This window comes from Copadichromis virginalis, linkage group LG20, assembly GCF_057382275.1.
Source record: "Copadichromis virginalis isolate Kocher_CV1m ecotype Utaka linkage group LG20, C_Virginalis_male_GT1.1, whole genome shotgun sequence".
Lineage (NCBI taxonomy): Eukaryota > Metazoa > Chordata > Actinopteri > Cichliformes > Cichlidae > Copadichromis > Copadichromis virginalis.
Window position 1 is genome coordinate 21,982,437 of NC_140637.1, and position 235,682 is coordinate 22,218,118.

Sequence of the window (235,682 nt, forward strand, 5' to 3'; positions counted from 1 at the left end):
GATGTTACTTTAACAAGCAGGTGGGCCAGGTCATCTTAACATTGTTAGATCCAGGGTTGAGAGTAGTCATACGGCAGGGGTAAGCCCAGTGCTACTCCCTGCCAAATCCAGGTATTCTGATCATATCTCTTTGATTACTGCCTACTCTTTTGAGAAAAATAAAAGCGCATCTCCTTCAGCACAAACCTGGTCAGTGCCTCGGTATCACATGGAAATGGGGTCAAAATTCTCAACCAAGAGTTAGGGTGAATTGTTTATCCTTTTTGCTTGCGGTCATTTGTTGTAGTTTGCAACAAGTTGCACACACTTTCCCTGAGTAATTCTTCTTTAGTACATTTCTCATGCTTCTCCAGATTTGATAATCTTATGGGATGTACTTTGGTCATCAGGGAGCAATATATTTTTTTGGTCTTTGACAAGCTGAAAGACAAAGGGATGACCACAACGCTTGAGGTTTTCTTTCTTGACTCCTTCGTGGCCAAAGAGCTCTATGTTTTTCCCAGCATGCATACTGTAATCTTTCTCCAGGTTGTCCTTAGCATACTCCAATTAACGACTTGACTAAGTCATTCACTAGTGTCTTGGCGGTTGCTCTGGGGTCTTTTCGACTAGTTCACCCACTAGTTTTATTTCACGAGTCTTTGAATTCTTTTGGTTTTTACCTCTGCCAGGGTTGTTCTACATTGTTTGGTCCTCTTTGAATATCCTGATGATGCTCTTTTCTCCAGTTCTTGACACTTGGAAATGCTCTGATAACTTTTTATATCCTCCTCCTGCTTTGTGAGCATCAAGAATTCTTTTCTGAAATCTAAAATAGTTTTTGGCTTGATTCTTTCTCAAGTAACAGCTCAAACAAATACAAAGATACGTTTTTCAGGGCTGGCAAGTTTTTGTTTTTAGTAAATAATTTTGTTATTGTGTGCAAATAGAAATAATTTATGATTGCAAAGAAGACTAGTAAGTTTAAAAATGCTCTGTTAATAATCCAAATAAAAAAGCACTTGGGAAGGGGGGAGGGAATTATCTGGTGAAATAGTGAAATACTGGCCATTAAAAAAAAGAAGTATATATTAATACATCAGGCATTAGCCAGTAAAAAGGTGGCACCTCTGCCACCTGAGACATCTCTTACAACAGACTGCAAGCTGTCCTTGATGTTGAAGGGTACATATAGACCCACTGAACAGTATTCTGATTCTTTCATAACTGCTTCAGTTCTTTGTCTAATAGATCATAGCATCACACAGCTGCTGCAGAAGATTTGTCACCTGTGACGCAAATCTCCAGTTTACTCAAATCCCAGAGATGCTCTATTTAATTGATATCTGGTAACTGTGGAGGCCATTTCAGTACAGCGAGCTTGTCATGTTCAAGAAATCCGTTTGAGAAGATTTGAGAAGATTTGAAACATGGTGTATTGTCCTGCTGGAACAGCCATCACAAGTCAGCAACAATACTCAGGTAAGCTCTTATACACTGTTCTGCATACCTTGCTTATAATGAATGATTATTTGGGTTACTGTTACCTTCCTATCAGCTCGAAGCAGTCTGCCAATTCTCCTTTCACCTCTGGCATGAACAGATTACTTTTTTTGTTAGACCATTCTCTGTAAACCCTAGAGATGGCTGTGCAGGATAAACCCAGCAAATCAGCAGTTTCTGAAATGCTGAACACCAGCATCTGGCACATTCAAAGTCATGTAAATCACCTTTTCCTCCCCATTTTAATGGACAGTTAGAAATTCAGTGAGCTGTCTTGACTATGTTTACATGCATAAATGAACTGAGTCACTGCCATGACATTGGGTGACTAGATATTTGCCTTAACAAACAGTTGAACATGTGTACCTAAGTGGCCAGTGAGTGCACAATGTTAAGAAAACCTTTTTCTCAGCATCTCACTATTTGCTTTATTTTTGTTGTAGTTATTGTCATCATCATCACTGCAATGCTTTACAGTTTAATTTGAATCCAGATAATTTGAAATGTTTTTCTTTCTTTCTTCCTGGCCACACTTGTGGCCTACACACCTTGCATCTCCCAGTGTAAACTTGAAAAATTTAACAGTCTGACATTTCCCCTACCTACCTAACAACAGTAAACTTTATACAATGGAGTATGAGGGTCGCATTAAGAAAATATATATACATTGTTGATCATTTTGAGAAAATAGTCAAAATTTTGAGAATGAAATTGAAAATTCAAAATACTATTTGGAGACAAAGGTCGAAACGGTATTTCAAGAAAAAAGTCAAAATGTGGAGATTTTTGTTGTTTCAACACAAACTGACACGCCTGCTATTCCCTCTACAGAATGTCCTGTTTAGGTGAGTTAATGAAACAAGCTGATCAGTTTTTTGTGACACAACCTACATCCTCTTTATTGCACGAGGGTGTAACCATCGGCAGCCTTGTATCTGTCCATTACAAGCCATTTCATGTTGTACAAATTGTTGCAAATCACTCTTAACCTCCGATCCTTTTGTCACCCAGCTGAAAAGAAACACTCTGAAATCACAAACACTTGCAATGCTTTTATTTAAACCAAACCTCTGCGGAGAGGGAGATCATGCAATGTCACCAGCAGATCTGACGGGGAAAACCTTACATTTATACTCGGTGGCCACACCCCTAATGGTCATTTACAGCATCCAACACAGCTTTCCTAAATGACCATATGTGGATATACGTATGTGTGTCTGCGTGTGACACCAATGCTCAAGCCCCTATCAAACAGGATGTGTGGGGATATGCCGTACCCTCTCTGCACCTCAGGGAGAAGGGTAACAAACTTCCTCTCTCTTTCCTAGCTGTTCCATACATTCCTAGCATCCCCCAACTGTGGCTTCCTATTTCCTTTTATGACAGGCAGACCCCCACTGTCAATAAATTCCTCTCTCTCTACACAATTACACACACACTCAGGCCTATAGCTAAACCAACTTAAAACACACACACACATTCACAAATCCTTTCCTATTCCTCTGATCTACAGCTGGACCCCCTCATCTAAGCAAACTTAAGCACATTTTATTCTAATCATTGTTTTCTTGTGCTCACAAAATACAGTCTTGCAAGTTTGTGTGTTTTTCTGTCTGACCAGATACAGCATTCTGCACCTTTTCTCCATATTTTCAGCCTCCTTATACATTTGCCATTTGTCGAAATTTAGACTTTATTCTCAAAATAATCAAGATTATTTTTTAACGCGGCCCTAATACTCCATCGCACACACTTTCAGCACATATTGATGTGCTAAAACAGAAATTATTTCTGTCCTTGTTTTTAAAACCTAATCTGAACTCCGATGGTACAGCAACTGTGTTTGCCAGGTTGCCTTGAAATAACAACTGTAATCTTCACATTTTGACTTTTTTCTTAAAACCGTATTATGACAAATAATATCGAAATTGTTTTTCTTAATATGGCTCTAACACTAATATTAAAACAGACTTTACATTGATATCCAGCAGATGGCATCAGGACCAGATCCGGGTAACATAGGCCATTCTAGCCATTCATTTGTCTAAATTAGGCAGTCATGTGGTCATTTGAAACTTACGGTTCCTCTGAGGACGTTTCGGGAATCCACAAACAGCCTTCTCTTCTAACTACATAGATAAAAATGTTTATGAGCAAAATATCAAAATGTTTTTTTTCATAATAGCATGATAACAGTTATATGGAATGATACATTTAGCCTACAATTAACGATGCACTACTAGACGGGGCACACAGTGACACAAATTAAACAAAATTAAACAAACCCTGAATGGAGACACGTGACCAACAGCGAGGAATGGATGCTTTTATTCAGAAGAGAAACAAAGTGTGAATTATCAGTAAATCAAATCAAATCAAATAAATAAGAAAATGTGGAATAGGAATACTCAGCATTGTTATTATTTCCTTAACTGTTGTCAACAAGTATTGAAGAGCAGGCTGGGAAGCAACGAAGTACAAATACTTCCTTACTGTACTTAGGTAGAATTTTCAGGTATAAGTAGCCAACTTTACCTGGTAATTTACTTTTCTGACTAGTGATGGGATTTCCGGCTCTTTTTAGAGAACCGGCTCTTTCAGCTCGGCTCACTAAAAAGAGTCGTCACTTTCGGTTGTTTTGTTGCTTTAATTAATTTATTATTAACAATAATATAAAATTATGCACAAAAGGAATTACTAATGTAAAAAAAAAAAGAAGTGGTTTTATTTATATATGTTTTTATATAAATATATGCGGTGGCCCCTAGAGACAAAGCACGTACAAACTTCAAAACATGTACAAACTCCAAAACACATTTCTAGCGTTAACTGAACTTCAAAACACAGCTACTAGATCACTTAAATTACACAATTGAAAGCATGTGTGTATTGTTTGTGTATTTATACACAAGCACTCATATATATTCAAATAATTAAAAAAAAAAAAAAGTTAATTTACCTGTTACTACCACACACCAAATCCGGTTGTTGGTACTTGCTGGCTTGAGTAGCCACTAGGTAACAAAGCTCAACACTGCGCCCAGCATCCTGGAGCACTTCTGTTGTATTTTGTACGTGTTTTGAGTTTTTATGTGCTTCTGAGTTTTTACGTATTTTGGAGTTTGTACGTGCTTCGGAGTTTGTACGCGTTTTGGAGTTTTTACATGTTTTGCAGTTTTTACGTGTTTTGTCTCTAGGGGCCACCGTAAATATACTTTTATTTATTCACCCCACATAAAATGTAATAAATAAATCATATAATACAAAAACCAACTATTCACATTTCAACTTTTAACTATTTAAATTTTCAGCTTTTTCCTTTTAAACAAATTTAAAGTGAAACAACACAAAACACTGCAAACCACAACACAATTAAATATAAATTAAAATATGAAAACAAAAAGAACAGGCATATTCTCTGTCATTTGGACCTGCATGAATAAACTTTCTGAATCCTTTATCAGCAACTGAAAATAGTTGTGGATGATTACTATACCTTTCTAATGTGATGTTGTTGTCCCTGGTTCTCTTTCCTCTCTTTCCCTCCTGCTCTGTTCCTGTGCTACTGCGAGTGTAACTACCGCCCCTCCCCCCTCTTCCCAGCTCAAAGCACAAGGCTCGCTGCGGAGTGACAGAAAAAAAGTGCGAGAGAGAGAGAGAGAGAGAGTGAGAGAAAGAAAAAAAAACATGGCTCCCAATAAGGAGCTGGCTCCTGTCATTCACGTCAAAGATTCGGCTCTAAAAGCCATTTCGTTCACAACCAACACATCACTATTTCTGACAGCTTTTTACTTTTACTCCCTACATTTTAACACAAATATCTGTATTTTCTACTCCTTACATTTTTAAAACAGGCTTGTTCAGCACTACATTTATGCCATTTATACTGTGGAGTTAAAGTGGGCAGGGACAAGTGAAGGTGTCCGTGTATTGTAGTCAGCATCTAGCTAGCGCTACAGAAGAGGAATGAGCATAAAGGGAGTAAACGTTTTGCAACAACATTTCTGTCAGCTCAACAAACATGAGCAAACATTTTTCTCAGAATTCTGAGCAAAACCTGTCTTAATGCATCCATTTCTGCACAGTGTGTTTGGGTGTTTTTTGTCATATGTAGATCATAACGTCTTAGGATTCTTGATCTCCAGAAGAAGATTTCTCCATTATGCTTGTATTAGACCAATGTGGTCAATGTTGAAAAGTGCAGCAGGGTTGGCAGAATACATTTGTATGTACTCTGTCAATCTTCATGGCATAAACCTCAATACATATCTGGGACCTTTCTGAGTGGATCTTACACATTTTCTCTTTTCCTGCATGGGTGTGACACGCTGATACTGATTTATGCCAACTTTGATTTTCTTTCTATGGACGATAACTGACAACATATACAAACAAAAATACAGAGGTTCGGCTGGATTAAGGTGATTTTGTTGCTGAATGGTTTTTGCGCTTGTCCCCCCTTGGTTTACTCTAGTGAACTTTAAGTCACTCACACTGAGGTGCATCCATGCTAAAAATGTTACATGTCAATTGCACATGTTACTATAAGTGTGCATGCAATTATTTTCCTGCACCCCTGTACCCACGTTGTGGGTGCATGAAACAGATCAGCTTGTAACCTGAGATGCGTCAGGCTGACTGGCCAAGCACAGAGAAACCAGCCTGGTCAGTTGATGAATTCATCTCTTTTGAAATACCTTAAAAAAACATTTAAAAACTGGTAACTGTTGTTTCTACCAGTACTAGATGTAAGAATTGTACAAATGAATTTATTGGACACAAGATTAAATTGTTATCTCATTTGCCAATATGCCTGTCACAGTCATCAAGATGAAAAATAATTGATAGTCTTTGTAGAATATCATATTAATTAAGGTATATTTCATTTCAAAACTAGAGCTATATTTTTTCCTATGATTGTGGCTTTCACTGAACATTTCTTTTCATGCATATCAGACTCTCTTAATATCAGTTTAGAGAACTTGAAAAACAATTTTAATGGAGCTGAGTAAATGTTTTATTTCATGCTGGTTGACATCAAAAGACTATGCTACTACTGGCACCCAGGAGGCTGCCACCACAGGGAATGGTTTAAGTGGAGTTAAATGCTTTCAGATAAATTTGTAAAACATGCCTGCTCCAGAGACTTCCTCAAGTGTACAGTATAAAGAAGCATAAACATTTAACACAGGAGGATTTGTCATTTGGGGTTACCAAATTGCCAAAATTGCTGTTGAGTACGATTCCATTGAATATGTTAAACATTGTAGAGTGCTGTATAATCTAAATAAAAAGATAAACAGATGAAGGAACACGAGGATTGTTTGATTTATCACAGTGCCTCTGCTATGTTCTGCCAAACACTTTTAACCCACGTGGTCCAGACACAATCAGTTGCTCTTTATTTTGTATTTTGAAAGGGACTCATTGAACATGGAACATAACCCCACCGTTAGTGGCACAAAATCAGGCTGTGTTACTGGCAAGAGCTCCTGTTGTGGGTGTCTGGAATATTAAACTGGGCCGCCTGGTACTCTGTAAGACCATGAGCTCAGCAGACATGAGCACACTGTTTGGCCATGATTTGTTAGAGACTTCAGCAGACAGTGAGGAGCTCTGTCTCCTAGATGAACATAGAGCTTTGGAGCGGTGTTGTGCCAGTCGGTTCAAAGACGAGCAACAAACAAAGCTGAAAGTACGGAGATTAAACTGCATAGCAGCAGAGGGTGAATGACAGCTTTACTTAACCACTCTGTGTGTGAGAGTTCCAGCACTTACGCAACTGTGTACTGTATGATCACGTTAGCATTTTGGTTATTTAGTTCTGTTCCAAGCCTCACACGGATTAGTGATCATATTTTTGGCAACATCATTTAAGAGGAATTATCTAATATGGGCTTTGTCATTAAGTGTGCGAGTAGGAAGAGACAGAAGGAGCCCAATTATGTGTTTATATGTGAAGTTGTGAGGATGAGTGGATGTGCACAGCATATTACTTTATGTCTTGTCTAAAAAATAAGCAGGCTTAAAGGTTTCACTAGTAGTTAAACATAATCATGACGGACACTACAAGATGCTGTGCAGGTTTTATACATGACCTCTTTAATCTTACTCACAAACACACCCACATCGAGGCTCTGCAGGCACGTGGCCATTACCTACATGCATCTTGTTAACTGTCCACAATTTTGGAAGATTTTAGACATCCTGGACATTTGTGTGATAATCATGGTTACAGTGTAGGTTGGAAACCTCTGTTCATGAGGATAAAAATATATACTCCCTGACTGGATAACAATTGTTGATAGAGGTTGCTGGGAAAATGATTGCTAAGCCCTCGTCATTTAGGCCTACAGAACGTGCAGTGACCCCTGAGAACTAGGGACAAATGTTTGTCCCTCAGCTGATTGGCAGAAACCTCCTTGTGATTGCTTTGATTGTTAACATATTGCTGTGGTTTGAATGGAAGTGACAGACTTGCCTACAAACACTGTCCAGCTTATCTATGAGCTGTAATAAAACTGTGAAAAGTCTGACACATACAAATGGAGACCTTTTTCCTACAAAGTGAGAGTTGCACCTTTGCAAATATGTTGGCTGCAGTGCTGAGATACTTCTTTTACTTTGACGATGAACCTTCTTCAATTTTGGTTTGTGCAGCACTTTTTCAACTTGTACTACCGCTCAGCTAGTAGTTAGCAAGTGTTTGAAGACAAACATGAAAAACTGCAGGCAACCAGGCCACTCTGTCAGCAAACAAATCAATCACTAGGATGTTTTTGGTGCAGGACCTTTGGAAGTGATTTCATCCAGTTTCATTACAGTCAGCATCCTCCAGGAACCACTGCCAGCATGTGTTGGTATGGTACACTTTTCTTCATAGCATGGAGGCCTGGATCAATTACATGTAAAAAAAAAAAACAAAACAAAACACTGCCACCATCATGCAAAAGACTTATATTGCATAAAGGTCAGGATCGTACGTATGTATATTGGATGTATATTGGATTGGTGCATCCCAAGCTCATGGTGGACTCAGTATCTGCAAGGTGCAGCAAGGACCTGTGGATCCACAAGCCCAAAACGTCACCCCTCCACCACCGTGCTTCACACTTGACATAAGGTGTTTGTGTCAAACATGGCACTGTGAATTATTAACAAATATTTCTACTTTGATCTTGTATCCAAAGGAACTTGTTCTTGTGCTTTAATCAACTTAGCAAACCTAAGCTATACTGCTATGTTTTTTAATGCATTTCTGGAGCTCATTAGATGGCAGAGTAAAGAGAGAAAGGAAAGCACGGAGCGAGAGTGTGGGGGAAGACGTGCAGCAAAAGATCAGATCAGAATTGAACCTGAGCCACTGCATTCAGCCTTGCGACATGGTGTTACACCCCGGCCTAGGCAACCGGCGTGCAACGTATGAAAATAGAAATAAGAAAAAAAAAACACACGAGAAAAAAAACTAAAGCTCTCCACCAAAATCCCAAAACGAAGGTGTCTCAAACGAAAATATTAACAAACCCATTCACAGCTATTTACAACAGACTATTTATTTACAACAAAACACCAAACTATTTACAACACGGGGGGAGATCGCGACCATGACCAACTGACACACAGGGCTTAAATACATAGAAGGAGCAATCAGGGAATGGACCACAGGAGGGAAACACAGCTGGGGCAAATTAGACCTGACGAGACAAGGAAACGTAAACTGAACACACTAAGATAACAACAGACCTTCAAAATAAAACAGGAAACACATGACAGTCACGCAAAAACAAAACACTGACAACACCGAAACGTAACATTTCCCCCCACCCAAAAATCAAACATGTAACCCCAAGTGAAATGTTTGATCAAAAGCGGATGAAGGCTGGTGGAGGCTGGAGCGGTCCCACGGACCCTCCAGCAGACGACGAAGGCTGGAGCGGTCCCTCGGACCCTCCAGCGAAGGCGGATGAAGGCTGACGAAGTTGATGAAGGCTGGAGCGGTCCCACTGACCCTCCAGCGATGACGATGAAGGCTGGAGTGGTCCCACGGACCCTCCAGCAGACGACGAAGGCTGGAGCGGTCCCTCGGACCCTCCAGCGAAGGCGGATGAAGGCCGGAGCGGTCCCTCGGACCCTCCAGCGAAGGCGAATGAAGGCTGGAGCGGTCCCTCGGACCCTCCAGCGAAGGCGAATGAAAGCTGGAGCGGTCCCACCGACCCTCCAGCGAAGGCGAATGAAGGCTGGAGCGGTCCCACGGACCCTCCAGCAGACGACAAAGGCTGGGGCGGTCCTCGGACCCCCCAGCAAAGGCAATCCCGGACGAGCCCCCATATGTTACACCCCGGCCTAGGCAACCGGCGTGCAACGTATGAAAATAGAAATAAGAAAAAAAAACACACGAGAAAAAAACTAAAGCTCTCCACCAAAATCCCAAAATGAAGGTGTCTCAAACGAAAATATTAACAAACCCATTCACAGCTATTTACAACAGACTATTTATTTACAACAAAACACCAAACTATTTACAACACGGGGGGAGATCGCGACCATGACCAACTGACACACAGGGCTTAAATACATAGAAGGAGCAATCAGGGAATGGACCACAGGAGGGAAACACAGCTGGGGCAAATTAGACCTGACGAGACAAGGAAACGTAAACTGAACACACTAAGATAACAACAGACCTTCAAAATAAAACAGGAAACACATGACAGTCACGCAAAAACAAAACACTGACAACACCGAAACGTAACAATGGTAACCTGCTTGTGAGCTAAATTGTTGCCCCTTCCTTTTTTTTTTTCTTTCTCTCTCTCTTTTTTTTGCTCCTGGCAACCTTTTGTGGAAGCTTGTGGAACCTTTTTTTTTTTTTTTAAATCGTACTGTCATGAACTTTAATATTTAAAAAGCTAACTGAGGTCTGAGGAGTCTGAGATGTGAAATTGGGTTTTTTGCGACTTCTCTGAGCCTTGCACTGTCTGACCTTGAGGTGAATTTGCTGGTTAGTCCACTCTGGGGAAGACTGGCACTTATCTATATTATCATTTTTCACCTGTGAATAATCTTTCTCACTGTAGAGTGATGGACTTCAAACTGTTTGGAAACGGCCTCAAAACCCTTCCCAGATTGATAGGATTGCTTCTCTACAAGAATTCTCTCTACAATACTTCTTGATGTCTTTCCTCCTTGGGATTGTATCAACACACAACTGAATGCTCACCAGTGGTCACCAGAGGTGGGAAGAAAGTAAGGTAACAAAGCACAAATACTTTGTTACTGTACGTAAGTAGAATTTTCAGGTATCTGTACTTTACTTAACTTTCTACTTTTACTCCTTACATTTGTAAACAAATATCTGTACTTTCTACTCCTTACATGTTCAAAACTGGCTCTGCTTTATGTTTAATGGTATATTTTATAGTATTTATACTCAGGGGTTAAAGTAGTTCAGGTGCCCTTAAGTTATGTTTGCGGTACTTCAGCATCTAGCTATTGTTAAAAAAGAGGAAGAAGAAAGAAGGGAATGATGGTTTTTTTTAAGTGTCAGATAATTTCAAATGCAACATTTCCATCAGCTTAAATAATTATCAGCAAAACACACAAACTGTTTGTGTGGAGTTTGTAACACTGTGTGTTGTTAGCTACAGGTCTATCTGTTGTATTTCACAGAGAGAGAAAAGAAAGAGAACTTCACACTGAGACTGAGAAAGATATAGCAAGACAGGCAGTACAGGAGAGGAGGATATATTTAAAGGCAAGGACTAAGATAAGATAAGATAACCTTTATTAGTCCCACACGTGGGAAATTTGTTTTGTCACAGCAGGAAGTGGACAGTGCAAAAGTTATGAGGCAAAAATTAGAATACAATAAGAATAAATACAGTACACAACTGTACAGAATAGAATAAAATAAAATACTATATACAGTAGAATAAAATAAAATAAATATACAATAAGATAAAAATAGAATACAAATACAAATACTATATACAACTGAGTAAAAATACAACGATGACAGAAAGGATTATTGCACTTGGTATTATTGCATATGTATGGATGTGTGTGCTTGATCAGTTAAAGTCTTTATTATGGAGTCTGACAGCAGTGGGGAGGAAAGACCTGCGAAATCTCTCCGTCCCACACCGTGGGTGCCGCAGTCTCCCACTGAAGGAGCTGCTCAGTGCTGTCACAGTCTGCTGCATGGGGTGGGAGATGTTGTCCATCAGGGATGACAGCTTAGCCACCGTTCTCCTGTCACTCACCACCTCCACTGGGTCCAGAGGGCATCCTAGAACAGAGCTGGCCCTTCGGATCACCCTGTTCAGTCTCTTCCTGTCCCCAGCAGAGATGCTGCCGCCCCAGCAGACTAGGGCTGAACGATATATCGCATTTGCGATAATATCGCGACATGATCAAGTGCAATTTTCTAACCGCAAAGGCTGCGATTATACTGCGATTATATTATACAATTCATGGGCTGCATCCTCCTGAGGCCGCATTTGTAGACCGATTACGTCACAGCGACGCGCCGAAGGCTGTCCAAATTACTACCATATCCCAGAATTCATAGCGCGGCCCAGCCAAACTCCAGTTTCCAGCAATGGCGGCCGCTACTAAGTTTTAAAATTACTCATACTAATCTTTCTGGGTCACAAAATAAACTTTTAACATATTTTCAGGCGAGAAAGTAGTTGTGTAAACATCAAATATCTGCTCGGTTTATCAAGATATCCCATATTTGCAAAAGTGCTTCGACGTTTTCAGAGGCGTCTGCTACCCACCAGCTCGACAGCTAGCCGGGAGCTCGAGGGTTACTGATGCGGCCGAGAACGGCACAACTCCCGGCACATCATTTTCAGATCACCGCGGAGTTTCGCTGCTCGGGTTAAACGTAATATATAAGTCACTTAGACAACCTAAAAATGTTATTGTTGGGCTTTTTTCAGTGTTTTGTTTGTTCGTGAGTAAATCGGTTTGGCTGAGATTAAAGTTATTAGATTAGATAAAATAAAACTTTATTAATCCCCCGGGTGGGTTCCTCCTTGGTTTTCACACAGCTGACTAAACGTCAAACAGAAAACTTATTAAACAGAAGTATGAGACAGTCGAGAATTTACACCAGTGTCTGGTTATATTTTAGATAGCAAGAAGCAGACGGCCGAGTTTATTAAACTCCACCGAGACAGCGGTGACGCTAATCAGAACTAGACCGTCCAATTTCACGCCTTTAAATTTTAAAGGCGTGTTTGTGTGTGTGTTTATACAATTGCTATTATGTTTGCACTTTATGTGTAATGTTACTGACTGCAGAGATCAGTAAGATGTGTGTATTTTTTATTTATTAGTTTTATTTATTTAATATTATTTTTTAATTGAATGACTGTCTAGTAGTTCACAGATGTCGAAAAACTGAGTGTGGTAAAGCCACTGATTTTTTTTATGTATATTTCTGCAATCTGCACATTGTACTGACTTTCATTTTAATGTTTACACCAGGGTTCCTTGTCAGCACTTTATGCTCAGATGTTTGTAAGCTAAAAATAAACTATTGTGTATGTTCAAATATACTGTTGTGATTGAAGAAGTTAAATAAAAATGTCAGTCATCAATTCATGCATCACCTCATGTCATCATAACAGAGGTCTGTCTTCCAGGAAAGAACAGTTTAAAATTAATGTAATATAGTATTGGCCATACTATATGATGTATTGCTTGTCTTTGTTTAATAATACAGAAGACAAATACCTTAAAAAATAATCGCATATCGCATCGCAATCGCAATATTGGGGCAAAAAATCGCAATTAGATTATTTTCCATAATCGTTCAGCCCTACAGCAGACCACACCATAAAAGATAGCAGAAGCCACAACAGAGTCATAGAAGGTCTTCAGGAGTGGGCCCTCCACTCCAAACGACCTGAGTCTCCGCAGCAGGTACAGCCTGCTCTGCCCTTTCCTGTAGAGGGCGTCTGAGTTATGAGTCCAGTCCAGTCTATTGTTCAGATGAACACCAAGGTACCTGTAGCTGTCCACAGCCTCAATGTCCATACCTTGGATGTTCAGTGGTTGCAGTGGAGAATGCTTGTGCCTGCGGAAGTCTACCACCAGTTCCTTGGTTTTACTGGCGTTGATCTGGAGGTAGTTCAGCTGGCACCAGTCCACAAAGTCTTGGGTCAGACCTCTGTACTCCTTGTCGTCCCCATCAGTGATGAGGCCGACTATTGCAGAGTCATCAGAGAACTTCTGCAGGAAGCACTGGGTGGAATTGTGGGAGAAGTCTGCAGTGTAGATGGTGAAGAGGAACGGAGCCAGAACCGTTCCCTGTGGGGCCCCCGTACTGCAGACGACCCTGTCCGACACACAGCCCTGAGTCCTCACATACTGTGGTCGGTCGGTGAGGTAGTCCAAAATCCAGGTAGTGAGGTGATGGTCCACTCCAGAGTTCACCAGCTTGTCCTTTAGAACCGAGGGAAGAATGGTGTTGAAGGCACTGGAGAAATCAAAGAACATGATTCTCTACTCAGTGGTGCTTGACAAACTGAAATTTTAATCACATATTAGATCTGTATGTAAAGTGTTTTGATAAATTGTGTATTTTCATGTTTTCAAAATATCCTGCAAAACAAACTAAACTATAATAACTTTGTGTTATTCAAATGTTGCATGAAAATACTGGGTGGCTTAGTGCAAGATAAACATTTTAGTTTGCAGTGTTGTGGTGAATTGACAGTAAAGCACTGTGTTGGACTGATGCACAGTGGATGTGGTGCTCATGGTCAGATTTAGATCACATTAAGTGTAGCAGAGATCAATTTGCATTTAAGCTGATGATGCTTAGATTAATTCCCTGGATTCCAACTTTATATCAATTAGATAAAGATAGTATAAACTATGTAGTGTCGATGTAGGAAATGAAAATAAGCCAAGATGTCTGTGAAACAGCTGCTGACATTTTGTTGAATTCGTTTGTGTAATTCTGTCACTTGATCGGGTCATCTGATCAGCTCATAATAGAAATTATTGTGAGCTGTGATTCTTTTCCCAATGCGGAGCCACTACACAGATCTTAGGGTTCCCCACCTGCTGCACCCCTGACTGTACTCATTTTACCATTTAGGTGTGGAGGCAACGTCAGCATCTACAATGTAAGCGACAGAAAACAGTTCTTTTCACTGCTTGTGTCCTACATAATGGAGCTGAGTACATTCATTAAAATTACAATTTAGATTTGAATAATATTTATATTCTCGTGTATTAATATTATTTTACTGTTATATTAATATAGTTACTTTTGTACAATATAGTTAGTTACCTTTGTAGAAATGTCCTTCAAGGAGCTACTTTTTACTTTCTTTTTTAGAGTCCAATTCACTGTACTGTTTAAATTTTAGTCGAGTAAAAACATTGCTTCAGTACTTCAACTTTTACTTGAGTATTTTGTTAACACAGGTATCTGTACTTCTACTTAAGAAAAAAAAGTTTGTACTTTTGCCACCTCTGGTGGTCACACTTGCAGATTGAAATAGCACTGACTGCACTTGTTTTTTGGCAGGTTCTGATTTTCTTTCTAATTCAGTAAAAAGGAGCAGATGTTACAGTCCCTGATAGTGCGTTGCTTTAAATGGAGAAAATCTTGAGGGATGGCTGTTATGAGGAAAGGTAGCCCAGACACTCTACCAGTTTGGGACACATCGTCAGTAGTGGACCTTGGAGTCATATGTGTCGGCCAGTATCACTAGACACCCTCATCCAAGGAGGCTCTGCCAGGGTTGATCAGGCCCTGGTGTGTGTCACTGGTTTATGTTAACTTATTATTTCTCTTCTTCTTTCTTCTGTTTAGTTTCCTACAGTTTAAGAACTATAACTTATAGCAAATACAAACAAATACAGAATTATATTTTCACAAAAAAAATTACTAAAGATGATTTAAAAATGTTACAATTTTCCCCAAACTAAAGCAAGTTACATGATTTTCTCTCAATTAGAAAAAAAAAGTGATCTGCTACTGGGAAGAGGTACAAATACTGAAAATGAGCTGCTATGTGTCTGGTACTTACATCATTTCCCAGCATTTTTATAACTTAACCAGGAAAATACATCAATCCTTTTCTTTTTTCTTTATTCACCTCCATAATGTTTCTTTGTAACTCCTTTGGTTGCTCATACCGAGGCTGCTGGCTACTGGATGGCTCTGAGCTCTGGGTAGCTTTATCTTTATCTTTTTTGCCGTCGTTAGCTTCTTTAAAATGTCTGTGTTCAGTTAAGTGAGGTGATTTTAGTGCCTTATAAGTTTGTTACAAACATTTTCGTGATTCCTGTGAAAGCAGTAAGGATGTACTTACTGTATAAAGTCCAGAAAAACATTAAATATGAATCTGATCCCACTTTGTAGTCAGTCAGCAGACGTAAATACGTGAAGCATTCTGTAAGCGCATTTGTCTTTAGAAGGCAGTCAGAGTGTAGTTTGAAATGAAAACTTCATCCATTCTTGTTAGAAATGATCTTCAAAGGCAGGGAGGATATTTTGAGCACATGTGTGTATGTGTCCATGCAGCTGCTTCCTTTTCATGTTTGAAAATGATTATTATGTGGCTAATCCAGGAAATACACGCCCCTTTTCCGCTTATAGTTTTCAATGCAAACTGCATACTGATTGGTTAACGAAATGTAAATGTCTATTATTTGTTCTCCTTCCATTTCATTATTCTTGATTTTACATTTCACTATGTCCTTTGTCAACAAGCACAAGGATTCAATAATTTAGAAACACTTGCATCGAAGAAGAGTGGGCCATTTGTAGTTACAAATGGCTTTATATTTGATGGAACAAAAAGGATGTTCCACTCTGCATTCAGACAGTAGAAAATGCACAGGGTAACAGAACAGCAGACACATTCACTGAGATATGGCATATACATAATGCAGAAGGCACAGAATACCAGAGAATGTATGATTAATAAGAAACCAGAATACGGGGCAGGAGGTTGGGCAGGAGGAGGCGTAAACAGCAGCAGCTGTGTGTAGCAGGTAGAAGCAAACTGCATAACCAGATCCCGGCCAACAGAAAAAAAGCTAGCACAGTGTGATAATCTTCCTGATAACATACGTAAGCCCCCAATTTATATGACTGCGCAACAAACAATGATTATCATCATGTTTGCGTTAGTTCATTAATCATAAAGTCCTGGAGCTGAAAGTGTTCTTTCTTAATTCCTTATTTTGTGAGGACTCAACGACATTCAGTATTAATTATCTGAAATACTGAAGAAGCTTTAGTTTGATAAATGATCTCAGTAATGAGTCTGTTTTATAACTAAAACTGCATTTATCTTAAGTTGAACACTGGGGATAATATGCTATTGAGGAACCTAAAATCATAGTTTAAATATCTATACTGAGGCTGTTTTTTAAGGCTGAGCAGGAATTAGTTTGATCATGTGTTTGAGTTTTGGAGCACTGTTGCTTTTCCTCACCTCCATTAGATCACCATGTGGGCGAAGCCACCTGATGTTTTTTTTTTTTTTTGCTTTCTCACAGTCATTTTCTCTGCAGGCCAAATGCTATGCCAATCATCAGACCCCCCCATGTAATTCAATAAACAGACCTGAGGCCTTCTGGTGCTGCTGCTTCTATGGGGAAGTCTGTCTAACTAGCGCACTTCAATCAACTCTCAGGCTGTAGCCGGAGCTCCTCAAATATAGCTGTCAGAATTTCCAGCCTTTAGAGATCTGCTGGAGTCTTTAGTAACAGCGAGTTAAAACACAAACTCCTCTTGACAAGAAACGCAAGTTTGATCATTTATAGTGTTTCCTCTGGTATTTAGAACAGTGAAATACTTAAAAAATTTCACAGTTACCTAAAGGAAAATACATCCCCAAAACATTAGATCCATAAATCAAGGTACTAGCTACAAGTCATTTTTTGTAGAGGAGTCAACTTCAGTTGCCAAAGAGATGAAGTGCAAAGCTTTTCTAGCCTTTCCCCACAGGGGTCCAATCCATCATCTGCTGATCTGCCTCTGAGTCTCTATTAGTCCCTCCCTCTCATTAGGGAAATAAAAGCCTTAATTGGAAATTGTGTTAATTCTCTGACATGTTCGAAACTGGATCTCCCCTTCTCTTTCTCTAAATTGGAGACACACTTGACAAATTTGGGGAGGCAGCTCCACTGATGCATATCCTGGTTTAAATGTTTTCAGCTTCGCCCACTTTCCCCTGTTCACGTCACATTATGAGCTCAATGATTAATGCCTTCAAAACTCACAAGCATGCTGGTTCACCAAAATTAATCGGCGGCGCATAAAAAGAATTTTGTTTTGAACAAAGAATAATCATGTTGATGACTAGTACAGCATAGGGGCTCATTGCTTTCGTCATGTAGGAAACACTCAGAAATAATAAATATATACTTAAAAAGATGTGGCTCGCAAAGGGCCTAGTTTATGGTTAGTATTGCTGTCAGGATTGGGGATGTTTCATCAGTCTCGAATGTGATCACTTGAAGCAATATTCTTTTTAAAAAAAATGCTCAGGTGAAACTACAGACTCTAGTTTCTATCATATCACCGCAGCCTGATGAAAAACATGTTTTTATAATGCAGTGAGCAAAGGAGACGGGACCACATTTGAAATGTTGCTGAAATGTTATTCTGTGTTGAGACAGTGGGGACGTAATATTGTCTTTTTATGTTCATCAAGAGGTTATTGAGAACATAACGGTGTATGCGTGTAACAAACAAGAGCAATCCTGAAACAACAGAGGCCATTGAGAATTATATATTTATTTATTTCAAAAAGCCGTTGTAAAGCTCTGTTACAAGTTGTTATTGTCATCATTAATTGATCTTGCTGTCTTTTCAGACACTTATGTGTCTGTGGAATGTATGGCTGGTATAATACCAGATATTTAGCAGTCAGTACTACTGAATTTCTGCTACCTATTACTGGATGCTCTTGCTAACAGTAACAGAAGAATTACACGACTCAACAGAATATCCCAGATACTTTATGTAAACTCTTTTATTAAACATTTAAAATCACTGGCTTGGTGGTGGCAGACTATTTATTTAAAACTGAGTGAAATGTTAGGATGGTTGCCAAGTATCCTCATCAGTGGCGTGCACAGACATTTTGGGGGGCAAGTGCTCCAGGGGGAAAAAAGGGCACTTTTTGCATATGTGGAAAACCTTTTCTTTGTATAATAAAAAAATCGCACAGGTTAAATGCAATTTGACTTTTATTTTCTCCTTTCTCAGCCTCTCTTTCCTAGGCATTATGCTTGCTGAAATTAGTAAATAAATAGACCAAAATGTATGAGAACGAATAAGACTGACTGTGGTCATTACAAGAACAGGGCAGAATGGTCGTTTTCACAGGCAATTGGGAACTGCCTATTTTTCCTTTAGCAAATTAATGTGTTAATGTTGCCAATATGTTACACCAAAAAAAATTAACATGTCTAACCAGTGCTTCTCAAAACTTTTAACACCCCCAACACCGTACCCTTCAAACTACCAATAACAACGTCACTGTTCTGTCACAATCAGGTCACAACACAGTGCGTAAATGTCTGCGAGCATCGCTGAGTCAGTAACAACCAGTTAGGCTAAAGACTGCATCTTTAGACAGTTGGACGGTGTTCTAACTTTCTCACAGGAGACACCTACTAAAGACAGTCAAAGACATTAATTTCAATCTTACCAAAGTAGGACAGTAGTTGACGTTAGTTATGGAAAGGCTAATCCACAAAAACGGAGAAACGTCCATAATTCTATTATTCATAATCATGTCAAGGTTTTAGGTTTTTCTGCAGTTCCATCTCTAAAAAGTGTGATGTCTTCCCGTCACTGACTTCAGTTTGAAAACTTTGTATTTATTCACAGATTTCCGTGAGATCATCCTAAAATTTGTAACGAAAAATGGGCTCAAAAGAGCCCTCTGCCTAACGGCATGTAGCCTATAGCATAACGTGATATTTTCAATAGTGTATGCAAAAAGGTCGGAATTGATGGAGAGTGGGCATGCCTAAATGGTTTAGGTTACATTTTAAATGTGTCGTTTTTTTGTTTATCCATATGGATGGATGGAGGGGTAAGCTGGCAAAGTTTGTCATGTGCAGTTTCTGACAGGCTACTTCACAACAAAACAATTGCAGGTTGGTCTTAGAGGGCAAACAGAATAATTTCACTCGATTCATGGGTTACCTGACTGGTTGGGAAGGGAAAGAGCTGCCGTGTTGTCCGCCGTGGCTCCCAGTCGCTATAGTCAGCCTACTATGCCTACTCCAAGTAGTCCTGTGTCATGCCGCTGCTACACGCCTCACAACAAATGAACTGCAAGCGTGTTCACGTGACACGGTGACAGTGAAAAAGCGACAGGGTTCGGGTGTCTTTGAAGAAGGGGCACAAATCAAGCCATTATTTTCACACCTTTTTAAATCGCGCAGCTTTAAAAAAAAAAAAATCACGTCTTTCAAAAGGGCACTTTTTTGGACTGAGGGCAAAAGGGCAAGTGCTTCAGCACCACCTCGTCTCTATCTGTGCACGCCAGTGATCCTCATATGTTTTTGTACTATACAGTGTATGTATTATTTATTAATGTAATTTCACTACTCTCTTACCAGCACTACAAAAAGCAACAATTAACATTTTGCTTTAATAATTTGGGTTTCAAAAGGTTTCATGAGAGCTGGTTCTGCTGACATCCTTTGCGGCATTACAATGGTAAAATAAATATGTATGAATGCTTTTCAGGTAAAGCCTTCCTTTCATGTCTGACCTGGACTGGACTGGGTGTCTAAAATACTCGCTTTTGATCAAAAAGTGATTATAATAACACTGAATTGTGGTCAATTTTGTTTAAAAAATTAATTATAAAATCACTGAAACACTGATCTCTTGATTAATTAATCTAATAACTCTTTCAGTTCCATTTATTAGTAGTGTTTGTGTTGCTGCTGGTAATGATATTTGTATTGGCCTCAAAATCCAGTTCTGATGTGGCTACTGTTGCCAGACAAGGTAGGGGAAATTGCATTTAAATGCTGGCACATTTGAGTTGGAAGTGTCACAATTCTGGATATCAATTTTGATATTTGTATTCAGCTGCCAGCTTGGCTTACGCATTAGGGGCGTGTACTTTGGAAAATTTGGACAGAGGAACGTTTTTCATTTGTGTTTGGTTCTGTGATTGCCAATACTGGCTGATTCTGGCGCATTGTTCATGAGTAGTCTGGAATAAGTCCAGCAATCAGGCGTGTTTGATTAAGGTCCCTGTTTGACTACCTGGCGTCATGCGAAGTGCGAACACTAGAAAGATTCACCCATCAACAAAGTGGCCCTTTAACGGTGCACCAAAAGCAAAGGAGGAAAAAATAATAATAACAAAAAACAGCACAAGCAGGAATCAATCCTGACCAGGGCGTTTACCTATAGCTGCCACGGTTTAGTTCACAGCTCTAAATTTTGTGCGGCTGTTTAGCATATGAATGATGAGATATGATAAAAGGAGTTTAGAGAGGGCTGATGAATATGTGTGGTTTTGAAGCGGTTCTTGTGTGATCGTGTGCAGATGAGCGCGTGGGAGGCGTCGTGTGTGTGTCTGGAAGTGTTTGCTGATGAGGGTGACATTTGTGCTCACAGTGAGAGGTTTAACCACAAGCATCTGGGACTCTGAACCCTAAAACGTCAAGCCAGGAGAGGTAAGAACCAAGCTCAGCCTGGTAGTTTAGTCCTTTATCCTCCACATGTATGTGTGTCAAAGTGAAGATGCTGCTCTCCGCACACTCCACACAGGATTTCAGCACTCTGCACATACTCTGTGGATTCATCACCTTAGCAACCGGTCGATTGAAAGATGATGAATCATGCCAAAGACTGCTAATTTCTTTGCAGTTGTCAAACATGAACAATGGTAAGAAAGAGTCACAGAAACGTCACGGCAGACAGAATGGTGTGTGTGTGTGTGTGTGTGTGTGTGTGTGTGTGTGTGTGTGTGTGTGTGTGTGTGTGTGTGTGTGTGTGTGTGTGTGAGTGTGTGTGTGTGTGTAAACTTGAAGAACAATCGAAAGAAACAGAAAGGAAGAAGGAAGAGTGGCAAAAAATGAGGCTAATCGGAGGATGGTGATAGAAGTACGAGTTGTGGTGGTGCTTACTGTTTATACTTTTCACTAACCAATAGGCACGTGCAGGATTGATAGCTATACACGAATGTAAATATAGATACAAGCCCCTGACAATTTCAGGTGAGAGCAGATGGTGTTGATGCTGTATGATTTGATTTCCTCCGTGGCTCCAGTGAATGAAGCTGCAACAACACCTCTGACCTCATCCTCTCGATGTTTTATTGAGCCTGGATGCTCTTCCTGACAAATAACAGTCTTTGTTGTCAAGAGGGAGGGTCTGAGAGGTTCATCTGAGAAACATTAGTGCCACACAATAATAGCAGTGATGGTATAAAAGACACCAATTGAACACAGACATGTGTCAGCTGTAATACACTAGGATTCTGGGAATAGCATATTAAAAAGAGGCAGCCCTCAGATACTGCCAGCCTGGTATGCTGCTACTAATTCAGCAACAAGATGCAAATGTGGCTTCAGTTGATTCCTGTAGAATCAATAATAATGCAGTGCATGAACAATTTATGTCGTGCAGTATACTGAAGGCAAACAGCTCCCACTGCTGGTAAAGATGCTGGAGGCTTGTGCTGCGACAGAGACTCGGCTGCTTTTTGTAACGCTTTGAGCTTCAGAGTCTGTTTTCCAGTGGGGTTGGAAATGTGCCACGATGGGTGGTTTACTGACCAAGATGCCGTCACTAAACCACTCACTGCCTAGAAGCAAAAGATGCTCAGACTTCTGGTACGCAAAGTAATCAGCCATGATTTTGACAAATAATTACCTCTTTAGGTTGTTTATCTGCTCTCTTTTCTCCTGCAGAAGATAAATAACATTATTTTATCCCGGCAGAGCGCTCATACATCACTGGTTGCAAATGGTCTTATAACGAATTTGTGGAGCAACCTTGAAAAAATGATCTCATGCAACAACCCTTTGTTTATTTCACTGTTCTGTGTATCGTTTACCACATAGATCTCCATGCCAAAAGAAAATGTAAAAATTAAACACTGATCAGGCAGCAGTCTTGGCAGCATTTACTGATTTTCTCTGTTTTATAAAATGTGTTTATGGTCAAAACTGTTACTCGAATAAAGGAGAAATATTATGTTTTATGCATGTTTTGTTTGTTTTCTGGTGATTTATAGATCTAAAGCAGAATTGCACACGAGAAAACAAAAGTCACTCCTCATTTTGTATCATTTGCTAGGGAAAAATAGACTTATATGGAAAGACAGTACAATTCTAACAAGCTTGACAGCCTGTGATTTTGTGTCCAGTTCTCGTGTAATTTGGCATACCTCAAACCCACTGAGACCATTTCTCATGAGATCTTTGTGAAGGGCCGTCTGCTTCTCTTGGGTGCTGCGTCAGGTCTCTGCTGGATGTTTTTAAAATATCTTAAGGGCATGATTTTCAGACACAGTTCATCTGCTGTAAGTAGTTTTACGTCTTTTGTCCTCCATACATTACTCAAATCTTTAAGGGATGCACTGCACACAGTGCTTTAAATATTCCAAGTTTTTTTCTAATGGATATTTGGGAATAAAATTGTTGGTTAAATTGTTGAATTCAGCTGAAGAAATGGGAATAAATGATGCATTTTTGTGACAGGACCTTTCCCATTTTTATTTAAAGAAAATACTTAATAATACTTTTTAACTGATTCTTGCAGCTCTGCAAGAGATTAATTAGTATTTAAGATGTTTCATCATTACTAAGTCACTAACTCAAAATGAATCTTGACATGCTTGACACCAGCTGATGTTATTTTTGCCGTTACGGGCCTGATGATGTGTAACCCTGTAGTGTGAATGTTTGTGGGAGCTGGAGGTGTGGAATGTGCCATGTCCTGGTCACAGTGTTCCCTCCTCTCTACCGGTCACTCAGCAAGAGAGTTCCTGTGGGCAGAGTGAGAGAGCATCACACTCAGCCCACACATTTGTCCTCCAAAAACCACAGTCATCTTCATAGGCAAAAAAGAAGCGAAACAAATAAGGCTGTGATGCTTTGGGGCATATAGTCAAAGATTTGTAAAAAGTATGTCAGATAAATGCTACTATCAGATGAGACTATAAATGACACTTGAGGGTGGCTCAACACGTCTAAATGCTTCCTTTCTTGAGTTTTAGCCAAGCTTTTTCTCAAAGAAAAAATACATGAGAAATTCATAAATGGACATGTGCAAGAGAACGAACTGGCTTTGTAAGAAATTATTTAGTAAATACTTGCTTACTAAGTAGTTGCGATGATTTTATTTTTCAATGTTGACCTTGACTTCATCCAAGCCATTTCCACTTTACAAATAAGCACAACCCAAGGCAGTAACAGTGCATGCTTCTGTTTCTGGAAGTCATACACTATTTATAAGGAGGCTGATCTTGTGTATTATTCATTAGAGAGGCCCTTGTCTAAGACGTCTGCTGCATAAATTCAAGTTGGATGCTTTTGAATTACCCAATGCTGTCTAGTTGCCCCCTGTCAGTTTAGCAGTTCAGTGAACAAATTGTCCTTTGCCCCTTTTTTTTGTACCTATCAATGTACCCTACAATAATACAACAAATAATGCCAAAAATAACCAAACATTTTAAATTTGGGCCTTTTGCTAATGATTTTCAAGCCAGTTCTTCTTACTTACCTTTGGCATTTTCCCTGTTTCCTTTCTGTAAGAAGCTAGCTGAAAACTTTGGACTACAAAATATGGCTTCTTGACAGGCTGGATAAGAGCCAGAGATTAATAACCAGAGTTGGCAAAAGTACAGACATTCTGTTCTTAAGTAGAAGTACAGGTACTACTGTTAAAAACTACTCCAGTAAAAAGTTCGACTTCAACAACTTCAAAAAGTACCAGCTCTGAAATGCATTCAAAGTAAGAAAGTTAAAGTAGCTCTTTGGAGGACGTTTCTATTTTTGTGCAAAGCTAACTGAACCTTGTGCAATTTTAACACAATGATAAAATAAGATTAGTAGATGGAAATACAAACTTTAGTTTAACTTTTTTATACTAATTATATACGGCTTGAATCTAAAGATTCTGAAAAAAGCTCTATTTTCTGTTGCCTACATTGTGGAGGGTGACTTTTCCTGTAACCAGATGTTTCATAAGTTGTCCTGTCTGATTTTCGTCCTCTACACTGACAGTGCACTGTTTATGCTGTCTTTTTTTTTACAGTTTTTTCTGATTGCTTAAGCACACTTTTTGTAACTATTGGCTAATTTTGCAAAACTCTTCACACAAATAAGAAAACCTGTCACCCAATCATCAAAACATTGTAGTTCTCTTGCAAAAGCAAACACAGCTAGATTAACTCTTCACACCTTCGTAAAAATGGTGTTTCCGTATCAAACAGTACACACAAGCCATCATCTCCTAAGCACACAATGCGCCAACTGCACACTGATGGTATGAATACAAAACACATCTGGCTTTTGCTTTCTCTGTGCACAAGGTAGGCTATGTCAGTTTGAGCTCATACTTCTGTCATAGATCCATAAGCATAGAGGGATCCAAACTTCAAGTACTGGTGTTTATTCAAACACATCAAAACAAACACAAGTGTTTATTTCCAAGTATAGGATTATTTGCAATCGCCATAATGACTATATGGGTTACTTGGTCTGCAGTGAACATGCTTCCTCTGCCCCCAGCATCTGGTCATCTAGCAACTCTGTAAAGTAACAATTTCAGTATTTTTACATCAATGGTATTGGTGTGTTTCTCATTGGCATATGGCAGTGCTACAAATCTTTGTGCGAAGTGACTGTACTAACCGATTCTCATTTCAAGATGTCCTTATGGTACTTGCTACAGTGTAGCAGCTCGAGTTAGGCTGGACCCGTTGGCCAGCTACCCTCAGGGTCATTCCACGGTTGATTACATGGTCCACTATTGTAGCTCTGATGTCATCAGCAATTCTATTTCTTACTCTTCCTACCCTTCCTCTCCCCCCTCCTCGTCTTCCTCTTGCTCCTCCTTGTCCTTGTCGTCCTCTTCATCCTACTTCTTCACCTCCACGTCCTCTTCCTCGGCCTCCTCTACTTCTCACTCTTTCTGCTCCCTCCATTGTACTCCGCACACAGCTTACCTGTATTATAGTGCTTAGGCTGATTGCAAAGTGAACTAATTATCTAAGAAAGTTTTGACATGTGAAAGTGTGCCAGACAGTTGGCAAATTAGTGTTAATGATAGCCATACATGTGTATACTTTTGCTAGGAGTGTGTTGGAAATTTGGTAATTGAGTGTTGTGCAGTGAATTGTGCCTACAGTTTTGCAAAGTGTGTGTTACAAAATTGCAAACTGAGTGCAAAGCAGTTTTTGTGCTTTTAGTTTTGCAAACTCAGTGAGTGGTTTTGCTATAAGTCTGAATAGTTTTAGAGATTGTGCTACAGGAATCACAGTTAGGGTTTAAGCATTCAGAAAAAACTGTAAACGGTATAAAGTTGGTATGAAGGTGGAATTCAGTCAATGAATCTAAGCATATGAATCTGTGCTACACTTGATGTAACCTAACTCTGAGCATTAAACCACACATGAAACCTCCACTAAACTACAGAGTATTTTCATGTAACCTTCAAATAGCAGTTAGTCTACTGCAGTTTGTTTTACAGCATATTTCACAATATGAAAAAACATAGTGTTACATGTACAGGCCCACTATCTAATTTAAAAACACAAGGACTTGCATGTAAACTTTAAATTCCCAGTTTATGAAATCCCACTGAGCATCATAACATTTAAATCTAACCTCTCTTCTCCCTCTCCTCTCCTGTCTTTCTTATTTTTCTCCATCTCTGAATGAAGCTAGCTCTCTTTCTTTTCCTCCCTGTGAAATACAGCATCTGGACCTTTAGCTAGCAACAAACTGTAGACACAAACAGTTTGTGTGTTTGCTGATGTTTGCTGAGCTGATTGAAACATTGCATTTGAAATTACCTGACACTTAAAAAGCGTTACTCCTTTTGCGCTCGCTCTTCTTTTGTAGTGCTAGCTAGATGCTGAAGAACCACAACCGCAACTTATGGACACCTGCAGGAAAAACCCCCAAAACAAAACAACCCTGTCACACTTTTAACCCCTACATTTTGGCACATGTCATCTCTTTTTCTGTGACATTCTCTGGTGATTAATAAACTTTCCTTTCATGTGTTACTGTTTAGGTTTAAATTGGTTTGATATTTAGAGGCCCGCAGTGACGAAATAATAACTCTTCCCAAATGGGTTAAACAGAAAGTAAAAGGCTGTTTTTAAAATGTAAGGAGTAGAAAGTACAGATATTTGTTTAAAAATATAGGGAGTAAGTAAAAAGAAGTCAGAAACAAAACTACTCAAGTAAAGCCCAACTACGGGAGGGCTCAGGGTGATCCAGCTCTAACTATAAGCTTTATCAAAAATGTCATCCCCTGCTTGTCATTCAAAATAAAAACAGGTTTAAGGCTTCACTTTTCAGACCTGGCATCTGTGTCTGTCATTCATGCTGTCTGTGGTGTTGACCTGAAATACAAAATCCCCGTTGGTTTCCTGTTTAATCTATACCAAAGCCATTGCAGTTCAAGATGAAATATGAATAACTTTGAACCTCTACATTGTAACCCTTCCTGCAAATGTCCTCTATCAAAGTATTCTGTGGGCAATATTACAGCAGTCCAGTAAGTAAATACTCATTATACTCATAATGGTTCTTTTGAAAAAAATATCTCTGATGGGAATAATAAAAATAAATATAAGTTATAGAAAAATAATAATATATTTTCATGTATAATTTGAGTGTGAATAGTAACTAAGGTCTTTAGCTTCCAGATACACCAGGCAAACAAAGAAAGATATACATGTACTAGAAAGTGAAAGTTTCCTACTGAGTAAAAGTAATATTATAAGTACATTAACTGAATGGTTAAAGGCAAATTCAAACAAGAGTCAAACTTGGGGAAAAGAATTGTTGTTGGAAGGTTGAACCAGAGGGTTTTGGTTGTTTATCTGGTTCCCCACTGGCCACTAAGAAGTTAGCAGCCGTTCTTTCTGTTGTCCAGAGAGTTAGTCATTACATTATTACATAAAATGTCTGCATGGATATATGTATAAATACACCATAAGGCATGTCAAACAGGAAGCCTGATTTTGGTGACCATACATTTGTGTGCAATTGCATTTTCTTTGACTTCCTGAGGAGGGCAGCAAAACACCTGCATAGTTTAAAACAAGAGACCAGCTCTGCAGCTCTGTCTTGGTCTCCTGCAGGATCTGTGAGCCTTGTCGATAAACTCTAGCTTCTTAGCTCTTCAAACACGAATTCTGTGAAATGTTGGGGAAAAGGTCATGACATTTCTCATGTGTGGCACACAGTACAAAGTGTTACCATGAGTTGAGAGAAAATAGAAGCATTACTTCCTCAGGGGGGGACGATTTGAATACTTTTATTTAACAGAAAGTTGGGAGATTTTGAAGCTTTTTCTTTTAAATCTGATTTGAGTAGTGAAAAAATGTAAATGTATACATTGCTTTTGAATTGCTGCTTTTGGTTGCTCCCTTGTTCACAAGGGATCACCAGTAGGTAGTTCCACTTCCTGATGCCAAAGTCCAAAGTGATTCCCACCTCCTCCAGAGATCAAGTCAGGGGTCTTTTGATTATTAGGCACTAATAGGCCACTATATAACATTTTACAATAACTACTTTAAGTTACTACTGGAAATACTCCATGTGATTTAGGTGATGGAGCTGTCTCTGTAGAGTGTGTAGACACAGGATACTCACTAGCTCAGTTTAGCTGTTTATACAACAATATGTGATTTTTTTTTTTTTTTAGTGTTGCAACTACACTTTTTTTACGCAATCATATTTAGATCACGAATATTCATGCCTCAAGTTTGTTTCATTGAGTCATTTCCTGTGGTATTCTCACATTGGCACTAATTGTGCCATCAAAGAGGTGGCAGGTTAAAGATTATTTAAAGTCCGGTACAAATGTGTCATGCATTTCATTCACACAGAACAGTGGGTAATGTGAAAAATTAGGGGCTACAGTGCATGGCAATGGCTTGTTATTGAACAAACAATTCAAAACCAGAAGATGTATTGTTTGTTGTACACAGTGTGTAATGGTCCCTGGTCTTTGACCCAGTTTTGAGTTTGTTATGGTTTTGCAGTTTATTTTATCAGTTTATTCTGTGATTGGTACCGTTTAGTTTTGGGTCCAGCTTTCTAGAAAACGTGCTCTGATTTTTATCTAAGTCACAAGTGTTGAAAACATAATGCGCCCCAATGCTAATGAAGCGCAATCACTTACAATCAATCATTACCACCGTTATGGAACAAGGATTCACGGTACTGGGGAAAAGAGAGTGGATCCATTGGGTTGATCAGCTGGCCAAACTCATTTGGTATCATTGCCTTAAAAAATGTCTTCATATTAAACCTTCTCAACGTTTTGGAGATTCTATTTAATATTATTCCTCATAAACCTGCTTTGTTTAAGCCCACTGCACAGGTCTCATACTGTTACTGGTCATGAACACCATGCTTCCATCCTTTAAAACTGAATTATTGAGCTTAGGAGGTAATTTCCCATGACTAACTCACACTATGGATGTTTGGATGATGTGTTTTATATGGGACAGAACAACACCGTGTTTGTGGTGTAAGATGGATTTGTTTTAAGACACATGCATCATTCAGTAGAAATACTATCAGTTTTCATTTGATCTTGCTTGCCTTGTACGATGATAAATTTCAGCTCATGTTTGTGAACCTCAAACCTGCAAAAATATTTTTGCTTAAACATATATTATACTTGAGTCACTGAATACAGTTTCCACTGTGTCTTTTTGTCATCATCGAATGAAGAATCCACTTTTGTATCCACATAATAATTTCAGTTATCATCCACCAGAGAGCATAGTTTGCTAAGGAAGCAAAAATTCTGCTGACCATCCTTCAAGATTTGAAGATTCAGTTTCTATTTTTTTTTTTTACATTTTCCCTCAAACCATACTAGAATAAATATACTAGACTTGTTTTGAATCTTTGCTTAATTGGATAGATGTCCTTGTTATTTGTGTGTGTGTGTGTTTTGGAAAGATTACACATTTAACTGACTATTATCCACAGTCCTGCCACCCTAAACAGGATAGTAGAGTCTAGAAATAAGTATTTTATTCCAAAGACCAGCTCAGTATGAGAAGATCTGCAATCTTAATAGGCAAGCTCACAAATTTATATTATATAACACATATTTTCTGTTCTTGAATTTTTTTTGTTGAACAAAATAATTTCGTGTTTCTGTGGTAAACGTAATGAAATCACGTACGATCTGCATGAAATTCAACGCAGCTTAGATTCATTGGTGATTCTAAATTACCTAGAAGTGTGAATGTGAGTGCAAATGGTCGACTGTCTCTCTGTTTTAGCCCTGCCATAGACTGGCGACCTGTCCAGGGTGTATGCTGCTTCTCTCACTATGACAGCTGGGATAGGCTCCAATTGGAATACAGTACCAGAATCGCATAAAGCTAAAATAAAGCAATTTAATCACATGGAAATCCTTTTCTTCTTTTTTTAAATTTCCATTCAAGTAGTTTTTTGAGTGTAGTTGTATCTCCCAGGTCCTGTGTCAAGTCTTTGCTGGAGTTCTTCCTTTTTTTAAGGGCATGCTGCTGTAGCTAGTTTTTTAAGCCTGTGTTTTTTCCTCCTCTTGCCCAGTTTCCTGTTTTGTTTTGTTTTTAGGATGCGCTGCATACCATGTCAAGACATCAAGTTTTGGATTAAGAGTAACTAATAGTTCTTTGGGAATCACTTCACAGTGCAAAAATACAATTTTATGCCTCTCTTGTTACCTTTTATGTAGATTGAGACATTGGAAATGGGACATATTCTTGTTCGAGCCTACTTATTTATTGTTTGAATGAATCCTCAGTGTTTTAGAAATAAGCAAACAAAATTAAAAAAGAAAAGATTCCTCTGAAAATGGTCAAATACAAGAATAAACAGAAAATGAGTGTGAAAGCAGCCAATGTCCAAAGAAAAACTTTGAAAGAGCTGCAGAAAGCCTTGAGAACTATTGCCCTGAAGAACTGCTCAACACTTTTGCCCAGTGATTAATTATCTATGGATTATCTATGGGTTCATACATGTTAACTCTAGTTGTAACCAAGTGGATTTTTTTTACACAAAGCACTTTGTCTTTGCCTCATGTGCAAATTATTATTTATATCTTCTGACCAAGACAGCAGATGAAGAAAAAGGCTTTTTAATTTTCTCATAACGTATCCTTATCTCATATATTACTGTTTTCTAAGTTGTGCTTTTCTGTACTATACTGAATGTAGAGCAGAGGCAGTAATGTTGCTGAGTGGTGGACCATCTTAGCTGTTGGTAAAGAGCTCAGCACTTTCCTAATGGGTGTTGTATTAAAGAGATTTGGGGCTTATGGATGTGTTCCTCTCACAAGCCTGTAATGGATTTAATGTTGCGAGGGTCACTCTCACTCAGTAGGATACTGTGGGACTCAGATGTGATACTTTATTTTTCTTTCCTGGTCTTTTTTTTGTTTGCTTTGATTTTGGGTAGCACATGAAAATGAAACTGTATGAACTTTGAAGTTACTATTACTACTTTAGTGTAAGTTTTGGCATCATAGTAATGCTCTATTATTTTCTCTCTCCAGTGTTTAGCAGTTGTTGCAGGAAACTATGTTGGAAAAAGAAAAAACTATGAAATAAAACGAAATCAGCATCCAGTATTTAATAAAGAGTCTAAAATTAAGCATTCTGCAATGCCTATATTTGTCAATATTATTCAGGAATTTACTAGATGATGGAATTGAATTTGTAAATGGATGTGATTAATATAGAGAGATGCTATCCATTAGCAGCCCTATGCAAATTAATATTGAATGAAAGTTTAATATTTTGGCTAAACGTAAGCACCTTAAATTAACACAGTTAAAATAGATTGCTCCTAAAACTCACAGGAAAAGATGTCCATATTAGTGAAAATCCCCTAAAACTTCCAATTTAGAGCTTTATAACTTTGAGCCATGTGGAGGAGACTTGCAGAGATATTAAGAGACATCTGAACTGAACAGTTTCCCTCAGTTGTAGGTTTAAAGCTGACTGTGCACTAAAAGCTTATTTTCTCGCTAGACACGATGTTGTTAACATGCTTCAAAACATACAGTCACTGGATAGAGCCGTGTTAGACGTGAGCAGGTGTAACCTTAATATCTTGATGAGTGGTCATTAATGTTTGCAGTGGTGGCTGGATTAGTTATTAACTGTGGCCTAAATCAGTTTGTGCTGACAGATTGGGAAAGTGATAATCCAAGGTGTGCCTTTAAAAGCCAGACTGTAGCTACCTGGTTCCATTTGTAGCATTTGTACCATCACTCTCCCAAACAGCCAGAAGAAACACCTCTGAAGGGCTGATCGCAACCACAAGCCGCAACCATGAATGGCACAGAGGGACCCTTTTTCTATGTCCCTATGGTAAACACCACTGGTATTGTCCGGAGTCCTTATGAATACCCTCAGCACTACCTTGTCAGCCCAGCAGCTTATGCTGCTCTGGGTGCCTACATGTTCTTTCTCATCCTTGTTGGATTTCCCATCAACTTCCTTACTCTCTATGTCACCATTGAACACAAGAAGCTGCGAACCCCACTAAACTACATCCTTCTGAACCTTGCGGTGGCTGACCTCTTCATGGTGTTTGGAGGATTCACCACAACGGTTTACACCTCTATGCATGGCTACTTCGTCCTAGGTCGCCTTGGCTGCAATCTGGAAGGATTCTTTGCTACCCTCGGTGGTGAGATTGGTCTCTGGTCACTGGTTGTCCTTGCTATTGAAAGGTGGTTAGTCGTCTGCAAGCCTATTAGCAACTTCCGCTTTGGGGAGAACCACGCTATTATGGGCTTGGCCTTCACCTGGGTAGCGGCCCTTGCTTGCGCTGCACCCCCTCTTGTCGGCTGGTCTCGTTACATCCCTGAGGGCATGCAGTGCTCATGTGGAGTCGACTACTACACACGTGCAGAAGGCTTCAACAACGAGTCGTTTGTTATCTACATGTTTATCTGCCACTTCACAATTCCACTGACTGTTGTGTTTTTCTGCTACGGCCGCCTGCTCTGTGCTGTCAAGGAGGCTGCTGCTGCCCAGCAGGAGTCTGAAACCACCCAGAGGGCTGAAAGGGAAGTCACCCGCATGGTTATTATGATGGTTATTTCCTTCCTGGTATGTTGGCTGCCCTATGCCGGAGTGGCCTGGTATATCTTCACACATCAGGGATCTGAATTTGGACCAGTCTTCATGACCCTCCCAGCCTTCTTTGCCAAGGCCGCTGCCATCTACAACCCTATCATTTACATCTGCATGAACAAGCAGTTCCGCCACTGCATGATCACCACCTTGTGCTGCGGGAAAAATCCCTTTGAAGAAGAGGAGGGAGCATCTTCTACTGCCTCCAAGACCGAGGCTTCCTCTGTGTCCTCCAGCTCTGTGTCTCCTGCATAAAAGGGGCGTCAAGCAACGGCTCCGTGATCCGCCATCCAAGACGAAGACTTCTGCTCCCCCAGGGAAACTACTGAAGGCTAATGTCTACAGAAATAATTTCCTTTTTGTATTTTTACAAACGAATTGATTCAACCTAAAGACAGTTGCAGTAAAGGTCAGCCCATTACAGAGTTGTTCCTGTATGTACAGAATATCCAACTTAACAATCGGTGAGATTTTTTTTTCCTGAGAGGAAAAGGAAAAATGCTAATCTTTCACAGTTGGATCCTAAATGATACTGGCTTATTTTTGAATGTAGAGGCATGTAATCAAGGCAACGTAAAATAAAACGCACTTTGCAAATGACACATCCTGTTTATGTTTTACTTACAGTTTGGGTGGCAAAGTTCATATGATTGTAGTATATTTAATCAAATAAATAAATGTGAACGACCTATTCAGAATGCATTTATGTCTTGAGTCAGTTTAGACTTTAGAGCTGTTATTGCAGTTACTACTGCTCATCTACTGTTAAACTTGATGAAACAGTACACAAAAACTTAGTACTTAGTGTTTACAAGTGGCCTCTATAATCTCATTTCAGTCACAGGTCACCTTGGGCTTAGAACTTGGCCTAATAAAGAGATTACAACATTATAAGATCTTATTATCGGTGAGTATGCATGACACCAGACACAACTTTATCTGATAATAGATATTAATCACATTATGTAAAGGTTGACAAAGATTTATTAGATGACCAAATGAGTCTAACCAAGTGACACCTTCATGCAAATTCAATGGAAACATTACAGGTAGTGTGAAAGGACGAATCAATCAAGACTCTATTACACGTAAACCTAATTAGTATTAATAAGGAGTATTGATATTTAATGGTTTATAAAACTCTCTAATGTTTTAATAGCATAATAGTATATTACATAAACAATAGTATTACACACACACACACAGCGTGGTGCTTGTGCAGTGGAACTGCATGAGCACAATATGAGCACAGGTCTTTTTGCATCACAGATACGTTACTGAACAAGGTGAATTGTGATGCTTGTGCTCTTGGTAACTTGTAGTTGGAGTCCAGAGCAAATTTCCTTCCTCTTTGGGGAGAATGAAACATAAAATAAAGTAATATTAGTCATTATTATTATTATTATTATTAATAATAATAAAACTGAATTTACATTTTTAAAGCCAAATTTGAGCTGGCACACTGGACTTCTCTAAGAAATCAGAAATTACTCAAGCATTTAATTACCAACATTCAATCACTAAAAATATTTTTTCTGTTCAGGACTGCAAGTAATTAACTTTTTTTAAAAACATTGTAAATTCATTGATAACAGCAATGATATTTTAGTATTAAAAATAAAATTTAATTTTTTACAGAAACACTTAAAATATTATTTTGGTTATTTACTGTTACTGTTGTTAAGGGTAACTAAACTGTACACTACCTTGTGGTGTAATACATTTGCTAAACTGGTACACTCATTCCTATATGGCAATGAGTAATTATCCGTTTCACAGTTCCAAATTGTCCAAATGTATTAAAACAGCACCCATAACAGCATGTTAGCTCCTTGTATCCATGCTGCCATGTTATGTTTTTGTTTTGTTTTTTTCCAAGTTACCCATTTGAGTTACAAATTAAAACTAAGACATGAAACCTATGACTGTGGACCTGTTGGACAACTACTTGCCTTTTTCCTGCTTTTCTGCACAGTGTCCAGCATTTACGTAAGTAGACAACCTTCAGACACTGACAATCTGTGTAAACTTCAGTTTTTTACCCCTCAGCCATAAAAGGCTCATGTGGTGTTGTTGTTGTCACCCTCCCAGGCAGACAATGTGGACACCCGAGTTTGTTAATGCGATAACTCGAGAACGAAGTGACGTTTGAGATTCAGATTGATACCATCAGTGCCGCTTCTACGTTTGAATCACAGTGATCTTGATCTTAACGCCAGAGGTTAAGTTTTCTGAAAGTCTTGTGAATGGGATAAGTTGAAAAGGAAATCACCTATACTTTTCAAATTTATACTATAGGTGTTTGTACTAGGAGGCTGATGGGTACCACTGGGTACCCCCAGTATTTTTTACACAGATAAAACTGATCAGAAATTACTAGTGTAGTTGATAAAGAAGAATGAACTCTATGAAGCAATATAACTAACGGCCCACATCGATGACTACTATCTTACATGTTTTTTTTTTGTGTGTGGGAGTCAGTAGACACATTCTCCTCCTCTGAAGAAGGTATTTAAATTTTTTTTAGAGATGTGTGTGATCAACAGATAAGCAGTTTTTAAAACAGTTTGAACTTCAGCAGGTTGTTTTGACCATGTGTGCATTCCTAAACCCATTGAGTTGCTCTCGTGTGTTCACATAAGCGAGCAGTTGTGCAGCTGCACCTAAAGAAGTGGCCAGTGACTGTACAATCACCATTGTTCTTTCTTCCAGTTGCCAGTCTCTACACTTGCACATCAAAACCACGACCAGCTCACCAGCGACGTGATCAAAAAACCTGAACAAACGCAAAAGCTTATCCTGAGATGTGCAGTCAGGCATAAAAAAAGAAATCCTTTTGAATTTGTATGGAAAACTTTATTTGATAATAAAAATAGCATTCACAGACTTCTTTTGATAGCTACATATACATTGTAATCCATCTCAAGGAAAGAAGCTGGATAAGTCCACATCTACTTGTACTTTGACTAATGTTATGTATAGCTTCATGGGTCAAATAAAGCTATGAACAATGTAGTATTTATATATGCATAGTTATATAAAAAAGATTGGCCCATATACATGTACTGCTTTTATCAACACAGAGACAGCATTATGTCTGGAGCACGTTGCAAGAAATAATGCTTGAAGAACACAGACTGCATACAAGTGCTTTATAATACAAAGGCAGGCTAACCATTGAGAGAGATTCAAACCATTAAACAGTTTCTGATTGACCACATACAGTCTTTCATTTTAAAATGTCTTTACATACCTGATCCAGAGTAAATCAACATATTTCCCCACAAATCATCAGGTCCACTTCAGAGATATAAACACAATGTCACATTCCTCACTACTGAGGGTTTTCATAAATTTCTCTTTTGTACAAGAAAAAGGCAACATTTTATTCCTCCACAGGTTCCTTGTAGTTACATTGGAGAAAAAAAAAAAAATCTTTACAGACGATGGCCAACACTTCTCAGATTCGCTTCTTTTTTGTTAAATACAGTACCATGGTGACAATGGTGATTAAACAATGCATTTGTTGTGGTTCTCCCCCCTCCTCCCAATATATTTTTAGTTTGTAAATGAAACATAAAACAGAGAATACACACAAAACAACAGTAAAAAGCAGCAGTCAGATTCCAGTGGCATGACAGCATGGCTCAGCATGGCAGATCAGTTGTCCCCTGTACCGGGAATCTCCATGTTACCGACACACGTAACCACATGGGCTCTGCGCCTCTGTACCCAGGAGGTGGTCGGTGCACAAACGTGCTTGTAATAAACATGAGGACAGGGCTTAAAGTTACTGTGGGATTACAGTGCATGTTCCTTTATCAATTATTCTCACTCAGACCCATCAAATAAAGTGATCACACTACATTTTAATTTACACATGCATCTTGCACAGGGATAATTTACATATTTACTTTTTTTGGCATATCTCAAAAATCATATTTCATGGCAGCTTCGGCTGGTATTATGGCATAATGCAGACTTGTGTAAGGTGAAATTACATTTTTCCACAACAGAGAACATTGTTGCCTGTAGCTGAAAGCGAGTCGAGCTCCTTTCCCATCGCATCAGTACACACAGTTTTTTCCTCAATCCTTCTCCAGGGGGAAATCTAATAATAGCACTGCCAATTTTCACATAATTCGTTAGAGTTTTGGAAGCGTGTATTTAGGCAAAAGAGGTTACACTGCCTCAGCATGCATTTCCAAGTCCGTTGTATACTTTTACCTTGGTCCTTAATAAAAGATCGAATGACTCTTACTGGAGATATGTGCCGAATCAAAAATAAATAGTGAGCAAATGCAAAAATGTCATATATTAATTATCTAATTATCATTCTAGTTTCACCATCAAATCTTAACATTTAGATTTTTGCAAAGTCCATTTTCACAGTTCTCGTGAACCACCAGTGTCTTGTGCTATAGTTTTTTTTTTTTTAAGCAATTCAGGAATGGATAAAGACATCTAAAAACAAGTTGAAAACAAGCTTAGTAGTTACCACAATTGGAAGCATGTTTCATACCTCTGAGGGAACAAATATTTAGAGTCAGCAATGCCTACAAAAAAGCAATATCACTGATTTCATATGCAGGCACATACAATACCTTTACTATAGTACAACAACCTTTGTTATGCTCAAAATAACCAAAACAATGACAAAAACAGTGTGAACTGATAGGATTGTACTCCTGCTGTTTTATGAATCTCTGGATGGGATCACAAGTAGTAAAGTTAATCAAATCAAACCATTCGACCAAATAAAGCACGAGAGTTAGTATCCTTAGAAGTCCAATTCCAGTGTATGGTACATAGTTTGCACAGATAGAGAGAGTGGTGAGGGGGATCTCTGCTCTGCTCTAGATGCTGAGGTCTTTCGGGCTTTCTTTGTACAGCCTTCTCTTGGGCTCAGGGAGCTGGTTCGGGCTGCGGCCTACTGCGTTATTGTTGTGGCCGGTGTTGTTGAAGGCAGCGTTACTGTGTGCAGCGTTGTTCTTCATCATGCTGTAGTAGTCTTTTAGTCTTGGTGCGGCTGCATAGTTCAGCTCATCCCGGCTGTAGGTGCTATCAGGGGAAGAGTCCCGCTCAACTCTGTACAGTCTCTCCATTTTCCCGTTTGTCCGATGTCTCTCCTCTCTCCTCTCCGATGAAGAGTCTCGCAGAAGGTTGCCGTTCTTTGTGGCTCTGTCGTATGTGCGGCCCCTAGCTTGAGAAAAGGAATCCCCTTTGTTGTTGGTGCGCTCCGGGGTGGTAAACTCCCTGACTTGCCCAGTCATCTGCGAGTCCTTGAGGAGCCTCCGCTCATTGTACTTCCGATCGGGGGTGACTGCGAGGAACCCTCCATCATCGTAATCCCTCTCAGGTGTACGGTCGCGATGTGCTCGCTCTGCCCTGCGGTCCATCGATTTGGCCCGCCGGTGATCAGGGGACGAGGCGCGCTTTCGGGTCGGTGAGCGGTCGAGGGAGCCGCGGCGCTGCGGACGAAATCTCCCGTCCAGAGTAGAACTGCTATTTGAGAGCTCTCGCTCCCTCAGTTTCTCGGCAGCTGCAGCTTTTTTCCCCGAGTTGTCCTTCCTCAGAGTCTTTAGGAGTTTAGAGATGCCGCTCTCCGACTCAGACTTCTTGACTTTGCGGCCCCGGCTCTTCTTGTTGCCATTGCTACTGCTGTTGCTGTTGTCAGGAGACTGCTGTCTGGGGGAACTTTGACTGTGATTGTTATTCCAGGTGTGATGATGATGGGGTTTAAATTGCCAGCCTTGGTAGTCCATCTGATTTGACCCATCCCTGTCCCTGTTCCTGTCCATGTCTCGGCCACACACAGCCTCCTCCTGGCGTGATGGTTTGTGAAGGTCTGGTGGATAACTGGACTCCAATGAGGTGTGATATCGGCTTTTGGGTGGCAGCGTTCTCACTTCCGGAGTGTTTTGTGCCCCGGGTGCGGAAGGGTGCCCGTCATTGCTGCCGTCTGCAGGAGGGAAGAAAGAACGGGAAATATCTTTTCAACAAGTATCGGAAAGAAACTTAAAAAAAAAAAGAAAAATCAAAAACGTGAAATTAATTGCGATCAGCAGACATGATTTTCCTTGTTGGCTGATTTGAGCTCTTGCATTGACATGATACAAACAAACAAAAAAAATCAAAGCAGATACTGATGGAAATCATGCATACTGGTATACTTCCATTTGCTGCATTTATTCTTAGAATAAATCCGGCTAATGTAAGCTGATGTGTAACACTTTAACACATCTGCACACAAAAAATGCATTGAAGTTATACATGATTTCAATATGGTTTCGCTATAAGGGCTGCAGGTTAAAACACAAGGTGACTTCGGCAACAACAGCAGGTGCAACACATCAGCAAGTGTAGGGCAGGGGGTTATCGATAACACAGCAGGCACCTAGGAAATCATTCAAAATAAAATGATGAGTTTAATGTACATTAATTGGAGGAACAAAGCAAAAAAAACTGTTTGGCTGAAAGTCTGCCAACCCCCCCCCCCCAAAACAGACAGGTTGCAGGTGGCAGCAGCGTGTGATGACGGGTTGAATTAAATTAGTCCCATTAATAAATGTCTGGTCTGAAGCTGGCACATGGGTAGGGATATCATATGCATACAGAAGTTGAATAACATGGGTTAAATGAGGCTGACAAAGCTTGTATACAATGTCAACAGGTCTTCACGCCAACACGCACACACAATGGGATGCAGGGTGGTATGGGCTGAAAGAAGGGGTGAATATAACTGAAAGGAAAACGGTGACAGGGAGAGTGGAGTGGGACAGACTTTTGGCTACAAACCGTTGTCTGATTTTGGCCCATTAGGTAGAAACAGGGCTCTCCCATCTTGTCATTTCTCATTGTACCAACAGCGAGATGAGGAGCCATCATCGCTGGAGAGAGGAGGAAGAGCCCAGCAACGAGAGACAATCAGAGAGAGAAAGGAGGAGGAGCAGAGAGGAGAAAACAAATAAAACAGACAGGAGGCTGTTTTACAGTACATCTTATTAAGAGAGAGGAAGTTATTTTTTGTCAAAGACAAAAGAATATTGACACAAACTCTTTATAAAGCATCAAAAGAAAACAATCTGAGGGTAAAAGAAAGTGTCAGAAAATTAAAATCCCAGTTGAACCAGCAAATAACAGTAAATTGACAATGAGAAAAAGAATCCTACACAGGAAATCTGTGCAATAGCTCTTTAAGATCAAATATATATTTGAAAGATCAGTTTTGTGGTTGTTACATATTAATCACACTTTGAACATGTCTTCCTGTTAAACATTTATCAGTTAGGTTAGCAGTGCAGCTGAAGATCATTTTTAAGGAATATAAAGTTTTTCTGGTGCACTACAAAGATATGAAACTTTAGTCTGCGGTTCAGCAGTGACAGTGATGAGTTTCAGCGCCACACCATAATGCATTACCTACCATATTCAGGTACAGATCCATCTCCCCGTTTGAGGACGAGCCGTGCCCTCCGACCACCATTCTTGATCAGTTCGATGGCACGTGAGTGCTTCATGTTCTTTGTGCTCTCACCATTAATCTCCAAAATCTCATCTCCCACCTGAAAACAGAGAGGCCATGTTACTGTGGCAACTGGCTAAAGGTAGGGTTTCATCGACACTGCAAAAAAGAAATTTAGTACATGAAAATGTATTTTGACAGAGAATCAAAATAAAACAACCCAGATTCTTACCCTTATCTTGCCATTTCTTACAGCAGCCCCGTCCTCTGCTAGTCTTAACACATATAGGTCCATGTTGTACTCCCGGCCGCCTCTCAAGCTAAAGCCAAAACCTTTACTGTCTCGCTCGAGGTCCACAGAGTAGAACTCTGCATCCTAAAAGATAGAAAAGGGTTGACAAAGAGAAAGTCACAGAGACACCAGAGTGACTAAGTTCAAAGAGTCGAAAGGTGATTTCAAACTTAAGGGCTAATCAAGCCCTGTCCCAGAAAAAACTCAAAGTGTCAATGGCAGTGCAATACCTTCAAATGCATGAATAATTAATGATGCATGAGCCTGTGAGCTGGGTACAGATCACTGAGGGAAGGGCACCGCAAGGGCTGGACCCAAAACTTACCTTACTCATGAAAAAGTTAAGAGTTATGGAATCTTCCAGCGCATGGTAGTGTGTGTATGAGGGGGTATCTGTATGTAATAAGGATTATTTGAATATTTGACACAAAAATATTTATGCCATCCACATGTGGTACATATCTCCCCATGTTTACTTGCGCTTTTCTTCCTCCCTCTTCTGGCCTGAAATGGAATATTGCAGCACATGCTGGCATGTTACTGCCATCTATTGATCAGAAAATAGCGTGGTACCACTGCCTGCTTTTTGTAATGCATCACACATGTGTAGGGGCTCTTCTCATTTTCTTTCTCGTGCAACCTTAAAACCACTATCCACTAATTTTACAGTATGACCTACTTTTCAGCTGACAAGTAGTGGAAATACATTAAGGTGACATTCCACAGAGGAGTGGAAGATTCTATTGCGGCCATAATGATCCTTTTATTTCCCTTTGATAATAACTGTAGCATATCTGCATGTTACTGATAGATTGAAGTAAAATGGTGATGACCTTTAACTATGGATGAAAAATCCATTCTTACCTGTGTGATCAGAGATTGTGTGGGAGGAGGAGGTGGAGCTCCTTTTGACTTTGGGTTATTCCTTGGGTTATAAAAAAAACAACAACAACAACAACCTGTTAATACATGTAATGCATAGATATTGTGCTGTATTTATGGCTTCATCATTCGCCACAACAGTGAAACCACTGTCAGGTGAAGTGAAACATTATCTCATCACAGTGCAATATTCTGCCACCTACATACTGTTACTGCACGCGTGACCCAGTAGATAACTTTCTCTTTACTCAGGGTCTAGGCCCTCTTAAGTCTAATTTTTGCTTCTTTTTTTTCTTTGTTTGCTTTGAATTTCATGATTTGGCTGTGCAAATGATTGGCTCTCGTTCACAGTGGGCGATCGTGGCTCAAGAGTTGGGAGTTCGCCTTGTAATCGGAAGGTTGCCGGTTCGAGCCCCGGCTTGGACAGTCCCGGTCGTTGTGTCCTTGGGCAAGACACTTCACCCGTTGCCTACTGGTGGTGGTCAGAGGGCCCGGTGGCGCCAGTGTCCGGCAGCCTCGCCTCTGTCAGTGCGCCCCAGGGTGGCTGTGGCTACAATGTAGCTCGCCATCACCAGTGTGTGAATGTGTGTGTGAATGGGTGGATGACTGGATATGTAAAGTGCTTTGGGGTCCTTAGGGACTAGTAAAGCGCTATATAAATACAGGCCATTTACCATTTACAGTCTGCCTTTTGTCCCGTGTCTCTGGCAACCCGGGCCCGAGTCTGAATCTGTCAGAGGTTTCTTCCTGTTAAAAGGTTGTTTTGTTTTTTCCTTCCCACTGTCTCCAAGTGCTTGCTGTTTGATTGTTGGGGTTTCTCTCTAATATTTTAGAGTCTTTGCCTTAAGGCAACTGTTGTTGTGATTTGGTGCTATATAAATAAATTTAAATTGAATCAGTAATGAGTTGTTTGCAAAAGTCCGCTTATTGACAATGTCATTTTTGCAGTTTAATTGCCACTGTGCAGAAACTACGTCAATCTTTGTGGAAGAACTTCTATTTTTTTAGCCCCAAATCTACAAGGCTCTGGCTTGACTGTGAATCTAAGTAGTTAATGTGAATTTCTCTGTAATCAGAGCTGCAACAGATGGCAACAGATTTTAAATCTTCAATGATTTATCACAGCTAACTGCTGTATTATCACAAAAGGATTGCTTGTAATTGCCAACGTAACTCCTTTTAACTGCAAACCAGTAGCAGAGTGAGACACTGACTTGTCTTAATATTGCTGTCTTTATGCTCCTAAGTCTGAAGACAGCAAGTAGTTGCAGGCCCAGTCTTTCAATCAACCATTTCAAACAAAGTAGGATCACATTTTGCGCATGTTTACATAAACTTTGGACATGCCACAATCTCCATCCGCTTTTCTTTAGTTTAACAGTAACATTCTAATGATGTTTTGGTGACATAAGACAAGTCTGATTGGTGTGCACTCTTTAAAGATGATTTTTATTCGTGGAAATTAAAAAACAAAACAAAAACAAAAAAACCCCAAAAAAAACCACATCGTCACCTACCGGGAGTCTGCAGACTGAGGTGTGTGTGTGGTGGTGATAGTGGCGATCTTCTCAGCGTTTGTCAGCAGAGAAGCATTGGAAGATTCTGAAAAGAGAAAATACAATAAAGAGATAAACAATAGAAAACAAAGTGACTACTTTTGTTAAATGCATTTGCCTCTAGCTGCGTTTTAAAAAGATACTCTGGAGAACAAAATGTTAGTCTACAAGAGTCCCCTGAACCACCCACAGGCAGTTCTATTCAACCTGATGCTAACTGCCTGTGATGCTGTCATTTGCCATTTACTCATGTACAACACTGGCCCCACTGCACGAAAGAAAAATAGCATTAAAGGAAAAGAAAAAAAGTCAAAGTCAAAGTCAACTTTATTGTCAATTCTGCCACATGTACAGGACATGTATCATTTTGATTTAGTAGTTGTTCCAGGAGGGCAAAAAAAAAATTAATAAGAGCAAGAATGACCGTCTTTTCTTGCTTTTCTGTTGTATCACAAACAGGCAGCACATGTATAAGTTACCCGCACCACTGATAGGAGTACAGCTCTGTCTGCAAGAACATCAGCCTGACTCATTTGTCTTAGACTCCTTACTCACTCATGCCTACTTCCCTCATTACTTAAAGAAATACGACTTCCTTGCAGCCACCTCTCACTTTCTCTGAGGCACAGGGTTTTCTAAAGCCACACTACCAAACTTTGCCTTGTGATTCTTCATGAGTGAGTTGCTGAACATGTGCGCGTGGGAGTTTGTTCCCACCTCTGTCACCTCCCATCTTCATTAAGCTTAATTTTATGTCTCTACGGAGTATGTAGCTGCGTGGCTCTTTGCGATGTCTGCATGAGCTGACCAATGGCTCAGTCTTTAACATGCACTTTGTGTCAGCGCTTGACATATTTTTGCCAAAACGTGGAGCTTTGAGTCACAAACTGCTTGTGCTGCAATATTGTGCAGTTCCGTTTCTTTTTCTAGGCTAAGCTAAAGAGCTTAACACCATCAGGAAGCACTTGATTAAATGTGAGCAGTGTTTTTAATCCGTTAAAAGTGACAACAAATCCAGAAAATAAAATAAACCAGAAACTCGGGGGGGTGGAACGAAACTCGGGAAGTGTTATGGCAATTTCTGGGGGCAACTTCACCTTACTCCTACTCAGTGACTCACTTTCAGGAGACGAGGGTTCACACCCTCGTGAAAAGTGCTCTCGCCTGTGAACAGAGTCAGTGCCCTTTGCTTCCCACCACAACCATGAATAAGTCACATCACAATGCATTATGAAACAGCCATCGTGAGGCCGGAAGCCATTGCACGCCTTACCATCACCGGGGATGATCCTGAGCGAGACTGTGTTCCCGGCTTCCTTGATCAGGTTGACGATGTCAGAGTGCGACTTGTTGGTGATGGAGCAGCCGTTAACGGCCAGTATTCGGTCCCCGACTTTCAGCTTCCCGCAGCGGTCCGCCGGGCTGCCCTCAATGATGCGTCCTATTTTGTGGGGCATGGCCACACAAGCATTTCCAGCTTTTGTGTTAATAAACATGTTTGTTTTGTGTGTACATTTTGCACATCATGATGATTTTTTCGATTGTGTTGATTGGTTGTATCGATTTATAGGTTTGGAAAAAAAAGAAGAGAGAAAGAAAACAGGGAGAAAGAACGAAGAAAGGTTAATTATGCAAATCATTGCGTCCCAGTTCCCCCACAGAAAACCAATAAAGCTGAGGACCTGTTGAAAAATACATATGCACTGTAAAGTATGAGGAGAACAATATAATTTACAGGCTCTTTGGGACAATGCGGGCGATGTGGTAATCAATGCGCAGTGAAGCAGGTGGAGCACCACTCCTGTTAGATATTCAACTAAGTGAGCTTGACCAGCTCCGAAATCAGATGAATTTGGATATGTAGATGTTCAGACTATACTGCAGTTGGAGTTTAGTCAGTGCAAATGCTGCAAGAAATACTTGCAGCAGCAGATTGACAGTTTTCAACACTGCACGCCTCGTTTACACAGAAGCTTTGAACAGACCCAGGGGATCACCAGCTCTTCTCACCCTCCCTCCATGTTTTTCCCTTTATCTCCGCTGCTCACGACACTTTTCCCTCCAGTATTTTTTGCGGCATCCATATTTATTACATCACCTTAGTTTACCCTTCTTGTGTCTCGATTTAAAAAAAATGCAGTTGTATTCTGTCAGTCTATTTAAAAAAGGAAATATGGGACAGGGTGTGTCAAGGATTTAATACCCAATCTGTTAAGCACAACACCAACCCCCAGGTCATGTGGGTAGGAAATGGACTTGTGCAAAGTGATTTATGCATCACTGATGTATGGAAGACAGAATCAGCTGAAATTGCTCTATTTTCTCCACCAGGGCTTTAAAAAAACCCCATCTAGCCTCCTGGAAGAATCCTTGCAGCAATGTCATGCCATGTTTTTATTTTTGTTTGGGCTTTTTTTTAGTAATACACATTCCTCTTTCATATTTCAGCTCGTGTCCCACATGGTTAGAATCCATTAGAGCAGTGAGTGCAGGATGCTACAGCGTGATCCTAGATCAGTGAGTGAAAGTACAAAGTCAATTCATCTCATTCTCCCGAGAGGAATAGTGACAGAGCAGAGAAGGGGGGAGCACAGCGAGGAAGCAGCAAAAACAGGCACCTGAAAAGTAGAAGTAGTCTAGACGTGGTTGTTGACTAGCACCGTCACAGGTGTCATTATAAATAACTCATTAATTCTTGCATCGCATTTTGCAGAGCGACGCCCTCAGCCTGTGGGATCAATGAAATATTCCCCAGGCACTCAGCATGGGTAACGTGTCATCCATTCTTGTGTTATGCCTATGACAGACCACAGTACATCATCATAATGGCTACTACACAGGGGACCTTGCTATGACATTCATGTTTGAAATTCATCACTCAGAGGTTAATACCAAATTTGTTCAAGGACGTCTACAATTCCTCATCAGTGCCTGCCTCACGTTAATACATGTGATTCTGCTCTTTTGCTGCGATACATAAATGGTACGGACAGCTATGGACTGTGCCGAGTATATTTCAATTACATGCTGAATGAATTGGTGAGGGCACCTCCGAGGCATCAATGTGTGATGATGGCGTTTGTGATAAAGCTGCAGCCGGTTCGATCCTGACAGAGTGCACTCGCACACGAAGGGTTCCTTTATCCTTAAGCTTATGATAGTCCGTGACCTCAGTCTGTGGCATTAAGCACCCTCCTGTTAAACACCTCCCCCCTGCTGCGTATAAGCAGGGGAAACTCAGTGATAAAAATATAAAAAAATATGTTAATTCTGCCAGGAGATAGCGTCAATCATTTAACTTTGTAGTGCTTTCATACTTTGTATGGATGTGTTTTGCTGGAGGCAGTTTCATGTACCACCTGTCAGTTTCTTTGGGATGAACTGTTTTGGCTTTAGTTGTAATAAAGAAAACACACACACACACACACACTCTAGAACGTACTAAAGTTTTTTAAAAGTGTTGATGTGTTTTTTTCTTGCCCTCAAAATGCAGTAATTCTGGGTATACACTGTTTTTGTCTCTGAAGCTGGTGATCAGGGGATAATCTATAAACTAAATTGAGCACAAGATGCTGTTCGGTGCTTTTTTTAATTACAGAAGTTTCCATTTATTCCGTCATTTACTCATTATAATCATTTCAGTACATTCTTAATAGTCACTGGCATACACACGTGTGCGTTTGTATATAATCATGACTGGAATTCTGCTTATTTTTGAATTTTTTGCCCATCCTGCTCACAGCCAGAAAGTGAATTAATGACAGAGACATGAGGATAGAAGAAGATGAAAACATCACTTGCACCAATTCAAATTACAAATGCCCGAACAATCAAACTGTTAAATCTGATTAATGTCTAAATTGAACTGTCTGTAGCTTTGAAGACAGAGCCAGGCTATAGTAAACAAAATAATTTCTCTTGTCAGACTGAATTGAAGTTGCTGTCAATCTCAACTAGCTTCAGCTCAGTCTGCCTCACTTACCAAAGGTGGTTCCAGCATCGGGCCTGGAAACTGATGACACGATGACAAAACCGAATCCTTCGTTCTCTCCTCGTTGGATCTCCACATCGTACGGTTGCAGGGAGGCCGGCACTACTGCGCTACCGCTGCCTCCTCCGCCACCACTGCCGATGCCGCTGGTAGATCCACTTCCAGAACTGACAGTGTTGAGTGAGTTCTGGCTCCCCTGGGGGGTCCGCTTGCCCTCTGTTAGACTCGGTGCCTGGGTGCTGCTGTGGTGGGAGGATGCTGGTGATGGAGGGACATCACCTTCCCCTTTTGAAACTTGGGATGAGGGGAGTGAGAATAGACTCTTTAGACTACATTTCAAGCAAGAAGCATGTGATATATTTGCATAAAATACATGTGACTGTGCGTGAGTCATGCATGAATGCACACGCTTAAGTTTTATCTAAAACTTTCCTCACCTCCGTATCCAGGGCTCTTGCGTCTGACAGTGAGATTGACATGACCCTGTTTGGCGGCCTGCTGCATCAGCTGCACCACCAGCTGGTGAGACTTGCCCACTACTGCTGTGCCGTCCACACAGATGAGCTCATCGCCCGACCGCAGGCGACCATCCTCATCTGCTGCCCCGTACTTTACTATATGCCCTATGTAGATCTGCCAAAGGGAAAGCACATTAAATGCATTGCTACAGAGTAATTGCATTAGCTTAGAAAACAAAAGATCATTCAAGACACACCGCACTGAATCCGTGTGATTTATACAGCAGCTTTTCAAAGTTTCCCGTTTCAGTACTTCAAAGTATTTGTGGCTGACACAGGAAAAACCAAAAAGGCCGGTGCAGCCTATTGGGGCGGTGGAGAAACTAGTGTGCTCTAGGCATTGTGTGGGAGAGTACACAGGCCTGCCAGAAACAAGTGCACAAATACCATGCAGCATGTTTGGCACAAACAACAAGTACTAACTCCTGTGGGGCAGACCTGAAACCTGCTGCCATTTTATTTCACTATCTGCCTTCCATTCGTCTTCTCGAAACCTTCTTTAAGACAAATATATGGCACACAACCAGAAGGAATGGTGGATAAGGCCTTTGCTGTTCTTAACAAGCTATCTATACAAATCTCCAGAGAGCAACAGCTCCAGTTAAAGAGAGAGAGTGATGCATTAGGTCTTTCTGCTATTTGGTTTAAAGGCAGACTGAAAGAGGCACAGGAAATGTAAAACACAGCGGAAACTAATGAAGCAAAGAAACTGTTAGGGAACAGAGCATTTAGTAATGGTTGTTGTGGATGGATGTATATGTAAACATAGTATTCTCATTCACAAGCAATTATAATAAACTGATGAGACTTAAAGTGAAGGAAGACTTACAGGCTCCCCAGGCTCATTTCCTCCCAATATGCGAAAGCCAAAGCCTGTATCCTTCCGCCAAAGGAAAATGTCCTGCTCCTGGCAATCTGGCACTGAAACACAAGAGAAACAGTGAGGACTCCATGGACATCAACAACCAAACCCAAACCAAAGATTTGCAGGTTCTGCTCAATTTTTCCTGCTAGAATCTATTTAGACTGATCACTGGATCCTTTTTTCTCTGATCAAATGTTCGCTTGATTATGGCAAATCTGCTGATCAATAAGGCATTTGCATTTCTAACAGTGTCAGAATGAGAGCAGGCTGGATCAACAGCTGCTTGCTCCTGCCTCATGCTCATGTTCAGAGCGCAAACTAGGCTGCAAGGTCTCGGGCTGTCACCTCATCACACTTGCAGACCTGAAATCTAGAACTCAACGCAGAGCCCTATTATTAGCTCTCATTTACAGTCAAGTCTTTCTTGCATGCATTAATTCATAGCATCTGCCTCCCATGCACTATTTCTGTACACACACACACACACACACCTCCCCTCACAGTTGCATGCACGGACAGGGCAGACTGTGGAGGAGGACACAGGCAATTTGGTGTCAGTCTGTTCAACCCACAGGGCCAGTATGTACAGAAGGCACAGGCCATTTCTTCCTGCTCTGCCTGCTGCCTACACGGCTGCCACGCAAGGCCAGCAGTGAACCCATTCGTTTCAGCTTTCTAGGTCCCTCGATAAATTGCCTGGTGTGAATTAAACTGCAGCTGTTGGACTTGTAATTAACCCTCTGCTGACCCGCAACTACAGAGTAGTGATCAAAGCTCGATGTAACTAACAGTGCTGCTTTGTGACGCTTCATCATGCAACAGGTAACATGAATTCCCAAAAGCTCACCTTTCAGCCACACTGCTCTGCCACTGAAACTGTGCTCTTCTGGTGGACGCATGAATGCACCTACTCAAAAATTCAAGTTGGGTTCACTCTTATGTGGCAGCATGCACATGAATAAACATGGAAACACACAGAATCTGGGCCTCTTTTTCATTCGGCGTCTCCCTCTCTTGTTTCATTGTGTCTCCTCTCCTCCCCCACTCAATGGAAAAAAGGCTAGAGCTCCTTCAGTGGTTATCAAACAGATATACCAATCAGCTACAGCTTAAAGCAGACCTCTCCAGGCCCAGTTAATATTTAATCAGCAGCAGTCCTAGATTCTACAGGCAGCCATGATTGTTAATGCACTGCAATACACAGGATGTGGGCAGCTTGCACATCTGGCTGGGAACAGTCACAAATGTGTGACAAGCTAATGCAACAGACTTGCCAGAGACATCACTCTCTCTATTACAATGCAATCTCTGGCAATACTGAGGTTTATTTCACAGCCCATACAAATCCATCCTCCTCTTAAGTATCACCAGTGGTCCAAGTACAGGAGGCGTGAACGATGTAATTCAGCCAGAACGGGCGAGTGGAGTGCTTCTTTTTGAGGATATCCAACACTCCTCTATTTCTTGCAGACTCTTCCATTAGAAACACATAAGTGGTTTGACACCCTTACAGTGTTACCCAATGAATTATGCAAGAGTGGGCCGTGACTGCAAATGATATTGTGGAATTTTATGTGGAGACTGCCCACTTTCTAGTGTTCCAGTTTTGAATTTTCTGTTTTCCCTTCAGTAAACATGGCACAGCACATAACTGTTTGCCTACTAATAACATAAACACTTTCTTTTATAAACTTTAGGGAAAGACTATGGTAGTTGCACATCATCCTTTGGAAAACCAAACCGGGTGCACTCGCATTTCACATCCCAGAGTCTGGGGATAATATCGTGTGTGTGCGACTGACATGCACAAGCGTCACAGCAGCACTCGTCAGCTGCTTTTGTGCGTTTTCAAGGACACTTCTCTCTTGGAGGCACCTTTTGTCACAGGATCAGCTGTGACTGGTAAGCACACAATTGTTGAGCAAACAAACTAAAGGCATTAATGGACACAAATGCGCAGGTAAATGCATTTGCTGATCTACTTTAAACAATCAGAGCCTTGTCCAGGGCGTTTTTTTGCTTCATATGGGTCAGCGTAGTGGGAATCTTTTCTCCTACCTACCTTTACACAGTAGAGCTTTTTACATACCACTAAACTGACATTGCTTACTTACCTTCAATTAAATAATGTTAAATATCATACCATAGAATTTATAGAATAGAAGCCCGCACACAAAGGAAGGAAAACATAAAAAAAAATATGTAGCGAAAAGCCTCAGATCTTTAAGAAGATTATTTTTCCCTTTTCGTTTTCATCTTGAATCTAAGCCATCGCATCTATACTGACAGGCTGGTACTCATTCTTACAGACGGTAAAAAAAGAATAAAGAATAAGTCCTCCTGAATTTTTAAACTCTAAAGTCTGCAAAATTTTCATATTCTTCAATTAAAAATTTAAAAAAAATACTCACGTCGACTCTCATACATGCTCCTGGACTGTGCCCAGATCTTAAAGGGGTCTGGCTTCTTCTGGAGGGTGAGGGTGCCATCTGCGGGATCCTGAGGGGGCAGACCTGGCAGGGGCTGGGTGGGGGCAGCAGGAGTGGGAACCACCGCCTCACTGGGCATGACAGAGGGTGGGTGGCTGGGAGAATCAGTGTGGGTGCTGCGATGACTGCACACACTGTGCTGGGAGCTGCTCTGGCTATCTTTTCTTTCTAGCTGGTGCTGGGTGGACAGAACAGAGAGAGGGAGAGAGAGAGAGAGATTGAGGGGTGTGTATATAAGCGATGGGGGCGGATATAAACATACATGCAGAAGACGGAGATAGAGGGCAGAGAGACGAGAAGAAAGGAAGAGTAGAAAGTGAGTCAATGTTAAGGGTGACATAGAGGACAAACAAGACGACTTAGAAAAAGAGTTGATGGAGGACAAAAAGAGAGAAAAGTATCCAAGGTCATCTTTTTTAGATGCAGCAGAACATCTCCCACTTTGACAAAAAAAAGAAAAATCTCGCCTTGGTTTCCATGGTTGCGAGACAAAGACAGACAGAAATATGAGGGAATTTTAATGAACAAAGATATTGCCTTTTATAAACCCTGTGATTCTTTGTTCATTGCAGAAGGTTCTCTGCATGAAAACAGAATCAAGGTTGGTCTGAGTTGAAACAGGAATGTGTGCCATCTGCTTTGAAAGCAAACTAAAATCTCAGCTGCAGAGAAAATAACCCACTGAAATTGGTGTACAGAGTCGGTCGTTTTAACGGAATTTTTTTTTGTTTTGTTTACTTCACGGTCATAATCACATGACAAAATAAGATGAAACACAGCCATAGTTAATTCTATCTGTTTAAGCATCAATGAAAATAACACCCATAGCACTGAATGCTTGGTTTGAGATAAAGAGAACTACGTTTTTATGGTCTAATAATGCAGTTCTATACCTCAACCTTTTGTTCTGTTCCTGTAAACAGAAAACGTGCATAGATGTTATCATGTTATTATTTGCTGATGTTCTTTTTTAACAGGTTATAACTTTAAAAATGTTCCTACGGATAAAATTACTAATAATAATTCTAATACTGAAAAAGCACAAATGTGACTACTTAATCACTTTTTCTGATATGAATAACAAAAAAAGAAAAGATATAGAAGTCTCCCAGTCTCTCACTTATCACACTATATGAGATGAAGGGTCAAATTCCAGTAATGCACTGCATTACAGCCATGTGAAATTGACTTCTTGTTTGATCACTGCAGACTTGCTTAATGAGTTGAGACAGCACGGTCTCTCTTGCATATGGAAGTTTACTGTGAGCATCTATTTAGATGCTGAACTGGAGGCAAAGCGGTTGTTCTGGGCTGACATGAAGTCGCATGCAGCGTGACATTTCACTGACATAACACAGAGGGAGGGAAAACTGGCTTTTCCTCAGTGGAAAGCTAATCCAAAGTGACAGTCAGGCTAGGCCACTATTGGTCCCACTCAACCCCCTTACAGTGCCCACCCCCTCCTCCATCCGCCACACCATGTGATCTGAGTAGGTGACACCCACAGCTCTGACGAATGCCATTTTGAAACTAATCCTAATCCCAATATCCAGCAAGCTGAGGTGAGGCTTTTAATGTTGATGAAGAGAAACTGCTGCAAGGGTGCAAGGGTTTCTGCTTCTCAAGTGGGAGGAATTGAACCTGCAACTCAACTTGGTGGCTCTCAGGGGGTAAAACAGGGTGACAGTAATTTGAGACTGTACTGATTTGTTATCAGGCTGATGAGTTGCAAAAACAAAGAAACATTTGCTTTTTGGACTCTTGAATACCTGCACTGGCCCACAAAAGACCCCTCACATTGCCCATCCAGTTTTTCTAGTTTCTTTTCTCTTATAAATAACATCTACAAGACACATTACAATCTATCAAAGTCCCCCATCCAGCTTCCCCAGCTCCCTAATTGTTTGATTCCAGTGCACTTTGGAGACATTGCCCCGTTTTCTCTCCGAGTTAGCCTCAGTGCTCCCTTTTTTATCTGTGGGCCATCACAGGCATTCACTGCTGTGGGCCAATCCATTTTTCTCGTTCTCCTCCTTTTTCTCTATCTTTTCTTCATGCTTCTTTCTCCCATTCTCCCTCGTCTGAGGCTGTGTGCCCTCCCCAACAGCTGGTCAATGTTACACTGCTCTGCCTAGGCTATGCTTAATCAGTCACAGGATGGCAGCATGGCAGGAGCGGAGGGATGTAAGGAGAAAGCGAGACAAAAAAACAGATGACAAAAAAGCAGAAAAAAAAAACCCTGAGAGAAGGATGTAGGGAGAGCCAAAGTGTCAGACTGGGAATGAAGTAGAGATATGATGGCAGTAGGAACAATGGGAAGAATTTCTGAAACTGTAAAAGCGGGAGTTAGCTATCATATGTCTGTCTTTTGTTCTTTAAATAGAACTCATTTCACTCAGTGGAAAGCGCAAGGAAATGCACAAACACGAAAGAGTTCATAGTACTCACCACCAGCTTTGGACTCCTCTTGGCTGGCACCACTCCTGCAAAACATCGGCAGAGAGACAGAGAGAGCATTAATGACCTGCGGTGCTCTTGACTTGTCCCCTCTTATTAAAAACTCCCCAGGACAAACGGATGAACCCTTGATTCCTGCTGCAGAGCAGAGCGCAACTGGCCCGGTTCTGTCTCCTCTTCCTCCTCCTCCTCTCTGTTGCTTTCTCTCTGAGCAACACACTGCGCTAGGCTGCTCGCTAATCTAAGTGATCTCCGCCCCCCTACGCTCCACTCCGCGCTCTCACCCGTGCTGCTAGAAGAAGAGCTACTGATCTATCCGCATTAGACAGGCTGACCGCCTGCCGCAGCCTTGTACTGCTGGTACAAGCTACAGGTCCTCATAAGCAGCCACAGTCCTGCCTCCACAGCCTGCACAGCAGCCGTCTCCGGCACGAGAGTAAGGGCTCAGCAGTTTACGAATCATGTCAAAGGAAAGCCCGAGTTTCTGCCTTACTATGCACATCCTCTTTGTAACTACAGAGCCGCTTTCTCTCTTCTCAACTCCACTGTTTAACTCAGTGCTTACAATGAGAAGGTTTCCCTCTCTGCCCTTCTTCTTGTTCCCTCCCCCGTCTCTTCATATGTGCACCATGACTTGTTGTGCCTCTATCCCTCTCTCTCCCTCTCTCTCTCATATATGTGCCAGTTAATACAGTGTTAAGAATCACCAAGACGATCAATCTCATTTGTGCTAATGAAATATTAATACATGGAGCCAGCTGTCAGGAGAGATGTTTCACAGCAGACTAATATACATTCCCACATAATAGCCTTTCCCCACATCCATCACAATCAAACAGTTATTCAGTGGGTATGTTCCTTTACCTCTAAGACCAACCTATCGGCTCAGACTCCACCTGACTGCTTTGACCTACACACAGCTTGTGAATCGCTTTCCAAGAACGCTATTTTCCTGTCTTAAATCACCTTTGCCCGTCTCTTACTACGGCACAGTGCGCCGAGACAAAAATAGACAAATGAATGCATGAACGACGTGAGGCGGGATCGGGACAAGGAGTTGCTGTTGCCACGGCAATCAAGTCCTTCCGTATACAACGATGGCAGTCCGTTTTGTTAAGCATAAGAATTGAGCAGCAGTGCAACATATCTATATTAATTGCAGACCTTTGATCTGTTGCAGACAACTCCTCCATCTATGCTGTCAAGACCAATACAAATATAAAGCAGCTAACGGACCGGCACATGCAGGGATTATTAATGGAAACTTCCAGTGACATGAAAACACGCAACAACATGCAAGCATCCATCTTAGGCTCTTTCTGCTGCATTGGCAAAAAAATCATTAAATGTTAAAACTCTGTTGCTGCAAAGCCCCTCTCTCTACGTGATTCATAATTTATCCCTATTTTCTCTCTCCCTCTCTCTCATATTATAGGGGGGCAGCTACTGGAGCAAGTAGAACATCTCACAACTGCTGACGTGCAGAGGGATGCTTGTTTTTTGGTTTTTTTTCTTGAGCGAGAGAGAGCGTCAGAGTGAATGTGTGGGTGTGTCTAGCCCAGGATGGACATACACAACAAGGTCAGATGTCAATAATAATGGTTTCTTTTTACAGCACTGTGGAGCCAGTGTGGAAGGTTAGTGAAGATCCTTAACTTTTAAACAACCTCTGAAAATCTCCAAGCGGGCAACAACGTCACCATAATCAGCATTAAGGGTATAGAAATTGAACTCAACTATGGCCGTACGGTTGATAAATTTGAGCACGCAACTAAAGGGGAATAGAAATTAGAGGAACAAACTCATATTGACCCCTGCTCTAAATTCACCCACCGAAGTGTGTGCCAGCTAGAACGGTAGCTTTGCATCTTCATGCGTGATGCAGTCTTTAAATCTGCTTAACTTAATCTAGCATTGTGATGTTGATGTGTTGTATACATGGAATTCAAAGTTGATTGGATCTGTTCGAATGTAACATTTACAAGCAGCCGAGGCTCAGCGAAATAAGTATGCTGATTGCATGTTTGTGCACACACGCAGCTCACGAGAAGTATTAATAAATACGTAGAGCGATACACGCTATATGTGATGACGGCACACATTCAAGAAGGTGAGCGGTTATTTATGCAGAGAACACACACACACACACACACACACACACACACACACACTTTACATTAGGCACCTGTTCCATAATCCTGTTGTATTCCGGTAAAACCATGCTCAATATTCCATAAATAAACGTAGTTCTCTTTAAAAGACTCTGAAATGATGATTAAGAACAAAAGGCCAACTTAAAAGGTAAGCATTTATTAATACTGAGACGATCTTTAGACGGAAAGACTAAAATAGCATCCATTAGCATTCATATGGGAAAGGATGTAAACAATCTAGAAGTGGCTTTGAGTATCAGTGTCTAGAAGGCAGATTCCTCTCCTTTTACAGTAGAGAAGTATGCTTGTGACATCACACAGCATTACAGATAAAGACGTTAATGGCATAATTACTGAACGACTCTCAAGCTGCACACAAGTTTTTTTTACTCACTTGCTTTGGATTCCCAGACAGTTAGCTACTCTATTCTCACACTGGCGTAACTGGGCATCACATGCACGTTGTACTGGGAAGTCGACAGGTTAAAGACTGTTTAGTGTCCAATAGTACTTTTGTATTTTTCAATTTTATATTGTCTATGTATATGCGAGAAAATGTGAAAATGGCTTTTCACATTAGAAAGCTGCAATATTACAACAAACCAGTTGACATTTGTGTTCAGTAGACTGAAAGTATGCATGTGAAAGAAAATCCTCTGTATGATGGAGTAGGTTTGACCTGAGATAAGGTTTGCCCCCCCCCATTGTCATGTAGGTAGAAAGTATGCATGCAGGGGGGAGCGTTCTTTTATCTTGGAGTGACAAGCAGTGAAACAGCTTGAGGGTTTTTTTAAACTGAATCTGCAGCACTGTGAGTGGCTCACTATTTCAATGTGCAACTGATGCTGTGGCCTTGGTGGGTCTATGCAGAGCCCACACAGCGTGAAGAGTGCGAATGGTCCTTCCTCCAGGTTTTCTATATACATGGTCAGAGGGTGTACAGCATGAGACAAATCTGTAAATATTTGTCCCTTCACTACATATAAGAATTGTCCCATTATCCAATGGGGTTCTCTCCATTCATCTACCCTAAATGATATTGCCTTCACTTCCTCTTCATCTCTTATTGCATTTTCCTTCTAATGCCTTTATTTCCTCTCCATTTTTATTTCTCCTTTCTTCCGGGTTTTCATTTTCTCTCGTCTTTCTCTCTGTCTCTCAGGGGACAGGAGCTCTGTGCACGATTGTCATGGCAACAACGATGGGAAGACAAGATGGAGTCATAGTTGGCCTGGCCTCCTTTACATAGAAGAATCATGCAGTTGAGAACACCAGATGTTATCTTTAAAGTTTTCTAAGAAAAAAAAAATTAAAATCTATTAAAATGCTAAAAGGTACATCTTGCAATCCACACTTCCTCATTGCACATTAGTCACATGAGAGTGGATTTATTTGTACAGTGGTTTTAGATCAGGGCAGGTAAAGTGATAAACTAGTAGAAATTAGACTCGATTTTAGAAAAATACCCGCCTGCTCGAGAACACTATCCACAACTATGTTTTGGATTTTTAATATCTTCTGCTATGCAGGAGTTTAACATGTACTTCCTTCACCTGTACAGGGTACTTTTGCACGTCTAATTTTAATTGCACACACATTCTGCCTTCCTCTAGATCTAGACTCTTCAAAGTGTAGCCTGTAAGGCCAATAGTGCAGCAAGAGTGTAGTGAGGAAAGAACATTTTAATCATCCATAGTTCATGTCATGTTACTATCTAGCAGCACAGGTGGTGACTAAAGGAGGGTTTTTACTTCACATCTGTTTTAATCTTCACAGCAAAGTGAACCTTCCCATCTCAGAAATACAGCAGACGTTAAAACACTGCAACAACCACATCCCTAATGTTAAAAAAAACAACAACCCTAAAACCTACAATGTCCAAAATAAACCACCATCCACCTACACCTAAAGTTTTTTTGTTTTACATGAAGCATTTTTATTCTGTGAAGCCATTCAGAATATGAAGGCTCTCTAAAAATCAGTCACCAGAACTTTGAAATCCTCTGCTCAAGATGTTCGATAACTACACATTTGGAGGAGCAGCGATTGCCAATGTGGCTCTGCTCATTTCACTGTTACGTCACTGCAGGGAGCATTACAGTTATTGCAAATGCACACCCAATGTGTTCTGTCACAGAGCTTCTGAACTCACTGTGCACATTATCTCACATTAACCACCACCAAACTGCCCTGACACAGTTCAGAGCAATGCTGCCTCAGAGCGACAGGGACAAACGAGTGTACGACTCCAGAAGATGTTTTCTCACTTTGTTGGGCATATGCGATAATAGAGACAACTCAATCTGACTCTTAGAAAAACAAAAAAAAAACAAACAAAAAAAAACCCTTAAACTACGTTCGGTTTTGTTTTGCACATTTTCTCAACCTATGAAGATCTATTTCTAGTTTTGCCACAGAATATTTTGTATTAAAAGAAAAGCAGACTAAAAATTGCAGCCGGCGTGGGAAACAGAAAAATAGCTGTCATATTTGAATGGAAAACAATCCTGGTGATAAATCACTGTGATGTTCTGACCTTGTGATTTGCGCCTTCTCCTAAAACCGGACTCTGCTGACTGAGTCAGACGACGCAGATTGATGAGTCACAGATGAACAGATTAAACTTCTCTTCTAGCTGAAGTCCACCTTGTTCCTCCTCCTCCTCCTCCTCTCCATCTCAAAAACCAATCCCCTCATATATGCTCCCCTTGCTGAACTTTCAGGGCTGTTCAGCAAATCTCACACTCTCTCCTCTAATCCTCCACCTCCAGTTTCTCAAAACATGATCCCCAGTTCTCATATTTCTCATCCTCTGCTTTTCCTCTTATCTCACTCTTTTTACCTCCTATAACTGTTGTTTGGGAACAATTATGTGCTAGCTACTAGCGATCCTTGAAAGGTCACAGCATAAGTCTTAGAAAACAGAACACAAATCTCGATCAGAACAACAGTTACAACCATAAACTATTTTTCATATTTATTGGTTAATCTGTCACGTACACCTACTCATAATTTACCATAATGGCATTTTAAAATCACCTAATCGACAGTTAACGTGATCTAGTTATCGAACGGACAGCTTTTTGATAAATGCCTTCAAAGTTAATTTTCTTTTGATCAACTAAAGGTGGCTTTTTACACTCTTAAACACGTGCAAGCTATACCTGACAATACTGTACGATATCAACTTGGGCATCTCTCATGCTAGTACTAAGGAAAGACTCCTGCTATACTCTTGTCCAGCTTGGCATGGAGGGCAGAACCAGGACTGGTACTTGTTTGAGGCAGGTGTTTTTACATACAGTTCTGTGCAAAAGTCATCTCTCATTTTTATTTTTTTCATTTTGCTTCCAAATGTATCAGACTTTCTAATTTTTAAAGTGGTCTTGAGCAATAGCTCTCCAGGATTTCCCATCCTTGTACCTGACCATTTTCTGAGGAATTTCCTTTTTTTTGGGTAAGCCACTTAATACTGACCTATGAACTATTAAAATATAAAAAGGCACCTAATTGAGGATACTGGGATAAACCAGTATTCGTGTCAAACAACTTAGCAAAGAACCAATGTTAAATTGTGTCTTTAGGCGCGTTAACCTTTTTGCAAAAACACATCATTTGTTACCAATTTTGTATCTAAAATCAACAAACAATCCTGAAGTTAACAGGTCTGATTTTTTGCACAAGAAATTGAGTTATTCCCAAAGAGATATTAATGCAAAGCTTGGCACATGTCTTTAAAAAAAATTAAATACAATTTGAAAAAACAAACAAACACCTATCTACAGCAGATGAACACAATCAAGTATGTCTCTAAAAAACAGGGAAAAAAATTCAGCAAAGATGTGACTCATCATCTTTGCTGGATTTTTCGGCCCCTCACTTGATCCATCTACTGTTTACTCATCAAAAATGGTCTCGGGCTGTCAAGAAGCTTGACTTCTTTAGGAAGGGAAACTGGCTGAGAAGTGCCAAACTACAAATATCTGGACTGAAAAATCAGTGGCAACAGGTATTAATGGCAGGTTTTTTTCCCCACTTTGGTTCAAATCATTGTCAGTAATGGAAGGTCAGAAGCCATGTGTGACCATGTGTAGCCTTTATAGCCATCTGTAAAACATAAGGCAGATCGAACCATGGTTAGGGACTGGATTTCAGACAGTGGTGTCAGAATCTATGGAACTATGGATGCAGGAAAGTATCATCAGATCAGTGCTATCTATCTAAATGGCAACGGCTTAAGTTTCAAACATGATAATGATCCCAAACACACTGCTAATGCAGGAAAAGCATATCTGGGTAGAAGAAAAAACTGATAATGGAACACTATCAGTCATGGATTGGCCTCCTCAGAACCCAGACCTCATTATTTAAAGATTGTGGGATCATCTTGATAGAGAATGGAACAAAAGGCAGCCAACTAACTTCCTAAGAAGAGCTTTGAGTGTCCTTCAAGAAGCCTAGAGAACTATTCCTGAAGACTACTTGAAAGAAACATGCAAAGGCAGATTTATATAATGTGTGCTCAATAGTCACTTGAACAGCTACTCTGATAGTATCATAAGATGGTCTTTAGTGAAATTTGCATTAAACATACTTCAAAGATGTTGCATTGGTCAGCGCACACTGCATGCTTGCAGATGTAAGTCACATTGTAACAGTTTTGTCCTTCTCTCTGAATTTTGCTCGAGGTCATCTTTTGTCATCAAAGCTCTGAACTGGCAGTCTTTGTTTAGAGGCTTTTACGAGGTTTATCTCACAGTTATCAATGTTATTCTCAGACAGCAGCCCTGCGCTAGACTGGCAGCCTATTCAGGGTGTACCCCACCTTTCACCCTATGACAGCTGGGATAGGTTCCAGGTACCCCGTGACCTTGAACTGGATGTCAGCTGTTAATAAAAGGTATTATGCAGCAGCCTGTGGTTGTGTACTTTGTCCTTCATCACCTGGTCACTCACCTGATCCAACAGTAATGGCAGGTTGATATCAAACATAATGGAGATGATCTACGTTGCTGTCAGTCACCAGTGACTGCCTATGGCCTCCTCCTTCCTTTTGCACCTCTCCCTCTCTGCTCTGTCAGGGGGAAATACTGCTCTGCATCCATATTATTCTCTCTCCCACACTGGTCCATAATGATGCTGACATTTAACACAATACAGTGGTGTTATTCCAGCTGCAGTGCACAAGGTCAGCTCATTAGAGGACATAATTGATGTGGGGTGCAACCTGCCACTAATACAGATCTGGGTCAGCCAACATGAATGACAATTTAACAACAATAAGGACTCAACACAAACGAGGGACCTTGAATGTCATTCAGTAGCCACGTGAATACTCTAAACTCTGTCACGCAAAATGATTTGTTGACATTTCAGCGAGAGAAACGTTTAACTCCGGGTCGTTTCAGGTCAAAAGTGCAACATCTCGGAACAAGATTGGCTAGGGAGCAGATTGAGAAATGAAACGGCCACAATCACGTCAACACAACACCCTCCCCCCCCCTCAAAAAAAAACAACCATTATAGCTGAAGCCAGAATCGAAATTGTTCAACAATGACTTTTCAGGATGCTTTCAGGACCAAAGTAATTTCCAGGGTAATTTGGAAATAAAACACATCAAAACAGAAGATGAGAAGTCACACCAATCGCTCAACATGTCAAATAACTAACATCAGGTAGTAAAAGTGAAGGCCCACTCTGATATACAAGTCCCTGACCTAACGTGCTCCTCCCCCCTCTCATTCATTCATCTCAGCTCTTACCCGTCCTCCCACTCCTTCCCACACTCATCTGCTCGTCCACAGTCATTCTAATTCATCCCATCGTCTCTTTACCTCTTCTCATTTCATCCGCTCTGGTCCGTCCAATTTTCATTCTGCCACCCACTCTCCTCCTCACTTGTCTCTGCTGCTTTTTTCCCCCCCTTATTACTCTTAGTGTGCCAACTGCTCAAGCTGTTGTCTGTTCAGCACTATATTCTTTTGTGTATTTGATCTCATAGCCTTTCATGTCAAAACTTGACTACCTGCATCTGTTTCTCCGCCCCTGTTGATATACATTTATAAGACATGTAATACATACCTCTCTGCACCAGCATAGTGACCTCGCTGCCTCTGGGACATTTGCTCAGCAGGTCCACCACCTGGTTGTGACTCATATTTTGGACATTTCTTTTGTTGACCTCCATCAGAATATCTCCCTCCTTTAGGCCACGGCATCGCGGATAGTCCACTATTTGTTTGACCCGCTGACCCCCCCCTGTCAGGCTGTCAGCAATAGTGAAGCCAAAACCTTTGTCTCCCTTCTCCATGTGGATAGTGATGAGCTCGGGCTGGGTGGCTATGGACGAGGCCAAGGTGACCACATCGCTGGTGTAGCCGTGTGAGCCGTTAGACGCCACCTCGGCTGACGGGCTGTGCGGCCGTGGCTCACGCAAGCCGTTAATGGGTCCGGCCTGGTTGGAAGGTGGGTCAAACGTTTCCTGTCCATTGACGATGATAGGCTCTTTGTCCAATATTGCGACCGAGGTCACCAGGCTAGTGTTGGGGTCATCAGGGTCAAAGGGCAGCGGGTACCCACGACATAAAGACAGATCGACCATGGAGCCGATTGGGATGGATTGGAAGATCTTCACAACCTGAGCATGGGTGTAGCCCAGCACAATGGTGTCATTCACACTGACTATGACATCACCTGCACAAAGAAAAATCACAATATTGGTAATGTTGCCGTTTACAGTTAAAACCCCTACCAGGCCAGATTCACATTACACTGTTAGTGATATCTGGCATTAATCACAGCTGTGTGGCGGTTAGACTCAAAGAATAAAGAGATGCATTCAGAAAACGACAACACAACGTTTTTAAAAAGAAAACAGTGCCCTCTGTGGATGGTGGTCATGTACTGCACCTGTCTCCATCTTGCCATCCAAAGCTGCAGGCCCATCCAGCACTAGACTTTTGATCTGTAGAAACTCATCTGGCTCGTCTCCTCCAACCACAGTAAAACCGAAGCCGCGGCAGCTTTTCTTCAGCTTTGTGTTGATAAAGGTTCCTTTCAGCTCTGCTGGGTTTCTTGTAAAGAAAGGTTTCCCCCCTGCAGAGTGGGGCAGAAAAAAACTCTTGTATCAATCTGCATAACATACATTACAGAACACAAATAACTTTTAGGTGGCATGTTGGGAATTTTGTCCTTCAGATTCAGAAGTCACATGAATTTCTGCAGTTAAATATGTGATGACTATAAAAATGAAAGAAAAGGCACAGTTGTAATTTTTAGTGGAAATGAAAACAAAAATGAATGTTTTTGAAATGACTTTCCTGTTTTCACTCAAACAACACTACTGGTCAAACCACACCCACTTCTCCAGTTGGTATTTCTCGGTGTAAAATCATTTTACAACATGTATTCTGAATGAATATGCCCCTAATGTTACTGCAGAATTTTCCCAAAAGTGTTGCATTTATTAGGTTGCTTTGCTTTCACAGCTCTGTTCAGTTCATCCCAAACCAACTTGGTGGGTTTTAAAACTGGACACTGTGTTCGTCTGGCATCCTTTGAATCCTACTTTCTTTACTTTATTATTTTCTTTGGTTTGTATTTGTTTGCAATATACAGTATGCCTTTTTGCAGTACTACTTCCCATCTCACAATAATGCATTGATGGTCGAGGTACACATTTTTCTTCAATGCTTTGTATAATAACAGAAGTTGGGAAATTGGCAAGATTTCTTAATCCCCGACAAAGGAGCTGTTTTCTCGGAAACTGACTGTTCTATGAAATGTACCATTTAAGGCTATTAGGTGGACTGCACAGTATTTTGTACAGGATGTAGTTTTGGGACTCTTAAGAACGCATAATGAAAAAAAAAAAAAAGTAGTAAAAGGCTATTTCTCAGCCAAAGCTAAAAATTCCCTAAACAAAGACACGAAATCAGTTCCAGAAAGCTTTCTGGATTGGTTTATGATCATATTTTTTCAGTTTGTTTTTCTGAAGATTGTGTGCAAAGTCCAATTTTGCTCTATTGTAAACTGTATAGAATCCTTCCAAAAATTCCTGGATTCACATCCAGATCCAAATGGACTCCAAAAATTACCTCCTGAGTAACGCCACCCACAAACAGACAAAGAAAAAGCAAGCTGAAACAACTCTTTTGAAAAAACAAAGAGTAATAATATATAAAGTCTATAAACATAATGATTTACGTTTGACTCCTGTAGGGACAGGAGGTAGAGCTGGTGGGACCTGTGGGTCCCTGTAGGTCTCCAGATGGTTTGGTGCGTAGTTTGCCAGTGGAGCTGCTGCAGAGGAGTGCTCCTCTATCCACTCTGCACAGACACATTTGTATCCAAACGTTAATCCACACACGCGCGACACAGAGGTGTATTTACATGCCACACATGCACACAGAAACACTTAACAGCAAAATACACACAAACACGGAGCTGAAAGGAAGTACTATTCATACTTATCTGTACTTCTACTAGTGTTTTTTTGTCGTGTATATCATACTGTTGATCTCAGCAAATGTTATGCAGCAAAATTATATCCGTTGTCGCAAAAGCGTCATATTACAAACACTTTACACAGTCTGAGTGTTAGTACTGTTAAAACAAATGAAAACAATTAATAGAAATGGATGTTGTTACTCTGTTATTCTTTGACTTACATCATGCAAACTGTGAAATGCAGTTATCACATTTTGTGGGTTGTGGAGCGTGTGAAGAGTAATGTTTTCATGCAGTCAGTGGCACTTTTAAAAATATGCTGAGTTACTTATGAGTGAGTCACTTCTGTTCTCCGATGTTCTTATGGACGTACAGGCAGCTTTTAAATCACAGCAGTTGTGTCTGTGTTGCGTTGCCATTAGACTAGACTGTCTGCCACTGTATTGAATTTTTTGCGTACCTTGAACAGCAGTGACTTAAACTGAGTTGATCATATCTGAGTTTGAATGAATAAATAATAGACAAAGTTTACTTCTGAGATGAAAAAAAAAGAAGAGATACTGGAACCAATTGAATTTGCTCGTGGATTGGCACAGCTAAGAAATAAGAATAGAGCATATGGCTATAAAGGCAGAATACTGTTGCATTAGTATAGCAAGCAGGCCAGTTAATTTGCTGCTAATATACTGCGTTTCAATGCATTTTATTACTGTTAGTGCATCATCGTGAGCCCTTATCCTCATGCATGTATCTTTGCCTCACCTCTTTCAGTCTTTTCACCCTCGACTGCCAACTCAAAGTTTTTGAATCTCTAAAGCAAACATCATTCTTGCCTTTTCATGGTAATGCAGGATAAATGATCAAATACAAAATGGCACTTATGACTATAAATCACATAAATTAAAACCTAAACATCAAAGACAACCCCTGGCTTGGGCCAGTTCTACTTTTGTGAAACGTCCTTATGAGAATCCATTTTTAATCCTTTGGATTTCAGTAACAATAATATATATTTATATTGCCCCCCCCCCCGTTAAAGTCGAATTAATTCAGAGACAAGAAGTCTGGCCAAAGCCCTGGATAGCAGTGGACAAACTATAAGGACATGACACTGACAGACATGAAGAAAGAAAGAAATGGTGCCGTGCCAGGGCAGGAAACGAACCTCGAATATACCGCTCACCTTCTGGAGGCTGCGGCTGTTGCTGCTGCTCAAGGATTTTTCGACGCCGCGCCTCCCCCACCGGGTTCTCATATTGAGTCTTCCTGTTTATATGACTGAGACAGAGGGCGAGAGGGAGAGAGAACAAGATAATAACTTGGAGACTGATTAGTCTCAGATTCACTTAAGCAGAGAAGAGATTTGTAAAAGGGTGTTTCATCTGGAGAAACCCCGTTTGTCTTTGCAAGCTGCCAATAAGGAGATTCACTTACTCTACATAGTACACCCCATACACTGGGTCATCTATCCTCTCCCATCCTGGAGGCAGCTCTGAAATAGAGAAGGTACACAGCATTGAAGACAAAAATTACATTTTAGCAGAGCTCAGTGGGATAGTTTGGTTTGGGTAACACAGTCTTTCAGTCCCACAGTTATAGGAGAAAAACTATTTCACTAGAAAGGACATGCTGCCTTTATCCCAACAATGGATTTTAACATACATGCCAAAAGGGGATGAAATTGTAGTTTTGGTTTTGTCCTGCTGACCACTGAAAAACACTTTTCATCGTCCATGTTAAAACTTCAGCTTTATTACCAGGGGTGCACATAAGTGGTCGCAGGTGCACATTCGCTGTCAAAATAAAAGACACACACCAGATAAGAAGTTGCAACGCGCGTTTGCGTACATAAGATTTTCTGGAGGATGACAGACATTTGTTTCGAACTCTTAAAGATGTCGAAGAAGCAAGCTCCTTTAAGCAGTTACTTTGGTGTTCCTCCACCTCCAAAGAAATGTCAGAAGGAGTCCGAACAGCAAAAGAAGCGCGTATTCTTGGAAAAGTGGTTGCAGAAGGTGAGCTGGCTTCAAACAAATGATGAACGCACAGAGATGTGGTGCAGAATATGCTGTGAAAATCCGCAAACGCGCGTTGCAACTTCTTATCTGGTGCGCGTCTTTTATTTTGACAGCGAATGTGCAGCTGCGGACCACTTATGTGCACCCCTGGTTATTACTTTTTGTAAAACTGTGCTTGGAGCACAAACTCTTCTCTTTTCCCTTTACATCGTAAGGATTTCAATCCATGGGTAATAAAGTATTATTAAATAATAAGCTGGATCTCTCTCCAGCTGCCTGTAACCAATTTTAACATCCTCATTATGGCCAAAACACAATAACTGAGAAAATAACACCAAACAGCTTCAAACAAGACCGCAAAGACATGTGGCTACAAATGTAGTCTGACCATTTAATAAATAACTGAAAAGCATGATGCAGTTATTTTGCTAAGTATTACCATACATTACATCACTACCTCTGTGAACACACCCCTACACATTGTACACAGACCTAACCACATTTCATGACCACGCGCCTATTAAACTGACATGTTCCCATTAAGATGTTGGCATCTCAGATCTCCTATCTCGCTGTATTTGATTTCAGACAAAGACATTACCTCCTTGTGTTCCTGTGGGCTTCTCTGAAGTCCAGTAAACACTTTTATAAGAGTCTAGATTTCACAATCAATAATCACAGACCGTCTGCATCTGAGCAGCCTGGAATAATAAAGGCTCGAAGCCAGACATTCAGAGTCTTGTTTAAGACCGAGCTTGCGTTCCATTGCATGGCTGTTTGTGTTACTTGCAAATGGGATGAGAATCAGCAGCTGAGCAATTTGCCTGCTTGCGAGAAAACTCTGAGTGCATATATGTACCTGTGTCCCCAGTGAAACCTCAGTATAACGGATTACAAATGGTACTAGTGCACTTAGGGCTAATAACTCTTCTTGTTCATGCAGTAAAATATCACGTTTTATTGCATCCGATGCAGATTACATGAGTCAGATCTCCTAAAACAAACAAGAATCTTGGAAAAAAATTCAGGTCCAACAATAGCATACAGTATATTTCACTGTAATGCATGTGATGGATAAATACTGGGATTTCATTACAAGCCTAAAGCCTATAGAGATATATCTAGATAGAAGAGCAAGAAATATAAAACCCAACAGCCAAAAATCGACATGTACTAAGATGCAAGTTATGATGGTACACTGGACGGATTTATTTGCTATCCTTGAACTGACGCCATCTTCACTGCACTATTCTCACGTGGGTGAAATCAGACATTACACAGGCTTTGTAGTTTGGAGCGGGCAGATTAAAGATTGAACATCCATTCTGATGTATTCTTACTAATAGTTCTGCTTGATAATGTTGTGAGATATTCGAGAAAAAAAAACATTTTTTTTTCCACAAAATCCAGTAGAATATATTATGGTCATCATCCCTCGCCACCCATGAGATGAAAATATAACTTTGCATTAGAGCAGGGGTGTCCAACTCCAGTCCTCGAGAGCTACTGTCCTGCACTTTTAGATGCATCCTTGTTCCGACACACCTGTATCAAATGAATAGCTTGTTATCAGGCCGTTGCCAAACTTGATGGCATGCTGAAGAGGTAATCCAACCATTTGATTTAGCTGTGCTGGAGCAGGGATGCATCTAAAAGCTGCAGGACAGTAGCTCTTGAGGACTGGAGTTGGACACCCCTGCACTAGAGCATCATGCATGCTTGTTTTTGCTTTTTTTTTTTTTAAAAAAACAACTCATTTAAACCCTTGCAGCTACCTTTGCTCTAAACTAAATTAATATATCTTCCTTACAGAATTCAGGGCCTTGCATTTGAAACCGATGCCCAATTAAATTTCCTCTTTGAGATGATCAGTTTTGAATGGCATCTTTGAAATAATATAATTTTATTATAGCAAAACATCCTCCATAAAACCTCCAAAAACCTTACCTAGATCACTCTCCAGGTCTTCTGTATGTATCCCTTCTTCTCCAAGGACAAAGCAGGATGAAACAAAGAAGAGAAAATGAAGAGGAAAAAAAAGGGATGATAGCAGATGGAAGGTGGATCATAGATGCAGGAATCCAAAGCAAATAAGGAATGACGTGACCAGTCAGAGAAAGACAAAGAAAAAGGGAAAACCCTTAGAAAAAGACTGACTTGGGCTATAACAACATCTCAAAATGCCCTGAGAAATCTAGTGAGACTTGGGGTGCCATTCTAGATTTCACCACTTGATGGGGTAATTATGCAATTTGTGTTTGGAGTGAGCTGTAAACAAAGTGTCATTTGGAATTAATCAAATGTTTTTTTCTGTTTATTTGAAAATTATGTCAGGTTTTGATGACAGTAGAGCTAACAACAAGACAAATGTAGCACATTCCAATTTCTAACAAATCTTTCAATCAAAACCAAATGAGTGTACTAAAAACAGCACCAGAAATTAACAACAGCATCACAACAATAAACAAGAGGAGCCTCACTTCTGAGACCCCGAGCATCCCCTGCTGTTCCTGAACCACTACACAGGAGTGTGGATGAACGCTTTGATTTAATAAATGAGGAATAGAAGCTTACCATCATCGTCACACTCTTCCAGCGGTCTGGAGGCTCTGTCTCTACACCGAGGATCCAGCCATGATGTGGTCTTTGTATTGTGGCTGAGAGGAAGCAAACAAGAGAACCGAATAATTCAACACAGGCCGTCAGACTGACACAGCAGGGGGACACGAATGCATCAATGAGAATTAGGAAAAACACGTCAGCAAGTTTACAGCGGACAGAAGGTGTGCTGCAAACACAAATGAAAAGAACAGAGAGGCACAGCAAGGAAATAAACAGTAAGCGACCTGACTTTTCCCTCAATTGTTAAACAAGAACATTCTGTAATTCAGTGATAGCAGAAATGAACATACAAGCTCTGAAAATACACAGCCATGTCCTGGTGTTGTGCCTTTGCCGTGCTGCAGAGAGGACAGAGAGGTGGAGGTAGTCAGGTGATCAGGATGTGATCTCCTTTTGAGATCGGGACATGCAGGGATTAACAGGAAAGCAGTAGCACCCAGGGGGCTGGGCAGGTTGGCTGGGAAGGCCTAAAAACCAAATCAAGTGGGAAGACAAGCAACTGGACGAACAAAAGGGATAATAGTGCAGGTAAAATGCAGAAAACACCGACTACAGCGTGAGCCATGGCCAAAAAAAAATGTATAAACAGGCGGCGTCGAGAGTCTGCTGATACATACTCTATGAAGTAAAGTTCCCCGTTCTCAGTATAAGCCATCTCCCAGTTTTCAGGCATTGGTCCCAGCGGGTCTTCTGGAGAGACCTGTGGTTCTGCAAGGGTTTGCTGCCCGCTTTCTGCAGTAGAGGTGGCCGCATTGTTCAGAACACAGGATAGAGCATTGTCACGTGCAGGGTACGGCCGGAGAATGCCGCTGCGGCTCTCATCCTGGTCGTTAGGGTTACCTGTGCACAGCAAAGGAGAGGGAAAGAGACTACGTACTAAGGATCCTGGGTGACGTAACAACAACACAGCACAACAACAGAAAACAAACAAAATAATAATCACATTTCATGCATGCAGGAAAGGAAGAGATTAAAAAAAGCAAACATGCTCAGTCTTTATTCTCTTTAGACCACATCAGGCAACTCTAGCCACACTAAAGTGCTAGCACTTCTCCCTTCTTCTGCTTGGTTCCCGCCCATTTCTAGTGTATTGAAAAGGGTCACAGGAATATGCTAATTTCCTCAGCAACTGTCTCTCAAACTCACTTTGACCCCCACCCGTTTTACCTCTCTGCCCACAGGCCTTTTTCTCCTAAAGCTAGTCAATCCCAACCCCCATTCCCATTCCTTCCCCAGTTTTGGCCAAATATCCTCCACCACTTCCGTGGGCTTTTCAGGGTTGATCAAATGCAAATTCAACACTCTGGCAGCCTAGCAGGGGGACACAGAGAGGGCATAGTTTCACAGGATCAAGTTAAAAAAAACAAAAAAACAAGACACCATGTCTTGCACTCAAAACAGGATAAACCCCCTCAGAAGAAAGAAAATCGTGAAAAACTTTGGCTCATTCTTTAGTTTTTTTGTTTAGGAATTAGTTTATAACAGCAGCTAATCTCTTGACATATGCTGAGAATCAGCAGGCATAAACATGATTTCAATCAGCCACGGGACAAATATTCAGAATTGGTATGTGAGTAAATGTTAGGGGCAATTTAGTGAGAAAGCTTTAAAAAAAATAGTGTAGTTATTGAAACCAGAGCAAGGTGGTGGCAAGGAGAAAATTCTGAACACTGAGTGCAGTTTGTAATCTAAACCTTCCCCCACTACACCCCTCCTCACAGGCAGATGGCAGTGTTTGGAGGCTCACAGAAAAGGAATCAGCATCACAAAGACATGATGTAACCGCCAGACACCCATCACCGTACAGCAGAGGAGAGGATAATAAACATACACACATTATCTCTTTCCTTCTGTGTTCCTAATCTTGGGCACATACATGTTTACCGAGACACGCTTAAACAAACATCCAGTGGAGAAGAAGCAAAGCACACGCGGGGAATGCTACACATGCGGAAACCAAGGAAAGCTGGATTTCCAAACTTTGGGATCGGCAGCGTTGCCCTCACCTGTAAAACTGTTGTTCATTTCCGTGGCCTGGTCGTCATCGTCGTCGTCAGCAGGCACTACGCGGGCGTTTTGCATGTCATTGTAGGACTTCGTGCGTGTTGGGGTGGACTGATGGGAGCCTGCATCACTGAGAATCACTGTCCCAATGATGGGCTGCCTTGGCGGCTTGGGGGTCCCATAATAGTTACCTAGGCAACAAGGAGGACATTAGTATGCTTGAGAGAGATGCAGAAGGAGGGAGAGCGAGAAACAGAGAAAGGAAGACGGGGATAAAAATGAAAGAGTTGGGGACAGGAAGATAAGCAGGAAGAGCATCTATGAAACCTCCTAATCTTACGCTAGGAGGAAAAGACATAAAGCTGGATCACAATGTGACTAGAAATTGCAGAAATAAGAAGCTGGTTGGAAAGCTAAAAGATTTTAGTTTGGATTTGAGGCTTTAAAGCATAGCGATCAAAACTGTGGACCAGCTCAGCACACAGCTTGTTTTAGCCACTTTTTAGCTCCAAAAAATTGTTTTGGGGAAGTGGGAATCAATATTACATCCTTGAGTATGTTTTTAGTATCGTGTGACAAGCTACTTAGTGTTTGATTGTCAAAGATTAAGCAAAATCTAACACAAACAAAGAAACAGCTTGTTCAATATAACGCTGGTCTGATCACAAGGTCTGGGTTTTGTGGGAAACTGAGTCCTCAAAGTACTCTTCAAGTTAGTATATAATGTATATGCTGTATAGTGTTATGTACACCGCATAATGCCAGTGTGAACTCAATAGCCATACATTCAATCAATTAACTACTCTGCAGTTGAAACTGGCCAGGGGAACCAGTTAGCGCAGCTTTGCATTAGAAAAGAAAAACAACTAAACTAGCTCCGTCCATGGGTTACAAAAAAAATAAATAAATAAATCCCCCACCTACAAGCCTATCTGAGATGTAAAAGAAAAAAAAAAAAGCAACTGACCGTAAACAAGAACCACTTCCAGCTATTACCAGAAGCAGTGAATTATTGCTTGCCTGCCTGATAAAAATATACTCATTGTCTTTCTTGCAAAACTCAATAAATCAATACAGTATGTTACACCCCGCAGCCAGTTTGATGAGCTTTGACTTAAGACTGGAAGCAGGGAGAAAAGGGTAACCTGCCCTATCCAGAGACAAACTGCAATTCTGAATTTATGCTCAGCTGAGCTACCCATGTGGATTCTATAGCTTTACATTTTCATGCATGTGACCCGTATGACTCTTCTATCTTTAAACTTAAAAGGAAGACAAGAACATTTGGCAGATGGTCAAGCCATCATTTAAATTTGGTTATATCCCCTCCCTTCATTTCAACTCTTCCACTAAAATCAAATTTTAAAAAAGTGGCATTTTCTAAAGTTATTTCTATAGTTATATTTAGAGACATTTGAACATCTCAAACAGATTTTGCTGAGAATCAATCATCCAATCTTCATCTACTAGCATGGATGGCCACAGCCTCCTGTGGATAGGTATTTGACATTGTCTGCGTGAAAGGAAGAAACGTGCCAACACAGAGCAGAGTCGGTGCCAAGCAGATTAATGTCGTAACATTCCCTCCCAACCAAGCCCATGCACACGCACACACAAATCTGTGTGCATAACACACTGCCTTGTGAACAGGCACGCACGCGCCCACAACAACGCACACAAACACACAGGTTTGTGTTAGTATGAGACTTAGCGCTGCACAGCACCGTCCTAATCAGAGTGAGAGGGCCAGATGTGGAGTGACCTGCTGTCTCCTGATGCATCTCCTCCCATCATGCACTGTATAATCAGAATCAACTGAATGCATGCTTTTGTAGCCTGCCTACATGTAGGAAACACTGATGGCTGCTACGCTCATTGTATCTGTGGAGAATGAGGACACCTGCGCAATCATGAGTCACATGAAGTGCCAGTTATGATCATTATCATCATCATCACCCTCCTCCTCCTCACCTTCATATGTTCCTATTTCCAGTAGCGTGCCACTCTCCTCAAGTTCTAGGAACTCCTCCACAGACAGGAAATTGTAATCCACCCCTGGGACCTCTCCGTCTCTAGGGGGGCGGGTTGTACCTAGGGGTAGGAAAAAAAACAAAATAAGCTGCTGAAGTCAACCCTTATCTTTAGGATAGAATGACAGCAAAATAAGACTTTTCCTCCTTGCGCAACATGTTCAATATACTTCTCTCTCTCAACTGAAAAATCTGTCATTAATGTTAGAAATGCAGCCAGTGCTGCAAGATTCATTCAGCTTTTTGAGATGATGACCAGCCACAGCAAAGTGTTCTGAAATGAAGAGGGTGTGATTGTAATTCAGAGCCATCACTGGCAGCGCAGTGTCTGTTGAGTGGCTGTGAATATTACGTCAGGAAATTAAATCAAGGCTTTGCATCTTGAGCCATCGCTTCGTCTCATGGGAAAGTGCTGCCCGCTAAGATGAAAAAAGGTCACCTTTAGCAATACACTAGTCCTGATAGTGTCATCAATCTCTCAATTTCTTCATGGTGAGTTTGAAATTGTAAAATGGACTGACATAATACTATTAGAGTCGTTTTGCCAAAGGGATCCTAACTAAATTATTATTGATTGTTAAAGCATGCATGCTCACTGCTTGGAAGCTACACTGCATTTTGAGGTGCCGTTCGGTTTAACCGTAGTACAATAAATGCCTTTTAATTTGAGACAAAATAAAGCTGGAGCTTATACCTGAAAGTCAGTATATTCAGAAAGAAATGCTCATTAGAAGTCTGATCATTGTCTTTCTTGCTGGCCCAACTGCCCTGAGCCTGATCTCCTGTTGGAGTTAATGATTAGCGGTTTGCTGTGTTTTGCTTTGTATTGAGAACACTTTATAGGAGGAAGCTGACACCAGACAATGGAGGCAGGGGCCATTGTGTCTTTGACTTTATTGAAGGGAGATGAGATGACGTGCCAGATGGTTGATGGAAGTTGCAACCCATCTGTGATCAGTACAGGAGCATTTACATACACACAGCAGGTACTGCAAAACCCGGCTTAAACAAGAGACTTGAATGTAACACGCAACCCTTGCACCAGTGTGAAGCACTGCAGGCCACATTCAGTTGAACCTCACTGAATTAAGCAGGAGTTCAAACCTGAAAAGAAATCGCTACCTTATAACACAACTGAAGCTATCAGTATAATCCTTCAGAACTGCTTGTTGGATGGTTGAATAGTTTCAGATTAATTAACATTAAAAACAAACTGAATATTCAATCTGATAATGCACTCACTACTAACATTACTACTTACATTTAATCAAGACTGGACATATAATATAGGTGTATGGGCAAAAATACAAATGTTAATCTCTGTCGTCAGGGGATCACTGAATTGCTTTTGAGTTGACGGGTGCAGCAATTGTGCTTCTCACATAGTTTAAAGTCACTGTTCTAGTCGAGCGAGGAGTACAAAAAGACTCTTTCATGTTTATTTTCCTCAGCCCATGCAGTATGCAAGCACGCATCCTATCCCTCAAGGTGCATCCAGCCCACAAACACCCTGTAATAAACAAGTCTTTACCAAGCACTGTTCAGTCCCACACCTGCCCCGCAAAGGAAACGCCGATTCTTTTTTGCTTTCCTTTCTGCCATTTTGAAAATGATACTCGAGATAAATAGATAAGGGAGGAGGAAATTTTATTACACAAGGCTGTCTAAGATTTAAACCATGAGTAAAAATACTCACACGAAGAAAACATGATAAATCATCAAACTGTCTGTATACAGCAGCAATGCACGAGCAAAGTGATGCTTTTTATTCCTCTTAGTGGATCACGATAAGATGAAAGTAACCGTCTCTGGGAGTTTGAGTCATACCACTGGGTGGTCCCATGGTGGAAGATGATGTTTCTGAGGCTCGGTGTGCTCTAATGACACTGTCTGCTGAGCTGGGAATGGAGCTGTTATTCAGGGCTATTCCCCACAGTAGAGAGAGCTCTGATAGGCTGACTAATTCTGATGTGCCCGCAGTATAAAATATTAAAGCTTTTGTTACATCAGCACACCATCATATATAAAACAACATTCTCTTAAAATATTTTTGTCTTTTAAACCCCATGAGTGGAACTGCATCAGTAAAGTAAGGACCACTCTTATTGCTTGCGAGCAATCCATTCCCAAAATGCCATCATATTTGGGTGCATTTAATAAAATCGCAAACATAAATCCCCATGCACCGGATCTCAATCCAAACAAAGTCACCGTGGCTCACTGCTTACTTACACTGTAGTCAATTAAAGCAGAAACTATAAGAAGAATTTTACTGGAAATTTATAGTTTACATTTTTCACACCTAAACTAATTCTGGAATGAAATAAATCAATTAAATAAACAACATCTAACATTTAAAGGATCTTTTTATGACCAGCATCATCACGCTTGGATCTTTTAGTAGCTGAATCACTGGTCAGTGTTATCAGCATTATAAATGAGCAGAATTAACAAGTGGAACGATCTGAGACGGCCGTGTCACAACCAATGTTGCTCCAGGACCATCACTGCAACTGAGGAATCGCAATGATGTGATGTCTTGTTTATAATGGCTCAGGATAAAAAGACTAGTCAAACACTACAGTACGGCTGAAAAGCCTCATCCTTAAACTAGTTGAGTACTATCCCAAATTTTGGGATAAATAAAGTACTTATTACCTTAAAAATAATGTAAAAGTGTCATGTAGAACGCAATCATTTATATCATGTAGTAGGTGCACTGTAAAGGAATAGGTGTATGCAGATAAACCTATTTTTTGCAGAGAAGAAGGTTGTCTTTAAATGGTTAAAATAGCTTTTTAACATCAGATTTAACACGTGGTTAACATTGTGAAGAGGGTCCATTTTAATCCAAGCCACGATCTTTTTCTTTTGCAGTAAACGTCTCACACTACTGTATCTTCTTGTTCCCAAGAGTGAGCCCAACTTGATACTCTTGTAGTGGCTGTAGTTGATTTCTCTACACTACTGTGTGCTGGACAGTGCACTACAGAGGGCAGCACAGTGGTTAGCACTGTTGCCACACAGCAAGAAGGTCCTGAGTTCAATTCCACCATCAGGCGGGGGTCTTTCTGAGTGGAGTTTGCATGTCTTCCCCGTGCTTGCGTGGGTTCTCCCCGGGTACTTCCTCCCACCGTCCAAAGACATGCAGTTAAGGATAGGTTAATTGATTAATCTAAATTGCCCATAGGTGTGAATCTGTGAGTACGAATGGTTGTCTGTGTCTTTATGTGTTAGCCCTGCGACAGACTGGCGAGCTGTCCAGGGCGTACCCCGCCTCTCGCACTATGACAGCTGGGATAGGCTCCAGCACGCCCTGCGACCCTGGAAAGGATAAGCGAATGGATGGATGGATTATTAATCTAGTGACCAGGGAATGGGAGTCAAGTTAACAATTATCTAATGACACAGCTCCACAGTTATGCCTTACAAACTTACACCAGCTTAAGTTACCAGAAAAACAGTCACTTTGCCATTGTCCTTTAATCCTCTGCTCTGAAATTTATGATGATGATGTATTTTTTTATTATTTCCACAGCCATGTGAAAGTCTGTGTCCCTCTCAGTGAATAATAATCAACAAGAAGCAGTCAGTGCTTTGCATGTTTTAATAAAATAAACAAAGGTCGCATTGTTAACGAATACAGTGATGTTTGTTTTGTAAAAATCCAGCAATGAAAAACCTTACAGTACTGTAGTCTACTGTAAAAGTCATATTACAAAGGAAACATTTTATTAATTCCTAAAGGAAAAATGCCAAACATTTCCTGTTCCTGTAAATCCCGTTTCACTATAAAGGAGCTTTACTTATTAATTTCAGTGCCTAATACCTTGATACATTCAGAGATATCTAAATATGACAGTGAAATCCAGTTGACAGTTGACAAATTAATATTGTGTGTTCGTTTACATCGCCATGTTTCCCCTTTGCTATTCCACAGAACAAATTACTTTGCAAAGCTAAGATTTAAAAACTGAGCGTCTGACAGTCTACTTGATGAGGAGATTTGTGCTCTTAAGAATCACTGATGTCTTTCTAGAAAAGTCTATTCCGCCAGATCCATAAACAAAACTAAAGGCATTTTATCAAGTGTAGGAAATAATCCCTGTTGAATAAACAGCAGCACAGACAGCTTCAATGCTTTCACTGTAGGACAGTAGCAGTGATGTCAGACTCAACTCTGAATTATCAGTGTGGTCAGTGTCTATTTTCTCTGTCCAGTTAAACAATGACAGTGCCATGGTGAGTCCTGACCCCAACTCTGATTAACTAACTCTGTCGGCCATCAATGGACTTTGTTGTTTTACTGTGAGAAAACAGCCTGTACAAGCACGGATGGCAAATAAGAAACAAGCACATTTGGAAACGCCTTCACTTTTAACACTAACCTATACAAGTTGAGCCACTATTTGCTCAGAGAACATATGAAAAAGTGTAAATACTCTGTCTTCACCAAGTCTGGTACAGAGGGTGGACATAAACACTAACCCCTTATAAAAAATAAATAAATCAAGGCAGTACAGCAGCACAATCCAAAGCTTAAAACTAAACAAATGGATGGATGAGCTCTCTCGACAAACATTATAAGCTTCACAAACTCATTGCACTATTGCAAGACTATACAGTGGATTAAATTTTTGACTTCACTACTTTTTCCCGTTATCATCATTATTTGTTAATAGTGATACCATACTGGCAGTGCTTATATACATTTTCTAAGCTTTGCTTTTTGTGCTACATAATTATTGTAATTTGCAGCAATAAGCATTAAAAATGGCTTATGTAAAACCTAAATCTAGCACAATGCGTTTTGTGCTACTCATAAACAACACAGTCGTAGCATTATATAACAGTGACGGGCTGAGACTGTTTTTTAGACAGCTTGTTCCCGATAGAGAGGCTTCATGTCAGGCTACACAGGAGCTCCTTCAACAGTAACTCAAACATACTAATCTCACCCAGACTGAAGCTACCACAGGGACTTGCTGCTGACTGTGTGTTCACTACTGTTTGAACATTTGTCTTAAATCCACTCAATGTTAAAAAATATATATGATGACATAGGGTTGGTTTAGTAAATTGCTAACATTGTTAATTCAGTTTTCTTTACATAGCCAATTCACAATAACATTTAAGTCAAGGTGGTTTCTATTGTAAGGTAAAGATGTTACAATATTAGAAAGAAACTCCATCAATCAGTTCTCACTCTTAGTGTAACACAGGCTGCTATTCAGTAGCGAATATTAACTGACTAACAAAGTAAGGATATGCAACAATATTTTTTTTTCCTTGCTCAGGTCAGACACACACACACAGACACGGGAGTTTTCTGCTGAACACACATTATTTCCCAGTATATAATATTATTTTGAGCTAATGTTGAGGGTTTTATGGGTTATGAGACTGTAAATACCTTTGGAATTATGATATATAACATATTTGCATTTCCTCTAATGTCAGTTTTTAATTACAACATTTAACAAAGAAAAAAAAAAACCTTGATATTTCTACTTTTGCAGGCTGGAGCGTGATAAGCAAGGGATTTTTACCCACTTTGAAATTTTTCACAATTCCTTGATTTTTTTTTAAAGAGCAATTCAATGTTAGATTTTTTTTTTTTTAAATAAAACAAAAAGCTTATAATTAATGAGAATATTTTTGATATGTTATTTAGAGCATATATGTATGAAAATCTCCAACATTATGTGTGGCGTTGTCGACTTTTTCAGAACTGTAATGTCTGTAACAGCGCATATCTTGAGTGATGCAACAGCAAATACAAATATTACTTTACCATACTTAATTATTCATAACTTCTGTATATCCCATGCATATGATATTACTGCAGGTACAACGTTAAATTATAGTACAGGCTCGTGGGACGAGTTGAGTAGCATGGTGCAGGCTGCAGTGTCTGTAACAGTAAATGATACACCTCATAGGGCTTATATGCAACACATATGTATAAATGAGATATAATTGGTTAAGACGTATCAAAATGTCTTTTCTATTATCCCCAATTATTGCTGGGTTACTTAATATTCATTCATGTATAAAAACAGAGACATTTTCAAAAACAAAAGAATTTTACATGGGTGAAACGCAACAGTCGTTAATCTTAACCATTCTGTGATTCTTTATTCATCATGAATACTACTTCACAAAATTTTACCGCCTCCTCCCAAAAGGTTTAAATGTCTACCTTGGTCACATATTAGCTGAAGGTGTCTTTGGCTATATCCTAAAGGTACAAAATAGTGAACTGAAGTACTTCAGTTTCAGTTCAGCTCACGGGACAAACCCAAGATTTTAGCGGGAATAACAAACCTTTATCTAAAGCTGCACAGTGAGGGCTGAAATAACAATTATTGGAGGCGTATCCTGTGCAAATAAGCTGGGTATGCCTCGTACAACAAACAGGAACTCCATCAATTGTATTCCGTCACAGATCAGCTTTGTGTAATTTCATCTGCGTTTGAGTTCACAACTTCTGCAGCCTCCTAGCCACTGTTAATGACTTCTTTGAGGAGAGTTTTTCTATCAACACATATATGGGTTTAAATATGCAAATCTCAGCATGGTAGTAGATGCGAGAATATTGAGGTGTTTGAAAATAAATCAAGAGCGGGATACAGAGAAGTAGAAATTCATTGTTGATAAAATTTTTAAAAAAACTTCCAGGATGCTTTCCAGATAAGTATTTGCTTGGCTGGCATGTTTGCTCTGCAGTGAGCAGGAAATTGAGAATGTTGTCAATGTACTCAAACCATTGTAATTTTGCATCATCATTGTCTGCGGTTGAGTCATTGTCATTTTAACACCATTGCACTGTGGGGCTCTAGCAAAAATAGTCGTACTTACTTGCTGTGGGCACCCTTTTTTGGTTCTATTGTGCACTCATGGATAAATTTACACATTCAGAATTCAGGCTGCTAAATATAATAGTGCACATTAAATGAAGCAGACTATACATTCAGTAGGAAGTGATTTTGGACAGAGCACTAAGAGACTACTGCCAAGCAAGCAGCTGATGGTTTTAATGGTTTTTATGTTAACCATTATAGTAGATAAGCACAAAAGACAGCCAATGGGAATTAGAAATCAATGTTGCCACTATCTGGTCAAAAACCAAAACAACTAAATCAGCTGGAGATTTGATTTGATGCTGAAGCTGGATAAGAAGTGACAAGATTACCAAGATTCCAGTTCACGCTGATGGAGACTTGTATTTGTCATAAAAATTAATGCAACAGTTGTTGAAATATTTCACTAAAACCAGACATTTCATTATCATATCGGTGTCAAAGTAGTAGACCGTGCTATGCTACCATGCAGGCCTGACTGCTGCTTTCTAAAGAAGATTCTGCACAAAATACAAAAGATCAGCCAGTTCACCAAGAGTCATGTGATGCAATGTGTTGTGGTTAACAAATCACTGTTTGACTTGCTAGAACAAAACCTTTAAAAAAAATAAAAAATAAGAGTAAAAAAATCCACCACTAGATGTGGGTGGATTACAGATTGCAGTCAACTGAAGTCTGCTTCGCCATCCCTCCCAGTTCAAGTGCATAATCTTAGCTATGGTGGCCACTGTAGAACAAGCAAGTGGCCGCTATTCATCTGCAGCAACTGTAGGCTGTCAGTCTGCTATTTACCTGATGTATTTACTCTGGAGGAGGCTGTAAAACTTTGAAAAAATTCTAATATAAGCGGATGAGTCAGTAAAGGTAATTTCTGTCTGATGATAGTGATACTGAGGCTTGTTGAGGATACTGTGAACTTTTCTATCTGTTATTTTCCACCGTTAGTCAGTGTTAGTTATTTTACTTTAGTATACACTGAAATAAGGTATAGAGCAGAACATTTAAAGCATTAGGTTTCTGTACTGTTTAAAGTGAGGTTTGGATCTTTTTACATCTTTTTTTACATCATATCCATTAGTGATATGGAATAGAATCAAGAAAAATTTGTACCCATGTCACTCACCTATCCACTTCAGTGCACTTTACATTAGTTTGAAATGAATAATTGTAAATGTCACTCTCAGTTTGGAACTGTTTTTAAGAATCTTAGTATCTCACACATTTTCCTAATTCCTTATTTGTTAAACGTTTTTTGTTGCTGTGAATGGTCTGTGCCTAAAGATCAACTCCTCCACTCTTTTTTTTATCTTGGTTTTTCACTTCACGTAAGGTTAATTTGTCTATTTCCCTTGATACTTTTGAAAACGTTTCTGGGTTTTAGTGGGCAGGCAATGGCAAATCACTTCTAGCTGAGGTGTCCACCACAAAAAGTGTATCTTTGCTAGCTCTTTGCAGAGTTTACAAACCAAACACATAACATCCAATCAGTACCTAGCTCTCGCTTAATGTCAATCAGCCGCTCCGGTCTGTTCCCAGAGGGAGAGGACGTACAAGGCTGTTATGACAGAGAGCATCTGCCAAATGGTGGAACAGCACAGAAGAGAATGAGAGAGTGAAGGAGGATGAAGGCAGCACAGATACACAGCACACACACACAACAAAAATAATCACCTAATGGCCACGTGACATCTCTTGCAGAACAAACAACTCACACTTTCTCACTCAAACATACAACCACGCCTCTGGTTTTCCTCACATCTCCACTGTCATGTTGTTTTGGTGTTGTGATGTTGAGTGAATTGCATCTCACTCTCTAAGAAGCTGGATGTGTGCATGTTTGAGTGTGTGACACGCAGAGCATTGCTAAAAGGATAAAAGAGTCCAGGCAAGCCTGTCCTCGCCTCTCCCACATCATTAACATTATCTCTGTGACTGTGCCACTGTAGTGCTGCAACACCTTTCTGTGCAATATCAATGAACTGATTAGATGACTGGCAAAAATGAATTGGTCAGTTCGGATAATCAGTTACAGGTCCTTTAACAAGCAAAAATCACTTAATGCTCAGTCGTTTCTGCCTTTTTGAAGGGAAAAAAATGCTTTATTTACATGTTGCTAAATAATATTTAATATGCTGTTATATGATGTATTTTTATTAACACAGCTGTCAGTTTTCCAGAGCCAAAGGTGATTTCTTTAATCCCAAACAATTAATTAACATTCATAAATCGACTGATAGATTTAATTTACAAATACACAAAACGAAAAGTTGCAAACCCACATTTGAGAGACTTAAGCCGGTAGATTGTTTTGACATTTTCACTTGATTAAATAACATTCTTGTATTTCATTAAAAAATAATTTTAAAAGTAATTTAAATAAATTATCTTAGACTTCAGTTTTTGTTTTTTTTTAATTTTGTAGATAAAGCACAACAAATTGTTCAGTAACACAAAAGTGGTCAGTTGCAGCACTTGAGCATTTAGGAAAGAGACCCACTGCTCACTTAACTCGAAGCAATCTAATGCAGTAATGCTGGATTTGTAAAGCAGATTTTTCCAGTTTGCAGAGTGATTAAATTATTGTGCAATAGACTGGATGGTATTGTTATGCGTTTGTGTTTTAATGACCTTCCTAAATAGGAAGTGAAGTACAACCATAAGAGTGTTGCGTGTCTGCCTACGTTTATCACTGCTGCACTTTGATCTAAATTTAGCTCCGATCTGTATAGGACACCAAATTAACAACAAGAACGCACATGCAGTTTTGAGCACCCACACTGACATATGCACAGAAGAAGCTGTTCTCACACATGCGCTGCAGCTATGAACTTTTCTTGACATTACCCAAGAGGGGAGCTTGGGAGAACTCAAATCAGTATGAAATGCAATCAGTAAGGACATTAAACAGTCTTTAGCTCCCTACTACAAAGTCTCTGTGAAGTCTGAGTGTGCTGATCTGTGCTGATGTGAGAATAAAGCAGGTAATACTCCAATGTATTAACAGCTAGAGTTGTCATCCGGTGCCCATTTTCTGCATGCTGAATCCAGTAGTGACAACCTGGCTGAACAAGTTATCACTTGCTATGAGCAGCTGTGAGCTGTATGTGGCCAGTGTCCCAACCTTTTTCAGCTACATAAGACAAAGATAGAGGGCAGAAGTAGCATGTAAATACATATATATAGTGTATTCAGAATATGGACTATAAATATCAAGCTAGCAAAGCCAGCTTCTGTCCTCACTGGCAGTTCATAAAAAGCTCTGGAGCAAGGGACATGTGTCCCTGAAGTGGCCTGTTTGAGTGCATGCTCTGACCCACATCCTCACTCCTAATACTGGGCCACTCACTCACTGCTACTGAACATGCACCATAAACTGCAGGAGCATCTGAGCTGTGCTATGAAATTAATTACAGACCTTGAAGTTGCACACCTTAGAGGAATGTCCTCACCTTAGAGTAGATGCTCTGAGTACTGGAATAGTTATGTTAAATGGACATCCTCGTGGAGATTCATTCACACGTATAGCAACTGTCTTTGTCTCGGAGCGTATGGTGGTTAAGAGGATGTATGCGATGAAGGCTCACAGCTCAGAAAGACTCAAAATTGTTCAAAAGAGAAACCTCTTCTCTCAGCTAGGTGCCACAAATAGAAGGAAATCGTATTATCAGCAACTATTGGAGTGACTGTGCTGGTCTTAGCATCTCTAGGCCTCTTCCTTGACATGTCTTGGCCACAAATATGATGACTGATTTATTTATATTCCATGACTTCAAGGATTACATTGGCCAAGATTATTATATTTAAGCTTTCTCATGAAGTCATACAGAGAATTGCTTTAGAGAACTTTATTTCTACATTTCACATCAACTTCCACTTCCATTTATCTTAAGTTTGACTTGGATATAATTCAGAGTTTACAGTCTCCAGATTTATTTGAACACTTCTGCACGCTGTAAATGAGCTCCCACCCGAGTGATGAGCGGCAAAACATTTAGAGGCCATTTTATCTAGCTTCAGAGAAAAGCAGATTCTAAGGCCATCTGGCTTCTGAATCTTTTACAATGCACAAGGCTTAACTTTCACCGTTTTGGCAGTGAAAAATCCATATTTTTCATCTTATATCGCTCTACATCATCAACACAAATACTGAGCTACCACCAAACCAGTGAGTGTTTGCACAAAGGTCACAGATAAACATAAAAAAGGTTTGACCAGTGTAAACAGTCTTTTTACGTTACACTGTTAAAAAAAAAAAGAGAAAAAAAAAGAAGAAGAAACATTTTTTTTGCATGCAATTAAGTTGCACAGCAGCCTTTTCTGCTGGCCTGATGAAAGCTATGAGAGTTTGTGCTGCGGGAGAAGCTGTTGTCTGTGGAGGCTGACTAAATATTTCATTCATGTAGCTGAGTGAATGTTTGTATTGTATAAAAGTGGTTCAGGCCTACCAGGGATATCCACATTTAACATAATGCACTATACATGAGTAAAAGGAATAAAGGGGAGATCTGGTTCTAATGTTGCACTTACAAGCTAAAAATAAGGGGGAAAGGAAGTAGAGAATATCTGAAATGGACATTTTTCAAATATTTGATTTAAATTACATATTATAATTATAGTGTTTTATGGGTAGACTATGTCAGCAGCATGGTAAGGTTCTTGTGACCTGATCATCTTCCTTTGTCCAACCTGAAATATTACAAATATTGGATTTCTGACGATAAAAACTCCAAAATGATGATCTGCGATTTTTCCATTAGCATCACCATCTACTGCATAAAGAAATAAAGTATGTTCAGGTTTTCAATTAACTCACCTCAGTAATTGTTGAATGGATTTCTATGGCAACTCACTAATTAGCAAATATTAGCATGGAAGGCTAGTGTTTTAAATCAGTAGTTAACCTAGCAAGCATGTCTTTGGACTAAGGAAGGAATCAAGAGTATCCATGTGCTCACAGGGAGAACATGCTAACCATGCTAACCATTGGATTTAAACCTAGGACAAAAATCTTTTTTTCAGAGGTGACGAAAACGACTTGATGATGAACACTGTAAACACGATCTTGCTTTCACATTAGCATTTTACTCAAAAAACAGAAACAACCACTTGCATGAACTCTTGCTTATGGTGAATATATATGCCTTGGGAGGGGCAAGTTTGTGAAAGGCTATCCATCTCATGGACTGAAGAAAGACAGTTACTAAGATCTGCCTAATGAGGCCGAAGGATCGCATCATCACTGTGCTATTTTTTCAGACAACCCAGCTGGAGTCCGAACAAACAACTGAAGAAAGCCACTGGGGAGGTAATCACAGCAGCCAACATCAGCTCGAGATGGTTCTGGATGGTCGTAGCTAACCTCGTCAGGTATAGGGGTGAAATCCTGCTTACCCCAAGATACCAGGTGAAGATATGGGTGGGTTCCCAATAAAGAGAATAATCTAGTTGCTTCAGCAATTTGTAGGTATAGCAAATAAAATTTGAGGTTTACTTCACCTGTATTTTATATATGAACACAAATGCGTAGAAAAACAAAACAAAACACCAGCACAGTTTATAGATTACTGTAAATCTGCACTAAGTCTAGTAATCAATCAGTAGAAGACCCACCCAAACCCTGAATTTGTAGAATATTTTAGCTGTTTCACCTGAGACTTGGTTTGTGGTACATTACTGAAAGGGCTCCTGTGGGCCATTTGAAGAATTTTTCAAAAGCCGAAAAACAACAACATGTTTATTATTATAACAGTTTAGGATGGGCTGAGGCTGCCAAGCAAAAAAGTGCAGTTTGAAGAGTTTGTCTTCTGCTCATGTGAAGCCATCTGATAAGATTCTGCTTCTCACTGCAAAATCGTTCCTCTTTTGATGTTGTTATTTACATTGGAAGGTGAAATGCAGGATGTCAAGCAAAGTGCGAGAAGCCGACTACGTCCCGTGCTCACGTTGTCCTCTTCTGACCTTTGGGTCAGTATGGTTCAGTTACCTGGGGCCAAGATGACCTCTCTGACTGCAATTACATGACCTCAAACTCTGTTGACTTGCTGAGATCTTTTCTCCCATATATAAAATGTATATATCAGATATCAAAGACAAATTGCCAGTGACAGCGAAATCTTAATGAGTTTGTAAAATGACGCAAAAAAAAAAAAAAAACATTCCTTGTGTGCGCACGCCACTGCCACCACAACAACAATCGCATCCGAACGCACACAAACACACAAATCCAGGTGAAAACCGTCCTGAGTATTAACAATAGGCCAACGGCACTTTGGTGACATCTGATACCCTCAATCGCCTTCCTGCTGTTGATGGTCTGAGGAGCTTCCACTCATTGTCTAGCAGACATAGGCAAACTTGTAGACACACACGGGGACACACGCACACCGTTTCAGCCAAACATCTGCTGTTTTTAACCCCTGCTGGTTGTGAGCGTGAGCATAGCAGGAGGGAGAACACAAAAGAACAGGCACTGACCTGAGAGCGAGATTAACCTGATGGCTGGATTTTAGCAAATTAATGTCAGACCATGCTCTGAGTGTTTCAGTAATGAAAACAGCAGCTGGATTATTTATTTAATTAGAGTCATAATAAAATAAAAGAACAAACTTTATATTCTTAAGAAACCCAATCTTATCATACGTGCTCGTAACAGTCCTGTGTACAGCATCTAAACCACAGCGAGAGCATATTTTGGGGCATTGTTTCCAGAATAAACACACATCTTTGTGTTGATGGGCAAGGTGTGTGTTATGAAAACAGAGGCTGAGAGGTGACGTTAGAAGAAATTACATGAACATCTCAGAGCAGACCGAGCAGAGGCGGGGCAGAGAAAGCAAACAGTCGCGCAGGGAGTTAGCATGGAACTGTCTTGGGCCTCTAAGCCAATTACTGGAGCTGCATTGATTGAGGGAGCACTTTAAGGCCTCATCCACACAAGTAGTCCCTTAATACACTGGTCAGATGATGGAAGCTTCTCAACCGCAAACTATGGTTAGGTGGCCATTTGCATCCATTATGGTGTGAGCTGGACAAGTCTTTAGCAAAGATAATAGGACAAATACATCATATTATAAGATATTTTTCTATTTTACGTTTTAGGAACATAATTTGAACATAAAATTAATTAAAGGATCCAGCCTCATTCTGATGCTTGAAGGCTAGAAGTCTGCTGCTGTTGCTGAGTTGGACAGGTTCTGGACCTGTTTTTTGTAGCCCTGATCAGGACCAAGATGATTTTTATGTCCCCAGTACCATGGCTGCGTTCAATCAGCACTTCTATCCCCCATTAAAGGAAATGCTGGCCCATAATGATTGATGAAGGGGAACAGGGAGAGAATCAATGTAGTGGAGGCCCTCAGATTAATGATTAAGCAAATAGCAATCCCACTCCAGATCCTATCAGCTGCTGGGAGCATGCCATGCTGTAGCAGGTTCGGTTAACTACCAGTGTGCTGGGGATGGTTCAGCAAGGTGCTGCAATGCCTCCTCCTGTCTTATACAAGAAAATAGAGGCAAAAAAGGCAAATTTGAAAAACTATCAAAAACAAATGCGTAGAGTATCTGTGTCACCATGTATGTCAGTACTATTTTTGTAGTAAAACTGTGTGAGTGTATGGATGGCTGTCAGCTAATGGGTCTATGAAATGCCAAAAAAACAAAACGCCCTCAGTAATAATGCAAAAGATTCTTCAGTCTCAGCTTCTCAAATTTGAATATTTCACTCTTCTCTGTTTTACACAACTAAATATGTTTGTGTTCTGGACTGTTTGTCAGACAGAATGCTTACTACAGGGCCTGGAGGACTTGGAAATGACATTTGTCATCTCTAGTTTTTAATATTTTATAAGCTAATATTTATTATGAAAATGGTATTAGGAAAATAACTTGGATAGCCCTGCTATTCAACCTGAACAGTTTCCGATTTATACCTTTGCTTATTTGATTTTTGATCAGATGGTAACATTTTAAATAAAATATGAAACCATCTTCACAACCGATGTGTTTTTCCTTACAACTATTAATGTTTAGATGAGGTTGAACATTTAAGACGTCAAAGACCTTAATGCTGCTTTCATGAAATATGGAAAAAAATCATGCTCTCACAAGAAAGTATTTTACCAGCACAGTGTGTAGCGCTTTTATTTTATTGGGGCTACAATAGAAAGTTTTCAAACAATACCCGGCCCTTTACTTATGAAGAGGCCAGGTTGTGTATCAAAGAGCCTATTTATTTAATTATTATTAAACATAGAAAAGGTTTCTCGCTGTGATTGTTTCAATAAAGGAATGACGGAGTTGCCCATTAAAGAGAAGGAGGCCAGACACACAATGCTGCTGCTGCCCAGCACAACAGGGCATTCTTTCAGCTCGCGCCACAACAGTCCTCACTGCCGAGTCCAGCCACTGCTCTCCTGCTGCTTCCACAGCTCCCTCCTTTTCAATGTGGGGACGAAGAATAAGGACTGAAAATGAATAGTGGGCAAGCATATAAAATCTGAAGCGTTATTAGCTATAAATCTAATGAAATAACATTAAGATTTCAGTTTGGGTTTTTGTGGGGTTTTTCGCCTTCTACTAGAAACCGGTGCAGAAATAAAACCCAAAATTGGAAAGGAAGAAAGGAGCTTTCATTTAAAAGGCAAAGCTGAGAGGAGAACAGATTAGCTAGTGCACAAGAAAGGGTGACTCAAAGAAGGGGAGAAATGGAAAGGTGGATGACAGAAAGAAAAAGATGTAGCTGCAGGAGCCAGGGGCAGGGCAAAATGTCCTCCTATGGTAGTGTGTCAACAGATCAGCGTTTAAAGTGAGCCGCTAATCAAACATCAGCTCAGACTGACAATAATGCATGTGTGTGCGATTAAGAGAGCCGCCGTCATCAAAGACGCACAGCACAACACATCACAGCTTATCAATATCACACCACAAATCTGCATAAGCACCGGTTCCCACAGTCTGTTAAAAATCCACCTGCCTGCATTTCTGCCTCTGTGTATCCATCTATTCTCCCCACCCACATCTCTTTCAACGTAATCCCGGAAGACACGGCATCATTCCCAGGAGAAGTAGTAAATGTCACAGATTACCTCTACGCCGCTGCTTCTGTGCCCGTTCTCTCTGGTTATTCCACAGAAATATTCAAAAAGATAAATCCAAGCAGGATGACTTTGACTAGGATGAATTCTGCTTTTCTTGCTCCATCCAGATCATCCAGCTGTCTGTGAGCAAGTGCTAGCTCCCAGCTTGCAAACTCATTCAGGCAGGCAGCTAGTAGGCAGCTGCCGTTTTTCTTCAAAGCTCCACAAGCAGAGCAAATTAGAGGTCCAGCCCAGCTTAGAGGCTAAGCCAATGTGAGCTATTCACACTCCAGTTCCTGTCTGAGGCCAATGGCTGCAGCCCCACAGCCCCTTGCATACTCCCGCCCACTGCCTGCCCCTCTCTCTCTCTCTCTCTCTCTCTCTCTCTCATCTGCCTTTCTGTTCTACCCTTCTCCAGCTATCTTAGTCATAAATATAGACTCTTGGCATTACCTAACACATGGTCCCTCGTGATATACAGCCAGCTTTGTGCAGGTGCCTTGACTGAGAAAACCTCCCTAAGGTTGAACACTGGGTTAAAGAAGGGAATACAGCACAGAAAGATGAGAGGGGAATACAGTAGAAGAACAATACCACATATATTGCCACATATAGTCTACTAAATGCTTATGTACGGCGTTTGCTGGTTGGATCCGTTTACTATCCTTTGACCAGACTAGTCCGGAGAGGCTTGACTTAATTAGTAACTTTCAGGGATTAAGCTCCTAATGGCTGACCAAAGGAAACCTTTGTAAGCACAGGTCTGTACCTGTGCAGACATGGACTGCTGCCCAGGCATCCTGATCACAAAACCCCAGAGCATCCCTGAGGGAAGAGGACTGCAGCTTTTTGTTCGGATTCACTTGGTCCAACTTCAACATAAGCCCTCATTGTACCACAACTAGAAGTAAAAAAGTAACTTATAATAGCACTGCTGCAGTGAAAAATTAGTGAGAGTTAGAGAAGATCAAAAGCACTCTGATATATGCACACTGAAATGAAACTATAGCAAGCAGATTAGCCTAGTTTAGCTTAATGACTAGGAGCAGGAAGGCTCATTCTAAACAGAGATTATGTCTAACAGTACCATATACTCAGAATAATAAATAAATAAATAAATAAATAAATAAATATTATATATATATATATATATATATATATATATATATATATATATATATATATATATATATATATATATATATATATATATATATATATATATATATATATCCATAGGTCCCTCATCCTATTCATACATGGAACGCCATAACCAAGTGGCCGGCATAGTGTACAGGAACATCTGTGCCGAGTATAACCTGGAAGTCCCGAGGTCAAAATGGGAGATGCCCCCAAGGGTGGTGGAGAATGACCGAGCTAAGATCCTGTGGGACTTCCAGATACAGACGGACAAAATGGTGGTGGCTAACCAACCGGACATAGTGGTGGTAGACAAACAGAAGCAGACGGCCGTAGTGATCGATGTAGCGGTTCCGAATGACAGCAATATCAGGAAGAAGGAACACGAGAAGCTGGAGAAATACCAAGGGCTCAGAGAAGAGCTCGAGAGGATGTGGAGGGTGAAGGTAACGGTGGTCCCCGTGGTAATCGGAGCACTAGGTGCGGTGACTCCCAAGCTAGGCGAGTGGCTCCAGCAGATCCCGGGAACAACATCGGAGATCTCTGTCCAGAAGAGCGCAGTCCTGGGAACAGCTAAGATACTGCGCAGGACCCTCAAGCTCCCAGGCCTCTGGTAGAGGACCCGAGCTTGAAGGATAAACCGCCCGCAGGGGCGTGCTGGGTGTTTTTATATATATATATATATATATATATATATATATATATATATATATATATATATATATATATATATATATATATATATATATATACATATATATATATATATATATATATATGATGAATATAATCACATAAATAATATAAATAACTTGTTTATTGTGTACAAAAATCAATGATTTAAAGGATTTCAAGCCAACCTTGAAATGTAATGTTTTTAAAAATAGTTCTAAAAACACAACCAATTTGCCATATAAAACTGTGCTCATCACTTACATGATGGACAAAATGGACAAATGCACTACTCAATTAACCAGTTACGATATAAAAAAGAAAAGCCCTCAAGGACATTATGAGGTTTGGTCCATTTTTAATATGTCATGTAGTTAATGCACCAGTCGGGCAATAATCTGGGTGCAATTTGACAACAACTATGGCTTTATCATGAGTAAGGGAGTGTTGATCCAAACTCTGATACCGTAATCTGAAGATTGATTTTATCTGATTGTAGAGATTTTGAGCCACAGTCATGGTCACTGCTTGCAGGAACTGGCTAGCTAGAATGTAGACTAGCTGGCCACCACAGCAGATCCAAATCATCACGAGGCAGACAGACAGACAGACACAGACTAGTCTTCATGATCACAACAAAGAATCCTTGTTCAGCCAGTTTATTTACACAATTTAGTTCATTGAACTCAAAAAGTTCAAAAGAGGTGTCATTGTCACACACAACACTAACAGCTAACCAGCTAGCTTGACTGCCAGCTAGTCAAAAATATTCTCTAAACACACAAGCTTTTTTTTCCTTCATGTGAGGCAAAGGGCTCTACTTTTGCTGAAGTACGAGTCTAGTCTGAGCATGCAGGGAGTGCAATCACCCCGAGCTAAACTGAGAGAACTACAGTACATGAATACTTCTACAGTTAAAGAACAAGCTAGTGGTTCAATAATCAGGGCCTGATCACCTTAACTTGACCCGAGTGACTGAGACTAGCCTCTCAACGGTTTTCACATCCTTACTTGAGTATTCACACGATCAAAGCATGGCCGTCTTACATGGATGAGCTTGATGAGGAAAGCAGAATGAGGATTTTAAATAACAATAACATTACTGTGAGCCTCACTTTATATTCATGATCACAGTGGTTCTTCAGCAGTATTGATTAAGTTGATGTAAGACCAGGCTCAGAGTACAGTTTGTTCTTACCTCCAAGTGCAGAAATAAAAAGAGAAACAGAGGTTGTGCTTTGACAATGGTAATTCTGAATAGTGTGCCATAAGAAAAGGGCCTGAAGGAAATTGTCAGTAACAAAACAACATAGGACCATAGCCTCCAGGGCTGACTTTCACCCACTTGCCAATCACAGTGACAAACAAGGAAGAAGATCTGCAGTTCTTTTGTAGATTTGAAAATTGGTTCTGTTATTTACTCTAATAGTAGGAAATGATAGTCTTTTGTGACTGTATCTGCAAAATGTACTAAAAACAAACACCACATGCATTAAACATAAACCTCACAAAGTCCTTGAACACAGAGGCTGCACCTGTCCTCATGCATCATTACTATGCAAAAACACATATTTGCCCAGCTTCCTCAGTGAGCTTAGAAGCCATCATTTTTCCTTCCTCTGCCTTTTCTAGAGAGAATTGTGTGTTAACGCAGCTGATATTTGGTCACGAAAGAAATATGAACCGTGTGTATGTGAAAAGAAGGCAAACAGAAGCTGGGGCCCACTCATCCGTTACAAGAATGAATGGCCATCATTAGCATGAGGCTCCCCAGCAGCACCCTGCAATGCAGCGACACACACAATGGCGAGTGCCACGCTTCCCCCTGCCGTTCCCCCAGAGAAGCCCTTTTGTTTGAGCAGCATCTGGACCTGACCTCCATGTATTCAAGGCTGATGACCCCCCTCTCCATTCCCTCTCAGCTCCTCATATCTTCTCTTCTCTCCTGTAGTAACCCCTTCTTAAAAACCTGCTCTGCCTCTAGAGCAGCCCCCTCCTCCTTCCTCTCGTATACCTTGTCCGTTCATCACATACAGATGCCCCCCCTCCTTCTTCTAGCTAAAGAGAGCAGCCATCTCTTGCTTCTTGAAGAGAAGGTCTGTGTATTAGTGGGCCTTATACAAAGCCTGCAGGGTGAATTAGAAAACCAAAGAGGAAAAAGCACCAGGGCTACTGGCCATCTGTCCCTCTGGGTTGGACGTGCCTGCTCCAAGTGTGCCTGCCCCCCCTCTTTCCCTCACATAATTCCCACCCCTACCCCCACCTTCCCTGATTCCCTTAGCCTATATACACAGCATCAACCACACACACACTACCATGCATACATCACAGGCTTTGGATTGTGGATGATGGTGAGAGCGAAAAAAAAGAAGGAGCGAATAAGGATAGAATAAGGAGCTGCCACTTGCCTGGATGCAGAGAGAGCCCGGAGCCAACAAATCAACCCGTAATCCCTTTCTTTGTGTGAACGGCAAACAGAGAAATTTGTCTCCCACAATGACTTCCCCAAGATCGGCAGTGGAGTGGAAAACAAGGAAGCGAGGGAGTGAAAGATAGCAAGGAGGGGAGGGAGAAAGAGAGAGAGAGAGCAGGAGATGGTGGGTGAGAGCAGTAGAGGCAGGGACACGGTGGGAGCAGCTAGAGTGTGACAGAGAGAGACTGAGGAAGGCAGCAGCCACCGCCGAGCCACAGGAACGCTGACACTCACAGGAGGATTTGATGTGAAGAGAGGAGAACGACAGAGTGAGGGAGCAGAGAGAGAGAGCAACGGAGGGAGGGAGAGATCAGGTGGGGGAGGGAAGATTGGTTCACTCTGTTGCTCAAAACGCTGAGATAACCCTCATCCGCAAGCAGCAGCTGTAGATGTGAGAGAGAAATGAATCCCACGAGAGAGCAACTTGTCTATCAATTGTGACATTTGCTGCACATGATAACAATGGCCATCTGTATCAGCGGGGATATGCGGGAGAAGAGGGTGGGTTGAGGCAGAGGTGCTCTTACTATAAACACACAAACACACACACACAAGCCCAAAAGCAAAAAGAAATACCTCAGATAGTGTCAGCGCTAAAGGCACCTGTTCGAGTCAACCAAGTGGAGTGGGAGCAACACATGTACCCAGGAAAGGGGGAGGAGACACGAGAGACACAGACAAAGGAAGCACAGGGCTGAGAAGTGTGTCCTTTATTTGACTGCTTTTGTTATTCTGCCTTGTCATGCTAAGACTATATTTGCATGTGTGCGTCTGTTTGTGGTAGAGACACTATAAAGGAGGTGGCAGGGATAGTAAGTCACTAAAGAGTGAGCAGACGGAACAGGAAAAGGGAGAAAGGGGGTAAACAATATAAACGTTTCAATGTTATATACACACACACACACACACACACACACACACACACAGTGTTGTGCCCCAAAAAGGGCCACAAGACAATATGTCTGTGTGTCTTTGTGTGTCTTTCCAGCTGCTTACTATATAGCAGCGGGATAGTCTTTGGAACAATAGGTTGGGGTTCGAATCCTGGTCAAACCATGCATCCAGTAAGGAGCTCGAGGCTAGAACCCCAACCCTACCTTGGAAGATGATCAAGAGATGCAACTAAAGTCATACTGGTTCAGTTGTTACCCAGCTTAGCAAGGTATTGGAGAACCATCAAATACTGATGAGAGGTGGGCTAGTGGAACAAGTCACGGACAAGGAGTTAATGGAATGCTACTATCCAAGTCGAGCCAAGCCATATCATGTTACAATGCATGTACTATGGATAAGTGGAAGGCAAACATCCACATTGACCTGGTAGCTCAATGCTATAACGTCAGTGTAAGAAAGCTACTATTGAAGCTGAAGATCCAAAGTACAGAACAATATGAACAGTAGTGAGCAGTGTGGACATAATGAGCTGACCCTGATAGACTGGAGTAGTCTAGTTGAGCTACGTAATGCCCACCTAACTGCTGTAGCAGTAGCATCTGCTGAGCTGAGAATGAACGATGTGGCCCAGTGTTTGAGTTTTATGTATCTTTTGTATTTATTTGTGCCTTAGCTTAGTTCACCTAGTTAATTTCTAGATTGCTGTTTAGTCTTGTTCCTTAGTTGTTTATGTAATCTCCCCCTGTACTAAGTCTCCCTGGTTCATGCGTCATGTCTGCGTGGTTATGTTTAGTTCATGTCATGTCTAATCTCCATGTTTCCTGTTTTACTTTGAAAGTCTGTATTCAATGTCAGTGTTGTATTCATAGTTATGGTTTCCTGTGTCTTCATAGTTTTTTCCTAGTTTTACTTTCCCAGTTTAGTCATAGTTTAGTTTGTCACTGCGTTTCTGCCTTGTCTGCACTCCTTGTCACCAGTCACAATAAAGGCTCGCTTTCAGTTAAGTTTACTCCAGTCTACTCTCGTGTGTTCGCACCTGGGTCCACCGCATGGTCTGCCTCCTCAGACCGTGACAAAGGTAGCCACAAAACCAAGGACAAGACTCCCTGAGCTCACTGACAAAGTCCCAACAGACAAGAATGCGTTCAGATGTGAAACCACCTCCAGCCCTACTATCAGAATCACTGAAACCAATGAGCTCATACACAGTACTATCACAGTAGTCCTACAAACACTGGGGTATAAAATCAATGCATGTAGAGAAAGCCACCATCCCCATCTGTGGAGAAGGTGGTTGGAAATAAAAAAAAAAAATAGCTGGTTAACAAGGGAGCAGACGTCACAAGAAAAAGGTCCTGGATGGATAATATATACAAAACTATATACATATCTAAGGATACCAGCCAAAAACTACCAGCCAAAGGCTAACAGGTCTGGACACCGTTTCAATATTTTCTTCAAACCAAATAAAGGAATTGAAAGAACATCCAATATAAGCAGCGACTGATTAGTAGTGGAAAATATTTTTGAGTGTAAGTGTCACATTATAGTATTGTTTTAAAATGACAAATTAATGATATGCCCAGTGAACGAGCAGTAGGGGATTTTAATCTATAGTAAATGTGTGAAGATATTGACGTCATGTGTCAAAAATTAGTCTGTAACATACTCTGTAATACTCAAAAAATTCAGATAAATGACAGATGTTTATGTCCCCTCAACAACGTACCCAGACAATTCATGAGATATACCTTACCAGTTCTGGGTTTAACCCCCTTTGCTTTCCAAAGTGCCTTCTTTGTGGTATATAACTTGTTGAATATATGTATATTCAACAATTTGCTAGAAACATTCCTTAGAGATTTTAGTCCATATTGACATGACAGCATCAAGTAGTTGCTGCAAACATGTTGGCTGCTCACCCATGATGCAAATTTCCTGTGCAAGATATCTGGTGACAGTGGAGGTCATTTGAGTACAGTGAAATCATTTTCATGTTGAAGAAACCAGTTTGATCTGTCTTGAGCTTTGTGACATTTTCTGCTGGAAGCAACCATTAGAAAATTGGCACACTGTGGCCATAAAGGGTTGGACGGGGTCAGTGACAATCGTCATCCAGGATGTGGTGTTTAAACAATGCTCAGCTGGTACTATGGGGCCCAAAATGTGCCAAGAAAATATCCCAAAACCATTACACCACTATCATCAGCCTGAATTTTTAATACAAGGCAGGTTGGATCCATACTTTCATGGTTAAATTCTGATCCTACCAGCTAGATGCAGAAGTAGAAGTAGACTCATACCAAGCAACATTTTCCAATTTTACATTTTCTTCTGCATACAGAAAGTGCAACAAGTGATTGTGCTACTGTTTGTTTTCCATCAGCTTAAAGCAGTCTGGCCATTCTCTTCTGAGGACAATACAAAATACTGTCGCCTTCTGGATATTTTTATGTTTTTCCAGTGTTTCTCTGCAAGCTCTATGGATGGTCCTGTGGGAAAATTCCAGTGGAGCGAAATATTCAGTCAAGCCCATCTGGCACCAACAATCTTTCAGAACTTAAAATCACCTTTCTTCCTCATTCAGATCTTTGCTTTGAACTACAACAGGTCATCTTGACCACGTCAAAATGCATTAGCTTGCTGCCATGTAATTGGCCGATTACATTATATTCAGCAAAGTGCCATGTCAGTATATATTATATTCGACTGCTATTATGACCGTTTCTCATATTTTTATCGGTCGTTTCAACAACCTTGACGCCAAACCAGCAAAACCAATAGCTTGGTTGATCAGTCTGTGTGTTTAGTAGAGGTGGGAATCACCATACATCCCACGATACGATATTATCACAATACTTAACGCACGATACGATATTATTGCAATTTTTAAAAATATTTTGCAATATTCAGATTCTGTACATAAAGGTAAACTTTATCAATATTCATTTTATCTAATATCAAAGTTTCACACTCAGTCTTTCTCTCATTTCAGTCAGTTTTATTGTTGACAAACTGAACGGTTTGTATTACAGTCTAGTCCAACTTAACTGAATGCAACCATCTGGTACAATTATAGCTATTGTGAACTATGCAATTTATGAAAACTATGCAGCCCCTTCAGCAACTGAAGAATTTGAAAGTAAATTAAAACAAAATATAATTTTACATTAAATAAAAAAGTTTTAAACTTAATTAAAATAAAACATGTCTTAAATTAAAATAAGTAAACTGTCATGTTTATTGCTGCCAAAAAAAGAGTTAAACACATTTGGACAGTGAAGGAATGTCAGGATTCTTGCTCAGAAAAAGGAGCTGAACAACATGGTCTGAAGTCAGAGCATGTTCCATTCCACAAAAACTTTTTTTGTAACAAAATATCGATTTCTGCTGTCCCTGTATCGATACATTATTAGCAAACAAAATATCACGATACTACACAGTATCGATTTTTTTCCCCACCCCTAGTGTTTAGTGCTAATCACATGCTAAATTATTGTTGCAAATCTGGTAGATTACACCAGCTACATATCAGCATTACCAATGTGAACATGTTACTGGCTGTAGTGGCTCCACCAGGCACCCTTCAGTGTTCTTTTTTTTTTATTTATCTTTCACACAAACATAATTAAATAAAAAAATTGGCACATAATCTTGCTTTGATAATACCTTTATTCAAAGCATTTGTTTTCGAATCTGAGTACATAGTGACCAGTTCTGTCTTAGGCTTTTTTATTTATTTGCTAGTAACATTTACCCTAAGTGTTTCCACCATGCTCCAAAAAACTGACCAGCTGGGTTAGAGAGATTTTTATACAATATGAGCAGGAAATGGAAGAGTCCAACAGTGGACTGAAAACAGGGGATATGAAATTGGGAGGGAGACTTGAAAAAATCTATATAGATATATATTAGAAATATGATTATATCTGATATAAGTTAATCTTGATTTGTAAGAAATATTAGTTGACTGATGTTATTTTAAAGTTTTCTAAGTTTGTTCGTTGTTATTGTTTGGCTAAGTGCCCCACCCTTTTCTGTCTAACCTGTGTCTACATTAAATCCGTGTGCCTGAATTGTTAGGTGAAGTTAGATATATAAACCTAATCTCAGCTTGGGTTTTCTTTTGTTGAATTTATTTTGAGTTTTTGGATGTCTTTACACCATTTGGGATTTTGTGGACAGTGTTACAATTTTTCATTTAATTAAAAATGATTAAAAAAAAAATGCTTCTTACATATTTGCCCCATGTGCCTTACTGTTTGGTCCCTGACACTGATATTTAGTCCTGTTAACAGCTAAGTTTAGCTATGTAGAGGTTTGTTCTGTACACATTTGTTAGGAGAGTCTTTAAGGTCAATGACGGATCAGTTAAACACTGTATCACAAGTCATAAAAGCACAATATAAGAGCTCTAAAAACATTGAGAGTCTTTGAGAGAGAGCATACAAGGCACAGTCCTGCCTACATCTCACTCCTCACTGACCTTAGAGACTTAAACCAACCTTCATGATGACAATTCAGTTGCACTGGTACATTTCCTCTCTTGTGGATTTCATCAGTCAGCTATGATAAAAGTGCAGCCTCTTAATAAAAGCGCTCTTGTAAAAATAAAAACCAGTGTGCAATGACCCAAAGATTAATTTCTTGCAGTTAAAGACATCTTAAAAAGTTTTACTAAATCTGCCGACAGTTATCTCTAAAAAGGAAGTGATCTTTGTATCTCTATTTGTATCCACAATTTCTTAGGGAAAAAAAGTTTAAAAAAATAGAAACAAATCCTTGCAATCATTTGGGTCTCTCTTACACCACCTTACAGTAGCATTCTTTTGAAAATCTCTTGTTGTTTAGTTTTCGTTTTGATGTTTATGTCAGCACTGTCCTAGCACACAGGGGCCTCTCCATCATACAATGAACTTCGTAAGAGTCCAACATGCTCATCACATAATCGGACAGGAATCTATTTTCAATATATCAGAACATCATAATCCCAGGGAGGGCACCGGGTGAGGCTCAGAGAGGCAGATTTACCAGTCACATGGCTGAGAGTAAGAGAACGACACCCAGAGATGGGGAGCAAAGAGCGAAAAGGCAAAGAACAAGAGAGTGACCCAGGGAGAGAAAAAAATCCATTAGACTAGAAGCCACATTTTATTAGGAAGCACTGCAATGCAAACACATGCAAACCAACACCAAGTCCCATTTCAGAGAAACAGGAGCGAGTGGTCATGGTGATGCTGATCTCTGTTGTGCCTGTTTAATTAATGTCTGTACATATCATAATCAGATAAAGTTCTCAGGGGGAAACATTAACATACACTTGCAAGCTGAAAACATCTACTGTGCTGCTTTGCTGAAACACTTAAGGCCTCAAGCCTCGTGGCCGACACAATTCAAGCCAAATGCTTTGGAAACACAAACGTGACATGAGTACAGTAGGAAAATGAACTGAGTAAAGCTGGGCTGTGTTACCCAGCCGCACATCCAACTGTTTGTGACGTAAGTGAGCCCAGCTGTGGAGTCTGGCACAGCGCGGAGTGTTTGGCTTGAGCCATGTTTTTTGTATCTTTCACAGTGATGTGAGACAGCTGCAAAAATGGTACTCTGGCGTGGTCAACACAAGTGGCTTTAATGGGCAGTAATGAGAAAAATGACAGCGAGTGTGTTTGAAAAATACATGTTTCCCCTTTCGCTGATTAGAAGCAAAGCTTGTGCGAATTTTAAATGATGACAAGAACATAAAGACTAACAGAATAATTTATATAAAAAAGGAAAGGATTAAATAAAAAAAGATGGTAAACAAGCCATAAAATAAGCCAGTGATGAAGAAATTATGTAAAAAACAAAAACAAAACCCAAACAACAAAAAGTAATACTCACAAGGCACAGCATGACGATACAGGTTGGCTCGGATTGTCTTCTGCAGTTCGTGGTCAGGAGAAGACTTCTGAAACCTCAAGCTCAGATAGTGCTTCAGATCCTTGTTGAGCTTGTGACCTGGAAAACATGGCCAGACAAAAACAGCTCAAATAAATAAACCTAAAAAAAGGACATCTTTTCACCGCTGACATGCTTTCATTCACCCTCAAGTAATGTCATGAAAGGCCACGACATTTCCATTGTTCAAATAGTGACAGAGGACCAGACCTTTCTCAGACAGTAAATAAACAATAACTTGTTACACATACATCTGATTCATAGTGAAGAATACAGTAAATATGTGATAATATTATCACATATTATCACAAGAGAATTAGTGGTGCTTACTATGGGGCTAATGTAAAAAAAGAGTTGGGGCCTTATAAACAGTTTGACTACAGCAGGGAAACACACACATTATGTACTAGGATGGTCCGTTTATTTGGGAAAGGTAGAGACTGAGGGAGGTTTGGGTAATTGTTTATAAGGCTGTCTGATTGGCTGGAATATTCATGCACACTCATCAACCATCCAATCAGGCGTGAGGATGCTGCTGGCTGAGTTTGAACAGAGCTCCGGCGCTCACAATGGGGCCAGATGGTCAGAGCTCGCTCTCACGCCAGGGTCTCATTTAGGACCATTTAATGATCTCCAAATATATCATCCATGTCTGGGAGAGCTGGCACGCAGTTCTTGGGGGAGGTGCCATGGCCTCCTGTCGGGATCAGTTCATAGTAGAGGAGTCTCTCCTTGATCTGTGCTTCCTGATGCCAGGGTCAGTGCCCTTACTGAGGATGTATTGTTTACTTTACAACTGATGGGACTTGGAGGGAATTTAACATTACAGTAACATAAAAAGGGCCAATTGTTCTGTCAACTGGGATCCAGCTGATCCATGAAGTGACTAACTACTGCTGACCTAAGCGATCAGTGTCAGTAGGGTATCTCTAATCTATGAATAAGATCAGTATGATTGTTTCCTGAATTAGTACACCTCCAAGGAGCAGGTCATACAGCACATATTTTTAACCTTCATTTGACAACGACTAAGCAAAATTTAAAAGATAAAAGTTTGTTCAAGTTAATAGAATGGTTAATGGTTTGAGTTCAAATAAGAACTTCATAATGGTAGAGAGCAGTTAGACCTGGAAATGCCATAGCCGTAGAGTTTCAGTGAAGTACTTTTACTAAAACCCTTTAGTTTCAGTAAAGGCTTTTCAGGGTGGAGAAGTCTAAGCCAGGAAGGAGGCAGGAAGGTTTTCCAGTTTTGGAAAAAATTCTATTCAGAAGTAGGAAAAACATTACAAAAAAAGAGACAAAGCAGAATCATCAGAAGGAAAAAAAACCCCAAAACTACTGGTCATCTATCCTGAGGTTTCGTGTAACGTGACATCATCATCTGCCCCTCGTCACATCCACCCGACCACCCTCTACTTGGACACGACCATAAACACTTGAACACTGAAGTAAAACCAATAATGCAAGGCGCAGAGAATTAACAAAAAACATCTAAATCAAACATGAATAAAGAATGAGATTACAGTTGCAAAACAGTTTGTTTACACACAAATTTGAAGCTCTGTGAAAACAATATTAAAATAGAAGTTGAGAATAAGTTTACAGCTAAGATTCAGAAAGAGTGCTGGGCTAATAATACCACAGTGATTCTGCTCCTGGGTGTTTTCTGCCCTAAAACTGGAGACAGTGGCTAAGAGTCTATGTTGTTGTATATTTCAGTTTCTGTGCACACACGTACACACACACACATGCACACACATAGCCCACCGTGTAATTCAGTGCAAGCAAAGCACAGTCAGGTAATTGTTACCTAGCAACCAGCCAGTGCTGACGACCATCATTACGGTCCCTGCTAGGCAAGCAGAAGTCAGATTGTAAGAGGAAAAACAGATACAACAGCATACTCTCTCAGACATGCAAGCACACACACACACACACACACACATGCACACATCTTTTTGAATCACTGCATCCTTTGCTGTTTTCATGTCTGTAGCGATTTGATTTATACAAACAATGCTTCATCTAAAATAAGATGTGTTACACATACATTAGCGGGCGCCTTTACTGTCTTGTCAGTTTTGCTGGCTCAGATGCTTTCCCTGAGATTAGACCGCTGTCGGGAACAACCCCCCCTCCCACGGGTGTTACAGTTAGCAGAGGGTGGGCCGCCTAGGTGTCATGCTCCATCAATGAGAAAGTCATCAAATATTCAATATTTATGAGGATTATAGGCATGTGGATCACAGATTACCACTGCACCACTGTGGCATGCGTATGTGTGTGTGTGTGTGTGCATGCACTTTATATGCCGTTTATTTATATTCTACCTGAATTTTGAATTACAAATGCTGTTGTGCAAAGCAAATGAGCAAATGGTTTGGTGGTGAAGATGCAGCCTTCTGCAAGTTAAACTGTAAAATTAAAAAATATTTCTACCATACCATACCATACCAACTTTATTTCTAAAGCACTTTAACATAAAACCAGAGTTTCACAAAGTGCTGTACATGTTAATAGCATACGTAAAGAAAATTAAAATGAGATACGATAAAATAAATAGATACAATAAATTGAAACATGTTAAAACAAATTGAGTCAACCCCTCTAATCAATGCCAAAGGCTTCAGCGAATAAATATGTTTTAAGAAGACTTTTAAATTCAGAGAGAGAAGAGGCCTGCCTAACATGCAAGGGCAGATCATTCCACAACTTTGGAGCAGCTACAGCAAAAGCACGATCACCTTTAAGTTTATACTTAGTTTTCGGTACCTTAAGGAGCTGCTGATTGGCGGACCTAAGGGAACGGGCAGGTGTATATGGTTGTAGTAGCTCCGAGAGGTAGGGGGGGGCCAGGCCATTAAGAGATTTAAAAGCAAATAAGAGAATTTTAAAAACAATCCTAAAATGTACAGGTAGCCAGTGGAGTGAAATTAAAATAGGGGTAATGTGCTCAAACTTTTTTGTTCCAGTTAAAAGACGTGCTGCAGCATTTTGCACAACCTGCAGGCGCCTAATGGACGCATCACTAACCCCAAAATAAAGTGCGTTACAATAATCCAGCCTAGAAGTAACAAAGGCATGGATTACTGTCTGAAAATGCTGTTTCGATAAGATAGGCTTTATTTTGGCTAATTCCCTCAAATGAAAAAAGCTAGATCTTACAACAGCTCTGACCTGGCTTTCAAGTTTAAGATTTGCCTCTATTTTAACTCCCAGATTAGTGATGACTGGTTTAACATACTGTGCCAGTGAACCAAGATCTATAATAGTGGCCTCAGAAGCGCCACCAAAAACCATCACTTCTGTTTTCTGTTCATTAAAATGTAAAAAGTTCAAAGCCATCCAAGTCCTTATTTCATCAAGGCATCTGAGCAGCGGGTCTACTGAGAAGCCATTTATCTTTTTAAGTGGGAAATAAATCTGGGAGTCATCGGCGTAGCAGTGGAAAGAAATCCCATGTTTCCTGAAAATAGACCCAAGGGGTAGGAGATATAGAGAGAAAAGAAGCGGGCCTAAAACTGAACCCTGTGGAACCCCACATTGAAGAGAAGCAGTAGAGGATACAAACTCCCCTAGTTTCACAGAGAAAGTTCGCTCTGCCAAATAGGATCTGAGCCACTGCAGTGCGGTACTCCGCATACCCACCAACTGCTCTAAACGGGAAATTAAAATATTATGATCCACTGTATCAAAAGCAGCAGTTAAATCTAACAGCACAATAATAACACAGTCACCTGAGTCATTTGCCAAAAACACATCATTAAAAACTCTTAAAAGGGCAGTTTCAGTACTATGTAAAGCTTTAAAACCAGATTGGAAAACTTCTAAAATACCGTGTTCTTCTAGGAAGGACATTAATTGCTTGTAAACTACCTTTTCAAGAATCTTTGAGATAAAAGGCAGTTTGGAAATAGGTCTGTAATTCGCAATAATATCAGGATCAAGAGCAGGTTTTTTGAGTAGAGGCTGAATCACTGCATGTTTGAGATTGACAGGTACAACACCAGAGGACAGACTACTATTTACAATGGATTGTACAGCTGATGCTATAGTGAGAAAAACCTCTTTGAAAAATCGAGGAGGGAGAGCATCATAAGGGGAACCTGAGGGCTTCATGTGAGCAACCAACTCCTGCAGGCAGAGCATGGAAACTGGCTCGAACCTGTCAAAGACAGCAGAACTAGGGACAGGGGTAGAAGGGTCGGGAACGGACTGGGAAGTCTGTGCTTTGACAGATAGCACTTTATCAATAAAAAAGTGTAGGAAGTTTTCACAAATTTCCTGAGAAGACTCGACAGAAGACTGTGGAGCATGAAGGACCATGTCAATAGTCTTAAATAAGACATGAGGCTTACGACAATTTGCCTGAATAATAGTAGCGAAATGTTTCCTCTTAGCATCTTTTACAGTTTTCTGGTAAGAATTCCAGTAATCTTGTAACATTTGGTATGACACCTGAAGTTGATCCTTCTTCCATTTACGTTCAGCTCTCCTGCACTTTCTTCTGGCAGCCCGGGTGTCTTCATTCAGCCAGGGTTCAGATTTGGCTTTAACTTGCTTAAGCTTAAAGGGGGCCACTGAATCTAAAGCAGTTTGGCAGACAGAATAAAACCACGTACTCAGCTCTTCTGTATCATTGCATATGAAATCAGGAAGGCCGCCGTTCTGATTAAAAACAATAGAGAACTGTCCAGCAGAGGAAGGGTTAAAAATACGACAGCTCCTAGCAGCAACAGGAGGAAGATTAACTTTAGTACAAGGAAGGAAAACCTCAAACAGGACAGGCCTATGGTCTGACCATACAACATCACAAACCTCTAAGTTAGAGACAGGTAAATTGTGAGTTAAAACAAGATCCAACGTGTGCCCATATTTTTGTGTAGGCACAGACACAGGTTGCACAAGATCAAAAGAGTCAATAAGATTTAAAAAGTCCTTTGCCATTGGCTTGTCATCTATAAAGATGTTGAACAAATAAGCACTCCTCTCATGGAAAATTCATGGTTTGATTTGATACATATTAGCCGTGTCACAATTTCTGATATATTTTTATTACAGCAAGAAAAAGGGGCCTTGGATTTTTTTTTTCAATTTCTTACCATGTTCAAGGACTTTAACTAAAACACAATTTTTTTCTTGACCTATTTAAAGCGGTTTTCCAGCAGCATGTGACACAAAGCTTTAAAATGCAACAAAAACAACCAGATGTGGTGTAAAAAGTGGAGATAATATCTCAGCGACGACGGCGCTGCAGTGTGCCACAGATTTTTTGAACAATGGACATGGTGAATTGTTCAATTCACCATGAGCTGAATGGAGATCCCTGTATTGTGTACGCTAAGAGCGCTGTATTGTTACTGGGAATGTACTGGACATTCTCATACAGCTACTGCTAATCCACAACTAATCTCTCCTAAACACAGTCTTTATAATGCTGTTGTTCTTTTTTTGTTTTGTTTTTTAAAAAGGCACATACTACTACTGCACTGAACATATACATTTTTGATTTGATACCTTATAACATGGGAAAATGTTAATATCTGTGATGTAATGTGAAAAATACATTTATAGTGTAAAGTCTACAGAGTCACTGAATTCTGCACAGTAATCTGTCATATCCACTTGCACAAGTTCCACTTTGGTGTTGTTTTGGCTGGTTGTGTACCTCTCAATGATTCATAGATAATACAGAGAGAGATCCTGCAGCAGATTGAACTTTCTGGAAGAAAATTATGTGATTAAAAAAATGTGCAGCTTCCTTGAATCTGTGTTTGGTTTCTTCTCCTCCTGTAATAGTGCTGTTATTGAGGTTTTGTCAAAGTGGTGACACCTATTGTTCAGGAGAATACTGCAGCAAGTACCAACACTCTCAGTACTGATGTAACTGGTACAGAGCTGGTTGTGTTGGTGTTTGTGCATAATGCATCCAGTGTGGTGGGTATGAATGGCCCATAAGGAATGGGTGTCTCTTAATCAGGTTAAGAAAAGAAGATATGTAAGCAAGTAAAAACTGCTCTGGTAAAAGAAGAAGTCTAAAAACAAGAACCAAGGGCTTATGGAAGTGGAAAGTCAGAAATCTCGAGTTGCAATTGGAATTTTCAAATGGAACTTCCCAGTCAGAAAGTTGGAGAAACCCTTCCAACCCTGATTTGTCCACAGATCCAGGATGGCAGCAGTGCTAATAAACAGTAGCAAAACTGTGATGCTTGTACTCTTTACTAGGCCTGGTGTGCATTTTTTAAATCTATACATAAGCCACACACAGAGCAGTGACACAGGCTCCATCCATGAATGTGTTGCAGCTGCTACAGGAAAAAAAAAATAGAGGATCACAAGAAATAGAGCGTTCATCCTCTAAATGTTTGTACCAAAGGACATATTTACTTTGTAGTAGTTAATGACTGACTGACTAACATTGCTATCCTTACAGCAAAACTGCTTGGATAGTTAGGAATTTGAGGCGAGACAATGAATTAGTTAAAAGACAATGGTTAAATGCTTTTCCTCAAAGATCATATTTACAATAGTCACAGTTTTATTATGTAAAATATGAATATTTTCTGATCTTATCTTCTGTAATATAAAGTTATTATGGCATATTATCAAATTAATTACATATTATGATGCCTGTCTTACTTTAATAATGAATATCAGACCTTAGTTTTGGTAAACACGGGCAATATAGTAAGTATAAATGTCTTTCACGAACACATGCAGCCCAAAAAATGCCATACCATTTTGTCAGTGAAAATGACAGAGAATCTGTGTCTAAATGATAAGATAGATCCTTTAAGAAGTTGAAGAAGATATTCTTGATTTTCATAACAATCAAATCACTCCATCAGGGAAAAATCTGAGACACCAGAGACATTAGCGCTTTGAGAGATGGTTCTTGGGAGTTAGGATGTTTGTGAAGCTGGCTGGTAAAAGACTGTGTGTGACAGAGATTGGTGCTTTTCAAGTCTGATGAGGCAGAAGAGAGATGTGTGAATATGTAAGGGCCCCTGTCCTGTTCCAGATTGACAGAGAGCGCTGGAGAGAGATGGATTTAACCCAAATAAGAGTGGATTATACACATCCTCCATGCCTCCAGTCAGCATTACATAACCTTAAATCTAGTTATGCATCCCTGTCTCAATTTGGAAATGGAGGTGGAGGCTGGGGGACGCAGCATGTGCACTTAAACATCTAAAGAGATAGAGATTTACACATTCTCACATTTATTGACTTGACTGCGAAAGCAGAGATAAATACACACAAAATGCATCCACGTCGTGATCATGTGATGTTAATTGGAGAGGCTATCATAAGAGCTTGTCTTTAGAAGAGACATTTGAAGAGGATAAAAAGAAAATCTCATGCATTAAAACATGCTGGCCAGATGACAAGAGCACACAAACATATGGCCGTGACTGGCTAAAACATCAGCAGAAGACTGTGCAAAGCAGCTGCAGACTATAGTACCACAGAGCAGCTGTCGTCACTACGAGTCACTGCTACTGCGTGTCAATCAAGCGTGTGGAAATAAACATGCCATTCAAACCACAGGCTTAGGCATCCAAACACCAGCGGTGTTGTGGAGGTGTTTGTGATTGTTTTTTATGTAAAAGTAGTCAGCAGCTTTTGCCATCAGTTTTTAGGAAATATCCACCATATCAGTGTGTTTGCTGTCTGCCTGTGAAGCTCTGCTCAGCTGCTGATTGGGATTCATCTCCCATCCTAAAGCTCAACACTGCCCTCTGTGTCTCCAATCCTCATAGCCTGCAAGCCTGATTCCAGCAGATCCGTTACCATGGCAACACAGAGCCAACCTGCAAATGACATGAGCCATGTGTGGTCATTAGAGGATGCTGCCCTCCAGTGGTGGATCTCAATTATGTGAGTTCTAATAAGAAAACATAAACAAAAAGAAACAAAAAGATGTGGAGATTTTAGACCAGAGTGCTTTCACTTCATTTGTAACTTTGTAATTTTGCTTTACCACATTTCACAGGAAAATGTAATAAAAAAAAAATCCTTTAAAAATACTGTACTACTACTGCTGCTTTTACTTAGTGACCTTAGTTTTGCTTCCACCTCTGCCACAAAGGTGTTTGTAGTAGTAAAAAAAGAGTTGGACAGCACATAAAAACTGTCTGCAACCAAGGTCTGACAAATCATGTGTAACGAAAAAAAAAATCAACACAACTGTTTAATCCCAAGATAAAGACCACACAAGCAGGCGTAGTTTCATGCTGGCCATAGCAGAAAGAATCCCTAAATTACAGCTGCTCTCTGGGAGAATGCTGCACAGTTTATACTCTGCAAGTGGTAATTACCATAAGAAAAGTGTGTATTGTATGATAAGATGGTAATAATGGAAACTTTAAACACTTGTTTTCCACTTTATTTACATTAAAGTAGACTCAAAACAAACATAAACATCCCCAAAGATAACTCTGTAACACCAGCAAGCCTCTGGAGAAACCTCCCTTCTCCAGAGGAAGTTGCAGCTGGCACCGATTAGATGTTAAACGGTAGGCAAGTTGCCCTTATGTGTAAAGCAGGACAGTCAATCATGCAGACGGACACACACACACACACACACACACACACACACACACACACACACACACACACACACACACACTTCTGCCTATTATAAAATGGCACCTGTGGTGATGACAGACGGATTATTGCTTAAGAAAAGGTTTACTTCCAAGCAGAGGGTGTTAGGCAAAGGTGACCGTGTTAAGATATTTGGGTATAAAAATTCCAGGTGCCACCAGTCATTCTTTCAAATTACCTAATATGTTGTCTTTTAAAGAAAGTTTTAATGGCTTTGTTGGCTGGCTGAGCTGCTGAGCATAGTGATTGGAAACAGAGGGAGGCTGGTATGAAACGCAGAGAGCTGCAGAACTGCTAGTGCAAACTTCTGTTGTGTTCAGTCAAAGCCGGCCTAACTGTTTCTAGTCCTAATGGTGCGCTAAGGGCCTGCTGCTGCAGGTTAGCAGTGACAGCACAGAGTAGCACTAACCTTCTCATCTCAGCTATAGTACTAACCAACTGTTTAAACAGTAACTTACAGAAGCTAGCAGACAGTTCATCTAGAGCTCTTCCCCATCATAACACCGTCTACATCAGGATGAGATGAACAAAGAGAAACGTCCTGCAAAACTGCGAAGGCCTCAATAGCTTTTTCGATCACAGCTTAACTGAGAAGGCTCCACTCTGGCTGCGTCCTTCTATCTGTGGCACAAAGTCACGCATGGACCGAAATGCTTTCTGTGAATGTTTCAAGCAATCTCAGGTTGATAACCCTGAGCTTAAACAAAGAAATGGTATTTCCTCCAGGTGACAAATAATATTGTATTTCCTCTGCTGATTCCAAATAATAGCCACAGAGAAGGAACTGGAAATGTTGGTTCTTAAACAGTAAATTCCATTGTTTAAGCAGCTTCCTGTGGGTCTCAGCACATCCCGTCAGTCAACATTAGACTCTCCAGTTACAGATGAGAGCATTTAACTCTACATTATCCAGTAATACAAGGAGGGGCTGTCTGAGAGAGGTTAACATCGGGTGGGATGCAAGAGACAAAACTAATCAAATACTCCTGCTCTCAGTGATGTGCTTCACTTGACTCTCTCGGTGTGATAAAGTAGCTGCAATCTCCAGCTATTACACATCCATTACCCTGCCCAGTTAATGACAGCTGATACAGAAGACTTGATAGTAGTGATATTAAACATGGATCTCACATTTTTGTTCTCATGGGAACTGAATGCATACACACGATTTCTGTCGCTCCTTTATAGCCATATGAACATACAGAGACAGAAAGGAAGTGCTTTTAGGGTCATCTGCACATGTTCACCACTAGCAGCCCTGCAATCAGAGTGCCAGGGATGGAGAGGAAAAAACAACAATCACAGATAGGTCTGCCATACAGCTATGGACTGGTCCTCTGCCATCTCCTCCTATAATTACCTCCATAACCAGCCACACCCAGAACTCCTTTTATGTTACTCCCACTGTAACATCCTGCTTTCAATGGGACCATGGAGAACCCGAGTGTCAGCATCATATTCAGCAAAATAACACCATCTGGGCAGTGACACAATGTTAAAGTGAGAAAACTCAGTCTGTCTTCCTTATATCTGTTTTCATATATATATATTTTGTTGGCCAATTAAAAAGCAAGAGTCACGACTGCACAAAAGTTAAAAGTTACACTAACTTTGCTAACAACAATAAGCAAAAACTGTGTTTGTGTTTTGCTGCATATTTTTTGAATAACACATTTTTTAAATGCAAAAAAAAAAGGGGGGGGGGGAGGACAGAGCGGCTTGAATGGCAATGAAATCATTGTATTTATTAATCTGACAATTATTTTGTCAAACATGAAAAATGACAAACATTAAAAAATGCCTCTCAGAGGGGACTTGGTGCCTCCACAGTGTAGCGTTTACACATTGTTCAGTTCTGGGAGGAGACACGCAAGGATTGCATCAAGAAGGGCACCCAGCATGAAAATATGCCATAACATGTGGCAGCTCCTCGTGAATAAAGAAGCAGCCGAAAGTATTTATGACTTTTTTTCCCCTTTCTCTGCAAAATTTAAAAAAACATAACAAAAAAACCTTCTTATGAAAAGAACAATCAATCGGTACGGTCATCGCAAACAAACTCAACTCTCCTTAACCAAAGAAACACTGTCGCATAACTTGGTCACCTTACTTTGGTGTGGTATGGCAGGTCGTCACAGTTTAGTTAGCCACTCTTTACATGATTCATTTTCACAACTTGATGCCTTCTAACTGTATGCTGTCCTTCTCTGTAGTTCCTAAATGCTAGATTGGAGCATTTCAGGAAGCCAGTCAGACCCATCTGGGCTAAATGTTTGACACTTCTCCTCTATGCAGTATTATTTTGTATTTGTATTATATGAAAAAGTCATTTTTTAAAAAGTTAGCAGCACATAGTTAATAGTAAGCTTTGTTTTTTGTCAAGGTAGTTTAATATGCAGAACCCAGTCCTGACCCAGTTGTCCTGCGTTGTGCTGCTGAGTCAGAGTCAGCAGAGCATGATAGGAGAATGGGTTTGAAGGAAGAGTCACAGTCAAAGACACGCAAAAACACACAAGCGCACACAGCAAAGCGAACAGAGGCAGTATGTTCCACTCCAGTGCGCTGCATCTGTTCATTGCTAAATATAACCAGAGGAACCCAGGCCTACTCTTCCCTTTGCTCTGTGTTACAGGCTGAGCAGGACAAAGGATGAAGAAAGAATGAAAAAAAAACATGCACAAGGAGGCGAATCAAAGGTTTATTCAGCTATGAAAACTAAAAGAAAGACTAGAAACCTGAGGTTTGAGACAAGGGTCGATCTTAAATGATGTGGGCACGATCCAAGATAAACAGCCAAAAATATTTTAACACAGACTAAACACGGACAGATTTTCCTGTCAAATACTGGAACACCAAACTCAACACACTCCAGATGGCAGGATCTCTATTCTTATCCCTCGAGTTCATGTGTAATGTGAAGGAAAAACATTTCTTTGTGCCACGTTTCTAAAAAAAAGAAAAAGAAAAGAAAATGCACACAAAGCAACTATTTTAATACACCATTGTATCTGTTTTCCTCCCATGGGCAACATATGTTAAAAAAAAGATGCTTTGGGCCAGTTGAATCCTCCCTGATGCTGATAGAGAGCATCAGGCTACAGCTGTCGGTATGCAAGCGTGCCATCAGTTCTAACTGGCTGCTTCTGTTAAATGTCATTGCCTGCCTGGTCATGACACACACAAAGGGCCCCTCTGTCATTAATGTCCCCTCTTTCACAGGAGCCAATGACCACGGGCAATGAGACAGGGAAGAGATACGTGTCCCACCTCCTCTTTTAATTCCCCCGCCTGTCGACTGCTGCAGCAGTCTGGAGCACATCACACCAGAGGGATGAACATTTCATCACCAGCCAGTATATGATGAAACACAATAAAACACAAGACAAGAAATTACCACATTAGGCTTGAATTATGGTTTATATGTATTTAGATGAAGGAGTGGAAAATGGGAAGCTTCTCCGCCCAGTGTAATAACCACTAATTTGTACCTTGAGGGCTGTAATTGAAGGGACTGCTTGTGCTGTTGATCCAGCACACAAACAAACCAGTGAAGTTCGCTCGAAGGGGAGAAGAGGAGACGGGACATCCAAAAAACTCTCTGCTATGTTAAACTAAGTAATAATGAATTTACCATATATGAAGCCCTACTTTTACAAAGATACCCTTCCTAACTTAGGGGTTATCCATCAAATATACAGGGCTCTGTATAGCTGAAAAACATGAGGACCCACAGGGAGATTCATTAAATTATAACCGTCATGTGAATTTCCTCACTTTGTAATGCAATGGCTACCAGGATTTTGTGCTGACAGGTGGCAGTATCTCAGAAATGCCAGCTGTGCAAGTTTGTCAGAGGATTTAGCTAATATACTGAAAAAACAGTACTCCCAACCAGAAAGTGAGCAGGAATTACAGGATATAAAGTGGGTTCAATAAACCTTCTTGCAGACCGATAAGGGACAACAAAAAAAAGCAAGAATGTTTCACTTACAGATGAACACACAAACACACATAACACACATCAGACTGATACTTGGGGATCAGCAGCTGAGATAAGATTAAAGCCTGAGTCAGATCTAAAGTCCTTAGATCTGAGCAGCCAGTGTGGTTATTATGATGCTGAAAACCTTCACAGGTGCATTTCAGTCCTGGCTATTCAAAGAGAATCATCCTCAACACACAACACAAGCTCTCTTTCCTTAAAAAGAAGACACAAGAAAACAACGGGAAGACAGACGGGACAGTATGAAAGCATTATGTTTAGAGAAAAGAACTCGAAGAGACAATCAGTCAATCAAACGGTGCAGCAGAGCGTGAACAGAAAAAAAATCGGATGATCTGTTGTAGGATGCTGCCTCCCAAACTCATGCACCGCTTCTGGCTTTTGGTGATGCAATGTGATTTATTGGTTGGTTAAATCTAAGCATCCCCATGGGTGACAATTTAACAGATGGTCCAGAGAACAGAAGAGCTTGTCCCGTTTTGTAAGCGCAGTGTAGAAAACATGCAAAAATGGACAGACTTCAACCCAAAAAGATAAAAAAGACTCTTACAAATAAGAGACAAAATAATGAAGACAAAAAAATTGGAAGATTTACCACATGATGCACAAAAAGATGGCATTTTAAGCAACACAAGAACCTACGTCAAGTAAGGTTTTCTCTGCACATAAACCATCGGTGCTGAACTGCTTCAGACTAAAAGTCAATATATGTCTGTGTATAATGGTAGACTGCAGTCCTTCATACATCACTGACCATCAAACCATCAATTCCCCGACCTTCAGACTATAAGAAATCACAGATTCTCCTTCACAGCTGGACAGCACAAAAAAGGCTGGATCAGAGGGCCTTTAAAGACATGAAGAGGCAGTGTTTGCGGGGTTCATCATGCTGCCGTACCAAGCGAGTGGCGATGTGGACCCGTGAGCCTAAAGATGGGAAGTCTTCTGCAATGGAAATTATTAATATAAAACTTAATATTTCAGCTATTTTTAAAGCTATTTGTTGCTTTTTTCAGTCATATAAGAGAGCAAATCAGTTTTGGACTCACATTAAATAAAACAAGATCTTAACAACATGTGAAAGCGATTAAAGTTGACTTAAAAGTAAGAAAGGGGGGGTCAAAAAACACAATAAAATCATAAGTTTTTCATTTAGAAATTTAACCACATATTACATCAGTCTGTTGAGATCACTACAATGAGATTAAGCACTGCTTCCCAATCACTTCTGCTTCTGTTAAGTTTAACTGCGAATGCTTTAAGTGCTTTAATACGACGTAGTGTTTGATGTGATATAATGTGTCAAGTACTTGTGCTATTGAGCTCTCTTTTAATGAGGCTGCTGGTAATGGGTGACTGCATATCAACACTTATAATATCAACCAAAAGTAGGAGCAGTATTCATGAAGGAATCTGTTTTTTTTTAAAATAGGTTTTCAGATGTTTTCAGATTATATTGAAGAACATTCTTGGGTGTCTTTTGTCATTACTTCCATTGTGGGTGTATTGTAGTCAAGGCTATTGTCACATGAATGTTTAAACCTAATTTGTAATCCCTTCCTTCCCACATACTTTACGTTAATATGACAAGAAGGGCCATGACAATAAGACTGGACCATTTCCAGTGCTTACTCAGGCATATTCAAGTCAGTGGTGTGTTCAAGATATAATACAAGGAAGGATGTGTTTTAATTGTCGCCAAACATAGTTAAGACCTTGTGGCTTTTTAACAGCTTTTCCTGTTGAAAACATGCACGACAAGCTACATATGGATAATGAAGCTGTCATTTTGTGTGGCGTGTGATTCCACTGTGCGGTTATTGCTGACCAGTTTGTTCAGTGTTTCATTTTGAGTGCTGCTTTCATCATTTGCAATGTTTCCAGTTGCATCTTTGATTGTGCAACTCTTTCCTCTTTTCCATGCTTCTCCAAAGACTTTGAGGTTTCTTTTTATAGACAAAAGTTACAACTATTAACTTTGCTAATGTATCTTATGAAACTATGTTCCCAATTAAATCAAAAGATGAAAAAGACTTAAAAGGGAATTAAAGAAAGAACCCTCAGAGTTGAACAACCTGTCTGGTGGAAATCCTCTATGTAAATTGTTACATTTTATATATGTATTCTTATTTCACCATGACAGCTGTGCAAACTTCATCTGCCGCAAAGTCACGCTAGAGACATAGCCTTTGAGTTTGTCGAATTAAAATAAGAAATGTATATATTAACGTGTCAGACATCTTCAACTTACCTAAGAAAGTCTGTTTGTGTTCAGTTTGATAGCAAAGTTATTTTCTGTTTGAATGTCAGGCGACAGCTTTATCTGAGAAAGTCCAGGTTTCATTTTTGTCATAACTGCAGACAGAGAAGGATCTTTAATCACCGAAATCATAACTGTGACACACCCAAGTGCTTCTATTTTTATCGTAGGAATTAAATAAACTCTTCAGTTCAGCTTTGCTATTCTTCACTAAAACTGTTACATGGCATTAAAACAATTGTTAAAGGTAGGGCAAAGCTCGATTTAAACAAAAGTAACTTAAAAATCCATTTTAAATCCACCTGTACGACAAACACTTGATCATTTTTTTAAAAGGGTTGCAAAAAAACATCTGTAATAGCAGAAATAGAAAGGTTAAAACCCTGTATTCATTTAGTCATGCATGCAAACTTTAATAATCAGCACAGAAAATCCTTTGCTTACACCTTACACTACTGAGAGCCACAGTATTATACACTTATTAAACCATACATCTACAGGCCAGTGGACACTCTTTCAAGGATGAGGATGTACACATCCTGGACAGAGAGCAACGAGTGTGAGCAGCGAGTCAGGGAGGCCATTTACGTGAAAAGGGAAAGACCACGTCTGAATCGTGGAGGGGGCTTAAGGGTACATCTTTTGCCATCTTACAATGCTGCGATTGCAGCCATTCCCCAAGTCTCTGTGAATGGTACTCGTGTCCACTGATCAGTGGTCTTTGATCAATGGTCATGAGAATTTCCATGTTAATGATCAAGGAACTGACCTCCCAGCCCATTGTTCATTCAGTGGTGCTAGTTTCATTTATTGTGCAAATGTAATGTTTATAAGATTGGGGAAACCTGCAGTCAGCTGAAGAAGTCACGTGGATGAGTGACGAAATGTTTCCCCCACTGAAAACGCTACGTCTAGATGAACACAATCAACCTTTTGGGATTTAATCATGCAGTATTATATTATATTATACCATATTATATTATATTGTACTTAATTTAAAGACGTGCCAAACTTCTTTTTCTTCCGCCATTCTGCAAATGTACAAGAATTGCTAACTTTAGGACTGAAGAACTAAATGTTCAGTGTATTAAATGTACAATTGGAGGACAGAAATAGATCTTTCTAATCTAGAAAGCTATATGGATTATGCTTTAATTAGTCCTATCCTCTATGCAACCAGCTCAGAACAAAGTATTTCTACTCTCTGTATGCCCAGCTCCCCCATGGGCACACCTCACCCCTGAGCACAGCCAGATGCTGCCAAATTGTGATGAACAGCTGCAGCCCAAGGTCAGTCCTTCCCTTGTACAGGCAGAAGCATGCAAACAGTCCCAGAAGGTGTCATGGATCTGTTTTATCTTAAAAGAACAGCAGGAACCGATATTTAGCTTTTATCATCGTATAATGTCTTCTGCTGAGAGTTTTAAAAATATCCCCCCTCCGTGTCTGCTCCTTATTTTAAAACAGTTATCTGAGGATATTTTGGTCAGACTGTGGCATTTGCAGTGATGTTCAACTGATTAAACGGACTAAGCTACCATATATAACCTCACACAGAAGCTCTATATTGAGAACAGAAGTAAACATAAAAGAGTACAACATTATTTTTCTTCTGCAAACTTAATAAGATTCGAGCCAGCTTCAGGTCAGGTTTATAAAGGCAGTGTAACAAAAGAAGAGACACAGAGTGAGTTACACAAGCTGATGTTCAAAGTAAGTTTAGCTGACAATGACAGCTGGTAAAAGTGCTTCCATCAATTAACTCACTTTGACAAGGAGTCTAAATTTACAATACAGTGCTTCAGAACAGCTGTAAGAAAAACAGCACGTGGTCTGATATCTGGACGCATGCGTCAGATTGTAGTAAATTTGTACAATATTCTCCCTCAGTCCTCTCAGGCCAGAGGACTGAGGGAGAATATTGTAGTGATCATGACCCAAAACATGGACCAATGAAACACTGTGCAAACAGAAACAAATAAAGACAGATAAGAAGCAGACTGACTTTGACCACGATGATTGCACATAAAACGTGTCACAAAGCAGAATGTCTGGTTAATATTTTGAAACCAAACAGTAATACCTGGAATTGACTGACCATTAGCAACTCTGAAGCATGGCTATGTCAAGAAAAACACTTGCCTAACTAATGCAGTCGGCCATATGTTTTTCTTTCATTATTTCTCTGTCACTCTTTCGTGAAGCTACCAAAGATGTGTCCCTGCAGCACAAATCAGATTTATTGTTGTGGCCTTCCTTTCCTTCCTACTGTGACTAACTCAGACCACCACAGACGGAACTGTCTTCAAGCATCACAACAGTAATGAGAATATCAGATGGAGGAAGCCAGTTCCTGCAAAGCTTTGATGTAGATAAGGTGTCCTTCCACCCGTTACAAGTCACAAATATATGACTGGGAATAGAGTGGAAAATGTGAACACTGGGACCCACACACAGATGCACAGAGTTCATAAAGGTGTTTGAACCTTCTTCTCCACCTGTTCAAAGCTGTCAGGGCAATGGTCTGACAGGGCAAAAAGTCAGGGAACAAGATCATGGGAAAAGCAGGCTGGGTCTTCTGCACTTCCAAGATCAAAGTCAGCTCTGCTTACTGACTCCAGTCATTGTGTATTAGGTTGGGTTTAGGTGTAACATCGAGAAGAGAAACCTTTCCTTTGAGTTTACACGCCTGTAAGCCACAACACCCGCGTGACTAAAAACAATGATTACACTTCTGTCTTGTGCTCCAGTGTGCGCTGTAAGCTTCAAATAATGATTAAAACTCAACTGTGTAACACAAAGCAGTATTACAGAGAAAATATTTTTTTTTAATTGAGTTTTGCAGCTGACATTTAATTCGAATTAGCAGCCCTAGGAATGTAAAAATAAGCACTACTATGTCCCTACTATGCCAATATGTATATGTATATGCCATGCATATATGCATTATTTTATTGCAATGTTTTGGATTCAGCGTTATCATAGATGAATTTAGCACTAAGGTGCCCTACTTGTGTCAATTTTATTTCTATAGCACATTTAAACGCAACAAATTTGAGAGAAAACCATAGAAACCAGTTGTTTTGTTTATATAAATATGTGTTATTTGAAATGATGCTGTTCAGAAATTATGCAAAAACAACAGCGAATAAGAAAATTCTCCAGAATAAATCCACATGGTGCCAGCGTGCTCACAAAGTCTTTATTTATGATCCAAATAAGGTAATGTCATTAAAAAAAAGATAACGCAATTTTGATTGTCACTTTAAGAGACTGAGGTTAGCACAAATGTTTGCTAAGCCAAACAAAAGCCTGGACTCTGTGTACCAAAGCAGAATTAACAAGCTCAGCTTGCTGATGATGTTCCAGGAAAAGTATTTCATGTCAAAATTACTCACATGTTACCCAGAAATGATATATCATTGTAATAAAAGTTTGTGCACTGGTGTCAATTAACACAAACTTTCTGTTTTAATTTGTTTCAATAAAACAGGTGTTGATTCTGTGATAGAGAAACAGACATTAGAGGGAATTTCCAAATCGGTTTCCAAGGCAAGTTAACCTCTTACAGCATGAACTCACCAACCCTGTAAATCATTACATTTCAACAAGCAGGGCGGCCAGAGGATGAGTTGTAGAACAACAGCTTAATGTGTGTTACATACAGGAACATGTGCCCTTTCAGATTAAATGTGAACATTAAAGCCAGGATATGAGATGATGGTATAACTTGTTTTATATGCTGCAAAAACCTTAAAAGGTTGGGTTAGCCTCTCAAGCACTCACAAGCAATCCGAGTCCCTGGTGACTGACACACTAGAAGTACTGAAAGGATAAGGAGCAGAACAAAAAGCCTCTCCCTCAGTTCACATAATAAAAATAATGGTACATTTGTAGCAGTGTCTTATTTTACAAACAATCAAATGAGCGCTTTACTGAAATATTTTCATCTCAGCATGATGTTCTGCCCAGCTGATATAGAAACCTAGCTGATGACAGAGGAGCTTGAAGAAAATTAGAATGCTTCACACAGTATATGCAATTTGTTTCTTATATAAGGTGTAATTACTGTGCCTGAAAAACCACAACAAAACCAAAGAAACTTGCTAAAAGTAGAACTGTGATTCACGTGTATAAAAAAAGAGCTCTAATCGTACTTGATTCACTCCAGATGTATGATTGAGGAGCGAAGCTTAAATGTCAATTAATATCCAGTGTATGAGACTCTTGCGGTGAACATGCAGATGTGTGCTTGATTGACTGTAGAGGATCGTGTATGAGCGCCACTGCATGTGTAGGGACTGCCTGAAAGGGAAAATCTAGTGGAAAGACCTTAAAACTTCATCAGTGTGTTTATTTCCCTGGATCACCTGCTTTCAAGCAGCCAATCAGAGCAAAGATAGACTACGTCAGTAGCATTGAGAGGAAAAACCTTTCAGCAGTAATGTAAAATAGGTTGTTCTGACTGGCTACTGCACCAGTTTATTAAAACACACAGTACATAAATCTAAGCACCTCCACTGAAACTGAATCCATCCTGCTCACAGCTTCAGAGCCGTTTGCTGAGTTTGCTGAGTCATAGTCACGTTCTTAACTCAATGAAGTGATGCCTAACAAGGGACTATTTCATACACATGTGCAGCACATAGTTTATTTACCAGTTGATCAGCGCTTTTCGCTCTAAATGAGTATTTTCTTGTGATACTATTTAAAATCTAAAAACCTCTTATTTTGCTACTTGTGTCACCAGGCTGAAAAAGTGAATATTTGTGTGCACTATAATGTTTGCAGGCTATGGCAGGACAAATCAAAGACATTCGTGTGCTGAGTATATTCTTCGGACAGCTCTTCTTCACGAAATTCCCAGAAGACGCACAGCCCTACAGGCAAACGTCAAGGAACAAAAGTTTCTGTAGAAACCAAAAACAATAGATTACTTAAAAGAGCGTATCCATATTACCAAATACCTGCACCACTTCCCTGTTTCAACCCAACTGTACTCAGGAAGAAAAAAGCAATATAAATCCAATCTATCTAAACAGGTCTTATAACACCCACTCTATTTATCAGTGATGATTCAAATTGCAAAATGTCCAGTGCAAACAAGGCTTATTTAGCTTTTTTACACATTTAGTGCATCTGGTATCATGTTTAGTGTATATAATACATTGCTTACACCTGAAGGCCTTTCAACCTTACACCGAATCATACTCTGCTTCCATGGAGCTCAAAAAAAATGACTAAGCACTCCAAGATGTTTATGTGTATCATAAAGAATTGCTGACACTGAAAACACTATTTAAATATTGTAGCTGAACACTACATGTTGATGTTTGCAGGTGCTTATTTAGCCACATGACCAAAAAGGGCCCGTATTTGCCATTTAGCTCTGTTTTTTGATGGTTTCACATACTAGTTATTGTGAAATAAGATTTTATATATATTCAGATAGATAATAGCATATGAGAGGTACTCCAGAAAACAGCACAGTAACAAAGGAGAAAAAAGACAGCAACACAGAGAGAAATAAATAACCTCAGCTGAGTTCAAACTCCTATACTGATCAAGTATTACTGGTAATGTGCATGTCTGTATGCAGATGAAGGTGAAATAATGATCTCAAAAAAGATAATGTCAGTTTTAGATTAAGTAAAACTATCAGAAGCACAGGCGTGGCCTCTAAATGGGGACAAACCACAAACATAGAGTCTGCAGTTGGTCCTGAAATATAAACCATTTGAAATTATGAAGAAATATGTCATTTCTAAGTAACAATAATAGATAAACCAATTTAAAAATAGATATTCAAAATTTGATTTATTTTTTCTGATTCCAAATTTACTTGCACATTTACATGTGTTCACCCTGGTGTTATCATTCGTGTTCTTTATTTTACGACTGGGTTTCATTTTTTCTTGTCTCGAAACTACTAAGACATTATATGTAAACATTTCTGCAACAAAAAACATTTTTCCTTTTAGTTTGGGCTGAAATTTGTCTCTCTTTTTTTTTTTTTTCTCATAATTGTGACTAAAAAGCCTGTAAAAGATTTGCTTAGAGATCGTGGAGTAACACACTGGTGCAGAGAATTTCCATGTTGAAGCTTCAAGTTCACCATCTTGTTTTCTGAGGTCTGAAAAGACCACATTTTTGAGAAAATGAATTGTTAAGCTATCAGCCAGTGTGCTTGGTTCATGATCTATGGATGTATTGTCTGCTAATCAGTTCTAAGCAGCAAATAAAATAAAATGACCAACACTGGAGACGTTTGCTCTTTGTGCATTTGTCCACACTGCAAACCATTTTTCTTTAAACTTTTTTTGATCAAATTAAATTAAAAATCCTCCAAAAGTTGCCGATTTCTTCTTTGGAGTTAACCAACCTAACATGTGGTACTACATCTGACTCACTTTTTATAGCCAACCTCAATTGGCCATTTAATTTATTTATTTTATTGGCTTCATTTCTCAGTCTTTGAAGTTGCTGTTTGAAGAAACAGGAAAGTGATGAGTATTTTTTTTTTGTTAGACATTTAGCTGAATGCATTTTGCAAATCTACATACAGTAACACACTGCCCGCAATGCTTTTTCTGTGTGCAATGATAAGCAAGAGTAAATCAGTGAGCACTTTTTACACCCAGAAGGCTCTTCATGCTTGTTACAGCTTTGCTGTGGAGGAGTATCTCTTCATGAACCTAATGACATGAATTTACCCTTCTTTATCACCACGGCATTCCTTTCAAGCTGAGGTCATTGGAAACAAATGAAGCACATTTTTTATGATGAGAACTGCACAGTCTGAAAAGCTGTCACTTTATCAACCATACACTTGGATATGTTTTTTTCTACACAGCATTTTCTTATGAAAGCTGGTTGTAGATGTCAAAAAGCTCCTGTTATTCCAAGCACTGAAAATAAATTCAGTGATCACAGAAATCACCGAATGGATCTTCACTCAAATTACACTCAAGGTCATATTTGTCATTTTACAAGCACTTTTCAATTTTCAAAGCATAACCTTCATGCACACTACATAATTGTTGCTAATGATCAGCTGAATAGTATTCCCCTCAAACTTGGAAAGTCATTAACATAACAATTCTTGATGCTGATAAATTTTGCATGCTCAAAATGATCCACGAGAAGAACTTCATAAAATATCAAATGATATGATAACTTCAAATCTCACTTTGTCAAAGACTTTGCATATCACTTGCATCTCGCTAGACGGGGATGATCAGAATCTTATTGGTAATGACCATGGAGCGTGAGCCTGTTGGTTGACCCCCCTGTTGGTGGTTAGTACTGTAGGTACCATGCGAGCTTACCAAGCAGGACTGTCAAAATAACTGATACTCAGACACTAGTTTACATTTTACCACTGAGAAGGTTCACCTTCAAACACAAAAAATTTACTGATATGGTCCTGAGACTTATGAAGTGAAACAACATGGCCATACTTTAATATACTGACAGCAGTTCAGCTTAAAATACATTAAATGATTTTTTAAGAAAATATCTGGTTGATTCATTGATAGTGCAATAAGTATTAGTCCTCATGCCAAAATATAACACTAACATCAGTAAATTGCCTTCTGTAAAGTTAAATATCAAAACACAAGCAAAGAATAAGCAAAGCACGAATTATACATCTGACACTGTATGTCAGGTTTTGTATGGTTTGATATATGCAAAAATAATGTACACCCGACAAGCCACTTTTGCAAGGCTAAAGAGTACAAAGAATGAATGTCTTTGCCTGAGAGAGCATCACATGCACAGCACTGGTTTTTTCTTGTAACCCTTCTGGCCTGCACTCCATCCTAACCTCATTGTTACGACACCTGAGGCAAAGTCTGTGAATTGCACAGCCATTTGTTCAAGCTCCTTGTATAGTTCCTTCACTGGTGCGCTGCCTTTATTAACATTCATCAAGTAAAACTGCAGCATATAAACCATAAAAAAGCATACAGTATGAGTCACAAGAAAGTACGGCTATATTTACACTTATTTTGAAGACATCCACAGTAACATTTCTTATAATGTCAAAATCTTATTCTGTGCACACACAAAAAGCATAAGTGTGAAAAGACAGGAACACACAAAACATCTTAGAGGCCTCACTGCTGTCTAAAACAGCTGTCTAAAACAGAGCTCTTAAAGAGAAGGCGATTAAGGAAAGGAAAGGAAAAAGCAGAAGGAACAGAGCCCCTGACAAGCCTTTCAAGGATATACTTACATGCAGTCGGTTGCTTTTAATCAAGACTGACAAAGTCTTCGTCCTTAAAAAATGCAAGGAACTTGCATTCTGGAATAAGCCTGTAAGGGAAGAGCTCTGCGTCTGCAAACACTGTCATGATGCCTGTAAGCCTTTTTAACCACACATAAAAGATAGTGTAACCTTTAAATCCCAGTCAGTTTTAAACATAGAATTTAAAGGCAAGCTACAATTAAATCCAGTTTTGCTAAGTATACTTTCTATTTGTTTCCCCATATAATCTATTTATAACAGATGGATGCAGCCATATCACACATTTATTTGTGAATACAGTTTTGAAGCCAGTCTTCATTTTTAGAGCTAGAAGTAATTATTTGGATAAGAGGCGGGTTGATCCATCATAAGCTAATACTAGTGAGGTAAGTTGAATCCATAAACTGTATGGACTGCACAGACACATACATTTGCTTATTAATTAATTATAAATAGAATATTACACTTATTGTACCAGGTAAACCTAGAAACACACTATTGGTCTGTCTATGTGAGGACCATCAACAACACATCAAATGGCACCAACCGCTCTGAAATCATCACATACAAAAGGCAGGACCCATAGGCTTCACGCTGTACTACTTTACTGACATTTATCAGCATGCGCCTCAGTATGAGGTCCAGTAAAGGTCAATGGTTGTCCCTCAACATCTGAAATAGAAACGGCAAAAACAGCAAAAATGCTTTTTTTGGGACCGTCATAATCGGTCAATGTCAGAAAAGCTTGTTGCAAATGGGAGTTTTAATGCAGTGCTTGTTTAACATAGTGAAGACTAAATCTGACAAGGTAGGTTAGGTTTAGATCGGCAAAGGTATAGTCAAAAATGTAAGTAAGTGACTAAAGAAAACTGTCCCAGCAAGGAGTCAAATTCTTATCTTCTGTTTGAAGGTCATATGATCGCCTCTCGATGTTGACTTGTAGGTTATTCTTCTTCCCCGTGTTGAAAGGAGGTAACTTAACCGTGGTGAGAAAGGGTTCCTGACTATGCATCAGTTTAAAACTAGTCTGGAGAGAGAATGCGTTGTAACAACACAGTCAAGAGGTCGAGTCCAGTGACTCAACATAGCTGACGTGACATCCAGCAGAACCACGAATCATCCAAAGTGGTCACGCCCATCATCAGGCGACTTTTAACCCTTAGTACAAAAAGTTGTGAATTTTATAGAAACTCACAAACTTATGCACTTGAACAGGGGTCTATTTCTGTACTATTGTGTGGACCCAAACTAAAGTTTGCATTTGAATAACTGCAATTTTCTTTTGAGCATCAAAAATCTGAGTGGAAGTAACAGAAATCTGACCAAAAAAGAATGAACTATATCAAATAAGTTTTCATCACTGTCTGAGTATATAATGTTATGAATAAATAAAGTGAATGTCCTCAACCATGTGATGTTTGACTGGCTTTTATCATTTGGTTGTGCCCACTTCTGCTGCAATGGTTTGAAAAGCACCCAGCTAGAAAAGTTGTGCCTGAAGCTATTTATCTAGATGTGCACAACTTCTAAAATTTGCATAACGCAACACTGGATTGGCTCATATTTCATTACAAGAACATTTAAATAAAGAACTGAACAACATATATCTTTAATAGTGTTTTATTGCCACTGAAGAAAATATGAAAATGGAAACATTATGTGTTTAGCATATAGAAATGAGTAAACTCAATCAAAGCAGCCAGGTGTGCTCCCAAATGGGAATTATGATTAACTGGTGAGTCTGGTGATACTAAATGTACACACAGGTAGCTGTTAGTGACTGTTTGTAAGGACAGATGCTTACTATCACAATCGTTTAAGGACTACACAGATAATCTTGTTAATAACTATACCACACTGCATCCAAGGACTGAGCAGGGTGATGACAGAAAGCAAGAGAAGGTCTAAAGGACTAACTAAAAAGGTAAAAAACTTAAAATTTTATGTGTAAAAGTCTAGCCAGTGTCATCAGAGTGTTCCATTAAGAGCTCATCTCCACCTCCCAGGAATGCCTGGCATCTAGCAGACTGGCCTGATTCCCCTCTGTCTGGCTAAGGTTCAACACAAGATCTAAGGGGAGTAAGGGCTACTTGAGATCAGACAGCCTGACACCTGGCCCAGACCCTCTCATGATCATAAACCCCCAGACTCTTGGCTGCTGGAGGGCATCGTGGTTCTCTTAAAAGACAAATAATTCAACTGTTGAGAAGACTGTTCACACCCAAACAGTTTCATTCACTATCACTCTTGTTAGTCTAGTATTACTAAATGACCTGATATAGAACTGTTGCGCTTTTACAGACACTAAAAGATGTCAGGCTATTATAATTGCCTCTATTTAACCAGGAAGTCCCATTGAGAGCAAATCTCCTTTACAAGGGAGACCTGGCCAAGGTAGCAGCCATTCAAGCTCAAAACACAGTGACAACAAAACCTTTCATCACTGAGCTGGATTCAACCGATGATAACAGAGAAGAGCTGCGTAAGTAGGTCACAGTCATAAGATGTCTCAAAGAACTCCTTCTTTGGACTTTAACCTGAAAGTTATGCCACATCAGAAAACTATTTTATTCGCCTGACCTTTGTAAGTATCACTGTTGTTAAAACATCTGAAGTAACCACAGCCCTCTGGAAGGGCTAAAAAGGAAAGTATGGGCCAATTGCCTCGGAGTGTTTTCCTTTATGGTTTACTTTGTTTTTATTTCGGGTTGAATGAGCTGGAGGTTTTCAGAGGGGAGAGGTGCGGAGCAAACATTCAACATGAGGTGAAAGAGGCAGATGGATACAGTTGTTGTAAATACCAAAGGAGTAAAGTTATTGTGATCTGGCAGAGTTAGCAGCTGTAGCTGTGATACTAGACGCTTTGCAGTTTGGTTACTTTGAAGCCTGTTGTACTTATAAGCCACAATTTACATTTACTGGGCACACCCTCTCTGCCTTATAACCATAAAAAGAATTATCAATCCAAAGATAAAGTTTACAGTTATTTACTGTCAATAGTCATTAGACACATATGATAACTATCTTATTTTCCTTTTTAAAATTTTTTTTTTTTACCACTTTGTTCTGGGTAAATAAAGTAAGTAAAAAACAAACTAACTAAAGAAAACCAAAACAAATCACCCTTTTTAAAAATCTTTCTGACCTCTATTGAACAGGTTTTTTAACATGTTATTTGCTGAGTATTCTACAGCTTTTTTTTAAAGCGTCAGGCATCAAGATCTCACAAGTTTAATATTCCACACTCTCTGCAGGAATGCTCAGGTTTATTTCAGGTGTTTTTTTTGTGCATTCCTCTGAGGGAGCGACACACCTGTGGGCACCGTCTACTTGCACATGCTGATTGTGTTTCCACCTACAGTACCGAGGTGATGTGGTCTCGTGTAATACGACCCACAGCTTTCTGGAATGAAAAGCAGAGAGATCTGATCTGTCTCAACGGCCTGTCATCTGGTCTGGGACAACTTGGATCGCTATCCCTTACCGGTTCTGCATGGGAGCCCAGTGGACTGCCAGGCACAATGAAAGCCTTGTGAGCTACTCGGATAATCAAAGACTATCCCCCTCCTTTAATTAAGAGACAAGGAGAATCTGCTGACTAATGCAAGAAACTAATGACAGATGGGCCAAGATATCCTTTATGTCTATGCGTTGAGTGTTTCCATAGGAGTTAAGAATAATTAGAAAACTATTGGATCACTGTGGATATTAAAAATGTCCCATGATGCAAACATGCTCTGATTATGTGTCAAACAAATGCCAGTTCTGCAAACACAGAGCGGCATTAGTGCTGAGCTCTTGTCCCTGAGGTCGAGACTTCAGTTTCAGAGGTGAAACATTCACTGTGGAGCCACTAATGGACATACAGTACAAAGATGCTACACTGACACTACCCACAGTTATATAACACAGTTAATGATTTCCCCAGAGAGGAGGCACTGCAAGCTTTGTTAAACAGTGAATGTTTGGAAAGAGACGCTCGGAATAAAAATATCACAATAAAATCTGATTTATAAATAGTTTTGGGGGGTGGGGTGGGGGGGGGGGTGTTCCGAATATTGCAGCTTCCAAAATAACCTTATCCAATAACAAACAAAGAAACAAGTTCAAGTTTAACTTTGAGGCCTCAGGACTGTCTCACATGTTCTACTCCTTAGAAAATCTAAAATAAATAAACAAATAAAGAGACAAGATTTAGAATTAGTGGCAGCCCTAGAAACAGGAACATTTTAAAGTGTTGGAGTATTATAGGTGGTCTAATCTGTGACGCTCCAAGTCTGACCCAGAGTGGCTTTAGCAATATTAGACAAATGGGGGCAGGATGACTGTCAGGGCAGCTTCATGTCAAATCCAGTGAAGACTCCAGGCTGCTGAGGAGGGATGAGCAGCAGAAGCAGCAGCAGCATCCTCTGCCCTAATTCACTCACATCCCCATTTTGTTACTGTATATGAGCTTTTTGCACCACAGCTGTACAACAGCCACCACTGGCTTTCATCAGCTGCTTTGTATGTGTACATTAGTCACTCTCCCACACACCTGTCATACGCACGCGCGTGCATGCATGTATGCAAACATGCATCACTTTTTTTAAATGGCTGACTTACCTTGGCGCACAGTTTTCAATCTTACGGGACCTTTGCAGCAACTGATCACAGTAAAAATGTCATACAGAGGTAATCCAGACACAGACAGCCCCTCGACTTCCAAGAGCAGTTCTCCTTCGCTAAGTTTGCCGTCCTGATAAAGCACAGCATCCTCTTTAACTTGCCCGATGTATGGAAACTCTCCATTCTCAGCTCCGCCGCGCAGCTCTACATTCAGCTCCCCGTACGCGTCCCGGATGACCGCGCACTCGTTTACTTTGGTGATCCAGTGGTTCTTCCTCTGAATGACTTTTGACATGGTGATTCAGGTCCAAACCAAACCCGTTAGATCCGAGGAACGGTGCAAAAATCATCCGATTCACAGCCCTGAAACTGTCCCAGAAAGAAAACTTTAGTGTGTTTGCGTCCAATCTGGAGAATTTTCACTCTTCTCCTGAGCCAAGACATCCTCCTGCCAGTGCATGTAAATATCACAGTGTCTCAAAATCCAGATGGTTGTTGCTTCTGATGTTGTTTCCCCATCTTTCACAACAGCACACGCTCTGATTCCTCGCAGTGGGATCTAATCCGCTCTCAGATTGTCAGCTTTACATTCAAAGACTCTTCTCCTCATTCATCGTTTAATTCTGCCCCCTTCCTTTAACTATTTGGCACTTTTTAAACTTTCTACTAAGAATAAAAATGTTTATGTTCACCTATCCCGTGAGCAGGTTGAGCTTTTCACACAAACCAGCGGCGCCTTTAAGCAGGTATAACACGACAATTCATCTCATTTGCTCCTGGGGTTGGGGATCGACAACTAGTGGAAGGGGGCGCATGCGTCCAGCTGCTACTCCACGAGGAAAAATCCTACCCGGCCCACACCTACCGGGTCCTAAGCTCCTCCCCGCCTGCCGGCCCGCAAACGGATTACAACGATCTCTGCGTCTAATCCCCCGCGAGATCCAGCCTGTTGTCTTTATTCACAAATAAAGGAAACACACAGTGGGGGCCGATTCTCTCTGAACACGAAAGAGCTGCATGTTTATTAGCGCTCTTGGTTCAAAGTCCAAAACCGGAAGTTATGTAACACATCATGAACCATAAACGGGTAAATTCAGTCACACCTTGGCTGTTAACTGGTGTTTCAATGCAGTACAAACTCAAGTTAAAACTGTACTTTACATTCAGTGGTGTCGCCTTAAGTTGTTAAAGAGTTCTGAAACACGAAAGATCCGCGTATAGTTAAATAAAATCGCCGCAGGAAACCACAAACAAACAACAAAAAGATTAATAAACGGTAAGTAAATGCCTTGACTTAAGAAAAAAAACTACTTGAGTATAATGTTATAGAACAATTATAGTTGGCATAGACTGACATTAACGAGTCACAGAAAAGAAAACTGGAAAAATGTATGATCAGCACAATTCAGTAAAACTTTATACATAGTAAAGAATTTAATGTGTTTTAGCATGTAATATTTAATGTGTTAACCAAACATATAAATCACAATCTGTAAAGTTAAACTAGATTATTAGTGGAGAAAACCAAATCCAGTGTTATTCTACATTTTTTTACTCTACTAAAAAAATACATACAAAATATATAATTTTCAGCACTTATGATCTCAGCGGTAGATACATGTATTACTTTATGTCCCAGACAGCAAGCAGTTGCTGCTTATTAAGAATGTTACCCTTTTGTTGAGTTGGTGGTATAAACACTGTGGCTTGCAGGAATGTGCGAACCTGTGGAGGATGCTGCTTGGTCACCATTTCCAAGAACAATTCATAACATGCATTTTGGAAGTAAAAACCTAAAGTAGCAGTTTCATGAAAATCCTTGAAACAGATTCACAAGAGAGTACCAGAGCAACTTCCACCATGTTCCTGTCAACTTCAAAGAGAGGAAGTCACTCAAAAGAATCAAAGAGAGTTTGGATCTCGCCACCAAACTCAGGCAGACTTAACTGTCTCACAAGCTTGTTGCCTAATCTTTGCAAGTGAAACAAGATATTTAAGTTAATGAGTCTTTTTTTTTATTAACCTCACAAATAATTTTGTCTTTACTGTTGGGGGGAAAGTTTTTTTTTTCATTTTCTGCTTCCTTTGACCAAACAAAATGTGATTTTTGACATTTAAACAGAGTCCCAGTCAATGGACTGCAGTGTCCACATTCACATTACCTAGAGCAATGCTGTGGTTTCTGCAGTTTGGAAAAAAAGAGGAGGGATCAGGTGAGAAACACATGGCACAGCAAGGGAAAAACAGGCTCTCTGTGTTTCCTGCCTCTTCAGATAAAGTACAGTAACTGGCACTCTACCACTGTGAGGGCAGTGGCCTGGATAGCAGTGCATGAAAGGCAGCTTTCCATCCCATTTCATCTTACTGGTGAGTGCTGGGAGTCTTCATGGTGAGGCAACAGTGACACTTTTTACCTCTCCTGTTTATCTCATAAAGTGTTCGTTTCAAATGACCAGGAAAAGGCATCAATCCTTTTCTTTTAAGATCTAAATTTACTTGATTTATAAATGTTTTTACGTGTTTTACTATCATTTCCTCTGTGTGTTGCAAAGTGGGCTCATTTGTGATGGTCACACATCACATGACGTCAGGGCCGGCCCATGGCATAGGCCGTATAGGCAAATGCTAAGGGCGCCGTCCATCAGGGGGCGCCACGCCAGTGCCATAAATGTTGAAAAAAAAAAAAAAGTTGGTACTATTAATTCTAAATACAAAAAATAATCCCACGTTAATTAAAATGCAAAGTAAAGCTTATTTAATAGAAACATTATTTGTTACAACATTACGCCCCCCCTCCCCGTACGATGCGCCCCCTCCCTTCCCGTATCATGGTTCCTTTTGGACGTCACCACATCAAAAAATCAACACAAGATGTCAAAACGGCCAAAACTGTCAGGTGGCCAGGGAAGAAAAAAGAGAAAAGAAGAGGAGGAGAAACGAGAAAAAGACAGAGGTAGGTAACGTTAGCCTACATGAAATTATTTGTCTGAATGTGATAGTAACCTAAATTTTTAGCATTAAGCTAATGTTACATGATTCGCTAATTGCTAATCAATAAATAGCTAGTTAACTGTTTTAACGTCAGTTAATATTGTGGAGAGGGATAAATTGTTATGGAAAATAATAATGTAACGTTAGGTAATTACAGTACTCCCACCTTTCCCACCATTCCTCATTTGTGTTCATCTTTTAAGCAGGTGTTTTTTGTTTACATTGTTATTGCCTTCTGGTTAGCTAACGTTTACCCTGCAGGTAATAGTCACTTTTCCACCCCTGTATATATTATAGTTGTAAGCCTAGTTGTTAAAGTGCACATCATTAATGTTAATTAAGCAATATCACATGAGAGGGAATGCTGTTTTTTAATATGAGCACTAGAGATGGCACGATACCACTTTTTTATGTCCGATACCGATATCATAGATTTGGATATCTGCCGATACCGATATGAATCCGATATAGTGTTTTTTAATCAACAAAACTGTTTTTTAAATATCTTGCTGCATTTTGTATAAGTTCATACTCAAGTTTAAAACAACAACTACACTAAAGCTATTCTGTTATACCTGTATGCAAAAAAAAAATATTTCATAGTTCAGCAATACTGATCAATCTAATAAACTTAAACCTACACCATCCTCCCTATTCTGGTATTTTAAAGAGTACTTAGCATAAATATTAAGCAACCTAACTAATAGGGTTCCAACTCCCAGCAACAACAAAAATAAATAAATAAAAAATAGGGAACCACCCCTCACGCTCCACCTCATGATGCTTAATCGACGTAATCAACCTTAATGTGATGCAGTGTGAAAAAAAATGCACAGAAATCAATTATTTTTCAAGAAATATTAAATAGATTCAACATCTTTCTTCAACAAAATTGCAGACTGCACAGATGGTACCTTCCCAAAGGAAAAAGTACTATAGCTTACTAGGGTATATATATTAGACTTAATAGTTACTATATACAGTAATTAACTTCTATTCATTTTACATCAAATTAAAACTTTGGGTGTCAGATAATTATTTATTAAAAGCTAGACATTTTAAATGAGAATAAGAAAGAAAAGTATGTCTTTGTGCCCCCTTTTCCCTGTTAATGCCCCCCTGGCTAAACTTTGCTAGATCCGCCCCTGCACAGTTACCAGCGTCAGCTACGTAGAAAAAGATCCTCGAGTAGAAAGTAATAATAAATACATTCTAACAACAGCTGATCAAGCTTAAACGTGCTGCTGTTGTTCAGCCGCTGGTTTCCTCTTTCTGGTGCAAAGTGGGCCAAAAACAAAGAAGAGACACGGACTCGCGACAGAAAAGCCGATCAGCTGATCGTTAAGCAGTTTCATGATTGAAGTAGCAGCAGGAGAGGCAGTCGCTTGTTAAGCTTAACGCAGGAATGCTTTACAAACATTCAGAGATGGACTTACACACTTGCTTTACTTCTCTCGGGGATAACTTTGTCGGAGATGAAATGCCGGGTTGCTAGCGAAGCTCCAAATGCTATCCAGACCACCAGGTCCCGCATGCCACAGCCGCTCTATCACGTGATGCATACTGCTCCGACGTGCTAACGTTCTGAGGTGAGTTACGGGTGTTGCAAGTTTTGTGAGGTGCTTTCATGATATTTAATGGATCGGATTACATTTTTTTATTTTTCTCCGATATCCGATCCAGTAATTTAGGTCAGTATCGGACCGATACCGATACGTAATATCGGATCGGTCCATCTCTAATGAGCACTGCTGTGATTCGGTCAAAGATAATCATAACATAACATTCTCATATGATATTATACTGTTACTTTGCATTCTGCTATTCAGCATTTCACTGTAATGATGACAATAAATTGAATCTAATCTAATTTGCATAAGAGTTAACATCATACATATATCTCTTTGGTTTTTCATTTATATTATATCATTTCATTGTATTCCTGGAATCATATGTTTTTATTATTAGACTTTAATACTCAGTGGTGTCACATACTCCTCTCTTCAGACGCACTGTTGAAGTTTCTAAATCCCACCCCTGGGCCATCTACCACATCTACCGTTGCTGCCTCCACTTCAGCAGCACAACCCACCAGTGATGCAGCATCAGCAGCACAACCCAGCCATGATGCAGCAGCATCAAGCGGTCTTCCTGTTGCCTTATTTATATTGTATTTTTAATTTATTTTATCCAACTTGTTGACACGTTTTATTGTGTTTATGTATGTAAAATTTATTGTATTTCATATATTCATTTTTTATTTTTTGTATTCATTTATTTATTCATATCTTTTTTTATCTTGTTAATTATTCTGATTGTGAATTTGCTTTCTTTAAGTAAAAAAAAAAAAAGGTCAAAGACAAAGCTATTCGGTTTCTTGTGAGTACATACACTACACTGCCGATGTAGGGGGGCGCCACCTAAAATCTTGCCTAGGGCGCCAGATTGGTTAGGGCCGGGCCTGCATGACGTTCTCAAAACAAGTGGGCGTGTGGTGGTGAAGTCAGCATAAATAGCTGCAAGTCATGGTGCATGGCACACATCCCTGGCACTGCTGTATTCTGAGTGGAGAGGTGAACTATTTCCTAGATGAAGAACTTCAGTTACATCACCATCTGAAACCTCCACTGCATATATATGTTTGTGGGCCTTGTCTGGAATGAAACAATGTACTGTACATGGTTCATTTGCTGTTTGATCACTTACAAGGTGAAAGAAAAATCAAAGAAATGCTGATTCAAGTTGCCAGTTTTCAAAAAATAAAATAAAGCTTAATGTTTCAGACACTTTTCATACACCCTCAAACCAGCAATCAAACCACATTTTACTGCATTTGTAAAATTTAAATGCCCTGAACACACACACGCAGATATTTTGAGTTATTTTAACTATTTCAACCTGTTCTGGGGGTAAAGTGGAGATTAGATTTAATGAGAGGTGTCAATAATTCATTTTCACACCAGACAATTTGACAGGCCAAAGATAATCAATTAAAAAAAAAAATGTAAAGGGATTTTTTGGGACCATACCATTTTTTGTGTATACCATGATATACATATGACAGTCAAGTAAGTCAAATGGGAAACTCAATAAAATATATTGAGGTAGAATATGAAGTCAGATGACAATGCCAAACCACTCCTGTCTTCCATGTAATGGCAGCTGTGGACATTAACCTTTTTGTTAAATGAAATATGCCAACATTTCAATTCTGGAGTTTTATTAAGGATATTACAAAACTTTATTTACTCTGTTGATTTTTCCCCACACAATTTATTGTTTATGTTGCAGATAAAGTTACCACATATTGTTCCTCATTCAATAAGTTTGTGACTGCATGTTGCAATATTATGCTGATTTATGTCCAACAAATGCATCTGATCCCCTTTCATAATGTTCTTTAATAAGGAGCATTTCTTGTGTAAAGAAACAAGTTCTTGCTTATGAAGGAGCATTATAGTAAGAAGACTTTTAGATTTACTATCTGTAATATTTTTCCAGTGTGACTGCATCTGCCTCTGTCACTCCAATCCTCTGCGTGTTCTCCTTCACTACATCCATGAACTCCATCTCTGTGCTCTTTCTCTTTTCTTTTTTTTCTTCTGTTCAAGATCCTCTGTCCAGTGTATCTTCTATTCTTCTATCCTCTCAAACTTTGCCTTAAAAATGCAAAACATGAGCTGTTCCTGTTCTATACTCATTTCTAACTCTGTCCATCCTGGTCATTCCAAATGAAACTCTGCCACCTCCAGCTCGTCCTCCTGTCTATTGAACAGTGTCACTGTCTCTCAACCATAAATCACACTGCAGCAGGTCTCACTACCTTCTTGTAAACATTTGCTTTCACTATTGCTGCTGTATGCTTCTGTCACAAATCACCCCAGCCACTGTGCCCTGAATGCACTTGCTTCTTCACCTCTCTTGTGCACTATCTGCTATTTGGATGTTTAAGTCCAGGTATTTAAACATGTCCATCTTCACTGCCTCTACTCCTCACATCTTTCCTGTTATACCCACCAACAGAACACGCTAACACTTACACAGTTTACATCTCCAACTGCGTAACTATTTTGCTTTGAATCCTTAGTAGAGGGTAGCTTCAGGTCTCTGAATAACATAATCTGGTTACAAAGTACACAATACATTATTAAAGTCTGACTGATTGCTAACATAACAGGGTGCTTTTGAGGCAAACAGACTTTCAAATTCTGAAGAGGATCAAGTGTGTGCATGTGTGTGTGCATGTGTGTGTGCATGTGTGCGTGCATGCGTGTGTGTGTGTTTGTGTCTGTATGCATGTTTGTGTGTGTGTGTGTGTGTGTGTGTGAGCATACTTTGAATTTGATTAAACTCTATAAAATCTTTGAACCCAAATTAAATAATGTACTTTTTGTAAGGCTTAAATCTGAAATAATGAGCAGTGTTACATAACTTTGCTGGGTTAAAGAATTCCAGCGCTACTGACAGAGAACATTTATCTTTCTTTTTACTGGTGTACTTATTTTATATAATTGTCAGAGACCAAAACATAAAACAAAGGAGAGGTAAGAAACCCTTGACATGTGTGCTTTTTTTTTTTTTTTTTTTTACCAGTTGTACTCGTGAACATTATATGACATGTTAAAAGATGTTAATGTCAAATGAAAGCAAAAGGAAGAAGTATGCATGCCCTAAAGACAGCAATGCATAAAACAAACTCTTCCACACACTCTTGGCAGATAATGGTAAATGGCCTGTATTTATATAGCGCTTTACTAGTCCCTAAGGACCCCAAAGCGCTTTACATATCCAGTCATCCACCCATTCACACACACACATTCACATTCACACACTGGTGATGGCAAGCTACATTGTAGCCACAGCCACCCTGGGGCGCACTGACAGAGGCGAGGCTGCCGGACACTGGCGCCACCGGGCCCTTTGACCATCACCAGTAGGCAACGGGTGAAGTGTCTTGCCCAAGGACACAACGACCAAGACTGTCCAAGCCGGGGCTCGAACCGGCAACCTTCCGATTACAAGGCGAACTCCCAACTCTTGAGGCACGATCGCCCCTAATAATAATAATTAGATAACTCAACTCACAACATTAAAAATTTGAACAAACAGTTTCTTTTATATGAAAAGAAAGTAAAGTAAATCTCTTTGTTAATGACAAAGGCTTGACTGTGAGTGGTACATAAAGTTCACAATCAATACACAGCTGCTAAATGTTAACCAGCAAGTCAAAGATTGTACAGATTTCTTGTGGCCGCCAGGGCGAAAAATCTATCGTATCAAGGAGAGCGCGGCGTGCTAATACGAGGTGTTTCATTGAACCCCCCCATTGTTCGCTTTGTAAAGAATTCTCTTTCTTTAGGTGATCTGTTCAAAGTGCTTTTATGCATTGCACCATAAACACAAGTCCTTCTGCAAGTACATCCTTATTGTGCGAGTGCATTCTTTTACACATTGAATTAAATGTCATTACTTTGAAACTTTACCAATAAAAATATAATATATGAGAGGTAAAAAACTTTTATAGCCAGAAAACATGAGACAAAAGTTTATCTTTAAGTCTTTGTGCAACTTTGCAGGGGGTTATAGCCTACACCAGGAAAGAGGTGGCATACACTGATCCATCACAGAGACAAAGACAATCATTCACACCTACACCCAAGGTCAACTCAGATTTAGCTCTTAACCCTTTCACACATGTGGACAGCTATTCAAAGGCTGTTTGCTTGTATTTGTCTCAGTGTTGATGGTATACTTGCACATAAACCACTACACTGGACACTGATGTGTCCCTCCATACCCTGCCACCCATTTAATGTTACTATAGATGCATGATGTGTTTCATTGAAATTATTGTTATTTAACCCTGTCACGCATGAATTATGACTACCTCAATCAGGATTTTTTAGTATTTTTAAAAAAGTATTTTATTTTATTCATCTTTTCATGCCTAAAGATGAATAAAATACTCAAGAAAAAAATCCTGATTGAGGTAGTCATAATGCATGAAAGTGTTAAGATAAAAGGCATGTCTTTGGTGTGTGTGGGAGGCAGCATTGTTACGGTTTTTTAAATTTGAGTTTATCGGTTTTATTTGAGTTCACTTAGTTTTCAAAGTGGACTTTCTGCTTTCAATGTAGTTTTTGTTATTATTATGAAATGTGTGGTATGGTAAGCCAAAATTTAATAAGATCAGAACAATTATTACAAAACAAAGACCTTAAATTATGTAGAAATCTCACTCTCAATAAAGAATCGTGGTAGCATAAGCCCTTCACAAGGTACTGCTGTCTAAACACAGATGAGAAAAAATCCCATCGACATAGATTTTACAAGTTGGGAGAGAGAAAGAGAGGAAAAAAATCAAATAGGCAGTGGAACTTTTCAAACATTTATATTTTAATCCTATCAGAATATTTTTTCTGTGTTAATTTTTAATTTTAGTTTAATTTGAGCTAACCTTGGTAGATCGAAATTGACATAGACACTAGCTAAACTGAGCAAGTGAAGGTTTAGGTGTTTAAATATCTACTGAAAAATGCTGAAAAACACTGACATACAGTACACTATGTAATAAAATTTTAGCTGATAGCATGCAGTTATCAATGAGTTGCCATTAAACAGTTTGGTTACTTTGCTTATAAGGTTGTTTTTGGTAAAATAAGCAACAAATCTTGTTTTACTCTTTTACTAACTGTCTTTTGTTGCGTAGTGATCTGGAACTCTTCCTAGGTGTCCAAACAATGACCCTTGGGTTTTCATTTCTCTTTGAAAAGGAGGGCAAAGCTTTTGATGTAGCTCTTGGAGCTGAATCTGGTAAGTGTGGTAGGTGTGTAGTTGTAATTATACTGCAGTTTAAAAATGTAACATTTTCAAATTATAGTAAGCAAGCAGAGTATTAAACCAACACCACAACATCCTTTGTGCTAAAAGTTCATAACAGAATAAGCTCATCTCTTGAAACTTACTTGACATGGTTTGTTTCTCCCAGAGGACAGTGAACTCTTTCAGAATGAAAACTGCTCATTCTGAACCTGTTAACAAAAATCCTTGCAAGCTTCAACATGGTGTTTTCTCTGCTCCATGAGCAAAAAAGGTCACAAAAAGGTCACTGCCGTTATCATCTGCATGTGCGTGACAGTGCAGTGCCATTGAAGTGGAACAGGATTAGTCTTGGAACTTTTTAACAGCAACATCCAGCAATTTGAAACACAGGAAAACTGGTGATTGGTCAAATATTCACTTTTTTCTTTTTAAACAAGGGAAATATCTGTCATGTTAGTTGCAAAACAAAAATCCAACTGATTCAAATCTAGTCTCCAACTGTTTGCTGCGGTTACTAGGCAGTGTTAACTTTTCTTCCCTTGCTTTTTTAAAGTAATAATTTCCTCTATGTAAATATACAGAGTTGTATTCATGTGTGTTATAAAGACACCAATTATAGCTGCTTTACATGTTACTGTGGAGGACAACAGTGTGAAATGTGGGCAAGCTGATGCCTTCTTGTGCATGTGAAAGAGATTAGAGCACAGATGAACAGCTGGTCATTGGACTTTGGTGAGATTTATTTCCGCTGCTCATGAAAAAAATGCCCACATGCCCTGGCTGTGCAATGCACACACTGTGCTTCATTTGTGTTGAGCTATATTGCTCTACATTTATGAGTATCTGAGAGCAAATGCATTTAAAAGCTGTATTTTAATGTTGTGAAAGTATTTTAAACAGACAACCTCTGAAAAAAAACTTGAAGTTTGAGCAAAGTCTTTGCTGAAAAGATGAAGTCTATGGTTATTTGAATTTCAAGGTTATATTTGAGGGGCATACTGTTTGTGAAGTGGGAGATCATGGGAAACAGACTCAGGTATACCTGCAAAAGATCAGAGGACCAGAGGGTTTGTTAAATAATGCAAATACCAATTGAATTCTCACATCACAGATGTCTCAGAGGAGACAAGGTTCAAGGTTCTTCCCTTTTAGAGAAGTTGGAGAAGTACATTCAATGTGTCACAGTTACATTTAAAACAAAAGTCTATATCTTATTTTAACATAGCAAAATTGCATGATCAGAACATAGAACACTGTTATTAAAATGCAATTTTCCTCGAGAAGTCTAAAATGGTTTTCATGTCCTGTCAGAACTCCTGCCTGTTTCACTCACTACAAGGTGGGTGTGGGGCCAGCGATGAAAGATGAAGAACTGAGGGCAGAACAACTTAGAATTTGTGATGAAAATGTTGACCTAACATTAAAAAGGTAGAGCATTACTAGGGTTGTACTATAGAAAGTGAGAGTAGGGCTGGAAAAAGACATGATGGCAAAGCGACATGAATTTTTATGCTGTGGATGTTGTACTTTGGCCATCCAACCCCCTCCCTTACATAAGATGCACGCTTGGCTGCGGGCGTAGAAAACAAGGCCTGTCCCCATGCATTGAGCCTTCCCCTTCACTGGCTCTTAACCATGCAGTACACAACAGCAGCAGACAGTGAGCAATATTGAATTATTCAGGCACAGAGAACATTGCAGCAGCGGAGGGAAGAAGCTCGTGTTGCCTTTAGTCTGGGAAACAGAGCAAAGAGATTTTAAAAAGACAAAGTTGGTTATTTATGCAAATTCTAATCTAGTGCACTGTTTGTTGTGAAATTGTTTATTCTGCACGTGTGGACACCTGTGACACAAGGTAAATGAATGTTGAATGTTAGAAAGCACTTAGGCATAGAAAAAAGCGCATGTATGAAAGTGTGTGTTTATTGGTGAATGAGTATAAAGCATTTTGAGTCCTCAAGCAGAGTAGAAAACCTCTATGTAGGAATCAGTTCAGTCCTTTTGTCCTGTAGCAGGCTATGTCTTCAAGGGTCTTTCATGTCATGAAATACAGTATATACCAGTTTGACTGTAAGGATAAAATGTTAGCTTCCAGGCAAAACAAATGTTTAAATCTAATATTTCCCAATCTCTTCATCTTGTTCCCTAGAAAGTACGGTATGTGGAAAGTAAGTCCACTGTGGAGTGCAGCAGTCAGTGGAAATATTAGATTTAAACTGGAGTTTCTCTCAGCAAAACACGTTATCCTTGTAGGAAAAGAGCAGACATCTGTGTGATCACAGAAAATATCTTTAATTGTAGAATCTGCTGCAGGATAAAAGATTGAAAAGTGAACTTTCAAATGTTGAAAGAAAAACTGTCACGGTTTGCCAAGGCAGGCCGTGTGGATTAATAACGGACCCAAGAAGCAGACTGCTTAAGTGGAGGGTGAGCTTTATTTACAACCGGAGAAGTACAACAAAAAGGGGTGGCGAGAAACAGAACGGTAAAAACTCTAAACTGGGAAAACTAAACTAAACACAAAACCAGAGCACGAACGAGGGTACCTTGCAGGGAGAATGACCAGGAAGCCAGAGGAATAAACACAGAATGGCGGAGGGGAAATAATGCAGACGAACCAGCAACTACTAAGACAGAAAACACAACTTAAATACACTCAGAGAACACAGGGAGATTACACACTGGTGGGAAACACAGCTGGGAGTGATTAACATGACGAGACTAGGGAGGCAAACTGAAACACTCACATAAGACACAGACCTTCACAATAAAACAGGAACTTACACATGAAAGGACACAAACTAAGAAACGCGGACTAGATACAGGAACACACGGGCAGAACAGAGTAAACACTAACCAGAGGAAGAACAGAACCAAAATCACGAAGAGAAAACACAAAACGCTGGGTCAAAAGGACCCAGGATCATGACAAAAACAGAGAATGCAGAAGTCACAAAATATTATAGTAAACACTGAAACTGGACTGATGGATTGACAAAATTATATGAATATTTTGTATTGTTTCTGCCCACATTGGTCTGAAAAAGTATCTTTTAATAATGCAAATGTTAATGCATCAATTTTAATAATGACTTTTTTTTATGTGATTTTAACTGTAGTAACATGTCAAATGCAGGTGTTTTAGCTTGTTTAGGCACATAAAACATGACTTCACAAAAATAGCAAATCCACATAAGACAGGCAATCATTTTATTGAATCTAATTCTAACATTTTATAACAACGTCAGATACTGGATAAGTAAATATTGGATTTTTTTTGCTTGACCCACATACAGTTTTCATAGAGCTGTTAACTCTTTTTCCCCACTTTATTCCTTTTTCTATTCTTACCAGCCTCTAAATACTGTAGAGCCATGCTACGTCCATTTGCAGCTTCGGTGTCGTCGCTTATTTTTGTGATTTGCACTTCATGTCAAACAAACAAATGATGGATGCGTAACATGAAGGGGGATTTTTATGTGCACAGAAAGGTTAGATCCTGGTTTATTTTTTATTTTATTTTTTCAAAACAACAGCTAAACATTTTACCTTTCTTGGAAAAGTTAATACATCTGAGTAATCATTAAAATATAGCTATTGGCAAAATCTGATGCAGGATAAAAAAAATATGTATTTTGCACATTACCATAAAAACTGTGTAAGGAGTGTGTATGTGAGCAAACCATGGAGCTACATACAGCCTGCAAAGGTTACTCAATACAACATGTCAAAGCTGAGCAAATTCAGTAAATAGTGACCCTATTGTAGAAATAATATTTGCTAATAAGGTTGTCATAAAAGAAAACATACAGTTTCTGCTGCAGTCAAAGGAAAAAAACAAACTCCACACTTTTTAAGATCTTTTAAGGCTGTTTATCTGCCAGTGCGTCATTGTGTAATGATAATCTACTTTTATTGTTAACTTCAGCAAGATTCTGAATACAGGCCATGAGGTTTCCAAAGATAAGTTAACTTACATCACTGGCATGCTCACAGACACATTTCCTGCCTCCAGACTAACACGTAACCACATATCCCAGTCTAATGCACTTTATTACCAACCACGAGATTCTCATCCCCCTCAGATCTCATGCTTGACTTAAAAATATTTCACCAAACAAGATAATATGACTTTCTTCCACCTCTACTCACAGATCAAAATAGGCAGCAGACAATCCGACTCAGCTGCTGGCACAGACCACAAATTATGATGTATTTTTCAAGAACAGTGAGCAGTTTAGACCTGATATTCTTTCATAGAAGAATTCCAGTGTTTTACTTTGTCGGCTATTTTTATGGTGGCTAAGCTAATCGGGTATTAACTTGAGGTTGTTCTCCTTTGAAAAGAAAAGCAAGCTCTGGAGTTCTGGAAGGAGGAAGTTAGTGAAGCTGTTTAGGCAAAATCAGATTTACTGTTTGATCAGCTGTGTGACTGCCTGTCTCAAAGGAGTGTGACACAATCTTTGAAAGAGAGGAGGCCATGTTCAGCTCATGGCATACAATGAAGAATCAGTTGGTATGGATGTGTCTTTTTTATGTTAAATAACATTAGCTGTCTAGCTTGCTCTGTTTATGATGCATCTGTTAATCCTCCAAAGAATTTAAGCATCAGCTTTGTTTTAGGTATCGTAATCAAAGTTATGATTAAACAACAGTTTGTCTGATTTAAATAATATGGTAAGCTTCAGAGAAACCATAACATTTCATACTATGTTTTAATTTCCTGTGATTAATTATGTTGTGTGAAATATAAGTTAACAGTATTTTTTACTTTTATGGCACTGATAATCTACGTAATGAGAACTGATAGCATTTTTTAAAGTAAAAGTCTTCCTAGGAGTTAACATCCAAGCAAATTCACTCCAAAGTCAGACTGTGCAGAGAAACTGCAAAAACTCAAGAGCAATAGACACCACAGGTGTTAGTTAGAGTGTTAAATTTAAAGGTTCACTGCAGTACAGTTAGAAAAAGACTGAACAAGCATGTCTTGTTTGGAAGAGGTGCCAGGAGAAAGCCTCTTCTCAATAAAAAGAACATGGCAGCACAGCTTGGATTTGCAAAGTTGCATCTGAATAAACTGCAAAACATCCGGAACAATGTCCCTGGGACAGACAGGACCAAAGTGGAGATATCTGGAAAAACCACACACTGTCATGATTTCTTCTCCCTTCTCCCTGCGTCTCTTTCTCTCTCACTCATTTTTTCTCCATAGCTTCTCTCTCTAGCCCCCTTTCTTTCGCTGCTTCTCTTTTTTTTTACACTGAGGTTGTGGGCTGGCTCTCCTCGATGGACAGCCTACAGGGAGAAGATCCTTTCTTCCTGGGCTCTCACCTTCACACCTGTTCTGTAGTCGTTCATCATGGTATTTAGGACCGGCTTATGCAGGTACTCCCCACCGGATCGTTAGCACCTTTGTGGATGGTAATTGTGTTTCACTGTGTCTTCATCTACAGTAGCCCTTGTGTTATGGACTTTTCAACCCTGTTTTCTTGTCTGTTCCATAGTAACCTGTCTGAAGTCCAAATTACTGCAGAGGTTCCATGAATTCCATGAAAACCCACTCATCAAAATAAAAACATAATAAATAATAAAATATAATACAATTGGAGCACCAGATAGAAATTTGAAAAAAAAGAAAAGAGAGAAAGTACAGAGATGAGCCACAATTTATGGACTGATTATATGAAAATTAATTTAAATCCACTCATCTGAACTTTCCAGTTTGCCTCCTTACCTGTAAGGAAAAATACTTACCTGTAACTCATCTGCATGCCTACCCTTGAATCCCTCTTCATCTTCATGGATTCCCGTCAGCCTGCCAGCTGCTCTTCTGAGTCACCTACTTTCCAACTTAGTCTTTATAGAACTGTAGTCTTTTAAGCCAATATATTCTATAAAATCATAAAAACCAAAAGTTGTTTCTGCATATAAAGAAATGTAATGTGAGCATTCTATAGTGAGTGTTGGTAGGCTGGGTTTATTACATTTGGGCAGAGCTAGGCCCTTGTCTTTGCTCCCAGTCTCTTTGCAAAGCTGAGCTGGCAGCTAGCTCCTAAGCCACCCTTCCCTTCTTTTTATTTTTCTCCCAAGAAGCCAGACTTTCTTCTAATACAATGAAGTGGCCTTGAGCAATAGTTCTCCTGTTTCTCCAGTTTTCTGAAGTTCTTTCAAAGTTTTTATTTGGATATTGGCTGCTTTTTCACTGATTTTCAGTCCAGTCTTTGTGTCTATAAAGTTTCATAAATGAGAGTAGCTACAATAATGGGTACAAAGCATTTGTTCCAACAAAGTGATTCCCTAATAGATAATTAGCTTAGGTTAGCTTAACTTATATCATATATCAGGATGCCGTGCCTAACTTCCATGTATTTTACAGAAAAAGAGACGCTACTTTTATGTAGACTCGCTACTTACAATGTAATTGTTTCTTCTTTTCTCTAAAATATATTAACTTATGCAGTACTAAAAATTATTTACAGAATAAATTTACTTACAGTATAAGTATTTATTTGCTTCCTGTAAAAACCAATGTAATTATATTTAATTAAAGGGAATTATGCCCTCAGTCACGGGCTGTATTAAAGGGAGTTACCAAATAAACTCTTGAACATAGTTGAAGGCATGTCAAAATGAACATATTAGTTTAGCCCAACTGATTGTTAAAAATGGAGCAAAGACTTAAGGCAGTCTGAGAGTGCTTTACTCTGGTCTGATGTCACAGTTTTATCTATCCAGCACTGTGTTTCTGGATGAGTAATGACAGTCACAGTAGCAGCAGAGGAAAAAAACAAAAAACAGGCACACAAGACAGATAACAACAATCAGACTGATACAATAAGAGATTTCCATTGTTCTCCTTCAGAGATGAGTCAGCCCATTATTGTTAACGCCACACAGAGGATGTTTGGTGAGTGCAAGGATATGTGTGCTTGTTGTCCAGGAAGTCACAAAGCTAAGCAATTAGAGGAGGATGTCTTTTTTAAATGAGGATATCCTGTACACACAATCCTGCTGTGATTGCAGTAACCACAACATCTTTCAGCTTGCTATTCTGTAAAAATGTAATGGATTTGGCAGATACTGCATTTAATGCTTGTTATTATATTAAGAATTAAAAATGGCACTTATTTAAAAAGAGTGAAAGAGCATAAGAATTGGGGAACTTGTTAAACGTTTGTTTATGAGGTTTGTGCTCTGTCATTTACGATTTTGTTTTGAGTCTTTCAAGATTGTCTTTGTGTGGTCTGTATACTTTTACCTTTACATTTTTTGTATCCATGTTGCCATTTGTGAGTTTGTTTTCTACTTGATTACATGTTACTACTACTGATTGATGTAGAATGTAAGCCATACTATACAACCTATTAGTCAATCAGTGTATTTCCGGTGTGGTGGTTTAATAAAATATGTTTATCTGTTATGCCTCTATTTTACATCAAGCATATGATGTCTAAATGAAAACCTTTTGTATGGTGTTGAATGAGGATTTATTTGTTGAACTAGTTTTAGCATCCAGGCCTGCAGAGGGCCCTAACAATACAAAATGTGACATCATAAAGCATCACCGTGTGAAATCACACGTAGAAGACCAGTGAATTAAACATGTTGGATGAGTAACTTCTCACTAGTAGTAAGAGTTTCATTAGGAGATGTATTAGCAGTAGCTGTAGTGGTAGGAGTAGAGTGGTAGCAGTGGTGAGGAAGTATCTATCTATGCACTCCACTACCACCAATTAACATACGTTGGAGTAATTCAGATGTACAGTATGAGCCAAGCAAGTACCAACCAGAGCTGTTTAACTATAATTAAGGTACTGTGTGACTGCTGTTATTAAATATTCATTGATCCAGGTGGATGGGCACACTGTGTTGAGTCGCAAACGCTGAGCAGCAAAACAAGTGCAGTTGCCATGGTTTCTGGTGTGTTCTCCAGCTGTTTTATCCTAACAGTGCACCTGCTTCCTAATAGAGCTCTCTGGGAATTGCAGTTAATGTTGATAGAGCGCAAAACTTTTTTTTTTCCACAATATCTTTTCATATCTCGTCATCTAACTCCAGTGAGCTTGAAAATAACCTTTTTAGACAAGCCTTCTTTTAATTTATTTAAGTAGTTTTTGGGATTATTTTTCCCATTTACTGATGTACATTGTTAAGTTTGTTATGTTCTTCTCTTTGGGTTTCAGTTGTGATGATTTTCATTTCCTGCTTTACTTTGATAGTCATTTGTCTCTAGTCTCATGTTTAGTTTTGCTTCTTCCCTCCTGTCTTGATTGTCATCACCAGCTGTTTCCAGCTGTTTCCAGCTGTTTCCGCTTCCCTTGTTAGTGGGCACTGTCTTCCTGTGTATATATTGTCCTCTACTTCTCCCTTGTTGTGTTGTACTTTTCCTCTGTGTTTTCCCTGGGCTCCTTGTACTTTGGATGTTATACCTCAGTTTTGTTTTTGTTTTTGTCTTTTGGGTGTTTTGTTTGTTTGTTTGTTTGTTTTACTTTTCCAGACAAATAAATGTCTCACTTGTTGTTTTTTAACCTTGTTTTGCTGTATCTTGCATTCAAGTCCAAGCATTCTGCACTCCACATTTGTTTCTTGGGACAGGTTGCTAGTAATACTAGTTGTTTTTTTTTCTAATAAGTCGTCTGTTAACACTGTGCATCCCTTGAGTTATACCATTCTATGCTTAAATTATAAATGTATTATAAATATTTTAGAATGGAAAAGCTTGAATATAAAGAACAGGGATTTTCAGACATCATGTCAATTCTTTTGGAGGTAGCTTGTCCCAGTGCAGCTTAAAGATGAGTCTGGACAGTCTTTATCTTGAAGTGTAAGGATGAAGACACACGTGCATATCCTACAAACAGTCTCACGGAGATTAATAAGTAATGTTTTTCTTCTGAGTTGCATGTGATCAAAGAACAGGAAGAACTCCTGAGAGTTGTCCTAGTGGATTTTTCAGTCAATTGCTGCCCTCTGCTGGTCGGAAATCAAGCAGCAAAAAGGTCTAAAAAAAAAAACCCTGCTCCTTAGTGAAAATTCAAGCACCAATTCAGGACGATAACTCCAACTATCAATATATAAAATAAAAACAAAATGTGTAAGATCAAATGTAATCATACAACCAAGCTTTTGAGGATGGCTATCAATCTGTTGTACATAAAACATGATTTTACTGCCACCTTTGATCTCAATTTCGACACTTTTTACCTCCTGATGTGAAGACTGCCCCACATATTTTCATACATATTGTCTCCAGATGGAATCACAGACTCATCATTCCTAATTTGAAGTTCATGGATTTCAAATGATGAAAACATAACTGGGTATAAAATCTGTGAAACCAAATTGTTGTTCGCTGCTCTTTTGTAGCTAATTATATGAACTAACTAATTAGAAAAAGTGACATGTCGCATTTATATGCATGCCAGATGGGCAGAATGTTGCATTTTTGTGGCTTTGGCAGTCAGGCTTATTTGTTTGAGTGATAACTTCCTTGAGTCTCGTTTCCTGCTAACAACCACTGCTCTGCTTCTTATCATTCTTATTATGAGAGATAACACAGTCCCTACGCAACCCTGCTATAGCTTCTCGCACGAATTCTGCCTCTGATATGCATCTGTCAGCAGGAACACATTTGAGGTTTGCTCAGTTGCACCTTTTTCAACAGCTTTTATTATACGGTTCTGAGTAGTTCTGCATGACCAAAGTCTAAATTTTGGCTTGAAGTGAAGGCCTACAAGGAAATATTAATGACATACAAAAAACAAATATAAAACTGATATAAATTGTTATGCAGGAGATAATCTTACATTTCCCATGTGCACCAGTGGAGTAGCCTAAGTGAAGAGGTGGGAGGCCATGCAGCAGTGACGCATGGGTCTCCCTAGGCAGTGTGGGAAAGAAACTTATGGGTATCCATTTAACCTAGCAGGTCAAGAGTCAGGTGTCTGTGAGATTGCCAAAGTGCACTATCAAAACCTGCTTGTAAGGCCTAATGGTATTAAAGAATAAACAGGCATGGGCCTCCTAAGTAATATGTGTCTTAAAAATGTAAAAACTGATGGTAATACTTGTCCATATCCTCCTCTTTATTCATTTTTATTTTTTTAAAACAAGCCTCTGGTAAAACTGGTAAATGGATAATAGTTTGGTAATACTTTCACCACAGCAGCTCTATTAGACAATAATAATGTGTTTATGGCTTTTTGCACATGTGCCAAGAAGCCTAAAAAATCAATCATTAAAGCTTTGAACCTGCAATAACTTATTTTATTGGCCACTTGAAACAGTTGTAAACACAACAAGATGCATATAAGCCTGACACACTCCCCTTTCTCTTGCTTCTATTTGCTCTGATTTTGATCTCTATAGCAGCTGAATGCTGCTTTGTGTGGAATTGCTGGTGTCTAAATGTATCTGCATTTGCAGTAAGAGTGAACCAAAGCAGTAATGCTCGGCCGGATGTATAAACGATGGGCTTAAACTCCCCATAAAGCCCCGTAAAGCTGAGGAGATCTGCAGATTCAGCTGAAAAGTCTTTTTATGTTTTTATTATTGTAAATCATCCCTTTGTCACTTGTCATCACTATGAAAAAAAGCATTTATTTAGAAAGTATGCTGGTAATAGTGGCGGTAGAATCTTCCAGTGTTTATTAAGCAAACATAGTGCAATATAACTCTGCTGTAAATCATCTCTGCCTCTATAATCTGTATGAAAACATGGCATCATTCCCTGGAAGATCTGTCAACAGGGAGTATCTCAGCTGCTGACCTCTGGCCTCTGTTACGGTTGTCTGAGCTTGCGCCAGACATGGACCTCCACATATCTCCTGGCTTGACTTGGTGGTCAGCACAGTACCAACTCACCACACAGCTGTGACAGGCAAGATACCATGGGAATCCTCCCTGTGGTAAAACCCAGTAAACACTTGTGGAGCAGGGAAATTATTTTACTGCTATTGGTAAATAATCATCATCATTACCATTGCATTAATAATATAATCTGCAGCATTGATATTGTATTCAGAGGTTTAAACAGTGTGTGTGTCTTTCAGAAAGACTAACTGACTGTTTCACATAGAAGAAATTCAAAGGTGTGTTAAATGCAGACAAGCATCTTGTTTCTTTTATCATTATTCTTATCATTGTTTTTGTTATTTTCAAGAACAAAACCCCATCTAATGTTGACACAGCTGGCTTCCCAAAGGGTCATTCATCACTTGCCAGAAAATTAATATTAATATTATTTAATATTATTTTTTTAGCATTTGCCTTTATTAGATAGTGAGAGAGGAAGACATGCAGCAAAAAGCCACGGGTCAGACTCGAACCCAGGCCACTACTTTTGGGCCACGTGGCATATCAGTACCTGCTCACTCACTGAGTTACACAGGTGCTCAATTTCTCAATTTTGTCTTGACTGTCATGTGTTTTGACAAAAACATCACCTATGACCTATGTAAATGGTTGGTTCAATAAATGTGAACATTTTTCAAAAATGCACTTCTTTAATCCAAAGCGAAAGGGAACCATTTGTAGGTGTTTATGAGGGTTATTACGGATTAGATTTTCTGGTCTGGCCTGCTTCAGATCACACTGGGCCGGCTACCCATGATCAAAAACTAATTTTACACCCCTGATCTAATTAAATGAAATCATCAGCAGGTTAGAGAAATAATGTAAAAGTGCACAGCGAGATCTGGATTTAACGTGACTTTAGTAAACAAGCTAATCTGTCCTGACAACTCAAAGCATCATTTGGTTGCTTCGAATTTTCTCACAGCCCTTCACACAGGGTCTCCAGGTTACCTACGTCACTAATATGCAGACCTCTTCACCCCTGCTTTCTGTCATCAGTGTTTCTTAAGGGGTCAGAGTTCACATCTTTCACTGGGACCTGTTTATCACAGAAGAGGTTGTGTGATCAAGGCAGAGGGGTAGAGTGCAAGGTGGGGGGAGGGAAGAAGGGCTTGTTTTCCAGTGGTCACCTCCAGGAAAGCTCCCAACCAGAGCCAGGCCCATGGGTGAGAGCACTTAAAAGAGGGCATGGTATAAAAAGAGTTGAGGTGCACGACATCGGAGAGAGCGAGAGAGAAGAAGAGCCAGGAAAACCAACTTTTATATACAGAACCGACATCAGTGAAGTCCGAGAAGTCGCCATGGCACTACTGATGAATCAGTGGATATATTTGGTTGCTCTATCACTGACAGTGACCACGAGCCATGCTTTGAGAAGGTAAAAAAAAAAAAAGAATCATTTACATGCCTACCTGATTTGCTTAAAGGATCTAACTTGCTGGATTTCTGCACCAGCATTATAGATAACATTCTGGAGAAACGTAATGACAGTAAACCATAAATTATATAAGGACATGAAAACAAATGTGTTTTATTGATTCATTACAAAAGCTAATGATTTCAGCATTTGGGTTCACATGTGTTTTTGTTCATCTGATTGGCTGGGTGCTGAGAGCAAAGCGGTCTGTACTTTGTTAAAGGTTCATACTGAGATTATCCCCAGACATATGTAATAGATACATAGCACAGAAAATAAACTCCATGTACCTCTTTAACAATCAGAATCAGAATCAGAATCAGAATACTTTATTGATCCCTGGGGGAAATTATTTTTAACATGACCTTAGCTATCGAGTTTGCTCTTTGCATTCATTCAGAATGTTTCCTCTTTCCCGCTCTGGTTCCAGAATTGCCCTGAAAAAGATGCCATCTATCAGAGAGACTCTGCAGGAGCTGGGATTTTCTGTAGAGCAGGTGATGACTGAGCTGGCCCAGAAGAGCATAGCTGACACCAACAACGGAACTGTTCCCACGCCGCTAACCAACTATTTGGATGTGAGAAACCTTAATGTGATCCATTGATTAGAGCTACAGATGATACATGTGATAGAAAATGTAGCACTGAAACCACCTGCGTTTTCTATTTCAGTTCTGAAGATAGATACAGACTTTAACCTCTATGATTAAAGGTTTCATCTCTGCTCTTGGATGAGCATTGAGATGTCTTCACGACAACAGCAGATGAACTTCCTTTTGAATTAGCCTCTTGAAATATTCTCTTTTTATGAGTCAGACTTTCCACGTTTCTCTGTCATTGGCCTTAAAAGTGACATTTAACATGTGGGAAAACCTTTGAAAAACTATTCTTTTTTTTTTCTTTTTTTTTGTTTTGTTTTTTTGGGGGGTTTTGTGTTTTTTTTTGCTTTTTTAAAAATTATAAAACACTGGAATGAAAAACTATTCAAACAACAATGACGTGGGACATTTTTCCACTTCCAATAGACGCAGTACTTTGGAGAAATCAGTATTGGCTCTCCGGCCCAGATGTTCAATGTGGTGTTTGACACAGGCTCAGCCAACCTGTGGGTGCCTTCGCAAAGCTGCTCACCGTTCTCCACTGCCTGTTGTAAGTGTACATATTCAAACATTTTTTTCTGAACTTAGTGAACTTAATGAACTGACAATATGCCAACATTAGTTTATGCTCACTGGCCAAAAAAAAAAAAAAATAGATGCAATATTTTAGGGAACATTGTTCATTAAAACTTCCCAGGTAAACATTCGCTGTTGGACTTAAATGCTTAAATACTTTCAGTTACTCACAACAGGTATGATGCTTCCAAATCCCGGACTTACATTGAGAATGGAACAGGATTTTCCATCCAGTATGCCTCTGGAAATGTCAGGGGATTCCTGAGCGAGGATGTGGTTGTGGTGAGTTTCAAGTCTGAAACCTACAAATTAAATGGGTTTTGTTTCTTTTTTAAACTTCCTCTTGCACACTACACTTTAAACTTTTGATTAGCAGTGTTTTATTGCTGCAGGTTGGTGGCATCCCAGTAGTGCAAGTGTTTGCTGAAGCCACGGCTCTGTCTGCCATGCCCTTCATCTTTGCCAAGTTTGATGGAGTGCTGGGGATGGGATACCCCAACGCGGCCATTGATGGCATAACCCCAGTGTTCGATCATATCATGTCTCAACACGTCCTCAAAGAAGAAGTTTTCTCCATCTACTACAGCAGGTGGGTATAAGTAAATCAACTGAACTGACATTTTATATGAAAGGCTTTTGCACGAGGAAAAAATAATAATGACAATAATTTAGATGCTGAAGAAAATGTATCAAGCTGTCAATGATATTTATGCTGCAGTGAAAAAATGAACTTGCTGCCAAGTGTTGAATCGATCAATCAGAGAGAAAAACACTATAACTATAAATAATGTCTCGTCAGGACATCTGTTAGATTTTAGGATCACGTTTTTTCAATTTCTGCTTGTTGAGCTGAAAAAGTTAGAATTAGAAGAAAAACCCAAACTTGAAGAAGATCATACGAAATGGATTTGGATCTGTGTGAGACACAAGGGTGTTGTGAGAAAATAGAGAAAAAAATTTATGTGTATTTTCTCATAGTTCTTTGTCATTTATTATACTTGGTTATATCCAGAATAAACCAGTTGAAAAAATATTATGATGTTTTCTTTTACTGTGGGAAGCGCCATACGAAAGAATCAATTTAAGCTAAAAGAACGTCCCATATGAAATGAAATAGTGAAAAGATATAATAAATGTTTTGTGTTTTATATGTGTTGGATGTCTCATGAAACATGCATCAACCCATGTTTTACTCATGAAATTTGCCTCTTGCATTTTTATGTAAGATTTAAGAAGTAGGTATAACTCAAATAAACATATTAAAAATTGAGGTGCCTTCATGATTAAGTTGTAAACGATCTTTATTTACTGTCAGAGGGAATTGGATTTTTTGTTATTATTTACAGAAGTTTGCAAAAATCTTGAGCCACTCCTCATCACTCTACATTTTGCCAGGAAAGTGGTAAATATTTGCAGCGTTTGATTGTAATATAAGACATGTGAAAACCAGTGAGTTTGAAAGTTAATACTGGTATCACCTGTCTTCGTTAAAACAGCCTAAACTCTCTTAGGCAGGATTTTTCTAAGTAGTCTTCAGAAATAGTTCTTCTGGCTTCTTGAAGGATATTTAACGCTCTTTGTAATGGGGCATGGCCTGTGATGCTGTGCAGGTGAGTTCATCTCACCTGCACGGCATCTACAATCACGCCTCGCCGGCATAAAAAGCGGTGCTTGTTGTCGGTAGTTATTGTTGTTATGTACATGTGGCTGGCAGCTGGGAAGCTGCAGCCAGGAAGTGTTAGAACAGCAACCGTGTAATAAGTAATAAAGTAAAGTATGCTGAGAAGCATGGAAATGTCATCAGGTCTGCTGTGGTTTGTTACACTCTTCTTTGGATGTTGGCTACCTTGGCTCCATTTTTGGTCAAAATGTGATTTTTCTGCAATAGCAGTGTGCTTGGGATCAGTGTGATGCTGAAAAATAAAGCCATTGCTAATTAATTTCCAGATGTTAGTGCAGCATACCTCAGTCTTTTCTCTGTGTTCCCCTTCTTGACAGCTGTGCAATGACACCATTTCTGATGAGGTTTCCGGGAACGTTAGATGGATCAGATGAAGGTTCAGATCCATCTGTCAGATCCTGTGACAGGTCCTTGGTGTATTTTTTCTTAACGACATGACTTTCAGATCCTGCTTATCTGCTATAGATGTTTTCTTCTTTATGCTTGTTTTTGTTTATGGTTTTGTTTTGTTTTTTAGGTGTGACACTTTTTCTTCTGTCCTCTACTTGTTCAGTTTTCTGACACACAACACAATACGCTGAGATATTCCAAGTTTTTGGCTACTAGCTCTTTGAGAATCACCTTGTTGCTGAAAAAAAAAAATACTACTTTATGCCTGTCAGACCATTCTGTCTCTGAAATTTTTCACAGATAATGAAATGGGAACAAACTGTGCTTTTGCAAGACGCTTAATAACACGCCCAAAGCTTTGATTGTGATTTGGGTGTGTTCTTTGTTCTGAGTTGTCGGTTATGTGTGTTCATCCCTTGAGTTAGATGCCATTTGTGTGCTTGAATGATTTATAGGTCAGTGTTAAATGGCTTAAAAAACAAACAAATAAAAAAGCAACACAAAAAAACATTCACCTGGACTGAAGCACTGGACTGAAAGTGAGTGAGAAAGAAGCACATGTCCAAAGAAAATTTTTGAAAGATCTTCAGAAATCCTGGAACAATATTGCTCAATACCAATTTCAAAAGCTACAAGAAAGTCTGACTCCTTGGAAACAAAATATAAAGAAATGTGGGGTGGCTCAAGTCTTTTGCACAGTACTGTATTTTTAATATGTGATATAGCTCAGCAACCTGTGTGAACCAGCAAAATTACAATTTCTACTGTCAAAGAGAAAATGCACAACTTTAAGGGTATTTTGTTTATCATTTTCAGGGACCCAAAACGCTCCCCAGGCGGAGAGCTTGTCCTCGGTGGAACAGATCCAAATTACTACACTGGAAGTTTTAATTATATTAACACCAGACAGACAGGCAAATGGGAACTTACCATGAAAGGGTATGATCTTTATTTGCTATCATGTAATGTGTTTTCATGAGTACAAAGGTGCAGCCATTCAGAAAGTACATGTGTTTTCATTTCTACCTCCTCTTTCATTCTTTTAGTGTTTCTGTGGGGAGGGAGATGATGTTTTGCGCAGAGGGCTGCACAGCTGTGATCGACACGGGCTCCTCCTACATCACAGGCCCGGCCTCCTCTGTGTCCGTGCTGATGAAAACCATCGGAGCACAGCTGGATGAAAGTGGCGTAAGCTTTTACACACGCAACACAGTTTCCCACAAAAAAGCATGTTTGCAGAAATTCATGAGTTGTCACCAATTATTACTCTGTTGTTCGCCAGTACAAAGTCAAGTGTGATACTGTGAAGACGCTACCCAGTGTCACGTTCCTCCTCGGTGGCCAGGAATACTCGCTCACACAGGAGGATTATATATTATGGGTGAGAGTGTTGATGGATACTGAACTGTATTAACATAGGCATGCATTGTTCAAACGTAAATCAGTTCATTTACCCAAGTACTACAGCCAAGTACAATGTTGTGGTACTTGCACTTTAGTGACGTATTTCTATTTTTTTAAATAAATTTTTGCAGCACTACGTGTATTTTAATTCTGCTGTTGTGAATTGTAATATTAGGCTTATAAAATATGAAAATTAAGGACCACAACAGTAATCCCTTTATGCAGATAATACTTTTGAGTACAATTTTAATAGTAGACATTTACTTCTAGCACTTTGTTTGGTGTGTTATTGTGTTATAATACATCCGTTCTTTGTGGCTCCAGCAATCACAGATCGAAGGGGAAGTCTGCACCGTTACCTTCAGGGGCTTGGATGTGCCGCCTCCTACAGGTCCCATATGGATTTTGGGAGCCAACTTCATTGCACGCTACTACACAGAGTTTGATCGCCGCAATAATCGGATAGGGTTTGCCACAGCAGTCTGACAGGAATTTAAATATTCACCACATTCTTCTGTTTTCTTGTTGTTTTCGTCGCTGTCTCCCGATGTTTTTAATTTTAGTCCGGGTCTTCCCTTGCTTGTTTTTTACGTGAACACATGACCTGAATAAGTCGTATTAAAGAAATTGTAAGGAATGTCATCCTCACATTTCTTGCATGCATGCATGCATTTCTATTCTATATTTGGGAATCAGTTGCACTAAACCCCTTCTGAAATGCATTCACCAACAAATACAATGTTTCTTTCTGTGTGACTTGCTTCTTGTATTTGTCATACAGCCACAACCAAATTATATATATATTGTTCTGACGAAATAATAAAATTGAAGTTTCAACTTGAGTCTAAATTTGCTGCATTTTTTCCTTCTAGGTCTGGCTAATGCATTATATGACCATGTGGAAGTCAAGGCTGAACTTGGAAACAGATTGCTGTAGCAGATTTAATCAACCACACCGCATTCTTCACAGAAATATTTGTCATTGTCGCTTAATAATATAAGGATGCCTATTTTTAGGTGACTATTGGGTATACAATTAAATGTCAGCCATAGAGTATGCGCTAGAAAGTGTAATGTGAAACCTTGCTCTGTTTCATTCCAGTTATGTCGGCAAAGTGGGACTTTCATTTACGCAACTAAAAGTTACAATAGGAGTGAAACCCGGCTGGCGTCATGTCAGTTAGTTTTCAAACTCAAATCATGCTTTTTCAAGTTTTTCAGCAGTGTACGATCCCTGTCTTTGGGAGTTGCCTTTTTCTGCAGCAAAACAAGTTACTCTGCTTCAGCTGTTTTTACCAGAGTAAATCTCATTTATAAAACGCTCTGAATGACAAAACCTTTGGAGAAAAAAACAAAACAAAATGCCGACCTTTAAGGTCGTTCAACGAGTGAATAAAAAAGGAAGGCATTTCTGCTTGCTTAGCAGACAGAGGACACGCAGATTAAAAAAAAAAACATAGATAACAATCTAAAAATGTAGATTTGTCATGTTCTCGGGTCAGATCTTTTTGTTCCACTTTCTCTGAACTGGTTAAGGAAGTCCTCTCATACTACAGCAGAGCGACAGTGGAGTTGTCATGCTTCCTCGCCCCTCACATCCATGAATTGTCTGCTTTGGATTTTATCTATTGATAGAGTGCAGAGAGGCGAGGGTTGATACTGGCACTCGATCAAGAGTCAAAAAACTGCAAAAATGTATCTTTTAGTGTGAGTCAACAACTATCTGAGCTGCAAACCTACTTAAACAACCAATGTTTTGTAAGATGCAATCTATGTTAATCCTACCAAATATTTTTCTAACCGTAAACTGTATAAAACTAAAAACTTAAAATTAACATGCAGGCAGCAATGTTGCTCAAAGAGATCCCATGCTATGGCCATTTACTGTTACGCAATGTTTTTTTGAACTTTCAAAATGAAGACAGGTCTTTGGTATTAGTAACATTAATAGTTTTGTCTAATGTGATACAATAAACATTTGAAAAACAGTTTATCACAAATTAAAATGTACACATTAAACTAAAAGACAGTAGTTTATACATCTGTACTTTTAAGCTAATTCAAGCTCTTTTAAGACACATTTTCTTTCAAGAACTAACCAAGTCTCCCTCGCACGACTTTTAAAGCACATTAGTTGGGACATTAGTATTTAGTGCCATCTTATTATCTGCAGAAAAGCAAAACCATGAAATGTTAGACTCCGGTGGTTATGTGCAGAATTTGTAACCAACAGAGCTGGGATAGCTGCTTCCCTTCATCTAGTTGTGTACAATTAACCAATAAGCATTTTCAAAAGGTCAGAGATTCCTGTTATAGCTTAAATTAAGTGATGGGTGATTACCCTTACACACTGGAATTTGTTTAAGACATCATCTTTTCTTTTCAGCAGTGGGAGTTTGTGTTCCAAAAGGGAATATCAGTTCAAAGTGAGCCTTTTAAATTTAAGAAATGTCTGCAGCTGGTGCAGTAATTATTGATGTAATTTTAGAATTGACAATAACCCATCCCACCCTTGAAGTTTCATCCTGGTGTGCATTTAAGAAAAGGAAAAAAATTAAATAAATTACATATGGTATAACCTTCGTAATTCTACTGTTGTATTTTTTCATGCAGGATCCTCCATATTTTATATTTACCATACACCAAACAACTCTCATAAAAAAAAAACCTATTGATGTTGACAATATGGATAGTGTTGTGCAATGTCTTGCTCCTTCCCAGCTAATGAAATGTTATTGCTGACCAGACCTGCCCTTTTCAGCCTCCTCCCTAGCAGAATGCAGCCACACTGGAAAAAAAAGATGCTTCTCACGAGCTGGGCAAAGAGGTTAGACGCTATGGCCAAGCTCCCCAGATCTGAGCTACTGCTATGTGCACCAGAACAAGCCAGATGCACTAAGCTCATATCTGCAAGCATCTGCTACCACCTCCCAGTATCTGGACACTACTACCCACAGGACAACACTATAGCGAACCAGCGTCCACGTTCCAACAGGTGAGACTTCCCTTAAGTCTTGGTTTTAGCATTGTGGGTAATCAGTGTTTGGTGTTTACATGGTTAGTCCCAGTTTGCTTAGCAACAAAAGTTTCCCGGTGCTGCAAAAAGCAATGTACCCTTTAACACAAAGTGATTCAAGATAAGCACAAGAGGAAAGTCACTGAAATAGATTAAATAGAATTTTATGAAAATAAATTAACAAAAACATTTGGTGGGTGGAAGAGTGGAAGAGGGAGGCCAAGTGAACATATGGTACAGCTTTTATAGGCTGGAAAGGAGTTCAATCTCTGACATCCGCCCACCACTACAACAAATCAAAAAGTTGTTTCTTCATTACAACTCAAAAAACACACTGCCTGCAGTTGGAAAACAAACCACAGTCTGTTTTGCCAAAATTCCAGCAACCAAAAGAAACTGGAGTTAATACATGAGCACTAAACTGAAATAACATACCCAAAGGTTTCTCTAAAACAAGCCTCACTAGCCAACCAAAAAGAAAACCAATGGAAAATCTTGCATAAAAATCTAAACCATGGGACTAACTGAAGTTCTTGAGACCCATTTTTGGTCAGAACTACAGGCCAACCAAAAACTGGCAACCTTCTGGAAATGCTCTCTAGACAGTAGGGTTGCCAGAAAAAGAAAAGATACTCATACAGACCATCAGATTAGACACTCATTTGCAACAGTATCAATACCAGTTGTGCTGTGTTCACCTCCTTTGGTTGAAAATCAAATTATTTTGAAATGTTTTTAGTGGTCTTTAATGGTCTTAAAACTGATGATGATTTACGTCATAAATAATGACACACTGCTATTTCATGTATAAACTGCCTTTATACTTTAAAAGTATCATTACTGGTATAAGCAGTTTGCAGTTTGTAGCATTGCACAGCTCTACTTCACACAGTACTACTTCAGATAGGCAAGTGCAAAGCCCCTCCCCCCACTAGCAGCCAAACACAGGAACAGTAGTGCAACAACACTAGCCAAGAATCTTAAAGAACCCCTGGGTTTTATGAAGAATTTCAAGAGGCCAATAAGGCTTCTTTTTCAACATTGAGCATTAAGCATTTATCATAAACATTAACCTGGCCAGTGCACATTAAAAATAGCCGTTAAACTCTTAGCAATTACCTTATGGCAGTTTTGGCCACATTAGCTGTCTGTTAAGATATCATAAACAAAGCAGCTAGATAACAATAATAAAACTGTAGGAGCTATTAATTTAACAGGATAACATAATTATTTATGTCTAAAAAATTTTTATTAAGCACCAGCATTATGGACAAGTCTTGGGGGTTCAGGCACATCATAAAAACACAACTAACTTATGTTACATTAAGTTAGGAGAAAAGATTAAAAAAACCCCCAATGCTAATTAGTTACTGTAGCCCAAGCAAGAAATAATTATTGAGATATTCCACAATCAATTCTTTGTGGCAGAGAGGAAGCATTTAGGAACAATAACAACTCAGCTAAGAAGTGGTTGATCAAGCAAAGTGACAGAGCAGCAGAGACTGCTGAGGTGCACGTTGATTAAAAGTCGCCAGCCCTCTTCTAACTCGGTAACTTCTAAGGCTCAAACGTCCTCTGGCATTAACATCAGCTCAAAAACTGTGTGCTGGGAGCTTCATGGTGAAGCCACTCCAGTAGGTGTAATGTGAAGATACTCTAATCCATGTGGTGTAGTTTTAAAGCATGGACTTTCTTAAAAATTGCAAATGACAGCATGGATGCACTCTTTTTTTACTTTTGTTTGTATTTTTTATTTTATTTTTTGCAGAATAGTAAAGTGACTTGACCCAAATGCCCAACCCATCAAAGTTGTTTGCCTGTCAAGTTCAAATACTCTGTGCCAACAGTGGTGTTGTGTTCCTCTTGAACTCCCAGACTGAATCTGAGAAAGAAACCTACCCTTTCAACTCCATTTGCTAAGCAATGCAATATGGTCCGAATTTGCTGGAAGCATAGAAAGTAAATAGGGCTGTAGTGGTATACATTTGCACATAGCAGTGTTATTATGTTCTTTTTTTCTTTTTCTTTTTTTAAATATGCACATCTTAATTTACTCATTTTTCCTCCTGTGATATTGAACATAGCATTAAGTATTGAGGATTTCCTGGAGATTGGTATCACCTTTGAAATTCTAGTATCATGAAAGCCCTACTCTAGAGACAATGCCATATTTTGAAATGAAAAACATCTTGTTTGGCCTCCTGTATATCAGCCACTTCAGCCAGCTCATGTAAAGCATAATGTAGCCATAATCATTCAAAAAACCATACCAAAGAAAACTGGGACTTATACTGCATTCTTCCAAGATCAACCATAACTAAGTCAATAAAGATTAAAGTATCCACCCCCAGCGCCCAACAGTTCTGGGAACTGGCCCAATTTTTCTTTTTTTTCAAACCCTTGACTTAAAATCTGTAGATCGCTCCACAGAGGTCCTGTTTTGTCCCCTTGTACTCGTGCCTTGGCAATGCATGCTGGATCTTTTCCAGTAAGTCAAAACAGCTTCAACCTTCCAGTTGATTTTAATGTTCGGGAAGCAGATTAAATTTGAGTGAGGAAAATATAGCAAGTTGGCTGGTGGTGAGTGAAGACTGTCTGGCCTGCTGTGTTTTAACACACCACAGTTTAGATTATTACAGAAGAGGGCTGACAACATAACCATGGGGTGTGAATTCACAATTGGCAAACTTGATTGGTCTGAGGACAGTGAATGAACCTTTATTGGGTATCTCAAGCTATCTCAGTTTTAATATTTGTTAATTTGGTAAAAAGGATTTTACTACTTGCCTGCTGAGGCTTTGGTGGACGTTTCTGCTGAGACTCTGGTTGTCTATAAGTGAGTGGCTTCCTCACTTCCAATACATGTACTGTTTTTCCAGAATTTTGCCTCTGGCATATGCTCTCCGTACATAATAATTATAAAACACTAAAACTGAAGCTAACATGATTTAGACTAAACATTTTTAAACAATAAAAATTAAACTGAAACAAGAAAATCTGGAAACTAACTGAAACTAATCTGAAAAGCTGAAAGTCAAAATTTAATAAAAAAAAATAAAAACTATTGAAAAAATACAAAACTATAATAACTCTGGCTAGGGCCACCTCCAAGACGATGGGGAGGGCGTCTCTTAATCTAAATGGTTTCTTTCCAATGCTGATTGAATTGTATAAAGTGACAGTACATTTCTCAGGCTGATAGCAGGAAGAGGAAGGCGTTTATGACATTAGATGTAAGCATGTGAGAAAAATGTAAAATCTTCCCGTGGCATTGAATTTCGAACCACTCTTTTTTCTTCTCCCTTTCTTCCTCGTTTTCCCTTCAAAATAGAGCTCATAAAAGCATTTATGTGAATGTGCTTCTCCCTTGGTTTAGGTTCGGGCTTGGAAAAATGTGACGTTATTTTAAAAAGGAGTTTTGGATTCCTCAAGCATCATGAAACATCACCTGCTTCTGACAACCTCTGCCCCAAATGATCGTCAGAAAAATTCTCCTTGAGTGCTCAGAACATCTTGTTTTTCTTTGCTCGCATTTGCTCAGTTGGGTCCACTCACTCACAGCCTGTATTTCCCGAGGAAAAACTATGATCACTTTTCAACCCGCTTCAAGCATTTCGACAAGAACAGATGTTAGTATGCACCTCAAGCTCACAGAATTTTCTTTGCCCGTTTAGTTTTAATATTTACATGTAATGTTTTAGTCAGATATGTTAAAATACAAAAAAATGAAATTGTTAAGAAACGTCAATTGATCTGTAGTCCCCAAAACATTGGTCTTCAGACTCAGGAATGTGTATCTTGTCCCACATAGTGAGGTGGGAGGTCTTTAAAAGGGCTGTCCATCAGCTGAAACAGTCTCAGTTTGAACTCACACTGTAGAGGGGGAACACATCAAGCAATGCTTTGAAGAACAGCGCCACATGACGAAGTGTCAAATTTACTTAATAACAGATTCCTTTCGGTGGAGTGGAGGTGAATTTTTGAAAAGGATCTCTTTGCTTCAATGTGTCTGACAGAGGAGTCTGGTGTTTTCCATTGTCAAACACGTACCAGATGACCATCCTTGTGTCCACGCTGATTCAGAGCAAAGCTAAGGTAGGTGAGAACATTTCTCTAATCAGAATTTTTTCAAAAACACCGCTACTACACTGAGCGCAATGCTTGCGTTAGTCTCTATATGAAGTTATCTGCTTGATCATGCGTTTGCTGACCTACATAGAGATATCTTGGACACCATGGAGAAAATTAATCATGTGATAGATGACATTTACATCATGTGCTCCTGCATTTGCCAAGTACCAGTCCCATTAATAGTTTTATTTAATATCATTAATTTAATCATTAAGTATTTATGCTGGTTACTATTATTAGTATGGCATGTTAGTCTTTAACGTACCATCCCACTTTACTGTAAAAGTAACTCTGTTATTATTATTCAGCATGTTGCTTTAAATCTACATCAAAGCATCAAACTTAAAACTTTGATGGCACGGAACTTATTTTTCCTCCTGGTCCTGGCAATAATTCTTTCCTGCCATGTGCACTGATTTAGTGCTTTGTAGTCCAGAAAACCAAGTAAGAGTTAAACTCAACAGCTCAAAATTGTATTAGGAACAGAAAACCAAATATAAAAAGATTATTTCTTGTCTCTGCGGCTTTCAAAGAATTGTCTTTTGTGTGTGAATGTGTGCGTGAATGGGTGGATGACTGGATATGTAAAGCGCTTTGGGGTCCTTAGGGACTAGAAAAGCGCTATATAAATACAGGCCATTTACCATTTACCATTTACCTTAATTCATCTCAGAAGTTGACTGGAGACAAATAAATCTTGTTTTATTGTTTCATTCACTTCCCTCTATCTTGACTATTTATTGCAAAAGCTGCATCAAACTTTAGGAGCCAAGTGAGTCAAAGAGGTACCTATGAAATGCCTTTCTGTGTAATCATTTAGCTTTTAGTGTGAAGAACATGTGCTTATCACCATGTTTTAATCCTTAGTGGAAGCATTAATTCCATCTGGAGCCCATTTGACTGTTACTGTTGCCAAAAGGTGCTTGGTAGCAGACATACATCAGCTACAGTTGGATCCTGTGCACATTGTTCTCCCTGCTTAGGCTTCCATGGTAGAGGGCAGTATTTGACCAAAAATTGAGGTTATCCACCCCCACGCCACAGTCCTCCACACTTACTTAAACATCAGTCACTAGTAGTGTTGCAGCAAGGAATCACTATGCATTCCTCTCAAACTCAATCTGAAACCTGATATTTTATCTGAGCTGAGATCCAGATGACGGCGTAGAGCAGTTAAACACAAACACTGTGTTTTCTGGAAAGAAAGTATTGCTGTTACGTTTCGAATGTAGATATTTTGGATGGAAAGAATTACTACTGTTAAATTTTTATAGCTCAATTAGGTGGAAATTCAACTTAGGTTTGCTTTGAACTTATTCTTTTCTTGGAAATAATTTTAGATTAGCACAACTTGGGAGGGGTCACTGAATTGGACTGCTACAGGGTGAGGAGTACATGCATGTTGAAATGTTAAGGAAAGGCTGCCCAGAATGTTGTTGTTCAAGTGTATTATTCAGTTTAGGTTTTTTTTTCACACTGTCTACAAGGACTGTCTGCTTGAGTGGGTTTTTTTAGTCTACAGATAGTACTTCTAATGGGTTTTTGTAGTTCTCATGAATACACTATGTGGTTGTGTTAGTTGCAGGTAAAGTGTCTGTGTATGATAATGTTCCTGAGCTTCCCTCTGACTATGGCTGAGGTCCCTGGCCCATGCAGACACTCCATCACTAGGGAACACCTGCTGACAGTTAGGCAACTGGTAGGTGTTGAAACAACATTAAAGCAATCACCCTGCACGTCCCAGGCTGAGATGTTGCAATTGTTGTTTCCGCAGATGGATAACCAGTTAAGAAGTGGGTGTTCAATAAACTACACATTCATAGAACGGAGGAGTTTGGTGGGTAATATAACCTTATGCAACTGTTTTTCCCCAAACACCTTTGATTTAGGTTTTCCATTAACTGGTTTGTGCTTTTCGTGTTTATTACCTTGTGTTCTGATTTCCAACAGAGCAAATGTTGCTTTGTAAAAGCTGCATTACCCTGGATACTGGAGCTCCTTACGACCCACTTCAAATACATTCGGGGTTCAGTAAATGATGGCTATGTTCAGTCCCTGAGGGCGCTCATCCTCAACATCTATTCTCAGAAATGTGTGCCTTGGATTAATGAAGAGATTGAGGTCAGCGTGAGTTTCCGAATGCTGAACTTGCAGCCTGTTTCTTTTATAATGTCATATGAAGATGACAAATCATATGAATAGTGTGAGCACATGAATCTGCAGTACCTTAAAGACATATGAAATACTTGTTTCTTCGAATCTGCTTCAGGATAAACCAGAGAGTTTTGAAGTGCTCTACAGAGGGTCTCCTTCGGATGCATTACAGAAGGTCTTAGAAGTCTTAATGGTTTACTGGGAGCTGGTAACGACGAGCGATGCACCGGTTGACTGGAGGTGCCAGCATGAATACACAGAAACCTTTGGCTCTACCACAGAGTTATACACAGAGTTATACACAGAGTCAATCACACAACACTTTACAGGTGAGAATCTCAATTTTTTGGGTAGTTTGTGATGAAACACTCAGATGTCTGCGGCAACTGCAGAGATCACAAATCGTGTGTCCTTTCCTACAGACAGTTATGACAGAGATTCTGTGCAGGGCTCTCAGAGAGAACCAGTCAGTGACCTGTACAAGCTGGGTTTCATCATCGCATCTATCTGTGGAGGACTGCTGTTCATTCTTACTCTCTACTGCCTCATCACACACAAGGTATCCGAGCTTCTGTTTTTGTTTTAATTTACAAGATCGCATGTGCCCTTGTCAAGTTAGCCAGGCATTCAAGTCATATTGCAAATGAGTAGACTTTGGCAGTCAGCTCTGTTCTCCGGGGCACTCCTTTTTTGCAGAAGCACCGGCCCTCTCTCACTAATAAATACCGTGTAGGCTGGCACCTACTTTGCAGCAGCACATGCACAAAAATGCACAAATGCAAGCATTGCATTTATGGATTTGAGGGTATTTAGTGCAGTCAGCTATAGCTTGAGAAGCTGAATGATTTAGAGTACACTGATTTTTAGCTGGCTGAGGCTTACAATCTATAGTGACTTTATTCACAGACTCTAAGTCATGACTTTAACATAATGCTGGTTTTAACCTTCACTCATTCCTTCAAAATGCAACAAATGCATTTTGGAAAAGGCTGAATAGCTTATTAAAAACTCTCACACACACACAAAGTTTAATAAGAAATCCTATAAAGCAAAGCAATGAAATGGCATGCTAAGAACACTGAAAACAATAATATGCTAATAAGACCTCTAACAGAACAGCGTTTAAGTCAAAAGAGATAAAATACTTTACAGTGAAGGTTTATTGTCTCTCAAGTTACAAAAGCACAAAAGTGTGAAATACATAGGCTTTTCCCCCCCTAAGACTCGACATATTTTTCTGCATTTGGCCCAGAACTATAAATGTTTGGCCACCCATGCTCTATAGCTTTCTTGCAGTCTTTGTTTTTACATTGATTCTGTGTGGAAATCAAACATGGTCACAAAGCACTCTGCTTCTTACAGGCAGCAGCTGTCAAGAATGTATACTCAAGGGAAAACCGTGAATGGTTTAGCTCTTGAGGAGAGTCTAAAACTGGAATGATAGTTGACAAAGATGTTTTTGCTTAGCGTCATGTGTCATGTTAGACAGACTCAATTTTATTAATCCTTGCAGAGAATTTTACAGTCACATTAGACCTCCACAGTGATAGGATAAAGGCAAACAAATGGTATTAATTTAAGTAGCTCTTTCAAGTCCATATGTAATTCTTATCAGTATTTTGATTTGACAATTATTACTAAGAAGCTGATTCAGAATCAGATTGATTAATCCAACTTCAGATTTGATGTTTGATGTCCGATATCAAATCCAACATCAGACAGACACTGAGGTTTTTAGGCAGTGACACTCACCAGTAATTGCTAAACAAATAAGGAATGTGTACCAGAAATTACACTGAATGCTGCAGCTAATGCATTTAAAAGGAAAAAAAAAGACAAATAGATGAAAAGAGACCAGACAGCATGAGAAAGTGGAACTGACTTCTGACTTCTCTTCCAGGAATTAATGATTTTGCATGGTTGTTTAGCTAATTACATGTGGTGACATGAGTACATGCAGCAGACTATTAGGGATCTTGCATGGCTGGCGGTGAGTGCAGAAACATTGACATTGACAACTGGTAACCTCAGTGAAGTGCTGTATGTGTTGGACAGTTGTGGAACGCTATTTTTAACCAACTAACCGCATTTTGGAGCTTGGACCTTGTTCAGCTTTTTTTTTTCTTTTTTGAACCTCTTTGATACATGGATGCAAAGTTATTTCACCTTGAATTGTAGATTAGTGAATATAAATCACCATGCCTCATTTTAAAGGTGCTTATACTGTTTGTAGTGTAGGCTGTTTAATTACAGTATGCAGCTTTTCTATAATGTTTTACTGGGGAAAAAACTGTCAAGGCAAATAAAGTGAAAATAAAGTCAGATGTTCAAGGATTTTATAGGCTGTCATAGCTTGCTGAGCCACATGGCTTAAACTATAGCTTTGTTGTAAACAGTAATATAAGCATGCTCTGTCCACTTTTTAGAAAGTATGGTAGTTCTGATGTAAAGCTTTGCTTGATTCAAACCTCCAACTGCATAAATAAAGATCCAAACAGGAGACAAACATACAGCTGTTTTTAGCAACCAAAGCTAAACAAAATGTCTCTCAAAAACAGTCTTCCTCAAGTTGATCAAAATCCAATGAAAATATGTTTGACTTCAAAAGATCATTTTGGCTACAATTCTGGTAAATATGATTTGTGACCTTGGGCCACCACTCACCACTTGAGAACTAAGATCTACTGTAGCTTTGCTTTGTCTACAGGGATGAGATAACAGTAACATAAACATTACATTCCCAAAGCCTTAAACCTAACAAATCGCTGTAAAAAGACTATAAGTTACTCAGCTGAGGAGCATGGAGGCTGCAGTGGCGTTTTTTAATTTATAGCAGTAAGATTGGATTTGAAAATGTAATAGTGGAAGTTTGGAAGGTGGAAAAGATATTGTATCACACATAGAAGCTTTGTGTAGCACTTGTATACTCAAATTTTTCTGCACAGTATCGTTCAACTTTATCAATTTAATGTAAAATACGTGAAAATACAGCTGTTGTATCTTTATGTGTATACAATCCTGTCCTGCATTATTGTTTGGGAGTCTCCTGTAGCCAATTTGCATAGAAAGTTTTTTGTAATAACATTTGCTGATAAATAGCCGTTTTTGCATAAGCCACTTCAATAATATAACCTGGAAGTATACATCTGTTTTCCAGCAATGTGGTGCTAGTTGATAGGTTTGTAGCATAAACCTATTCGCTGGAACGTTAAGACAATATAATTACACTGCAAGCAAGACGCAAGTAGGCAAACTTCTTCATGGTACTCGTGCACGGGAGAGAACCAGACAAACGCCGTTCCTTCGCTTGACCCCAGTAGCTCTCGTCCGTCCTCCCGTACACTGTCCTTTTATTGAGGTTACATGAATATGCATAGGTTCATTAACATATGACATACTGTGTGTGTGTGTGCGTGTGTGTGTGTTACTGCTGATCAAAGGGTCATAAAAGCACACAAGCAAACATCCTTGGTTAGGAAGAGGGTAGACTAGACCCCCCCCCCCCCCCCAGTGAGGAAGTCCAGCAGTTCACCTAAACAGAAAAGCACTTAGACTAGAACAGATGTAACTACGTTAATCCTACCATAACAATTAAACAAGGTACAAACTTTCCCATGCTCCCAGTGTGGAATGCACACCAGGCCTCTGTAGCCTGTTAAAGATCACACAACTTATCACTACACAATTAATTATACACTTCTAAGCATCTATGGTTAAATATTTCTAAGCATAAATGACAATCAACAATACAACTCTATCACTAGTAACCTAACAAGGATTTGTTTTACACACTTTTAGAAGCTAATGATAAAAGTATAGAGGGTGTCTCTCTCCAAGTGTTTGTGCTGTTTGCACTGGAGTGGAGACTGACAGGTTACAGCTCTGTCTTCCATTATACTTTTGGGAACCTCAAGTAAGACTGCATTCGGAGAACAATGTGCTCTCTTAGGATAATAGGGTACAAGAAGTTTTTAAGATGTGATGGCGCATGATCAAAGATTTAAATAGCATTTCTGGATTTTAAAAAGGGGTGGCAAGAGGGTTCCTGATTTGAACCCTTAGTCAGCTGTGGCCTTTGTGGCTTTTCCATGTTCTCTTTGTACCTTTGTGTGGGCTTCATCAATAGTTTGGTTTCCACCCACATTGCAATAACTGGTATCTAATAAAGATAAGTTAATATTAGGGAAAAATATCAGCTAGTTTTAAGTAAGAATTTTGGATTAGCTGAAGGCTTGTGAGAGAACTTTGAGGACATTTGATTGATGATTAGAACAACCCAGCCTATAGGTAAAATGTGATGTTTTCAGCTCTATTACTTAGTTTTCTCTAACACAGGATTTTCTTAATTTTTATATGATATAAATGAAAGAAGTGATTTATTTAATGGGTCTGTTTAGACACATTTTTAATCTGGTCTGGCTTTTCTGATTAACCTAACTGGGTAACAATTAGGCAGCAATTGATATGAATGCAGTGTTTTCTAATAGTGTTGCCTAACCCACATAGCGGAAATTGCAATGGCCCAGATCTGGGCCATTCATGTGCTTGAATGACGGCCCTTTGGTGGCCCAGATCTGGTTTGCCAGAGGTGGCCCACACATGGGCCAGCGCAAGGCCAGTTACAGACACACTGCTGGTCCTGTACTGGCCCAGAACAGTTTCAGCTCTGGTCCCAGATGTCAGCCTAATGTGTACCTTAATCAAGCCATGTAACAACAACATGTGCCAGAACATAATAGTGCAAAAGTAAGAAGCCGGAACTCTGTTGAGACAGTGAATGGATTGATTCTTATATAGCGTATTTGTACTTGCTCTATACAAGATGCCACATTCACCCAATCAAACACTTTCTGTAAAGCGAGTGTTTCCTAACTACATTCATACACATTCACATTTTCGACATGCAGACTGGCGAAACCAGGGATCAAACCGCTAACCTTCCGATTAGTAGGGTTACGTCCTGAGCTACAGCCACCTAGTGGTAAGCATGAGTAAACCCTCACTAGGTTTTGGATAAAGTGTACACTCACAAACCTGTCAAAACTGCATTTGAAACGTTGGCTACCATAGCAGTATAGTATTGCAACATTTGGGATTTGGGTCTTCTAACTAAAATAATAAAATAGGAACATAAATAGTGCCATCATTGCCAGACCTGGGCCACATCTGGTTGACATACACCCTGCCATGAGTCACCAGTCAGTCAGAAGTGCCAGGTCTATGACCCTGGGCCACATAAACCAAACCACAATTGGGCCAGATGTGGCATGCCATCACATAAACAGTGCCATCTAACCCAGGCCTGGCCCATAAGTGGATGACATAGCACTTAACATGCCAGAAGTCAGCCAGCAGTGCCGCCTTGACACCCGAACCGGGGCAGACATATCTGCTATGTGGGAAGAATCCTGTAGAACTTCACGACTCTCCATTTGTATATACAAACTGTAATCTATCAGACAAATATGATCGCAACCAACACAGCACATTCAGTATCTTCTAGTATTTGTAGGAAAAAGTTTGTTCAACCATATTAAATGATGCACTGAAGTTAGGAAAGAGCCCAGACTTTTCCATTGTCTCAGCCCATCAGAATATCATTAGTAACCTTCGCTAGCATTTTTCCTGTGTTTTATAGACACATAAGGTTTGCATAAGGAAGAATGTATTTGTATAGTGCTTTACTAGTCCCTAAGGACACCAAAGCACTTTATACAACCAGTCATCCACCCATTCACACACTGGTGATGGCAAGCTACGTTGTAGCCCCAGCCACCCAGGGGCGCAACGAGGCTGCTGGACACTGCCGCCATCGGGCCCTCTTACCACCAACGGGTGAAGTGTCTTGCTGAAGAACACAACGACCGAGACTGTCCAAGCCGGGGCTTGAACCGGCAACCTTCCGATTACAAGGCGAACTCCCAACTCTTGAGCCACGATCGCATTTTATTCAGTGTAAAATGCAGTGCCGCCTGTTGCGGTAACCACATATGAAAAAGGGAGCAGCCAATAGTAGCTTCTTAATCAATGGTGTTGGGTCTAAGGGGACTGAAGTAAATATTTAGGTTATCTCACAGATATATACAGCAATTAATGAAAACATTATTTCTCAAAGTTTAAGGAGGTTTATGCCAAATTATGCCAGCAACACCACAAAAAATGGGCACAATCAGTCACACTAAAAGCAAAGAAGTTCAGTTGTAGACACAAAAAAGTTAGATGAATTCAGTAAAGGAAAGTTCAAAGACAGGTGCTTCAGTGCTTCCTTACTTGCCTTTTTTGCATAGGAGCTTCTGGGCTTTCCTTTACAAAATGAAAGAGCAGAAAAGCTGCCACAATTCAAAGCATTTGGGGCACTAAATGACACCTATCCCAGATGTCATTTGGTTGAGTTAAACCTTGGATCAACCAGTCCAGGACAGAAAAACAGATACAGCCAAGAATCACCTATTAACTGAGCAAGTCTTTGAACTGTGGGAAAAAGCTGGAGTACCTAATAAGGCACAGAGAGAGAATGCACACAGTAGTGTCAACCACTGCACCATGGTGCCACATATAATACCAAGTTTCAGAAAGGGAAGCATGAAATGTGGTATTTAACCATTAGGGAGCAAAATAACATTTTGGCTGTTTTCTTTTTGCTTTGAACAAATATTTGTTGTCTGTTGAAAAGTGGGAGGCTGAACTTCTAATGTTCTTCTAATTACCAAATTTGACTGTCACAGTGGATCACGATGAAATATCTAAAAATATTCCCAGGACAGTCATCTTGGAATGTGCTCCACAACTGGAACAGAACTTCTGCCCATACTTAGAAGGATGCCAAAAAGGAAGTGAGAGCTAATCTTCGCAACTGTTTTGCATACTGACAGGAACCTTGGTGTGTTTCATTACTTGGGGTTGTTAATCAAAAACGTATCTTTTTCTGTTAGTCTTTATTCTCCTCCTTCTAACAAGACCACTTCAAGCAGTGGAACTGATTTTATCTCTTATGACTTGACATTGTAGTTCCCAGAAAAAGCTCTGAACCCTTTGGAATTAGGAGAATTTCTGTGTTGACTACACACAAAAATGTGGTCTGATATTAGTTTATCTTAAAGGTAAACTAATAATGAACAAAGAGTTGTACTTTTCATGTCTTTATTGAACATAATGAGCAATCAAGCACAGTGAAGACTGAAAATACTCTGCTACAAACTGTTGAGCTTCAGTAACTTATATAAACTTCTTTTCTCCGTTACATGGTGCTCAAAGTGGTTTAAAAGACTTAAGACAACAGTGAATACATGTTGTTCTATTTCTCCTAAAAAAAGCTGTTTAAATGTTCCCACATGGAATTGTTCCCTCAATGGACGCAATGCCCTAAGGGAGCAAAGCAGCCCAAAACTACAACGGTGCCTCCACCATGTCTAACATCTGGGAGACATGGTGGAGGCTTTGTTGTGTGCTGTAGTGCCTTTTAAAATAAAAATAAAAAATAGCACTGTGTAAGTCCTATATTTGCTCACATAAGACATTTTTTCTCTTATTGTGAATTGATGAACATCAAGCTTTTCAGACACACTTCTGTAGCCTTACTAAGTGCATCTTCACAATATTTCTTCTAAAGTTCTGTGAAAGTTTCTACAATTGCGGCATGATTCACAATGCAATCCTTCTTGAAAAAAGTAGTGAACCATGAACAAGACTTTGCATGCCTCAAACAACCCACGCATCTCATCTTCTTGAAGAAGTTTTTGAATAAGTCACATTTTACAAGCTGGCAATGTGAGTGATTATGCAGTGTTTTCAATAAAGACAGGTCCAACTGTTTGTATTATGTGTTCAGATATGTTGATGTGTAAAAAATGTGCTTTTTTTTCCCAATACAGAAAACTTACAACCCTTATGGATCAAGATTACAAACAAACGCAAGGTGAGAATATACGGATTAATTAAGCAAAAAGACTGACGTTGCGTTTTTTTACTGAAATGACGCTAAAGCATGCTTCTGTGGTCTTATTAAAGCACAGACCTGCAGGACATAGAAATTGAGGGACAGTAATGTGAGTATCCTACTGGCCTATAAAGCATTGCTAACAGTTAAGCATCTGGAGCTGTTTAAATGCGTTAAACAAATGCATTGTGTGCAGCAGTATAACTGCACATATGTCTTTATGTTTTTATGTATTTTCAGTATTGTTTTCTCTCTCCAGGTAGTCACTGCAGCAGCAGACAGAGCACTTGTGAACCTGAGTTTTTGTGTCAGTATGTGTGTAATGTATCATGCACACCTTTTGGATAAGAAGCTTTGCTTGATCTGAGACCAAAGATGGAACTTATTGTTAATAATGTGGTATGTATATTATGTTTATGCATTTTCTATTGCAGATAACTTTTTAAGTTCACAAAAAAAGTGTTTTTTAAAGCAGTTATGTATGTTGAATTATGTGTTTCTATTTGCTACAAGTTAACATCATGTTTTTAATGTTATTTGCCAAACATTTCCAAGAATTATTTATTATCGTCACTTTATTCAATCACTGTATTGGTAATAAAAGTTAACCATCGATAACCAGCTGAAACTTTATTTAGCTAACCAGCTGTCCAGTTCATAACTGAACACAGTACATTCACATCTAAAGAGCGGGTCATGTTCTCATTAAAGGATTTATAGCCACTTCATAGTGTCCACTGTTGTACATTTTGTGTTGGAATTTTTTTTCTCTTGCAAAAACTTGCAAAGTTTATCAATCTAAAAAGTCTTTACATAGTTGCTCTTTTGTTAAGAGAATTCGATTTTTTATGTGATTGTTTTTTTTAAGTATTTCAAAACTGTACAAACAGTTTCAATATGACTTCTGTACAATAATGTGTTGTTGGTTACGAGACTAGTTAGGAAATTATTACAATAGATGCATATCACTGCTGCAGCTTCAAAGGAAATGTGTTTTATTACATATGGAGGTGACAGATTTTAGTGGGAATAATAACACAATTTATTCATACGCATCATACAATCATTACTGCATGGTAATGACAAATAACTGGTTATAATACTGAGAAAACAGAAAGGCTTTGTGCACGTGGGTTTCTCTAATGCTGTCAGTTGCTTGTATTCACTTGTATTTACTCCATGATGGTCAGGCCAAATGTTTTATTTGTGTTAATAAATACTTTAATGGTTTTCAGAAGAACTGGACAATTCCCCAAAAAGTGAAACATTTGCATGTGGCTTTGAGAGGACCAAATCAGTAAATCATGTCGAAGGATGTGCATATGCATGTGAGCTGGCCTCTGTTTTGTTTTCAATGAATTTTTGAAGAAAACAGAGACGGAAAACACAGCTCTTCGACCCATCGTCTGCAGTAACAACTGCAACCTGCAATACAGCATAATCTATAACACACTTAATTTCACATGCTACCGCTTATCAGAGTGCAAACCACCGTTGCATGGCAGTGATCCATTCTTTATCCCAAGACACTGCACCATTACAAAACAAGTAAAGCATTTCTCTAATTCAATTTAGTGCCTTTCTGCAAGGGATTAAAGGCAGCTGTTGAAGATGAAAAGGCAAGTTGTCTTCAACAATAAATATGTGGGAACTGCTTAAGATCAGTTAGAAGAAGTGGAGATACCTTTTGACAGTCCTCTTTCCCAGCTCATCTGCTTCTTACCTTCAAATTAGAGGAAACCAAATTAACTTGTTGTCAAAAACTCTGACGGGTCACGTGGCCCAATAGGGTCTTGAAAAGTCACTGTGTGAACTGAAGTAAACAATTAGATAACAGTGAGACATAACAGTCACGGCTCATTTGAAGTAGAATACATATTTAATTAGAGACACACTTAACCAGACAATTTCACATGTTAAATGTGAACAGGGAGAAAATCAAAATTGTCCTATGGACTGAATAACCAGAAGACAAAGTGTAAATGCTTTACTCAGTGTGCATCACTGATTATAATTTTAAAATGTTCACAAAAACATATTGATGATAATTACTGCTCCTTTCTACCAGGTGCCACATGATGGAGGCAAAAATCCAATGGCTGGCAGTTTCATATTATATTTTATATTATATTATATTATATTCCTATTATACTTGACCACTATTATTACTAACCATTTTACCAGACAACTGGAACCAATTAATTAGTTGAGCGGATGTAACTCGTTAGACCAGATCTCTTCACTCTTTGTCATCCACATGTCTGCCACCCGGATATGTGATTGTAAAACTATGGTATTTCCTTTTGGTTAGTTTTATAATTTCAATAATGCTAACAGCTTTCATAACAGCTTAAACAAACATTATGCAATCATGCTTTAATGAAGAGGAGAGTGAGTAATATAAGGAAAATGCAATGAAGCATAATAGCATGGCATGTGTTACAGATAGAGACATTTCGGAAACCTCTACACATCAATGAAAGCAACATGTCGCAAACAGTAGGCGGCTTCAGCAGGAATGTCTTTGGCACTGATCTCATTAGCATCGAGACGGAGCATCTTCAGCCTGGAGAAGTTTGACATGTCAACAGCACTGCAGAAACTGCTCAGGGAGAACTCTGAAAGAGGAAAGGGGCGAGAAAATAGGTTACTCTCATCTTTTGAGATGTGAAGCAAAAAATGATGTCTTGATGATGTCTGTTCACCACAAGTGTTACCAAACCAAGCTCATTGCTACATATACCTATGCATATTAGTCCGTGCAAACTCCAAAATGTATGACTGTGTCAGAAGGGGCAGATCTTCTCTAAACCTTTCTTTAAATGGAGTCAGTAAAGAGTTATTTTCTGGAGTTTGTCAAAAAAAAAAAAACCTGCATTGTTTTCTGTTGAGAGCTCTAGTGTGAGGATATCTGGTGTTTCGTAAAGTTTCTACCATGACTGAGAGACAGTTCGTGGAAAATTCCTGCTTCAATGGAATAATTTAAATAACTGGTAAACAGTTTGAAAATCTTGCTTTTGCTGTCATCTAGTGGTTGAAATGTTCTCTTTGCTGCATGTGCAGCTCCGATCCTGAACATCACATGCAGGCATTAAATGATTCTTATTTAAAGATTGGGGGAAAAAAATTAAATTTTAGGAAGTTGATAAGCCAAATAAACACATTTGTGGATATATACATACAAGCTGGATGACCGTTTGAATGAAGTTGAGTAATATAGCTAAGAAGCATACAGGATAACTAGCATGAGTCTTTATCAACCAAGCAATGGGAGAGGATTACACCACTGGAGGCATCCTGGAGCATAACAAATTGACTAACAAACCATATTTGGACAAAGCACAGTCCTTTTAAACATTACATCTAAAGTCTTCAAGATTTCTGTATTATCACTCGCTTTATATGCATGAGTGGCATCGTGTGTGTCTCGCTGAGTAAAATCACTAAACTACTGGAGAGCTCCGAGTCTTACATAAAGACAGCCTGCAACATTCAGGAAATCAGTTCTGCAATGAGGGTGTATGTAATCACATTACTCTTCTTTGCTTATTTTTAACCTTTTTGTCTTTCTGTGCCCATAAAATATTTCAAGGCATTATCTAATTTAAAGTAATAGAAGTCCTCATACCTTTAATCTTATTGCCTTGCAAGTAAAGGTTCTCCAGGTTCATGCTGACAACAGGAATCTTTTCCAGTTTATTGAAGGACAGGTCAAGCTCGACCAACGTGCTGATATTGAAGACATTGGAAGGAAGTCCTTTATTAGTCAGCTTGTTATGAGCTAAGCGGACAAACTGCAGTTTGGGATACATGGTGAGAAAATCTGCTGGAATGCTTTCTATATTATTAAATTCCAGGTATAGCTGCTGTACCCTCACAGGGAGGTTGTCAGGGATTTTCCTTAGCTTGTTTTTCCTGATATCCAGCATTGTCAGAGACTTGAACCCCTTGAACACACCTCCAACGTCTTCTATGGCATTTGCTTGGAGATGAAGGGTGGTGAGGTTGGTCATCCCCTTGAATGAGCTGGCAAGGACTTTTGATATCTTGTTGTGCCCAAGTCGCAGGTCTGTGATTGAAGTGGGCAAGTTAGGAGGCACGTGTGTTAGGTCATTGTGATCCAAGAGGAGCCGATCCAAGTTCTTGAGCTTGCTGAAGACGTTCTTGCCGATTTTGTCTGAGCTGAGCTTGTTGTGAAATAACACAATCCAGACCAAGTCGGTAGCGTTGTCAAACACCCCATCCTGGATGCCTGTGATCTGGTTATGCTGCAGGTAGACATATTTTATATGCGAGGGGACATAGGGAACATGCTGAAGGTTGCGGCTATGACAGTACATGGCTGTGGGGTAGACTGAGGGGCAATTACACTCCAGGGGGCAATTTGCATCCTCAGCCTGCAAACCAGCGTGCCATTGTCGCCTGCGCAGGTGGGACAGCCACTGGATCTGGCTGTAGTGTTGGCCAATACCCAAATCCACTATTCCTATTGTGAGGAGCACCAATGTCCACATGATCATTCTGAAAAACCCAGGAAAAACGGGGAGAAATTATGTAGTTGAAAAGGTAATAATAAGTCTTAACAACACTGATCGTTGTGGAAATGATTGGCAACTAACACTGACTTACGCTGCTGTATTAACTTCAGACAGATCTCATTCTTCCTGCTCCACTTTTTAAATGTAAGGTAGGTGCAGTATACCTACCAGTTGGCCGATCTGAGACGATGCTTCCTCCCTTGCTCACGCTGCCCGTGTGTTTCTCAGAATAAGTGGAAAATGTTGTCGGTATAGAGTAAATCCCCTCTCTCTGAGGCTGTAGCCCCTGTGGCCCCAGCCACGCTGTCTCATTAGTGCACATATATTTTCCACTATCTACACATCAACATATCACCTCCAGCTATGCAAATATCAATACCATGTGTGAACTAGTATGGACATCTGCTTTTTAACAGCCTTGTTTTCCTTTACTGCGTCACGCCTTATCATTAGTACAGCCATGCAGTCTGTCTTGATGTTTACTATTGTGGTGTGGTGGTCATGGAAAAATTGGGGTGGAGGTTATGGTATGGAATTGCACTGTTGCCTTGATAATTAAATTAGCGCCATTATTTCTTGGAAATACTGGAAGAGTTAAGTATAATTTCAAGTACAGTTTTTAAATGGCAGTATGTTTTTGTCTAGTATATACTATGCAGTATGTTTCAACAAAGTATGTCAAACCCTGTCATTTTTTTACTATCTTTGCCTACAAGCACTACTTTTCTCAATTACTGTATTCAAGTGGTGAAGAAAGATAACATGTGGTTTTGCTGGCATCTGCAGACAGAAGTGCATCATTATCAGGCAGCGGATAGATTTCAGAATAGGCCTTTTCATTCATGTCCTCCTCCAAATTGGATGCAGAGTTTCAGGGATTATGTGTGTGTGTGTGTCTTTCCAGTCTTCTTTCTGCGCCTCTCTGAGACAGTGAGAGGCAATGTGCTGATTTAAGATGGAAGTGGTTCAAGACGTAACATACCTTAACCAAACTCTTAGATCTTAGATGAAAGATGAGGGAACCTGAGGATAACAGATGGGAAGCGTTCCAGGAAAGACTTGGAAGATTTTCCCCTTTTTTCTGAAACAACAAGACGCTCTATCCCTAAAGAACTCGTTTTCTAAACTATCAAACTAAGTAGCTACATTTTCTAAGACCCGATGATCAAATATCATTCTGCTAAATCAATTAAAAATGGCTATGCTTCATCACAAAGTACCTCCAAAGTAGAAATATTGGTGAAAGAAATTAAAATCTTTCCAGTAGAACCATGTCCGTGTGAAAACTTTGGCCTTGATCAATCATTGTCACATAAAATCCAGATTTCACTTTAATCTTCTTTATACAACCCAGATTTTTAGATAGTATGAGATAAACAGCTTTGTTTTTTCTCTGTGTATCTTTGAGTACAAAACAAAGACAGTTTGAATTAAAACAGGATTTGAATAAAACCGAAGGTATTTTCTTATAATGTGAACGTCGTGTTTAATCCAAAACATCTGACTCAATGTTAACCGTGGCTTACACTCATGAGTACGTCACACCACACAATAAATGTTCAGCAGACCCATTCTCTGCTTCGTGACCTGACAACAACAGGTAAATATGATACTTCTTATTGTAAATGAATTTCAGTACTGAATACAAATAGTAGGAAGTAAGCATGCTAATTTGAAAATTTCTGAATAAGAATTCTTAAAAGAGTTAGAGGAAGAAAGAGTAGGCAAAGACCGCAGAACAGTTTTTAATTTTCATGTATATATGGACACACTAGTTTTTATACTGAGGGCAGTAAACTGTTGGATGTGGGGGAAGTTCATGTCATTAAGTTTAATCCTAACATAAAATGCTATGGTTCTAACATGGGCATGCTACCATTCCAAACAGTTTAGAGATGCAAGCTGGTTAGCGACCATAACAGTGACTTTGCAGCAATTTTGTTAAATCATGACCAGTGGCGCTGTGGTTGGCATTGTTGCCTACAGCAAGATAGTTCTAGGTCTGCCTGGCTGGGGCCTTTTGCACCCACAAACTCCAAACTCCACACATCTCCATAATAATAGTACAAACTCCAAAAATGTGTGTTAGGTTAATTAGTTATTCTAAATTAGCTGCTGGTGTGAATTCCTGCTCATAGTCCCTTTCGTTGAATGAATATCTGCCAGTTCCTCCGATTGAGCTCTATCACAGATATGACATTTGCGTGAAATCACAAAGCTCATCTAGACTTTTCCATCCCTGGATGTGTGGAGCCCGGAAAGCTTGCTAGCAAAGGTTCCACTCTACATCAGTGAAGTTCTGGTATTTCTCTGCAAGTTTAATCTTATAATGGTGATTAAAACAATCCTTAAACTAAGGTTTGCAAAACACAAACTATGAATAGGGCTTTACATCTGACTTTAATAAATAAATACTTTTAAGTGTTATGTCTAATTTAAAAACTCTTTTTTAATCTTTCAGGTCTTTCAGTTTCAATGCATTTACAGTAAAACTCCATTCACAGTGCTTATATAAATTCAAAAAATAAATGTTAAAAATCTGCATTTGGCTTCAAAATATAAATTTTTTTGTGATTTCCCACAAAACTGCAAAAATAAAACAGTAAACTATTCTCTGATAGGGAGTGTATCAAACTGGCTGAAAATTTGAACCTTATTTCTCAATGACATAACAGGGGTAATCAGAGGCAACCAACAGGCATGAAGTGGCCCAGGGGCCATTCAGTGCTGTGTCTAATTTAAGTCCTACCTTCAATATAAAGAAAACAGAAACAGAACATAGCATGGACATCCCTAAGAAAAGCTGGGGCAGAGCAAAGTTATAATTGCTTTGTCGTTTTATTGGCTCCAGTATTAGTTTTACTTTCTTTTTTTTATAATTTTAATGTGAATAATCTTTTTGTAAAGAGCTAAATATAAGAAGTTCTGTATAGATATTAATGTTGTCTGAGGTTAATTGGGTTGGTACATTTGGCCAAATTAATGAGAACTAAAGCACTTTTTCTCTATATTATTTTTGTTAGTGCACAATATTGTTTAAGTTGTCTTTTTTAAAAAAAATTTTTAGTTACCCATGGTTTAATTATTTTACAAGTTGCTTTACTTTAGTTTTTGTTAAATGCAATAACCTGGGGCGCGGGCATGTTTCCCACTGTGTTGCATTTCCTCTTCTTTTAACAACACTCTTAACAACGCTGTTGGGAACTGAGGAGAGCAACTGCTGTAGTTTTAAAAACATTCTTTGCTTGATATGAGATTCAGCTCCTCAAAGGTTTAAGGCCTACTATGTTATATTACTCATTTCGTCATGCACCGAGTGTTTTCAGTGAGTGAGAAGTCTGGGTTGCAGGCATGTAAGCTAAGCACCTGGAGTCTTTTACAATGGAGCCATGCTGTTGTAGTACGTGCAGAATCTGGTTTGGCATCGTGTTCCTGAAATAAGCACAATCTTCGTTGAAAAATATGTCAGAATACCATCACAGATGTTTGCTTTTGAACTATCCAATATAATAATCATTCCCTCTCATCTTTACCCTGCATAGTGCTGTGTCCATGATTAAAAAAAAAATACAAAAATTCAAATTTTAATTGGCCAAACCACAGGACCGTTTTCTACTTTGCCTCATTCCATCATAAATGAGCTTGGGCCCAGAGAAGGCGCCAGCATTTCTGGATCTTGTTTATGTATATTTTTTTCTTTGCTTGGTACAATTTTAACTTGCATTTGTGGATACTGCCACAAACTATATTTACTGGCAAAGCTTTTCAGAAGTTTATTGTGTCTGTTTTTAATGCAGAGTTCTTTCTCCCGAGGGCCTGTAGATCACGTCCATTCACAACTGGGTTTTGGCCAGGCCATATTTTGTAACTAAGTTAGTTTAAAAAGTAAAGAATTCCTGGAATTCGCTAAGAGAAATGCTATTTTAAAATTGCCTAATTATTGGCCTTTCACAAAGCTGGGAAACCCTCCCATGTTGACATTTGAAATGCTCAAAAACACTTTCTTCTCTGACTTGTTTCAATTAACCTAATTAGTTCCACAAGGTGTGACCTTTGAGTAATGTATTTACTGCACATTAGTGCAGTAAATACATTTACATTATGGGAAAAATCATTCACAAGTGGATACAATTACGAAAAATCATCTTTTGAATTTACTCAGAAGTTTTTTTTGTTTGTTAATATATAATTTGGTAACTGGGTATGTGGTACAATATTAAGTAATACTATTTCATTTTTACATTCCTCACTGTTTACCAAATCTTCACGTATGCCATGCCCCCCCTTCCCAAGAAATTCTTGTTGTTTGTGGTGGCTCAGGATTTATAGCAGGATGTCAACTATTCATTGGGTCAGTGGCAAAATCCCCCAGCTCCTGCATCCCAGTGTCCTTGTGCAAGACACACCTCAAATATCCATCTGGGTTTATGTGTGTGCAAGACTTTAAAATATGTCTGTGGATGCAATTTGCAGTGTAAAAGCGCAGTCGAGTAAAAAAGGACTAAATACATCGCAGACTATTTATGGACCGCGCAGAACACAGAACATCTGGATAGAAAATTTAATTTACAAGTTCCCACAGTAGATCAGCTGACACTAGTGACATCACAGGTGGGAGTCTTCTTAGGGTTTAGAGTTAGATAACTAACCTCATTAACTTGATTCACCAATATAATGTCTCTTACCCAATAACATATATGTCAATGCAATTACCTTGATTTACTTTACTACAGTTTAAAGCATTAAAAATCAAAATTCAAAAGGAAAGTATTTTTCCCTGCAAATTCTGGTGCTTTTATCCACTTTTGGATATTTTTTTAAGTTCTCTGTTGCGCTAACAACTTTTCGATTTACCAAATTTTTTCAATTGTGTTCTGGCATCAAATTAAAATTGAGAATTTTTACTTTCAATAGTTAAAAATTGTAAATTTAAATAGGCCTTAGTGACTAAGGCCTATTTAAATTTACAAATTTTAACTGCCTTAGTCTCATTATTTGACAGAAATAATGTTTTTATTTACATTTTACAAGACAAAAAAATTTATATAAAATACTACAAGTAAGCTGGAAGCCACTGATTTTAATACACAACATAAAAAAAACCTCAGAGGAAAACAAAGAAATTTCATAGCAAAAAATTGAGTGTATAATAGCGATGTCAAGCATTTCCTACCATATTCCAGCACTATTATCTTTATCTAAAGGTTTACTGTTGTTTTCCTTCATCTACTGCTTCCAATTTCTGCTATGGAGAAAAATAATCTAGAAACTTGAACAGCTTAGTTAGTACCGAATCATTAGCAGTTATTATTTTCCCATAATCAGAGAAAGCGAGCGTGATTAAAGCTATATACTGTACCACCGCTAGGAAACAAAAAAAATCCTTAAAGTAAGAAACATTTTTTCTGGAACAGCTAATAATTTCATATTTAAAGAACATACAGTAATGTTACATAGTAAAAAGATGAATAATAATAAAGCTTAATGGATTTTTACCACAAAGTTTGATCATTTCAAAGACACAATAATAATGTTGTTACAAAAGAACGAAGGTTTATATTAAACTATCAGACTAAAGACTGATACTATAATTTACCTTCCTTAGAGTTAATGAAAACATTTGTTTCTAATACATGTTATTTAGGTAACGGTTGAAAAAATTTTTCAGCCTGGTTGTGTATTTAGTTTTTATCCTTATTAGGACTGGTTGAGTCTTAATTCGTTGTAATCTTTCACTTACTTCTTGCTGGAGTATCATCATTCACTTTCAAATGCAACCAGTTAAAATACTACACACCATACATGAATTCAGATTTCATTGTTTGGAAATGATTTTCCTAAATAAAAAGCAATAAATGTACTGGAAAACATCAGCATTAAAGATGTAGTACTAAATATATACACATGAGTGCCAACACTTACCTTTACCTTCACCCAGGCATCCTGCTCCTAGAACTAGTTTGAACATGCGTTTGAGGGACCTCCACTGACTCCTGCAGGAAACAAAATATTGAATAACTGTTCTCCAGATCTCAAAGACATCTTTTTAAAGCAGCAGTAACATAAACAGATTCAGGCTTACATTAATCCAGGGATGGTTTATGGACTCATTGATGCTAATTGTCTGGGTGGGCTCAGTTTTCATATGGCTGCAATAAGAAATAATCATCATTCAGTGTCCACATGTGTCTCCAACGTCATGCGCCATGTCTGTTTAAGACACAGAGCAACTGCAAATGTGTGTCAGTTTAAGCTTGTACATATTATCAATCGAGGTGAACATCAATATTGTCATATGAGTATGATCTGCATTGCTTTACTTGTTTTGTTTTTTTTGTTGTTTTTTTAAACTGAGGCTACAGAACGGATCATGTGTTTGCACTGCCCATATGGAAAAGAAATAGTAAAAACGTATATGATTTACTCATGAAAGTGGCCACTTCCTTATTACTTTCACATATTGTTTTAGTAAGCATCCAAAACATACAAGTTTCATTATATAATTTTTCAAGGGATCTTATATCTGTTTTCACTCTTGTATGCTTTTCATACAAGTTTCACACAAGACAGATACAAACTTTATAAGATTTATATATATCTTTTCCATATGGGTGGAAAAAGGAAGAATAAAAAAAAGTAAATCAAGTAAGTAATTCACTGAAGTATGAACTACTTGTTTAAATTTCCAGTCTGCCTTCTTCTCACATTGCTCAGGCACATCAGAGTACTCATATTGTTTATTACAGACCCATCTTTGCATTCCTGTGGCAAAAAAGGGAAACGCGTGTCTGTGAGAAGACAGAGAAAAAAAATCCCTCATGACAAGATGGATCTTATTAGAAGCAACCAGAAAGCTGCAATGCAAAGGCACGTTACTCCATAATAGCAACAATAAAATCACTAGAAATACACAAAGTGACACCCAGACACCATATTTCACAGGAAATGTTGTACTCCACTGTACCAAGAAGGTCTGTAGCCAGCACACACAGTTTTAATTGGACTTATTACTTGGCTGGTGCTTGACATTTAATGACTGCAGCAGGAGGTCATTAAAGCAGCATATGAGGGATTTGAAGAAGTTACCAAATGTAATCTCTCATAACCACAGCAAACCCTCTACAGACTGTTAAAGTCTTGAAGCCATTCAGCACAAACAGTTGACTAGAAGTCCGGCTCAAGTTTTGGGGTTTCGTTAAAAAACAAATTCAAAGTGGGGATTATTTACAAGTCATGCTGTGTCAAGAAAATAGAAGCAGCTTGTTTAATGTCCTTTCACAAAACAATGCCTTGCAGCCACAAATATGTGTATAAGTGAGAATATCCTGGCTGTTTTTGCTTACACGTTACTATGACTAATATCAAAAAGTCTAATCTCTGAGGAAGTCATTCGATTGATTGTGACATTTATCAAAACAGAAGTACATGTTCACAGCTGTAATCAGCCCACAGAGATTACTCAGGAGTGCCGACTAGATGCGTCACGGTTGGTAAAAAAATGTTTGATATAAGCCACACATTTGACGCTGAATCTAAATCCATTTGTCCGAATGGAAAGATCCTCCAGCTCTTGTAATCATTTTCAAAATTACATGTACTTTAGTCTTACTCTCAATACGAGGGGTAAAAGATGACGCTGCCTGTAAAACCAAAAACAGCTTGACGAGGACATCTGGTCTTTTGGAGGCCTACAGCAGGTTTTTTTGGTGGTTGAAAGAGGAAGGAACCGCAATCCCGCATCTGGGTGACAGAATTCAGATAATGAGAAATAATTTAAACATACACTGCTCAATTTTTCCTAAACAAGATGCCTTTTATAAAATCATACTTTTGATGTGCTTCCATACAACAGCGGGAAATAAAGAATTGGCACACAAAAAAAAAAATCATACAAGCATTCGGCGAAAAACTTTTGTTTGTTTGACAGTAAAGCGTCTGCAATCAGTCTTCTTCAGCGACCATTCACTGCATGTAAACGTACGCTGAGGCTACATATGTAAACAATTGAGCGTTCATTAAATGCAGACGTCTGGAAGAGTTTATTTTCATAACCCACTTCTATGTTTTTTGATTATATTACCTAACCTTAACTGAGTCTTTGACATGCACACTATAATAAATTATAATTTAAACAGCACAGCAATTCAATTAATTGTTTTTTTATTTAATAAAAATGATTTAATATTGAAAGTTTTTCTCAACAGAAAAAAAGAAGTGTAGTTAGAGACCATTCATAACAAAGGTCCTTACATATACAGCCCCATTCTGGGCCCTTGCACATCAGTGATTTCACTAAGGACATCAAACAGAGAGAAAATACTGTATTAAATTTCTGTGACAAATTGATCAGACAGTGTTGATGACGATCAGTAGTGAAGAGAGACATGTTTCCAGCTTTCTGTCTCTAGCAGAAGATCCAGCAATGGATCTTCTGCTAATAGCTTCTGTCTAATAGCTCACTAGTATAAAATAGGAGGGGAGCTATCAACAGTTCCCTGGTTATTGCACTGATTTTGTTTTTCACATTTGTTGACTGCAGTAATTACAGTGACTAGCTGGTTGCCCAGAGGTTGAGTACTTTTTTGGTGATTTCACAGATGTCCTGGTGGGACACAGCAATGACGGTCTGGCTCACACTGATCAGTGATCCTCAAATTTACATCTAATTTTTAAATGCAAACAGATTGCCAAGACATTGCAATCAGTCTGCGATGTCGACATCTCGGGCCTCACTGAGAGAAATGAAAGGAACATGGATTATTACAGAAATATTAAAATGAAACATCAGATTCAGGAGACATTAATGAAAAAAACTAATGTAACTCACTTCACGGTGCCCTGTTGAGTTGAAAACCTTTTACACAGTGAGAATTGCAAACTAGACAAAAAAGGATGGTTGTTTTTTAACCACACAAGTGGCTATTACATTACAACCACAGGGAGGACATACAAACTGAACACAGCTAGGCCCCAAACAAGATTCAAAGCCTTGACCTTCTTGCTGTGCGGCAATGGTGCTAACCACAACACAACCATGGTATCTTTGGGGTGATTAAGAAGATTCAGATTTCAGCTATGATGATCTTTTACTTTAGTATCTGTGTGTCAGAATATGCTGCAATTTACTGATATACTTCCTATAATAAAGGTCACCCAGGTCTTGGGTGTTTGCATAGAAGAAGCACCTGAAAGGGGGTTTCCAGTGCACCACCAGCTCTTTGCAACCACCAAAGGTTTTCTCTAGCAACTACTGATTACCAGAGGATTACTGACCGCACTCTAGACCTGTGCAACTGGGAAAAATTAGTCTCAAGTGTGAATGGGATGGCTGTGTACCGTGGGCATAAGCTTTAAATTATGCTTCCTTCTGGCAAGTCTTCCTAAGCTAACAGGGAGGGGGCAGAGGATCGTGTTACCTGCTCTTGGGTCTGGAGAAACTAGTGCATTAAGTGATTTTTTTGTACACAGTGCAGAGCTGTGACATAAGAATAATAATAACTAAACATCTCTGAGACGTAATATTAAATGATCCAAGAAATCTACTAGCATCACAATAACAGTATGGCGTGACAACAGGGTATGACATCATATTCTGAAAACAGGAAATGACACATCTGTATCATATGTCAGAATTCTAAATCCTAGCTGAGACACAGCATCCATTAAAATGCTTCATCCAACAGCCCACATCCCTAAGATATTAAAATTATTACTGGAAATTTAAAAAATAAAATAAATTAAAAAGCAGTAAAAGCAGGGCATATTTTTACGTGTTTGTTTTCTCTTTGGCTGGCTGGGTGATGATAAGATTATGGCTGATAATATAAGCAGAGGGACATTTTTCTGGCTGATTCAATCTCAAATCAAACTAATGAAACCGAGCTGTTATCGATTCCACCTGTGTTCTCCGTACTTTTAAAGTAGGGAATTTATAGTCAAAATGTCTATAAATCAAAAACTACAATAGCTGGAAAACATTCCACATTTCCAACACAGGTCAGGATCATTAAATGACATCACAACATCAATCTTTTCACGTTCAGCTTTCTTTTAAAACATGAGGTGACCACAGATATTAGGTATTCACCATTCCTATTTTACAAAGCTCTCTTTCTCTTCTTTTTATTACTTTCTGCCCCAAAGTGTGCTGGAAAGTTCAGTATTTATCTCCACTTGTGTGAACAGAGAACATCTGGGTTCAGCACCACATGGACAATTAAATTCATTTTGTAAATTTTCTTTTTGAACACCACCACAGTAGGGCTGCCACGATTAGTCGACTAGTCACGATTACGTCGACTATTAAAATCGTCGATGACTAATTTAATAGTTGACGCGTCGTAAGATCCCAAAAGACGCAGGAATAAGTTGTAGGATTTAAGAGTGTAATAACGCACTGAAACAGAAGATGGCAGCACTGTATGTACAAGGATGCCAGCTGCCCTTAAACCCTGAAGAAGAAGAAACTGTGTCCCAGAATTCATCAAGACACCACATATTTTCAAAAGCGCTCCGACGTTTTCGGAGATGTCTGATACCCACCGCTAGCTCGATAGCTAGCCGTGGGCAAGGCTCACAAGAGCCGGTGAGAACACCGGACTCCCGGCAAATTGTTTTCAAACCCACCGCCGTCTTCCGCTACTCAGGTTAAACATGATATATAAATATAAGTCACTTAGATAACTTAAAAATGTTATTGTTTGCCTTTTTTTTAGTATTTTATTGGTTCCTGATTAAATCGGTTTGGCTGAGATTAAAGTTAGTTTTTACACAGCTGAATAAACGTCAAGCAGATTAAACTCCATCGAGAATGGATGACAACAGGGCAACTTGCAATACTTGCAAAGTAGATATTTCATTCAAGGGAGGAAACACTACGAATATGCAAAAGCATTTGCTCACAAAACACACGATAACCTTAAATGTCGTGTTTTTAATTCCGCTCCGGACTCGTGAATCTCAACCCAACAGCAGCGGTAACGTTTGCGCGTCCTCTCCCGTTAATGCGGCAGGTAAATAATCAACTAACAGTGCATATTATGTTAGCGCAATCTGCCTTATTACAAAACCTGCCATTACTGTGCGTTTAGTGACCATGATGAGAGAGACAGACAGAGTCTAGCTCAGATGCTGGCAGTTCTCGCTGCAGTCTACCGGTAGCATCTCCTTTCAGGCCAGGATAGACGAATGTCACCGAGCAGTGACCAAGTTTGTGGTAAAAGGCTGCCGCAGCAGATGCCCCCGATTTTCGGTAAGTGAATGTGTTTAATTGTAGGAAGGGACATTACTGGATATTCTTGTGTAATTGCCACAGAACAATTTATGTTATACTTTGTTATTGCTACAGAAGAATATTAATTTTATTATTTTACATTTACAATTTTTTTTCCTGGGGACCCTGTGACACCCCATTGAAGAGCCGTAGGCTGTGGATCTCTTAAGATCTCACTGTTGGGTTTGTAAGGCCATGTTACTCCAAAATTTCTACCTTGTTCAAAGAGAAGATATAAAACAAAGTTCTAAGCTAATCGACCTTAGCGTTCTCCTTTTTTTAAAAAAAAGAATTGATAAGAGAATCGAATCGTTAAACAGAATCGAAAATGGAATCGGAATCGTGAAACTCTTATCAATACCCATCCCTAGCCATCAGAGAAAAAACAAAAACTTTAGGTTTGCCCAAATCAACAGTCTTTTGTGCAGAGGCCAGCTCAGCAACACCAAAGAGCCTGGAAAACCATAGAAGACACTTAAACAGGATAATCACAGAAATTATGTCACCTGATCTCAACTCAGTATAGCATGTTTTCAGTTACTTGAGCTAAAACTGAAGACAGAAACACCCACAAACAGACAGGAGCTGAAACTTGCTACAATAAAAGCTTTAACCCTCTCAGGCTCAAATTAAACTTTTTGTTGCTAATGCACAACCAAGTCCTGCAGTTGTACTTCTGAGTAAAAAAACCTCATAAAATATGTATGTGGGGTAATCAGGTTGTTAGTTTTTAACTGTTGCAAATCGGCAACGCCTGCCTTGAGAGGATTAAATCACCTTAAATTGTGTTAGTTTTTGTAATTACTTTACTTATCATCTGCTAGTATATGATGGCAAAATTAAAAAAAAACTCTATAACTGTCCAAATGTCCAAATACTTGTTTACAACAAAACATCATCTTTAGCTCCAATTTAAAAAAAAAAAAAAAAGGTAAAATCTTTGCTACATTTCTGTGCAATTTATTGCTCACGGAAGCATTGCATGTGTCTGGCTGTATGCATCAGGTTTTTGAGGAAAACTATTACACTGATGATGTAGAGGTCTCTAAAGCTCATGTATCTAATATCAAATCGCTTGGTGTTACAAGGTTAAACACTGTTTTAAGATGAGGAAGCACATAAAACATAAGACAACCTAGTGAATAAGATGGGTCAGTGCTCTTCTTTCAAAACAAACCCTTGAACATGATACAACAGAGGCTGGACCTCCTGGATAACAGAACTGAGTCTGAGCCTTTGAGAAAGCAGTGTAGTGAGTATAAGCTCCCAGAAACCAGAAAATCACAAGTTACAAAAATATATAAATCTCTTCTGATGTCAACAGTTGGCCAACTTTTTGAACTCTGGCCTTTCTCACCTCTAACATGAAATGCTACCTGTCATCCTAAGACTACAGATTACAACAGATACTCTGTAGTTAAGTGCCTTATGAGTGACTAATCAGTTCCAGAAGAATGTGGTAAAGGAACACATGGAGGGGATACCGGTGTTATTGAGATCTTACAGAGGTGTTGGTTTTTCTATGGCCACAATGAATAAAACACAGCTGTTGCCTCATTACCCTAGCATCTACTGTTACAACAGATAAGAATAGCAATGCATACAAGATATTATAATCAAAATCTTTTGCTTAACTAGAAGCTTCTCTTTTATTGAACGTCACTGTGGAAAATTTCTAGCACTTTGCCATTTATTTCCATGGTGAACACCTGAGTTTTTACACTATAATGGTCTATTATTGTGGTGGTATACAGCAGCTAAATTTAAAAAATGTTTTAAAAAAAACTGTACTCAGACATTATTCACTTTGATTTACTTACTTTACTGTATCAAGGTTCAAGGTTCCTTTATTGCCTTTGATGTGTTTAAAAGTCTAGCGGCTCTAGTTTTTTTTTTAACATCTATAACCCCTAAAATCATCTGAAATCAGCACAAAATTTAATCTGTTCAATTTTAAAACCATAACCTGACAATTTTAGTTTTTGATTTTGTGTGTACTTTTCTATGTGTTGTTAAAAAATGGTTCATTTTATGTTATTCTGCTTTTGAATGACATTTATTTTATCCAGCCTGAAGTATTTTCAACCACACTAACATCCATGAAAAGCGCTACCCAAAACGATTTACTCTGATTTACTCTTACTACTTACTAGCTACTATCAATAAAAACATTTGTAACAGAAGCCCCGTTATTTGGTCAAAATTAAAGATAATAGAGATTTTTGGACTCTCTAAAAATTGGAGAAAACTAGCTAACTTCTTATCTAAATCTAAGTAAAAACAGCAGACTGTAAAGAACCTTTGGGCACATTTTTGCTGATGAGCTCTGGAAAGAAATTGAGGTAAGATCTAGAATAACAATTGGGATTTATTAAATATATTAATGTCATTTATGTAAATATTAGCAAAGACCCTATATGTTGCTTTAATAATAATAATAATAATGCATTTTATTTGAGGGCACCTTTCAGAAACCCAAGGTCACCTTACAAAAAACAAAATTAATAAAAGGAACAGTAGTCATAACATACACAAAATAAGTTAAACTTACAAAACAGAGCTTGACAACAGATAAAATCAGCATTAAAGCGAATACACCAGTTTAAACAGATGTGTTTTGAGCTGTGTCTTAAATACGGAAAGGGAGTCAATATTTCTTAGTGCAGGAGGAAGAGAGTTCCAGAGCTGAGGAGCAGAGCGACTGAAAGCTCTGTTCCCTATAGTAATAAGGTGTGAGGACGGAACAGTAAGATGAATAGCAGATGATGATCTGAGAAGGCGGGAAACAGTGGTGATATGGAGCAGGTCACACAAATATGAAGGAGCAGATTTATGGATACACTTGTATGTAAGAAGTAAGCTTTTAAAATTTATCCTGGCTTCTACGGGCAACCAGTGAAGCTGCTGAAGAACTGGGGTAATATGAGCTCTTGATGGCGTGCAAGTTATGACCCGAGCTGCAGAATTTTGAAGAAGTTGGAGTTTATGAAGGGACCTTTTAGGGAGACCAAATAGGAGGGAATTGCAGTAATCAATACGGGACGTAATAAGACTATGGACAAGGATGGCAGAAGCATGGGGAGTAAGGAAGGGACGGAGTCGGTTAATATTACGTAAGTGGAAGTAAGCGGACCGGGTTATGTAATTAATGTGAGACTGGAATGAAAGAGTATTATCAAGTATGACACCCAAACTCTTAACCTGAGGGGAGGGAAGGGTGGGAGAATTTTCAATGTTAATGGAAAAACCGTGGGATTTGGTTATAATAGATGGTGTACCAACAAGTAAAACTTCAGCTTTATTACTGTTAAGTTTGAGAAAATTGGAGGAGAACCAGGATCTAATCTCAATAAGACAGTTTGAGAGGGAGGTAGGTGGGAGGGATGAATTGGGTTTAGAAGAAATGCAGAGCTGGGTGTCATCGGCATAACAGTGAAAATTGATATTATATTTTCAGAATATATGACCAAGAGTGAGCATGTAAGTAATGAATAAAAGAGGCCCTAATACTGAACCTTGGGGCACACCAGCAGAAACAGGATATGAAGAATGGGATTTAAATTGGATAAACTGAGTGCGGTCTGAGAGATAGGAGGTAAACCAGGTAAGTGGGGTATGATTAATACCAATGGAAGCTAACCGGTTCAGGAGAATATTGTGAGAAATGGTATCAAACGCCGCACTAAGATCAAGAAGGATGAGGATGGATAGGAGACAAGAATAAGCTGCCATCAGAAGGTCAGTGGTAATCCTTAACAGAGCAGTTTCTGTTTTATGATTGGGGCGGAAACCAGATTGAAATTGTTCATAGAGATTATGGTCATTGAGATGTAAATGAAGCTGGGCGGCGACAACTTAAGCCATTCACATGTGTCTGGGTTTCATACATAAATTTTTCTGCACCCTACATACATCTGGAAACCATAAGAGAGGCCCACGTGTCATGTTGCCATATCAACATCTTTGCATTTGTCTGAACTTGACATTATACTCCACTGCAGACAGAGACACAGCCAGCTGGAGACCTGAAAACCGAGTAGTCGTTCCCACTCTACTTCTTTGGAATCTGCGTTGTGGGGCACATGGACAGTTGGTGCTACGAGTGTAACAACTCTGTGATAAGCCCTGGGTCAGACACTGTTTTAGACGCTTACTGCCACATTTTACCGGACCAAGCACACCATCTCACATTCTCTCTGTCTATAAGCATGGAGCAAAGAAGATAAGCCATTAACTACAGGTCCTCACAGACTGACTGGATGAATCACTGTATAGCATCCAACTCACTTATGGAATTCCTCATTCAACAATCCTTACCAATTGAGCACTTTCTGGATGTATTGTACACGGTAGGAGTCCATACGTGGATTCAATCCTTTACAAAAACACAAACAGTTCTCTTCCTCACTTGCCTAAAAACTGATTATTGCATAGCTGACGTCAACAGCTTCATGAGCATTTTGAATAAAACTACAAGAGACAAGGTCAGGAAGTTCAAGTCATATATCTCCCAGCATGCCCCTCTACCTATCAAAGCTTTCCAGAAAAGGTACCTATTTTAATCAGTGGAGAGTAAAATGCCTGAGTAAATATTTTCAGAGCTAAAATTTACTTTATAAAGGAAATGTATAGTTTTTTTTATTAGTTTCATTGTTTGTTTCAGAAGTATTATTATTATTATTATTATTACACAGCAAAGACAGAATAAAACTGTCTTTCTTTGCAACGACAATAAATTTTTCTCACTAGTTGAAATGCTTAATTGTCGACACTTTTAACAAGTCATTATTTTACATGGAGCACTGTTCATGTGAGTCAACATTAAACAGTTGCTTGGTTTAGCCTACAAGAAGTTTTACAATTACTGCCTATTCTGTCGATGGTAACGGAGATTCGATATACACACACTTTGGACTCCGCAGAAAAAATATTACCGTACTGACACCTACGTGCTTAGTTTATCATGCGGAACAAAAGTTGCCTGTGCAGTTTCACATCGGTCATAAATATGTGTCGGACCATCCCACCAAACGAGGAGCAGCTGACTACTGAAAAGCATTGTAGAATCAGTTTATGTGTTGTAGATGAGTCGTTTTAGATGCTCTGTGCTGATGTACTGAAAAGGCGTACAATCAGAAGTGGTCATGCTGAATTCTTCTGACTAACGTTTTATGAAAATATGTTTGCCAAACCATTTCGTGTCAAATCCAACACCGCAATCAAAGGATCAGACAGGTGAGTCACTGCTGCTCACATCTTTAGCTGACGCTTGCTTCTTCTACATATTCACATTTATTATATGTGGTGGAGGACTCTAAACATTTTTTTAAACTGTCCAAGTATCAGACGCTGTCCTCCTCATATAACTGGAATAAATCAAAACGGAGTAGTTCTTCTCTTCAGCTTACAGTGAAGCTTCTGGTCAGTGAATGAATAGATTTAAATAGCGGCGATATATCAGTTTTTCCGTATATCTTCGTATTTGAGCTGAAAGCTCATTATTAGCTGGCACTGTAAATATCGATCAATATTTAACAAGGACAAATAATGACCATATTATTTTACTCTTATAATAATAACAATAATAATAACGCTTATTTGTATATCATTTATCACGTTTATCAAAACCAGTGTTACGAGGTGCTTCGCATAGGAACAGAATAAACGGACATACTGGGTGGAAATTATAATTTTTAAAAAAAATCAATCAAAATGTGCCGGTGTCAAAATGTAAATCCAATACAATGTGATTCCAGTAAAATTAACATTAAAATCAAAAAGTTGAAAGAATAAGGTGAAGCTAATCTATGAATGTAAAAAATATATATATCTAAAATGTATGCTAAATGTTTTTTTAAAGGTTTTCAACGTAAATAAATATTTAGCAGTGATTTTAAAGTAAACACCAGCTGGATTTCCTCAGGCAGGTCATTTCCCTCCCACTGTCAGAAAAAGTCCTGATATTAATAATTGGCACGTGTGGGAGGATCGTCAGCCAATCAGATCGTCTGTCTCTTCAAGACTATAAAAGCAGGCCTGGACGAACTGCTCAGCCTCTCTCTTCCACTCCAACTGTTGATGTTTGTCTCTTAGTTAGGTTATGTTTATATATATATTCTTGGGCTGGGCTTTAAATATACTGTCAGTTCTAAAAGAAATGGGGAGCCTGTGTAGAGGCATTAAGACTCGTGGAATATGTTCAGTTTTCTTGGTTCTTTTAAAAGGTCTACCTGTTGTATTTTGTGATTTAGTGCTTTCTGATACCTGTGTAATTATTATTAAAATAATCCAACCCAGTGGAAATTAAAGTATGAATGATAGTCTGACACTGAATCATTTTTGTAAAGTACTGATCGTATCTTTACAAAATTCCTTAGGTGATAGTAGCAGGACTGGGAAATCTTGTTTATGTTTCTCACAACTGTGATTAGATTTGAATATCACACTCAGGTCTCGGACAGCAGATGTTACATGAATGGATAAAGAACCAAGGAGAGAACTTGATGCTTGGATGCAGCTTTTCTGAACCAATGATGACATTTTTTTATTTCATCAGTTACAGAATTAGACAGTTGAAGAGGTTGGCTAAAACGTGGATTTTTCTCTGACCCAGAGCTGTATGTCATCTCTTTTATAAGATTGCTGTTATGAGATGAATAGTACCTTTGGGACATTTTGGAGTTTGGAGCTCTTGAATCATATTTCCCTCCTGCATGCAGGTTGTAACTTGGGCCCTAGGAAAAACTGAGTTTCTTAATCCTGAGTTGAGGGTACTCTGAGGTTTCTGTTACAGAAAGAATGCTAACATAAACTCTGAATCTGTGTACCTATCATGCTTGCTGTCTGGTTTTCTTCTTCAATGAACTCCTAGTTTCTCTCGGACTCCTTCTGCTGCTCCTGAATCAACTGACAAGCATTTAGATTAATTTCCTCCCTCATGAGGTCCCTATCAAATCATGCAGTGGAGTGATTTAATATGAAGTTTATGTTTTTCCAAACACCAGAATTCAAGGTCAGTCTTTATTTTTTGTACTTAGCGGAGTCCTCAGTCATCAATGTGAGGACAGACGCAGCGATTACACTGCCGATTTATTTCCAGCTCAGAATAAAATCTGTACACTACATCTTTCACAATGACTCTGTGGAGGGTAATGCAGCTGTCACACCATCAGCCAACAATAACTGTTTAAATAAAGCTTTGCACACGTAAACACACAATCATTTATGAGGTTGTAGTCGGAAAAAATGTCTGACACTGTTAAGATCTTGAACTTTATGTGAATATTTGAATAAAGATGAGACAGAGATAACTTTGAGATGATAAAACAGAGCCAAATGTAGTTTAAAGTGGGCTTTTAAAAGCAGGCTGCAGACAGTCTGACTGAATTTCATGTTGAAATAAATCCATATGTTGAAATATAGCCATTAAATTATGTTGAGCAATATTTTAAAAAGTATAATGTTTGAAAGTTCACATTCTGAATCTGTTGGGCTCTCAGACAACACTTCTGATGACGGGACAGGTAAAAAAATAAATAAAGTTCAAATTCTGCACCATGACACATTTTCTAGAGAATTTAGGCTAAAGCAGTTACCTACCTTTTGTATTCAGTTTCTGTTCCCTGCGTTTTCTCAGTGTTACTTTAATCAGAATACTTTATTAATCCCGAAGGAAATTAGGGAAGATATCAAATGTAGATGTCACAGTCGCATGCATCCCATCCTTATTGAATTAACTTCATCAGACACATCGTAACCATAGCCAGTATAAAAGATTTATATATTTTATGCATGCATTTGATGGCCAATTAGACCAAGCTGGTTAAAATAACTCCCCCATCCCCTTTTCTCTATCATCATGGTGCGCACTGACACTCATCCTCTCCTGATGATGACTTTCATTTACTAATCACACATGATTATCTCAGAGAGAACATGTATCTGAGATAACATTTATTTCTATTTATGAGCCAAGCGAAGAGGACCTTAATCCACTCAGAGTTTATTGAACTTGGCTCCTAAGTGGCGGTAAATAATAACCCGCTGAAAGGAGCAGATGACTATTTTTTGGCAAGGTGACAAATGAAACTAATATTTTAGAGGAAAAGTATAGTTTTGACAAGCTATTATAGCTGATAGCTGAAAAAAAACAAATAAATAAAAGATAAATTTGGATTCTAAAAAAAAAATCTTTTAACAAATAAATGGATCAATTTCCTTGAGTTGAGCATAAAAATAGTGTGGGTCATGGTGCAGTTAAGCCAAGCATAAACAGGGTAATCTGTTAAGATATTATCAGATAAATTGAAATGGTATATTTTTAAAACATCTGTTCGTGTGTATTTTATCTATTTCTGTGTTGTTGCCTTTAGGAGAAAGCTCAAAGCTGACTTATCCGCGGCCTTTCCTTTGCTGTCTGCTGATGAACTGTCTGAACTGGTCCCCAATAAAGAGGAACTAAATGTTCTCAAGAGTTATGCACACAAGGGAGATGCTGTGACAGTTTATGTTCTTCATAAAAATCCAGTGTTCTTTGAAGTGGATAAAAAACTTTTTCCTACCGGTAATTAAACTGCAATGAACGCACTAATATGGGATACAATGGGATGACTGATCTGCTCTTAAGTAACTTTTTTTTTTTTGTCATATTTATTAGTGTATGTTCTTTGGCGATACCCCGCTCTCCTCCCAGCCTTCAAGACATGGCCTCCTGTTCTTCAGAAATTGACTGGAGGGGCAGGTATGCTTTTTTTTTGAGGTGGGGGATCAGTGAATCGTGTGCAAATGTTTTGTGCAAAGTTATGAGAGAATATTGTGCTTTTCCAAAGATCTCATGCTCCCAGGTGTGGTGGTGCCTTCATGTGGTCTCCCAGATGTGAAACAGGGAGACAGCTGTGCTGTTACATTAGTGAACAACAGGTATGTTATATTAAACACTTTTGGAAGACCTTTCCTAAAAAATGTAAGTGTGACTGTGTCCTTCGGGTTGTTCCTAGAGCACCTGTTGCAGTTGGGACAGCTGCTGTGTCCACTGAACAGATGCACTGTTTGGGTATGAAAGGAAGAGGAGTCTGCATTCTTCACACGTACATGGATTATCTCTGGTGAGTCGCTTTCACCTTAAAGCATTGAATTGTTTTGAATTTAAGTTTAGTGGCATTATTGATTAGTGTCGTTTCACTCCATTAAATTGAAGGCTACAGTTGGCAGCTCCTTAGCTTAGCATGAAGACTCTAGCAGGTGGAGAATTTTTGGTGTGTTTTTTCTCAATAACTAGGGCAGTGAATGTTTGAAGTTGCGTGTCTCTCAGTGTTGGCCAAATTGGTGACCTGTGCTGGGTGTATCCTGGCTTGCACCTCTGACAGCTGGGTGTTGGTTCAAACCTGCTTCTCAGGCTTTCTCCAGGCATGTTCTCCCTCTGCCCATGTAGGCTACTTCCCACAGTTCACAGCTTGGTTATTTAGTTTATTGGTGATTCTAAATTTGCCATTGGTTTGACAGATGATGCAAAAAGTGATGCAAAATTGGAAAAAAAAAAAAGTGATGAAAAAAAAATGAAGCACTTACACAACAAGGACCACCTGTCTTCTTTTCCTTATGAGGATATTCCAAAAACAGTGAAGATGAAACTGATAACATTTGATCATTGTTTGTTAGTGATGCACATTATGTTTTTGCACATCATGTCTGCCCGTCCCACTCTCCTAAACGCAGTGGCTTTGAAATTTATCAAGGCTTTTTCGGAAATGAACTCATGACATTTTGGCTATAAAAGGTCCTTTTGACCTCATGTCCATCCCATTCCTGTGACTATATCAGGAACGCTTGGTGAACTTCAGATTTGGCATGAATATTTATTTGGACTCAAACATCAACAAATTAGAGTTTGGTAAATTGGGAAAAAATTCCCGCAAATAAAATGACATTCTGAAATAATGACATTTCACATTTGATTAGATATTGCATTAGTGATGCTTATATTTAGTGCCCATCTATTAGTTTAATTTAATCTTCATTACACACAGTGCACTCACGGGACACTTCATTAGGTACACCTTGCTAGTACTGATTTGAACCCCCTGTTTTGCCTTCAGAACTGCCTCAATTCTTTATAGCAAGGACTCAACCAGGTTGTGGAAACATTCCTCAGAGATTTTGGTCCATATTAATTTGTTGGCAGCACATCCATGATACAAATCTACTGTTCCAGCACATTCCAGAGGTGCTTTATTGGATTGAGATCTGGTGACTGGAGGCCAACTGAGTACAGTAAACTGTTCAAGAGCACAGTTTGAGATGATTTGAGCTTTTTGACATTTATTTTCCTGGCAGCAGACGTAAAAAGGTGGATACCCTGTGGTGATAAATAGGCAGGCATGGTCACCATCAATAGCCAGATAAGCTGTGGCATTTCCATCACCAGCAGCCTGAACCAAGGCAAAAGTTATCCATGCTTTCATGTTGTTTATGCCAAACTCTGACCTTACATTTGAATGTTGCAGCAGAAATGGAGAGTCTCCAGACCAGGTGGCACTTTTCCGTCCAATCTGGGCGAGCCCATGTGAATTCAGTTTCCTGTTCTTAGCTGACATGAGTCTCACTTTTTGTGGTCTCCTGCTGCTGTAGCACATCTGCTTCAAGGTTTGACGTGTTGTGCATTTAGAGATGCTCTTCTGCATTATAAGTGATTATTTGATTTGAAGTGTTCTCTTCATCAAAGGAGTCTGGCCTTTCTCCTCTGACCTCTGTAATAAAGAAGGCATTTTGTGTTACTGAATAGCTGAATAACTGTATCCAGTAAAGTGGCTACTCATTAGAACTGTTTAAAATAAAAGTACTGATGCAGGTAAAAAGAACTGTATTTTGTTTGTGGTGAGTTTGTCCGATTTGAGTTTGAACAAGCATTCGTTTAAACTGCAAGTTGATTGGCTGGTGGAGGCAAAAAGTCAAAATGCTCTAATGCCAGTTTCATATCCTTTTCAGGGCTTTTGGAGATAAGTCAGGTCCTCCTTCTTTACCAGATGCAGAAAGTGAAGCACATGGGGAGAACGGTGAGGAATGTGAAATCAGTGACAAAGAGGAGGAGGAAGTTGATAAGTGTGTGGAGGAGCAGCACAGTCCAGAGGAAACGGTCACAGATCAAGCCCAGTCTTGTTTTGAGGAGCTGAGCTTAGTTGAACAGGATGAAGAGAAGGGCGAAAAGAACAATGAGGAGGAGGAGGAGACCCAGGATGAGCAGAAAACACCACAAGGTACCAGATGTACAACAAAAGTCGCCTTGAGGCTTGAGGTGACTTTTGAATAGATGTAATCAAATTCTCTCACATATTTTCCTTGATGTAACAGGATGATGGTAAGTGCAAGGATCAGAAGTGTTATTAATAAAAATGAAGTTATAGATTTACCATTAAATTACTTCCCACCAAAGTTGTTCTGAATCTGCTTTTAATAATACTTCGCCAAAACCTCATAAATACTTTAATCCCCGATTTAAATCTGATTGACGTAATGACTACTAAATGGTTGCAGGGCAGGCTCGATGACTTTGTTGGGTTTTTTTTGTGAACATGTGGTTTTGTTATGTTAATTCAGCTGTGGAATACTTTTTTTTTTTGCATGCTCAGAGAAAAGTATGTAATACAGGTCATGCCTTGTTTTCACAGAGGTAATGGACGCCATGCTGTTGCAGTGCTTTCTTCATGCCTTAAAGAGCAAGGTGAAGAAGTCAGAGCTCCCCCTACTGACGAGTACATTTCTCCGCAACCATATGTTTTCTTGCTGGTAATGTATAAATCACCTTTGTAGAAGTTTTAAGGGGAAAGAAAAATTATTGCTGAAAACACCTTGTATTTTTCAGCCCAAGTGGAAAGCAACTTGATATCAAGAAGTCGAGCTATAAGAAGGTATCATGTGTCCAGCTTGTGACATTGAACACATTTTAGTATGAAATGCATAACCTCATCAGTATGTGTCTTTTCTAACAGCTCTCCAAGTTTCTACAGACAATGGAGCAACGGTATAACATCGTGCGAGTAAAGGAACTCACCAAGGGTGTGGAGAGTATTGTGGAGGTGGACTGGAAGAATCCAGAGTGAGTCGAGGGCTTTTTCAAAATAAAGAAATTCTTCATAGGGATTGAAACTTGCAACCCACCCACATTCAGCAAGGCTAGCTCTGTGTTTGTACTTTGTATTACTGTTGCCTTGTTTTTTTTGTAGACTGCGTTCCTTCAGCTTTCCCGAGGACACAGATGTTGAATCGACTCCACTGCCGGATGGAGAGGAAGGAGAAATTCCGTATCATCCTCCAGAGATCACAACTCTATACTCTGTGTCTGCTCGGCTGGAGCCTCTCTTTCTGAATGCAAACAAGAGGTCTGTATATTTTCCTAACCCTGCCTCTTCATACTTCCTCCTGTTCGCATGGGTCGGACAGCAGGGGGACATAGCAGGGAGAGTTGGAGCTTGTGTTTCTTTAAAAGAGATACTGAATCCCAAGCAACTCCGGGAGAGCTGCTGATAATTGGCCTCACCCTCTGACCAACCTGTGAACTGATAAGACAAATATTGCCCTACACAAGCTGAAGAATTCCTGGTCTTAAGCTGCGTCTGAAATCACACGTTTGATTGCTAATTTATTGCTCCATCTATAGTTTAAGTAGTTTTCCCCATAGGGACCCATAAATTCTGGAATGGAAAAATGGTTTCCATTGTAAATTGGGGTTTTTGACAGAAGGTTTTTCATTTGCTTTTTTCCCATCTATGAAAAGCCATGTGTTACTAATAGTACATCATCAGTACTGTAGAGTTTTCTTAGATCAAACGTAGCAAATTGCGCTAAAACAGAAATAGTAGTTTTCTTGGAAGATTCAGTGAACTGCCAGTTGTCATGTTCTTTCTAAGAACTACAAGCAGCCTTTCTGTCATGCAATATATTATTTTCATAATAAAATTAATTTGTTAAACTTTACAATTTCCCTTCAAACTGCTATAAGTTCAAGGATCTTCTCTCACTGAAACAACTCTGAAAATAAAGCCAAACAATAGCAGGTGCAGCATCATTTTTATATGTGTAACATTTTTTTAGCATGTTTATCAAATCAACAAATACCAGGACATTGACCCTTTTCTCTTTTTCACTCATCTAAATGATTTTCCTCAGTTCTTTGTTCCTCCATACCGAGGTTTTTGTCAAAGCTGCTGGCTTGTGGCTCTGGATAGCTTTAGCTTTTAGCCACTTTGTCTGTGTTAGGTTCTTTAAAATGTCCGTGCAGCTGGGTGAGGGTGATTGAAGGGTCGCGTTAGGTTTACTTTGTGTCTTCATCACGCTATGGGCCACAGCCTCACACTAATAACATGTGGCTGTAAGATTGTGAGCAACTATTAGCCTGCGACGCCATGTGCATGTTGCACATGTTGCACATGCATGAAATAGAGAGGCTCATAATCGAACATACATCAGGCTGACCAGCTGGTCACCAGTCCAGGTCAAGAACACAGAAAATTGTCCTGACTCTGCTCCCTAGCTCAGTGGATGGGTGCATCTCTGTAATTGTTGCCCAGCTGCCACATTGTAAAAAAAATTGCAACTCATTCAGCCTCTTACCACACATCTGTCTTCTAAAGTGGAGATGGCAAGTTAACACGAATAAAGCAAAACGCATGACAATGCTTTCTAAAAAGAACTGCCCCCTGCTGAATAACTTGGTTTGATCTTCCTCCTAGTGTGCTTTGTATGGTGACCACTCATCGTGGGAATTGTAGGCGTTCCCAGCTTAGGTTTTAATATCCAGGAGCTTCTAGTACGGTGCGTGACCTGTTGTGACAGGTGAAATGTTTATACTGATTCTGAAAAGGGTTATTGTCTGAATTCTTGGAGGGCAGTGTAATTCATATAAAACAATCCCTTGAAATATCCAATGAAATGACTATATACTGAAACAATCTTGGACTGAGATTTTTTTAAATAAATTTAAATTAGCTTCAGAAGCTTCTGTGGAGAACCCACACTATTACTCCAAGGACTGTTTGTTTATATACTAATTAGCCAGAACATTAAAACCACCAGTGTAGGTCTACCAAAACAGCTCAGTTAGCCACAGGCGGTCAGGAGCATTTGTTTGGGTAAAATGCTCAAGTACCTCAAATAATCAACAACCCTGCATCTGTTTTCCTGAGCTTTAAATCTCTTAGCCTTAATTTAAATACTTTGAGTAAAACTGTCTTGGCAGCCGGGGATCGGTCCGCCAGGGCCCTCCGCTCCTGGCTGTCGCCTGGCACACAATGCACCCGACCCCTATGGCGCCTCCTGCGGGTGGTGGGCCCATGTCTCCTCTTCGGGCTGTGCTCGACCTCGGGCACCCTCCCCGGGCTTGGCTCCAGGGCGGGGCCCCGGTAACCCTATCCCGGGCAGGGTAAACTGTTCCCCTGATGTTTTCTTCATAAGGGTCTTCTGAATCGCTCTGTCTGGTCCCTCACCCAGGACCAATTTGCCATGGGAGACCCTACCAGGGGGCAAAAGCCCCCAGACAACATAGCCCCTGGGATCCCTGGGACACACAAACCCCTCCACCACGATAAGGTAGCGATTCACGGAGAGGACGAGTTCCTGCCCCAAGTGGAGGAGCTCAAGTATCTCGGGGTCTTAATAATAATAATAATAATAATGGATTGCATCTATATAGCGCTTTTCAGGATCCTTCAAAGCGCTTTACAATGCCACTATTCATTCACTCTCACATTCATACACTGGTGAAAGCAGCTACAGTTGTAGCCACAGCTGCCCTGGGGCAGACTGACAGAAGCGAGGCTGCCATATCGCACCATCGGCCCCTCTGGCCATCACCAGTAGGCGGTAGGTGAAGTGTATTGCCCAAGGACACAATGACCGAGACTGTCCGAGCCGGGGCTCGAACCAGCAACCTTCCGATTACAAGACGAACACCCAACTCTTGAGCCACGATCGCCCTTGTTCGTCTTGTTCGCGAGTGATGGGAGAAGGGAGCCGGAGATTGACAGATGGGTTGGTGCAGCGGCCGCAGTGATGCGGACGCTGCACCTGTCCGTCGTGGTGAAGAGAGAGCTGAGTGTAAAAGCGAAGCTCTCTATTTACCAGTCGATCTACGTCCCTACCCTCACCTATGGCCACGAGCTGTGGGTAGTGACCGAAAGAACGAGATCGCGGATACAAGCGGCAGAAATGAGCTTCCTCCGAAGGGTGGCTGGCCTCTCCCTTAGAGATAGGGTGAGAAGTTCGGCCATCCGGGAGGGGCTCAGAGTAGAGCCGCTGCTCCTCCGCATCGGAAGGAGCCAGCTGAGGTGGTTCGGGCATCTGACAAGGATGCCTCCTGGGCGCCTCCTGGGTGAGGTGTTCCGGGCATGTCCCACTGGGAGGAGGCCCCGGGGCAGACCCAGGACACACTGGAGAGATTATATCTCTCGGCTGGCCTGGGAACGCCTTGGTGTTCCCCCGGATAAGCTGGAGGAGGTGGCTGGGGAGAGGGAGGTCTGGGCTTCTCTGCTTAGGCTGCTGCCCCCGCGACCCGGCCCCGGATAAAGCGGATGAAGATGGATGGATGGATGGATGAGTAAAACTGCTGATTCAAGTTTAAATCTGCAGTTTTTTTCTAGCTGTGTTGCTTTATATAGATTAGTCTATTAGGAAATAAACTCATCAAAAGAAAGTAGATATTTTTATTAAAGCTTAGGTAGCCTTTATAAGTTTTTCTCATTTGTATTGATCGGTGATACTAATGTGTGCTTTGTTGCCTCTTTAGGAAAGGAGCTACACTGCATCCTGCTGAAGTAAGAAGTATTGTCACGGAGTATGTGAAGGACAATGAGCTGGTGGATGAAAATAATAAGAAGTAAGAGGCTGTTCAAAACTCTACTGTGATTCAGAGTGGATATTTGAAAAACCACAGACAGAAGAACACAGAACAACTAAACATTGAAAACCTGGAGACCATGCTGCTGAGTTGAACCGGGCGTGGTGGTGAACAGCAGACTCACTGACTATTAAATACAGAACTGACCTTAATAACATTATAATGAGCTAAAATGTTTAAATGTGACTCTGAGACTCCAAAAAACATCTCATGTTTCCTTTTCTAATAATTTGTTCCTCATCTGATGTGAAACAAACTAGCAGTGATTTATGGGAGAAAATAAACTATCTGCCACAAAGCTGGCATGGCTTAACAGTGCAGCATGCTCCCTGTTTAGTGCCATCCCTCAAGCCTCACTATTTTTGTCCTCCTTACTAGTTACGTGACCATCAACCCAACTCTGTGTGACTGCTTACTGGAGAAATCAGAGTATCAGGAGGTAGTCTCTCTCAAATGGGATGACCTCTTTAGCAGGTAAAGACAAACTTTTTTTAAAGCGCTGTGTACAACATTGAACATGTTGCTTTTTGAAGTACTGTACACCACCCACACTTAAAAACAGCTGTACTAGAAATAGACAAAAATAGTTTGCATTTCTGTATAGGGCTGTGTGATGTGACCAAATTTCATATCCCGATATAAGACATCTATCCTCCCAACAACCCAACAACGGTATATATCACAAAAATGTTACAATTTCTGTAAATTCCGCGAATGTCAGGCAACTCGATTTGGGTAAAGGGTTGTTTTTTTTTTGGGGGGGGGGGGGGGGTCTTCTTCTTAGCCGGTCGTGTACCTGGAGTCAAGTGTTTTAACCGATGCATGAAACTATACATTTTTAGACATTTTCTTTGTTAGTATTTATTACACAGCGTGCTGCGGGGAAAAGCTGATTCTAATGTTTGATTCTAAGGTTTATTTTTTTGGCACCTGACAGTAGGGCTGCACGATTAATCGTTAGAAAATCGCGATCTCGATTCATACTTATGTGCGATCTCATTTCCAAATGACAACGATTTAAAGAAAAAAAAAAAAAAAAAAAAAAAAAAAAAAAGACAACGACGATTGTACCGCATTTTGATCCGGGACATAATCTGCATGAAAACAAGCGCTCACTCTTCCTGCTCAACAAATGACAAGGGCGGAGCCTTATACCACGTGATACAGAAGCTGTGCCATGTGATGCTAAAATTAGCAGGGAAAAAACAACGAAGAGCACGTCAGGGATGACGAGAAAGTGACAGGAGAAAATCCGTCCCGGACAACCACCCAAACATCAATAACAGGAACCTTATACAGCGCTTCCCTATACCCGTCGAACTTCCGCAGGCACAAAGAAATTACGGAGGCCATCACTTATCACCCGACCAATGATATGGCTCCCATCAACACTGTGCAAAACGAGGGATTTAGGAAAATGATCAACACCCTAGACAAACGCTACACAGTGCTGTCCCGCAACTATTTTTCTATTGTTGCACTACCTGCTCTATACACGCAGTGTCGAGCAACGGTGGAGACGGAATTTCAAGCAGTACAACATTTTGCGGCAACAACAAAACGTGAGACATTTGTTGTTTTTATGTTTATTTATTGTTTTTATGTTCAGTCTCAACTGTTACGAAGTTGATGTGCAGTTAATAAGTGCAATAAATATTTATACTGGAAAAGAAAATCGTGAGAGAATCGTGATCTCAATTCTAAGCCAAAAAAAATCGTGATTCTCATTTTATGCAAAATCGTGCAGCCCTACCTGACAGCACTTTTTTGCTTCTCATCTGTAAATGCTCTGCGTACTCTTTCATGTGATTCAGTTTATTTTGAAAAGTCTCAACAGGATCTTTAGCTTTATTGTGAAAGGTTTATGTGGAAAATAAACAAGCGGACACGGGATGGTTTTACCGTGGTTGTTGCTAACATAAACGCATAAAAACAGTCGCTTGTCCGTCTGTAGTGTGGTTCTATTAAATATAAGAGAAACATAAGAAATTCTACAGTGACCATCAAAACGATGAAAAAATATCGCCATAAAAAGTTTATTCTGTGACATCACGAAACAAACTATAGAACAATTGACTTTTTCATATCGGCATCCGATATATATCGTTATATCGAACAGCCCTATTTCTGTAATATTCAATAACGGAAACTGCATGTAAATTGTATATAATACATCAGTATTTTAGTAAATTAGACAGATTAACTGGTTAAAGTAGCCAATGCAAATCCACATTTAAATTGCCTCTAATTACTAAAGTGGGCCAACCTTGCCCATCAGAAAGATTAAATAATCGTACTAATGCATCATTTAATCCTGGTCTGATCTGTAAATCTTTAACGCATCACTGCTGCTGACATAGTTTGCAATGCAGTTAAAGTAATTTGGGGGTTGTTTGTTTGTTTGTTTTTTGCTAGGTTATGATTGGCTTAGATCTCAGGTATTTGATTTAAGAAAAGGTTAATTGAATGGATAGGGCAATGTTTTCCTCATTTTAAAGGTGACTTTATGTTTTTAAAATTTCAAAACATTAGACGAAAAGGCAAAACCAAAAAAGCAAGATTTTGTTCATCTATCCACATTTGTAGAACTGCTTGAAATAATTAAAGTTATCAAATTTCTCATAAGAGATCAGCAATTGATTCAAATCCATGAAACAATGTTGCCGCAGACCAAAGATTGGACAAGTCACCAGCATCATTAAGAGGGGCGGATTGTGATGGGTGGCTGCCCAGTCTGCTCTCAGTGGGGTTTTTCCTGTCATAGCCTGAAAGGTTTGCACAAATAGTGCATTGTGTGCAGTGAAATTAAAAGAACTACTGGGAATTTTGGAAAGTAAATTCTTCATTGCAATCTTTGCAGATTGTACTTTTATAGTATCCACACTATGTTTTGTTTTGTTTTTTCCATTTTGCTAATGCTAAAAGTTAACCTTGTTTTCCACAGAACACTGGGAAGAATGCAGGAGTGCTATCAAGCTGTGTTTCCAGGGCAACCACCTATAGTAAAGAAAGGCCATATTGAACCCATTGACATTACTGTGGCTTCTCGAGGGTCGAATAAGAAGGTGCCAATTTCTTTCTCCAGTTTGGCTATTTCTGGATGAATTTGTTTGTTTGTACTGATATAGATTAATGACCTTGGTGCTTTTTATGAATTCTTAAGCATATCCCATACACTAAAATATTTAACACTTATCATACAGATAGTGTGGTAAAAAGCTTACATGCGCTCATTATGGGCATGAGTTTCATGGTACAGTCATCCACACATGGAAAAAAAAAAAACAGCAAAAAAAACATAATACACACTGACAATATTAGTATAGTATTAATAATAGTATTTCCAGTCTCTTTTATGAGCTGCCTTCTAAAAAAACAAAAAAACAAAAAACAAAAAAAACAACAGTGACCACGTCCTTAGCAGGCCTTCCTTCTTCCAGTAGTTGTGTGAAAATACTTAGTTAAGCTCTGGTTATATAACCCACCACCCATCATCCCACAGTAGTAATATACCTGTACTTTTTTTGCCCCCCCCCCCTCCGCGTCCATGTGCGTGTGCACGTGCACGAGAACGGACTTTTTGCACGTGCATGTGGGTTTGGGGGTCATATGAGTTTACATGTGTTTAATAGCGTATTATTTAATGAAACCATTATGTGTTTTAATTAAACTCTTTTTAAAGGATTGTATAGGTCTCAGAGTTCTGTTATTTAGACATAGATGATTTAATTTAACTACTTTAGGGGTATTTTAACTAGTTAGGAGCATTTTGCTTTTTCTTTAGTGCTATTTAGGAGCAAATAGTTTTCAAACAGAGGGCCGCAAATAACAGCTATCCCTTTAGAAATAAATAGGGTAGTCTTAGAAATAAAGACTACCCTATTTATTTCTTAGAAATAAACAGTGATACTTCTAAAAACCGTGTATTCCCACACAGCATTTAATTTAGCTAGTTTAGGAAGATTTCACTTTTCTAATAGTTTCACAGGCTAATAGTTTTAAAATAGAGCACCACAAACAACATGTATCCCTTTAGAAATAAACTGTGATACTTCTAAAAGTACATAGTCACACTAGCGCTGTATCAACCCCAATGTGGCTTTAATGCAACTAGTCTTATAATTATCTACTAGTCTGCAACAGTTAGACTCGATGATTACACATAGATGATTTAACTACTTTAGGGGCATTTCACTTTTCTAAAAGTTTCACAGGCCAATAGTTTTAAATAGAGGGGGGTAATGACACCTCCTACTGGGCTAGTCTAAGACATGTACATATAAAACGGACTCCTTCACCATTTGGAGCATCAACAAAGCGACCTAAGGAACGCAGACACCTCTAACTAAGGAGTGCAGGATGACATCTGTATCAACCATGACGAGCAGTCAGGACATCGCCCAAGCCACAGCCATACTAGGTACGTCTACAGGCGCATGCCCCAGGGGCCCTCATCGCAAAAAGCAGCGCTGTGAAAACGCCGTAGATGGGACTGAATTTAAGCTAGAATATAGAGGCAGTAATGGGTATGTGTATACCGTTAAATATACCAACGGAGCAGTTATACTTCGTGTAGATTGTGGTGAGGGAGTGTTTTGGGGGGGAGACACAACGCATGTCTACTAGAAACTGGAAAGTCTTTCGCACAGTTGTTTGTGCGGACTTGGACAGTGTGGGATTCCCAGAGATGCTGTATGTTTCCCAGTGGAACAGTCCAACAGGCCCTGAACTTTACAGGGTCGAGGCTGATCGCTTCAACCGTAGCCCCGATGACTTTATTTTTCTCAGTGTATGTGATGACAGGGAAAGTCTTATTGCTGTCAGAGGGGTTGAAAACTGGAGGTTAAATCCTTACCCTCTGAGCATAGAAGAGCGCGCTACATGGTTTAAGGACATGTTTTTTTATACAGTGGTGCGACTGGAGACCTATGCTGCGTCTGTTTAGCCAGATTGACGACACCATCAAGAGGGTAGTCTCAACACTGCGTACGAGGGTATTAGAAAACGCCTTGTTTTTGATGATTTTGCGACTTGTCCGAAGACTGGTTTGCCTTCTACCCTGTGCAAACCTAAAATCATAAGGCCGTCTGACAACTAAATAAACAAAATGGTAGGTTTAGTTTGTGTGTGTGCGCGTATCTATGCAACAAAATATAACATCTTTTTATCGTTCTCATTTTTCAGAGGGAGACATGCAAGCATGGGACCTCACAGACTCCCCACCTCCACCAGCATTGCTAATCCAGACCCCACCAACTCCACCCCCCTCTCCACAATTGCTGCCGCAGGACCCTACAGGATCGGGTCTGTGTCAGGAAACCATTATCGACATCAAGCTTGCAACCCACCACTTGCTGATGTTGGCGCTAAATGACTTTCTACAGGATACATGCTACAGATGTCAAACAGCTCATCCCAGTCAGGTGCAACACAGCTGCTTGCACGAATTGTCCGAGTATTTCTTTGACACCTACTATGACGATGTGATGATAAGGCTTATGACAGACCGATTCATCCCTGCCATTCGACTGTTTGTACGCGCATACACAGTCGTTGGGACTGGAACACAATTCAGCAGGATTGCAGAACACACTGTTACATCTCCCCGAGGGCAGGAGGGGATAACACAACAACTCCGGAAACTCAGTACAGGTGTTATGAAAAGAAGGTTTAATGGCAGCGCTCTCACAAAATAAACAACCCAGACTCAAACAACAAATGTGGGGGGAAAAGGGACAGTTAGGTTGTGCCAAAAAAAAACACCAAAAAGACAAAACCAAAACTTAGCTGAGCTGAGCTACTATCCTAGAAAAGCAACAAACAGGAGAGATAGACCCAAACCTCAACTTAAAACAAGCTCAAAATTACATGGGTGGCACCAACCTACTTACCTAGTGTTTCTAACACAAAGACTCTACGTGAGTAAGTGTATGGGGTCCCCAAACTTACCTAGTCCACTTTACTCCCACCACAATCATCAAACAAAAGAAAGACAGCAGGAAAACGTCGCACATGTGTCAAACAATTCAAGGAGGGAAGAGAGCCGCGCCCAGCCACAGGTGAGTCTCCTTATCAAGGGTTTCACTCCTGGGTTGTCCAATCAGGGCCTCCCTCCTCTAATTAGTTGGACGTCACACAGATTGACATCAGCCTGCAGTCTGCGACCTAAGGGAATGGCAAACAAAAGGGGAGGGAAAGAAAACATGCAGCCTGCAGACACGTAACACACACCATGACTGAACTGAGATCATCACAACATATAGCATGCGCAATTAACGACAACATTGGGCTGCTGTTAGAATCAAGTCGTTATGCCCAGCTTGTTAAACCAGCCATGCTTTGCATGATTGGTAACTACTGGGCTGGGAGACACCTGGTTTAATGTATACTGTTCAGTATTCCTTGTCTGTGTGAATGAAATAAAAAGACGTGTTAACACCAACATTTTAGTCATTTGTGTCTTGCATACATCATGGAAAACACCTTGTATAAAATTTATCATGATCCGGCCCATCCTGCTGGCTTGGCCAGTTTAAATAAGCTCCGTTTAGCTACCGCCGAGGCAACAGGGGTAAAACCCTCATTATCACAGGTCAAACATTATTTAGAACAAGATGACACTTACACACTCCATAAACCAGCTAGGATCCACTTTCCCAGAAACAGAGTATTGGTTAATGGAATCGACAAACAGTTTCAAGCCGATCTGGTTGATATGTCTGAATACATGGCAGATAATGACAGTGTCAGATACCTGCTAACATGTATAGATGTATTCTCAAAATATGCATGGGTTAGATGTCTCACAACCAAGACGGGCCCGGCCATAACAGCCGCATTTGAGGATATACTTACCGAGGGCAGGATCCCCATGTTGATTAAACACAAAACATTTAAAATTGAAAGCATATTGGCTAGAAAAAAAGTGGGCCGGAAAAAGATGGCTCTAGTAAAATGGTTAGGATGGCCAGCAAGTTTTAATTCATGGATTCCAGAAAAAGACATTGATGCGTGATTAACCCGGATGACACAGCTCTGCAGTCATTCATTCATCACAGTGCAGAGACGGAGTAAAGAAGGATGGATAAAAAGAACAACAAAGCAGGCTTTTTCTGTGAGTCTCTTCTCGAATGCATCGGCTCATGTTTACCCAGGCAATAAGATATCTAATTTTAGAACAAAACTAGCAAAACCTATTGTTTTGAATAATCAGTATGAGGTAGCTGTTATAGAGATACAGTACCCACGCACTTGGTTGTCTTTTCCACAACCAGACTCGCAAGTAGAAATTTATAACCCTGTCAAAGATGATGCCCTAGCCGTAACTACGATCGAGCTGTCTGTGGGTCATTATACCTCTGTGGAGCAAATAATAAAAGAATTTAATTTGAAATGCCAACAGCACCAGGGCACAACGGACATTAAAACACAATACAACACAGTTAGTAACTATGTCAGTGTTATGGGGCCTAGAGGCAGCATGCTCACATTTAGAGGGAGACTGGCAGAAATCCTAGGATTTGAAACAGAAGAACCGTTTGTACTTCATTATAAAAACACATACGCGCCACATCCTGCTGACATATACGGCGGAAAATACAACATGTTTATTTATGCAGATATTGCCGACTACCAAGTTGTGGGTGATGCCCATGCGCGGCTATTAAGGGCTATAAATATCACAGACGATGTGCGGCGTGTAACCATTTTGCAATTTGACAGCCCACACTACACACCTGTGTCAAAGACATTAATCGACGACATAGAAATTGATTTGAAAGACGACCAGAATCAACACATACCCTTTTTATACAGTAAGGTGTTTGTCAAGCTACACTTCCGACCGATAAGACAGCATTTTTAAAAAGAAAGGATGGGTGTCTACAACACAGATGAAGCAAAATATCTAAAATATTACCTCGCGCAAGACGGGGGGGAGTTGGGAGGGTATATAGGGACCAGCACACAATATGGCGCAGGTCTAGGGGGGTTGTTCCGCAGCTTATTTAGATTTGCAGTACCGCTGTTTAAAAAAGGAGTCAGTATAGTCAAACCCCACCTAAAAACAGCTGCATCAGGCATAGTGTCTGATGTCATATCCAACATAACCAAGCCCACAGCCACTAAGCAGGACGGTAATGGGGTGTATGTGTATACGCCCTATACTTCAAAGACCCCACCCACAGCGCGCACTATGTCTAAAAAGCGTAAAACCACAAAACCAGGCAGAACATCCAACAAACGGACACCGTCACGCGGAGTGACAAGACCCCAAACTAGGCGTTCAAAAACTACAGCGTTTGACATATTCTAAATGGCGCTGTTACACAGTCAATCTGGAGAATGTGTAAAAACAGAGTTGGATCTGTTTACCGTTCCCTACACACAGACTAGCATTGAGAAAAGTATGTTTATTGAAATACCGCCTGTTTCCGCAATCACTGACGGAGGCCCGATCGAGTTTTACATCTCATCGTCTGGAGAAGATTACCTGGATCTAAATGACACATATATCTACACGCGTGTGAGAATCACAAACGCTGATGGCTCAAACCTGGCTAGGGACGCTAACGTGGGATTTATTAATTATCCCGGATGTACCTTGTTCTCGCAGGTTGACGTTAATTTGGGAGACCGTCTAATTAGTCAATCATCCAACACATATCCATATAGAGCCGTGATAGAATGTCTTATCAATTATAATAAGGACACTTTAGATACACAGTTCAGCACCGGGTTATTCTGTAAGGATACAGCATCACACATGAATGACACATCCATAGAAGGGGACAACCAAGGCCTTGTGACCAGAGGCAAATATACAGCAAATAGCAGCATTGTTGAATTGATAGCGCCTGTACATGCAGACCTGTTTTTTCAAGAAAAACTGATACTTAATGGAATTGATCTGTCACTGAAATTTGTGCGCTCTAAAGATGAATTTGCTCTCATGACGGCGGATGCCAATGCATACAAAGTTCAAATTGTCTCAGCCAGTCTCTTTGTCAAGAAAGTGAGTGTATCACCGAGCGTCAGACTTGCACACAACAAGGCATTGCACCATGCAAACGCAAAATATGCTATAGGCAGAGTATCTTTAAAGACCTTCTCCATACCGGCTGGTGCTCGAGTATCAACTAATGACAATTTATATATGGGCAGGATACCTAAATTTGTCATCATTGCATTCATTGATAATGAAGCTTTTACAGGAAGTCCAACCCGTAACCCATTTCATTTCGAAACCTGTGATATAGAATTCATTTCTTTATACGCTGGGGGTCAGGCTTATCCTGCTAAACCGTTCCAGCCAAATTTCCAGAGAAAACAGTATACCAGAGAATTCTATCAGCTGATACAAACCACTGGAAGACATTTAAAGGACAGGTCGCTAGCCATTTCACGTGACGACTTTGGTAACGGGTATACTTTATTCTGTTTCAATCTGGAAGCTGACGAAGGACATTCAGGCAATGACGGCGAGTTTTAATTAACGATACGTTAATTAAAACTGGGAACGTTAGGCTTGAAACCCGTTTCAGAAACCCACTACCCCGCACAATGAACATCTTGTGTTATTCCGTGTTTGATTCAGTCATTGAAATATCTAACATGAGACAGGTGCTCTTGGATTACTACTGAGGCAACAAAGACGGTCATGAACACTATAGAACTAACATCTATGATGGGCAGGATTATTATCCTTGTCCAAGTCATTCTGAGCCTGTTGTCTAATGTTGCCTGTGTACTGTTGCGGTTGTTTCAATAAGTCCAGCTGATGTTGAGGCACCAAAAACATCTTTTGCACATGCTCCATTTTCACCTGTTTGCTATCAGACTGGTTATGAAAGGGATTGCAGCCCCTAATAAGGGTAGTAAAAACCCTCCAGATTGGTTGATTGTCTTTCTCTTTTTCAAAGTGTTTATCTTTTTGTCAGCAATCAGTCTGATTAGAGATTTTTTCTTTTTTAGCTGTTTGTACTGCTGATTGGTCAGTGGAATGTTACCTTGCAATACGTTAAAGGCTATCTCACACAATGCATTGATGAAATCCAAGCCTGCATTGCTAATAATAACTCTGCGTAGAGCCGGTGGAGACTTATATATCAACTCCAACAGAGACAGATTCCTCCGCATGCGTGATGACATCCTTTCACCTCTTCACTGTTTTTTGTTTTGGGATATAAACAACCGGACGGTCTGACAGTAAATTTGTTCTGAGTCTTAAATAGTCCGGGGTCTTGGCTTTATAGTCTATTAAAAGATACCCGTATGTTGTTGATGTGGCATCATTAAACGCTTCTATAAAATATTTAGTATTACCACACTGAAAAAAAAGTTCTTTCAATTTACTTGATTTTATTGTGTACATCGGTCCCACATAATATGAATAAGTATGACTGACTTAATTTTCCACTTTCCAACAAGTAATAATTACTTGTAAAGCCAAAGTATTTCATTCACATTAGATTACTTAAAAAAATCATGTTCGATGTACATACTGTTTATCTGTTACCAAAATATCAATGTATTACATAATGTTGATATATTTTAAAGTTTAACACCAACGTATTTTTGATTGTCAGTGGTACTTAATGAAATTGTGTAACATAAAGGCATTATAATTATGTTCCTGCAACACAAATTATGGCTTTAAATCCTACTTAATTATTTTAAGTCAACTTCATAAAAATTCAGTCCTTGGTTTCTTGCCTATGTACAATATAATAATGTAAATATAAACTAAATGTTATTGACAAAAAAGGCAAAAAAAAAATGTGAGTGCTGAAAAGTTCACCTTTATTTTAACAGCAGTGAAAACAGCAAGCATATAAACTTGTTACACAGTTTTAGCGATTGCCTGCAGATATAACTGAAAGAAAGATTTAAAACATTTGTAAATATTTCCCCTCAAAACTGACCTTAGCAGCAATACAAGAAAGCTACAAATAAGTGCTTATTAATGATCCTGTCATCTTACACATATTTGTATTTAATTTCACAATTAAAAGTTTGAAACTAAATTAAGCCTACTTGGAAAAAGAATCAAAAAGCATCCATGAACAAACAGGCTTACACAAATATAACTTTTTTTTGCATTTAACATTTCTACAACTCCTGTTACCTGGAGTTTAAGAGACAGAAACCAGCAAGCTGCTTTGAATGATCAAGTCTGTACATATATAGAACAATTTCAGCTTAAATTGGTCTTCCAAAACTCAAAGAGGCAGCAAGCTGCTATTAAGGATAAGATATATCTTCATACATGTCACATTTTGTATTTAGCTGTACAGAATTTTTTTACTAAATTGAAGCTTAAATGACACCGTCACATAATACCAAACACCTAAAGGAATCTTCCTTTTGAACATATAAGCAGGATGTAAAGGTTGACCCAGAGCACATTGCTAAAAAACCTCTGTAAACATTTCTCGCAATACAATACCACCAAAAGGAAGAAAAGAAAAAAAAAAGTGTCACCTCGAAGTGCAGTCACATGAGAAAAAACAACAACAACAACAAAAAAAACCCAAACAAACAGTATCAGCAGTATAACATTGCAGTTCTTTGTTTTGTGTTCAGTAAAGAATTACTGAAGTGCAGTCTTTGACCCTTCAGTGAAACAGGCGGTTTTTGAGAGCAAGAACTTTGTTGGAGAGTTTAGCTCCATCCAGTTCCATGAAAACCTTCTGGAAAACCTCAAAGGTGTAGCGGAGGTCAGCAGGGTAGGCAAGGTTTAGTGCATACATGAGTCCAAATAGCATTACCACAGCAAATGCTACATTATCCAAATTCTTCACCACCCTGATGCCTTCAAGGACAACTCCAATGTCTTCTTGTTCATCTGCTGAAGCTTGTTCTTTAAGAAGATAAATTCCAACAGTGGTGTCTTCAATGGCCTCATTGATGGCGTCTTCATCCATGTCCTGTAAAAAATACATAAATAAATAAAATAAAAGTCATGTTACTCAATCCATGGCAAGTGAGCAATATGATGTACTGGTGAAAGTCACCCCCCCCCACCCCCCCAAAAAATAAAATAAAATACCCCAAGTACTTACCACATACTCCCGGATAAGGTTGTCAGGATCTTCACCCATGTAGATACACACTCCCTTAATGACACACTCACGTCCAGCATCAACATCTTCACACTGAAATGAAATTTGTGTGATTAGTATCTTCAGTCAGCCCTTCTCATTGATTTTAGGTTTTAGTACTGTACTTTACATGAATGCTTTCAAAGTAAAGGCACACATACTAATAAAGTTGACTAAGTAGATTAAAACAAAAACAAGCAGATGTAAAAGTAGTACAAGATGACAGCATTTATCATTGGAAAAACATTTACAATTTTTAACCAATTAAAAGTTTTGTCCAAAGGGGGTCATAGTTGTGTTAAGGCTTTATCACTTACATTATCCATTTGTGCCACAACTTTTTTCAGTCTTTGTCCAAGCTGTCCTCCTCTTCTTTTGAACAGCTTCACCAGGTTGTCTAAGTGGAGATCCATCTGAGACAGGAACTTTGATTGAAGGGGGATTGTGGTAATTCTTTTAAACTCAGCATTGATCTGAAAACATCAGCACAAAAGAGTGAGCTTCAAATGTTTAACACCAGGAAGAAGGCCACAATCACCAATGCTGAAGAAATTGGCTGTTAAATGTGCCTAAAGTATTTTAGCTTAACACCTCTTCCAAGAACTCCCGGTGTGAGTCAAACTTTACCTCATGGACATCAAATAGAGCAGGCCATCTTGCCATGAAAGCCTCTACCATTGGTGCATCACGAACAACTTCATGTCTTCTGTAGGCAAAAGTCTTTTCCATCTTGAATTTCACCAACTCTCTGTTGTTCTTCTTCTTTATGTCCAAGAGTAAAGTTTTCCGCATTGCCTCCAGGCTCTCCTCAGTTTCTTCTGGTGGGTATGTTGGGCAAAAGTTAACTTCTGCCCTCTTTGCTTTTTTGACACCAAAGGCTGCACTGCATCTTCCAACAGGTTTGTTCTTTAGAGAGTTTACAGTCACCTCTGGGCAGCCCAGTTTTCGTAGCTGGGTGCGATAGTTTGAGAGTTTATATTTTAAACTGGTCTTCCATCCTCCAAATCCAGTGTTGGAGCCTGTCTCAGTTAGACAGGGATGCTTCTTGATCAGACTCTGAGCTACTTGATCCATTTCTTTATCACTGACATACACTTTATACTTCACAATTTCCTGCACCAAACCTTCAAGGATGGCTGACTTCAACTTGGGATCTGGAATAAGTGCAGTTCCATTCTGATTGTACGCAATTTTTGCCTGCTGAAGTTGTAATTCAGCATCATACGAAAACTTGGGCACATAAAAGACAGCAGGCCAAGAAGATCGTGAGCTTGTTGACTCACTTGATGACAACACATCCGTGTCCACAGATCCACCAGACAGGTACGAAGAATCGTTAACAGAGGAACAGCTGAGGGCTTCGGAGTCCTGGACAGGATCAAGAATGATATAATCCTCATGCTGCATAGTGGTGGGTCTTGACATGTCAATAACTTTAAGAGTCCCTCTGTCTGCCACTTCTGAAACTGAGGTAAGATTAAGGAACTCATTCCCAAACAAGGAATCCATAAACTGAAGTCTGAAATCGCCCTGAAGACCACACTGTCTCTTGACTTCAACAATGAGATCCTCAATTGATTCAGGTGGTCCATTGGAGAGAGTGAGCCTTTGACAGGTTCCATCAGTCAAGATGATCTTTAGGATCACAGGGGGTCCCCATTTCAAGCAGCTATTCTGTAGACGAAAAACAACAACAACAATACATCAGACACCCAGAAAGAATAACTTCAGTTTAGTCTTCATACAGTTACCCATACATATCAGTCAGTTATAAAAGGTCAGATATACAAAAATGGTGGGTATGTCATTTATATTAAAATCTGATAGACTGTACTCAAAAACATTGCTGAAATCACTAGGCAGACACTCACTCACTGGTATGTGTGGTCCTGTGATGAAGATTGCTTCCGAGTCACTGTTGTTGCCCAAAGGTTGTGGGTTTTCTGGTTGTTGTTGTTCTGGGAGTTCGATATCGCGTAAATATTCCAAAAACATCAAGGGGTCTTCATGGGGTTCATAGTGGTAAGGGGTTGTGTGATCACTGTGGAGATAGAAGGGTGTTAGAAACAAATATATATACATGGTGTATCATTTCAAAAACAGGATGTGTTTGGCTCTTTTGATTTATTTTTGCCTATACTCACACATTGTTCTGCGTTATTCCGGATGGCCCCGGTTCTTGACACGCTGCGTACTCTGTCTCAGGCCTGGTGTATTAGAACATTTGTAAATATTTAAAACCTTTCTTCCTTTAAATTGAGTGTCATGTATAGAGACTTGTATACATACCTAGCGTATGGCTTGGTCTTATTGCACCCGCTTCTGTAGGTTTTTCTGGACAACTTATTGACCCTGTGCCCAGGGGATAAGCCCAGTTAATACAAGGTTTAAACAAACACGCATATATTTAAAACATGTGTAACACCGTATTTACCTTGTGTTTTTTAGAGGTGTAGTTTGCCCAATATAGCTTTGTGATCCTGTAGAAACAAAGAGAAATATACATTTAAATGTTACTATGTGAGAAACAGGTAAGATTGCTTCTAAAACAATGAGGCACAGACCGTTTTGTGTGAACTGATGACTGTTTTTAAAAAAGAAGAAACACAGACCTTCTGTAAGTGACACGTGTGGTGCCCCGTTGTGCCAATCTCCTAAAAATCAGGCTTTTGTTTAGAAAAAGAAAACAGTTTGAATATTTTATGATATACTGGGGTATACATTTAAGAATCCATTAATAGTCTTGTTTTACTTACCATATATGTTGTCCATGTTAAAAAGAACGCTGTTAGGTTTGCTGACCGCGCTGATGAACGAAGTGTTATGCTCTCAAGGGCCCGTTGTGAAGTAGTGTGGAAGAATGCAGGGTGTCTGATTAGGGTGTTTTTATATAGGCGGGGCTACTTTCAGTTGACCTATGAGATGTAGAGATAAAAGAGCAGGATGTAAGGAAGAAAGGTGGAAAGTCTTTGGAGACTCTGTTGGACATGGCCTCTGACATGATAGGATAAGATAATGGAATTAACTGTTTGTTTGTTTGTAATTAAAAAATGTGGAAAGTATGGAACTACAGTTGGCCCCTAATGTAGTTAAATCATCTATGTGTAATCATCGAGTCTAACTGTTGCAGACTGGTAGATACTTGATGAGATAAGATAATGGAATTAACTGTTTGTGAAGAAACACCTTTGGGCTGGGATACTCTTGATAAGGGAGCCTCTTTTGTTTGCTTCATGACTTCTTTTGCAGACTGTTGGGAGGCTAACTGCAACCGCCTCTGTCTAACTGTTACAGAGTGTGGCTAGGTGTGAATATACAGGTATATTACTACTTCCCACATTACCACCTTCAACAAATCTCTCCCACTTCCTCCAGTTTTTATGAAATTGGTCCATTTTGAGGTTAAAAAAGTAAGTTTTTCCATTCTATATATGTCCTCCATTATTCCTATCCAATCTTTCTTTGTTGGGGGCTCTTTCTCCAGCCACCTCCTGTTAAGCGCTTTGTCCCTTAAGGAGGCTGCTGATGGGATATCGCCCAAATACACAGTACAGAAATCCAAATTTAATTTGAGACCAGTCACCAAGTAAATTGATTCGACCACTTCACTCCAGTATGGTTGGATTATTGGGCATTTCCAAAATATATGAAAATGATCTGCCATGTTTTCCCCACAGTTTCTCCACCATTGTCCATCTGTCAGTTTACCTTTTTGTTTGTATTTTATTTTGGGTGTTATAAAAAACCTAATAAACCTAAACCTAAAATTTTACATGTGAATTCCCTCCAATAACCTGAACTAGTAGTTTCCATCTGTGTTCTACATATATTTAACCAACTGTCCTCTGATATGTTGATTTTAGCCTCCGTCTCCCATTTAATTTTAATATAATTGGTTGATTGATCCTTAAGTGATTGTAGGTTTCGATAGAGTTTAGCAATCAATTTATTTTTAATCTGACCTTTATAAGCTTCTTTTATAACGGGGACTAGGCCTTCACTATGTTCTTCTGTAGTTTTTATATTACTATTGAAATAGGACCTGACTTGGAGATATCTGAAAAAATCTTGGTTTTCCAAACCATAGGTGTCTCTTAATTTTTCTAAACTTTGTAATCCTTCTTTTCCTAACAATGAGCAAAATGGGAGCTATAAATCTTTGTGCAAAACTTCCAGTCAATCCAGCTAATAGATATTTCATTCTTAAAAAAAGTGGTATCCCCACACCCCAGCCAAGATCGCTGTCATTGGAGACACATCATGTATATGTTTTTGTTTTTTAATCTAGTAATGAATGATATATTATAGGTGCATCTTACGTTTTGAAAAATAAACTTGTCAGTGCCCTCCATTTATACAGATTGTATATAGTAATGACCTCACTAGTTAACATGAATGATTAAATATTTTAATTAGTTGTTTTATATATGCAACCTGTAGGTGACTTTGATGAAGAACCTGGAAGTGTACGGGTTGGATCCTGCAGTTGTCGCCAGTGTTTTGCAGCATAGAGTTCAGGCCAGCTCTGTCTTGCAGCCTGTCCCCGGAGCCAAGGACAAAGTCTTGGTCCAGATCCAAGGAAACCAGATTCAACAAGTTGGCAAATTGCTGCTGGGTATGGACCTTTAGGGAATTCAGTATTTTATCATAATTCCTTCATCTGCACAAATAAAGTCATTTTGTCTATTATTCTCCTTTCAGATCATTATCAAATTCCTCGGAAATACATTCAAGGATTAGAAAAAGCTCCAAAGGGTGGCAAGAAAAAATAGTATTTCAACAAATTGTACCAGCACTTTGAAGTGTTTAACTGTTTTATTGTGTGTAAACAGAATTACAATAAACTCTTCACTGTCCTTTAAATAAAGCTGATCTGGTGTCAAATGCTAAAGGTGGATGAATGAAGTTCTCATTATTGTTCTGCTGTGGCTCCCAAATGTATTTCAGGTTAAAGTTGATGATGGGGTCGGACAAAACGACCAATATGTTTTTCACTTGAAGGTAATTGGATTCTGATGGCAACAAAGAACATTGAGAGGAAACAATTTCCTTAGCTTTAGACGTACTGAGAAACATCTCTGTCGGCAAATGTGTCCTAACAGCTGACTGTATGCAGTTTTGTCAGCAGGCACACCATTAAAGTGTCATATATTCAGCTGGACTGTACAAAAGGAAACAAAAAACACCTGCTTTAAACTGATTTATTTCTAGTTTATTTGTAATTTAATATCACCCAAACTTAAAAGCACAGCATCAACAGTGATTATTCTTGCCATAGTCAAGGTTTTTGTTTATTAAAGTAATCTGCGCGAGACTCAGTCGCTTTTTTAATCTTGTGCATACAGGCATTGGAATTAAACACACTAATAAAGTAGGTTAAACTAGTTAAACACCTTTATTTAAATCCCTGCTGCTGCTTTCTGGACTAATCGATGGCAGACTAAGAGAGATGTGTTTGATTTTCTTTGTTAGATGAAAAGAGCAACGCTGGATGACTTTGGAGATCTTGATCAAAAGTAACACCATCATTTGAAGCAAAGAATTTTATATTGAATTGTACTAGCTGAGTAGAATCGTAGAGGCTCTTGTGGTTGTGGCTTAACGGGAAAGTACAGCTGTGAATCATCAACATAGCTGTTTCAAGAAATAACCTTGAAGCTGTTAAGCAGGTGGCCAAGGACTTACGTATGCAGGATTGTGCAAATGGGGAATAGGTGCAAGAATAGATAGAAATACTCTACAACATTTAAAGCAAAAACAAAGAATGAAGAATTCTAACACGCTTGACAGTCAATATTTGGTATGACTACCTTTATTCTTAAACACAGTCTGAGCTCTCAAGATTTCTTGTAATTTCTTAGGAAGCCTTCAGGAATATTTCCCCAGGATTCCTGAATAAGATTCAAAGCTTTTCTTTTGATGTTGGCTGCCATTTGTTCCATTCTCAGTCAAGATGATCGCACACTGCTTTAGTAATATTGAGGTCAAGGCTCTGGGGACTGTCACTATCTGTTTTTTCTATCCAGGCATGCTTTTACTGAACTTTCAGTGTGTTTGGGATCATTGTCATACTGAAAAATAAAGCTGTTGCCAATCAGATATACTTCCCCAGATGGTTTTGTATGGTGGATCAAATTCTGACTGTGCTTTTCTGCATTCATAATTCCATTAATTTTGACAAGCTCTCCAACACCACTGACGATGATTTGAATTAAAAATTTACCCCATAAGTCCAGTTGCCACTAATTTTTTCTCCTTCTCCTGTTTAGGCTTTCCTTCCACTTCTCAATTTTTGGTTTTGTTTTCTTTGTACGATGTGCCATGCTGAGAAATGCTTTTAAGTTTTTGGCTAACAATATTATTTTATATCATTATTTTTATGGAATGAACTAAAGAAATGGGAACAAATGATGTGTTTTTATGACAGGCTATTATGAAACAGTACCTACAGATGCAATTTAAAAAGGGTTTGTCTCTAAGCTCTCTGTTATGTAAAGGCACAACACTGGTTCGTCCCTGCACCTGTGAAGTTAGGTATCTTTTTATGTTTGAATGATTCACAGGTCAAGGTTAAGTGGCTTAACAAAAGAAAAAAAAGTTTATTATGAAAATGATCAGGTAGAAGACCAATTTAGTGAAAGAAAAAAGAAGAATTGAATTTCCAAAACTTCAAAAAGTTTCAGAACTATTGCTCAAGACCTTTTTAAATGTTTACAAGTCTGGCTTCGGGACACAGAGTCATCCTGTTGGAGGCAGCCATTAGAAGGGGGATACACTGTGGTTATAAACAGATGGACATGCTTATCAACAACGCTCACTGGTAAGTACAAGGATCAGAAGTGTAATTAATAAAAATGAAGTTGTAGATATAGCATTAAATTACTTTCCACCAAAGTTATTCTGAATCTGCTTTTACAGTTTTTTCTGATTGCTTAAGCGCATTTTTTGTAACTATTGGCTAATTTTGCAAAACTCTTCACACAAATAAGAAAACCTGTCACCCAATAATCAAAACATTGTAGTTCTCTTGCAAAAGCAAACACAGCTAGATTAACTCTTCACACCTTCGTAAAAATGGTGTTTCCGTATCAAACAGTACACACAAGCCATCATCTACTAAGCACACAATGCGCCAACTGCACACTGATGGTATGAATACAAAACACATCTGGCTTTTGCTTTCTCTGTGCACAAGGTAGGCTATGTCAGTTTGAGCTCATACTTCTGTCATAGATCCATAAGCATAGAGGGATCCAAACTTCAAGTACTGGTGTTTATTCAAACACATCAAAACAAACACAAGTGTTTATTTCCAAGTATAGGATTATTTGCAATCGCCATAATGACTATATGGGTTACTTGGTCTGCAGTGAACATGCTTCCTCTGCCCCCAGCATCTGGTCATCTAGCAATTCTGTAAAGTAACAATTTCAGTATTTTTACATCAATGGTATTGGTGTGTTTCTCATTGGCATATGGCAGTGCTACAAATCTTTGTGCGAAGTGACTCTACTAACCGATTCTCATTTCAAGATGTCCTTATGGTACTTGCTACAGTGTAGCGGCTCGAGTTAGGCTGGACCCGTTGGCCAGTTACCCTCAGGGTCATTCCACGGTTGATGACATGGTCCACTATTGTAGCTCTGATGTCATCAGCAATTCTATTTCTTACTCTTCCTACCCTTCCTCTCCCCCCTCCTCATCTTCCTCTCCCCCCTCCTCGTCTTCCTCTTGCTCCTCCTTGTCTTTGTCGTCCTCTTCATCCTACTTCTTCACCTCCACGTCCTCTTCCTCGGCCTCCTCTACTTCTCACTCTTTCTGATCCCTCCATTGTACTCCGCACACACAGCTTACCTGTATTATAGTGCTTAGGCTGATTGCAAAGCGAACTAATTATCTAAAAAAGTTTTCACATGTGAAAGTGTGCCAGACAGTTGGCAAATTAGTGTTAATGATAGCCATACATGTGTATACTTTTGCTAGGAGTGTGTTGGAAATTTGGTAATTGAGTGTTGTGCAGTGAATTGTGCCTACAGTTGTGCAAAGTGTGTGTTACAAAATTGCAAACTGAGTGCAAAGCAGTTTTTGTGCTTTTAGTTTTGCAAACTCAGTGAGTGGTTTTGCTATAAGTCTGAATAGTTTTAGAGATTGTGCTACAGGAATCACAGTTAGGGTTTAAGCATTCAGAAAAAACTGTAATAATATCTTGCCAAAACCTCATAAATACCATTATCCCTAATTCAAGTTTAATAGTTGCAATTACCAAGAAATGGTTTCAGGGCAGGCTCGATGTCTTTGCTGTGGTTTTGTGTGACCATATGGGTTTTTTTCTATTAATCCAACTGTGGAATACCTTTTTTTAATGCCAAGAAAAAAACGTAAAAAATCCAAGTCATGCCCTGATTTCACCTGTCAGAGTCAGAGCTCCCTCTACTGATGAGTCAGTTTCTCCACAACCACATGTTTTCCTGCTGGTACAATACAGTTCACATTAAAATTGATACTGAGGAAAGTCTTGCTATAGAAATGTATGTTTTTGTCCAAATTGTGACATTTAAAACGTTGTAATAAAAAATGTAGAACTCCGTCAGTATGAATGTTGTGTGTGCAGGTGAATGAACTCACTTAGGGTAAGGGTGTGGCGAGCACTGTGGAGGAAATTCTTGATAGAAATTCAAACTTGCAACCCACTCATCTTCACACCGAGTAGCCCTGTGCTTTTCCTTTGTATTACTCTAACATTTCCTGCCCAACAGATGTTCAATTGATTCCTCTGCTGGATTTATATGTATATAATACATATCCAGCAGCGAAGCCAATTCAACATCTGTTGCCTCCCTTGGAGAAGAAGGCTGGAAGCCTGGAATGATGTTAGTCGGTTAAGTGGGGTGCAAAAGGGCATCATGAGAGACAGCTCGAAAAAAGACGAAAAAGAGGTAGAACCAGATGTCTGTATGAGAGTCTAGAAACTGCCAAACAAAAGCTCACGGCTCTGGCCACTGTGCTGAAGAGATATATCAAAAAAGCAGAGGCCAGGGGCGCTTTTAGACCATTTTGGGGGCACTTCACCATTCTGGGGGTGTTCAAAATGAATCAAAGCACCCCCAAAGATTTCATACTTTTTTGACAATATTTGCTGTTTGTGTGACACACTACTAAAGATATAAAAACCTTACAGCACTTGGTTGGAGTAATATTTTAACAACAAAAGTATAGCCCCCCCCCACCAAAAATGGTCTGTTCCAGCTCGCCGCTCCCCTACTCTAGCGCCCTTTCTGCCAGAGCGATGGTGGCCTAGACGCAGCAGAGCGGAGGTGTGAGTGCCTGGCTTAAAACAGGACATGTTAGCTGCATTTAACCTTCAGTTACTCTTTATATAGTTAGGTAGGAGTCAGACCATGTTTCTTTTTAGCTGAAAAACATTACACCAGGTAACCTGCAGTTTTGAAAACGTGTTTTCCGACAACATTTGAAGCTGGTTATTTTGTCATATGTGCATGTGTGCCGATATGAAACCCAAGGTACTATAGTACCTTGGGTTTCATATCAATAACTCCACTTTTCAGTTATTTATTTGTAAAAAAATGTTTGGAATCATGTATGATTTTCATTCCACTTCTCACGTGTACACCACTTTGTATTGGTCTTTCACGTGGAATTCCAATAAAACTGATTCATGTTTGTGGCTGTAATGTGACAAAATGTGGGAAAGTTCAAGGGGGCCGAATACTTTTGCAAGCCACTGTAACTGTAAATTCAGAAAAAGGATGATACCAAACAAGGCAAAGTAAATAGTTTTTAAAGGTGAAATATAGAGGAATTAGGGATGGAGGGACTGACAGAGACAGGGAAGAAGTCTCATCGTGACAAGTAAAGTTTATCTTGCCTGGCTGGGCAGCTCTCTGGGTGCTCAGCACCCCCAAAGCTCTGATCCTAGAATCGCCCCTGGCAGAGGCCAAGAGAATAAATGGCCTGTTCTCCAAAGATCCAGCTTCAAAGACAGAATAGAACAAGGGCATACCTACCCAAAGAGGAATACTGGAAGTACATCCAGGAGAAAGAGGTATCACTCAAGACCAACACCAAGCAACAGCACCAGGACATTACATGATCTACGCTTACTGATCACCTTCCTGCACCAGGGACACAAAGTAACAGAATGTAAACATTTCCATCCTGGAAAGATGTAAATGTTTACATTAGGAAAAGAAAAATAGGACAACATTTTTTCTTCCTCAGTTCCCAGGTGATCAGATGTGTAAACAAATCCTAAATTACCTAATATTTTTTTCTTAACATGTGTCCTTGGGCAAGACACTTCACCTACCGCCTACTGGTTTTGGCCAGAGGGGCCGATGGCGCGATATGGCAGCCTCGCTTCTGTCAGTCTGCCCCAGGGCAGCTGTGGCTACAACTGTAGCTTGCCTCCACCAGTGTGTGAATGTGAGAGTGAATGAATAGTGGAATTGTAAAGCTCTTTGAGGGTCTCGAAAAGCGCTATATAAATGCAATCCATTATTATTATTATTATTATTATTATTAATCATTCGTACACGAGGGAAGGGGAGAGAGACTATAAGGCGGATAGATATTGAGATTGACATGTGCAAACTGCTTTAACCCATGTTTGAGGGTGCCTGCCTGGAAGTTGCAAAATAACATCTTAGCGATGGTTTATCCACAGACACGCTGTTGTTAAGGATTTTGCAAAACAATCCAGAGCTTTGCTTATAAGGCTGGGGCAAATATTCCTCCCTGCTGGTTATATCAGGCGCTTTTAAGTCATAAATCTTTTGAACTGAACACTGGAACAGCACATTTTCATGATTTTAAGTCTTCTTTGCTGGTTTTCCCCCTTTTTGTACTTTGTGTGAAACTCTCAAGGAAACAAAAATGAATATGGATACAATAACTTTCAATTAAGTTGGTATTTTTGTGGTGAATTCAAGACCGTAGCTGTATTTCACTTCAGTGAATTTCCCACACCAAAGGAAAATGTATGTTTTCACAATTTAAAAAAAACAGAAGCTCCTTTCAGAATTTCTGAAAAAAAAAATTCATCAGATTCAATTGGCGTTGGGTTTATTAAGTGATAACTGAAGCTGTGTCCAATTACACAGCCCCAGTTATGTTGAGGTCAGGTCTCTGTGGTGAGATCAGTTTAGCACTGGGAAATTTACTCTACAAGTCATTATCATGCTTGTAATGTTTTCTTTAAGAATCTGTTGTAGTACAGCAATCAAATTGTTCCAATTTGTTGTTTCCCTGTAGACGATCAAGATTTATTCATAGTTTCTTCCACATCCAGGACCCAAGGGGTCTGATTTTCCCCTCAGTATGTGGGGTCATGTCTCTGTCAGGTTTTACAACTTTCTCTTGGCACTCTCCCACTTGTAATAATGGCATACTCTTAATGCCTTTGAGTTCTTTTGTAGTTTGAAACGTGAACATGAATTTTAACATAAACAGTCAGTGAACGTGAGTTTGTACACTCAAAAAAATGAAACGTTGACTTTAATTAAAATTATTTTGTCAACAGGTTCCACGAAATTGAATTATGTTAGTTTAAAGCAAAAATCTTTAGTTCATCTAATTAAAAAAAACTACTTAAGATTAACAAGACATATTTAAGACTAACTAAATCAAGTTATGTTATATGAACATAGATGATATATTTTCAGGTTAGATAGTTTAGATTAGTTACTTCAACACATTTCTTATTTGTGGCAGTAAAATGTTAAATTTAAGTTAGATTAATTCAAATATTATATTTTCAGCCACCTTGTGCTTTATTAATTAGTTTTACATAAATCTATTTTGTCAACAGGTTCCACACAAATGAATTAAGTACATCCAACTTATTTTTTTAAATTTATTTTATTGCCAACACATTCAGTGAGCATTTGTGTAAACCCAGTCCAAAATAAAACACAACAGCTCATTAGGGTTAGTAATTAACAGTATGTAGACAGATGCAACATCAAGACTTTAAATTAAATGTCTGTATCTACCAGAAATAGAAGAAAAAAAAAAACGCATTGAAGATCACATAACACATTGATAAGATGACACTTGAGTTATGCACATGTGATGCTAGTAAGGTCTGTGAGTGTTTTTTTTTCTTTTAGTGGCTAAAATGGATAGCAAAGTTGCTATTTGCAATGATTGCTTAGGGTCAGTCCAGTAACACAATGCCAATGAAGTGCTTTCCTTTAACAATGCAAAGTGAAGTGTCCACCTCAACAGCCACAATTTAAAAAAAAAAAATTATGTAACAACAACAACAACAACAACAATAATAATAATAATAATAATAATAATAATAATAATAATAATAAATAGTCCACTGATATTAGCAATCAAAGAAAATTACATCACCATCCCAAATAAAACTTTAACAAAACATGCCAACATTATGGTCTAACAATAAAACAGCTTGTCAGCGTTCAGTTTTTTTGCAACAGCACAGCAGTAACCATTTAACACTTGCCACTGTCAACATTTATTTTACCAGTGTTTGGGCAAAAAACTTCAGATGTAAACATTTTAACATGGAAACAATTGTTCGTCTTTAAAAGTCCACAAAATATACATTCATCCTGCATTCCCAACTTGGATGATCTGATATCCTCGTGTTGGTGTTGTTCCCAGACCATCATGAAAATGTTGTTCCAGGTTCAACATTGCAAGTGACCAATCACATTGTTGTGACGTTATTCTATTCCAAGCCATTTGTGCATTTATGAAATTCCAATGTTGCAAGGACAATATCAATTCTGCTTACTGTTTATTAAAGGGTTAGGGTTAGGGTCAGTTGATCGGCGGACAGAGGCGGTTTCACGCAGCTTAAGTACAGTTTTTTGTTTTACGCCGGTTTTTCCCAAAGTCGCAAAAGTATGACGTCACAACATTCTGATTGGTCACTTGCAATGTTGATCCTGGAACAACATTTAGTATGATGATCTGGGAACAACACCAACATGGGGATATCAGATCAACCTCCTAACTTACCCTTATTTTTAGTATGTATTGCAATTACCTTTACAATGCACACAATGTAACACAAACTGAATATGAACATATTTCCACCTCATAACAATATGCCTTGAACGCTAATATACACACCACCCTTCAACATTTCTGGTGCAGTATCATCTCTCAATTAAATCCTTTAAATCTCAATACTTTTGATTGTCTCTTAGCTTTCAGTCTTGAGGTTAACTGAGATTCAGTGCATATATCCCACCCATTAAGAGTGCACATGCAGAGGCCAGGTCTTCCAGGTCATGCAGGACACACTAGATGGTTATACCCACATCGGCTGGAGGAGTGCTGGCATCAGCTCTTTCGATGGTAAAGATAGCAAGGGTAATTTGTTCCAGCTCCCTCTGAACAGCTGTAGCTTAGACACAAAAACATAGAAAAATGGCATCCAGTTTTAAAAAAAAGAAAGAAAAAGGGCCAAAGCTACCCTTTAATGACGTAAACACAATATTAGGAACATGCACCCCAGTGCGCCACTATTTCAGACTACAGATTCAACGATAAATATAAATAGTTTGGGTATACAAGAAGATTTCCCAAAACATTTAAACAGGTTCCATGCAAATTACAACAACAACAACATTACAACATGCAACAACATTAGTTATTCAAAATTTGGTTTAATACAGATAAAAAACTAAACTAAAATTACCAACCAATTATTCTTTGAAGAGGATGCTTGGGTCTTCATTCAGGTAAAAAGGTAGTGCCCTGAGGACACACTCCCTCCCCTTTTCAATGGTTTCCTTCTGTAGAGAGTGGCAGAGATACAGGAAGAGAAAACAGAAATACTTTAGGATGACAGAAACTCACATTATACGCAAAATGAATGACATAGCCACTGCACAGATAGACATGTACACAAGACCAACTAATCATCACATGGACATGAATAGTTAACCTGTTGGGCAAGGTTTCAACCACATTATATATGTCCATAATGGAGGTAAAGACAAACTAATACATCATCTTTTTTGCATTCAAAACATAACATAAAAACATTCACTTCTGGTTTAACCTAAATCAAGGGATCAGATTTTACATATGTTTAGGTAATTTAAATTTTCCAACGTTTTGAGTACCAAACTTTGTCTTGCTTAATATAAATGTAAGTGCACTGTGCAGCTACCATACACTAGCTGTTTAAATTTGAAAATGATCTTATTAGCCATAATATTTTGCTACCAACAGAATAACACACCTGTGTGGCTGGGGCCAAAGTTTGTCTAATTTTCTTCCCTGCAACGCCTCCTTTTTTCTTGAAGACTTTTATGAGCTGGTCAGTGTATTGGTCAAGTTGTGTAAAAAGCCTTGGAACATGTGCAGCAGTAGTAATCCTCACATATTCTGCTTCCACCTGAAAATATGTCAACAAACACAACATACTGTACTGTAAATATACATACTATATGTACACATATACAAACTAAAACTAATGTAGAAAGACCTCATTAAAGCTATAATTTTAACACAAACATTTACACAAAATGCTAATGGAGCCATTACAGCTTTTATTGTTATTTATCAAGTTCCAAAAAATATTGATCACAGCTGATCTGAAAAGAATTTCATGCCTCAGGCCCTTGAACTGCAACCTTTACCATGGTTCAGATGTGGAGACGAAATAACAGGGGCATGGGATGGGTCACAAAAGAAAACTTAACTTATAAAACAGTTTTGTTTTTAAAAGTATAACAGTTCACATACCACATACAAGCTCAGCAGTACCACATACACCACATCAGTATAGGAGGGAGCAGGTAAAGGCAGGATCTGAGATTTATAAAGTAAAACAAGAAATTCATTACTTAATTTCAAGAAGCAAATTATTGTTTGAATTACAACTAAATAAAATACTACTCAGAAGAAAAGCAAGAGATTGACACTGCCATGTGCTAACTTTCTATAGAAGCAATTATCACCAGGTCTGTCGACCTCCATTGTCTGTCCACTCATATGTCTTGAATAATTTTATTAAAAAAATTAAGTGTGTACTTTCACAAACTGTAATTTATAACTACATTGATATGTATAACTCCGCTAGGAAACATGCTGTATTTACAGACCATTTTTACATAATACAGATTACTGATAGAGCAGAACAATGGTGTCACAGTGGCTTTCGCCCTTGACTTTTTGGATTTTAAATGTCACTTTATGCTATCCTTGCTATCCTATTCGATATTTCCGACTCTCGGATTACAGAAAAGGAATCCCAAGAAAGCAAATGTAATGGGAAGTCTTTAGGACCCAGGGGACCCAATGGAGGGTATAAAAGAGGAAGTAGCAGCAGGTGCTCTTCATTTCCACTGACGAGCGGCTGTGAACAATGGTTGTGTGAGTAGGTGAAGAGCCTGAGAAGTTTTAATTGTCTGCTACACAAACAGTTGTTGTAAACCTCTACAGCAGAGGTTCGAGGTACAGGCTGTTTTTCTTTTAGTGTTTTTTTTTAAATTTGTTGAAATGTATTTGATGTTTATTGTATTTTATGTTTTAGTAGTGATTTTTACAAGATAAGCCAAGATAAGCCAGGTGTGCAGCAAACACAGTTGTCTGCTGGAGGTATGTTAACTTACTTTTTTTTAATGTCAAATATATTATATTGATGCACTATAATCTAATTTATATTGTATTGCCTCCTGCAGGGCAGGCTGCACATGTGAATTTGTCACTGTTTTTTTCCTCCTTCTCCTTGTTGTTGTGTTTTTGGTTTTGGTAGGGTCACCTTTTAAAACTGTTTTTTTTATGCCGGGTTTGTTTTTATTTCTACTGGGCTGGTGCAATATTAGTCGGGCATTGTGCAATCCCTGAGTGGGGCTCTTACCTTAGGGGAATTAGGATCTTTAGAGGTGCTCTGTGTGGATTTGCAGTGAATAGGTTTTTATTAAGAGTGATTTTTAGTGCCACCAATTATTGCCTGAACTAGCACTTAGTGCATGCGATAAGTGTTCTGTTGGGCTCGTATTTATTTGGGGTGGATTTGTTTCTTTTAAAGCAACGAGCATCTGGGACCGCCAAGGGAGAGCAAGCCCTCAGGTGATAGTTGCATTGCTGGCAGGTTGCACCAATAACACTATCTTGTGGTCGTTAGTGACCTTTTACCATTTTGATGTTTTAGGCCTTTTGCAAACCCTTTGTGTTCTTTTAAAATAATAAATTTTAACATATCTGACTGATATTGACCCTCTTGTCCTGTTTATTCTGGGCTTGTTCCTGTGAGAGCTTTGGGCCTGAAAGTTTGCACAAGTAGTATAGAGGCCCTTAGCGGTTACTCGGTGGCTTTCGCTCGCTACATTATTTGGCGTTGTCGACAGGATCCAGGTCATATCAGTTACGGTGTTTGGTTTTTATTTTAGTGTGGCCCTGTTTATTTTAGTAAGAGTGTTAGAGGAGAGGAGGAAAAACAGTGACATCTTCTACGGAGCGGAAGCCAACGGTTGGGCTGCTGCGGGGATAATAAACCTCCTTCGCCGACCCTATGGACGACGTACAGGCCCTCTTGGAGCAGCTGCAACAGCTAAAAGCAGCAAATGAACAGTTGAGAGACCAATTACAGGAACGTTCTCCTGTGACTGGTCTAGTGCCAGATCCAGTGCCAGGTCCATCTACTGTGCCATCAAATATGAACCCAATAAATGAAGCTACAAATGTGTGTTACGTTTATGCACCTCGGGAGCGTAAATGCCCAAGGTTTACTGGTAAATTGCCAGTGGACTTGTTAACTGTTGACCAGTGGGTTGAAGAAGTACGTAGATGCCTGGAGATTCGTCCTATGTCAAGAGCAGCACAAGTGATGTTTGTGATGGACCATCTTGATGGCAGTGCTAAATCTGAGGTCTGTTTTCATTCGAGTATCAGCAGAGACACTCCTGACAAGATCTTTGATATTTTGGTCGAGCACTATAGCTGCACTCAGTCATATGTAGCTGCCCAGCTACAGTTCTTCCAGCGCACCCAGCGAGAAGGGGAATCTCTGCGAGATTACTCTCATGCCCTTAAATCTTTAATGGACACTGTAATCTGTAAGACACCAGGTGGTATTCCAAATTCTGATATATTGCTAAGGGACCAGTTTACTGAACATGTCCATGATGATATGCTGCGCAGAGAGCTGAAACAGCGGGTCCTTCAAACACCAGACATGTCCTTTCTTGCCCTACGCAGTATCGCCCTTAAGTGGGCTGATGTAGGTAGGCAGGGAGGGAAAACTAGGTCCCGAGCCTATTCTTGTGATACGAACTGTCAGGTAGTAGAGGGAGTTAATGCAGAGATGCATGCAGCCACCCTTGGGCCTAATGATGACATTCTACAGATAAAAGAGTGCCTTCGTAAACAACAGGTTCAATTGGATACGCTCATGAAGCAAATGTCTGTCCAATTTTCACAGCCGTCTCAGACTGAACTACCCCTGACCCCTCCCACAACTAGGCCTTTTCGTTTCCAGGCAGATGGAAAGCCAATTTGCCATCTGTGTGGTAGGGCTGGTCATATTGCCAGGTTCTGTAGGGTAAAACATCCAGCTATAAAGAATAGTGGTGGGTCTCATGCTGATGCACATGTACAAAGTCAGGTTGTGGAACAAGGCCCTGAGTCTCAGCCATCGGGAAACTAGGTCCCTCTGGTGCAGAGAGCCAGGCATCAGGAACAGGGTTTATAGGCTCAGCTGAAGTTGTTATGGAAGATCCCTCTCGACTAATTGGGAATTGTCCAGTGGTGGAAATAGAAATGGGGGGTGTTATAGTTCCCTGTCTTTTGGATACTGGGTCCATGGTCACCACTATTCGAGAGAGTTTCTTTGAGAAGCACTTCAGGTCGCAGGGGGTGGGGCACTTAAAGAAATGCCAATGGTTACGCCTCAGGGCAGCTAATGGGTTGAAAATCCCCTATATAGGCTACATGGAGCTTGATGTGACTGTTTTTGGTGGCACCCTGACAAAAATGGGCGTGTTGGTGGTGGAGGACCCTCTAGATGGGAGCGTTCATCAGCCACAGAGTGTGCCTGGCCTCTTGGGGATGAATATCATTAGCCGTTGTTACCACCTACTCTTTGAGCAGTTTGGCCCTCGTCTGTTTGAATCTCCTGCCCTTGAAAATGCCAGTAAGACGTGGAGAGAGACACTTCACAAGTGTCAGCGCATTGAGGCTTTGAATACATCCGGGTATTTAGGTAAAGCAAAAGTCCACGGTCGAGCTGTTTGTGTCCCTGCTGGTTCGTTGAAATGGATACGTACTAGCTGCCCCTCTGCTGCTAACATTAACCTTCCATCAGTGCTCCTGGAGCCCATAGCGACAGGTAATCCCCTGCCAGGGGGCATCTTGGTTTCTCCGGCCCTCCTTTCTGTTGAACAGGGTGTTGTTGACATTCCGGTGGTTAATGTGGGAATTGAGGATGTTTGGTTACCGCCCTGTACACAACTAGGTGAATTGCATCTGGTTGACCCTCCATCATCTGGGGACTCTGTCATTACTGCAGAGTCTGATGATCCCACGTTGCAGATAACGATGCACGAAGTGACTGTACAGGCGCATCCGCACCTTGATTTTTCCGAGCTCTCATGGCCTAACTTGTCCAATGAACAGTCACAACAAGGAGTGTCACTTTTGCAGAAGTATTGTTCAGTTTTCAGCTATGGGGAGGGAGATTTAGGATGTACCACATTGGTGGAACATGAGATCCCTTTAATGGATGATGCCCCAGTGCGACAGCGGTATCGCAGGCTCCCACCCTCTCAGTATGAACAAGTGAAAGCCCATATTAAAGATTTGTTGGATCGGGGGGTAGTGCGTCTAAGCAGTAGCCCTTATTCTTCCCCAATTGTGGTGGTTTTCAAGAAAAATGGAGAGATTAGGCTGTGTGTTGATTACCGTTTGCTTAATGCCAAGACACGGAAAGATGCTTATCCATTACCCCGTATTGAGGAGTCATTAGATGCCCTGACGGGAGCACAGTGGTTCTCTACATTGGACCTTGCAAGTGGGTATAATCAAGTACCAGTGGCCGAGAAGGACAAAGCCAAGACTGCTTTCTGTACCCCTTTTGGTCTGTTCGAATTCAATCGAATGCCATTTGGGCTTTGTAATGCCCCTAGCACCTTTCAGAGGCTAATGGAGCGGATTTTTGGGGATCAAAGTTTCCAGTCCCTTTTATTGTACCTGGATGATATTGTTGTGTTTTCATCCTCCTTTGAGCAGCATCTGGAGCGTCTTGACTTGGTCTTAACGCGGCTCAAAGAACACAATCTAAAGTTGAAGCTGGAGAAGTGTCACTTTTTCCAGCCAGAGGTTCAATACCTCGGGCATGTGATATCGGCTTCTGGGGTGGCGACCGACCCTTCTAAGATTAGTGCAGTGGCTGAGTGGGCACGACCGACTACTTGTACAGAGCTACAGTCATTTCTGGGATTTGCCTCATATTATCGGCGTTTTGTTGAAGGTTTTGCCAAGTATGCTGCCCCGCTCCACCGGCTGGTGGGCGAGCTGGGAGGTACCAAGAAGAAACGTAGAAGTGGTGCCAGTGGGGCAATGTGTCACCTTTGGAGTGAGGAATGTGAGAATGCATTCCAAACACTAAAAAGGCTGCTGGTTAGTGCCCCAGTATTGGCATATGCAGATTTTGCTAAACCTTTTGTCCTTGAGATAGATGCTAGTCAGGCAGGGTTAGGGGCAGTTTTATCTCAGGAGCAAGAAGGAAAGAGGGAGGCTGCCTACCAAGCAGGAAATGGGTAATGTAAGTAAGGGAGTGAAAAAGTTGGTGCAACAGTGGCCCAGAATCAAGTTGAAGGAAGGTGTCTTGTATCGTCAAGTTCAGACACCTGGTAATGGCCAAGTTTTGTTTCAACTGTTGCTACCCCAGTGCTTGCAAACAGAGGTCCTGAGAAGTTTACATGATGATCATGGGCATCAAGGCATTGGACGCACTACCAGCCTGGTGAGAGAAAGGTGTTTTTGGCCCTTTATGGCACGTGACATTGAGAAATATTGTCAGGAGTGCGATCGTTGTGTCTTGGCAAAGGCTGTAAAACCAAAAGTTCGCACATTCAGGGGGGGTTTGGTGGCTTCTAAACCCCTGGAAGTCATTGCCATTGATTTCAGTGTTTTGGACAAGTCTAGTGATGGGCGTGAGAATGTACTTGTGGTCACTGATGTGTTTTCAAAGTTCTCTCAAGCATACCCTACAGTAGATCAACGGGCAAGTACAGTGGCACGGGTATTAACTGAAAAATGGTTTTATATCTATGGGGTCCCTAAGCGTATCCATAGTGATCAGGGAAAGAGCTTTGAGGGAGACTTGCTGAAACGTCTGTGTCACCTGTACGGCATAGACAAAAGCAGGACCACACCATATCATCCTGAGGGCAATGGACAATGCGAGAGATTTAACAGAACACTCCATGATCTGTTGCGTACGCTCCCTCCTGATAAGAAAAGAAAGTGGCCGCAATACTTGC

The 235,682-nt window shown here is 39.5% G+C and overlaps 7 protein-coding genes, 1 long non-coding RNA gene and 1 pseudogene across 19 annotated transcripts in view; 5 read left to right on the forward strand and 4 right to left on the reverse strand.

The window, feature by feature from the left end:
• Nucleotides 1-31,950: 31,950 nt before the first annotated feature.
• LOC146684787 (rhodopsin) lies at nucleotides 31,951-33,448 on the forward strand. Its single transcript, XM_085443271.1, has one exon. It carries the CDS (start codon nucleotides 32,037-32,039, stop codon nucleotides 33,099-33,101), a length of 1,065 nt encoding a protein of 354 aa, XP_085299397.1. The 5' UTR covers nucleotides 31,951-32,036; the 3' UTR covers nucleotides 33,102-33,448.
• A 2,238-nt stretch (nucleotides 33,449-35,686) lies between these two features.
• LOC146684788 (membrane-associated guanylate kinase, WW and PDZ domain-containing protein 1-like) lies at nucleotides 35,687-128,357 on the reverse strand. Of its 6 annotated transcripts, none has more exons than XM_085444330.1 (23): nucleotides 127,420-128,357; nucleotides 99,634-99,750; nucleotides 72,579-72,698; nucleotides 70,610-70,798; nucleotides 69,221-69,443; nucleotides 68,556-68,638; nucleotides 67,929-67,967; nucleotides 65,398-65,455; nucleotides 65,129-65,241; nucleotides 63,721-63,843; nucleotides 62,425-62,610; nucleotides 61,597-62,208; nucleotides 53,353-53,387; nucleotides 50,827-51,082; nucleotides 48,380-48,471; nucleotides 47,470-47,665; nucleotides 47,024-47,326; nucleotides 44,315-44,482; nucleotides 43,003-43,087; nucleotides 41,468-41,528; nucleotides 40,544-40,687; nucleotides 40,273-40,411; nucleotides 35,687-38,808 (listed from the first exon to the last, which is right to left on the reverse strand). In XM_085444330.1, the coding sequence occupies exons 1-23, from the start codon at nucleotides 127,715-127,717 to the stop codon at nucleotides 37,703-37,705; spliced, it is 4,746 nt and encodes a 1,581-aa protein (XP_085300456.1). In that variant the 5' UTR covers nucleotides 127,718-128,357; the 3' UTR covers nucleotides 35,687-37,702. The 6 variants fall into 6 exon arrangements, with proteins under 6 accessions (XP_085300456.1, XP_085300454.1, XP_085300452.1 ...); XM_085444328.1 differs by having other exon boundaries at nucleotides 44,315-44,518; nucleotides 65,147-65,241; nucleotides 67,929-67,964; nucleotides 127,420-128,356; XM_085444326.1 differs by having other exon boundaries at nucleotides 44,315-44,518; nucleotides 67,929-67,964; nucleotides 127,420-128,356.
• Nucleotides 128,358-128,513: 156 nt separating this feature from the next.
• ren (renin) lies at nucleotides 128,514-154,975 on the forward strand. Of its 3 annotated transcripts, none has more exons than XM_085443823.1 (10): nucleotides 128,514-128,698; nucleotides 129,696-130,375; nucleotides 149,937-150,084; nucleotides 150,532-150,655; nucleotides 150,845-150,963; nucleotides 151,074-151,270; nucleotides 153,569-153,691; nucleotides 153,799-153,940; nucleotides 154,035-154,133; nucleotides 154,481-154,975. In XM_085443823.1, exons 2-10 carry the CDS (start codon nucleotides 130,227-130,229, stop codon nucleotides 154,640-154,642), a joined length of 1,263 nt encoding a protein of 420 aa, XP_085299949.1. In that variant the 5' UTR covers nucleotides 128,514-128,698; nucleotides 129,696-130,226; the 3' UTR covers nucleotides 154,643-154,975. The 3 variants fall into 3 exon arrangements, with proteins under 3 accessions (XP_085299949.1, XP_085299950.1, XP_085299951.1); XM_085443824.1 differs by having other exon boundaries at nucleotides 129,696-129,789; XM_085443825.1 differs by lacking the exons at nucleotides 128,514-128,698; nucleotides 129,696-130,375 and adding an exon at nucleotides 149,214-149,467.
• A 1,956-nt stretch (nucleotides 154,976-156,931) lies between these two features.
• csf1b (colony stimulating factor 1b (macrophage)) lies at nucleotides 156,932-172,106 on the forward strand. 2 transcript variants are annotated; one of them, XM_085444451.1, is made up of 10 exons: nucleotides 156,932-157,151; nucleotides 161,189-161,267; nucleotides 162,883-163,002; nucleotides 163,078-163,140; nucleotides 163,254-163,424; nucleotides 163,573-163,786; nucleotides 163,880-164,016; nucleotides 171,329-171,372; nucleotides 171,465-171,502; nucleotides 171,653-172,106. In XM_085444451.1, exons 1-9 carry the CDS (start codon nucleotides 156,934-156,936, stop codon nucleotides 171,499-171,501), a joined length of 1,083 nt encoding a protein of 360 aa, XP_085300577.1. In that variant the 5' UTR covers nucleotides 156,932-156,933; the 3' UTR covers nucleotide 171,502; nucleotides 171,653-172,106. The 2 variants fall into 2 exon arrangements, with proteins under 2 accessions (XP_085300577.1, XP_085300578.1); XM_085444452.1 differs by lacking the exon at nucleotides 156,932-157,151 and having other exon boundaries at nucleotides 161,044-161,267.
• Nucleotides 172,107-173,564: 1,458 nt separating this feature from the next.
• On the reverse strand, nucleotides 173,565-175,914 carry fmodb (fibromodulin b). Its single transcript, XM_085444158.1, has 2 exons — nucleotides 175,022-175,914; nucleotides 173,565-174,011 (listed from the first exon to the last, which is right to left on the reverse strand). Exons 1-2 carry the CDS (start codon nucleotides 175,911-175,913, stop codon nucleotides 173,860-173,862), a joined length of 1,044 nt encoding a protein of 347 aa, XP_085300284.1. The 5' UTR covers nucleotide 175,914; the 3' UTR covers nucleotides 173,565-173,859.
• A 16,204-nt stretch (nucleotides 175,915-192,118) lies between these two features.
• eif2d (eukaryotic translation initiation factor 2D) lies at nucleotides 192,119-221,444 on the forward strand. 2 transcript variants are annotated; one of them, XM_085442767.1, is made up of 15 exons: nucleotides 192,122-192,438; nucleotides 195,576-195,766; nucleotides 195,860-195,943; nucleotides 196,032-196,122; nucleotides 196,200-196,307; nucleotides 198,187-198,455; nucleotides 198,867-198,984; nucleotides 199,061-199,106; nucleotides 199,188-199,294; nucleotides 199,422-199,577; nucleotides 202,979-203,068; nucleotides 203,468-203,563; nucleotides 206,034-206,154; nucleotides 219,631-219,805; nucleotides 219,892-221,444. In XM_085442767.1, exons 1-15 carry the CDS (start codon nucleotides 192,383-192,385, stop codon nucleotides 219,960-219,962), a joined length of 1,779 nt encoding a protein of 592 aa, XP_085298893.1. In that variant the 5' UTR covers nucleotides 192,122-192,382; the 3' UTR covers nucleotides 219,963-221,444. The 2 variants fall into 2 exon arrangements, with proteins under 2 accessions (XP_085298894.1, XP_085298893.1); XM_085442768.1 differs by lacking the exons at nucleotides 219,631-219,805; nucleotides 219,892-221,444 and adding an exon at nucleotides 208,274-209,946 and having other exon boundaries at nucleotides 192,119-192,438.
• On the forward strand, nucleotides 206,162-208,267 carry LOC146684793 (uncharacterized; annotated as a pseudogene).
• On the reverse strand, nucleotides 213,909-216,852 carry LOC146684794 (uncharacterized). Its single transcript, XM_085442769.1, has 4 exons — nucleotides 215,818-216,852; nucleotides 215,508-215,663; nucleotides 215,152-215,244; nucleotides 213,909-215,016 (listed from the first exon to the last, which is right to left on the reverse strand). Exons 1-4 carry the CDS (start codon nucleotides 216,697-216,699, stop codon nucleotides 214,705-214,707), a joined length of 1,443 nt encoding a protein of 480 aa, XP_085298895.1. The 5' UTR covers nucleotides 216,700-216,852; the 3' UTR covers nucleotides 213,909-214,704.
• Nucleotides 221,445-227,374: 5,930 nt separating the features above from the next.
• Nucleotides 227,375-235,682, reverse strand: part of LOC146684795 (uncharacterized) — a 10,633-nt gene continuing 2,325 nt past the window's right edge. The window contains exons 1-4 of one of the 3 annotated variants that reach the window (XR_014917153.1): nucleotides 229,963-230,471; nucleotides 229,436-229,591; nucleotides 228,891-228,983; nucleotides 227,375-228,592 (exon numbers count right to left, since the gene is read on the reverse strand). This is a non-coding gene — a long non-coding RNA (uncharacterized LOC146684795). Of the gene's footprint in view, nucleotides 228,593-228,890; nucleotides 228,984-229,435; nucleotides 229,592-229,941; nucleotides 230,472-235,682 lie in introns of those variants that run through there. The other 2 variants (XR_014917151.1, XR_014917152.1) reach the window with 2 other exon arrangements.

What these genes read in the sequence shown, in the direction of transcription:
- LOC146684787 (XM_085443271.1), top strand. Translation starts at nt 32,037, where the DNA reads ATGAATGGCACAGAGGGACCCTTTTTCTATGTCCCTATGGTAAACACC.
- LOC146684788 (XM_085444325.1), bottom strand. Translation starts at nt 127,717, where the DNA reads ATGTCAAAAGTCATTCAGAGGAAGAACCACTGGATCACCAAAGTAAAC. An exon ending in CAGGATCATCCCCGGTGATG is followed by an intron (nt 43,088 to 44,314) that starts GTAAGGCGTGCA and finishes TTCTCTTTTCAG; the next exon opens with AATCTTCCAATGCTTCTCTG. An exon ending in TAAGAAATGGCAAGATAAGG is followed by an intron (nt 40,412 to 40,543) that starts GTAAGAATCTGG and finishes CTCTGTTTTCAG; the next exon opens with GTGGGAGATGAGATTTTGGA.
- ren (XM_085443823.1), top strand. Translation starts at nt 130,227, where the DNA reads ATGCGCCCCCTCCCTTCCCGTATCATGGTTCCTTTTGGACGTCACCAC. An exon ending in GAAACGAGAAAAAGACAGAG is followed by an intron (nt 130,376 to 149,936) that starts GTAGGTAACGTT and finishes CTCTGGTTCCAG; the next exon opens with AATTGCCCTGAAAAAGATGC. An exon ending in AGGAGGATTATATATTATGG is followed by an intron (nt 154,134 to 154,480) that starts GTGAGAGTGTTG and finishes TTGTGGCTCCAG; the next exon opens with CAATCACAGATCGAAGGGGA.
- csf1b (XM_085444451.1), top strand. Translation starts at nt 156,934, where the DNA reads ATGCAGCCACACTGGAAAAAAAAGATGCTTCTCACGAGCTGGGCAAAG. An exon ending in TCATAGAACGGAGGAGTTTG is followed by an intron (nt 163,141 to 163,253) that starts GTGGGTAATATA and finishes GATTTCCAACAG; the next exon opens with AGCAAATGTTGCTTTGTAAA. An exon ending in AATCACACAACACTTTACAG is followed by an intron (nt 163,787 to 163,879) that starts GTGAGAATCTCA and finishes CCTTTCCTACAG; the next exon opens with ACAGTTATGACAGAGATTCT.
- fmodb (XM_085444158.1), bottom strand. Translation starts at nt 175,913, where the DNA reads ATGATCATGTGGACATTGGTGCTCCTCACAATAGGAATAGTGGATTTG. An exon ending in GCAAGGCAATAAGATTAAAG is followed by an intron (nt 174,012 to 175,021) that starts GTATGAGGACTT and finishes TTCCTCTTTCAG; the next exon opens with AGTTCTCCCTGAGCAGTTTC.
- eif2d (XM_085442767.1), top strand. Translation starts at nt 192,383, where the DNA reads ATGTTTGCCAAACCATTTCGTGTCAAATCCAACACCGCAATCAAAGGA. An exon ending in GCAATCAAAGGATCAGACAG is followed by an intron (nt 192,439 to 195,575) that starts GTGAGTCACTGC and finishes TGTTGCCTTTAG; the next exon opens with GAGAAAGCTCAAAGCTGACT. An exon ending in AGTTGGCAAATTGCTGCTGG is followed by an intron (nt 219,806 to 219,891) that starts GTATGGACCTTT and finishes TTCTCCTTTCAG; the next exon opens with ATCATTATCAAATTCCTCGG.
- LOC146684794 (XM_085442769.1), bottom strand. Translation starts at nt 216,699, where the DNA reads ATGGATTCCTTGTTTGGGAATGAGTTCCTTAATCTTACCTCAGTTTCA. An exon ending in CTCTATTTGATGTCCATGAG is followed by an intron (nt 215,664 to 215,817) that starts GTAAAGTTTGAC and finishes TGATGTTTTCAG; the next exon opens with ATCAATGCTGAGTTTAAAAG. An exon ending in ACCTTATCCGGGAGTATGTG is followed by an intron (nt 215,017 to 215,151) that starts GTAAGTACTTGG and finishes TATTTTTTACAG; the next exon opens with GACATGGATGAAGACGCCAT.